Genomic DNA, 219,411 nt, shown 5'->3' with positions numbered 1-219,411 from the left:
CTCGACAAACTGGTCTAAACTTTTCTAAGCCGATCAGTGGAAAAAAGGACAGAGCATTTTTTTTTAGTCAAATTACTGTTGGGGCTGTTTAAGTTTCTCCCGACTAAGTTGCCTACGAATAATTTATGGAAAAATACTAGAATAGCTCATTTGAAGTGCTTGAGTACTTTAAGCGAACTTTCTAACTTTTACATATTTCAGTTTTGAGGTAAACATGTATGCACTACTCTTGGACAAGATGGGGCCTGAATCAAATATTCTTAACCCATGCAGAGTCTGTACGTTTTTTCTAATCTATACGGATATGTTTTGAGAAATCCTTTAGAGAGCACAAAGCAAATTGAAGAACTTCTCCTCTGCACACCAAGAGCTCGCAGGCATGCATTTTTACTCCAAAAAGTAGTACTGCCCAAAAGAAAAGCAAACCAATTGTTTAGGTTTTGCCAGTGAAATGCAGTGATACATCACTTTTATTTCCTTTGTACTAGTCATTCTGTATGTTTTTGTATTGTCCCTTTTTTTAGTTGACTGTCAGCCTTTTCTTTTATTCCAAATTATATTCTCTAATTCTAACATTCATTGGCTACTTAAGATTACGAGTGCCTTTTATGTCCATAGTAAGGTGAATGATTTGCAGTTGGTCGATGTGGGAACTGTGTATGCATGCTGACCTTGGTTAAGGTTGTATTTATCCTTATCTATCCCCTGGCCAGGAGCCACATCTGGTTGTACGAGCTGAAAGAACCAAGAGATGTATGAGTGACATGATGATGATGATGATGATGATGATGATGATGATGAGGCAGATGCATCACCATGGTCAGGTCAAAGGTCAAGTTTTAGATGGTCAGAATAGTATTTAAACCTTGTTGGAACTGTGTTCAGCTTCTGTATTTCCTCAGCTGACTGTTTAACCAGCCTGATTGGAGCTTAACTTGAGGATTGTGTGTGTGTCAGTATCTCATCTCTTGGTAAAAAAAAAATCTCATATTACCCATTCAAGATTAACTTCTTTGCAAAGTTACACACATAAGGTTTGTTAACCAATAAAAAGTAATTGGCAGTAGGTGGAGTTTGGCCAAGTGGTTAAGACGCACGCCTCAAGCAGGCAGCCAGGGCTTGACTCCCATTTGTGGCACCACATGTCACTCCAAATTCTCTCTCCCAGTTTCCTGCTTTATCAACTGTATTGTCCTTTCAGAATAAAGGCATAAAAACCTTAAAATATAACTTAGAATTTAAAGAAAAGCCTTTCTGGCCTTTCTGTTTTATAAGGGTACATCAATTATTTACTTTATAGTGATGTAGAAATGTCTGGAAGTGTATTCTAAGGTCTGCTTTCAAGTTATCTGGTAAGTCAGTCACATATGGCTGTTTCCCAATTCAGGGCTAGCGTACTTTGAAGGACCCAGCCTACAACAACATCTTCTCAGGAATTGTTTGAGGAACCTTATGAAACAAGAGGTCCTCAGGTCCAAAATGAATGGCCTAAAACCCAATCAGCCCTTGTGGTTAACAACCCTAGATGTCCTTTCTTTGTCAATTGTCAAACATATCTAAAGTGGGCCATTAAAGAGGAAACCCCTCTTTTTCACCCTTTCATAACTCAAATTACACAGATTATTTGTGTATATGTTGTGACCCGAGTTAATCTTTGGGATTTAACATAGTAAGAAACAAGCACAGGGCTTGAATGACCATGATCAAGTGCGGACCCCAACTTGTATGGATGGATCCCCGTGTCCCTGGGTCTGGGGGCCCATCTAAAAAAAAAAAGGTAAAAGTCATTGATTTGGCCACAAATCCCCAAGTGGATCAAGCATTGATGGGATGTGATGACAAAACCGTTCAAATCCTTGAAGACCTCAATTTGCAGATTAAAAGATATAAAGGAAGGAAGCTAATGTCCTAGTCTCTGGTCCCAACAGACCCTTTTAGATGTCTTTGGAGTTCTTCTCTCTACAGTCAGAGCTTCAGTAGCATAAAGGGGGCTAACATCCTACCTTATATTATACACAATGTGATTAAAATCACCGAAGAAGAAAATTCAAACACATGCTTTTTCTGTTTCTTTATAGGTTGAATATTACGTCCGCAAATACATAGTATTTCTTTACAAAATTGTAAGAAAATGAGAACACAGTTAACAGACGTCTTTCCATTAATAAATATGATTATAAGCATAAAACAATTACACACAGCACAGTTGAGGTCAAACAAAACACTGCAACACCTTACCGTCTGTTCTTATACAAAAGCTGTACATTAATAAAACTCTTTTTTTTTCATTATTATCATTTCTCTACAAAAATAATCTCGCTGTGTCTGCAGGGAGATGAGAGAAGGAGAGGGGGAATATTGTGTAGCTTGTAGCTGGTCTACAACTTCATACTGTTACCAACAACCTCGGTTGCTGTCACACCAAAGCTCAGCCTGACCAGGAGGCCAGAGATCTCTTGTATTTGGAGGACTCTGTCTGTTTGACCCGTCCTTCTCCAGTGAAGCTCAAAGACAGGAGTGCTTTTATCTGACCTGCTGATCTTGTCTGGACGGAGTCATTCCTTGTTCCCTGTGGTTAAGGTTAGGATTAGTGCTCAGGCTATGACTGTCAGTCTCCCTCAGGCTATTTAATCAGAGCCAGATCACTTTTTTGAAATGTGAACTCATCCTCCCAGAATAAAACTTTACACCCCTGTTTGCAAAACTTGAAAATAAATAATCTAACCTCCTCCTTAGCATACAAATCAATATTATGGATTACTTCAATCCTAGATATTCTTTGTTTTATAAACATCAAACCACCAGTATTGAAATGACCCTATTAGACCATGCAATGAGATGCCATAAACCTGCAAACTGTCCTGCAAGCTCAGATGGAGCACACACAGCTGCAATGGACATGAGGATGGACGCAAAAAAGTTACCAAAATCATTACATGATGCAGCTTAGAAATGTAAATGCGTTGCTCTAAATGGACTCACCACACCTCATCTAAGAATAATGGTCACCTATCAACCTCCACTCAGGATTTGAAAGTCTGTGAGCTGCATAATTTAGAAAAGTTGAATGAGGTTCAACTCTATGTGAAGTCTGAAATGTTTTCCTTGTTTGAATAATTACTCAAAAAACAGAAAGGTGATCATGACCAAAATGAAGCATTTTTTGCATATATTCTAGCATCAGGGGCTTGAATTAGATTGACTGTGCATGGAAACCCATTATCAAGACAATGTAGAACTTTGTTGTTCAGTTGCTGTAAAAACTAAATCAAATTGCTCAACTTTTAGAGCCCAGTCTAGGCAAGCTAACACTTGCAAAGTGGTAATTAGCTAGCAAAAAATGCTTAAATGGAAAGCAGTGCCCTTATTGGTTCAATTTACCAATAACGATCTGCTACATGGAGTATTAACTGACTTGATTGCATCTGGCCATCAAAGTGAAGATTACAATGCCTATGTCCCTTGGTTCGTCAGACTTGTCAGCAGCCTTCTACTTGCTTCATGGGTTTCGATCACATGACTTTGCTGTTGTTGCTGCCATCTTAAGGACACAATCAACTGGCTCCAGTAAAAAGTTGTAAGTCCTTATACTATGTTGTACACAGCACAGCCTGGTGATGTCCATTCCCTAGTTGGTCCTAAAGATAGTGTCATGAGTGCTTGGTGACGTCATGTGAAACCCTGTACTTTTTCAGGCCGAGTATTTCCAAAGAATTCTGCCAGATTTGGGAATTTTTGGTTGGCTCCCTCAGAAGGTAAACGATTGATTGGCCACCATTGCTGTCACTTATTCTTTGGATTTTATTTTTGGTTATTCTCTTAATGATTCTCATTTTGGTCATTTTTCCACCAATGACTTATTCATATTGTTCCAACACTGGAAAGGGACTCTCCCCTTGATATCCATGGGCTCTTGATAAGTGTCTTGATTGTTTCTCACCTAAAATCACATGAAACAAACTTCTTCTGACTTGGCAGAGTTCAGCATGACCTTAATGTTGAGGTGGTGAAATGAAACGATGCTTGGGTCTTGTGATGATAAACCAGAGTTATACTCTGTATCAGTGATGGTGTCTGCTTTACAGTTAAAACTAAATTAAAAAAACTTCTTGTAGCTGACAAAAGTCAACCCCCTCTGTATTTCCATGTCTCCCCAATCTAAAAAGCAGCAACACAAATCTGGTAAAGTTGCCTTCTTGGACTTGAAAGGCATCAATCAGCCATTTACATCTGTCAAATTTCACACGCAAAGTACCACAGGGTTTGACAGTTCTCTGAACACGCTAACAATCCTATAGCCTCTTAGCATATGCGCTCTAGTTCTTCTGCTTCTACAGCTCGGTATAATGAGCCGGGATGAAAATGGGTGCTACCCAAGAGCGGGTCAGGGCATTAGCCTGGATGTGTCACCAACCTTAGCCAGCCCCGAGCTCGACTGGCTACATTAAGTATTCAAGAAGTCAACCTCTTCTTATTCTGTCCAACAGGATGCTATTAATGCGTCACGACCCCAAAAAGCACTCTTCCGTCTCTCTTACCCTCTCTTTTCTCGCTGTCATGCTCTTTAGATTCCCCAACAAAGTAGCTGTATCTCATTTCAGCTGGCACCTTAAATCCAAGCCTAGATTATCGTAATCTGCCTCCAGTTGTGAGCTGTGGTTGGGGTGTGGCTGACTTTGGCTGACTTTTCTTTGTCGGACAGTCCTCCCGTCATCCTCGGTTTCCTCTTATCCTAAAAGATGTAAGGTCTGGTGGCTTTCGAAAATCACTTGCAGTAAGAAGGTGCAGTGAAGCACCTGAGCCATCAAGTGTCTTTTTATCTGTAGCACAAAACATTTACAAACTGGTATGTATCATAAATAGTACCAGAGGCGTTTGATTAACAGCAAAAGTTAAATGAATCCAGTAACCCTGTATTTCTGTGGATAAATTAAAATCAGAAAAAATGAAATATTTCAGTACAAAATGTGTATTGTGCCATAAATCAGCTTTCCAACAGACAAAGGACCAAAAGCTTTAAAGTACCCTATTGATATTTTATAACAGAACTTCTCTTTAGTCTGACATTTGTTATTAAAATACACAAATTATAACATAGACATTCATGATCTACAAAATAAAGGTGTAATTCACTTCAATAACATACTTCATAAAAGTATATTCATATGAATAAATAATACACTACTGCTGTTAGCTTCCTACAACAGCAAACCAAGCTCAGAAAAAAAAGCAAACCAATACGCTTCTTTTTTTACCCTCTGGAGTTCATGCTGGCGTTCCCTCTTAAGAATGATCTGACCCCTATAAATAAATGGAGTTTTTAAAATGTTGGATTTATCAGACATACAGTATGTTAAAAATAAAAATCCAGTATGTTAAAACCTGTACACAGTTTCTTCTGGTTTGAACAGAGCACAGTTATGTGTCAGCAGGGTCCAACATGCACAGGTATAAAGCTCAAAACCATTGTGTCCCAAATGGTAAAAAAATATCCATGATGCAGCTGGAGAGATAGTCCAGTCCAGAGTTTAGACGATGTATGTGGGGAGTTCTGTGGAGAATTTCACATGTACATGAGGTTTCATACACCCTGAGGGTAAAAAAAGGAAAGAGACAAGTGTCAGAGGATAATCTGTACTGGGACAACATCAAGTTATTGATGGTGATACTTCATTAACTCTGAAACAAGTCAAAGATACAACATATGACGCACTGATATAAGGAACATGTCAGGAACAACGGCCTTTACACATCAGCAACAAATGTACACATACTTTGTATGTATACATAGTCTCCTTTTCCACTTATTTGGTCCTCTTCAACTGCAAATATCTACTTTATACATCAGTCTTACCAGCTAGCAGCTAATTTTAGCAGCTCCTTACATTAACACATTGGAGCATTTCAGAACTTTTTTTTCCCTCCCAGAACCCTTAGTTCCACTTTTCTATGACATTTACAACAACAAAAAGTGATGAACCCCATCATTAAATCTCAAACTCAGAGGCAGGAAATCAAACATTGTTTCTTTCTTTTAAATGAAATAGATGAAAAGATTTGCAGAAGAGGTGGGTAAAAACAGAAATGTTAGTCCGTTGCAGACAGAATTAAAAAAAGCATACAGATGAGTGACAGATTACAGGAAAACATGATTCCATGAGAGGATAATGGAGATGACTCTTAAATGGTTTGATGGCTACATGGAAGATGATATCAATCCAGCTGTACGTCTAAATGCTGAAGGTTTTTTCACAAAATGATGCATCCTATTAATGCACCATCAATGTTGGATATTTCTTGCATCTGACACCCATCTGTAATCATAGCTTATTAAAGGGTAAAGTTATTAAGGAAAAAAAAAAAGTGACAATTTTTTACTTCTCATCATATTCTTTGTGTTTAAGTCTCCTTTGCCGCTTGCCCAGACCGTTTCACTTCTGAGAACAAACAACAACAAAAGCACGTGATGAGACTCATGAAACAACACACACAATGGTATGAAGTGCACAGTGGAGAAATAAAAATGAAAATGAAGGCCACGAAAAGTGTAAGAAAACCTGAGGGGATATTCACCAATGGGCCGCGAGTTAAACCCTGTGTCCAGAATCTCCAAAGAATGCACCAAGTCCTGCTGTGAGCTGGGCGTGGCCTCTGTTGGATTAGCTGGACTCATCATTTCTTGTTCTTTTTCGTTCTGCATCTGCGCATAGACGTTGAGGCCTGGGATCTTCCTTGAGGCAAGATTTACAGTGAGGTTGAGGGGATAAAGACAACAGCCTAACTAAAACAGAGTAGTGAGAGTATTTTAGAATGGGTTAAAAACTCCTCACAGTACCTTTTTTAAAAAAAAAGTTATTAGTTAATCATTGGTTTTTAGCAGTAATGTTATCAGGACTAGGAATGGGCATTCATTTTCGGATATTCAAATATTGGTTCAATTAGTAAAAATCGGAGTTACTGCAAACATTTTCTCATTTTAAAAGTACAATTTTTCATCGTTTTTACCGGTGCCTGGTTGGAATACTGTATTCCCGCTTGGCGGTGGCTATAGAGCATCTTGATGCTGTTTGCTAACCGCATTAAGTAACAGAAGAAGAAGAATGCTAACTGCATAAAATAGCTAAAATGAAGAAAACATAAGTAACAGTTGTGGTGATTTTCTCTGTTTCTGAATCTCACACCACTACACATGCATTTCCAGAGACTGGGCATGGCTGTAAACACACACGCCACGCCGCGTCACAGAAACACTGACATAAAGATCAAGAAAGACGCTGTCAGTGCCCACCACTAGCAGCACCTGCCGGTGGTTAACTTGACTGCCACACAAACGGGCCGTTAACTGGACAGTCGTGTGTGGAGGTAAAATAGTATTTTGTCTCGAAATACCCATCCCAATCAGGACTCTCATTTAAGACTGTTTTAATGCTCAACTAAAGATAATACCATGAAGCACTTATGTGTAATTTGAATTCTCACTTAGGTCCGTATCTCTAAAGTTTGATTCTGTCTCTGCTGGTCTTTAGAGCTTATAACCCTTCATGCCCTTTTCCCTTAGAACTTCACTTGCCGAGGAGACATGATTTAACATTTGATAAAAGGTCAACTGCCTGCGTTCAAAGGGCTTCATATTGATAGCAGCTGACAGCTGACTGACATTTCTTTTGCAAAGAATGACCTGAAAAAGGAATTTCCACTTGGGCTCCACAGATGTGTGAGGGAAAAGCCAATTCACCTCCTCGTAGTAGTGGTTTAGTCAGAGCAGTGTTTGACAGGCAGCTATCAGCCCTCTGTGTAGCCTTGCAGACAGCTTTTGTTTACTGAGCTGTCTGGCTGCCCTGACACCTTTTCAACACCTCCCTATCATGTGCAGCGTAAAGACTTTATAGACACACGACATTTCATGAACACTTTACCTCTTGAATTTGTAGATGACAAATACAGCTAAACCCACAACCACTACTGATAGCAGCATTAGCATGGCAGAGCCACTGTGGTTCTCGCTGGTGTCCACTAGGGGCGCTGCAGACAGGGAGACAGAAGCCATAGATTTTAAGCAGAACATCAACTTAAAAAACCTGTATTTACATCCACCTGAGTCATGCAATGAGTGGTCAAGGATAAGTGAGACCTATGTAAGTCATAGATGAATCATTTTAATATATGGACTTCTCTTACTCTTTATCTTATAAGCCCCTTTAGGACAGTAGCAGCATCCCCAATACGAAGAGGCACACATACTTGTAACGATGCTCACTCTCTGAATGTCCCTGTGTAGCTACATGGTGGGAGCCAATCAGACACAGGGGTGGTTATTAGTTGAAGGGGGCAGCAAAGATAATAAAAATACACCTGACTGTCTACTGTATCTAGGTCTCCTGATAGTCATGCTTAATGTCCTGTCCCACTTACTACAGAAGAACAAAACCCCCCTGGGCCAACCTAAACACACACATTCAGCCGTGTTTGTTTACCTGCTGATAGGTGTGCTGCATAAACGGTGACTTGGACCCCTGGCCGCAATGTGAACTGCACAAGGTTTTGGTTTAAGGCGCTGAGCAAAACCTCAGAGAGCTGTGGAGAGGCAGAGAGAGACAGAGAGAAAAACAGGATGATAATAAGAGAGATGTTTTTTACATTATATGACAGTTTAGAAAAGTCATTACTGGGACACAGGTTTAGCTCAGTGATTAAAGTGTGCCAGTTCAACATGGCTATTTCTGTCAGCGACCGCTGGTTCGACTCCTGGCTGTGGCCCTCGCTGCATGTCTTACCACACTCCTCCTCAGCTGCCCTACCTAATGAAGGCGAAAACATCTCAAAAACTGACTTAGAGAAAAGTCACTGTCAAGATCAACAAACTAAAGACTCATCTATCTCTTGTTTTGACTTGTCTGAATCTGTTGTCTCATTTCAGAGCAAAAATGTTGTCGTCTCAATGAGCTTATACAAAAGATTCATCAAATTTTGATATGTGACATTGGAAAATAATCAAGTCCAAATGTCAGTTGCCCTTGAAAGCATTCCCAGAGGTGTTCTGCTTTGAATATCTACCTGTCAGTTTGTGAATGATTGCCAAGCTGGGTACAAAACACAGGGACACATCATGCATGAAAGATGTTTGCTTAGGTCAAAGTAGCAAAGACCTGAAAAGAGCAATCGGAGAATTCATGAGGTGGCTGCAATGACAGAAAGTTTCTTTAATCTCTAATATTTTGCAGGTTTTTGTTCTTTACCCTAAAGAATTAGGAAAAACAAAACAACATTAAAGGAGTTTGGGAACCTTCAAGCCACACAAATGAGTCCGGATAGAGCTGGATTAATCAAGATGATTGCCACTGGGGGGCAACAGAACAGCCTAAAGCACAGCAGGGACATATTTCTGTTAATCTTATTTGTTTCCTCTTTCACATCCTCTTTTCACACATGGTTGTGTTATCTGGCAACCTGCAAGCTGTTCTCAGTCACACACAGACACCAACACATAATTATTGTTAGATGAGACAATAATAAATGCTCTGATATTTTCCCAAAGTTAGTTTTTTGAGAGGTGTATTTATTTCAAATCAAAGAGGCTTTTTACTAAAACTGGTAAAAGCACACAGAAAAGCAGCTTTGTAATAGTTGGAGTCTCTCAAACAAAAGCTCTTTCAGTGGGACGTTTGGAAGTCTTTTTAAAACTCGCTTGGTGACTGAAACTGTTTTTGTACTTTAAACAAAAAGTCTGAAAAAAAAAAGTTTCAAATTTGACTTTGTCTTCAGGTAAACATGTATGTTCTGAGTGAATTACAGCTCTGATAAAGCCACTGGAAATCAAAGTCCACTATTGCCTTCCAACTATGTTATCAAAGGTGTTATATACATACTGGTGGTAATGCAGAGAGTATTATTTCAGATTCAAATCCAAAGTGTTGTGATTTACACTACCAGTCATAATTTTGGACACACCTTCTCATTCAATGGTTTTTATTTATTTCAATTATTTTCAACATAGTAGATTAATACTGGACAACCTCTCAACTGAACCTTCCTGTCTGTGCTGGAGTGTGTGGGGGGGGGGGGGGGGGGACTTTTCCTCAGTGATGCATAATGCAGAGGTTGCAGCCTCACTTGATCTATGCTTTCCAGATTGGCATGTGACCTTCTGCAATGAGGACGTCTAACTTTGATATAAATCAGGCAGATTACCCTGACCCCAAGGTAAATGAGAGAAAGCCAAAGTCGAACCTATGTCGCTCTCAATCTGCCGCTATTCATGTTCTTTCCATTAACCATTTAATAAACGTCCATACTGAGGCTGTGATCTTTGAACACTGACTAAAATGATTGTTTGACTTTAGTTACAGTTTTTCTCTCTTTAATCGGCCATTATGAAACAAGCACATGAAGAGCTACAGGAGAACATGCAAAGCTAAACATTCTCTGCAGATCCATTTTTTCCTCTGCAGAAGTCTCATCCATCTCATCAGCCTCATTTGCCAAATTAATTGTGATTTGAGTCATTTCTGCAGTTCGTTATCCTCCTCTTTATATGCCTTAGAAGTTTAAATTTAGCCTATGCTCTGACTAATTTATTTTTCTCACTGTATACCTGGGTCAGTAAATCTATTATAGGTTCTAATAAGCAGAGCAAGCTCTTCAGTTTTTAGATGCCAACCTTGAATGAAGATTTATTGCTGGCTTGCAAGAGGAAAGGATCTTTTCAGGCGATCAACCAGGTGGGTGCAGGGGAGGGGGAGAGGAAGAGGTAAACCACATTGATTTCCTTCCCAGTTTCTCATGGAATTCTTCCCACGGACCCTACATTATTATCAGTCATTATCTATTATATGAGGCTCAGGGCTAATTTGGTCCATCTTGATATGCTGGTGATTTAGTGGACTGATCAACCATGAAAATTTCTTTGTCTGTCTCTTTCCAGACTCGCACCTCAACCCCCCACAGGATGTGACTCGAGGGAGTTTAAAAGCCGTTCCCCCTGATAACTTGTTAATACTTGTCAGGCTTATTGATGAGTCTATTGTAGAGATTCCTCAGGCGTGGGCTAGAATTAGACTCCTGGACTCGGACATGCTTCAGTGGATCAAGACTGACATCTGCTGGAGAAAGGAGGAATTCTAAGCCGGGACTATTTCTCAGGGAGCAATTACTGGACAAGCTGCTGCTGTTAGAAAAAAGGATCAACCATGACTCACAGAAGAAGGGAAAATAAAAAAGGACCAATGCTTCAGACTTGTACATGGGGTCAGGACGGTATTAGAATGAGGATAACAAGCTGAAATCCATCCACCTACACAAATACTGTCCAGGGCTCGTGAAAGGAATGAGTACACTGCACTGAATACACAGCAGCAGACAGAGCAGTTGCCGTCTTACCTGATCTAAATGAGCAGAGCTCTTCTCTGGTTTCCCCTCCGTCAGCTGTTTGTCAGGAAGGAGGAAAAACTCTGCTGCTGTGGGTAAACCTGGGAGGATGGTGACCAGCAGCTGATCCTCTCGCACTGATGTGGCCTGAGGGGAAGAAAGGGGAATGCTTCAAAGAACAGGTACAGACAAAAAAAAAGGTGTGTAAGGTGTTCTCAGGATACCACACCTCAATACTAATCATTAGTGTATGATTATGCTTTTAGCACTCAAAAGCTTTGAACTAAAAAACCTGCCATGCAGTGTTTGCTTACATTGATGATGGAGCTGATCATCTGTGCAGGAATGTGCAGGGTGACTGTGAGTACAAATCTCATGGCAGGGGTTCCTAAAGTGAGGGTTGGGACCCCTTGGGGGGCCGCATGAGACTAGTGGGGGGTCGCACAATGTCTTTCAGAACTTTTTTTTGTAAGTAATCTTAAATGACATATTTAACCAATTATTGTAAAAATATAATGAGAAACAGTTAAAATTGAAATAAAACCTTCCAAATATGCTTTTTAAAATTACATTTCTGGTTTTCTTTGTTGCCGTATGACTCCTGAGGTTAGGGTCATCGTTAAGGTTAGTTACAGTAAATTTTAAAAAGCATCAGTATCAGCAGGTTGATTTTTAGAAGCCCAGGAAACACAGCCACATAGGCCAGCGCAATGAAGCATGTAGCAACATTTACTTGGAGGGACAGTAGGGGTCGCAAGTCTTTGGCATCTATATTTTGGGGGACGTTGCGTGAATCGTTTAAGAACCCCTGTCTTATAGTACCAGTTTAGATTAGACACAATGCGCAATATGAACAAGCAATCCTTTGGTTATCATGAATGTGAAGTTAAGTAACAATGTGAAGCCAACAGTTCAGACTTAATGTTCCTTTAGTGGAAATTTGTAAAATTCACACAGTAAAAGTTCTCAGTTTCACTATATGACTTTATCTAGATTCAATTTGGAACCAGTGACATCTGGAAAAAGCTATGAAGAATAGACTATGGACCTTCATTCTGAACAGTTCAACTTTTATCACAAAACTGTATTGCAACTTGAAATTATGACTTTTTTCTCAAAGTGCTAACACAAAGAAAAATATTCCTCCTTTAATTAGTTTTTTTTTTTTTTTTTTTTAATCATTCCTGGCCTTCATGTTCTTCTGTAGCCTCCTTTACACAACCTTGTGCTGCACGTACAATCACTGAGTCATTTTCAAACCTTGTTATGTCAAACTGACAGCATTGAGGGAAAGATAAAAGCAGTGATATAATGAAGAAAGAAAACAAATGCTCATAGAAAAAGCACCTGTGGTTGAATCAGGCCTTGTGAAGAGGACTGATGATGCTTAGAGCTGTAATTTACCTTTTAGATTCATGAGGTGAGAGAGACGGCTCGATAAGTAGGAAGCTAATTTGAGTTCCTGCAAAGTGTTTGAAACATCTGAACTGAACTCAGCTTTTAGACTTTTACAGTACCAAATATTTCTTAAAACATTCTCTAAGATGGCATTCCAAATTAGAAAACAAATCCGGCTACTGTTATCATTTGCGTGTAGGGATCAATTTGACTCAGACTGGAAGGGGTTTCCCTGTTTTTAGGAAACACTGTCTGAAATGGGAACAGATTTAAGCACTACACCGAAGGGCTCAGCCTCAAATTACAAAGTTAATAACATGATGTAGCCTTTCAGTGTATACTTTAAAGTTTGTTACACCATGTTACTTCAGTCAAACTTCTCTGGTCTAGAATCAGTAATTACGGGGGCCAGGAATAAGGATTGATCATTTTTACTGCTACATACCAATCTGGGATAATTTCAAATAGGTTTTGTCTTTAATAATTTGTAATTTAACTCCAACCAAACCAGATCTCTTGTCATTTGTACTGAGTACACCCACACTGAGTACATTTCAAAATAAGCCATTCCAGCCAAAAGTGTCCTGCGACATATCCTGACACTTAATTGGCAGCACCAGGTAGCTGATTTAATGCACTGATGTTGTTGTTGTGCTTAGTGTGTGAGAGATAATGTTTTTTCATTGCATGTTGTCGCTGATTTCTGCCACATCTGCCTCTCGTTCCAGCTCTTCCAGCATGGATTTGCTGCAGTGAATCTAGTGAGTGTTTGAAGCGATCATGTCATATTTCCATTTGATTTTTTTTCCTCTTTTTTTTTATGTTCTGCCTTCCAGGCTGGGTTTGTCATGAGAAGATGATGTCAGTAACAAATAACAAAACAGACATGTTCACTGAAGACTGAAGAGCTGGGGTGTATTTCTGGCATCAATTCTGATTTTGCTGGATCAAAAAGTGTGAAAATATGATGCAAGGCTGGCAGATTGCTTCGTCCTTCTGAAAAGTATTGACGCTCCAAGATGTGAAAAAATGGAAAGCTAATGAGGTAAATCTGCACCTGACATGACATGTGTGGGCTGGAAGCATGTCTTAAACTTGACAGGACGCAAAGCAATCGACTCTGAGCGTCCCTTCAGGTCAGAGTAGATCTCACATACTGAGAATGTATTCCTCTGTACACTTCTGCATGGCCATGAACTCACAGAGCATGTGCAAGCCACTGCAATCAGCATGCTCTTGAACAGACTTTTCCTCCCTCTCTTCCCTCTTGCCTTGTCATTTGTCATCATAAAAGTCAGATTCATGTCTCTAAGCCTCAGGGAGGTCACACTGCACTCATAGTGCGTCAGAGGTCCAGCAGAGCACGGACAGTATTTACCAGAGTAAAAGAAATGGTTTCCATGAGAAGACCTGAGAGAGCTTACCTGGATCAAGGAGTTCTTGATGACTCGGCTCACATCCAGCCTCCATTCTGCAACATCAGGGTTGTGGTCGTCCAGGTTTGATGAAAAGGCGAGCAGATGGGATCGGAAATATTCTGCAGGGAGAAGAGTTAGTGCATGTGAGATGTGTTTACTTTCTGTCTGACATTAAATTCTGGCCTCAAATTCAGCTTGTGTGGATTTAAATCAACCTGATCATAAGGAGGATAATTTGATAACTTGATAATATGTTGTTGCCTGAAACCAATTTGAGATCATCAGAGAGGTTGTAAAGCAGTAAATTATTTAACAGAAAGAAAAATAAAATATAATCAAAGCTTGTCGGTATACACTCTATATCTCTAACAGTAAACAGGTGTAGATATATTAAAAAGTTGAAAGATAATTGTTTCAAAAAAATACTTTGAAACGATTAAGGCTAAAAAAAATAATTGTTGAGGTTGAAAACACATCAGCTTTTAAGTTTGTGAAGGGGAGGGCATGGATGAGCAAAAACACTAGATCACAAACAGAATGAGAGATCAACGGATAGATGGATTCAGTGTTTCTGACACAGATAATACTCAGACGTTCTGCCCTGCATCCCTCTTGTAAGTTCGCAAGTTGCGTCTGTATTCACCCGTTAAGTCTGGCTAACGCATTGTGTTGTTGTCACTTTATTTGAACACTTAAGGCTGATCGATACTTCTGCGTCAAATCAACAGCGTAGCTCCTGTACCTACACATGTAGCTGATGTGCACCTCCTCCAAAATGTAACTATCCGTAGAATCGAGGCGGACCGCAAGCCCCTGTGATTGGTCTGCTCGGTTGGCATTGTGTGTCCGCATTTACATCACTTCCGGGATCCAGGACATCAGCCGCACATTGGCCCTGTGTTTAATCTCCTCTTCTCTATTCTTCATGTTATCATGTCTTTATGATATACCTATGTCCCTCTCAATCTGTCGCCCTATTCATGTTCTTTCCATTAACCCTTACATAAACGTCCATACTGAGGCTGTGATCTTTGAACACTAACTAAAATGATTGTTGACTTCAGTTACAGTTTTTCTCTCTTTAATGTGCCGCCATGAAACAAGCACATCAAGAGTTACACAGAATACTCAAAGCTAAACACTCTCTGTAGATACATTTTTCCTCTGAAGAGGTCTTCATCTATCTCAACAGCAACATGTAACAGCTGTAGATTAACATAACACGCTCTGAATCTCAGTTGGAAAAGTAAACAGAGATTGTAGTGGGGCCAGAAGCAGGCGACCAGCTATCAGAGAGAGACCGCACTACGCGACATGGACACATCGACACACAAGTATGTGGTGCTCATGTCCTGCTGCGTAGAGGCGACACAGGAAGTATAAATCAGCCTTTAGTTTTGCTGCGTCATTAATAACTACCTTCCCAACAAGGACTCATCTGACACTGGAATTGCGAGTGAAACTTATTATTGATAATGTCAGCGATCATGTCATGTTGTGCCATTTAATGTATTCATGTATTTCTTCAATACCCCACACATCGGTATACTGTCATTCTGTGGGAAACACTGTGACCAATGGCTGTTACAGATAGGAGAAACCCTGCACTTTCTACAACCTTGTAAAGAAATTGCATTTATTGTGGATCAATCAAATTCGGTCAACTACCAATTTGCTCACAATTCTCAAAACTGGTACCGCTACCAAAGCAATTGATCACATCAGTGAATCTCAAAATAAGAGAAACACCAAATAAAGATAAGCCGAGCAGGTGGTTCTTCAGCTGCTCTTTAAAGTTGTCTACATAATCCACAGATCTAAAGCCCAAAGGGAGGGAGTTCCAAAGTTTAGGAGACGTAGTTTAGGCTGCAGATTCTCTTTTAGTTTGGAGCCCGGAGCAAGCAACAAGCAGCAAACTGTGATCAGAGGACCTCAGGGACCTGCTGGTAATAGGGGGCCGCTGTGGCTCTTGTGGTGACAATGTGTAGAGCTTATAAAGTTGTTTTTGAATAATGAGACATTTTTTGTATAAACTGTATTTGTGTAAGGATACAATAGTTCAAAACTGTACAAAAAAAAGTCTGATTTGTGATCTGTGTGTGATAGATAGATCCCTTTTCTTGTTAACCTTGTCATACTACATTTTAGGGGGGGCTTGTATTTTGGCGAGAGTTTTACCAGAGTCACCCAGTTGAGTAAAACTACTACAGTACAATATAGTACAATAGAATATGACACAATACGATATGATACAATACTATTCCATGCATTGAGATAGGAAACAAAATAATACGTTACGATGCAATATGGTGATGCAGTAGGTAGGATATGATGCGCTAAGATAAGATGTGCTACACTACACTAGAGTATGATAGATGCAACCAGCTACGCTACCCTAGAACACAATATGATACGATATGCTACGCTAGGGTATGACATGATACAATATGCTATATAGAGTAAGATATGATATATGATACTATACGATATGAATATGATACGACATGATACGATGCACTATACTAGAGTAGGATATGATGTGATATGCAATACGCTACACTAGAATACAGTAGGATACGAAATGCTACACTAGGGTACGATATTATACGATATGCTAATCTAGGGTAAGATATGATACGATAAGATATGATAAAATATATTCCATGCATTGAGATAGGAAACAAAATAAAACGTTACGATGCAATATGGGGTGATGCGATAGGTACGATATGATGTGCTAGGATAAGATGTGCTACACTACACAAGAGTTCAATATGATGCAACAGGCTACGCTACCCTAGAACACAATACGATATGATATGCTACGCTAGGGTACGATATGGTACAATATGCTATACTAGAGTAAGATAAGATATATGATACGATATGATACGACATGATACAGTATACTCGAGTATGAGGACGATGCAATGCGCTTCACTACCCTAGAACACTATGATACGATATGCTATACTAGAGTAAGATATAATACGTACAATATGATGTGTTATGATACAATACGGTACAATGTTATTGCCAATCACTAATCAGAACAACTCTTTTTTAAAGCTTACTTTTTAAGCAAGGGCACATTTTAGTAAGTACAAGATTGTTAGTATTGTAACGACTTAAGTTCCTGATCTTTTGATGCAGCCTTTAATATTTATTGGAATAACAGTATTGATGTTGTTTTGAACAATGCGGTACGACATCTTGTGGATGTGTTTACAGAGTTACAGGATCCCAATGGAGATGTTGAGCCGGCTTACCGTGGACAGCGATGTTTTTTCTGTCCTGCAGAATGGTATTCCCTGCAGACACCTGCACCGTGACAGTACTGATGCCTTCCGGGAGAACGTGCATGCCACACTTCCCTCTAAGGTGATTAGAGGCTGCTGGGGAAGAGAGAGAGAAGAGAGGGAGAGACAGGATGAGAGCATGTGGGAGAGAGCATGTGGGAGAGAGAAGTAGAGACAGAGAGCATGAGAGTCAGGGGGGGATCCAGTGAGAGACCCTTATCAACGGCTGGTCTCGCAACGCTGTTATTTACACTACAGAGGTGTCAGCCTGCTGGCATTCACACACACACACACACACAACACACACACACACACACACACACACACACACACACACACACACACACACACACACTCTCTCTAACACTCACACGTGCACACACCCTCACACGCACTTAGAGCTTTGCAACAATCTGTGTCGTGCTTCATACAGTGTGAGGGCCCACAGAGAGTTCCCTGTGTGACACCAGCAGCTCCTTGCTGTCATTACTCACGTCTCCATTTTGTTCTTCAAATAGCTATAAGATGCTAATGCTGCCGCACTTTATTACCACCTGACATAACACGCTGTCCTTGCGGAAGGCCTTTGATGGTGCTGAACAAACACATTTACACAATTATGAAGACAGATAGTGAGAGTGCAGCGTTGCTACATTCAGGGCTTGCAGGAGGTCTGTGCATCTAAATCTGTTGGTCCACAGAGATGGAGGTTGGTCTTTTAGTGTCTCAATATCATCTAACAGCCTCTGCAAGCTATAAACACTTTTCTTGAATTTAACAAATGCATCCTTTTTCTTCTTCCTCTTACAGATCCATTCCTTCTTTGGCACTTTCATGACTCCAAAGATAATAGATAATGTATCTCATCTTCTCTTAGGTCAAATCTGTGTGCTGAAATCTGCAAGGCTAGATACCAAATAGTATTTTTGAAACTTCGACTCTTTAGGACTGTTTAGCTCGGCCCTGGCAGCTTCAGATGTTGGCTATAGCAGTTTAAAGAGTGATAATAAATGATGATACACATCACTGGCTAACAGTAATTAACCTGCTTTGTGTTCTGATACATCAGCATGCTCTGCATTTTTATCAAAGCTGATTAACAAGGCTGCATCATCTGCACCCTGGATACACAGAAATAGCATAATGAAATAATGATGCTAACTTTTCAGAGCAGAAGAGTCAGCAACCTACTAATTGCAAGAAGTAAAAGCTCGGAGAGAAGTGGGAAAGTCTTGAGTGTACAGTACCTCGGTGTTATTTCCGATCCACCAGATGTAGGTGACCGTTCCCACTTGGCTGGGCCACAGAACTGCAGTCAGGTTCACTTCCTTATTCCTCCACGGCCACAAAGGGAGCTGAGAGATGGATATGCTCCAGCTGACCTACTCAGGCACACCATATACATCACAGAATGAACCCGATGCGCTGCACAGCATGGGCCAAAAAAAGGTAAAAACAACAATTTTATTTGAAACGAGAAAAAAAGAGATTGTAAGAGGGTAAACAGGCGGATAGGTGGGGTTAGGGGCTGGCTTGTTCAGGATTTTCTCCTGCACTGGGACCGTTAGCTGCCATATGTGTGTTATTTTTCATCCGTGGCACTCCCGAGCCTGCGGTGGCTCTATTTGTCAGGCTGGAACATAGGATTGACAGATTGGGTGGGGGCAACTGCTCCCTGATCAATACGTCAGTTCCAATACATCTGTCACCCCCTGAATACACTGGGGGTGGTCAGCCCTGTTACATATGAGGCTTCAGCAGGCCGAGCGTCTGTGAAGCATACGCTGACTTGAGTGGAAGTGTACTGGGATTTGTTCTATCCACTTGTTTGTTTGGTTATAGGAGGAGAGCATGTTCCTTACAGAGATAAAGCTCGAATGTGGTACATTGTGTACAGGCTGACAGCAGCAATTCCACTGAAAGTGATAAAAAAGTGGAAAGCAAAAAGCAGCGGTTGTATGAGGGGGAAAATCAGGAAAAATCCAATCTATAAAACACATTTGTAGATCCAAATTTAGAAAAATCCTCATCCTCTCACATGTCACATGCAGGTAAAGCATGGCGGTCTCTGAGCCGAGACTGTTCCTCTCCAGTTGCAGTCACCCGGTAGATTCCTACGACTTTATAGATGTGTTTGATCCCATCCTCAATAGAGCTGACATTGGAGTAGGTCAGAGCGTGGCCGTCTCCAAAGTCCAGAGTAATGCTTGTCCTCGCCCCATCGCCCTGCAGGGGGAACAGACTTTCAGGGAATCTGCAGGTTTGAGCTGTTATCAAAGATTAACTCAGGTTTCAAATAACTTGTGGTAGATTGTTTGTGAAGAGTGGATTCTGTCATCAAGTCTTTAACCACTCGATTGTGCAATGTAGCTTTAAAACCCAAAGTAAAACCCTAAATAATCATAATAACCAAGAGACTGTGACATTATTTAATGCAGTCTATGGTGGCTCTGACACTCTTGTAAATTAGCTTTTTAATTTCAATGAGGTTTTCCTGGTTAAATAACATTTACCTTTAAAAAAAAAAAGGTTATATTGCAGAATGCAATTTATGGCCCAGTGCAATATGGGCACTGGTCTCTTCTGAGCAACATATGTTCATAATGCATGATGCCCTGTGGCTTTAAACCGTTATGGCAGGGTTGTGAGTGTGGACAGTCATGCTGAAAATGTGCTCATCACGGTACATGGTTGTTTATAAAATGCATCTGAGAAGTAATGAGTTATTTTGTTCAAAAAGTAAAATACTGTTATAGTTTACTGTGTACTAATGACCATAGTTAGGAACTGAATTAGCTGCCTCATAAGAGAATGAGTGCTTTGTGATTAAAAATCCCACTGAATGCGGAGTTAATCACACAATGAGAGGTTAAGCTCAGTGGTTCCTTAAAAAAAGAACACTATTTTGAAACGGTGGGAGTAGAGGGAGGTAGAGCGTTCAGCTTGACCCAGCAGGGGTGAGTTCTAGCACACAACAGGCTCCTTATCCTGGCTGTGCCTTTCTTGTCTTCTGTCTAACATGTCTCAAAAGACTCTCTCTCTCTCTTTTCTCTCCCTTATTAAAATTAGATAGTAGAGAAAGGTAAAGCGTACAGCCCTAACCCAGTGCAGGTGAGCTGGTGCCCACATCAGGCCTCTTACCCTCTCTGCCTTTGCTGTCCACATCTTAACATCTCTCTTCTCTCTGTTTTTCTTTTTTCTTTTTCCTCTTTGCTAGCATGGAGGGTTCTGGGATGTTGGAGCTCACTGTTGAGCTTCCCTTAGGTGCTGTGGATCTAATTCGGCAAAACACCAGTGAAGAGAGGTTCCCACCTGATAACCCTGCTGATGTGTTGGATCTTGCTGAGCATCGTCTTCCATGGTAGTAATCTGTAGTTATTTATTATCTGTAAAGTTTCAATCCTATTCAGATTTTTTTTACTCAAAATATAAACCCATGTTCTAATTTGATTGTATTTTTTATATTATTTTTGCCTATACTGGTCCTCATATACTTCATAAAAGACTGAGAAATAATAACAACAAAAAGTGTCTTTAGTGAAACAGTCTTGTCATTGGAATCATTATCACCATGTTATAAAATACTATTTAGTATTGCCATCTTAGGATGACAGATAAACAGTTATAAAGTACTCACATTCCATAATTATGAACTTGAAATGTCAGAGTCAAAAATAAATGCGTAGGCCTACATAACACACACTATAACCCTTGTTTACATTCTGGGTATGAAGACATACGGTTGATGACAGTCTGGCTTTTTTTAGTAGTACAGAAAAACATCTTACCTCCTCCAGAAAAACAAGAAAGGTGACATTGGTGCCCAGAGTGGCTGACAGCGTGCCCTCACTGGTGACCAGGTGGAGACCTTTGGGCGCTTGGATCGGGCACTGCTGCCTCCTGGCTGTGTACTCCACACTGACTCCAGCTGTACAGTTATTAGAGACCACTTTCCTGTATCTGGGGATGGAGAAAAGCACACTTCTTACACTTAATGTTCCATTGCTTGTAGATGCAGTGAAGAAAAACTATGCCACACTGACATGAGCAGAGCATAGTGAGGGACAATAGAGTTAGAGTGCTGTGTAAGCATTCTGTTTGTCATCTAGAGCAGTAAGGACATTGCTTTTTAGAACAAGTACATGGTTGAAGGAATTTTTCAATGTGCTTCTTAAAAGCTGAAAGCACATTTTCAAGTGCACTTAGGTAGCACTGGGAAATTAATACAATTTTAGGAGGGCATCTAACATGTCAGATCAATAAAACCACTACAAACTCACACTTATCATCCATATAATGAGACACGTGTGTAGGAGAGGAGAGCGACCCCCGCACACTAACTCGCTTTTGTCTGATAAAGGTCTGAAACCTAAACGTCCCAAATGCAAGTCAGAAAGTGTAAAGGAGTAATTTTGGAACTTACCTTTCAAACTTTAACACTTCACTTTCATATTGTTATGAAAAACCCTCAAGTTACATGAAGTGATCGGCAGTTAACACTAAAGTGCTGTTCACTCTGTTCAGGTAGCCAACTAAAGCCCTATGTGTATGGCCATGACCACAAAAGATGTGCTTTGTACCTGCAGCCTGTGACACCAGCTCTATGTCAGTTCTAACTTATAGAACAGATACAGTATTATTAAAACTAAGTAATCCAGCATGTAGGAGATGAGCTACAACAGGACTGCAAGTAACGACCAAAAAGTCACACAATAGACTACGCTGTAGTGCCAACCATAACATGTTACAGGCTGATACCAGCTGTTTAGGAAGCAGTTCCTAATAGACTGACTACTCTCCTCACATTAGGATATTTTCAACACCATTTTTCCTTTGAAGACCTTATGTATTGCTCTGATATTTCAATGCCAAGCTAGCTCAGTACCATGTTCTTTGATTTCAACTCAACTAGGGCTGGGCCATAATACAATAACGATAATTATAGTGATATATTTTTTCTCAATATAAATATAACATGTTCAATAAAAAATCAATATATTTAAACCTGTAATTACACCCCCAAACTAAACCCCCCAATAAAATATTCTTTCAGGATGTGGGTAAAGGAAGAGCACGGAGATAACTACTGCTGGTCATTTTGAACATTCACTCCACCGTGGGAAACTATCACTCCGTCTGTAATCCTTAGTAATCTTAAAGGGGAGTGCACGACTCAAAACAAAAATAACTGATACACAGTATACAATTTGATATATATTCGTTGTAAATTTAAATCAAATTATTCAAATTATCTTAACCTGAAAAATATAAGAATCTACAAACTAAAACTTCACCAAAATCTCATCTTACACAAAAGACCTGCATCCTGTTAGTGCCATCAAAAATTATAGATTCAAGACGCTAATTAGAAAAATAATTCCAGATACAAACTGACAAACTGTCTGGTTTCTTCAACTTTCACTTGGGACCAAAAATCTGCCTTTAAATTTAAATGAAATAATGATTGATATGTATTGTGATAATTATTGATATTGACTGATATGAAATATATATTATGATATGATGATGATAACATCATTTTCAATATCGCCCAGCTCTAAACTGAACTGTACCAAACTCATGGAATGTGTAATTCTGTCATTTGTGCTTTTTTTGACTTTCAATGAAAATCATTTCAATCTCAGCACACAGTTAAGCATTTCAAAGCGGTTCTGCTTGGATCCTTTTTTCATTCCCCCCACATATTTTTTTTGTTTGTTTGTTTTCAGTGAAATCCCAACCTCAATCTTCAGACTGCACCTACGATTAAACAAGAAGATGAGAAGTATAACCCTTAACAAGCAACGTATGATGCTGAAACAAAAGTTGAATCACCTCCATGTGTAGAATAATAATTGCCAACAAAAGAAGTAAAAATATTAGTCCAACAGACAACTGGACAACAAGTGGAAAACAATAAGTGCCGGTACTCCTCACTTGTTGGCACGTACTGTTTATTGTGCCTCCAAAAAAATCAGTTGATCATTAGTATTAAGTTCTAAATTCCAACACCTAATAAAAGATACCAGAAGATAATGCTGATTTTAACTACAGTCATTCAGTGAAAAAAACTACTCCAGTGTGTCACACAAACAAATAACCTCTGCATATCTGCTTTACCACTCTCCTACACAATTTCCCATCAGGCTATAATAAACTACAAACAGTAGCTTTGCTTCCTTTTGATTACAGCAGATCACTCTCCCGCAAAAACAGACAACTGAGCATCATGTAACGCCCACAAAATGAGGCGAGCGTGACACATAATGCACATCCATCCATTATTTATACTACTTTTCCCATCCAAGATTGCACCTATCCCAGCTGTCATTGGGTGAGAGGCAGGGTACAACAACCAGAGATAAACAACTATTCACACACACCTGCGGGCAATTTAGAGTGACCAATTAACCTAACAAGGATGTTTTTGGGACTGTGGGAGGAAGCAGAGGACCCGAAGAGATCCCACGCATGCCTGGGAGTGCACCACCCATTTAAGTCACTACTTCACATCAGTGTCTCTGCTTATACTCGCTTGCTCATGGTTGTTTTTAAAAGTGCATGTTTGATGACTGAGCCCTCATGTTTGGTCTCTGCCTGTCCTTGTTGTCCCTGAGAAACTGTACAATGAGTTACTTCCACTCAAATACATGAATAATTTTACTCAAAACCTGCAACTTCCAATAGTTAGTGTATTCTAGTCTGGCTCTCATCCTGCTCTTACCCAGTGCTGTTGAGGAACGTCATCCCTTTGGTGCAACTCCTTGACATCGTTGATGGATGGAACCAAAAGGCAGGGGTGCACTTGCCGTTTGTCCGTCTCTCATAGCCATAATCACTGTAACAGATATGAGAAGAGAAACAAATAAACAATCAGGAGCCACAAAGAAACCACTAACAGATGGATGCATGTATTTCTTTCTTTTCAGTAGCTACTATAGTTGACATACAAGCCGTAGACTCACTGGGTATCAGAGTTTTGATAAAGAGTTGTGATTAACAGCCTTTAAACTTAATGCAGTTTTCACATCGACTTCACAGTAGTAACAGCAACGGTTCTGAGCCTCCATGGTGCATCTTAAACACAGCAGAAGTTGTTTGTCCTACAAATTAAAAGGCAGAGCGGCGCCGTGTCCCCAAAATGATGGGAACAAATTGCTCCAATTAGAGTTACATGCACACAAATGCAAAAAGTGTTGTGATTGTTAATGAAAGCTATTAGGCCTGGTGATTTATGGTTTGGATGGTGCTTATTCCAACAGCTGCCTCACTCAAGAGACCTGCAGAACGGGACCAAAGTAAGATGAAGAAGCAGCATTAATACTGCTGATAATTCAAAGAAAGCGGTCGTGGGATAGTGGGAAAGCATTCATTGTTATTGCAGCTGTTAAATGAAGAATCTGTACCTTGTCATCAAATACTCTGAATCACTAGAATATGTGTCATCTTTCACCACTGATAGGTCAAATACTTGAGCTCTTTTGCAGAACACACTCACTTAACACCTGCTGAAATACTTTGGGCTACAGTGAGACAAAGAAAGACTATAAAGGTTTAGAAATGATTGTAGAAGGATCTACAGAGGAGCTCCAAAAGTCAACTGTTTGCTTTTTGGTTTGGATGCTGCAACATCAAGGTCCACTGCATGTTGGGTGAACAAGTGCACACAAATACATGCAAATAAATACACACACTAACACATACACAGACACACTTCATGTTACAGCAGTTGACTGATTTTCATTTATCAGCACAGGCCTCCATGAGAATCCACCAGAGCTGCCTGGAAGAGGTTAACCATGACGGTGATCTGTTATCTTTTAATCCCTCACTACAACCCAGTGTCCTTAAACCCTGGGGCATATGGACATATATTTGTACGTATGTCTGAGGCTGAGTGCAGAATGCATAAAAATGTAACACTTCAGCTCTGCTGCTAGTTGTTCTTACTTCTGCAAACAAGGTCTAAGTCTGCTTAAATGACTCACTGTAGGAGCTGAATAGAGAAATAGGATAACTCAATCTGTGCATAGTATGTTAAAACATCTTCGCGCATTCCTACTTGCTGGCCTAGGAGTAATTAACACACATTAGTGCACACACAAAATGCAACCCACAAGATATTCTTAAATTTGAGACATATGGTTATTTATCCAGTCATAAAATAGATTCCTACAGGTTGAGTAGAATTTGTTGTGAAGTAACTGGGTCCAGCTGTTAAAGAATGTATGCTTTTCCTAAATTGTGTTATGCCTTAACTGTTTTCAATAGATATACAATGCATCCTCAGAAAGAACTACAGGAGCTTCTCACAGCAGCAGATAAAAAAAAAAATGACCTAAACTTTCAACGGTTTACACAAACATTTTTAATTTCCTGGCTGTTAAGTTCTAATGGCAGTGATTGTGTTGAAATGTATCCTGCATACTGTTTCATTTCAGTCAGACAGAAAGCTCATGTTGTATCGGCTTGAAGCTTTGTTGCAGAAGCACACACTCTTTGTATATGGCATCGGGGCTCCGACCTCATCCCTCCTCACAGATTTATTTTACACACAGGAATTATAGGAGTGATGAGATAATAACTTAACCGCCCCTGCAGTCGGAGCCTGCAGGTGGATACTGGAGAGTTGGTTGGGCTGAAAGTTTGAGGGCAGCGCTGCTACGGGGCAGCTCTGACAATGACAGAGCAGGAGGAGAGACTGGAGATCTTGCAGTTTAAATAGACAGACACATTTGTCATGATCATGAGAATGATGCATGTCAAATTGGGAAATCAGTGCAGCTCAAGTTGCCTCCTGGAGCTCATGGGTGTCACATCATATATTTTCATAGCATAAAAACAGTATGATGTGTGTATACTAATCACACTTTGAAATTGGTGCTGTCATTTTGTAGTACTTTAGATGCAGAGTTGGTTATAAAGTTAAATGACAACAGTTTCAATATATATATATATATATATATATATATACTTTATTTCTAAAGATTATTTTTCAGGGCTTCAGCCTTTAATGGATAGGACATCTTAAGAAACTGACTGGAAACATGGGAAGAGGGTTGGGATGACATGCACCAAATCATACCAGGACCAGGAATCAATCTTACGCCCAAAGCAGCAAGGACAATGGACTGTGTACATGGGGCACCCGCTCTACCAACTAAGCTAAACCAGTGCACCAATGTGAATACAATTTAAAGTGCATGCTGAAAGATTCAGATGTAGGGATTCTTTTACTCTCTCTTAAAATCCAGACTGGGGCTACTAACAATATACAGAACAGTTGTTCCATGTGGAGGGAGACACGCTGGCTCAGTCTTATAATGTAAAATTCATCACGGATTTAGACTGCAGTAGCTCATTTAAAACAGGAACTCTGGGGATTTAATATTGCATTCTTATGTTAAAGTTGAGGGAGCTTTCAAGTGACATATTAAAAAGAGAACAGGCAAAAAGAAAGAGAGATTGTGTCATCTGAACTTTTTGACTCACTTTGTCAAGATCAAAAAACCCTGGATCCTACATTTACCATGACTCATCAAGAGTTGTTTTCATGAGACCTTTCCTATAGTGTCAGCACCCACATATTTCAAACTTCATGTACCAGTTTGAAAGCTAGGTTTTATATCATGGCTTGAGCAGGCCTCATTCAACAACATTTTATTTTTTTTTAAAGTTAACCCGAAGTCTAAGTCAGAATTTTGGATTGTGATCCTCATAAGTTTCAGGCTTGTGTCAATTTTTTTCAAATTAAGCACAGAGGAACATCACTCCAGTGCCCATAAATCATGAAGAATTGCACACAGATACAGAAAGAAATCAGGAATTTGTAAATTAAAATCTATACTTATTGCGCACTGTTTTGGAACAGAGGTGGATCAGCTGGCAGAGGAAAATAAACAGGTTGATTCATTATATTCAGTAGAACCGTCAGTTGATATCAAGACAGATACATGTGATGATATCACTCGTGAGAAGATTGCAAACAATAAAATCAATAGCAGATGAAGTGGAATAATTAAGAAAAATATCTCAAATCTGCAGAAAGAAATAGACAGAAGACAGATCTAACTCAAAAATGTGTTTGATTAATACGATTTCACTGTACAAGTATTCTAAAAGCTGCTTCTAAAAAACTAGTGAACATTCATGCTTAAATTTTTACGTATATTATTGTCTAATACTAGAAAGGTTGCATTTCCTGAAAGCAAATGCGTTGAAATGCTGAAGCTGAAGGCTGAAAGCTGTGAAACACAGCTGAACATGTGGAAGAGTAGTAGAAGTAGTTGAATTAGTGGAAGTAGAAGAAGTGGAAGGATTGGAAAATGTAGAAGGAGAGGAAGTTGAAGAAGTGGAAGGATTGGAAAAAGGAGAAGAAGTCGAAGGAGTGGAAAATGTAGAAGTGGAAAAAGGTGAAGGAGTGGTAAAATCTAGAAAAAGGAGAAGAAGTGAAAAAGGAGAAGAAGTGAATAAAGAGGAAAAATTAAACAGAAGTTGAAGTGTTAGAAGTAGTAGCACCTATAAACTGCTTGACAAACTATGGAAATGTCTTACCTGTGTGTGTGTGTGTGTGTGTGTGTGTGTGTGTGTGTGTGTGTGTGTGTGTGTGTGTGTGTGTGTGTGTGTGTGTGTGTGTGCTTGTGTTTGTCACTCACTGATGAGGTCATCTGAATCACCTGTGTGTGTGTGTGTGTGTGAGAGAAAGAGAGAGAGTGTGTGTGTACATGTGTGTGTTTGTGTTCCTGTGTGTGTGTGTGTGTGTGTGTGTATGTATGTGTGTGTGTTTGTGTGTGCATGCGTGCTTGTGTTTGTCACTCACTGATGAGGTCATCTGAATCACCTGTGTGTGCTTGTGTGTGTGTGTGTGTGTGTGTGTGTTTGTGTGTTAGTGTTTGTGTTTGTCACTCACTGAGGAGGTCATCTGAATCACCTGTGTCTCCAACTGTCATCAACTGTTTCCATTGTGATGGGACCAGCTGTGTAACTGCTGTGGGACAGTTGATTTAGAATGGGATTCATGGAGTAAATTAGGGTCTACAAATGCCAACACTATGCGATAACCGTAATAGCTATCAGAAAAAGGATCAAACCGTGAGCATCAGAAGACTCTGATGAACACAGTGATATGTTTTTCATGTCTGTACAGTCAGAAATGTAGTCAGGGCAGCGAGTTAAGAAAAGTGAAACTTTTGCTGCCCTCCAGAAATATTTAACATTACGGCAGATGGCCGAGCAGAGAGACTTTCTCTGACAGTTGGTGACCTGGTGGCTCAACGGTACAATCTTTTGCTTTGGTTACCTATTTGACAGAAGCAGGAGAAGACAGGGAACGTTTTGATGTCTTATTTGTGTATGTGGAGTGAGATTTGTGGATTTTCTGGCAATTTTTCCAGAGGCCATGTCCCATTTTTTTCCCAGCCTGCCCACTCTAAGTTTTGAACCTCTCACTCTGCCCACCAGAGTTCCACCCCACACACACCAATGTTAAAGTGAGGGAAGAGCTGAAATTTGATGAATTTTTGAACAGTGAAATCTGTGAAACTGTGAAAGGTATCAAAAAAGTGAAACAAGTGTAGATAGCTGAAAGTATTGTGAACAGTTTAAAGTTTGAATGGAGTCTATAAGTGAAAGTATGCTGAAGCTATGAGCTGTAGTAGTTGAAGAAGTTGAAGTGGATTTGAAGATTCCGCCCCATCTGTTTCAATGTTAAAATAAAGGTTGAATAAAGTTGAATAATTCAAAAAGTATAAGGGTTGAATATGTGAAAAGATATAGCCTGCGAATGGTGAGGAAGCTGAATAGTTTAAAAGTTGAACGGTGAAAATCGGACAAAATTTGAAGGCTGTGAAAGCGGTCACGGAAGTGGAATAATAACTAGAAAGGTTGCATTTCCTGAAAGCAAATGCGTTGAAATGCTGAAGCTGAAGGCTGAAAGCTGTGAAACACAGCTGAACATGTGGAAGAGTAGTAGAAGTAGTTGAATTAGTGGAAGTAGAAGAAGTGGAAGGATTGGAAAATGTAGAAGGAGAGGAAGTTGAAGAAGTGGAAAAAGGAGAAGAAGTTGAAGGAGTGGAAAATGTAGAAGTGGAAAAAGGTGAAGGAGTGGAAAAATGTAGAAAAAGGAGAAAAAGTGAAAAAGGAGAAGAAGTGAATAAAGTGGAAAAATTAAAAAGAAGTTGAAGTGTTAGAAGTGGTAGCACCTATAAACTGCTTGACAAACTATGGAAATGTCTTACCTGTGTGTGTGTGTGTGTGTGTGTGTGTGTGTGTGTGTGTGTGTGTGTGTGTGTGTGTGTGTGTGTGTGTGTGTGTGTGTGTGTGTGTGCTTGTGTTTGTCACTCACTGATGAGGTCATCTGAATCACCTGTGTGTGTGTGTGTGTGTGTGTGTGTGTGTGTGTGTGTGTGTGTGTGTGTGTGTGTGTGTGTGTGTGTGTGTGTGAGTGAGAGAGAGAGAGAGTGTGTGTGTACATGTGTGTGTTTGTGTTCCTGTGTGTGTGTGTATGTATGTGTGTGTGGGTGTGTGTGTGCGTGCGTGTTTCTGTTTGTCACTCACTGATGAGGTCATCTGAATCACCTGTGTCTCTAACTGTCATTAACTGTTTCCATTGTGATGGGACCAGCTGTGTAACTGCTGTGTGACAGTTGATTAAGAATGGGATTCATGGACTAAATTAGGGTCTACAAATGCCAACACTATGCGATAACCGTAATAGCTATCAGAAAAAGGATCAAACCATGAGCATCCAAAGACCCTGATGAACACAGTGATATGTTTTTCATGTCTGTACATTCAGAAATGTAGTCAGGGCAGCGAGTTAAGAAAAGTGAAACTTTTGCTGCCCTCCAGAAATATTTAACATTACGGCAGATGGCCGAGCAGAGAGACTTTCTCTGACAGTTGGTGACCTGGTGGCTCAACGGTACAATCTTTTGCTTTGGTAACCTCTTTAACAGAAGCAGGAGAAGACAGGGAACGTTTTGATTTCTTATTTGTGTATGTGGAGTGAGATTTGTGGATTTTCTGGCAATTTTTCCAGAGGCCATGTCCCATTTTTTTCCCAGCCTGCCCACTCTAAGTTTTGAACCTCTCACTCTGCCCACCAGAGTTCCACCCCACACACACCAATGTTAAAGTGAGGAAAGAGCTGAAATTTGATGAATTTTTGAACAGTGAAATCTGTGAAACTGTGAAAGGTATCAAAAAAGTGAAACAAGTGTAGATAGCTGAAAGTCTTGTGAACAGTTTAAAGTTTGAATGGAGTCTATAAGTGAAAGTATGCTGAAGCTATGAGCTGTAGTAGTTGAAGAAGTTGAAGTGGATTTGAAGATTCCGCCCCATCTGTTTCAATGTTAAAATAAAGGTTGAATAAAGTTGAATAATTCAAAAAGTATAAGGGTTGAAGATGTGAAAAGATATAGCCTGCGAATGGTGAGGAAGCTGAATAGTTTAAAAGTTGAACGGTGAAAATCGGACAAAATTTGAAGGCTGTGAAAGCGGTCACGGAAGTGGAATAATAATAAGTTTAAAGTAGAAGAACAATATGTTGAAATGCTCAGCATTTCAACATAACTAGAAAGGTTGCATTTCCTGAAAGCAAATGCGTTGAAATGCTGAAGCTGAAGGCTGAAAGCTGTGAAACACAGCTGAACATGTGGAAGAGTAGTAGAAGTAGTTGAATTAGTGGAAGTAGAAGGATTAGAAAATGTAGAAGGAGAGGAAGTTGAAGAAGTTGAAGAATTGGAAAAAGGAGAAGAAGTTGAAGGAGTGGAAAATTTAGAAGTGGAAAAAGGTGAAGGAGTGGAAAAATGTAGAAAAAGGAGAAGAAGTGAAAAAGGAGAAGTGAATAAAGTGGAAAAATGTAGGAAAATGTAGAAAAAGGAGAAAAAGTGAAAAAAGAGAAGAAGTGAATAAAGTGGAAAAATTAAAAAAGAAGTTGAAGTGTTAGAAGTATTAGCACCTATAAACTGCTTGACAAACTATGGAAATGTCTTACCTGTGTGTGTGTGTTTGTGTGTGTGTGTGTGTGTGTGTGTGTGTGTGTGTGTGTGTGCTTGTGTGTTTGTGTGTGTGTGTGTGTGTGTGTGTGTCTGCGTGCTTGTGTTTGTCACTCACTGATGAGGTCATCTGAATCACCTGTGTGTGTGTGTGTGTGTGTGTGTGTGTGTGTGTGTGTATGTGTCTTTGTGTTTGTCACTCACTGATGAGGTCATTTGAATCACCTATGTGTATATGTGTGTCTGTGTATGTTTGTGTCTGTGTGTGTGTGTGTGTGTTTGTGTTTTATTACTCACTGATGAGGTCATCTGAATCACCTGTGTGTGAATGTGTGTCTGTGTGTGTGTCTGTGTGTGTGTGTTTGTGTGTGTGTGCATGCGTGCTTGTGTTTGTCAATCACTGATGAGGTCATCTGAATTACCTGTGTGTGTTTGAGTATGTGTGTGTGTACGTGTGTCTTTGTGTCAGTCAGAACTGACGAGGTCATCTGAATCACCTGTGTCTCCAACTGTCATTAACTGTTTCCATTGTGATGGGACCAGCTGTGTAACTGCTGTGGGACAGTTGATTAAGAATGGGATTCATGGAGTAAATTAGGCTCTACATATGCCAACACTGTGCGATAACCGTAATAGCTATCAGAAAAAGGATCAAACCGTGAGCATCAGAAGACTCTGATTAACACAGTGATGTGTTTTTCATGTCTGTACAGTCAGAAATGCAGTCAGGGCAGCGAGTTAAGAAAAGTGAAACGTGTGCTGCCCTCCAGAAATATTTAACATTACGGCAGATGGCCGAGCAGAGAGACTTTCTCTGACAGTTGGTGACCTGGTGGCTCAATGGTACAATCTTTGGCTTTGGTTACCTCTTTAACAGAAGCAGGAGAAGACAGGGAACGTTTTGATGTCTTATTTGTGTATGTGGAGTGAAATTTGTGGATTTTCTGGCAATTTTTCCAGAGGCCATGTCCCATTTTTTTTCCAGCCTGCCCACTCTAAGTTTTGAACCTCTCACTCTGCCCACCAGAGTTCCACCCCATACACACCAATGTTAAAGTGAGGAAAGAGCTGAAATTTGATGAATTTTTGAACGGTGAAATCTGTGAAACTGTGAAAGGTATCAAAAAAGTGAAATAAGTGTAGATAGCTGAAAGTCTTGTGAACAGTTTAAAGTTTGAATGGAGTCTATAAGTGAAAGTATGCTGAAGCTATGAGCTGTAGTAGTTGAAGAAGTTGAAGTGGATTTGAAGATTCCGCCCCATCTGTTTCAATGTTAAAATAAAGTTTGAATAAAGTTGAATAATTCAAAAAGTATAAGGGTTGAATATGTGAAAAGATATAGCCTGAAAGTGGAGAAGGAGCTGAAGAGTTGAAAAGTTGAACGGTTAAAATCGGTCAAAATTTGAAGGCTGTGAAAGGCGTAACGGAAAGTGGAATAATAATAATAATAATAAAGTTGAATAACAATATGTTGAAATGCTCAGCATTTCAACATAACTAGAAAGGTTGCATTTCCTGAAAGCAAATGCGTTGAAATGCTGAAGCTGAAGGCTGAAAGCTGTGAAACACAGCTGAACATGTGGAAGATTAGTAGAAGTAGTTGAATTAGTGGAAGTGGAAGGATTAGAAAATGTAGAAGGAGAGGAAGTTGAAGAAGTTGAAGAAGTGGAAAAAGGAGAAGAAGTTGAAGGAGTGGAAAATTTAGAAGTGGAAAAAGGTGAAGGAGTGGAAAAATGTAGAAAAAGGAGAAGAAGTGAAAAAGGAGAAGAAGTGAATAAAGTGGAAAAATGTAGGAAAATGTAGAAAAAGGAGAAAAAGTGAAAAAGGAGAAGAAGTGAATAAAGTGGAAAAATTAAAAAAGAAGTTGAAGTGTTAGAAGTATTAGCACCTATAAACTGCTTGACAAGCTATGGAAATGTATTACCTGTGTGTGTGTGTGTGTGTGTGTGCTTGTGTGTGTGTGTGTGTGTGTGTGTGTGTGTGTGTGTGTGTGTGTGTGTGTGTGTGTGTGTGTGTGTGTGTGTCTGCGTGCTTGTGTTTGTCACTCACTGATGAGGTCATCTGAATCACCTGTGTGTGTGTGTGTGTGTGTGTATGTGTCTTTGTGTTTGTCACTCACTGATGAGGTCATTTGAATCACCTATGTGTATATGTGTGTCTGTGTATGTTTTTGTGTGTTTGTGTGTGTGTGTGTTTTATTACTCACTGATGAGGTCTTCTGAATCACCTGTGTGTGAATGTGTGTCTGTGCGTGTGTGTCTGTGTGTGTGTGTTTGTGTGTGTGTGCATGCGTGCTTGTGTTTGTCAATCACTGATGAGGTCATCTGAATTACCTGTGTCTCTAACTGTCATTAACTGTTTCCATTGTGATGGGACCAGCTGTGTAACTGCTGTGGGACAGTTGATTTAGAATGGGATTCATGGAGTAAATTAGGGTCTACATATGTCCACACTGTGCAATAACCGTAATAGCTATCAGAAAAAGGATCAAACCGTGAGCATCAGAAGACTCTGATGAACACAGTGATGTGTTTTTCATGTCTGTACAGTCAGAAATGTAGTCAGGGCAGCGAGTTAAGAAAAGTGAAACTTTTGCTGCCCTCCAGAAATTTTTAACATTACGGCAGATGGCCGAGCAGAGAGACTTTCTCTGACAGTTGGTGACCTGCTGGCTCAACGGTACAATCTTTTGCTTTGGTTACCTCTTTGACAGAAGCAGGAGAAGACAGGGAACGTTTTGATGTCTTATTTGTGTATGTGGAGTGAAATTTGTGGATTTTATGGCAATTTTTCCAGAGGCCATGTCCCATTTTTTTTCCAGCCTGCTCACTCTAAGTTTTGAACCTCTCACTCTGCTCACCAGAGTTCCACCCCATACACACCAATGTTAAAGTGAGGAAAGAGCTGAAATTTGATGAATTTTTGAACAGTGAAATCTGTGAAACTGTGAAAGGTATCAAAAAAGTGAAACATGTGTAGATAGCTGAAAGTCTTGTGAACAGTTTAAAGTTTGAATGGAGTGTATTAGTGAAAGTATGCTGAAGCTATGAGCTGTAGTAGTTGAAGAAGTTGAAGTGGATTTGAAGATTCCGCCCCATCTGTTTCAATGTTAAAATAAAGTTTGAATAAAGTTGAATAATTCAAAAAGTATAAGGGTTGAATATGTGAGAAGATATAGCCTGAAAGTGGAGAAGGAACTGAAGAGTTTAAAAGTTGAACGGTTAAAATCGGTCAAAATTTGAAGGCTGTGAAAGGCGTAACGGAAAGTGGAATAATAATAATAATAATAAAGTTGAATAACAATATGTTGAAATGCTCAGCATTTCAACATAACTAGAAAGGTTGCATTTCCTGAAAGCAAATGCGTTGAAATGCTGAAGCTGAAGGCTGAAAGCTGTGAAACACAGCTGAACATGTGGAATAGTAGTAGAAGTAGTTGAATTAGTGGAAGTAGAAGGATTAGAAAATGTAGAAGGAGAGGAAGTTGAAGAAGTTGAAGAATTGGAAAAAGGAGAAGAAGTTGAAGGAGTGGAAAATTTAGAAGTGGAAAAAGGTGAAGGAGTGGAAAAATGTAGAAAAAGGAGAAGAAGTGAAAAAGGAGAAGAAGTGAATAAAGTGGAAAAATGTAGGAAAATGTAGAAAAAGGAGAAAAAGTGAAAAAAGAGAAGAAGTGAATAAAGTGGAAAAATTAAAAAAGAAGTTGAAGTGTTAGAAGTATTAGCACCTATAAACTGCTTGACAAACTATGGAAATGTCTTACCTGTGTGTGTGTGTTTGTGTGTGTGTGTGTGTGTGTGTGTGTGTGTGTGTGTGTGTGCTTGTGTGTTTGTGTGTGTGTGTGTGTGTGTGTGTGTGTCTGCGTGCTTGTGTTTGTCACTCACTGATGAGGTCATCTGAATCACCTGTGTGTGTGTGTGTGTGTGTGTGTGTGTGTGTGTGTGTATGTGTCTTTGTGTTTGTCACTCACTGATGAGGTCATTTGAATCACCTATGTGTATATGTGTGTCTGTGTATGTTTGTGTCTGTGTGTGTGTGTGTGTGTTGTGTTTTATTACTCACTGATGAGGTCATCTGAATCACCTGTGTGTGAATGTGTGTCTGTGTGTGTGTCTGTGTGTGTGTGTTTGTGTGTGTGTGCATGCGTGCTTGTGTTTGTCAATCACTGATGAGGTCATCTGAATTACCTGTGTGTGTTTGAGTATGTGTGTGTGTACGTGTGTCTTTGTGTCAGTCAGAACTGACGAGGTCATCTGAATCACCTGTGTCTCCAACTGCCATTAACTGTTTCCATTGTGATGGGACCAGCTGTGTAACTGCTGTGGGACAGTTGATTAAGAATGGGATTCATGGAGTAAATTAGGCTCTACATATGCCAACACTGTGCGATAACCGTAATAGCTATCAGAAAAAGGATCAAACCGTGAGCATCAGAAGACTCTGATTAACACAGTGATGTGTTTTTCATCTCTGTACAGTCAGAAATGCAGTCAGGGCAGCGAGTTAAGAAAAGTGAAATGTGTGCTGCCCTCCAGAAATATTTAACATTACGGCAGATGGCCGAGCAGAGAGACTTTCTCTGACAGTTGGTGACCTGGTGGCTCAATGGTACAATCTTTGGCTTTGGTTACCTCTTTAACAGAAGCAGGAGAAGACAGGGAACGTTTTGATGTCTTATTTGTGTATGTGGAGTGAAATTTGTGGATTTTCTGGCAATTTTTCCAGAGGCCATGTCCCATTTTTTTTCCAGCCTGCCCACTCTAAGTTTTGAACCTCTCACTCTGCCCACCAGAGTTCCACCCCATACACACCAATGTTAAAGTGAGGAAAGAGCTGAAATTTGATGAATTTTTGAACGGTGAAATCTGTGAAACTGTGAAAGGTATCAAAAAAGTGAAATAAGTGTAGATAGCTGAAAGTCTTGTGAACAGTTTAAAGTTTGAATGGAGTCTATAAGTGAAAGTATGCTGAAGCTATGAGCTGTAGTAGTTGAAGAAGTTGAAGTGGATTTGAAGATTCCGCCCCATCTGTTTCAATGTTAAAATAAAGTTTGAATAAAGTTGAATAATTCAAAAAGTATAAGGGTTGAATATGTGAAAAGATATAGCCTGAAAGTGGAGAAGGAGCTGAAGAGTTGAAAAGTTGAACGGTTAAAATCGGTCAAAATTTGAAGGCTGTGAAAGGCGTAACGGAAAGTGGAATAATAATAATAATAATAAAGTTGAATAACAATATGTTGAAATGCTCAGCATTTCAACATAACTAGAAAGGTTGCATTTCCTGAAAGCAAATGCGTTGAAATGCTGAAGCTGAAGGCTGAAAGCTGTGAAACACAGCTGAACATGTGGAATAGTAGTAGAAGTAGTTGAATTAGTGGAAGTAGAAGGATTAGAAAATGTAGAAGGAGAGGAAGTTGAAGAAGTTGAAGAATTGGAAAAAGGAGAAGAAGTTGAAGGAGTGGAAAATTTAGAAGTGGAAAAAGGTGAAGGAGTGGAAAAATGTAGAAAAAGGAGAAGAAGTGAAAAAGGAGAAGAAGTGAATAAAGTGGAAAAATGTAGGAAAATGTAGAAAAAGGAGAAAAAGTGAAAAAAGAGAAGAAGTGAATAAAGTGGAAAAATTAAAAAAGAAGTTGAAGTGTTAGAAGTATTAGCACCTATAAACTGCTTGACAAACTATGGAAATGTCTTACCTGTGTGTGTGTGTTTGTGTGTGTGTGTGTGTGTGTGTGTGTGTGTGTGTGTGTGTGTGTGTGTGTGCTTGTGTGTTTGTGTGTGTGTGTGTGTGTGTGTGTGTGTCTGCGTGCTTGTGTTTGTCACTCACTGATGAGGTCATCTGAATCACCTGTGTGTGTGTGTGTGTGTGTGTGTGTGTGTGTGTGTGTGTGTATGTGTCTTTGTGTTTGTCACTCACTGATGAGGTCATTTGAATCACCTATGTGTATATGTGTGTCTGTGTATGTTTGTGTCTGTGTGTGTGTGTGTGTGTTTGTGTTTTATTACTCACTGATGAGGTCATCTGAATCACCTGTGTGTGAATGTGTGTCTGTGTGTGTGTCTGTGTGTGTGTGTTTGTGTGTGTGTGCATGCGTGCTTGTGTTTGTCAATCACTGATGAGGTCATCTGAATTACCTGTGTGTGTTTGAGTATGTGTGTGTGTACGTGTGTCTTTGTGTCAGTCAGAACTGACGAGGTCATCTGAATCACCTGTGTCTCCAACTGCCATTAACTGTTTCCATTGTGATGGGACCAGCTGTGTAACTGCTGTGGGACAGTTGATTAAGAATGGGATTCATGGAGTAAATTAGGCTCTACATATGCCAACACTGTGCGATAACCGTAATAGCTATCAGAAAAAGGATCAAACCGTGAGCATCAGAAGACTCTGATTAACACAGTGATGTGTTTTTCATCTCTGTACAGTCAGAAATGCAGTCAGGGCAGCGAGTTAAGAAAAGTGAAATGTGTGCTGCCCTCCAGAAATATTTAACATTACGGCAGATGGCCGAGCAGAGAGACTTTCTCTGACAGTTGGTGACCTGGTGGCTCAATGGTACAATCTTTGGCTTTGGTTACCTCTTTAACAGAAGCAGGAGAAGACAGGGAACGTTTTGATGTCTTATTTGTGTATGTGGAGTGAAATTTGTGGATTTTCTGGCAATTTTTCCAGAGGCCATGTCCCATTTTTTTTCCAGCCTGCCCACTCTAAGTTTTGAACCTCTCACTCTGCCCACCAGAGTTCCACCCCATACACACCAATGTTAAAGTGAGGAAAGAGCTGAAATTTGATGAATTTTTGAACGGTGAAATCTGTGAAACTGTGAAAGGTATCAAAAAAGTGAAATAAGTGTAGATAGCTGAAAGTCTTGTGAACAGTTTAAAGTTTGAATGGAGTCTATAAGTGAAAGTATGCTGAAGCTATGAGCTGTAGTAGTTGAAGAAGTTGAAGTGGATTTGAAGATTCCGCCCCATCTGTTTCAATGTTAAAATAAAGTTTGAATAAAGTTGAATAATTCAAAAAGTATAAGGGTTGAATATGTGAAAAGATATAGCCTGAAAGTGGAGAAGGAGCTGAAGAGTTGAAAAGTTGAACGGTTAAAATCGGTCAAAATTTGAAGGCTGTGAAAGGCGTAACGGAAAGTGGAATAATAATAATAATAATAAAGTTGAATAACAATATGTTGAAATGCTCAGCATTTCAACATAATAAAGTTGAATAACAATATGTTGAAATGCTCAGCATTTCAACATAATAAAAAGTATAAAGTTTAGGAATAACAATATGTTGAAATGCTCAGCATTTCAACATAATAATCCTATTGGTGAATGAAGTCCAAAGTCTTTAACCCTGATGATTTTTAAAATGAGGCCTGCATGGGCGAAATGACAAATCCAAACCCAAATGGATCCAGGGAATATGATTCAAAGATTTGATTGTCCCTGAAACTTTTTAGAATACACATACTATATGTATAGGGCCAATGTTGCACGGTCAGTACAGTACCATAGACCTGACCAAGTGCAAGTCCACGAGGGGAGAGACCTGCAGTGATGAGCTCGGGGCCTCACCCAGCCCTGATTAGCCATTTCACAAAATTGGACATGCACCTGTGCAGATTCAGGGCTATATGTAGTAGGTCTTAGGTGCCGTAAAAGACATCTTGAGACCTCTACTCCAGAGCCACAGAATAGGTAACACAATAATTTATGCGTGGACTCGCTGACTCACTGGTAAACTGAGTGGCAAGAGAAAGGATTGTTCAAAAATCAAACAATGCTTACCATTCAAAGTCAGCCTCTGTGCAGTCACAGGGGCCCGACGTCATCGCCACGGAGTACGTCTTTCCCATAACGCACCTGGAAGTGGGCTTCAGTTTGCGGTAAATTCTTTTCACTCCCATGAGGCACGGCTCTCCCTGCGAGGTCGATTTCAACAGAGAGAAAAGTCACACGGTGTGAGTTTAAAAAAATAAACTGCTGAAACTTGCCACCATAAATAATTTACTTGATGCAACCAAGCATGTGTACTTTTCGGGGTGTGTGAAAAGCACTGCTGCCTTACTCCAGCTTGTTGTGCATTCCTGTTCAGCGAATATTTACGGGATTTGTGCTGTGTGGTGTGCTAATCTAAACAACTGTTCCTCCGTCACTAGTGTCAAACCTGAGAGTGTGCTGCTCGAGTTATTCTTTAAAGGTTTTTTTTGAGCCATGGAGAGGAATGAATAAGAAGGCACTTCAGTCACAAAAGATGCCTGCAACCAATCCATTTTTAGACATGTGTCTATGTGTGGGAAGTGCATCTTCAATCAGTTGCAATGTAAAAAGAAAAAGATGAGAGGATAACACCAGTCTGTGGTACTGCATCCTCCCTAAACTTCAACTGTTTCATTACCAGAACTTTCTATCTTTGCGCATTAGGTGTCACTAGTGAGATGCTTAAAAAATTGTGCCGTTCCACATTGTCCTCAACTTCCCCACTGAAACAAAACACTGTCCTCTGTTTTGAAGTAATACTAAGCTTATTTTGCAGCATGCGTGGACCTACAAGATGTCTACATTTAGGCAGGTTATTCCTGTAATTGGCTTGGACTCTTGTCATCTTCCATGCTCTATGTTTTGATCATCAGCCTGCTCAGAGCATATGGTTGTCTCAACCAATAACAGAACTGGGCCATGAATAAAGGCGCACTATAAGTCTCTGGCTCAGATTCAGGCCTGGACAGGTTGAGAGGGTATTCAGGGGGGTGTAATGTATGCAGGGAGGGGGGAAGTGCTGGTCCATGGGGCACTTGGAGCATCAGCAGCAGTCTGCAGAGAATCTGCATAAGTGCTCTGGGTACTGAGAGCCGTCCAGCTTTAGTCCACTCACTTCTCAGCCAGACTAAAAGCAGATCTGGTCAGCCAGTGATCACACATTACTCTGTCAACGACGCCTGGCATGTGATCAAGGGGCTCTGCTCGAGCTAAACCTCTGTGCCTATCAAACCTTTGGAGGCACTGTTGAAAAGATAACAAGCTCGAAAAACTTCTGATGTTTTGACTTCTCATGAAGGAACTGACAACTTCCTTTGGAAAAGACTCCTACACTCAAAACTTTAATCCTCTTTGGGTATTTTGTTTATGCAGCAGAATGAAGGTGTGTCAATAAGCTGAGAGTGCTGACAGGAGATAAATAGGCTGAGCCTGATATCACCCCTTTATGTTACCTTGAGCATTATATTTACTTTGTACAATCTTATTTCACTGCCGAAATTCTATATGCTCTCTTCAGTGCCCCTAGGCTGTCCAAAACAAGGAAAATCAAAAGTGGTGTGCATAACACATCCCATACATTTTATTGTGTATATTGTTGATAGAATGAATACCAAAGGCTGCAGTAAAAATCACTTTTTGAAGACATACATTGAAAGTTTTATTGCATTGGGGGCAGGTCCCTTGACCCAAGGTGGCTCCACTCTAGCTGATGGTTATTGACATTCTCAGTCACATTTCAGTCCCTGACCTGGATGTTTTACCCTGATCATATCAATACACCGTCTAATCTGAACTTTACTTTCTATAGCATTTTTGCTTATTCTTGAAAAAATGTAAGATGATAAACACAGCAACACAAGTTTCAAGGGACATTTTGCCAGGTTGATTATTTTTGAATACACTCTTTTTAACATTTGGAGTTTAGTATTGAGTAGTACTAAGCAACCTATATACATCGATTCAAAAAAATATATAAATAAATACTAGGTATTTACATCATAGGTACAGAGTGTAGAAATGTGAATATTTAGCGATATCTTGCAGTCAGACTCAAGATTGAATCACTTCCTTGCTATACTATCTCATTGGCTAAAATCCAGAAGTGATGGTGGCCTTCGAGGACAAGAAGCTGCTGTGATGCATGATAAGTATGACCCTCCATTTGTCAAGTTTTTACTTATCAATACAAATTATTTTGCATACAACAATGACCACTCTCTCCTTCTTTGACTTTCAACCTGAGCATTTCTGGCAGTCATTCACTCAATAAAAAAAACGTGTATATGGTTATTGACAAGTTTGTTACAAGTTTGTCTATTCTCTGCTACAGGAAAAACAAGACGGCAGCCTCCCAAGTCTGTTCTTCTAAATGCTACCAAATACTGCATACTGAGCCTTTATTACAAGACATAGATTGGGATGTGCATTTTTAGTCGCCTGAATTAATAAATGTTGTCACCAATGACAGTCGACACCAGATGTATTAATGGGTTAAACAAGTTACTAACTTGCAACTAGCCAGAGCTGTAGCTCCAGTTGGTGATGACTCCTACCTGTTGTAAGCAATCACACATGATTGATGGCTTATCGTAGTGCGGTGAGATTAGCGTATATCAATTTGAAAACTGGAGTTAAAGTTGTATAAAGGCTGTGTCTGGTTAACACCTGCCAGGGTGACCTCATGCTGGTGGTGCTAGCTCTGCTAATATTAGCCACTGTCAGACATCATTTACCCACAGACTCTGTGACAGAGTGTCTAACCCTGTTAAAGAGTTTTATCTTGCCATTACTTAGCTAGTCGGAATTGTTTTTCTGTTTGAATGACTTGCAAACTAGTCCCTTCAGCACATCTCTAACATTTTTAATGATCACCTTTTCACCTGTAATTTTATTGAAAGTCATATTCTCCTAATCAGGGATGATGCTGACATGTTTGTACCTGGTTGTGAAGGTGCCATGTCTGATAATCAGCCTCTGTACACCTCCTGTTGAAGATGGACCTGAAGTCTATTTTCACCAGCTGCCACTCTGAGCGATGACTGACGTGACCAAATATCCTGGAAAATAGACACAAGAATAGAGCCTGTTACACACAAAGGATGCATCAGATGATTATCCTCAGATACCAAGATATTGCTGAAGAAACAGGATGGTGATATTCTGTTTCATTTTATACTCCGCAAACTCCAAAGGTGATGAAAACTAACTCTTTATAATATAACACCTTCTCTCCTTGAGCCATACACATCTGTCAGACCTTCACTGAGTAGCACTGTTGCGTTGAGTGACATGTTCTTTTCATACCATAAACATGAAAAGCTATAGTTCCCACACACCTCACTCATTCCCATGCACGTACACACTTAGTGCTGGCTTAATTTCAAAAGTGTACTTATTATCCACTTATTTGCACCCATGTAAAGTAAGTCATGTCATTTTATCTGAAATATATATAGTATATATATAACTCAGTACACCTATGGCAAATGCACTTTTAACAGCAAAGGTTGGTGCACGGCAGCTGATGAGAGAAGTAAAGGAAAAGTTTCAGAAGCTGTGTGGACTGCAACTTCATTCCTCTGAGTAAGTAAACAGCCACATAAGAATTAAGTGTCGTGAAAAAACACATTGCAGCGAGACAACTCAAGTTCTAATGGTTTGATATTGCAACAGCTGCATATTGTTTGTGTTTGGCGTCCAAGCTCAGGCCTCATCACTCCTCACAGTTTTATTTTTACATGCAGAAATATGAGGAGTGATGAGATAATATCTTAAAACCCAGAGTCAGAGTCTGCAGGTGGATACTGGGGTGATGGCGGGGCTGAAAGTTTGAGTGCAGTGCTGGTGCAGGGGGGGCAGAGGCGATGGCAATCCTCCAGCTGAAATAGACTACCAAATTAGGACGATATGATTGTCAGGTGGTCGTGAGAATGACACATGCCAAGTGTGAAACCACTGCAGCTGGAGTTGCCTGCCTGAACTATAGTCACAGACGTTGCTCCATTTTTCAGGAGGAGATATATTTTTTGGTTTGCCTATATAACATTTATGACAACCTGAACTACCTCTATGTTAGCCAACAGTAGCCAAGGTAGCTAAATATACACATGAAGGGACACTGCTGTTCACTGCTTTGATGGGAAACTATGTATGTTGTGTATTTGCTACTTTGCTAGGATCACAACCTCGATATCAGATGAAGTGTGCTTTTGTTCAGGATATCTGCAGCACAGGTTGTTCTGATTCAAAGGAAGGTTAGCACCACCACAGAAACAGGGGGAATTGTCTGCAAACTTGGGATGAACTCTCTGGAAATCACTGAGCTTTTGAAGCCCCAAACAGGATATAATCAGCAGCTTCTATTTGTCAGTCAGCACAGACCTGCAGAAGAGCCTGTGTTCTGTGTTGTTCTGACCCCTTTGCAATGGTAGTCATTTCTGATGTAATAAAACTTTGAAAGACATGTTTGTTGTTCAGTTCTTCTTCAACAGAAATTCCCACCATTGCCCAGGTGTTTGAAAAAGCCTTTTCTTGGTTAAATGAATTTGATTAGGAGCACTGTTGAGAATCCTCTCAGAGAGTTCCTAGTTTAGCTGAAAAAATTGGTTTTTTTTAAGAGTTATTTAGAAAATGTATCAGAGCAACTCAGACAGACAGACACAATACGACACTTTTTTTCAAAAGCTGAGACTGGTTGATCCAAAAAGGAGGAAAAAATGTCATTTTATTAATACAGAGCATCAAAGAACGATGATTTTGATTGGCCAACTGGAAGAACCTGATACTATATTTTGTTTTGTTGCTTTTTAATGTGAAGCGTATCGCTTTTGAATAAATTGTAAGGCATACTTCAAAATATATTAAGCCTACAAATAATTATTAACACACACTGTAACATAGCCTCTTCACATGCTGATAGTTAAAGCAGTGTTTGCCACACATACACCTACTATTCCTTGACAGGCAAACAATGTATGCTTTTTTTAACCTGAAAACAATCTACATCTAAAATCAATAAACTGGAGTGCAAACTGCTCTCACTTTTCAGCCCTCTTCAGATGGTTAGAGATATACGAAGACAGATATGTCAGCTGTGAAGTCTCTCTTCAAATGCATTGATTTCAGTGTGATGTGTGACGTTAAATATGAACCATCTAATTGTTTTGTTTTGTTCAGCTTGTTGCTTTGTGATGACGTTATACTGCACTCTCTATGTTTTTGTTTTCCTTACATGAGGCTCACCTGTTAAACAGATTAATGAGTAAACTGCTGCATATTTGCATCCAAATGTTGGGGTCACTTTTATTTCCTGTCATATTGCATTGATGCATTGGCTTTGAGATGTGATTGCAAATATGGTTGTGCATAATCCAGTCTAATGGGGTTTATTTGACTAAATGTATCTCAACGTCTTCATGCCATTTTCTCCTCAGCTGGAGAAACTCTCCAACCTTAAAAGTTCTCGTCATTACTCCTTACAGTTTTTCACCTCAGGAGCTCTCTTAAGGGCAACAAAGCTTTGTGAATAACTTTTATCTTTACAAAGACCTTGTCTTAACTTTTAAGAGGAAATTCTTAGAAAGTGTTGTGATTCTAAGAGTTATTCTTGACTAGGAGCAACTCTTTTTGCTGGGAAGCTTTGTGAATATGGCCCCAGGAAGAGAGAGAATGTGGCCCTTGATCTAGAAATAACTTTAAGGGGAAACTTTGTAACTTCAATGGTTTTTGAAGCTTTGAGTTAAGGAATAAACATACTTGCTTGTATGACATGTTGACCAACCACATGGGAAGACAGAAAGTAGCAAAAAAGTGTAAATGTGCCCCACACCCTTTAAACACTTCCTCCTGGGAGTTCTTTATAGAGCTGCACTTCTACACATAATGTAATAGAAACACTTATTAAACAGAAAACCTTGTGCATGCTCATCTCCTCATCCACCTATAACTAGTTTTAGATCTCCCTTCAACATGAAACATGGGGTGTGATGTTCAGTCCTGGGTCCTGAAAACGTATAGGGTTTGTTTTGTTGAGCAAGTTTGAACTAATACCCGGTTCTTCTTCTGAAAAACTTAATCATAATGAATATCCACATTTTCTCAATGGTCAAAACAAAACAGAATCCAAGGTTATGAGACTAACCAGATAAATATTCCATCTCCAGCTAAATTGAGAGGGTATGTTTTCTGCACTGACCCCTCACCATTCATACCACAACATATTTATCACAATCAATCTGTCAATTAGCCCTGGAGGCACTCGACCATGACAGGCACTTACTGGAAAAACGAGTACAAATTGATAAGAAAACAGTGCATGATGGTCTTATGAAAACTAATGGTGCTCCTGCAAGCTGAGAGGCTGCATACAAGAGAACTTATTCTGAGTGCAAACCTTCCAGCGCCGTCTTTCTGCTGCCCCCTTTCTCCTGCCCCCTTTCTCCTCCTACTCTCTTTTCTTCTGTTCAGACTACTCCATTGCACTTTCCTCTCCCTCTCTCTCTCTGTCTCTCCAGCTGTGCCCTATCACTCTCCTGTAGAGCTGACTACTGAGCCGACTGTCAGTCTGTCATTCGTGGCAGATGTCATGAAACATTGATGTAATGGCTATGGAAACCCTTTGCTAACACATCCCCGAGTCCTACAATCTCTGCTGCAATAAGGAGCACGGCTGTGTCATAGCATATGCATGCACGCAGCTCTGGGACATTCTAATGATAAATGTAAAAGAACATAAAATAAGTCTTCATAAATCTGGTTTCTAAAGACACGCAGAATCAAAGTCACAGCTCTGCCTAAATGTGAATGCTGTTAAAACTTTCCCAAAGCAAAGTTTCTTGTCTGTTTTCTCAGAAATTTTTTGATCATTTTGAGCATTTTTCCTTCATGTTCTTCAAATGGACAGTCACGCTGTCGCAAGCTGCTAAAGCATTGATCTCCTGTGATCATAATCTGGAGACAGCCAGTTTTGATGTTGGGTAGACCTTGAGAAAAATCTTTTTATTCATGAAAAGGGAAACAGTCAGGCATCAGGAATGCTGAATCAAGGAGGCTTAGATATAAAAGCAAAGAAGTGGTGACTGGGGTTATGACAAAGGAGAGCATACACACACATACATAGGCTATGTGTTGTTACTTTGATTTTCCAGTATGATTGATAGATTTCCATGTAGGCAAATCACTCACGTCATGATGAGTGTCTCCTCCCCTGGCTCCCCCAGCACCCCGTCCACAAACAGAGGGCTGTTGGTGAAGCTGTACTTATTCCACTGCCGCCCTTCATCAAAGCTCAACCTGGGAACACATGCAGTCGTCACACAAGGCAGCGACACTCACATCCCAATTGTGTGCACAAGCTAATGACCCTGAGAGTTGTCTAACATCTTTATTTCATATTCTGCGCAGGGCTGAGGTGCACTGCTCACTGAACACTGATCAGTAGAGCCAAACTCATTATTGCTTCAAACACAGAAAGGTGAAATTGAATGACAATTGTCAAAGCAGACTTCTCCATGGCTGGTGGGTTTTTCTAGCCAGAGCAATATCATCCTCCAGTCTGGAGACAAACTCATTTGCCTTTGTTTGACTAACTTAAGACTGGAGCTTCCTCTGAGAGAATTAGTCACGCTGTGACAAATGGCGTCTCTGTCATAATGACTCACCACAGGTGTCGGATGGGAAGCGGAGTGTGTCTTATTGCGACTAAGGCTCCTCCTTGGTCGAGATACAGCACTGCATACTCCTCATTGAAGATCTATAGGGACACACAGAACAAAGAAGGCTCACTCTGCAGTGGCTTATTAGCCATGTACATGTCCAACACATGTCTGCACACCCATACTGCATCATTAAAAGGTGCGAAGTAATGATACACCACACACACACATTCACACACACTCACATAAAGTATACATCACAGTTAGAACTTGCTACATCAGCTCTGAATAATTATGTTTCATTGCTTCGTGGAGTCAGAAACAAGGCCCATAAATTAAAAACGCTATGATCTAGTGAGGTAAGGGTGCACTGTATGCACCAAATCAAATCACTCTTCAGATTTCATTTGATTATCGATCTTAAAAGTGCTGCCTAGTGTACAAGGATTAAAAGCCTTTATGATAAAATCAGAGAAATGGAGGATGAAGAGGAGGAGGAGAAGGGGGTGGGAGATATTTTGAGCGAGAGGGTGGCAGGTCTGTCGGTTCATAGTCCTGCATATGGCATGTGGGTGTGATTAAATCTGGCTCATCGTTGGAAAAATTAATTATCAGGTGCGAGTAAGTAATATAATACTATAACATATTTGCTGCATGAGCTGCAGAGGAAGCTGATCTCAGCCAAAGAGGAGCTAATTGACACTTGTAAATTTCACAAAAACTGGAGTATCCATACCATGTAATATGAAATGTGTATTTATCTAGCTTCATAATCAAGGTTGAAGCTTGCTGCTGTGTTTGGATGCATTCCAAATTATTTTTAGAGCTGTTAATAATAATCTGCGCAATCTGTTAACATCAAGCAACAACCTTTATGTGTTGAAAAATAAAACCAACACTGAAGTGCAAAAAAACAAAGTCTTACGCCTTTAAATACTTAAAGGCAATGCTGATTTGATTGACATGTAGGTATGTTGTAGCTGTTTGACAGGCAGCTATATATGATCTCAACTCCATTATTACATTGAATTGAAAAAAACCTTTGGAAAGATCATTATTCTGTGTGTTTGTGTGTGTGCGTGCGTGCGTGCGTGCGTGCGTGCGTGCGTGCGTGCGTGCGTGCGTGCGTGCGTGCGTGCGTGACGATGTTTTGGTTTCAGTTTCAAATCTTGGCTGATTTGTTGGGCTTACATTAAAGCAGCTGACAGTGTTTAACATTTTTATTATAAGCACTTTCATCTTTAAATGTAGGTATGTGAGTTTTGACTACCCGCCCCCCTACATGGATAGCATCCAGTTAGTTATGAGCCTGGCCTGCTTCCACAAACTCAACAGCCAGATGGAGTTTTTCTTAGGATGCAAGACAATAACAATATCATTAATATCAGGATAGAAAGGCTTTATAATTTCATAATCCCAGTGGTACCAAATGCAAATATCTGCTGATACACTGAGGCTTTCTCTCATGATTCAAACAGCTGACCGTAGAGATGATCCAATGCCACGCAAAACACATTCTGAAAAAGTGGGTGGAGTACGCACCTCAACAAAAAGTTACATGAAATTACACATGGCACCTCCATTTAAGTACTTTTCCTACTTTGCTCAGCACATGTCCACATTTTAAATGTTGATGTTGGCTCTACTTCTGGGCCAACACAATAAGAGCAGGCCGCATAATAGGTTCACTTCACTACAGCAGAGACATAATGGTTTTTCCAATTAGGTGGTTGAAGGGGAACATATATCAATATAAACATCAACAGAAAATCTAAATCGAAAAATATTGGCCCCTTTGTACTTACAAAAATCCAATAACCTTCAACTTTAGTCCTTCCATTACATGTTCACTGATTTAAAAGGGAATAATTTGCAATTATTCCTATATTATCTTGATGTTAAAGGTGACACTGTGTAGCAACAACGAGCCTCATTCACCAATATTTTCTTTAGATTTGTCCAAAGTTTGTTTTTAAGTTTCTCAGAGAAGTCAAAGGTGGATGTCACCACCTGTTCATAAACCACAAATTGTTTTCACAAGTGTTTTCAAGCTGATGAATGCCATGTTCTTGTAAGTGTATGCTCAATGTTACCGATTAGAAGTGTGCACACACACAATCACAAAGGACTGAAAAGAGAAGCAGTGACACATCAGGAATCTACAAATAAAAGCATAGTTCTGTTGTTCTGAAACATATGTGCTGGAAGTCAAACAGGTTGATTTGTTTAATAATATCTAGTAGTGCCAGTAGTTGATGTAGAACGTCACTAATACAAATAGAATAAAAAAAGTTATGTACATTTATTCTAAAAGCTGCAGCACTGGACATGTGACAGTATATTCATTGAATAGCCGCGTGTAAAGGTAGTTCATTATAAGTGTGAGAAAATGTTTATTTTTCAACATAATTTGAATCACAGACTATACTTTTATCTTAGGTAAGCTTGTACATAATAGTTTAATATTCAATGTTTGATGCTTACAGGGCTATTTACCTTGCCCATGAAGCTGATTCTGATTCTGACTGATCATTTCTAAAATTCTTGCCTGAGGGCTTGGTAAATATTCATAATTTAATCATTTGAAGTTTGAACCAAACATTGTGTTATACAAATAAAAGCTTCCTACATTTAAATCATCTAATTATAAACATCGTAGGTACTAAAGGTGCTAAAGGTATGAAAACACAACACCTGATGATGCAGCTCTGATATATCAGCAGTCAGATATGCGTGAGAGTGCTCTTGAGTGTTTTTAGATGTTGTTCTTTGCTAAGAACAAATCCCAGTTAAAAAGAAAACAAAGAAACCCTTTGTAAAAACAGAATCCTGTATAAGTGAGTTTTGAGAACAAACTCCTTCTCAGGACCGAATGGTGAGTGAAGTCCAATGTTTGCAGGTCAATGTCTGACACTTTTCAGTCAGCAGAATTTGTCTCCTAGCAGAATGGACTGTCTCGTGTTAGTCAGCTGTTGCAAATGGAAAACTTCAAACTCTCTGTGTAATCATGAGATGAAACATTTTAAAATGTGTATCATAGCTCCAGTGTCAGTGTAGTTAAAAAGCCACATTTGCAAAAAAGGTGAGAAGAACGCAATGTCAGTTTAACTTTAACACTGGGATGAGATGACTATAAAAAGGGCTCTCACCTGTCTCCATGTGTTTCCGGCGTCTGAGGTGATGAATACACTGACGTTGCTGGTGGTCAACTCTGAACCAATGGAGCCTGGAAGAAAGACAGCATTTTACAGAACAGTTAGAAGACAGACCAGTGTGAGTGCTTGAGCTGGGTAATTGCATAATGCAGTCCAAGATCAAACAAATCCAGAATTGTATAAAGAGCCTTTAAGACTGGCAGTGGTGATTCAGCAGGGGGGTACAGCCTGCAGCTACAGACTGGGGCTATAATTACACTTCTCCATAAGAGCTACTGTTACTGTGCAGTACAACTCTTGCCCATACTCCTTAGTTAACCAATAAATCCAGATTTTTTACTGCAGTTCTGGCAATATCAAAAAGAGCGTTCCTAATGTAGTGCAGACTGCTGTAATTTCTTTAATTTAGCCTGTAATTTTCTACTCACTGGTTAAACAGAAAACAGGAACATACTCTGTGGGTTTAAGAGGCATGAATGTTCCCTTTTCTATCCCTCAAAAGAAGGCATGATTAGCTCTGTAGTATCTACGTATTGACTTAATTCTGACAGCTTGAACAATTAAGATATTCTCACCTTACAAGGGTGATATGAATCATAGAAAGCAGTTGGATTTCTTTAAATGAGGTGATATGAAGCACTAGTCAATAATCGCCTACAGTCGTGATGGTTATGCAGCTCATGGTGATGATGGTAGTTATGGAGAAGTGGGCTTGAGTACTGCCATAGAAGCAATTAAAACTTTTGTTTGCAATCATTGAACAGGGTAAAGTTGGAATTCAGATGTACTTGTCATGCCACTCTCTGACCCAAACTGCTTATCTGATACACAATGAGCTGTGTGTGCAGGAACATGAACCTTGCACTGCTAAAAACACTTATTGCAAAAGAAAGAGGCTGTATGATATTAAGGCAAAGTGGTGTACATATTGAAAATACAGCACCCTATTCAACTGAAACTGACTTTTTTAGATGGAGCTTTTTGCAGTTAAATAAAAAATAGGTTGTTTTACAACCCCATCCATTGCAGTTTATAGCTGAGCTAAACAGTTTTTAAAGTACCTTATAGAACAACAAAAATGAAATGTAAACTCTCCCTTTAAGATGTTTTATGAATAACCACATTGCAGCTCTTTATCTTCAACAAACATTCAACCCAAATGCATTTTAATTCCAGACACACAGCTCTGTTTGATTGCTTCCCCAGTGTCGCTGTGTCTGTCTCCCTGGCTGTCTACGCCTGACAAATACAGTATATCTGGTGGCCATCCCAACGTCATTGAACATTAGTGTCATGCAAACTTTCATTTCAAAGTCTAAAAAGACCAAGTACTGCTTTTTCATTTCATATCTCTGCATGTCATCTTTTCCAACCGACTTTGAAAAGTAGTGACATTGACTCTTGTCCCCTGGAGTATCCCACCTTCACTGATGGCCAAGGCGGTTTTTCAGAGTTGGACTCATTTCAATTGTAAGCATAAGGAGATTTCAGCAGATTTAGTACAGGCCATAGGGAGAGACAGAATAGGAAGTTTGAGCTATGAAGTGTGTATACAAGTTTTTCCCTGATTTTGCTTTAGTGTCAGGAGAGATGATGATGGCCTTCTTGGCCAAAGGTTTTTAAAACCAAAACTTCCAACAAAGTTCTTGCTTTTGTAGTTTTGGCTTAAATTCCTGACTGTTGTTGAAATGTTGAGCAAAAGGTTGCCAAGTCCATTCTAATTGTCCATTTGGCAGAGCTGGTTTGTTGTTTTCAGTTTATTCTACTTGTGCCCATCTCTCTTCACCTTTGATGTTACATTGCTATGCAAGACAACACTTATTCTTATAACCAAAACTTTAGAGGTAATGCCAGGGTGTGATAGACTTTGCAACTTTAAACTATATTTTATTGTTACCATTGGAAATTATAGCTTAATCTAACCTCCATTTTCACACCTGGGAATTGGGCATCAAATACAAAAACAAACAAATGAACATGTGCAATATGTGAAAAAAACATCTACGAGGAGACTTTGGCAAACTCAAACTGAACAGGTTGCACCCTGGAAAGTAGGCCAGATGCTCAAGTTAACCCACTTGGACTGAGGTACTGGCGTGTCCACAGAGAGCGTCAAATTTGACAGAAAATGAAAGTTCCTCAAAGGAGCTTTAATTTTATTGAGGATAATGATTAGTTACTATAGAAGATTACATGGGAATGAATTTAAATGTGTGCCAAAGACTGCATACAAAACAAGGAAGATGTTTTCACTTCTGATGCTGTGGTGAAGCTTTATAAAAGGCCAGCAGGGGGCAACTCCACTGGTTGGAAGATAAATCTATCCATATGAAAGTAGACCAGCATAACCTAACTTCTTGTTTCATTTATTACAATAGTTTGATGTTGCAAATGATTGTCCCCTTTGGACTAAATTACACTAAAATGTAGGGTATGCTTGAGACATGAAAACCTGTGAATATCAAGTCACTGCCATGGTAACATTTCTACCAGGTAAGCAGTTTAGCAATGCATAAACACTCACTTTTCCAAATACGACGACATGGTGACAGCCTAAACACCAAACTCAAACCATAGAATTTTTTTTTTCAAAAAATGTTTAAACATGATGCATTATGTTGCAACAGAACGACTTTACACAAACAAAGTGAGTCCATTCAGTCAAACCTGAAACCAGAAATAGATTTAAAGAAGTCTTCAAACTGGGTGAGGGTAAGGATTTCAGCAGTAGAGGTTGTGATTAAAAATGTTCTGGGAATGGGAATGATGGCCAGACGTGCCAGAGAAAGATGTACAGGAACTCAATTTTCACATGGCAGGCTGGGATTTTCAAACGGCCACGATAAGCTAAGTATCGCTGACCAACTTTTATTTTCACAAGCATTCAAAAAACAAAACAAATGCTGAATTATTTCCTCTCTATTTATTTCAGCCAGGTTAAATGACAACAGATATGAAATGAAATCAGTTCACTGTTCCAGTCAAACCTCAAGAGTAAGCGTGAGCTTGGCCTTCTCCAGACACCTGAGGCATGTGCCGATGTGCTATTGACAGGGCAGGTTCATGTGGGAGTAAATATCACCGAGGTGTGAATACACTTGGGGGGCAGCTGAACTCATATCCTTCCATTTCTTTGTTTTCTCCCCACCGAGTCAATGAGACCCAGTGCTCTCTCTCTCCTGGGTTTGTAAGAACAATTCTGCTCTGAGGGCTAAACCATGAGAGCTGTATTAGATAAATATTTGGTGTTTTGGCCTTCTGTTGTGTAATTTAAACTCTGTTCAAAGGTGAGGTGACACAGGAACAAACTGAGGTAAAATACAAAGTGAAAGGAAGTTGCATAAGAGAACAAAGTCTAAAGAGCTGCAGTGCCATGCTGGAAACATTACACTGAAATGTAGCATGCCAAGATTTTCATTGAAGTAAAAGAGGCAGATTTTCTTTCGGCTCTGTCTCTGTGAGTGACTATTGTGGTCTTTGTCTCTCTGCGTTAGAAAAACAAAATTCACCATGTCTATTATTGGAGGAATAAAACAAACAAACAAATAGATCCTTCAGGATTGTGAAGGGCAATAAAGAAATGACTCAGACGACTTTTAGAAAAAAATGAAAGTGTGTTTACAAAGAATAACAACTGCTGAGAACACCTGCTTAACTCATTAATAACCATGAATAGACTTAGAAAAACATCAGAGAGGATGTATCAACAGGGTGTCTCTTTTTTATAAAGGGAACCTGTCAGAGCTCCAAAAGGAAGGAGAATGTGTAAACAACATGCCACTCAGCAGAGATTCTCTCACCCACCTGATGCGACAATGATCCCAGGCGATGAGTCCCTGCTGGCTATGTTTCCAGATGTGTAGGGGTTTGCAGACACTTGGAGATGGAGATGTAATGAGCAGTATGGCTGCAAAAATAAAAAAAATCACAAAGTCAATTATCAGAGCGATCGAGCTGACAGTGTCAGTAAAAACGTTCAAAAGACACTTCTGAATAAAGCAGCTGCTGCTTTGACTTGGGTGCACCTCCATCCAAAGTTTGACCCCAAACAGCATTTCCCTAATGGCTGGCCTCACCATTAATTTTGATTGGGTTAACCTTTACAGACACAATTCTCATTACGACCCAGCAAAATGCCAGTGGTGCATGCCATGTTGTGACGGGCTGTTTGGAGGTTTATTAAAACTCTGACATTTCCTGACAAATGACTGTATAATATGGAAAGAAGGCGAAGCACGCCGCAGAATTGCTAAGTCACATTAAGAGAAAATCTGCTAATGTGCTTTGCAGAAGAGGCACTAAGGAGGATGCAACAGTGACTAAAACTATGACATATACACTATCATCTTAGTCTGATTACTTCTGCACTCATACACACATTAGGGAAGGGGACTGAGTGGGCTTAACTGACAAGCAGCACATCTGTATTCTGTAGTAGTACCCTTGTTGTCTTTCAGTGCATACTGTGGTATTTTGCTGAATAATATAGAGTTCTTTGTTGTCCATTGTCTCATATCCAGAATCTGTATCAACAAAGTTAAGAGGTAAGATCAGTCAATAAGTCATATAAGTTGATTAAGGTGTGAAAATTGTCATAATAGGTAAAATAAAAAGGGGCTTCTGTGACTTAGAGTAAAGTGTGGTGCTCACTATTCTTCATCTTTCTGTCTAGAGGTGGAATCACCCTTAAGGTGATACTGTATACTCTATATATGTAATGAATATAATATGTTATAAATATAATATGTAATGACTATAATGTGTAATGAATATAACATGTTATGAATATATTTGTAATGTATGTGTATGAATGTATGTGCTTTGGCAATAACATGCCTTTGTTCATGCCAATAAAGCAAAATTGAATTGAATTGAATTGAATACTGGGGTGCATCTCAAAGCTCTAAACTGCAGTCTCCTCGCTCCTCACCCGATCCGGAAGTAGTTACTGACGCGCCTTTTTAACTTGCGTTCCAAAGCTCTAAATGCTGCTGGAGGAGAGAGGAGCAAGGAGCGAGGAGCGAGGAGCGAGGAGCGAGGAGCGAGGAGCAAGGAGCGAGGAGACTGATCGGAGGAGGGATAATCGAGGAAACACGAGAGCAGACTTTGCGGAAGTCTTTTCTTTGACAGACAGCCCCTTATAAAATACCTCTCATCGATTGGACACGATGCGAGGAAACTACGTTTAGAGCTTTGAGATGCACCCCTGGTTGACATACTGAACATCTAACTACCAAATTCCCAAAGGCAAAGCATGCATACAATTTGTGAATGTGTGTGAATCATTAGCTAAAATGAGGGCCTTCCATTGTTCTACATTACCAGGTTGACAAGTAATGTAAAAAGCATTTTGACAGCTTGGATGACTGCAAAGGTGCCATAGTAGTGCAGTCTGTTTACCATTTAGAATACAAAAAACAATTTAAAATCCTGACAGACTTAAAGCCAATTTACCCAATTATCAATCTGTAACACAAAAAGTAAAAAATAAATAACCACAATATGTCCTAACAAACCGCCTCATGTATTTTTCAAAGAATAATTTAAGAAACAAAGAACAACTTCCCACTGCTAGATTCCAACTGCCCACTACTACCCACCAGTGGCGCCAGAATTAGTTTTAAAGTGGGGGGACATCCAGCTTGATGATGTAGTAGACCCCTCTTATACCTGGTATTACAATTATGTGATCAGATTGCAATCAGAAAGTGTTTGACCACTTCCACATACACCTGTTATCAACATGAGCCACCAGAGTCCACAGTGAGATCTGATTGTAGTATGATCGCACTCTTTCCCACTCAAATCCCCCTCTTCTTTTACTACTGCTTGTTCGTCTGTGCCTACATTATGATCATAACTAATAAATGTCATCGCAAACAGTGTTATTGACTTACATTTATTAACTGGAATGTTCACAATGACCACTCAAAATCAACAGCAGAGGCGTACAGTAAGAAAGTTGTCATCACTCTAAACGCACATTTTATAAATTGTAATAACATTGTACGTGTATATATTAGGGTAAAGCCTTAGTTCCTATTACTAAAATATGAAACGCTCCAGGTCTTATAGCTTTACATTTAGAATAACTTAGGTATAAACATAATTATGTAAAAAATAATCTCTCATGGCAACTTTACAGCTGCCTGCATGTGGTTGGTTTTACACCGCAGATAAGGACATTTCATGACATCATCATTCAAAGAACAATACAAGGGTAGGACAGATGTGAGTCTTTGTATAGATAGAACTACCACAGTTTTTTTGCTAGAATGTTTGAAGCAAGTAATAAAAGTACCTAGTATAAAAGTAGCCCCTTTCTTTGCAAATACACCTGAATGCCAAAAACATCTCATTCTCAGGCACTGGTGCTAACAGCCATTTTGAGTAAGGTTGAAACTCTTATCGTGTAAGTGGTAAGTGTCTGCAGTTCCTATATGGGATGTCACACATGAGCTTTTCAGTGATCATAACAAACAAGTTCACGTCTGAATGATCAAAACATGATACATCTGTACATACAGCCTGCTGAAATCCCATTTATAATCCATGTATTATCATATTGAGGGGTTAAATCAGTCTGAGGCTCAACCTCTGCCCGTACACACTGATTTCTGACCATTGGAACAAGCTGTTCTTGCTGGCTCACTCAAGCAGGGAAAGAGCTTTGCTATGAATAGTGAAATTTATATCACATCTGTCAGGACTGGACTCCAAAACTTGTAGAAGTATCCACTCCCCGCTCAGCTCATCATCACTTATATGTAGACAGATTTGAACTCCAGCAGGATGAGAGCGCAGGGTGCAGCTCAGCACAGGAGAGATGAGGTACTCAGGCTCATCTCAACAGTCAGACCCGAAACAAGGGCGAGCTGCACAGAGCTTTTCCACACTTCTTTGCACAGAGCTGCAGAATTGTATGCCTGTGTTTGAGGTTGAATATCATAAGCGTAATATGTAATGTGAATTGGATGTGGAGACTGAGTAGATAGCAGGAACAATTGCTGCTCGGGCGTCGGTGCAATGAGCAGCCAAAGTCCGTTCTTCGTGGATCCCCTCCAGTGTTAAACAGTCACGCTCTTTGATTCTTTGCTTTATTTCTCCTAACTTTGGTGTACGAGCGAAAACACAACTCAACTATGAGAAGCACTCAGCTTTCAGATGCTTTCAGGAGGAAAGAAAGATGAAAAAAGAATGGTCTGCTTCTCTGTCTGACACCTCTTTCTCTCTGTGTTTCTTAAATGGGGGGTCGGCTTATTGGACTGAATCAAAATGGCTGACCTTTCAGCTCAGCAGCCTCAGAGCACTCAGCTTTGACGGGCGCTGCTCTTTCCGAGCGCGGCCTCTTGTTGCTGCTGGGATCAGTCAACTCCTGTCAAGGCCTCTCTTTGATGGAAGCACACAAATATAAAAACACGTATGAGCGCAACACACTCACAGAAACCCAGACACTCACCAACACGCAGTGAACATTGTTGCCCCTCAGGTCTTTGCTCGGGGCCTGCAGTAACCTCCAGTCTCTGCCTCTGTTGAAGGTAATGTGCGTCTTTACTTGGTTGTCCGTCCTTTTGTTGGCAAGGAACATCCCCTTTATTCCTGCTACCTGGGAAATTAGAAAAGAACTGATGAAATCAGAGGCTGGCTTTACATGTCAAGATACACAGCATCTCCATATCTTCAAGTCACCCTGCAGAGAGTGATTGCACACTGCAAAGTAAATCACATGCCCTGACGCAGCCACACACGCTAACCTCTTCTGCATTCAGAATACAGCAACAAACACAGAGTGGGGAATGATCGACTGCCTGTGGGACTTTTGGGTAATCAATGTGTGTCTTAAATGAATCTGACTCCTTGCTGAAGGCCCAAAGGGATAGCTCATGAGTCAGTGACAGTTGCATCAGGCAATGGAGCTCCACTTTAGTAATTCAGGGATACTTCAATCTCCCTAGGAGAAGAGATTTAGCATATCCGACGTTTTGGGTGGCGACCCCAATCAAGACAGTGGATTTGATTCTATTGCTGAGGCCATGGTAAGACATGAGCAGCATCATCACCAGCTGAATTATTTGATTTAGAGATAAAGTTGTATTCTCTCTTTGGTGCTGATATATCTTTAGAAATTAAAGCATCAAATTCCAGAGGCTCGCTATTAGCTTGAAACGCACTTCTTGTTTCTTTTTGGATTAGGAGCATTTTGTGCACTAATATCTGCAGTTAGACATCAAAAAAAAAAAAAAAGAAAAAAAGAAATAATCTTAGCCTCCCCAAAAATCTATATCCCTGGCACAATCCCCCTCTCGCTTTTGTTGATGTCAGCGCTTTGAAGCTGCTTCGTATTCACACAATGTGCTCTGAAGACTGTAGGCCTACAGCAGCTGGGTTCCTTTCCAAAATGACAAAACAAGTATGTTCCATCATCTCTGCCTCCTAGCTCTGAAATATTGATCAGTGTTCATAATAAAGTTGCTGGCTGGGCACTCATCAAGGGGGGCTTTATTTGATACTGTTCAAAATAAAGAAATTGGCTGAAATGAATATTGCAGGCTTGAAGGACGGGGGGATGATAGACTTTATGTGCATCATTAAAATCAGAAACTAAGAAGCCTTAACTTTCCTGCGTGACGCAGAGATGATCATACTACCACTCTTTTTACTCTTGTGACTTATTTACCTCGTAGAGATCAACCATGACGTTGCCTTCTGGACCCATGCTGCTAACCACATTCTCCAGAGCCAGGGTGTAGTAGACCCCCGATGTGTCAGACACATACAGGTTGTAGGTTTCGTTCTGGTTCCACTCCTGCACTGCTGCAACCACCCGGTTTTCATCTGTACTGATCACATGCAGGTCCTGGCAGAGAGGCAAAGTTAACATCAAGGGATGAGAGTGATACACACATTACAATAACTCTGTAATGTTACCACAGTTTGGTGACAGTTTGAGAATATGATGATTAAATCATGCACGCATGACTCAAGAACTGGACTGAAGATTATCATACACAATTTCCTGCACACTACAGGTAGATGTAATGAAGCTGGAAAGCCCACTTTACACAGTGAACCACACTGCTTCAATATAAAGTGGCAACTTGTATAGGACAGGAAAAGTCACGTGACTGGTAAAGTCAGAAGCTTTGAACATCAACAGCGTTTCACTGGAAACTGGAAAGTTCTAAAAGTTTTACAGTTTAACTGTGTGATTGGCACACTTGTGAGATAAGGAGGGTGGAACTTTACCAAGAAATGTAGCAATGCACACTGTAAAGACAAAATCATTAAATCCACACCAAGTAATTATGTAATAAAGGTAATTATCTAATTTAATGAACAGGCGTATCAGTCTTGAGGGATGACTGTGCTCATTCACATAGTCATGACTATGAGCCGCCACATAAATATCAATCAGGAAGCTTAAACTTGAGCCCCGAAAAGCACTCATACATCTATGCCAAGAAAGATTCATCAATGTTTTATCTCTGCATAAAATTCTAAATATTATGACCTTTTGATGACGCAAGGTTTTGCAATAGAACCATAATGCACTTAGGTATCAATATTAAATGCAGTATATGGAATAAAATGATGCAGGTGTTTTTTCATATCTAAGGCTTCTTAGACTTATACTTCTGAAATATTGGACCAAGACTGTGAATATGAGCAGGGTGTAGTGATGCTTCAGTCACTACAAGGTCTGCTAAAAGTTTTTAAAGTTACAAGATGTCATTGTGTTTGTCGAGTTTGAAGCTTCAAAAGGCCAAATTCCTAAAGCTTTTTCCAACAATCGCTACAGCACACCTGACTCAAAGGGTTGGAATATGCACATTTAAAAAGTTACAAACTAAGAAGTGTCTTCTTGTAACCTTAGTAAAAGTTTTTCTCGCTCAGACATAAATTACGTCACTTTCTACAATCACTGTGCAAGGGCCAGCGTTAGAATAGCCATGATAACTGGTTAACCACACTACATAGGAGACCTGTATCTCTGCAGGCTACACATAGAATAACATCCCATATACTTGCAAGGAGACAAATGACTCTGTCAATATTTCATGTCAAACCCTGATAAATAAATAAATAAATTAAGAAAGATTTTCTTTAAAAAGGACTATAAATGCTCTTATCAATAAGAAAAGTAAATTGTTCCAAAATCAAATTTTACTTAGTAGAAAAATATTTACAAATCTGGTCAGAATTTTAATTTGTAATTGTGGCAGCCATACAGCAAACTTAGAAAAGTGCTGTATTTAACACCATTACCATATCTTGTAATTATGACCAGTTGTTATTCTGATAAAGACAAGTATGTTCTTCATTTACCTTGTTGAAGAATTGCATTACGATTTGTTTATTCTAAGTATTTGACATTTTTTAAATGTTTTGATTAGCTCCTTATCATTCCCTCTTATGTACCCAATAGAAATATGTTAACTTTTTAGACTGTTTTTACACTCCTGCTGACTTTAATCATATTTGTTAATCAGTGACACTTGAAATTCTGTATTCAGGTATTTAAACTAAGAGGATACTACAATCATTGACGCTATGTCAAGCTTATTGGGCAGAGATTATGCAGCTGAGGCCATGCTGTTCACTTGTGTGCTTCATCTACCTCTGACTGTGCCAGTAACACCTTGCAGTGAGCTGACAGCAACCAGGGCGCCCGGGGCTTGATTGAATAAAACATGTTTAATTGTCAATGGGGACGTGACAAGCGAGGCCGTTCGCACACAGAGCGACACGGAATAACAATTCAGGAATCACTGTGAGAGTTACTTTTGGCCTTGATTTGCCCATAAATAACAAAGAGGGTGTCATGCAGAGCCAGGCATGAATGGGCGTTCTGCTGCAACTTTATTCAGCATATCAAAAAGAGCTTAAAGCAAATAGCCTGCATCTGAATGCAGAAACCTTCAATGGCAATACAGCTCGAAAAGCTACATTTGAAATATGCAACATACTTTGTACCTGGCCAGTAATTATGTCCCTATTACTAAGGATAAACGGACTTCTTTAGTCCTCAAGAACGATAGAGTCTGTTCATGTTGATGTTCTTATCAAGTGGTGTTCCTGTTACCTTGGGCAGGGTGTACTTGGGCAGCTTCATGGGTGTAAAGACATCTCTTTTAGCAGACACGTAGTAGATTGGCCGCCCCGCCGTTGACACCTTAAGGTGATAATACGGTTGAGTGAAAAACATTTTGGAGACACATACAAAACAGATAAAACATTTTTCAGCAGCACAGAGGCCTTGAAAGCTGCACTAATAGCCCCTTTCTCTCAGAGTGACCTTGAAATATTTCTTATAAAATCCTCACAGTTTGTGCCTCACACACTGCTATAATGCTTTTCACTGAGCAAACTGGACAATTACCTACCTGGACAAACACATACTCATCTTGCACCACCAGAGAATTGGGGTCAATGTAGCCGGGGAATGGTTTGCCCTTGTTGGCATCTGTGCAGTTCTGCAGCTTGCAGGTGACATACAGCGCCTCTGCTCCCACACACACACACACACACACACACACACACACACACACACACACACACACACACACACACACACAAACAAAGACACAGAGACAGAGATACACACACGTCAAGAATGGCATCAGCAACGGTGTTAGCCGATGAAGAAAGGCAGCCTTCACCCTGAGCCAAGCGGCCTCTTCTGGCTTCCTACATTACTCGTGTCAATAAAGCGAGCCGGGTGAGGGAGGGGCTGGACGGAGGGGAAGACAGATGACCAGAAAGGCCAATTGCTTTCTTTGCCTTCAATCGCAGCGCCAGGAGGGAGCCTGTCTCCACATGTTAGCTCCTGCCAAATATGTGTCGGCTTCCTCCACGTACACATGATCAATAGTGATAGTCTCTGGCTGTGTGACTGTAACGTCTGACACTACTGATGTTTGCTATGTGTGTTTGTATTATTGGCTTTCCTATTGTGTTGGCCACAGTGAGCGATGGCATTGATACTTTGAAGGCTTTTTGGATAGAGATGAAAACAATAGTTGTTGTCCGTTGCAAACATAATGTATTTTACATCATGTAGTATTTTTGTGACACTTAGATTCCTTATATGGCTCAAGAGAGACAGAATAAAAAAAGGAACACCTGAATGCAAAGAGGCAGAATTCTTCCCGGTGTGTGTGGTTGTACTTCAGTATTTAGTTGTGTGGTTGGGGCTGTCAAGCGAGTAAAACCTACTTTCTAATTATTTATAGGCTTTGCGATGAGCGCTTTATAAATCAAATTGTATTGCCTGTTTTAATTGCACTGTATTTTTTGCCTTATTTGTTAAATTATGAACTATTTATCTGTGATCTCCTTGATTCCCTTCAGACACCTGCACCTCTACTCCCTGCAGCTTGCCTCTGTATACCTCTGTCTTCACTATCAGAGACAAAAGTAACATTTTTCTCTGGCAATTCAGTTTCTACAACACATGAAGTAGGCTCTATAATACTGGCATAGCATGTTTAAATGAACAAAAAATATTGTGTTTCTGAATGACTCTGGCACCACTTAAAAGCTTTTAAATCAAAGGAAGAAGGAAAAACAAGAGATCACACTTCAGTCCATTCATCTTCAGAGAATACATACTTTAAAATATTTATCTGGAACTGTGTGTGTTTGCAGGGGGAGATGGATCACGATTGTGGATTAAGTTTTGAATATGCTTACACACCTGCTGTCATCATTTGAATTATCTGTGATTTATATAGGCAGGTAGAACAATAGAAGGCACTTCTACTGTATAGATTACTTTTAGGCATTTTATTTAGTGGTATATTTATTTAAATGAATGCATTTTTTTTGACAGTCTTTTTGTTGAATTCTTTCTTTTTTGTTTATTGGATTGGTGGTTGTTGAAGCACTGTTTTGTGCGGCCATGTTGGTGTGTGATTGGTGGTTGTATTGTTATTATGCTGTTGTGTTATGTGGTCGTGGTTTCTTGTTGTGCTACAGTATTTGGTTGTGGGTCACATTTGGTTAAGTTTAGGCTCCTGAGGGGTACACAGCAAGCTCAACACACCCAGGCTTTCTTTGAGCAAGCTGGCTTGACAAAGCCTCAAGCTCCAAGTGGTTCCTTCTCTGTTGACTCAAGCTTCAGACGACGTGTGATCACATAAAAGGAGGCATTGATCATCATTTGATGCATCTTCCTCATATAAAATGGACAATCACTGGCAGTTTATCTCAGTCAGACTGAAATAATGATAAATAAATATAAAGAGATGGCAATAAAAAAAGAGACTGCTTCTGCAATTAAGACAAAAAAACTGCAGGAAAATATAATGTTGATTGAAAAGCCTTTATCGTGATTTCACCACAGGATACACGCCAAGTGCCACTGTTAATCTCTGATGAGATAACGGCCCACATCATAGCTCTTAAACATAACAATGACACAGTTTGATCACAGTTGTAAAGGCAGGGACTGCAGCTTGAGCCAGTACTTTGATTTCATAAAAAAACATGAAAATAGCTTTAGTATTTGTAGAAATAGAGGTTCAACCAAAGAGGCAGTTGATTTAATCTGTGATAAATATAGCAGAATTAAATCATCAAAGCCTAATGTTGTGTCACTCATACTGTAGATGCTGTGCCTTTATCATTTTTTTTTTTACTGTGTTGATGATCTGTTGGAACTTTTTGTGTTAATTTTACCTGAAGCAATCAGGAAAAACAAGACGAGGAAGACTGGAGGGGGGCTGATTATGTTCATGACTGACAAGTTACGTTAAAGTTAATCAAATGCATGTAGGCGCCTATAATACAATACATATGCTACAATATGTATTATAATAGTGGCACATTGGGGGTTGTGGTGTTCATTTGTGTGATCAGTATTTGCAAGATTTTAATGCTGCACTTTGTCCAACCAATGAAGATATTCCCGTAAATTTTTTTTTTTTCTTTTGGTGAACTTGTTAAGCTCTCAAGTCCATCAGTAAAGGTACTATTTAGCAGCATTTGGCAGAAATGTTTTGTTAGAAATTGATAATAGTGTTCATAAGTATGTTTAGATTAGTGTATAATTGCCTGAATATAAGAATAATTTTGTTTTTGTTAACTAAGAATGAGCCTTTTATATCTACCTGTAGACCAGATCTCTGTCAACAGAGTTCAAACCTCCATGTTTCTACAGTAGCACAGAATGAACACAGTAGTGACATACAAGTCAGTGAGTGGCTGTCAACTGGTGGGAAGATGAAGAAGTAGAAGTGTGGTTGTTGTGCTCAAAATATTTTCCATTGGTCGACATTTTTGTGGGAAAAAACTTGACAGATGGAGGATCCTCCATCATGAATCATAGGAGGTTATTGTCCTTAAAGACCACCATTGCTTCATCGAGGGGAGGGTTGAGCAAGGTTGGGTTTCAACCTAGAATCTGACTGCTCAATATTGCAGAATATTTCCATTTCTACAAACTGTACCTTTAATTAAGTCTGATCAAATAATCAGAGGACATAACATTGCTGTTTGTTTGTTTACAGAATTGAATTTTCTTCTTTTTTTTTTTTGGTTTTCGATATCAGACTTAAAAGGCCTATTAAGTCAAATACAATATATCAACCAACAATATCCCAGCACACATTGTCATTCAGGAGGATGAGTAATACGACTTACGACAGAGCATCTGAGCTAAATCACTTGCTTTTAAAAGCATTCTAATGTATGCATTACTTTTCTCTCCATTGTCATTGTGTGTTCCCCAGATTCGGCCATTTCCACTGTCCAATTGTATTACCCCCCGCAGGATTGTCCACACAACTCCCAATCCCTCTGTACTTTAACAGAATGCTCACAATACAGTACAAAGACATGAGAAGATGGAGAGCTGAACTTGGAATTCAATTACTCACGTCCTTCAGAGATGCTGGTCTCAAGGTGGATTAAGCCCGGCTCTTTGTCCAAACCCATTTTGGACCTGAAAGGCAGACAAATGTGTTTCAGGAACATAACCACTGGTCTTTTGCCTGTGGGGGCAGATGCCACCTACCTGGCTAATGACTGACCTGAAAGATTGTATACTGCAAAGTCAGACACATTTATAGCCACAGAGAATTTCAGTCAAGTGCAATGACAGCTGTGGAAAACATCGGCAGGAATTGGCCCCAGGATTTTCTGTGTCTTTGTCTGTATTGTGGAAGGCAGTTAGGAGTGTCAGGGAAAAGGACCTCAGGATTGCTGTGCGATTTAAATGTTTAGAGCCTCCAGAAGGTCCTTTTTCCTGCAGACGGATGGAGGAAGATGTTTCCTGACATCATTAGGAGAGGAAAAGCCATTGATTTTTCTCGCTACAGTAGGGATGTGCGCAGATGGAATAGCATATAATCATTACGGCATTAAATATGTATTAAAAAGACTGGGGGATCAGAGGAGAGGCAAAGACAGCGCACACATCGAGTGGGAGAGAACAGGGAGGTGGAGAGACATGGGGGAGAGAAAGAGAAAAGGGAGAAGGTGTCGACAGGTAGCACACACATGAATGGAGAAAGAAATAAAGAGGGTCTGTGTAGGGGGAATGAGAAGCAGACGGTGAGAGACAGTCAGAGACCGCCAAAGCTTCTCATCATTATACGTTTTGGTAGTATTGGTGATTTCCCAGATGAAACACTGCTGTGAATAGGATGGCCTACTTAATCCGAACCACATTTCCATTTCCTCTGAATAATCCATTCAGGTACCGGAGAACAGTGTGATACAGGCAAAGAATAACTCTTTGAGTTAGAGCAGCTTTATGGTTTGTTTAAACTTTTCACCACTCACTGATGGGAGGCAAAACACGTCGTTTCAGTCGTGTCTTTGTGTACAAATGACACCGATTTGGACAGCTGCGTGGTCCCTGAATAGACATAGACTCACAACAGGTGGGAAAAAATTGGACTTATGATATGGTGCTTGCCAAAATACAGCACATAGCATACTCCAGATGCTTTTGTAGAGATTTGTAATGTCATATGCAAAACATTTCATGGCTGCAAACTAACTTAGCATGCAAACTGATTAGTGATTATAACTGAATGTGGTGGAATTTAGTGAGCTGTCTGTAAAAGTTTGTCCCTTACACAACAGACCGTGTGGTGTGAGAAAGCACCACTCAGGTTGACCAAATAGGCTTACAAATCTTCATCTTTTTTTACATGGTAAGTGGACACATGCACGCAGCAGGCGTAAGCTCCCTCTGCAGCCTCATTACCAGGACTTGTACCACACCTACCACACAGTGTGTGTCCCAAAAATAGAACTCTGACAGCTTCTGCAGCATCAGCCCTCCAGGCTCCCCTCACTCCTGGCTGCCCTGCTTGTTACTATCCTGACAGTTCTGCCGCAGTTTGTTGGGGGGGAGCTTTTTGTTAAATGTTAGTCACTATATAGAGTCATGCTACACCACTGAGTTGGACAGTTCTTTTGTGGTAGTGAGACCATTTGTCTGTGGGAAAGATGGGAGATCAGGGAACAATGATGTTAAATTTAAGAGTGAAATGTTTGGGGAATCTTTGTCTAACAGTAATGGTTCCTCAAAGACATATAGTTTCACAATTTTGCTTTAAAAAGCCTTGAAAAGGGGGGGGGGGGTCATATAATAACTCAAGTATTCATACAGTTTAGTTCATCTCAAAGGATAACAATATTCTGATTGCACCCAAAAATGATTTCAAAGGCTCTCTCCACAGTTGAACTCTGTCGGTTACATAATGTAACTTTCTGCCACAGGCTGAGATCAGGCATGTCAGACACATGAATAATGGAAGTCTTAAAAAACCTCTCTAGCTCATCTGCCCCTCACTTTTTGGACTTTTGGGAAGGCAATGGTTCAGAGCAACTAGGATATTTGGCTTAAAAGGTCAACATTAGATTCAATATCTTGGTTAACAGGGGGCCTATAATAGCCTGATAATAAACATGTTCCTGACAAACGCCTCAGTAAGAATTGGTCCAATTAAAGTAGCAGCATGTAAAAAATGTTACCTCATTACTTCTGGTCTTCATTCTCTCATTCTCAGCTTGACTCATGAGTAGACATACTTTATTGGGCATGCACGTAGCTGCTATAAGTCATTGATTAAAAGCCGAACTGTTACTGCAATGACTGTGCCAAAATAAAAGTGGATAGCCATCCCCGGGAGCTGATCAAAGAGATGTTGCTGAAGGGATCTTTGCTGACAGGTAGTTCTTAAGGTGGAAAAAAGTGAACACTTGTACAATGTGTTTATTATTTTTTGGTTTGTCGAACAGCTGCTTATCAGAAATCTTCTGAGATACTTATTAAAATAAAAATAACAATACACTTAATGCAGCTAATGATGGCCCTCTCAATGTATCTATTTACAATGCATCAGTGCAGCTAGAAATACATAAATGTAAAAAATATATATATTTTGATCTGTCAGACATTTTGAACATGTTTGAACACATGTCAAAGAGTTTTTCATGTTGCGCCTCAGGTACTGATGCTATCGTCCTTGAAGCCAGCAGTAAGGGTCAAACCCAACCTGCAGCCCTTTGCTGCAAGTCATTCCCCAATTTCACTCCCAGTTTCCTACTTTATGCACCAATCTATCTCTCATTATCAACATTAAAGGGCCCCAAAAGCCATGTTTCAATCAATCAATCCTTATTTGTTAATGTTTAATGATGTTTAATTTGTTCAATGACAAAAAGGAGTAAGGTCTGGAAAGCAATCACTGTCTGTGGTATAAAAGTTATACAGTGGGTCAGTAAGGTGATGATGGTGAAGAAACAGGGTTGAAAGAGGTGGTAATCTACAGTGCTGACTAATGATACCAATGAGTGCAATAAAACACTTAAGGCTGTCTTGGATAGCCATGGACTCCCCATCAGAGCCCGTGATAACATGCAACAAATTGTAGAATTACACATGCTACTTGTACAAATAATCGGTTAATTCTCTACCTCTAACTCATTTCTTTATATGTTATAACTGGGGTGAATTTTCATCTACCTCATTGATTTTGATTATAGGGCTAACAGCTATACATGGTGAGGCAGACTTAGGGACATAGCTGATTTGACTGACAGGTTGGCGCAATGTAGCTGTTTGCCAGGCTGAAAAGCTAAGGCATCAACTCCTCCTCTTTGCCTATTTTTAGAATAACCATCAATTAGTTTGCATCAGCATTTCCCATATGACCTCTGCCATCGTTTGGCTTCATAATGCATCTTCAGAAACAAATGGGTGTTGTCACTGCTGAGACTATGTCCATGTTTTATCCAGTCTTTGGGCTCAATACTGTCTTAGTTAGTATGTTTGATGGAATTTATTTGTCAAAGATACAGCAGAGACACCACATGAGTCGGACCAACTGGTTTACAGCTAAAAATAGAATTTGTAAAATTAATAAATAAGTTGAGAATTTTTGTTCTATAGTTATGGACTCTTCAGTTACTCAGAGGTGGCTGTTGATGTATGTGCCATGTTATAGTGCATAAATCTATAGCTTGCAGACATTTACTGTGGCATGCATGCTTGTATGATTAACCCAGTGTCACAAAAAACATCTACTAATAGATCATGAATACATTTAAATAAAGTTCTTAATCTCATATCATTTAAAGTAGGGATGCACCGAAATGAAAATTTCTTGGCCGAAACCGAAAACCGAAAATGAGGAGACCAAGGCCGAAAACCGAAATAAATTATAATGCCAATTATTAGTAGGGAGACCGGGGACAGTTGTAACATTTCACTCCTTGGATTTGAGATTAAGCCATGTGTTTTCTGTTTGTGTTGCACAGGCATTTTCTAGGCTCTTTATCCTCAAATGTGACTTCGAAAAAACATCTTTTGTAAGTCCTTAAATAATTAAGCTTAGAAGATGTATGCCGCTTTGTCATGTTTTTTTAAGTCAAAGGGGATATAACAACTGTTTAATACTTTAATGAAAGTATGTTGTGAAGACAGAAAGGGTAAATGTTACTTATTTGTAAATGCACTGGCCACCCCTGCCTTTGTGAGAGCCTCAGTTGGGCCTCCAAGGTCAAAAAGCTCTGAACACGCCCCTACCCTATAGGCCGCTCTGTTCTCCTTCTCCTTCTCCAAGCGGGTTCTCTGCATCCATCGCGGCTTGGATCATTTCTTGTGCGCGCTACTTCATTCCCACATTCAAGTAATGCTCTGTGCAACGCAGATCAAGTACAGTCGCGATGAAGTGCAGAGGATCCAAATAGATCTCAGTGAAACGTGTGCTGACAGACTCTTAGAGTGTACTTTTCATTGTTTTCACTCCGTGGTCCGTCTCAACCTCTTTGCTTAGAAGACGCTTTAGTGCTGTAATTAAAGGAATAACGTCTGCTACAGATGCATCAGAGGAGCTGATCTCTTTAGTTAGCTGCTCAAAGGGGGCAAGAAGAGAGGGAATGTTCTCTATTAAGACCCGCTGGTGTGAAGTGAATTTCACGGGGACCTAGTGATCTGCGCTGCAGAACTCGTTTTTTCACAAAGCAATCAAGAGGCGGTTTTTGCTTGCATCATCATAACATTTAGTTTCGGCCGGGTTGTTTCGGTGAAAAAAGTGTTTCAGCCGAAAACGGAAAATGCACTTTTGGGCCATTTCCGGCTGAAATTTTTCGGTGGCCGAATTTTCGGTGCATCCCTAATTTAAAGCTTTTCGAACAATGATCATAATTCTGTACTTACCAGTAGAAGCGATTTGGAGCCACTCTCTCATGCACCAGTTGCCACCTCCTCCCAAACTCCACTGAGCTGTAGAGCTGCAGAAAGAAAACAGAGCATCAGTTACAAAGCATCAAAGCAACAACTGATCAAATTTAACATTTTGTACCACACAAGCTTTCTCTCTTAAAATGCTTTACTTGCACCTGAAATGATATGCAATTGTGTGGGATTTTTCTGCAGATTTGTTTTCACACTTTGATTTACTTTAGTTCCTCAATTCTTCCTTTATAGCAGCCGTGTAACAGTGAGTGGGAGAGGAACTCGTTCACATAAAGTACTCATTCAAAAACCACTAAGACCAAGTTCTTTATTTAAATCCACTGAATGAGATTATAATTTTTCAAAACACTCAAACACTGCACGAATAACTCGGCTTACAGACATTTAGGGATGGAAGCATTATGTTTCATCTAACAAAACACCTCACTGCAGAAATACGTTTTAACCATACTCACAAATGCACACACAAGCTCTGAGAAACTCACATACATTCCTACAATACCAGCAATGGGATATTTTATATGCTACACAAGGCCAGGCCTATGTTTCTGCTCAATAAAAATGATAACAATGAAAAAACAAAGGGTCTACTCTTCAGGTCTTTCCTTCTAACTTAACTGCAAACGTGTCTATTTTTAACCGCCATGTGGACTTTCATCTTTGCGGGATGCCAACCGACAAGGGGGACCTGCACGTGCTGCAGCAGAACTGTCTGTACCCTTTTTTCATCCACAATGTTTTAAGTGTGTAAGAGTGTTTTTGACCTTTGATGCGGTCTTTGTTTCTTTCTAAAACAGAAAAATCCACTTTCACATAATCCATATTTAAAGATTCCGCTAATGCCCAAATTACAGAAATAAATGGTGAATGTGCAACCAAACCCAAGTCCCCTATTTGATAGGTACGGAAATGCACACAGGCAATTGTGTATTAAACCATGAGGAAAGATGTGCAGGGTGCAGCTTTTGCAGCAGTAGACAAATGCACGCTGCTGTAACAAGCCTGTAAATGGGTTGGAGAGACGAGTAGAGGAGCCTGAGCTCAGCAGGCGGTCTCAATACAGCCATTGTTCACTAGTCAGTGAATCACTGGATTGCTGAGATTTGACAACGGTACACAGAAAAGGCGGAGAATGCATGGAGAGTCTTGGCGTAATAGAGCAGACCATAAAAAAAATACCTCAAAGTACAGTTGTGCTCATAAGTTTACATACCCTGACAGAATTTGTGATTTTTTTGGCCATTTTTCAGAGAATATGAATGATGAGAGAAATTTTTTTTTTTTTTTTCACTCATGGTTAGTGGTTGGGTTCTATCAAACAATTGTGTTTACTCTTTTTATATCATAAAGACAACAGAAACTACCCAAGAAATTATAAATTCTGTCAGGGTTTGTAAACTTATGAGCACAACTGTATCTGAATACCATACCATAACAATGACAGCCTCAGTGAAATCTTAGAGGTCCCTGTTCCTCTCATGACTTAGACTCTTATGAAATGAAGTATATAAGGCAATGTAGAATGGTTATTAAATTCTAAAAAATATAATACTTTTATAGTTTATTCATTTGATAACAAACATGTGACCACTTCTTGAAAATGTAGGATCAGAAAAACAAAACAAAAACAATAATCGATCTTGTAATTTTAAAGTAACAAGGGCTATGCATGCTATCAGACATTTGTATCCAGCCGCTCTTTGGAATCATCCACCAGTCAGGGTGTGGGAGGCAGACACCCTCTCTGCAGTCCTGTTTGATGAGGCTTGTGGTTAGGGCTCAGGCTTGAGCCAGCTCTTAGTTATGCTGCTATAGGCTGATACTTGATATTGTCTAATGAATGTGCCTAAATGCATTCGCAAGAGAGTTTTCAATAACGGTTGTAACTACCATAACCAAATATGCATTCAAGTGAAAGTCGCCATCTTAACAGGGACACTCTTTACACCGGAACACTATTCAACGGATGCTTCTCTGTCTCAGTAGAACAGTAGCAGCTGAAGTTTAGCTTTGTTTCTTATCTTTCTTTGAAAATAATTAGAGAAGTGTTTGACTGTTGCTTATGCTGAAACTTTACGGCCTGACAGTTTTCAGGTCCCCCTGTTTTCTATGTGCTGCTAAGGAGGTCATGATTCTTCTATACACAGACAACCATATAAACAATCCATGTATATGACCATCTAACTTGCTTTTATTTGTTAAAACGTGCAGCCCCACCCAGCTATTAAAAGGGACATTGCTTTTAATAGGCTTTTATTGGAAGTTTTAGTGTCTCCTCGAACCATTAAAGTCATTAACCGTATATCTTCCTGGGAGTTTTTGAGCTCTCTTCTCCCGTAGATTTTTCTGGATCGTTGCTGCAGACAGCCTGCTGCTGTGAACCTCCCTGACTCCAACTGTTACAATTATTATTATCAGTCTTACCTTTATTATCATTATCTAATGTTAACGTTAATCTTAGAGCTGCTTGACTCCAACCGCTATAATTAATCTTATCAGTCCTTCCTCTATCATCATCATTATGTTTGTTATTGATAATATCCAATCTATTGACTTCAACTGTTATAATTATAACCAGTTGATTGTCATTATTCTGCTGGTCTTCTAATGCTACACATAAAGCACTTTTAACATGATTGTTGGAGCTATAACTCTGTAAAATCTGTTGTTGTTGTTCTGCTTGTTTTTTTTTTTTTTACTGCCATACAGTACGCCATAAAAGAACACTGACAACCAGAGAACACATAAAATAACTCTTAGAAAGACGAACAACAGAAGCAGCCAACCCTCACAGCATACTGATCTCCAATGCATCTCTGTCACCGTATGGACTGGGTGTTACCCAACATATAAATGGAAGAGTCATCAAATGGCTTTGCCACAATACACTGCATTTCAAAAAGCAGCATGACTGACAGAGCTGAAAAAAACAACAGATAACTATCGTTTTTCATATCAGTGCAGGGACAAGATATTGTGCTTTCATCTATGTCTGTCTTTGCACAAGGACAAACATGCCCAGAGTGCATTCAGTGCACTACAGTGCATGCAAACACTGCAATTTTACAGGGTATTTTAAAAACGATTTTAAATATTTTGATCCATTGTGCGTGATAATAATACTAACTCATTTCTCCTCTTAACAATATGTTGTGCTTAGTGATTAGATGTTACATAATTTAGTTAAATACAATTTTCTAAACACACATTTTAAATATGCTATAAAAACCCACCCAACTCTTGGAAAACCAGCCTGAATTATATCCACCCACCAAAGCCCGCTTTAAACCACACAATCCAACCCAAAAACCACCCATCTGGGCAGAAAACAGCCTGATCTGCCTACAGTGCTGCCTATATACAACTTTCAAAGCCCAACACAGTTACAGCAGATGGCTGTTAAGCTTGAATCTGGTCCTGCTCAAGGTTAAAAATAAGGTTATTCTTACCATTGTTACTGGCTAAATGTTGCTAAGTCCTTTGCTCATGGTGAATAAGATTTAGGTCTCTATAATTCAATAATGGGTAACTGTATAGTGTTTTGATATACATATAAATTGGCTCTATGGAAATAAAATATGATAGAGTAAACGGTCCGTTTTAGTGAACTTAGCAAGTTTTAAACTGGATTTGGTGTACTGACAGCTACAAAATACATAATGATTTAAACAGAAGCAGCTTTACACTCAAAATGAAACGAATGACCTTCAGCAAGTTCAAGCAGAAAGCCTGCTTCTTATTCAGTCATCACTTATTTAACTCTGTTAAAAAAATCCAGAACAAAGCAATATTACTGTCATGTAAAAAAGTAACTTGAGAAAGGCTACCCACTTGTTTGTCTATAAAGTACAATTTTAAATACTGTATTGTCACAGTCTGGAAAAGTGTTGCAAAATGTTTAAGGATTACACAATCCCCACTATACCAGAGACAGGTGAGATGTTCTGCTTCATAAAAGCGGACAAGTGTCTGTAAATGTCATAAGATTGTCTCAGCTCAGTAAATTATGATATCTGCTACAGTTATACAATGGCTATTGGTGTTTGGTTTTTAGTGTAGCATCTTACGAGCTGCAGGTCTACTGACTCTCCAGGTTTGAGTTTTATACAGAGGATTTGTGCCTCGCTAGTGAAACAATGTGGTGTTATATGACATAAAAAAGACATTTAAATGTAGTGTTGCTACCTTGAAGGTTTGACAGATTTTGATATGACTAAAAATTGTCTTTTTCAAGTTTTGTCAGCTTCAAAGCATTTGTTTTTGCAGGTTGTATAAGAAACAGAGTATGAGTCGACAGTGCAAGAGGAAGGAATAATGGTAAACAGAAGTTGTCCTGGTCACAGTTGGAAGATGAACCTTTAGCATCTTAAATAAACAAGTTCAGTGCATCAACAGTTTCACTGAATAACACACCTGCATTTCCTCATATGGCACACCGACAAAGCCGTTTACTCTATAGCTTACAGCTGCAATTAAATGAGGCCTGAAACTTATTGCAGTGTGTTTAGGCTGGACTTTTTCCATTTAAAGCATGAGCAACCACGCAGAATGTGTAAACAATGGTTTATAAGCGGATAACAAAATTGTGACTCTGTTTGCTTATATTAATTTATTTTCTAATTGTATTTATTTACTCAATCCCGAAGGCTGGAGTCTTGGCCTGCATTTAAAAGCTTCCAACGAACAAACTCTCTCTCCATTCTTTGTCCCATACAAACAACTGAGCAGTTAAATTACTTGATTGTACTACCATGTTAATTACTAAATAAATTATTGTGATATATGTGTTATCAAATCATGAATATTTCAATCAAATGTGGGGGCTCAGGAATAGGGTTAGAATGTGTGTGTGTTCATTAAAGAAGCTAAAACTTTCCTACATTTCTAAGAATCAGTGAAAACATTAAGGCAAGACCTTTGTGCTATCCCAAAGTATTGTGGAGCGAAAATATTTTCCCCACTGTGCCTGCCTCATGGATCGCTCACCATTGAGCATATGCAATCTGTATACTCACTGTGACTATTGCATCTGGTATGTATATTCTCATGTCAAACTGGGAGAGACAAATGGCCTGGCTGGTGAGATTTCCATGACTCCCATGCCAAGCTATGCTAAGCAGATGCAAGCTAAAAGGGATGAGGCTGCGAGGATGGGGTGGGGGAGTGTTGGGAAATCACTTTGACTAATTATCCTCCCACAGCAAGTTAGTATGTAGCCAAGCAAGTGACAGTGAAGAGGCAGAGAGCAGGAGACGATGGAGATGAGGAGGGGTGGGGGGGTGGAGGAATCGACTCAGCCTTTACAACCTCCAAAGGTCTCTCAATCAACAAATGCAGCAACGCTGCCAAAAGAAGGTGAAGAAATTGAAAGAGAAGCAGTTTTGGGGAGCAGGCGATGTGAACGAGTTAGATCAGGGGTTAGAGAGTGGGTGAGTGACTTGGCACCTGACATATACGCATTAACGCACCACACAAACACATCCAATAGACCACAAAGGGTTTCAGATGAACTCAAACAACAGCCCAAAGTTCATCTAAAAAAACATCTTATTATTGTTTGATTTACATCACAGGGAAATCTTTTTCTTAAGCATCAACATTCTCATGCATGTCAACAGTTCTCTACCTGGGGCCATATTCGAACCAGAAAGTCAGGCAGTGCCTCCTCCTCCCATGTCTGACCCTTGATAATTTGTTTTGACTCATGTCGGTAGATATTTGCTATTCCAGAGAACTGTATGTAAATCTGCTTCTGCTGCATGTGTCTAAGTTCTTAAAGCTGATGAGGGCCCTGTTTGATGACCCAGGTAGGTCAGAAATGGCTCAGCACAAACTGCCATGTTGTGTTTCAGTTAAGGGATGTGCAGATGACTTTAGATAGGTAGAGGTCAATATTCAAGGTGTTTTTTTTTAAATAAATCAATATGTGCTTACTCCTCTGTGACATTATTTATGTATCATTGGATGTGTAACACAAATTCATGACAGAGAGGAGTTGAATCAGCCATACACAATGGGCAATTTTGTTTTCCTTAATAAAACAAATGGATTTGGCAAGTTTAGAATACTCAAACATAATATACTGGAGCTCTATGAAAGTATTATACAATTTAGCTACGGTTTTAAAAAGCAACACATAAGCCTGTAATGCAGGCGTCTGCAGGCTTTGTTAAACAGAGTTTGGATGGACCATCTCAACTGCAATGTCAAGATGTCAGGAGACAGCCTTACAGACTTTATTCTAAGCCCAAATCTTCATCTATTAGACTCAATTAATGTTTTGTGACAAACAAAAAAAGACACCATGCTTGTGAATTAAAAACACTATGGGGATTTAAACCAAAGTGGTGATTGAAAACCATATTAATGCAGCACAAGTTCTATGTTTAGACTATTTTTGTGATTACATGACATTCTCAAATTGAACAGGAAAATAGTCTCCTGTTTATCTACCCACAAATTGGAAATATATGCAGTAAGTTTCATGAGAAGATTTCACTACTAGAGAAACTTAATTTCAAAGGTCACTATAGAAAAAGGTCAGACACTAGTGCTGTCAGGTATGGGTCACGCAATTTATTTCATTGCTGCATGGTTTTCTTTTCAGAGAGGACGTTTTAAAAGATTCATAGATTCGTACCTTAATGTTAATGTAGTACTGCATTCTGTGAATCTCCCATCAAAACTCATATGATTAGAACAAACTGCATTATAAAGTCTCAGTGTTGTAGGAACTATGAAAGAGTTTAGCTTCTTGTGTACCCAGGAGCTATGTTTTAGGGTCACCAGTTTAAGTCTTATGTGTAGGTGGTTAAGGTTAGCTTGAAGCTTCAGCTGCTTGTTGGAGGCAGCCAAATCTTCACCAGATCGTTGTATGTAGTCACAGAAAGGACAGCCTGAAATACTGAACTCAAGGTTTCCAGGGTCGCTGCCTTCCTTTCATACTCTTGGCAGGAGTATAGATTCACTTGACAGTTAAAGAAAATCTTTTTTTTTTTTTTTGTTTATTTTAATGACTATAAAGAAGTGTTGATTTGTGTCTATGACTTAGACATCAGCTTCATAAGCTAGCTTTGGCCAATGGGTCAAGTTGTATCAAGTGATGATGAGAAACACTTTGAACCTGGATTATTTTGTAGAGACAATGGATGTATGAAGTCAGGAGAAAAGAGTAAAAGAACAGCTTGTTTTCATGGCAGTAAATGTAGAATAAATCTTCTTAACAGGCTGCGCTGGTCTTGGGATTTCAGCCCAAGAATGGCAAAGCACTTTACAATCTGTTGAAAGTCACACACAAAAATACTGCACATATTGTATTTTGCTGAAGAACACTCTAATATGTAGATAAAAGGAGAGCATACCAACTTTGAATTAGTTGACAAGCTGTCCTTGACACGTTTTGTTAATATTCTGAACTCTGAAGAGTATCCAGCACTCTACCGCCAGAGTTTTGGCATAAGTGAAGGGTTTTGTGTCATGACTTTATTTAATCAACCCTTCTACATTTAAACCAAAAAGAGATTTATATAAAAGTAATGTGAAGATGAAAAGTTACAAGAATGTTTTCTAACAAAGACAATATTCAGTAAACCGATTTAAGAGCTGAAGCCTTCAAAAACTGATGTCGTGTTACAACTCTTTGATGTCTCAAACTGCATGTGTCCTGGAGAGCTTGTGTTAATTTTACCCTTGGCATGGGTTTTAAGATTGTGCTTGTTATCTCCTATAAGATATTCTACAATATCTGTTTTAGGATGTACCTTGGTGCCTAGTAATAATATGTGCTCTTTAGTATCTGTTTTCAGGTGGTGTCTGTTACAAGGTATCAGTTAGCGTCTGTTTTAAGGTACATTGCAGTGTCATTTATGTGTCGTCTATTTGTAGGCATGATTTGGTGACTGTTTACTATGTGATACCAGTTATGAAGTACCATGTGTCTCTTTAACTGTACCACTTGGTGTCTGTTTGTCTTTTTTAAGGTACCATGTGAAGTTTATTTAAAGGCACCTCAATGTATCTACGTTAAGGTACATTACTGTCTTTTCAAAGGTGTCTGTTTTTAGAAACCTTGTCATCTCTGTTCAAAGGTACCATGTGTTTTCTGCTTTAAGGAACCATGTGTATACAGAGACTATAGCTGTAGAAGTGGGCAGCCCAGATTCAAATCTGGCCCTCAACCTATTGCTGCAAAAAAATCCCCACTCTCTTTTCCCAGTATCCTACCCTGTCTCCTGTCCTGTCCTCTGAGTAAAGTGAAATAAGTTAAAGATCATTAATTTAGGGAGGTTTAAAAGCCCAAATACTTATTTACATTTATTCATTTATAAGTTGGAGTCTTGGCTGAATTCTAAAACAAGACAATTGAAGTGAAAAATGCCTGAAACAGAACTTGAAAATGAATCCATAAAGGGATGGTGTTCTGAGGTTTCAGGCATCTCTGAGTCATTACCCAGTAAATTTTAGGACGGTGTGTGTATGTGTATGTGTATGTGTGTGTGTCTGTGTGTGTGTGCGTGTGTGTGTGTCTGTGTTTGTGTGTGTGTGTGTGTGTGTGTGTGTGTGTGTGTGTGTGTGTGTGTGTGTGTGTGTGTGTGTGTGTGTGTGTGTGTGTGTGTGTGTGTGTGTGTGTCAGCTCAGAGACAGCAGCATGTTCTCACTCACAGGCTGTGTACATCCACACGTCTCCTCGATAAAAGGAGAATGGTTTCATTATTTATCACAACATCAGACCAAATGGGCAAAGCTGCAACTAAAGCTTTTTATAAATGCAAGCACTTATTTCCAAATCTCAGTGAATTTCAACTCTCTTTTCTTTCTCTGGCTGTCTGGATGCTCACAGACAAAATAATTTTGCTACCACTTTAACTCCTTTATCTTATTCTGGAGAAATGAGTGATGCTTTTTCATGATTACTTTTTGACCTTGGAAAAGTTTTATTCAATCAATTAGTTTTAGAGTTCAAAGACACTCCTATTTTCTTTGTTTTGTTTTGTAGTTTAAGATGTTAAATTGTCTGAACATCAGCAGCTGCAAAATGACCTCGACATATAAATACTTTGTTCTTAGTATCATTTTGATGTAATTCAAGAATTCAGCATATACACATGGTCACAGATTACATGTCACCTTCCAGTATGAACCATTTTTGTACATAAAAAAAAAAAGATAAATTGAAAGATAAGATTAGACTCTGATACGATTATTAATACCTACCTGGATGGTTGAAAAGTGAACACAATGCTGGTCCAGCACAATAGATTTAGTGCTGTGACAAATTTAGATATATTTTCTGTTTATTTATAACCAACCTTGATGAAAAACGGTTGTCTTTAAATGGTTTGTCTTTAGACATCTGAGAAGCTTAACACCTTAAGAGTTTAATTTAATTTTAAAAAAAAAGTAAAACTCCTTTTTCTTGACACTCAAAGCCCTAATGGAATGATGCCAAGCTTTGTCAGAGAAAAGAGAAAGGAAGGAGATGACGTTGTGATAACTGTGAATTTCACCCTGCACTTATTCAAATATTGCAGGCTTGTCATAATGATATTCTGACAGAGACATACAGTTTTTACCAGGAAAGGTATGACGTATCAGTTATTAACACAGACTTTTATTTAGGTAAACACTAATGTTACGGCTACAGCTACAACCGTTTCCTGTGTGGTTGTCTAATAGCGCTGCGCGATTAATCCAGCTGCAATCACAAAAGCGATGTGGGAATGTGCAGTGACATGACAAAAAGGCTGTGATTTAAACAAATGTGCTTGTGTGTGTTAATGTTACCACCCCTCTGTGATTGTTTGGAGTCTTATGCTCCTAGCAGGAACATGACAAGAAAGCCGACGCATAAGTGGTGGCGGAAAAAAAGCGACATCTGCTACATGGGAATATTTTAGACAGAGGAACGGTGACACTGACCAGAAAGAAGTGCTGTGCAGGACTTAGAGTAAAGTCATTGCATGTGACCATTGCAAGTGTATCAACACTTGAGAAGTTCCACTGCTGCTGCACTGTGGAAGAGTGCTAAATTTACAGATCTACACTGTCTCTGTTTGCACTTTGCAGAAATGTATTTAATTTTCAACAGTACTGTATAAGTTTGTTGTTTATTATGCAGAAATACTTAAAGTGTACAGAAGTGCCTCATGGCTATAGACTTTGCACTTTGGAGGAGGGCACTTATTTTCAAGGGGAGAAACACAATTTTATTTAAATTTTAAACTGGTAAGTTATTTAGAAAATAGTATAACTGCATAATCTATATGTGTTGAATGGAGAATTACTTTCAAAATTATCAATAATCTCTGCATGTTCCATGATAGCTCAGCAAGTAGAGGCAAAACAACATCTATTATATCCCAGTCGTAAATTTTTCCACTATAATCACAATCACACAATTTCACCAAATAATCCATCCAATATTGTCAGATCTCTTTTGAAGTGTTGCGAGTGTGTGCTGGTGTGAGGCGATTCCAACAGGTTCAGGTTAAACTCCAGGTTTCTTATCAGGGTATGTTGAACACCTAACTTGCTCCATGGCAGGTTATGGTCAGAGATAAGGTTGTAGAAAACTCCACCTACTGACCAATGAATTTGCATGTAGTAATGCAGGTTATTGATTGTGCTTTCCTGACATGATTCTTCAATAGAGACCAAAGTAGGTTAACACCAGAGCCTTAAAGTAGTGCTTATTAGATGTAAAACCAGATGTGCTTGTTGCTCTGATGTGTTTTCGTATTCATTTTTATCATCTCCGCTCTGTTTGACTCTGTCGGGGCGGCAGCTGAAATATTGCATCTTACACTGTTCTACATGCCTCAAAACGAAATTCCAGGAAAAAATCAATCAAAGGGAATAAACAGTGGTTGTTAAAGTTAGATTTATTGCTCACTTGTGATGGGAAATTGATAGTGTAATTCATAATTTCTGCATTCACTCTCAGCATTATGTTATTGTCTGCCAGTTGTTATTTCGTTTAGAAAATGCAGCTGTGTTGTTTACAGTCTTGATTGTGTGTTTAACTTCTTTATATTTTTCTTTTATCAATTTGCTCTAAGTGTATAATATCTGATGATCTGATGATGACAGACTTGTTCATGTTTGACATTGGTTATATGTTACTAACACCGTCTAGGTCATGTGAATGCGCTCATAGTAACACAGGGTTGATTTATCAGGTTGATAACCCGCTCCATGGGACCATGGGACCATGGGACGCAATCTCTTTTGTCAGGGAAAGTGGAGCCTGATAACTATAAGATATCAGAGTATGATGAACTGGCTTTGTTGTAAAGGCCTCTGGCTGTCAGCTGGGGACGCCTGATTGTTGCGCAGCTGCAATGAAATAATCACCCAATCAGAGGAGAACACTTATCCACGCAATTTTAAAGCCAGCTCGCGGCATCAATGGGCTTGCAGCATCCTTCTGAGTCCGGCTCACCAGTCTGTATCTTGTTCCTTTGTTAACCTTGCTATAACATTTTTGTGAATTCTTCTAAGTAAATTTGAGTTGTGTTTTTTGTGTTTTTCGCTAGGTTTAAAACCTGAACTGGGCCTGGGATGATTTTAGTTTTAGAGCACACTCACACTCCGCTTCGGAGAATTCTATTAGAAACACCAGGTTTAGGGGTGTCTTTGTTTTATCCGAGCAGCACTCATGGGTCCTTTCAGTAGAGATTTTCCTCACTCTTGTTATTATTGTACAATTTTTGGTATTTTGTTATAAATAACTTTATTTTACCACCAGCTGCTGTTTTTATGCTGCTTCCCTTTCCCTTGACCTGCTGGGTCATAACACTCAATTGGAAGGAATACCAATTCACTGTAACCTGATTTACTGGCTTCACTTTTTGATGTTGATTTGCTGTCTCAAAATAAGACTTTTAAAACTCTGACAACCAAAACTTGGACTTGGAAGCTTAGAATTTTGACTTTAAAAAGTAAAATGTTTTATCTGAAATATTTCTGCTGACATTCCACAGAAAAATGTTACAATCTTTCCGTTATACTTCTTTGAAAGAAGCATCCGTACCAGTTCCGTTGGAGCTACCTGAATTATACAACCCTTGCTTCTCCACCTTTCTCCTAAATGAACTTTATGAACTCTGGCTGAGTGCTTTGAGCCAAACTCTTGTGTAACAGGATCTCACATTTCTGCTCTGAGGCAGTGCATCCCCCGTTGTTCCTTATCTGACTTAACACTCAGCTTCTTTGATACCTTTGAACAACTCGACAACTAAAAGAGCCTTTCCCGTTCTCTCACCTTTTGGTCGTGGCTGTAGGCCAGGATCCAGTCCTCCTGTTCGGGGTGAAAGAGCAGGCTGAGAATGTAGAAGTTCAGTCGATACTTCTGGTAGGTCGCTCCTTCGTCAGAGCTTATCAGGAGGCTGCTCTCCACCTCTGGATCAGTGAGCAGCATGATCTGAAGATGACAGATTGGAGACAGATTAGGGATTACGGAAACAGGTTGGTGGAGCTTCACTTTGTTTTCACCCCTTTAAAGAAAGAACCTAAACTTAGTTCTTAATTTACGTATTTGAGACGGACAAAGTGTATTAATACAAATCAGTGAGGGTCAATAAACAGATTACAGAAGGGAAGTAGAAAATAATAATGGTCACTGTGCAATGTGTCAGGGTAAAAAAAGGACCTCAAGTGGGTGCTTCATAATCCTGTTAAAGTCAGTAAGAGATTGTTGTCTGCATAATTCTATTTACACTGACCTGTAGTAGAACCATCACAGCCAAAGCCTATTTACAGAATGTACTGTATATGGCACTATTACAGATTTGAAGCATGGGGGCATTAAAGTTCTCCAAGAAATCAAATCACACAACCTGCCTTTATTTATCTATTATCAGGCAGTGTTAAATACTTTGTTCTGATTGGTCAAAATCCCTGAACATCTGTGGCTACTTCAACACAAACAGCTATTTAAAATGTTGTTTTTGACACAGTGTTTATTTATAAAAATCCTATCCACACAAGAAGTTTTGGAGAATATTTCTGTGTTCCCACAACAAATGAGAATATGCCAATATAAGCATGCCAAAGCAGGTGGTGATAATATGTTCTCAGTCTGACGTGTCAAACATCATAGAAGAGCAAGTGTCAACAGTCACGAATGTCAAAATGAAAAAGAAAGGAGATTCATTTGAATGGACAACCAGGTAAACTGCTGCTTCGTGTTAAACTGAACTAGTCAACAAGTGCCAGGAGAATATCGACTGGGAGTGGTGCCAAAGCAAGTATAATATCAAAATCAGTAGCCAGCCATCTTGGATTTAAGGTGCATGAGCAATACATACACAACAGTTGCTGTGCATGACTTGAAGTAATGTTGTCAGCATCCCCCAAAACCTTGATCTCAGTATATCTGTCCCTAGATGAGCAGAGTTTTTAAAAAATCTCTACATTGGAAGGTGTTTTACTTTCAGTTACGTAAAAGTCAGTTTATGTGGGGCTGTAAGGCCAAAGAACATGTTTCAAGAAGATCCACTTTGGTGTGGACAGGACCTGGGATTCAGTCTTACAACATGAGCAACGCTAGGGACAACGTAATCACACATGGCATGTCAAATAACTCCAGCACATTTCACCCCTACCTGTTGTAGTAATGGGAATTCCGGCTATTTCTAGAGAGCCAGTTCTTTTGGCTCCTGAGTGGCTCCTTAGATTTTTCTTGTTTAAAGTAATGTATTAGCTAAATTAATGTAAAATTATATGTAAAATTAGTTACTAATGTAAAAATCCTACATTATGTCAAATATTTATTATTTAGGCTTTATTTATATACTTAACATTGAGCAGAGTGCTAGAAAAATTGAATTATAAAGTGTAAAAACAAGACCCATCTCAATTAGACAAAAATGTCCAATCTCTGGCTGTATGTATATTATTTATAAACTTTTAAACACCTTCATTTACAGCAGGTTCCCTTGTTCCTCCAATTGCACTGATGGATAAACAGTTATAATGTGCATGTCTAATGTCCATGACCTGGATGACTGAGAACCTTTACAGACACTTCTAATGTGCTTTTGTAGGTTTTTTGCTGTCCCTGATTGATGACATATTCACCTTGCAAAGTTTTTTCAAGTGCATTCTCTGTCTGTCATGCACGTTCTCCCTCTTGTCTTCCTCCCTCCTGTTGGTGTGCTCACTGTGCTGTGTGTCTGTAACCCCTCCCATCACCTTTCTTTTTCAGTGTGGACCCGTGATTGGTCAAGACGCCACAACATGTCTTGACCAATCACGTGAGGCTTTAACAGAAAAAGACGAGAAAAAAAAAAAATTGCTCCCAATCAGAAGCCGGCTCCCGTCGTTCACTTCAAAGAGCCGGATGATACACGACCAACACATCTGTTACCAATCGAAATTAGTGAACATTGTGGCTACGCACCAGTTTCTGTTTCAGAAATGAGGAACATGTGTTGTTGCTTTTGCCTCATTTCTCAGCCTGGTCCCTTACATAAATGATAAAACCACTGAATGAACTCTATTTATTTTCCTGATGAAACCATAAAAACCTTTATACTCTTCTAAAATTAACATGCATCAAAAGCAGATAAAAGGAAAAGCAAGTTCAAATTGAAACCCAAATGTCAAGCTCAAATTCCCAATTGAAGGTCAAGGAATAGTTTTATTTTTCTACAGTTAGAACTATTTGAATTAATACATTTATTGCATAAGGAAAAAAATGTGAATAAACATGCTTTTTTACTGTAATTTATTTCTGATATTTATTTCTTACATCAATTGCGACTTTTAATTTGAACATAAATTAGGAAACTTAAGTGTTTCATAATTCAGAAATGTCTCAAGTCCACAAAACTTTAGGAATGTTTGGATATTTTGTGTCTGACCTTTGAAGTCTGTATTTGTCTGAACTTCCCTGTCTTGTTTGCAGTGTTTATAAGACCACAGAGAGGAAAGACAATCAAGACTGAGAACTACACAAGAGATGAAACTGTTTTGTGAAAAGTTCAGCGTGTTAGACCCCTGTCATCTGGGGTCACTTTTCAACTGATGAGGCCATATCTGAAATAATAATCTATATCTGTTTGGCTTAACCAGATAATCGCTATGACAGATACTGCAGCATTTGTGTTTGTGTTCCTCCTCTGGAGTGACTGTGTGTGTCTCATCATTCAGATTTCTGTTTGTCTCGTTCTTCATTCTTGACGCCTTTGCTCAGTCAGGCCTTTAAAGCCCTAATTTCCCAGGAGTCCCTTTCTTTTCTTAGAGGTCCAACATTTTTTTTTACCGAATTCCGGCAGCGTCCCCGGAAAAATCCCAAAGAAATCCCCAGATAATATCAGATGCAAATTTAATTGAATCAGTGGACCTCCAGACTCACAAGCACTCTCATCTTTAGCAGAGCAGCAGGGAGTCTGAAGACGCTCGCTCGTGGATGTGTGGGTGTAAGCATGTAAATCTTTGTCTCTGAATGATTCTTTGTGCTGAGTCTAAAACCAACACCAGCTCTGTTGACAGATACAGCATACAGACATTAGGTTGATAGCAGTTGGTTATGTGTTTGGTTAATAGTGGTTGATGGCTGAACTTAATCATTACACTGTCGCATTACAGTCGTGCCATCAAACTCAAGTCTGGGGTGAGAGGGCCAGGAAACGAATGAAAGCAATGAAACAATGCAATGTTTGTGCATTTTTCATCATTGTCATTCCCCTCTGAATTCTAATTAGAAATCAGAAAGTGCTGCTTTTGTTTCTATGATTTAGAGGTCACTTCAGGTGTCAGAACCTGGCTGAAGTTCTTGCCTCTCACCATAGGTCAATAAAAGTTGTCATGTAAGTACAGGGAAATAGTCATCCTTGCAAAGCACACAGGTACTTATATTAGCTTTAGAGGTGGCCTTTGGCATGACAATCTCTGTGTTCCCATTATGTCCTCAGACAGTGCTGAGAGAGAGAGCATACACACTACTCTCACAGTCGATATTCTTCTCAGTGTGGCACTGCACAGAAAAGTATTGCTAGTCTCTCATGCCAGTGACTCATTTGTCAGCACTCGCTTGGGTAACAGCAGCCATGGTGGGCAGACCCGCTAACAAAAGTTCATCAATCACTGAAGGCAGATATAATGCCACATACGTGAGCCACATGCTGACCAATCCAATCAAATGCACTCAAATGCTGTTCGAACTACAAATCCCAATCAAGCTTTTGCTCTCTTCCTGAAATCTAACTCAGCTGGAAAGCAGATAACTTAATGATTGGCTGATATATTTTTAAAAAAGTGAACATGATGGGTATGCATGCTTACAGCGATGATTATTTCATTGCATTAGAAAATGGGGATCATCCACCTCTGCTGAATATGTAAATTCAATGTGCTACTTACTGGAGCTGTGATGCATAAGGCTTTGTTTTTGGTTTATTTACTAACCTTCTTTCACATTTTCAATCATAAACAAATAAGAAAATGTCGGAGGACAGATGCTATTAAACGAGAAATCGTGTAGTATTCAACAATACAATTTCAGGAAGCGATAGTGTGAAAATATGGGGCTTTGTCTTGTTTGCATTCTACACTCATTCAGTTGCTCCATATGCAGCTTTGCTCCATGCAGAATAGGTTCGAAATACAACTTGAATGTTGATGTTTGCATTAGATGTCCACTCAGTGTGCTAATACAAACACAGAACAAGCTTGAATAAGATTATTGGATTCCAGCCCCTTATGAAAACAGAAAATACAAACAGGCAGTTCTTCAGGTTCAGATAAAACACAACAGTTTTAAAAAGTAGTTTGTATGTCCTACTCCTCACTGTGTGTATTTTTTCATACACTTGGCTGCAGTTGCACCCAAGCTTTTTACTTTGATTTAAAAGCTTTATTAATCACATTTTTTAAATGAAATATATTGGCTATAAACCACTCTCCAAGCACCTGCTGCGCTTTTAAGCTTTTTGTTAGCTGATCAGTTTGGTTTGTCACGAAATGAACTGACATACCTTAGTCACTGCTGATCCTCTCTAACCCTGTTGTCAGCAGCAGGCAGCTGCTTTAGGCATGAAAGTTCAGATGTACCAACTGTTAGAAAACTGTCCAGCACCAAATGGCAGACGCACAAAACTGGCAACTTGCTGGTAAAAAAAATGGCAAGTAAAAGACAGATTTCTTCTATTCCTCTACAAAAATAGCTGAGTGGAAAAAATATCAAACTTAATTCAAGATCACAGTCAGCCAAAATATTTTTTTTTAAATTGTATAGTCCATAAACCAATGATGTCATGGTAGCTATGTCAACCAGTGCAATTAGTTCATATCATATAGGACCAACACAGAAGAGAACAGACTTCATCAACCGATGAGCAAGCACTTTGCAACATAACAGGTAATGACTCTTTTCAGAAGGCAAAAGTCTCAAGCACAGCCACACTGATTGGTGGACAGTTACCCACCTAAATTGGCCAGACACACACTAAGGATAAATGTTAGCATTGCTTTTTTTATTTGCTCAGTGGGTGAGCAGTTGTTCTCAAATACAATTGCCAATAATTTGGCAATGTAAGTTTGGGTCAGGATTTAAACTATAATGATAAACTGCTTTTATTTTTTGAGAGCAACTTTTCCAACAAGCCTTTAAAAGCTTCTACACAACAAAAACAGAAAAAAACAACAACTATAATTCTCAGTATATTTCACTACATGATCAATAGTTGCTAATATTACATGTATTGGTGGTTACAGATGATCTGTAAAAATAATAGTCAATGTAGAACTGACACTAATAGAAAGTACATTTTAATTGGTGGGAACGGATGTTCTATAAGGAGCCTGGTGAAGTCCTTCACAAGCCCTTCTCAAAGAAAAATCCAATATAACTCAGTGATAAGTACAGTGGCCCTAAAGGTCAGCTGCATTAAAATTTCATGACTGCAAATAAACATTTCAATAAAAGCATAAATAACTGCAATACACAAATAACCTGAATCAGACTCTGAAACATTTCACAAAAAACATTCAAAGGAAGTGAAAATGTTAAATCAAATGCAATAACATTTACAAAAATGAAAAGACTCCAGAACATCAAACAACTCTTTTCCTGGGAAATGTTTTTATTTCTCTTCTTTTTGGGAAATGTTTTTTTTTTTTTTGAGATGAGAAATATTTTCGAGTTTGGTAAAATATTTTGTATCTCATGAACTAGTTTTACATTTTGTAAAATGTTTATTTTGCATATTGTGAAATATTTGTATGCTTTGTCAATGTTTTTGTTTTTTTACATATTATTTTCTTCTTTTTTTTTCTTTGCACAATATACTTTTTAAGTTTTGTTGAATGTAATTTTTTTATACCATGATTTTTTTTGTCACTTTTTGTCAAATATATATAAAAAATGTTTTGTGTTTAATAAATGTTTTTGACATTTACTTAAATACATTTTTGCTGGTGAGTTTATCCACCATAAACATGTATGGTGAACAGTGAATAAGGTCGGTCTGACTACCTTCTGCAAGTTACTTAATGTAATATCAGTGTCAAGGAGAGCACATGGAGCAGAATGAGTTGAGTCAAGTGTTATAACTTTTTTTCCAACCTTGAATAAAATCATTGAGAGTGCCATATCTCATCCTTTCTGCTGTGCTCCTGAACATGTAGAACACACGTCACTGTTTGAAATATGGTCTTACTTAAGGCTGATTTATACTTCTGCGTCGCCCCTACGCAGCAGGGGCTGATGCAGACATGAGCACCACATACTTGTGCGTCGATGTGTCCGTGTCGCGCAGCAATTCTCTGCCGAAACGCCTGAGGGCATTGCGGTCTCTCTGATGGCCGGCCGCCTGCTTCCGGTCCCACTACGATCTCTGTTTACTTTTCCACAGAGATTCAGAGTGTGATATGTTAATCTACAGATGATACGTGTTGCTGTTTATCATGCAGACAAGATTATATGAAGAATAGAGAGGAGGAGATGAAATACACGGCCGATGTGCGGTCGATGTCCGGGATCCCGGAAGTGCTGTAAATGCGGGAAAGACAAAGCCGCTGAGCTGACCAATCACAGGGCTTGCGGTCCGCGTCGGCTCTACGGGGAGTTACATTTTGGAGCTACGCAGACCCCCGGCGTAGGGTACGCCGTTGATTCAACGCAGAAGTATAAATCAGCCTTTAGTCTATATGTATATTTTATATCCACTGAAACAATACAAAAACATTAGAAATAACACTGTGTACAATTATTCATTATGAAAAATAAAACATAAGGAACATATTCTAATGTGCAGCTGTGTTAATATCTGTTGGCTTGGTATCACTGGTATTTATGGTTAGGATTAGCATAAATTCAACTCCTGCATGTGAGTGTTTCATTTTTGACTATATTAAAGAAAGCCTGCATCAGAATTATCAGAGGATTACTAGCTTGGTGTTGTCTCAGGCTGCAGTTTTTAGCCTGTGTGAGGCTCTAGCAGGGCTCCCTGTGAAATGAAGCAGGCGTGGAGGAAGTAGTGAGCAAGTCTTAGCCCTCATTACAACAGGATTATAACAATGTCAAGAAACGAGGGAAACAGCTCACTTTCACAAAGTCCACACACATAACTACTTCATTTGACAGAATCAGAAAATGCAGATATCTTCTAAGGAGTACAAGTGCTGCTGTTTGTCCGTATGTGAAACTAGTAAATTGGGTGCCTCTGTTTTCTTACATCACTGTCTCACCAATGAGCCTTTTAGATAGCAGGTCAATACTTGTAGGAGCAGATTGTTGTTGGTTCATAATTCAGTCCAAAGCATAGCAAAGCTCAAACACTGCGCCTGACCTAAACGAGTACTGTTGCTAGTTAAACAATGTGGGTCCTAGGTATGTAAATTAAGTACATGTGATTACTGTGTTGGGCAGAAAACTGACAGGATGATTGCTGACTGCGCAGAGAACCACTTCCTGCTATTTGTAAAATAGAGTCCTAAAAGTGTAAAAGTCTCATTTAGGATGGTCGTTTGTGCAATGGATGGGTCACGTTACTTTATTCACATTAAATATGTAACATGCATTCACTAACATTCAAAATTGTAACACAATGAATGTGTTTTACTTTATAGCTGCACGCAGGGGGTGAAGGGTAGAATGGTTCTCAGGACACATGACTAGCAGGGGCCCTGAAGATTTTAGAACAGCTCTGAGCCCTCATGGACTTAGCAGCAACCTCTTAATTTGAACAGGGCGTTTTCGTGCCTGAAGATGACTGGGTTTTTTTTAGCCTTGATTGTTAGATCTATACATTACTTAAGTGTATCAAGTTATTAATTCAACTTGCTTCATGTACTTCTCTCTAAACATGACAGAGTAGTTTTTAAGTCCTACAAAACCTTGTACAATGTGAACAATAAGAGCGGTAAATACTTTTTTTTCTCTCTTTGCACAGTTAACAATTAAACTTTTTTTATCAGCACTGGATTAGTTAGAAATCCACACTTATAGAAAGTGAACAACATTTCACTCTGTGAACATTGAACTGTGTGTGTGTGTGTGTGTGTGTGTGTGTGTGTGTGTGTGTGTGTGTGTGTGTGTGTGTGTGTGTGTGTGATGGGGATAGAGAGTGTGTGAGGGCATGCATGCATGCGGCTGTAAATTATGAGGCCAAAAAGGTTGAAAATGACAAAGGTTAATGAAGCGTATATGTGCTGGCTGGGAGACATTTAAGATATGTGTAAGGAATACTTGAGTTAATTCCAGCACCCCAGTACCGTAAATACTCTGAGATAGAATATTAATGAAATTAGCTTCATATTTTCCATTTCACACAGTCACCCAGTAATTGGATTGTGACTCCTCTCCATAAATCTTTGCCTAATATCCAGCAATACCCTGCAATAAATAGATTTTTGTTGCTGTCAGACTTTAAGCGGGTTGAGACTGGAAAAGCATTTAAAAAGGGGAACAAAGAAAAGAGCTTGATATTTATTCTCTCTGGGGCAAGTTAATTTTTGAGCTCTACAGAGACAGCAACTTGGTCGGAAATTATTTAATACAAATTAATGTTCTGGTCTCACTCAATTCTTGTTTGTACTTCTGTTAATTTTTTCTTTAAAATAACCTGTTATGAAAGCGCGCTCCACCTGAGGTTACAGCTTTGAACCAGGATTGACGGAGCCAGTAGGAGCCCAGGAGCCAGCTGCTATCTTGTATTTAAAATCAATTTTACATGACAGAGCACTGCTATGCTGGGACAATGAGGGGGTCAGAACCAGTTCACATTTATACTGTTTTCTGAGAAGCACTTCATGATTTTTAGCTTTAAGCTACACGACTTTCAGTGCCAAGTATAATTCCTGACACATTTCTACCAAGCAGGAGTCCTTTCATAAGTCTTTTTTTAGACCCCATGAATATCTTAAACGTTTTTTCTCTACTCGGGTTCCTCTGTCTCCAGATGTAGACAGCTCTGAACAAGCCAGCAACAGAAAGCGTAAGAAAATAAAAGACATATCACCTTGCAAAGCCACTTCTAGCTTTCTTATTGATTCTCTGTTTGTGATGAAGCTTGTCTTAAAGTGGATGCGATTTGCGGGGCTGTTTCCTATAAATACTGCTCCAAGCTAAAGAAGCATCCGTGGATTATTCCACATGCATATCAGCACAGTGAGGGAGAAAGTAAAGTTAGCACTGTGTTGTACTTAAAACTGAGGTGCTGACTCTTATAATTGAAGCCAAAGGGCAGCCAAAGAGATGCAGGTCTTGCCAGCAGAGAGTAGAGAATTCACAAGAGGTTGATAAATGTCAGTCTTAGAGACACCCTGGACTAGCTAAAGGTCTCAACATCTCCTGTTGTCACTGTCGACCTCTTGGCCAAAAATGTAATGAGGTGAAAAAAACAGAAAACTTCAAGGATCAGGTCACCCACAAAAAAATTAGATATATTTTCCTCACCAATCTGTTGTTGGTGTTTACCCATGCAGATAGTTTTGTTTTATATTCTAAGGATTTGATGTGCATGCCACACCCAAAAAAATAATTTCATTGCAAAAAAAAAAACTTAAAAGTTTACAATTCCAAAACAATTTTTCAAACAGCTTCACATCAATTGCGGTCCATATGGTTGGAAGTGGATGTCAGCAGTACCAAAACTTCATCACTGAGAGAGGGGAGAAACATCTATCTTTCCAGACAAGGCTGAAGTCTGTAGCTGAGAAGGAGACAGACATCCAACACAGTCAATTTTCTTTTGATTTGTGTGTCTGAAAAATTCAGTTTGAGGGTCAGAACGTTCAGAGGATTTGTAGACTGTGAAAAATTGGTCTAATATTTACTCATTTGACTTAGGGGCATAATGATTGGTACCATCATTCACTTCTCCTGGATGGCCAAATAGACTCAGGACCTGTTGCTAGTAGCAAGAAGAAACCCATGACACAGATTCAAAAAATGAATCTCTGTGCACTATTCCCCTCTAAGCTGTCTCCAGTACCGATGCACTGCATTTCATGTCTTTAGGTTAGATAGATCCTAACCCCCAAAATCCACAGGATGTGTCGCGTTGCTTATCGTCTGCGCCCCGCACGGTGCAGACGATAAGTCCCCATTCTAGTCAATACTCTAGTGTCCGCAGGGTGCAGCGCATCTCAGCTCCGTCTCAGGAACATGTCCCCCGCGCCGCTCCGCCAGAGATATGCTTCAAATCTATTTTCGACAGAGCCCGCGCTCAGCACACGTCAATCTGTGCAGAAAAGAACCACCTGGACAGGAAGTCGAGGATTGCATGCAACATCCGCCAATCTAAAAAATAAAACATCATATATATGGACATATCCCGACCGTTTATAGTTCATTTAGATCAGAAATACTCATTGATTATGAATGTAAGCTACAAAAACCAATATCCTTGATCCAGGTCGACTAAAACAAGATTTTAAGATGATAAGTGTGTCAGAAAGTAACAGGACTACAAAATAGAGCAGAATTATTCATGTTAAACACATCTAAACCTGCAAAAACAAAACTTCATGCAGCATACTCAGCAATGACTAAAGCACAAAAATAATGGAATACTATACAAATGAGCAGAAATTCAACCACAGAAAAGCTCAGTAACCTGCTGTTTGTATGTAGTTCTCTCTATGCTGGACCCAGCTGATCCTGGCTTCTCTGAGCTGGCGCTGTGCTCAAAACATGGGTCCTGTAGAGCAGGGCGCAAGCCCTTGAACGGAGCAAAGCCGTATCGCTGACGGAATGCCGTGCACACGCATGCTGTGGATTTCCGGGGTAAGTGATCTACCAGTATCTATCCATATGATGATCTTTTCAGGCTTTGACCTCTGCAATGTTTTTCCTTTATTATCATGAAGAAGCCTTGTCCTGTCTATGATTTGTGTGGAACTCTCTTACAAATACCTACTCATTCCCACATTGTTAACTGCTACTTGATAAATGCAACAGAGCTTATGCTAGCAGACATAAGGAGAGACTGGCAGTATTACTAATGAGTTAACAGTACCCCTTGAAGAACAAGATGGGCCCGTGTGTCCATGTGGAACCATGTTAACTGAGCAAACTGTCTGCATTGACAGCACATAACAAATCAAGTCACTCGCCCCACTCCTCTCTATGAATATTCATGATAAACACCAGCTATCAAACTCCATCAAGCCACGTGGAGTGTAGGGCAGGACATGAAAGCAGAAAGAGTTGATACTGATATTCATAATTATTACTTCTCTCTTTCCCACCATCTCGTCCGTCGCATCGACCAGGTGCTTTCAACTGTTTGATCCATCTTATTAAACCCATCTCCTGTCTCTTGATCTGCGGCATTTAAGCCCAGGCTAATTGAACACTGCCTGACATTTTAGCTCACCCAGAACCCTGCTGGACCTGACAAACAGCAACATGTCAGTTTCTGCCTTTCACTATAATTGGGTTTCCATCTTGGCTGGTGAGCTAGCCACCCCTTATGGCAGTACATAAGTTGGAAAGCATGCAAGCTGTGTGTGGAAACACAGAGCTATATATTCATTATGTATGAATGAGCTGAGACAAGACAAACAAGATGCGTTTTAGATAATTAACCAGCAGCATTCCCATTTAGACATCTTGATCGGTCTTGAGTTACTGAAATAATGAATTCTTCACACTGAGCATTAATAAATAACAGATCAGCATATGCCATTTGCTCAATTCTGTTTCTCAGAACACGCCTTAGCACGAGTTCAAGCTGTTAGAGTGGGATTCAGGTCCCTTATCCCAGCATTTGATTTTATAGCGCTCACTCATCTGCTGAGAATCCTGGTAAAGGCATGTTAAAGAATACTGATAACATCCCAAAGCTCACCTGAATTCACCTATCCCATCTTCTTTACAACCTCACTTGTCTCTACCTCTCCTATTTCGGTGTCTCTTACTCTGTCAACCTGTCTCCATCTCCCTCCATCTCTCTGTCCATCTGTATTTGTGTCTTTCAGCCTGTCTCTCCTCCTGTGTCGCTGTGTCTTCTCCAGGGCGCTTGCCTCTCCACTCGACACAGCCATTTGGAGATTGTGCCTTAGGGCTGACAGATGTTGCGTCCCCCTCACAGCACTACCAACCCCCCACCACCTCGAACAAAACCATCATCCGTTAGCTTGTCCTGGATTGCGTCGCCACCGCTGTGTGTGTGTGTGTTGTTCCAACTAGTAAAGCTTGGCTGATTTACCGTGATTCATTATGTGTGCATTGTGTCCTCACAAGCCAGCGGACAGAGCGACTTTTTATCTCACCTTTTTACTCATATGCAATGTGCAGTTTCAGGATGCAATGATATCAGTGTGCTGCTGCTGCACCAGGTGGTATTGCTCCAGGTATGTGTAGTAACAACACTTGACCATAGACTGTAAAAAATATGGACGTAGTATCCGTGACGTCACCCATCTGTTTCTGAACGCTGTTTTGAAGCCAATCGGCAGCAGCAGCCATATTGCTTCTGTCGAGCCAGTGTGACGTAAAGAGGCGGGCTTTGAGCCTCCTAGCCAACAGCTGCAGTGTTCCCACAGGCAGCTGTGCCTCTCATTGGAAGACTAGTAATCTCAATAACTTCGAAATTGCCGAATTAGAAAAAAATTCACCCCCCTCACAGTGAGAGGACATCGAGAAATTAGCTATTCAGACTACAGTCATCTTTTGTACCAGGCTGTAAACATGTTTATTAATGCTGCAAATATCGTCTTTTTCCCATTCATGTGTATGTGACTTCTGGTACTTCCGGAGCCAGCCTCAAGCGGATCCTCTATGAACTGCAGCTTTTAACACTTCCGCATTGACTCATATTTTTAGACCGGAGGTTGCCGCTTGCACTTGACCTGATTAATCAGGAATGGCTCCATTTGTCTGCTGCTACACTGATTCTGCTGTTGGCTGCTTGATGCATTGTTGAAAGACAGAAGCTTTCTTTTGCATTGAACACTTTTGAACAATTTCTGTTACTTCTACTTCTACATTTTTACTCTCAAGGAAAACAACCTCCCATTATTCTTTGAGGTTGCAAGGCATCTGTTGACTTTGTGCACTTCTCAAATAAACTAATCTTAGAGAAATTGTAGTATTAAACTTTTACCTCTGCTGACGTCTTCACAAAAGTATTTTTTTTCCTTCTGATGTTCCCAATCCTGTAGAAGGATGTTTAAAAATTGCGTTGGGACTCTGCAGCGGACAAAGGTCCATTATTATCTACATTTTTTTTCTTTTTTCATTTTTACTTGCATTTATACACTTAAGGCTAAAAATCACACTGAATACTGGAGCACCATCAGTTTTGTCTTAATGGACTTGACCAGGGAACCAAAGGAGTATTGGTTCAAGTCCCAGCACAGGCCAAGTCTGGAAATTGGGCTTGTAGCTGAAGAGATGCAAGTTCACTTCCTTGGCACTGTCAATGGGCCCTTGAGCAAATCTCAATTGCTCATATGTGTGCAGCCCTCTGACTCTAGCATGTTACAGGTACAGAGAATCTAATCAAGATTGGGGAATGATACAAGTATTAAATTAATGAATAACAATTATAATACTCATCCAAACGATCTAACAATTCTGACTGTAAAGGGTTGGATAAAACATGTATCTACTATCTCTAATTTGAGCTATGTTAATTTTTTACTTTTGGAGATATGCTCAACTTTGAGCAGAGTGCAAAGAAGTTGCACAGTTGTATCTGACAGAAATAACTAGCATAACCTGCCGGCATCATACCCTTGTGATTGCAATGCCCGATGTCTCTAAAGTTTTAAAACATAAAGGTGACTTGAGTTATAGTAGTGAGATTGTGGCCTACTTATGTACACATATTTACATGTTTACAGCCAGATTTTAAACATGGCAATGATATTATCCACAAACATTAAACACTTGCCGTAGAGGAAAAAAGCCTTAGCTTTGTGTTTCAGACAGAGCCAAGCATCAGGTTGATTTAAGTTTATTGTAATTTTGACGACTATTTCTGCAATGATAAAAAACAGACTAAGGTCAGGGTGGAGAAACACTCAGGTGCTTGTGAAAATAAAGAATCTAAACTCTAAAGACAGATAACCAAATGATTTCCGCAGTCTGCCTTTCAACAAAGGAGTTTTGTCCTTCTTCGTTGCACCACACATTTAAGGCACTTGCCAAATGATACATATGTACTGACCTTATAAGCATTTGAACAGCACTGCCAAAATTTCATCAGTATGATGCCACCAGGCTTTAGGTTACACTGCAAAGTCACAAACAGCCTTTGCTGTTCCTGAAATGCATTGCACCACAGTTATCTTATGAACTTAAAAAATACCAAAGTATTATCTAAATTCATTGAATATATGTTTTAAGGCCAAATCAATAGTTCTAGATTTTGCTTGATAGGTTAGAAACGGCAGAAGGTCAGAATTATATTACTAACTCAATTGTTGATATTTATCACCAAGCTCACTTACCTATAACTACACTGTGTTAAACGCTTGATTCTGATTGGTCAAAACTCCTTAAAATATTTATTGATTCTGGATATTAAGAGTGATGCCAGAAACAACCTGATCACAAACTACATTTCAAATCAATTCTCATTAACCTTGAACCTTGTGTCAACCTGGTCCACACCACAGTCAATCGCGCGAATAGAGCGAGTAAACACAAAACATTCTCGCATCTTTATTCACACAAATAGCGCTATCGTTTGAGTCTGGTGTGAACACACCATTAGACCCCCAATGAGTTCAAGGAAAAACTTTTTATTTATTTATTTTTTAAACATATGTTTTAGGGATGACCACAATTAATCGATTATTGATTAATTGATTGTTCAGAAAATACTCGAAACACGCATTTTTGTTTTCAATTTTCCATCACGTGGAACAAACATCATGTGGTCTCATAACATTCCACTATCAGGAAGGTGTTTTAAGTTTAAAGCATGTTTTGATGTGAATCAGCTGACTAAAGGTGTTGCGCACAGCGGAGACGCTCAAATGGCGGCTGCCGCTGTGCGTCAGGTCTCCATGTGCCCTTTTTAAAGAGGATTAATACGCAACTGCTGCCAACAACGACACGAAGGTTAACAACTTTAAACAGGACATTTCCCCACCTTTAGATACAAAGCCAACAGACTGGTTAGATTTGCTAGTACGCTATGTTTGCAGACCAGTAACATCAGAGGCGTCTGGGCTTTTCTGCAGCTGGACTGATTATGACCCGGTTGCGCTCCTGGCTGACCCCTGACCGAATACATGTTTATTTTTCTCAATAAGAACGAGTAGACAGAAAACTGGACTCTGCGTCTGATATACTTTTCTGTTAGCATTATGAGCCTTCACTTTATAAGACTTTGTCCGCAGAGAATATTTCTATGACCCTGATCTTTTCTAATCAGCGGTAAACATGTTGTACCTGTATTCAGTACCGTCAGTGATATGCATTTTGCTGCTGTGGAAAATAGAATTTAGGGTGGAAAAATGTATTTGGCATTGTTTTTGACATAAGAATAAAAATGTTTTAGTTATTGATTAATCAATAATTGATTAACATTTCCAGAAATCGATCATGGAAAATACTCACATTTTTTAAGGGTATTTACAGAATGTTAGGGTTAGGGTTATGGTTAGTCCAAAGTCTTGCTCCTTAAACAGTTTCATGTTATTGATTAAGCAGGTGAACTTAACCCTGAATTTAAATGTTTACCGTGATCTAAATTTGTATCGCAAGGAGCCTTGAAGGAATCTTGTGCTATGCCATGCTACCAATCAAAGGAACTACAATTCTTAAAGTTTCAAAGATAAATAATTTTAAAATCATCTTTAAATCAATACTTTCTGTCAACTTTTTTAAAGCATTACTTGGTAGCCAAGTAATAATCCCCTCCTTAATGTGTAATTTACTCTTGGACATCGTTCATAGCTAAATACTGCAGCTTTAATGGATAAGTTTTGTAGAAGGTAAATTAAAAGAATAATAAAAAATAATGAAAATTGAAATTTCCAGTGACAGTTTGTCAACACTTTATTACATAGACAGTTCATTGTTTGAAAGTGATACAACCTAGTCATTAAAAATAAATATAAAGATAGAGCATTTCAGTTCAATTTTTTATTTTCATCTTGTTTCTGAGAAGAGAGGTCGACTTCAGGACTATTGAGGTGTGATTCTTTTTTCTTTTGGAGTAAGAGCTTTATGGGGCGTTCACACCAAACTATTTTAGCGGAGAAACCTTGGGAGAGCTTAGTCAGAGAGGGATCCCTCCCTTCAGGACGTGTCAACTCCAACTCCTGTGTTAACCTTGAACCTTGTGTCAACCTGGTCCACACCCAACCTGAGATCTGGATCTAGGTATCCCTAGTCCGCACAAAGATCTGGATAGTTTTTTTTTTTTTCCCTGATCCCCAAGATTGAAGTTTGGATGAATCCATTGTGGGCTGTGGATGTGACGTGGATGAGGGGAATGAAGGGGAAAGTGTATGTTGTGATTCTTGATGGTTCAGTGTCTGAATCTTTGGAGGCTTCCTCCATCTTCATCAACTCCCTCTTCATCTCTTTTCCTCTTCCTGTAGTTGCGGTCATGAAATGAGTCATGATCTTCATTGATATCTTTGTCCAGCCTTTTCATCTGTCTGGTATCAGCAGAAAATGTGTCCTCCTCTTCCTCTTTTTCTTCTGGGACCATATCTTTGTCATCCTCTGTGTTTTCAGTTTTAGAGGTGATACTGCTGGAATCACTGTCATACCAGCTCTCAGTGTCAGTATCCACTAACTCATCCCACCTAAATCTTTTGCTGTCGCTCTCCTCTGATTCGGAATCATCTTCCTCCTCTATTTCTCTCGCCTTGGACGGGGATGTGAGTACTCATCATCTCCTTCTTCTACAGCAAACACCTCGTCTTCATTGCTGGCGACACTTTCATCCAGGGAGCTGTCTGCGTTACTGTCAGTGTCACCTCCAGTCTCACTATCAGTGTCCTGGAATTCATCTCACCACTCAAATTCTTCCTCAGGAGCACGAGCCACTATTACAACTGGTGCAACATTGGGAGCTGGATCACGTGGAACATGGTTTAGAACCTCAGGATGCTCGGCTAACATTTGGACCTCAGTCACATCTGGAGGATCGTACATCCCCAATCCAGGACACCTGTAGAGTTGGCGGTTCCACAGTATGGACACATTATATCCATCTCCTGAGTAGTTCATCTTCGCAGACTATTTGAGGAAACAAATAAGCTTTCTGTGGAAAGTTAATATACTGAACACAAGGGAACTAATCTATTAGCAGCTTTCTGTCCTTCAAAGGCAAAGTGCAGTATCTACGGCTCAGTGGCCACGGTTACATGATGTTTATTTTGTTCAGAATTAAGTAATTCTGAATTAAAGTATTCTCCTTCGCATTTACATGGAAATAGTAATTCTGAATTGAGGTTTACATGGACAGCTGCTCTAGCTCAGCCTGAAATTTGTGCCCGCCAGCGTGGAATATGTGCGTCATCGCGACAGGACAAGGGAGGGAGCATGCACAGAACTACCTGAATTAATTTAAAGTGGCATGAACATATACATGATTGAGGAATTATTCAATTCGGATTTAAAATCAGAATAAACCAGACACTTACTTCGGATTAAGTTTAATTCGGAATTGGGTAGGTCATTTTAAATCTTTTTAAAGAGGATTTAATATAAATTCTGAATTAAAGAGGAATTAAAAGTCTCATGTAAACGTAGCCAGTGAAACTGAGAAAAATGACTTTAAAGTTTTTGGACTGGCAAGCCAATATTTTGTAGGTAGATCAGTGTGAATGCATTCATGTGATGTCTTTGCAGTAACTACAATACAACTGTGTTTATTTGATCACCTTACTTTTTTTTCTTTTAGAATTGTAACTATGAAATAAAAATAATAATGATGAAGAAGCAATTGTAATGATTATGATCATCATTGTAATCATGGTCATTATTTTGCCCCAGCTATCTCATCTTTGCAATTGGATAACAGTTTCCCAAGAAAAACTCTTCGGGATTTTCCGTTTGTAGCTTTACTCAGAAGAACTGTAAAACTGGACACACGAAAATATACATTAGTTTCACGCAAGAGAAACCATACAAATGTTACATCTCTCTCTCATGTGGTTACAACGATATAGCGAGTTACCAAGTTACTCTACGCCCCTGAGAAAGTGTGAAAGATAATTCTTGCGTGCTGTGTTTATTAAATTAAATGAATGACCATTAGGCAACATTTGAATATCATCACTTCATCCCTCAGTTCAGGAACATATTCTTGATATGGAGTTGTCCCCAATAATAGCAGGCATTCTTTGATCCTGAGTGGTCAGATCAGGTGGTCCTTGTCCTCCTCCAGTTTCCTTCTGTCATTTCTGTTCTGCTGGGTTTTTTTTTTTTTTTTTTTTGCATCCACTTAAATGTCAAACCATTTTTTTCTTAACCTGAGCCACGGTGCGAACTTCAGGAGACACATTAACAGCCTTAGTAAGAAACCCAGGCTTCATTTAGAATAGAATGCCTTTATTGTCATTGCGTGACTTGCACACAATGAAATTAGGAATTTCTTTCTGTCATGATGACTCTTGCTGATACGCTTAGGAATACTGTTGGTTTTCTCGCCTCAACCTCCGCAACAATCACCTCCATTTCTTTCGAGGTAAAATTCAGCGTCTTGATGCACCTAACAGATGTGCTTATATGGATGAATTGGAGCGTGGTAATATGCTGGTTGCAGGTTGCAGGCACGCGCCTGTCGATTTAGAATTATTCTGATTCACTAATATACGCAAGGTAGTGAGAACAAAATTGGCTGGTACGCACGTGTCATGAGTCCGAAGGTGATTTTCCGTAAGCACTTATTTTATACTCAGAGTAAGAACATTTATACGCAAATGTTAGTGAATGAGGCCCATTAGTCTTATTGGAGGAGTTGAAGGATAATTTTGTGGTTTTTCTACTTCCATGATGAGCTTCTCCTCATCTACATTGTCACCAATGGCCTCTTTAAACTTTAAACCTGTGACCTGTTGACTCCAAGTCTTCCTCTGTACATTTTGACTTATTGCAGATGTAGTTGAGTGAAATACGATCTAGTGTGAACATGGAGTGTTTCCTTCTGAAAGTAACCAGTTGTTTTCATGTTGTTTTGGTTTCTCACTTCCTGTCTCGCTCGATCACCTCTATACTGAAATGATGCGCTGTGCTCTGGCATCTGGCAACGGCATCTGGAAGCACAACCATTGACTAGAGTGAAACCCACCAGCTCCACTGTAATGACAGAGCAGCAGAGACCAACATAACTTGCTTCTGATGGAAGTCCCCAGTTAGGAGTCCATTACCAATAACCACTGGCTCACCCTTGTTATCCCTTACATGTCAGTTTATCTAAATTGGAACTACCTGCATTTCTACAGTGTTGGGCACAGTTTTATTTTCAGCACACTGTCAGTCTACAACCCATTTGAATGAGTCCACTTAAATTTGTCAACATTAGCGTGTACATTAAACAGCACTGACATTTTGCTGTCTATTTCATTATTCAGTCCATCATTCATATGCTGGATTTAGACTGACTAGCATAAGGGAATCTCAAAATATAAGGTTTATGGCAAATATCCAGAGTAATTATATCTCTGCCACATTTAATCCTGTTTGATGGGCTGTATTTTATTTAGACTTTAGTGTTGAGTGATCTTTTTTTTTGTTATTTTATTCTCTTCTGTCATTGCAAACCTTTCACCTCATGCCTCTGTGTTTCCAGTTTTCTGATCATGTGGCCAGCTTCCAATGATCTAAACCAGTGGTTCCTAAAGCATGCGGTGGCACAAAAACGGAGGGGGAGCATGGAGCTATGGTCTTGCCTTTTTCCTGCAGAACAATAAACAAATCAGGCAAGCAGACTAGCAATGGCGTCCATTCAGACACAGAGCAAACAGAACGTACAGATATCTGAGAGGGTCAACAAGAAAACACTGCTGAATGTTCCAAAACAAACAAGACAGGTGACAACGCCTATCTGACTCTTGGATTTACAGTGAATGCGGTGGGAGATAAGGAAAGAACAGTGTTTCAGTTCCAAAAGTGACCCTGTTAATTGGCCACGGTCGGGTGAGGATTCATCTGTGGTTGTTGCAGTTACACCAGATGTTAAATGACGTATGTTCATCACACGAACAAGGACCACTACGTATCCTCTTTCCTCGCTGAAAGTCGCCAATTAACATTGTCACAAGTTGCTTCTTTTAACAAAAAGATTGCAAATGCTTTTTATGATGCGATGTAATCTGGAGGTAAATGTCACAAAAAGTAGTATAATAAATTGAGATGAGATGAAAGATGCTTTTACAATTTGCTAAATTACAACCATTGGAAAATATTTGTAGGTAATGGTCTCCAGAATAAACCCCTGGCTTTCTCATGTAGCTAAAGCCTCATGTCACACTCCTTTTTGTTCATGTTCTATACCTGCCAATCTATTCAGGAATTATTTGTAATGCCAAAGAGCATGCTGCTACTGCACTCTATCATTCAACTGTTGAATAACGTAGGGTTTTATTGTGAAGTTGCCTCAGAAAATAAACTGTCACTGTGATAAGACTTGTCTTAGCTCTCAATCACTTTTTAAATGTCAAGGAGAAATGACACTTGAAGAGTAGAAGAGTGAGTGCTAGATGAAGAGCTACAGGTGATAGGTTGCAAACCTCCAACCCTCAAACCTTTCCAGTGCTCTGCTATTTAATGGAGAACTGATACCGCTATGTGCAGCTTGGAATCAGAGGTTAGCTATCTCATGTCATGATAGAAAGGGACCCATAAATGCACAGTTACTTGCTTTTGCAGTTGTGTTGCATTTCTCAAAATGTAGCCTCAGTGTTAACCCTCATTTGGATTGTCATGGTCCGGGTTAATGGTAACCACACACATTAATTTGACGTGTTCACGCCCAAGGGTAAACCAGCATAAAATAAACTCACTGAAGTTTGCTAGTGTTCGTGTTACCTCATGTCAGCTGTGTCTGGGTTATGATATTTAAATTAAACGCACTGTAAAGACTACAGCTGATGACTGGTCATATGTTAGTAAAAGCAGGTAATCTGTAATTTACATCAACATATGACACAGGGAAGGCTGTATTAAAAACACTGTTATGATAAAGAGCAGTTTAATGTTTTGTACCGCTTACAGTCAGCTTCTACGAATTAAGAGTATATCTGATAAATGGGGGCACATTACTTGGCTCTTGTCAACCCATGTAAAAACATGAAACACAAAGCTAACTCCTCTTACTCGACCTGTGCACTGAGTTGCTAAGCTGCACAGCATCACAGTGATTGTTCTCATGGAATGACTTTGCCACTGATTAAATATGTTCAATAGACCAAAAAGCTCCAGACAAAGGCCAACCACAAAGACAAGAGCCACAGATGCTCACAAACAGCCTAGCAATGGCTGACAGTGGGCCTGGTATGCCAGAGCTCTCAATGGTTATACAATATTAATGTAAAGCAAAGACCTGTCCTCAAGCAATGCAAACAAACTCCACTTGTACACCAGCCAAGCAAAAACACCCATTTACAAGTTCCCAAGAAGAAGAAAATAACATTTTCATCACAAAGTCAGACAGTCGAGAACAGCAAGCATCAAGTGCCTGAGGAAACCTAAAGAACCTTGGGAGGAGGCTGCCCCCCCATCAACGCTTCACAGATTGATTCAGGAAGTAGCCATGCCCGACTTAACAGACTGGTCCAGCTTCAGAGAGCCGTGAAAAGCCCATCTTGTTGCATTCAATGCCAAGAAACCAGCTTCAATGCAAAACGAGAGGAGTTACCTGCTTTATAAACACACGTATTACAAAAGGAAAGAACTACTAGCACACTTTGTTCTGCTTACTTGTCTTCCTGATTAGATTTTCTAAATATGTTTCATTGCTCAAGCATAAATTCCAAGACCATTACAGCAACCCATCATGTCTTGCTTGTCTGTGGCTCTAACGACCTCTTATCTGACTAAACAGACAAAACGGCTCAAAGGAGGCAGCCATATTTATTTGTTGTTTAAAACCAAGTCAACTGCATAATGAGTATTTTTATGACTGTAGATAATTATGTTGGCAATGATAATTATGATTATCTATGTCACAATTGTTAAACAAACGAGGAGGACCCATGTGCAAAGCTATACATATTTATGAAACTAAAGAACAAGAGGTCAAACAAACACTTACTTTAACTTTCCCCAGAAAACACAATCCAAAATGTCCAAACATAAGGGAACCACGGGGAGTAGGAGAGGGTAAACAATGAAAAACACTGGAAGCAGGAGCGTAGGTTAAAGCACAAGAAAGACTCATGAAAGACTCAGTGATCCAACAACACCAGGGAGGAAACACAGAGACTAAATAGACACTAACGAGCAACAGGTGTGGACACAGGTGAAACTAACGAGGGTAATCAAGGTGGAGGGAGACACACAAAGTCAGGAAGTTAAACTAAACCAGACAAACAGGGATCAAGAACTACAAAATAAAACAGGAAACACCATAGACTTGACTAAGTAATAAGAGAAAATACACACACAGGGAATACAACCCAAGACATGGATCACTCATAAACTGAGAGTAAACAAGAAATAAAACATAAAGTAAATCTACAAAAATCAAAGACAGGTTACAACACAAAGAACATGCATCTGGTCATTAAGATTATGCAAAAAAAAAAAAAAAAATAAACAATGTATTAAATGCACTAATAATTGTTTTGTGATGAAATGATAAAGGCCCCGCTTTTAGAAGTAATATCATCAGGTTTAAACAGGTCGTGAAAACCAGTTGCTTAAAACCATGAAAAAAATGAAGATTAAGAAAAAGGTTAAAATCACAAATTTGAGTTATTATGATCGACCTCAAACATGCCATTTTTGGCAACACTTTTTAGTTTGATTAGGAAGCATTTGATCCCGATACATTAGTTGAAACTTATTGTTGCCAAAAGAGACATCCAGGGTGTTTTTTTAGAAACAAAATTAATAAGTCTTTTGTCGACTGGCAGTGGCAGCTGATATATGGTAGAATTTAAGTTCTGAGACATCACTATAACATCTTCACTTGGCATCCAACAAACCCAACAAGACAGTATTATAAGAATTGTTGGATTCGTAATACTCCTTAGTCTACTGCAGTTTGCTTTATTTTGTCTTCAGCTAATACACTGAAGTCTTTGTGACGTTGGACTTAAGGGCTTCTATTACACTTGTTACTGGGCCTCACTGTACTAGATAAACCCTAAGAGCCCAGGTAATCTGGATATTTTTCTCTTTTATAGTTTTAATCTGGTTTGAGGGACTCAATCCCATTTAAGAGTAAAATGGCCAGAGGATTTTGGAAAAATATTTAGAGTTTTTAAATCTAGATTAGACCTCTTAAACAACAGGCCCTAATGGTTCCAATACTTTCATTAAATATACTGTACATCAAGTCTAACATCATCATCAGGTAATAAAGGCTGCTACTGCAGAGGTATTTATCAATAAAATATAATGTGTGACAAACCTTTAGGTTATTCCATCATACCAAAAGTCTGTCCCCACTCTTTCTGTTTTTCTTTCTTCTAGACTTTTCTGTCATTTTGAGGACAGTTCAAGGACATAAAATATTAAAGTCAGAGCTTGAATCCAAAATTGAGACAATAAACAAGTCTTTGAAGCCTGACAGTGGGAGAGGTCTCATCTGAGGGGAATTCATATTCCACCCACCTGCCTGTTGTTGCTGACTGAGCCACACAAGGCCATAATTGTTTCCAAACACTGAGCATGCAAACACATGCATGCACACAGAAAGGCACAAACGCGACTGTTTGTTGTTGTGAAAACACTTAATCCCAGGGACTGTTGTTTTAGTCAATACATTCATGAGAAAAGCAGTTCAGTTATGTATTCCTTAAAGAGAATTCACAGTCTGAGAGTAAAGTAGCAGAATTCATCTGTCACTCATCCCCGTCCTTTGAAATAATCCTCTTTGTTTCAAACCATTAGAGACATTACCCATTTGTAGACTGCAATGTGTGAGGTACTTTTTATTTATTTATTTATTTTACCAGCACTCACCATCCCCAGCCATTTACTGTAATAATGTGCTCTCACACAAAATCTCAGGCTAAAACCCCAAATCACCACCCTAATGTGTACTCCAGTTGTGCTCTCTCATGTGCAGGTTCACTGTGAACCACAATATGAAAATTGATGTAATTGCTGTCTCTGTTTTCTCTCTATCGGTGACCCCTGGGCTTTCCTTTTTTTTTTGCTGTTTTTCCCTCCTCACCTCTCCAGTCTTCCACACTTACTTGCTCTCTGTCAGTTTATTTGCGGTCTCTTTCCCCCCTCACAATTCTCCTGTTCCTTCCTTTTTTCTTTCATTCTCTGCACTATATCTTCTCCCCTCCCTCTCTATACTCCAGTGCTTCCCTCCCTCTTTCCTCTGCAGCCACAGAGGCCTGATTTACTTCCACTGCTGGGTGAAGAGAGGGGCTTTTGTCTGCCACCAGCAGCGGTCACATGGCGCCATGCCGGGGGTGACAGCAAGAGCGACGGACCTGCATTCGCTGCTACCCTCCCTCGCAAGCGTTCGAGTGTGTGCTTGGAATTCACTGCATGCGTGTGGGAATTACAGAGTTGGTGTGTGTGTGTTTATGGATGTGTGCATTGGAGATTGAGAAAGTTCCTCAATCCATGCTTGTTTACATCTGTTTTTGTTCTGTTTACTTGTAGTTCATTTTTGCCACACCAGCATAATGGATAACTCTGCTGGTCCATCTGTCAGTGCATCCATTCAACACTCTTTCCAGGGTGAATTATTTGAACAGTTTCTGCCTGGATTGTCAAACTATTTGTTGCACATGTTCACTGTCCACATGAGCTTAATGTGTAAGTCTTCATTGATCTCTAGATTTTTCATGTTGCACCAAGACTGGAATTAGCCTGAGAAAGCCATATTCAGAGGAGGGGATGGAGTCAAAGAGAAGTGAGAGGTTAGAAAATGCTAAGTTGTTAGCTGAGACTTTCTCCATCTTGGTGAGAACGGTACAAAAGCAATCTATAGTACCCATAGTGCAAGAAATATAGTAACTGTTGTTATTGCTTGTAAAGTTTGGGCTACAGGAAAACAAGCTTTCATCAAAAGTTCTTCTATAAGACAATAATCATCTGCTGCTCAGAGGACTTCTTTCAGGACATCAGAAGACTATACCAAGGACATTGTTTTTTGAAGCAGTGGTAGCTTCTTAATTAGAGGGCAGGATTTTTGGAAAGTAACTTTCTGGAGACCAAATCTGTTTTTGTGAAGAAAACTATTTTAACTTCAATTTTAATAAAAATATTACAATTTAATTGTCACATTTAAATAAAATTAAATGTGATTTCATATGTAAATAACCCCCCCAAGTTGTTGAATAACTTGGCCTACTTTGAGTCACTTTATTCTACACAATCACTCTGTCTCTCCACATTTCATTCCCTTTGTGCTCTAGTTGTGAGTAATGGCTGGCCTCTGTCATTAGGGGTAGATTACATGTACAGATCAGTGGCCCCTTCCACTGTTGTGAACACATATTGGCATTTTACCAGTAAGCACCCAATATTCAACAATTACATTTTTTGGATGTGTTGAATTATTGGGTAAATGTTCACTAAAGGTTGTAATTTTAGTAGTGGTGGAGTGATTTCCTGAGGCCTTTCGTTCAATCTGATTCCTTTCCCCAATTGGCACAATCTTCAAGATGCCCCCTGTGAGCAAAGAAAGAATGCAAGTTTCTGATTTGGTTTTATTTTTCTGACCTCAAGATAATGACCGACTTAGTACTCAGCAGGATAGTTGTGATTTTCTTCCCATCTCTTCATTTAGTGACAGAATAATTTGGAAACTAGTCACTCCTTACCATCGTCACAGTATGCTTTGAGACAAATGTTTTTACAACATGGTACCACATGCTTATGCTTACAGGCTAACAGAATACTGATATACTTTATAAAATATATTTAGTTATTTAACCTAATAGTTTTTGTCTGTCTGTATTGGTCAACAGGAGACGAAGTGTGAGGCTGATCTCAGAAGTCATGCTGAAACTGCATTTGGAACATACATCATGATATTGGTATGTTGACAGATGTAAACAAGCATGTGTTTAAAACCTCAAGAGCTTATCACAATTCCAGAACCCTGCTAATGATCAGAATTGAGCAGGTTTGGCTTCAGCTTTTAGACACAGTTTATCAGGCTCAGTTCAACACTGTCATCCTCTTGTTCAATTCATCTACAGCTGAGCATGGCAAATCAAGTCTGAGATGATCTCTCAATCAACACTGTTCCAAGGATAAACCATTTTATTTGCATTACAACCTTTCCTCTTCTGCTACATCAACACAACATTAAACCTAACATCTTCATCATTTTTTAACACGTGTTTAATTATTAACTAATGGGACAGCTTTAGACTTTTAGCCTCGGTTATGTTCTCCAATTTCTTCCAGATGTTTTGCTATACAGGAGACAAAGATACTACGAGAATGACGGTAAAGATGTGTGGATGCATGTGAGACAAGTATAATTAGAGTGTGCCTCCGTGTGTTAATGGAAGTGACGCTGATGAGAGAAAGAAAGCAAATAAAGCAGAGACACAGACAGTACGTGTTTGTGTGTTTTACTGAGAGCCTGACGGTGTGCATGACTCAGTTTGTTTGTAACCTTTGTGTGTTTGTGAGAAAGTGTGTCTAAGTGTCTCTCTGTGTCCCAGAGTGTGTGAAAAGATATTAACAGCCTGTCAAGTTGTTTGCAGGTCTCCATCTGCTCGCTTCTCAGTGTGTTTAAACTAAGGCCTGGTGTTTTTGAACCTGCAGTTTTGCTTGAATCAGAAGCAGTTGTGCTTTTCCATGGTCTCTGCAGTTATGCCTTATTGGAAAGCTCCGAAGTATTGCAAAGGTCTGATGCAACATTCATACACTGTAACTGAAACGACAAGCAATGTCAACAAAAGGACACCTGTTCCTCACTCGCTCTTACTTTTGCAATCTTCACTCAGGGTTAGTTTTACCTGGGCATTTCTGGAAATTTATAAATTACCCCCTGATGTCAGTGTTTTTTTAATGTGGCGCATTCACACTGGATAAGCTAAGTCTGTTATTTACTTGAATTTACTGACATTTTGACTGAAAAAAGCTGAGGCACTGAATAGATAGATAGATATAGATAGATAGATCTTTATTTGTTCTTAATAAGGAAATTTGTTGCCACCGTCTGTACAGGAATACATGTATGAACACAATAAACAATAAACATCCACCCAGCCTCACAACAATGGTGCACCTCATCCCACATGTATACACACCGAACACATATGAACACACACACATATATGCACACTGGACACATATAAACACACCGGACACATTACAGTGGCATTCTATTTAGCAGTGCAATTGCCGATGGGCTGAAGCTTCTGCGAAACCGGGCTCGCCTACAGTATGGGGATCGGTATCTGCGACCACAGGGGAGTAGTGTGAAGACTGAGTAGAGGGGGTGTTGAGGGTCCAGTGTTATAGTCTGTGCTCTGCGTATGATGGCTCTGTTGTTGAGGTCAGACAGGTTGGGTGTGGGGGGCGGATGATTTTGGTGGCAGTGTTTGTGGTGCGAATGAGATCCTCCTTGTCTCAGATGTCCTTGGGTATACTCATCCCAGGTTAATATGACTTCTACCGTATTTCAATCGAAGGGTGCTTTTAAAGGGTATATGATTGAGTCCACCATGTAAACAGGGGGCGTTTGGATTGTGTATAGATGGATCAAAGTACACTTTGAGGTGTGGGTGATTGGAAGTATTAAAAAATAACTCATTTTGAAGCAGATGTGAAAAATGTAATATAAGTGGTTAGAATAAAGAGTAAACTAGAATCATGGGTCACCATTGGTCATCAAATTGTATACAAGTCTAAACAATGACTACACTGAATTATATCTTGTCATCTGACTCTCTTATTGGGCAGCTGTTGCTCAGGGGAAAACGGGGTGTCTAAAAATCAATTCATTACCCGTTTTGATCTCCATCTCATCCAGATAACATTTCACAGTGTCCTTGGGTTAGACAGCAAGCCAAGCATGGCTACAAAAGGCAGAATAACCCTTGTGTGATTGTGCTAGATAACATTTGGAGGCAGGTTGACACCTTAGATGGCAGGTCTTGTAGTGCCTTTAAATGGGGTCCTGTTTACTGTTTTCACAAGAAGAGGCTATTTCAATGCCCCCATCTGATTGTATTCACTACATCATAATTCAATTTATTTTGAAAGCCTAGCATTCGCCAGTATTAAGTGTCAGGCGTTATTATGTGTTTTACAGGGTCTGTAGTTTGTTGAGCTAGGCTAGCTAGCGTTACAGTGGGCACGACTTACAATGGTACAATGTCATTTAGCAGACGCTTTTATCCAAAGCGACGTACATGCGAGAACAAGAACAACACAAGCAAAGATCTAGACAAGAGGAAACAAGATCAGTACGAGTAACAAAGTGCTTCAAGTCCATTTGGGTGCAGGTACTGCCAAGCAGTGTAAAGGCAATGCACAAAAGTAATTAAGGAATTTAAAAAAATGTTTTTTGTTTTGTTTTATAATAAAATTAGGAACATCTACAATGAAGCAACCAAACCATTTAAGACCTTCCATTATCTTCATCAACAATTAACCCGTCATCACCACAACAATGACCAAAGTACCAAGTGCTGGGTCACTCAAGAGCTGAACACAGATTCCCAGAGTAGAGCAGGACAGTGCGAGTCAACTGTAGCTGGACGACATGATCTGCCACTGGGGACAACAGTGGAGAACAGTCTAGCTAAGTGCATAGTGCTTCCTAAAGAGCTGGGTCTTTAGCTGTCTTTTGAAAAGTAGAGAGGGACTCTGCAGATCGAATGGAGTTGACCAATTCATTCCACGATTTAGGGGCAACAGAAGAGAAGAGTTGAGCTAGTGATTTTGAGGCCTTATGTGCTGGAAGCACCAGGCGCTTTTCAGAGGCTGAGCGTAGCGGGCGAGAAGGGCAGTAGACCTGGATGAGGGGTTCCAGGTAAACTGGAGCGGTTTTGGTGACTGCTTAAGTCATGATTAGAGTTTTGTATCTGATGCAAGCTGCAACTGGAAGCCAGTGTAGCGAGATGAGCAGGGGAGTGACATGAGCTGTCTTGTTCTGGATCAGTTGCAGAGTTTTAATTGTGCATGCAGGGAGGCCTGCCAGTAGAGAGTTGCAGTAGTCAATGCGTGACATTACAAGAGCCTGAACCAGAAGTTGTGTTGCGTGTTCTGTCAGGTAGGGTCTGATCCTCTTGATGTTATAGAGGGCAAAACGGCATGACCGAGCAATCGAGGCAACATGAACCCTGAAGGTTAGCTGGTCATCGATCATGACACCCAGATTTCGGGCAGACTTAGTGGGCATGAGGTTTTGAGATCCAAACTAGATATTGATCCGTGGGTCCATACTGGGACTGGCTGGAATGATAATAAGCTCAGTCTTGGACAGGTTGAGCAGTAGGTGACGTTCCCTCATCCATTTAGAAATGTCAGCAAGGCAGGATGAGATCCGAGCTGAGACAGTTGTGTCGTCAGGTGAAAAAGACAGGAAAAGCTGTGTATCATCTGCATAGCAGTGATAGGAAAAGCCATGGGAGCGGATCACTGCACCAAGTGATGTGGTGTATATTGAGAATAGGAGGGGACCAAGCACTGACCCTTGAGGTACCCCTGTTGATAAGCCATGCAACTTGTACAACATAGTTTGATTGATGTTAGCCAATTGTGGGACTGCAATGAGCGACAACAAGTCTTAATCTAGATTGTCAACTTTGTTGTCTTTTCTTTTGTTCTTTTGTTCCGTGGTGTAGCAGCACAAAGAAAACATGATAATTTCCAGGTAGAAAGCAAAGAGGAAAACAATTGATCTTTTAGCGTCCATGTTGTTCTCATTCAGTTACCCTGCATGAAACACCAAGTCTTTCAGAAACACAACATGACTTCACAACTTTATGAGTTTTGTTTAAAAGCAGCGTTGGTGTATTAGTGTGTTGAATGTATAGGTAGAATGGATTACGGAGTGCTTAGGCTGGTGCTAGGCCTAAAAGAGCTATATACTGTAAGTGCAGCCCATTAACTTTCACCATTCATCTTTAGCACCTGAACACACTCTAAACATGTCATAAAATAAAAAAATTGAAACAAATTTAGCAATTTGTATGGACGTGCAGTTATAAATCCACTCAGATATCTCTCTCAATTCCAACCCCTCTCAAGCATATTGCTGGTTGGACTTTAAATAACAGCTCTGATGTAGAAAATAAAGTCTTGGCCGGAATCTCCATTATCACCTTTCTGAATAACACTTGGTTTCACACTGGAAGCACAAAAGATTTCCTCTCACTCCTGGGTATTCTCATCATGAATGGCAGTCTTTCCAACAGTGCACGGGAACCAAACCTATTGCTCTACCTTGCCATGTTTAGATATATGGCTGGGATCAGAGATCTAATTATTGTTGTATTTTACCTTACATTTCAGAATGCATTGTATTGTGTACATTTACAATAGATTACCAACATGTTGACAATGAGTGCATCATTTTCTTACATGACATAAGTAACAGTCAAGTCTCTCTGTCAATCTCCTCCCAAGTTAAGGTTCCTCTTACATCTCTATCTAATCAGCTTGCTTGACATCTTTAACTGACCTGAGGCATGTCTAAAACACTGACAGACCAGCTGACTGGATGAAGCAAGCAGCTGGTTCTGAACGAGGAGTTGGGGTTGCATTTCTTTGTCATTATAAGACCATAGTTAGCTCTGAAAAATCTACCCTTTCCTGTAAGTGCTGTTCAAAAAGAAAAGGTGAAAATGTTTAGAGTGATCAGAAACAGATAGTCGTAATTAGAAATTGAACTAAACCCAGGGAAATGCATGGGCACCGCCTGAAGGAATGGTTGCAAATATGTGTCTCATCCCCCTTTTTTGATCTTGCCAAAAATGAATTTAGCTCTGGGAAGAGAACAAAAAAGAGAAATAATAGCCAAGCCTTTCATTTGGGAAATTGTAAAGTATTTCCTCTGCTGCCAGCTAACTGTCTTTATAGATTCCACATATTAATAAGTGAACCAGTTTTCAAAGCAGCTTCCTGACAGTGTGCAAAATGTCAGTGGGAGAGGCAAACATCAAACAGACAGAGATGAGTCAGACATCAATAAAATGACCTATTTGATTTTGCATACTGTGTATCAGACCAACAGAGGACATGAAACAAAAGCAACCCACAAGATCAAGATAATGATTTAATTCAAATGTAAAAGCAGAAGGACATTACCTTTCTCTTGTTGTTTGGGCTCACGTACAAATAGCTGAGTATTGTCTTTGCTCCCACTTTGTCATTCAGCTTCTGGTAGGTTGCTCCGTAGTCGGTTGACCTGAAATTGAATCAGAAAGGTCTGATAAACATTTGATGAAATACTTGTTGCAAGTCAAAGTCCTTCCTGGAGAATTCAGTGTGAGAGGGGAAAAGAGCACTGACGTGATGAAGTCCTTCTTGTGCTCAATGCAGGAAGATGAGCCCCAGCAGGAGAACAGGCCAAATCATTACAATCGCTGTGTGCCGACTACAGCCTCTAATGCACACAAACAACAGAACCTGAAACCAGAGCTATCAATGATTGTCTGAAAGTAACCTGACAAAGAAATGTGAACATTTTATTTTCACTGCAACTTCATCAGAAATGCCAAGTTTAGCAGCCAATCCTGCAACCAGGGGCACAGATTGCACCATGATAAAAATACCATTCATTGAATGTGAACATGTATGAGAGTAATGAGTTCTTCAATGCCATAGAACCAAACAAACAGCATCATAATTAAATTTCGTACATTCTAGGTTGAATGATTACACAGTACTGTGGGTTTTGTGGCATTGAAGCAGAATGTCAACAACTGAAATGCAATATTAAAATCTGTAGAGATCCTCTGTCCAAAACTTCAAACTGAATTTCGAGACATTGTAAAAGTAAGACAATGAGTACAATTGAAATATGTGTAGAAGACAAGGTACTTAGGTGGAGAAGCGAAGAAAGTATTGATACCATAACAACAATAACCCCAACCTCAATACTGATAAGGTACAACTAAGAATCAATCTGAACTTCTGTTAATAGGTTCAACAGAGTATTCAAGCACTTTTTAAATGGGTCTATGATATATTAAGGGTTCTTTCATACCTGCAGCTTGTTTGCTCTGATGGCTGAATGATACATTTCTCCCTTGGATCTTTTGTTATTAACAATTATTATTGCAAAGTGAGCCAAAGCATACACCATCACTGGGCGGTCCTTGCATCATTATGTTACAGCCTTCTTTTCCCAATGTGTAGGTAAACAAATGCCATCCATACTGGTTGTATTTCTCATTGTGGGAAGCTGGCTCCAAGACCCTTACTAACATTAAATGTATTATTATTATTGTAATTATTATTATTATTAGCCAGTTAACCTAACAACAACATTAGTCATGGGTTGACTTGGAGCAGTGAGTAGCAATGTGTTGGTCGAAAATAACCTGGCTCTAAGAGCCAGCTCTTGTACAGTATAAATTGAAGGATATGAGCCTGTTATTGCCCCTTGTAGAATAAAGAGACGATCTTCTCTCCACACTGCTCGGCTAGGGGCACACCACAAACTGACTGAATGCCCTGTCAAAGTGTGAATAATCAGACACAGGGGGAGTGGCAATGATTGTGTTCTTAGGACTGGTGCTTGATGGTATAATATGAATGTTTTAATACCAAACATCATGTGAAATAGTGACTGATACTGTTTATTATACTTAAAGTTAATGGTTAAAGTAAAATACATGCACGAATACCCAACTTAGGTAACTACATTAATCCAAATGGCTGATTCAATAAAGGCCAAAATGGCACTATGAAGAACTGTTTAAGGTTAGAATTAAAGAGCTCGCTCTTATTGCTTAGCTGAGCTTAATGATCTGGAGCACTGAAAAGAGACTATTCTATTCACTAGTGCGGAGGTCAATGCCTTGAATTGTGAGTGAGTGAGTGAGTGAGTGAGTGAATGGAGAAGCGGGCTTTCCGCTGCTCTGACGAGCAATGATTCACGAAGGCCAAGAAACTCCAACAGCAGTATGTAAACATATGAGACCAGCTTGGTGATAGTGGAGGTTCCAGTGATGTGAAAGAAAATATCCCATGGTTCAACAAGCTAGACAAAATACTGGGAAACAAAACTGATTGTTGAACAAATAGAGGTTGTGGAGTCCTATGACGATGCTAATGATGCTATGCCTAACACCACATTTTCTGCTGATGCTGAGTTGGAAGGAGACAATGGCTAATGTTAGCCTATTGCAAATTGTATGCTAAATACTTCCCCTACTACTGGGGGTTGATGGGTCAAGAAGCTGCTAGTTCCGATTCCGATTGCATTCTCACTGCAAACAAACCGCTACAGGGTTCGATTGGGAGCAAACTGAGACCATCTGTTCTGGGTGACCTCGACCCTCTTGTTTTGTATCAGAGTGAGACTGCTGTCTTCAAATATGTCCAAACAACCTGGGCCAAGGAGGGACAAGATACCTGTTTCAAACAGCTTCTCCAAACCACCCATGTGCGATTATACGAGATTTCTTTCTGATTGTATTTCAGACATTTTGAGAAGTCAAATCAGACATTTAAGGTAAGCTTTAGTTTCATCGATGTGTGGCTTCATACTATGTTGCATTGATGATTTGTCACTTGCTGGGGTATGACTTCCTAGAATGTCACAATTTTCCAACACCTGATAGTTTGTATTGTGGAGCCTGTAGAATACAATTTAAATGACCTATTTGTTGTCTATATACAGGTTTGTGTGCTTATTTTTGTTACAACTTTTCTGCTAATGGTCCCATGATGTATCATTTTATGCCAACATACAGTTTTAAATCCCAAGCTACGGAACAATGCACAGATTGATGAACAGACAAGGAACTTTTTTATAGGGATAGCTTAATTCATCAGCTGTTGGTGACAGATAATAGTAGCAATTACTCATGTATCTGAGCACTGTTATAAAGGCTATAAAATACACAGCGTTCTATATGGTAGTAGTTTCATAGAATACGTTTGTTTTGTTTTGTTTGTCTGAAGAGGATGAATTTTGAATTTAGGTTAAAGGAAGCTGTTTTTTCTTTTCTTCGTAAGCACTTTCATAAAACATCTACAACATCTAATGAAATATTAAAAACACAATGAATTTCAGTGTTCTGTGTGTAAATGTTCCAAAAGCACTTTTCTATTTGACATTTTAACAATCGAATCAATACCTCAGTCTTTTTTTGCTTGTTTTTTCCTGCCGTGCCTTCCCTTGGGATTATACGGTGGTGGTTTTTGTCTAACATTACGAGCACATAGCGGCACTCCATGATCCTTTAAACTTCATTGACTTAAAGAGATTGACATGCCAGCTTTGAAAAGCAGCGTCGAATGTGTGTTGAATAATTCAAATGTTGGTCACCACTCTAATGTGAAATTTGTGTTCAGTTGAAATTTAGCTTTTCAGACTGTCAGAGAAGGTTTGAATGGATTGTTGGAGCTCTCTGGTCTAATTTACTTTGAGCAAGCTAAGGCTCAATCAAAGAGCTTTTCTAATTTCACATGAAGAAAGAGAAAAAGGCCAAAATATGCTAATCTTAAAAGATGCGGCAAAGACACCGTAGAACAGTTAGTGGGACTTCAAATGAAGCAATCACTCGAATGATGTGGGGTTTTTTTTCCCTCTCCACCTTCTTTCCATCTTATTTCGTAGCTGTCCAATCCACACTGAAGTCCTTGTTTGAAGTGTGCTGGGTTTACTGAGAGCCTCACATTTTAAATCTACAAAAAGTCATGAAAATACCGAAATATTCATGGCACACAGGCAATTTTCTCACATTTATCAGGACTTTGAGATTGATTACTGGCTGGTTCAGGGATGTGCAGATACAATGCCACCAGGACCATGGGACGATGACATCATCAGGCTATTGATCTGCTCCTCTGAGGCCTATCTGTCAAAGAATCATTTGATTTAGGAGCCAATGACTTATTTTTAGTGTCTCCGCAACTTTCAACACGAACCATTAAAACTGGCCCGGCTCTGGCAGATCCCAGGAAGATGAAAAGTTGGAGTAAATGGAGAATGATAGTTTCTCAAGGACAATGATTTGGAGTGAAACTCAGAAAAAGGCTTTCCAGTGGTTATGTGTGGGTGTGGAATGCAGCTCTGACCACGCTGCTGTGTTTTCATGCGATGTGAGGATGTTGGCTCCACAGGGGCTGTAGGTGAGCCAAGGATCCAGACTGTCCACATGTTGGATCAAACAAGAGGGGAGTTAATGTCACATTGTTTGAGGGCACAAGAATGACACCAACACTTTTGCAGTGAAATAGCTCACTTAATTCAGAATGTATCAGAAGGATGATATAGCTGTTACTCACCATATTGACCACTGTCCTCTGAATCATGCTTAGGGCATTAAATTCATTTTTTATGGCTATTATTGAGTTTTGCCAGATCCAATATGTTCAACACAATTTGAAACCAGGGGTATAGCAGTGCAAAATCAAAACAGCGTTAGTTTTCCACCCTGAGAGTAACACCAGAGGAAAATGGCAGCCATGAGAGTGTGGTGAATTCATCCTGAAACACACTTTCCACACAAAAAAAGAAATGCCAATCAGAAGACTTAAACCTCCTTCATTTAACCCAACTTTTTACTTTCTCTAAAATAGATAAGAATTAAGTCTACACACACTAGAAGGCTTCTAAGATAGACTTTCAATTATAATTTCCCGAGTCCACCACACATTGATAGACTGCTGCAGCAAAGCTTTTACACTCTCGGTGGGGGGTTTGATTAATCATGGTTTGAAGGGTGAGAGCTGTGTGCATCTTGGTGTAGTTAAAATAAGGTCAGTCCCTGCATTAGAGTGCGGAGAACACCAACAGCACTGCTTGAGACACTGGGCAAATGGCAGCCGAGCTGAGTGTTCCAGGATGAATTTATGAAACCCTTAACGCTCTTGGAGAGTATATCTGCTGAGTAGCAGGCTAAATCATACCCTTCACTCCCCTCACTCCACATCTGCAATCCATTTCCATCATATTTCTACCCTTCAGGTTTGGTGGCAAACTTCCACTCTTAAAGCAATACGAGACAAGAAAAAGTATGGTTGCCAATAATGAAAGGAAGAAACTACGTCTGTTGTAATATCTTAGGATGTGTTCTTTTTTTATGCTTATACTTCAAAACACACATCCCTTTTCTTTATGAATGGGCAATTATGTCCAAACAGAGGAGATACAGTAAATCATACATGTACTGCCACAACAAGGAAATGTTCTTGAGGATTCACATCTATAAACTTCACAGATCTCAATGATACTCTGTGATACACCACAACCTTCCACATGTCAAAAGTAGTAGTGTTTTGATTCTTTATTTGAAATGCCTTCTGTGATTTGGTCCCCCTTGAACCCTAAACCTCCAAAAAGGGGGGGTCTAGGTCTTTGCCATTTGCACAACATGTTACATGTTGTTCACCATGTTTGTCTACACTGCAGTGGCCTTTAACCACGAGGGATTTTGTTTGATTTCCAGTAGATAGTTTGGATTCTGGTTGTTGCTGAATGGATTCTATCAGTGTGAGGTGTGCTGTGTTGGCCATCTTGTTGCGCTTAGTACACTAGAAGAACCAAGCTGTTCAACATGAAATTATCTGTCACGTCATGTGCTGTGTCTTCCACATTTTCAACATCTGTTAAGATTTTTAAAATCTTTCTGTGTCAGGCTTAAGATGGTTGAATCTTAAACCAGTGTTCATGACAGCAAAGGTGAGGGAATAAAAACTGACCAAAAAAAAACAAAAAAACAGAGGATAAGAGTAATATTACTAAATTATAGTCAGATATTTGTGAGAATAAAGTGAGTGTTAGTGACATTCTGACGTTGTAAATTTGTGGGAAAAAGTGTCAAATTTGAGAGATACCCAAACTCTGAAAATATTTTTTGTAGAAACCAGGCTGCTTCACTTTGGAACACCCTGGTTATGCCACAGATGTTACAGTTAAACAGGGGAAGCCACAAGCACACTAAGTGAGGAGGTATGACAGAAAGAAACCTGGCTTCATCATGTAAGTTTCCTTTAAGTTAAATGAATGAAGAAGTTTGATCATGGTTAATATTCAGTGAATGATGTATGACTGTAACCTTGGAATACTGGTTTTCTCCTCCAGCTCCTGCAGATCATGGCTTTTTGATATGATAGCTTTCCTTTCAAATAATCTCTGGCATGAAGTGATGATGGATAGACTGACAGACTTGGACATGCTCACATCTTAGCACATGATTTCTAGAAATAAAGTTTCAAGCTGTTACCTCATGCTGCTTTTTGGGGCCACAACAAGCAGAGATTCCTAGTTTAGCTTCACACTCTCCCAAAGGAGTGTTTGATTCCTGGCAGGCCAGCTGGCTACCTTCAAAACAGTTATCTGTTGCTTTGTCCTCTGTCTTTCTGCCTGGAAATTATCCAATAAATGTCTACCCTGTTAATATCCCTTTCTCTCACTCAAAATGTGTGTCTCAGCTCTCCTTTTTTATGCCTGTCTGTCTGCTTATCCACACGCACCTTTGTTTTTCCATCCATTAGTAGAGGCTCTGTTTTCTCAAAGCATCAGATATATACCAACATGAGTATAACATCGGTACTGGATGCTCCATTACCTGGGTAATGTTCATTGGCGAGATAGTAGGATAGTAATGTCCTCACACAGGTTTCGATGAGGTAAAAGCAGTCATATAATGGTACATTTCCCATAGCAGTGGGTAAGAGCTTAAGCCGTGAGGCAGCCTCTGTGGAGAACTGCATTGTTGGCTCTGTGAACCTGATGTATTTTTTTATACCATGAAGGACGGAGGAGAAGAAGGAACCATAAAGTGCTATTTCTGTCAATATTGAAGTACAATTTTCAAGAGTTTAAAACATATCCAGGTTTTCTCCAGTGTCCTTTTCTTTGGTTTGAGAGAAAGTACCATGGCTTAGTTTTTGCAAATAATTGAATCATGAAATAAGAGTGTAGACTTTTCAGTCCGCCTTCGCTCCACTGTGGTTTGGCTCCATGCTCTCTCATCATTGTCAATGTCCTCTGAAAAACCTCTGACCTGTTGACCTCAGGTCTTTCTCTGCTTATAATGACAATTTGTTGTCATAGTTAATTGAAATATGATCTGGCATCAACAGGGAGTGTTTTATTTTGAAAATCAAACAGCTGCATTGATGTTGTTTCGATGACTGACTTCCTGTCCTGCTCTATTTGCCCTGTGCTGATTGATGCAGAATGCTCTGGCATCTGGCAAAAATATGAGTCTTGCTTATCTGCTAGAGAGGACTCTGGCCTGCAGAGCTGAAACAAAGCAGAAATACAGCAAATCGGAGCCAGTGGAAAGACACACATTGACTAACATTGAACCCTATCAGCTTCGCTGCCCTGTTGGAGCAGAGATGGATCGAACACGGATCTGGTGGAAGTTAGCCGTTACTAAATGGAGAGAGTGAGGAAGACCAAAACTTATCTGCTTTTTTTCCCCAAATAAACCTGCCAATATACTGCATTTATTGCTTCAATGCTAAAGCAGTATATATAACAAGAGGGAGTACAATTAATTAAACAGCAACTACAGGGCTAACACACACGCTATAATCAGAGGCTGACGTCAGGCAGAGTCAGCTAATAGTACCAAACTGTGGGGCTAACTAGCAGCCATTGCTAACTCAAGCCATTCTTAGAAGTGCCAGCTTTTTTTTTTAGCTAACTGTTCATAGGAAACAATTGTTCAATCCAAATTGTCTGGGTTTTAAAGTGTTTTATGAACGTTAATCAATCAATCAAGCTTTATTTATAGAGCAACTTTCATACAAATCAAATGCAACCCAAAGTGCTTTACAGCCATTGAAAAACAAGAAAGAAGCAGAAATAAAATAATGGCAAGACATATTTGGGGAAGATAATAATAATAATAATAATTTATTATTATTATTATTATTATTATTATTATTATTATTATTATTATTATTATTATTATTATTATTATTAAAAATAAGAATAACATAACATAAAATAGAGACTAATGCACACCAAAAATAAAATATGTGTAATTAAAATAAGTTAAAGTATCAAAATTGGGAATACAAATAGTTAAAATAAATAGATTTAAAAGGGGTAAGGATAAGAGTTGAAAATAAAACTAAGGCTAAAAATAGCAAGAAAACTGAGTAAAAACTAAATAAATAAATGAATGAATAAATACATAAAAATAGAATAAGATAACAGTTAAAATTACTAAAATAATAAAGCAACATTTAAATCAATATTATAGTAAAAGGTAAGTAATACAATTGTAAAACCCTACATGAAAGCCAGACTGATTAAATAAGTTTTTAGTTTACGTTTAAAAGTCTCAATATCTCTATCAGCTCTTCTCAGATCCTCTGGCAGGCTGTTCCATGGTTTAGGAGCGTAGTGGCTGAAAGCAGCGTCACCAAATGTTTTTGTTCTGCTCTTAGACAGCTAAACAGCTAACAGAGAGGAGCTGGAAAAACTTGTAAAATCATTTTAAAATCAATGCGAAAAGCAACAGGCAGCTAATGCAAAGAGGCGTAATGTGTGCTCTCCTTCTGGTCTTTGTTAAAACTCTTGCTGTTGCAATTTGTATTAATTGCAGTTTATTTATTGTGTTCTTTGGAAGACCAGACAGGAGACCATTGCAGTAGTCCAGCCTGCTGGTAATAAAAGCATGCATTAGTCTCTCTGTGTTGCTCAGAGAGAGAAACGGCCTCCCTCTAGAAATGTTCTTTAAATGATAAAAGGTTGTTTTGGCGAGAAAACGAACATGTGATTTAAAATTAAAATCAGAGTCAAATAAAACACCAAGGTTTCTTGCTTCTTGGATTAAGACCATGAACATTCAGTGTGGAGGCCAGTTTCTCTCTCTGAGCCTTTGAGCCAATGACAAATACATCCGTTTTGTCCTGGTTGAGCTGTAAAAAGTTATGTGACGTCCAGGTTTTAATATCTGAAATGCAGTTAAAAAGTGAGTCATCAGGAGACACGGCCACATAGAACTGAGAGTCACCAGCGTAGTTGTGGAAATGTGTTTTTGCACAGTGGGGATATCCGGCCCATTCACTTAACTACAGGGGTGCCTATTGTTAATAGTTGAATTCCTTGTTTTCCTCACTCTGCCACATAGTGCTCCTACAATCCTGGAGCACTTTGTGTGAGTGTGTGCCTTTGATTTTCCGAGTTTTACTTTGCATGTGTTTTCTGCGTCTGTTTTTGATTTGCATTGCTTCATGTATTAGCAGCGTTGTTTAGTCCACGGCGTGTTTCCATTGTTGCATTTGGAATTGACTTTTGTGTGAGCTGCACAGGTTTAGTAAAGGCAAAACATTTTCAGTCCTTCTTATTTATCACTTGACACTATAGTCCTCCTCAGTTTTTAGAGTGTTTCTATAGCCTTCGGATAAGTGTGTTTACTGTTTGATCACTGTGTCCGAGCTGCTCAGCACCAAATGGCAGGGAAAGTTTGCAACCTGCTGAACTTAAAGGAACAAATAACAGCTAAACACTTGGGAATTTTCTATAAGAGGATAAAAAACAAAATAACTCTGAATGAAAACAACATTTTGTATCGGCACATAAATTAAAATAAGTCCTTAGCCCTACCACTGTGTAAAAATACATTGTTTGCTTACGTGTTTGCCAATATCAACTGTATAAACTAATGGTATATTTGTTAAGTGCTCAACCTTTCCCTCAAGTGTCCAAATATTTAGGTTTGATACCATTTTAACATCCTATGTGTAGATATTTCTAAACTATCTAAAGAGTGCAAAGGTAGCAGCAATTCCTGCTAACACTCATCACTTTTGAATAAAGTGATAGCATTAGCAAGTTGGTTTGTAATTTTTTTCTTACTCGTCCTAAAAAATATCTGCTAAAAAATGTTTCACTCAAGAGATTAAGGCATGTCATTTCAAAATGAAAATTGATACAAAACGTATCAATCTTTCAATGTCTGTCAGGATAAAGACATACACACAGGATTTTTGTTCTTTTTCTGCCTCACAGCTTAAATTTAACCTTGGACGCAAGGCATTAAATGCTCAAACTTGCAAAGGAGTCTGGTAGCCCAAATTTAAACATACAAAATTAAGCTGACAGGTATAAACCTCAGTATACAGGTACAGCTCTTTGACAGATTTTCCATATCAAATGTGTCCATGTCAACAGCTGTTGCAATAAAAAGAAGAGGACAGTAAGCCAAGAAAGTAAATTGACTGCCACAGGTGGCCTTGGTCTTTATGTCAATAGTTTATGATCCGACTTGGTTATTCATACTGTTGTTTCACTGAGGCAACATAAAAAAAAGTGTCAACTGCTGTTAGCCTGTTTCAATGTGAAGTTCTCCTTAAGATTTTCCCTCACCTTGCTTTTTGTAAACAAGTTATACTTATTTCCACACTGAAACTCAGTGAAAAACAGTACGAGAATCATCATGTTTTAATGCTTTGTTGAAGCTATGAGTCTCATACCCACTGAAACATTCACCCGAAGATGCTACTTTTTTCTTTACAGCACCATGGCATCAAATAAAAATCATTTGGAAGTCTTGTACATTTAAAAAAAAAAACATGTCTGCCTCATTATTATTTTATCTTCTAGAACTTGTTACTTTCCAACTAGAAACCAAAACTATAGCTTTGGTTTGAATAAAACTTGCTCCCTTGAATACAGCAGTTTAAAAGTTTAAAAGTTGAAAGTTGGAGTAGAGCACTTTGATCAGGTTTGATGTTTATTATTGTTTATCAGAACTTTTTGAACCCACTTTTTGTCTCGTCTTGTTATAAACTCAATGTATGTTTTCATGCTTTCATATTTGCATACATATTTACACTATGTATTCAATTATTCACAAAAATGTGCACATAACTAGCTTTAGATGTTGGCTCCTACAATTTCTAAACCAACCTCAGAGGATCGGAGACCCTGAAATCTAAAGTGTCCACCAGATCAAGTGTGATTGTGGGGGTTTAAAATATCCACTCAACACATCTCAAAGCATAATCTGATGAAGCTTAGTGTGAAACTTTCGCTTTCACACAATTGGTCTGGTTTTTGTGAACTGACGTAGACCGGTCATCTCCTTTAATTCTTTATTAGGTAATTTATTGGTCACTGCCAGTTCCATATACAAAGTATGGTAAGAAATGTGATTTGAAATGCTACAGGTGCTTAGAACTTATAGTACACAATCAGTAAATTATTTGGCATACTTAGTATTACAGATAACTGTATTTATGGGCATAATACTGTATAGGCACCATTGGAGGCATCACTGATCCCAGTAGGTGGACTATAGCTATTACATGCAATTTGCTGGCATGGATGTTACAAAATCCTATATTTTTAATGTGTAACTCTTGAGTTGTTTAAAGCTGGGGTTGGTAGTCTCGGAAAACTAGCATGAGCTCACATGCACGAGCGCCGCTGATTCACTACCATATGATCGTGACTGATTCAAAACCGGTCCTCACCAAAACATTATCATAGTGAAAGTTAAAAACACAAACTAACATGGCTGATGTTAGTACTCACAACTGTCATGCTAGCATTATCCAGTTGTACTGGTGACACATTATCAGGAGAAAAGGTATAATGCATATGAAACTGTAACAGCTCTACTGTTTGTTAGATGTGTTCAGTGTAGATGTTCTTAATTCCTACAGTGTTGACAGTGAAGGCATCAGGAAGGGGGCAGGGGTGTTAGAGGGTGTGAGAGCGGGAGAGAGGAGAGACAAGAGGAGATTGTGAAGTTTTTCATTCATTCAAACATTGATTGTTGATTTGTTGGTTGGCGTGATCACGGCCGACAGTGACCGCTTATTAAAAATCAATGTGTTCATGGATCGGCTCGTCATCCCTACAGCGTCCGGACGGACGCTACAATACATCTACATTTTCTGTAGGACTTACTAAATGTCATTAATTATTTTGCTTGTCAGAGCCCCCGTGGTGAGAGCTTTTTAGACTCTGATCTGGACTACAGTCCTGAGCAAAGCACCTCATCTGGTCAGAGCGGACAGCCCCGAAGTCGAGCGAGAGGGGCAGTAAGTACAGTCAGGGGAAGCAGAGGCAGGGGACGGGGACTCGGAGTAGACGCTGGGGAAATGTACGCGCAGGAGGCGGGCAGAACAGCAGGACGGGATTTGATTGGTTTAAAATTTTGGGACCCAAAAACGGTGATTGGTTGGTGTTTTCCCAGGTTTACTCCGGCTGTAGATAGCAGCTTTTTTTTCGCTCTTTTTTAAGAACACATTATGTATTAATCGCCATCAGGACATAAAGATCATTTTAACCAGTATAATAAAAAGTGTATCTAAATCTGACTACCAACCCCAGCTTTAACTTTAAAACATGAATGGAGACAAAACATCTCAAGGCTAATCACTCATATTGTCTTTTCTCTAACGTTCATGAATTCTTAACTACAGTCATGGCCAAAAGTTTTGAGAATGACACAAATATTACATTTTCACAAAGTCTGCTGCTTCAGGGTTTTTAGGTGTTTTTGTCAGATGTTTCTATGGTATAATGAAATACAATTAGAAGCATTTCATAAGTATCAAAAGCTTTTATTGAGAATTACACAGAATTCATGCAATAAGTCAATATTTGCAGTGTTGACCCTTCTTTTTCAAGACCTCTGCAATTCTCCCTGGCATGCTGTCAATCAACTTCTGGACCAAATCCTGACTGATGGCAGTCCATTCTTGCATAATCAATGCTTGGAGTTTGTCAGAATTTGTGGGTTTTTGATTGTCCGCCCGCCTCTTGAGGATTGACCACAAGTTCTCAATGGGATTAAGATCTGGGGAGTTTCCTGGCCAAGGGCCCAAAATCTTAATGTTTTGTTCCCCGAGCCATTTTGTTATGACTTTTGCTTTATGGCAAGGTGCTCCATCATGCTGGAAAAGGCATTCTTCATCACCAAACTGCCCTTGGATGGTTGGGAGAAGTTGCTCTCGGAGGACGTTCTGGTACCATTCTTTATTCATGGCTGTGTTTTTTGGCAAGATTGTGAGAGAGCCCACTCCCTTGACCGAAAAGCAACCCCACACATGAATGGTCTCAGGATGCTTCACTGTTGGCAAGAGACAGGACTGATGGTAGCGCTCACCTCGTCTTCTCCGAACAAGCCTTCCTCCAGATGCCCCGAACAATGGGAAAGGGGATTCATCAGAGAAAATGACTTTACCCCAGTCCTCAGCAGTCCAGTCCCTGTACCTTCTGCAGAATATCAGTCTGTCCCTGATGTTTTTACTGGAGAGAAGTGGCTTCTTTGCTGCCCTCCTTGACACCAGGCCTTCCTCCAAAAGTCTTCGCCTCACTGTGCGTGCAGATGCACTCACACCTGCCTGCTGCCATTCCTGAGCAAGCTCTGCACTGGTGGTGGCCCGATCCCGCAGCTGTAACACCTTCAGGAGACGGTCCTGGTGCTTGCTGGACTTTCTTGGGTGCCCTGGAGCCTGTTTGGCAACAATTGAACCTCTCTCCTTGAAGTTCTTGATAATTGGATAGACGGTTTACTGAGGTGCAATCTTACTCGCTGCTATAAACTTCCCTGTTAGGCCCTTTTTGTGCAATGCAATGATGGCTGCACGTGTTTTCTTGCAGGTAACCATGGCTAACAGATGAGGAACAATGGTGTCATGCACCATCTTCCTTTTAAAGTGTCCAGTCACTCAATCATGACAGATTGATCGCCAGCCTTGTCCTCATCAACACCCACACCTGTGTTAATGTGTGTGACACCTGTTTGTCATTGAAATTATGTTAGCTGGTCCTTTAGTGGCAGGGCTGAAATGCAGTGGAAATGTGTTTTTGGTGATAAAGTTCATTTTCAAGGCAAAGAGGGACTTTGCAATTAATTGCAGTTGAGCTGATCACTCCTCATAACATTCTGGAGTATATGCAAATTGCCATTATAAAAACTGAAGCAGCAGACTTTGTGAAAATTAATAGTTGTCTCATTCTCAAAACTTTTGGCCATGACTGTATGTGGTTAATCTTTATCCATCTTTGATCTTACTTTTGGGTCAAGATATTCTTCTCTGGTGAAAATTGTTTATATCTGTGGCACTCTGTTCTTTGGTGAAAGTAACAAAAATATGTTTTCTTTCTTTATTTCTTTCTAAGGATCCCCCTCAGCACCAGCATACAAATAGGCTATTCTTCCTGGTGTCAAACATATATAATCATACACACTTACACACAATACAACACAAAACAAAACAAAGAAAGCCACAACCTAAAAGCAAAAACAGCTTCTCTCAAATAATAAAACAGAACGCACAGGAGAGGCAAATTAGCCTCCAGTTCAGATACATTATGCAAAAAACATACAATTATTGTCACAAGTCTTCAAAATTCACACCACGCTTCAATTTTCTTTTACTTATATAAATGTTCACACGCACACACACACACACACACACACACACACACACACACACACACACACACACACACACACACACACACACACACACACACACACACACACACACACACACACATACATTTTAGTAACCATAATACATTGTCTGAATTATCTTTCTAACTATATATTTAGCCAGCATATGTTTAGACACATTATTTACTAGAAAAATGTAAAAAAAACTATCTTTCACACTTTGCTAAATGCATATTTAGCTATTATTCAAATTAACACCTAATTTCATTCTCAGTTTTCTAGTTCACTAACTCAGATGATCTTTGATTCCAGTTGATGAGATCCTTGAAGATACTGATTTAATAAAGTCTTTATTACCTTATAGATAAGTAATAACACTGGGAAATAATTCCATCCGGTCATGGCTGTGTACAGGACTGTTCTGTTTTATACCTGTTCTTACCTTTGGTAGAATGAACCTTTTATCTGTTGCACATCTTGTTTGATACTAATGTTGAGCAAACTGAGAAGACAATCTCTCATATAATGGCTCTAGTGTATACCTCTTAGACATAATATAAAGCCTAGGTATAGCTCTGTCTAACAGTGAGCCAGCCAAGACTGACGTGCATGTTATGACGTGCATGCATTAGTTCTGTAAGAGCACTGTAAAGCACAGCAGGCCGCTTTATTATGAGCTTCTTGTATTTTTTATGTCTTTCATTTTAAACTGATGATGACTCAAACAGAGCATATTTGGTTATGACTTTCTCTCTGTAATGCAGCCACATGCTTCCTAACTACTGCTAACAAAGTTACATCAGAATGGAGTCAGAAACGAGGCTGAGGCTGCGAGCAAGGCTGCGCTGTGTTCAAGGCTGGTCAAGGTAATTTACGGGATAACACTGCCAGCTCCAGCAGCAATGATTAGTGACTTTCATGTGAGGGATTTCTGCCGCCCAAAGACATTGAAACTGATTGAGGACATGCGGCTGTCTTTTCAGAATGTTGCCTCTTTTCAAGCTTTGACTGTTTCATTTATTCACATTATGAGATCATGTGAGTGTTCAGTATTTCTAAGAGCAGAGCTTAAAGCGGTTCAAACCACAAGATTAAAGACATCAAAAAGTATGGAATAAGTCCAACATTCCCCTCTGACCTGTTCATTGTATCAAACTTGTAGCTGCTCCAGGCTTTTCCACAAATGTCATAGAGTCATGTTCTGTGATTAGCTTACCTCCAAAGAGAACTCTCAGTCACACTGTTCAGGTTGAAATCAAAGAGTTTGGTCAACATCAGGATCACCTGCAGAACAAGACAGAGCATAACAATAAATGCACTGGCCCATTGATCAAATGTGTGTCGTGCAAGTTAATGAGTATAAATACAAAAGTGACAGGGTGGAAAACAAATAGCAGTCAAAGAGCTATCATTTCACAAAAACACATTGATGAATTATAGCTGAAGTATTGTTTGGGCTTCAGAAATCTTTCACCTTCATAGTTTCCATACAAATGTTACTCATAATTTCAAAACACCAACATGAGAAAAATAAACTAGGTTTATCGGTTCATCAAGATAAACACGTTGGAGTTAATTCGCCATTTGGGGCCATGAAACCAATGAAGGAAAAAAACAGGGAAGCATGTGGTTTTTTTTCAGTTGAGTTATGTAAAGCATCAATATTGATTAACTAGATGTTTTTCACATCCCGCTTTTTGCATCAAAGCAATAATCAAGCCACATGCTTCCTGTATATCATGTTTCATTTCCCAGGTGTGAACATCAGGCTTAGTTGCTTTTTGATTGTATCCCTACATCAACCTTTGAATTTCCATTAAATATCTAAGTCTGAGTCATGTCACTTACAGCCTCAATCTCATGGGCCTGACAAACCCATTTCAGGGGAAAAAGGATTTTATGCACCATATGATAGAGTGTGGACTGTGTGCAGGGACATTTAGTGTTGCCTCTTTATGAAAAGGTTTCTTCTGCTTAAATGTGCTTTTTCGACTAGAAGTTACAGGAACTTTATTTCCTGTGGCCCATTGTTCAGTGTTGCTAACTTAGCGACTTTGTCGCTATTTATAGTGAGTTCTCAGACCCCTCTAGCGACTCTTTTCAAAAAAGCGACTAGCGACAAATGTAGCAACTTTTTTCTGGTGTTATTGGAGACTTTTGGAGACTCTGAAATGAAAGCATGTATCGTTCTAAAGGAGCAACGGCTCAGTCCTAGTCCCGCAGCAGTCCCTCGTAGCTGCAGTCAGAGCAGAGATGTTAACCCCTCTGCGTCTTGACTGCAAATGAATTGTGCATGTACGAAGACACCACTAGCTGATCCATTCAGTAAGTTAATGTAGATTGTATACAATAAATATCTTGAAAATGATATTGTTGAAAAATTAAATGTTTTACTTTGATTTTTTTAGGCTCCTTATTGTAGTTATAAACACATTTAGGGTGTTTTTAACTTAACTTTTTATCTCTCCCTCGATGTTACACGTCTCTCTGACAGCGTCTATTACAATTCCCATTATGCAAATTAGGTGATGACGTCATTTAGCGACTTCTAGCTACTTTTAGGGCAGCCAACAGCTAACTTCCTCACTGAGGAGTTGGCAACACTGCCATTGTTCACGTTTCCACTGAGTCTCATGGACAAAATGCTAATCAGGCCAGTGACGTATGCAGGAAAAAAAAGTAATTGCACTGCATTACCAGACCAGTAGGGGATAGTAAGAAAAAGAAAAAGTCCACTCCACAAAGATGACACCATAGATGAAACAGACAGTCATCGTCATGAGCGACACTAGAGTTAGCCTTTAAGTAGGAATGTAAGGATATATCACAAGACGGTAACAAATTGATACAAATAAGGGTAGATTAAAATCCATTCAACAAAATTTGTATTGCAATATTATTCTTTTTTAACAGTAGAAGACGCTATCTGCATTTCAAAAGTGTGCAGTGGTTTTATTTGAGTTAAAACACACCTTAAAAATAAAAGAGATTAATTTGTTTACAAAGAAATATAAGACAAAGAAAATATATTGCAACTGTCCATATCTGAGAATTGAAATAAAATAAGTTATTTAAACTTTGAGTTGGGGCCAATCCAGTTTTCTTGAAAAACATTACAGAATCGTGAGTGAATCATATCGTGAACTAAAAATCGTGATTCAAATCGAATCAGAGAAGATTCGACTTGTGCTGTTTTTCATCATGCTTTATTGCATTGCAACAAATTGAAGGAGACAAGCACAGGTTGTAAGCCATTTCAACAGAGCTTAAAAAATTGGAAACGCTAGACTTAGATAGATTTTATGAGCCATGGTAGAGATCGACTGGTAATTCGGAATGAAGCGTCACCCTGTTAACTTGCGTCTTCCAGGCAGATTCATAACTCACAAACATCTTTAGATTATCTTAAATTGTTATCTTCAAGTCAAATATCCATGAAGAAGCTTTATAAAAAAAAAACATGTATCCATCTTTATAATAAATACTGTTTTTTATTACAGTATCAAATGTCACGCCTAACTGAACCACTACTTCAGACCTGTGTGTTGAGCCCACATGAACTTAAATGATGAACACATAGGCCACATATTTTGATACAATACAGTAAACGATTGATTCACAAAAAATGTTTTAAAGCCAAGCTAGAGCACTTAGGAGGAAATACCTTTGAAGCTCTCAAATATTTACTGACTGAAACTTTTCAGTAAAATTTAATTGATTAAATTTAGAAAGCATATCAAGCATATTCAGACTTTCAGTTTTTTTCTCAATCTTATCTTACGTCATCCCTTCCTAATTATGGACAATGATCCTGTATGCATGCAAAGACTAAGCTAAGCTTAGTCTAGCTGATGCAAGTCTCTTAGAACAAATGAACATCAGTATCTTATGAGTAAAATCCCTGGTTAAACATGAACATTTATTCACTGAGGGTCATGAATTTAGTGCAATATTAAATCACTAGCTAAAGCTTCTAACGTATTACTGCACTTTATCTAGCGTGTAGGTTTGAGGAGCATGGCAACAAGCTTCAGCTGCCATTTAGCTGTCTTAAAACCACATCCTCCTTTATTTAATTTGAGACCTTGACAAGGTTTGATTTTTTGACACAAATCATAGTGTGAGATGAGGTGTTGGTGTTTTTGAAAATCTTTGCCAAGCTGAGTCTCAGCTCATTTTAACACCAAAGATCTACCCACACATCACTGCGAGCTTGTGAGAGATCCAACATGCATAATACCATGCATCCCATTGTTTAACATGATCTCCTCTAATTGTTTCAAACTCATTACTTAATCATATCAGAAGGGTTTTAAACACTCCACTGTTAATATTCCTCATACCGCTCACACCCTCTAGGTGTATGGGATGAGGGAAAGTGGGTCAGCCAAAGTCTTCAGGGAAAAACAGAGGCAGAAACATCAGATTCCGCTCGGAGCATAAAAGAAGTAAAGCAGCACGGAAACTCACAATCTATTTACTTTGTGACTGGAGGTGTATTTGAAATGGAGAAAACTCGGAAAAAAGCAGAAAAGGCAAGAAAATCTTCACAGGGAGTGCTGTGGTTTCAGTTTAATAAAGTCTTTTTTTTGTGCAGTTTCCTGACTGCTCCTTCTCGTGATGTTGATTACTCTGAAAATCTGTCGGTATATTATGTGGTGATTTTGACAGTTATCTGATGACCCTTGTGCACCCTTGTGTAACCGGCGGCACAGTAGTCAGGTGATGTGGCGTGGGTGAGGAGAAGACGCTGCCCATGGAGAAACATCATTCGCATAATACTTTGCCTCTAATATTGCGATACATCCTTATCTCCTGCTTTGCTTTCAGGAAAAGAGCTGTATGTACAAGGCGATGGATGCAGATACTTCCACTGCTCAGGGAAAAGTAAACAACTTGTGTGTATACATTTTAAATCTGTTACCTTTAGAGCCTCGGGGGAAAAAAATCCCCAGAGCCTTATCTTTATGTAATATACGTTGGCATGCTCATAATAAGAACCCAGAAAGTTATAGAAATTAGTCAAATCCAAGTTCACACAGGCAAAATAAACAGACAACAAACATGAAAAGTGAAGATAAAGTCTGCACACTAGACGCTGCTCCAATGCCAATTTGATGAAAAACATCCACCAAAGTACTGTTTCAGGTCATGTTAGTACAATCATCAATAGTTTACATACTGTGTATACACAGTCATACACACACATGCATACACAGTACACGTATGCATCTACTCTGAAATGGATTCATAATACAATTAAAGTTGATAAACTCACAGTAAGTGGAGCCAGACCTAGCCCAATGAGTGAGGCTACAAAGTACGTGAACAGTGTTACACATATTAACTGATTTCAGCAGGTGAATGACTCCATCACCTGAACCCCTCAAATTACATGACTCAAAATCTGGGAGAACCGTTATAATGACATGTCATCAAACCAGCATTAGCAGCGGGTCAAGCAGGTGTGGTTGTCTCATTTTCAGCTGCTGAAGTTGAATGCTGTTAGAGGGAGTTATGCCTGTCTGGCCCCATTACCTCAATTTTAAAGCACATTTGTCAGATTTTGAAAACTGTCACAGAGCACTTCAGCTTCTTTTAGTGATCATTAAGTCTGCTTTAGTTTGCTCTGTATGCTTGATTTTTTTTTTTATTCAAGAAATTTAAAATGAAAATGAAAAACAAAGGAAAGGATTGTATCCATCGTCGTTAACTCAAGAACAAAAAATGAGTCTGAGCGTATGAAACAAGCAGCAACCTCCAGTCGTAAGAATTGAAGCCAATGCAGAACTGCAGTTCTTCGAGTGTCCCCTTGAGGCTGGCTCCAGAAGTACTAGAAACCACATACACACCAATTCAACAAAGCTGATCTTACCAGCAGAAATAAACAGGTTTACAGGCTGGTACAAAAGACAAGTGTAGTCTGAATAGCTCATTTATCTATCAGCACACACTGTACGGGGGGTGCATTTTTTCATAACGAAGCAATTTCGAAGATATTAAGGTTACAAGTTTTCCATTATGAGAAGCACAGCTGACTTGACTGACAGGTGGGGACAATGTAGCTGTTGGCTAGGAGGGTCAAAGCCCGCCTCTTTACCTCACACAAGCTTGACAGAAGTTAGGTTGAGTTCAGCATTTCCAATATGGCTCCCGCTGAAGATTGGCTTCAAAACAGCGCTTCAGAAACAGATGGGTGACATCACGGATACTAAGTCCATTATTTATACAATCTATGGTTTGAAATCATCATACGTCTTCTCCAACATTGTTGTTGAAACGTTGACACCGGAAGTCTTGCCTTTGATTAAGCATTGTGGGAGAAGTAACAATAAGCAGCAGCAGTGTCCCCAAAGTTGTCTTCTTATTACTAAGACTGCTGTGAGTGCAATGAGAAAAACACAGACACCCAGGGTGGTTCTGTGCATCAGACGCTGAGCGCTGGAAATGCTAAGCTACGTTGAACTTATTTAGAAAATAGGCACTGCCAAAAAAAAAAAAAAAAAAGCAGTTAGTGGACAAATGCCCTTAAGTCTTATTTTAGTGTAGCACCAGCTAAAGCCACAGGTCAACTGATGCTGTATGACTATGCTAATTGCTCCCTCTGCATTGGATTGCAAAGCATTGTTTAACCCACCATTCAGTGATCAACATCAATGAATTACTCTCAGCTGGCAGGGCTTCTGCTTCCTCTGTTTCTGACTCAGACAAACATACTGTGTAGAATTGCACTTCACCAATTGTCATGTGCATATTTTGTGTGTGGAGTCAGGTAGATGTCAATGATGCATGTACTGCCACACCAACGCAGGGTCGATATATGTCCAAAAACAGCAAAATGATATACTTTTATATGGTGTTTCTCATTGATTGGGAGGTTTATTCTCAGATTTTAGTCAACGCTCCGTGTGACCCTAAGTTATATCATATACACATTTTTCAGCCAAACTTCCAGAGGCTTAGAGTCAAGTGAACTGAGCCAGCCGATATCCAACTGTTTCCCCTTGGCCTGTAAGCCTTTTGATACCTCCTCTGTGTGTTATTGAAGCAGCAGACAAGCCACTGTGTGACTCGTGTGACTTTGTGAAACAGTTCCACCAGCATGGGGTTCCTGTGAGTACAAGCAGAACAGATGCACCTTGGGTAGCTGAATTACATTGCGAGGTTGGGGGCTCCTGTGATCAGGCTTATTAAGTATGCGTTAACATCTGCAGCCCCCCAAAACACCTAAAACATGTGGTGCACCCCGTCCACCTGTGGCTGGCAGACTGTTGTTGGGGATATTTTGTGGGAAATAAGCACCAGCACAACAACAAGTAGTAAAAAGGCTTTGACTAAGAGTTATTCAGGAAGGAGCTGGGCGTGTTTTAGCACGTGGAGGTTTAGTCTGGGGAATGAATAACCTTAAATGTCCGGACTAGACCTTTGCATGCTAATGACTGACCAACTCCATTTAGCTGCCCAGCTGGAGGCTGAATTCATACTCGCCCCACGCAGCTTCTCTCTTTCTCCAAATTCCCTCACTCTCTTTTTGACCCAATCGCTCCTTCTGCTTCCCTCTCCTGTCTCATCTCAGCACTATTTTTTCCTGTGAGTCTGTGTGTGATATGAAGGTGAAGGTGAGGGTAATGGTGCAATTATGTTTTTAACACATCTGAGTCAAGCTCCAGTGTGTGTATGTGTGTGGGTCAGTGTATACGTCTGGATGGAGGTGAAGGTGAGAGAGCAGTTATGCTTTTACAGCTCCTACTTTCCCTTTTGGCTTGTGTATCTGTTTGTGTGTGTCTGTGGGTTTGTGTTTGTTTGTGCGTGTGCTCACAGTGAGAGGTAATTCTCCGGCTCCAGACTGTGGATAAAGTCCTCTAAAAGGCTGGAGTATAAGCTGAGTGACTTGGCTTCATTAGTTGAAGGGCAGTGTGCGTACGGGCCCTTCTGTCTGCCACATATGGAGAGTTTGTGGGCAGTCATCAGCGAGTGGCCCTGTCAGATGGGCTCCCACTGGAAAGTGCATATGCTCCATCACTGACCATGCCAATTAAGCCTGAGGGCTTCTCTACTGTAAATACTATGATGGGGCAAGGTTCCCCTCCATCAGGGCCAGCAGAGCCAGCCCCTGGACACATACACACACTAATTTCTGACAGGAGATGGGCAGAAGACCATGACCATATTAGAACGAGACAAATCTCAGCTTGTGGCCGTTTGTTACAGTTAGAGAAATGGGGATGTAGTGATTAACTCTTGAGACCCCAAATTAACTCAGAGCACACTTGTGTACTTTACTAGTACTTTTTCTTTTGCACTAACTTTGAGTTCTTATCTATAAGTTGAGGTCTGTTATTATTTTCAAAGAAAAACAGACTGTGTAGAATTGCACTTCACCAATTGTCATGTGCATGTTTTGTGCGTGGAGTCAGGCAGATGTCAATTATGCACACATGCAAAACTGCCACACCAACGTAGGGTTGATATATGTCCAAAAACAGCAAAATTATACACTTACATGGTGTTTCTCATTGATTGGAAGGTTTATTCTCAGATTTTAGTCAACGCTCTATGTGACCCTCAGTTATTATATCATATACACATTTTTCAGCCAAATTTCAAGAGGCTTAGAGTCAAGTGTGCTGAGCCAGCCGATACCCAACTGTTTCCCCTTGGCGTTTTCCCCCATTTTCTTCTGCAAGTCTCAAAATGGTTACACTGATTAGTATCCTTATTTGTATAAATATATGCTCAGTGATGCATGTGTGTACTGTGTGTTCAGATGCACAGAGGGGCAGAAGTTGCATGAGCTTGATGTGTCCAATCAGTTGAAGAATAAATGCTTAAAGCATACAGTATGTGTGAGAAAACTGCCTCTAACACCCCCATGAATTACCAAGAGAGTTAATCCTGCACCTCACATAGCGCAGCCAAAGTTTCCTGCTACGATATGTTTATGCGACATTATCAAAGCTAACTTTTTATGGTGTCACCAGATACATATTTGTTTGCATTTTTTAACAGCAAAAAAGAGGTGCAAATGCTATTGTTTGAGGTATGAGACCTATCATCTGTAGGAATTAGTACTTTATACCCAACAGTTACCCTGCAGCGTTTCCAACCTGCAAATGTAACCTGACAAACCAGATAGACAAATCTAACACAGCAGAGCCTTTTTTTCTACCCTCACTCCACAAGACAGATGGACAAATTACAACATGAGAGCACAAAACTGTGACGGTAAACACTTTTTAAAGTTTGCCAGTGAATGCTGAAGCTAACAGCTAACACAACTGAACATATGCCACTTCAAAGCATCAACACACACCTTTGCAGACAACTTCCAGACGTACCGTGTTGTTGTACTTGTTTCAGCTGCTGTTTCTGTGCTGTGTGTTCACATTGGTGGATTGCTTAAACAAATGAGAACTCCATAATAATTAAGGACTTATATAGTGGAGGTGGTGTTGTGCTTTTTCGTGATTATTTTGACCATGGTAACAACTCAAATATATGATTTATCATATCTTAAAGGCAAGTTCAGCAGTTTTAAACCCATGTTGATCTAACTCATGACCTGCACAGTAAACTGAGATTATCAGCGACAGGATTGGGTATTTCTTTACTCTGAATTTTAGTGCCTACATCAGATTTTCTGTCAGAAAGATGGGTCAATATCAGTCACTCACCCTAAAGTGTCTATGTAAAGAACTCTGCTGGCAAATTTAGCAATGAGTTAGTGCTCAAGTTTTTTCTTTAAATAATTTCTTTTTGACATACCGTTTGTTCGTATGTCTGATACTGCAGCAGGATTAGCGAAAAGATGTACATTTTCTCTTGAAGTGTTGTTTATTTTTTAGAAACTCTCACTGTAATGAACCAAAGTTTAGAAACTTAAGTCATTTTCACGTTAAAGTTAATAATTTGACGTAGTTTCAAATCAGTACATTTTTTCATTACTCTGCATCCTGCAAAAAGTTGACTGAACAAAGAAAAGTGGAATGAAAAAGAATATCGGCATTCCATCTATTTACTTCCACAGAGAATGCACACTTTAGCAAGAGCCAAACTGCAGTGATAGGAGGTGATGGTGCTCATGGGAAATGCAGTCTCCATCCCAGAAAAAAAGCCACCGATTAAAACCAAAGGAGTCCCCAGAATCAACACAACATCAGAACATCTCACTGTGCCTTTAAAAACCCAAAGTTTAGATCAGTCAAAGAGTCTCTACCGGGGACAGGATTTTAAAGGATAAAGAACAGAGTTCAAAGAAAAACTTGAATGCATCTTAGGAGTTTGTTTTAGGAGGATTCCAAATGCATAAAGAAAAAGTGCAGTGATATTAGTCATGCAAAGGAAAGCCTCAGCTCGGGGTAGGGATAAGAAACAACTGTGTCTGTGCAAAGCTTTAGGTGTTTAAAATATCTGCCTATTATTTCTTTTTAATCAAAAGTATGCCTTTGCTGCTAGCAAACACTGTTATCTCCTATACTGTTGGTAATTGTCCTTGGATGGAGGAGGGAAAATATCATCATGGATCAAAATACCCAAATGTGCATATACAAACAAAAATTACCATTTCCTGGGGCATAAGAAGGCAGAATAAACAAATATGAAATGCAAAGTATTAGCACACATTCTGAAGCTCCCAAAACAGGAAAATGTACTTGGTTCATGTTCTGCAGGGCATTATGAACTATTTGTTTTTCTCACATCTCATTTTTGTAATCACGTGAGACCAGATTTCCCCAGGGGGGACAGATCTCTTTGCACTGTTTTCATTACTGAGGAGGAAAAAAAGGAAAATGATCCGCGCACAGGAGACGATGCATATATTAAGAGGGACAAAAATAAAGTTTCTTGCCGCATAGATGCATTTAATGAAACTGAAAACTGTCTAACAGTTTCCTTTCTTTTTAATCAATGACTTCATTCTGTAATGAAGACTGGAAAACACTGCAATGCACACATATAATGATGTAAACAAGTTTCACCGGCCCACATCTCCACATAGCTCAAACTGTCAGGCTCACGGGGATCATCGAGCCAGGAGCGTTCCTCTCTGTGGATTAGCCTGTCACATCTTCCTTTGGAAATTCGCCACTCGAGCCTGTCGCTAATTTGAAAGCAAACATACCTGGGAAACAGAGTTTTCAGGTGCATGTCATACATCTAAAAAAGAATATGTCTTCTTCTGCATCAAAATTGATCAAGACCTGTCAGAGGTGTGAGTCCCAGGGAAGATATATTTACTGGAGCATACTGATGTTCAGCTTCTTATTAGTCAACAAGTAATCAGTCTTCCGTGGCCTTGTTTCACCTAAGTTTGTTCAATCTTCATTAGAATTCAATGGAAATCTTAATTCAAACAGCAAACCACAATGTAGAGTGTGTTATCTTGCGCCGCCAAATGATTAGAATCTCTTTACACTCCCTAGAAAACTTCTCAAGGTAACAGAAAACATACAGGTTTTCTATTTCTGATTCAGGAGCAGATTATTTTCAGACACGTGTTGTTTACAGAGATGCTCACAGAACACTCAGAACGTCTTTGTGATACCTGCAGTTTCATGCGTTGGGTGTTTGATCCACACAGACCTGTCACCTTTGAGTTGTTTGTTTTTTTCAGATGATGATCCATCCTTAGGATTCTGAGCAAGTGTTCCTCTGGATCTTTAGATATTTGCTGCTCTTAATTGGTTGTTAACCCACTTTGCTACTTATAGATTTCCTTCCAAAGTAACTTGGATGGATTCAGTGGATGGAAATGATTGCAGTTAAGTAGCAAGTCTTTCATGTGTGGAGCTGCTGGTGCATTTTAAAACATGAAAGGCATAGGACGACATTAAGGGGATATGGGGTGGTAATAAGCTATAACTGCATGCAGGGAAATCATTCAATGCACATAAAAATCACACATATTTTTTTGTGTTGACAGTTTGAGAGAGAAATCTCGTCTCTTCATCTCACTTTTGCCTTTAAATTATGCAAATATCTTCATGTATGTTAACGTAAAATGTGTCAATGTGTACAAGAGAGAAGCCATACATGAATTCAAGTCATTAATACATAATTATCTCACGTTTGCATATCTCTTCACACTTACTTTTAAACTTACTATTCAAGAAACTTAAACAGCTCTAACAGAGTGATTTGCATGCACAAGATGTATATTCAGGTAATAAATCACTGTTTAGCTCTTTGTCATAAGAGGGAGATAACACTTGACACAATTATTGAAGAGGAAATTCATGGACACTTGTCTCGCTGATAACGCACACAACATCACTCCCAGTGTGTTATGTGCTTCTGAACCGAATATAAAGTGAAAAAAATTCTTGTTTTACTTTAAATCTGAGAGTAAAGCTGTGTGCACATGCCCAAAATTCCTGAAAACTTCCTGAAATCTTTTGGGGTGGGCTTGATGTGTGAAAGCAAACTAACAACATGTCCACACCTTTTTAGACACCTTGCACTATTTTTAGTCACTTCATTGGATAATTTCCACTTGAAGTTGTGGTGAGCTGATGTGAAAATGCCGAAAAGGATTTTTTGGTAAGGTAAACAAAACATGTTCAATTTTGTTGCAAACCACATCAAATAGTTATCTCAACTACCTGCATTAAGTTTGTTGTGTAAAGTTGGTCTCATTTCACAAGCTAGGTTGAGGCTCGGCTAAATTATTTGAGTATGCTTCAGGCAAAGAACGGGGTCTCAAACCCAAATCTACAGGGGTCTTCCACACTTTCAATTTCCCACATGTGGCGCGATCTCTCCTGTCCTGTGTGGATTTGATCGCCCTAAAGGTGAGTATTTTGTTTGACTATTGTATTGAAACTCTAGCTTTACAGTTGGTCAATTGATGGTGAGTTGATTACCGGTTAATGTAACTTTAATTTGTTTAGGTAGTTTAATAAGGCATGGTCATTACCAATAATTAGCCACCTTGAACATTAGCTAGCTACCTTGCAAGTGGGAAAACAGTGCAGTAACGTGCAGTAACACAGGTACATTTTCTGAACAAAAAATAATAAGTTGCCACAACTTTCAATTGTAGAACTCAAAACTTGAAGTTACACAACATATGAATGATACGTTATCTCAACAAAAACTAATCAGTTGGCTCAAATGTAAGATTTCTAATTAGCCTCAAAAATCGAGTGCACAGTTGCCTTGAAATTTTGCGTTTCACAGCTTTTTCATTTTAACAGTTCAGGATAAGAAACATCCAAGATTTAAAAAGATTGATTTTCAAGACAAGAAAAGCTTATAACTGCCTTGCAACGCCTTCCAATTTGGTTACGTACTGACACCACACCTTTCCTGTAGAACACTTGACAGTACGACTTTACAGGTTCAATGTGAAGTTAGCAGAGAATGAGAGGGAGATTGCACAACAAGAAATGTTTTTTTACTGTAACCTGATGCTGTTCAACATTTAACATAGCTTCCCTGCTTGCTGCCAACATGATTTATGACAACTTCTTCCAACAAAATTTTAACAGGGACTGTACTAAAGAGCTTTGCAAGCAACTTCCTTCACCAAATAGCTGTTCTGGTGAAAACTCCAGTGAAGAAACAGATCAGGATTTGGCTTTGAAAATCATTCCAGAAGTGTTATCAGACTTTTCTTTTCATGCTTGTGACATAAATCTAGCTGTCACAAAGCCAATACAACCCTTGACTTCATTTTTTGTTGTCTAATTTGGCTGAGACCTCCTTGCACCTTGTCTGAATTCAGTCTGAATGCTCTCATCTATTAAGATGCACATAAAATCAGCCAACATACTTCCTGTGTGAAGCCCAGGTTAAGTGAACTTTATAAACATGTTTGAGAGGTCGATCATCTTCCCATTTCTGGTTTAAACCAAAGGACTGAAAAGATCACTTGAATCACTGTATCTACTGTATCATTTTTGCTGTTATGAGGGATATTTTTTTTATGCTGCAATAAATAAAAAGCATACATCAGAGTGTTGCTTGCTAGACAATCAAGTCGTGTGAAGTTTGTTAGAACCGCTGAAGGCACCGCCTCACCCCAGAGAGATGCATTCATCCCTGAGCGGAGTAACAGAGTACATCAGGAGTTGTTATTAAATTAAGTGACAGTACATGTTGTGGAGAGGCTGCTGAGACCTGAAAAATAAAAAATAAAAAATCTCTGTCATGTCATCATTTTAGAGTACTTGGAAATCTCTTATCGTATACGATGAATAGATTGATGGCCATGAACTCAGCCAGAGGAATCTTACAGCTAGTGTGGATTAATTATTCAAATTGGCATTGTCAGGAGTACCACTGCTCGGCTAATAGTTAAATCAGCCTTTAAAAGAATTTGAAATAGCGTCTCGCCCAGCCAAGACGCTGTGGTAACAGAGGGGAAGAAAAATAATTTGTCAACTCCCTCAAAGAGAATCGAGCCTCATTGATTTTTCTTAATTTCATCCAGTCCGGACGCTTTAGGGCTGAGTAGCTGTTGCCCAAGGCGATGCAAGATTAAAAGAAGTCCCCTCAGGACCTGCCTGGAGAGCCAACCAATGGTGGTAACTAACAAGCTCTTATGTTTTCTCCCATCTATCTCTTTGTTCGCATTATTCAGAATTAAAGATTCCCTCTTCTCATCATTTGCATTTGATTAGAGGTGATTAGACGAGGCTGTGATGAAGAAAGAAGCTCACCTTTCTTCCTCTATGGCTTAATCAACTCAGACAACAATGCAAAACTGGCATTGACCCTCTTTTGTATTTTTTTGTCTACTCCTCCCTTTGAATCATCAAAGCCTTGTATAAATTTCTCCCACGAATGCCAGAGCGGTACATGCAATTATTTTTCTCAGATAAATGTTGAGAAAGACTGACAGAGCTGAGCGTGAATGTAGACAATGAGACAAAGGTTATTACAGGAGATAAACAGGACATTCAAGGAGGGAGGTTGAAGCGTCAGAGTTGTATAAACTTTAGCGTTTCATCACATTTGTCATGCAATGATGATGAGAAGATCAAGTTGAGCCTGAAAGCAGCCTTTCTTCTGCACATGTGCTGTGAAAGTGGAATGAAAGCCCATTCAATTCTTGAGAGTGTTGAATTAGACAACATATTCCTTACAAAACCCAAAGGATTGAGTATTACATGTGCAGCTCTTGTTTTTAAATAAAGCAGAAATTACACTTTTTATTCAGGAAGGTCAAAACCAAACTGTCGCACTTTCCTCGAGCCGCCGGTAGCTCAGTTACCGTTGGCATTTGATCTGTCTCTTCATGATACTAGCCCTGACCAAGAATTCAACCCAGCCCACACAGGATGTCGTTCAAGGCCAGGCTGTCTGGCCAGCTACAGCTTTGGCTGCAGTGATCATGTACAAGCTGAGACAGAAGGCATGCTGGCTCGCCTTTTAGAGGGAATAAATCCAAGGACAAATGAGCAGGCTTGGCAGGACTGAAAGTGAAAGGAAAGCAGGCGAATCAGAGGAATTGAGTCGTTTCTCTCTTTAAGTATCATCAGTAGAAGCTCAGTGGCTCCTAACCACAGAATCCTTTGCAGACAGTGCAGTCAGAAGCATTGATCTGGATGGGTGTCATTACCTACAGGTTAATGTACACGACATGAGTAAACATGATCAATGTCTATCTGCTGTGGCCTTCAGTGTGAACCGTGGCTCAATAGAAACTGCTTGTCTTCCAGCTCTGCTGGGCTTATTTGGAGAGTGTTGCATCGTTTATCGCCTCAAAGGTGGTCTTTGAGCTATAAGCCCTCAGCCTTCATAGAGCCTGAGTATACTGCACATTTTTACATCATTTAGATGCCTTTCAACTTCTAACTGGAGCTTTTTTAAAACAGCTAAACCATCAATGCATGAATGAGACATGGCAAGGGGAAACTAAAAGAACATTGTATGTCAATTTGTAACATGATTGGATATGTAGATATGACAAATACTTAATAAAGATGTAATGAACATGTGACAAAGTTTGTGGAAAAATATTGACACGTCAATAAATCTACAACTTCTTCATGCTAACTACAGTACCCTGTTGGAGCAGATTGTGCACAAAATGTAGTGGCATCAGAAAACAAAATAACAAACCATAAGCATAAACATGGTCAACTCTATAAAGATAATACAGATAAGCTGACTAATAAGAAACTAAATTGATAACAGGATCAGTCTGTTGGGACAAAGGGAAACCTACAGAGGGCGTGAATGAACCCGTATCTCTATTTTGTCTGTACCTCAGCAGCATTGTAGATAAGCTCAACGTGTTTCCTGAGGATTCAATAAATAAATGATGATTAAAAAGCCATACTTTTACCATGCAGGAAAAAATAATGATAACCAAATGGCAACCAAGAACATATTCAGAAGGAACCAAAATAGCTTGGGTATTTGCTGATTGCAAAAAGAATGAAAATCTATTTGTCCAATCCTGTAATCTTCAAAGACAATACTACTATACTGTTAAGACTTCCTGTCTTTACCTGCAGAGAATAATACAACTCTGGAGAGTTAGCTTGAAGATTGATAAAAATACAGGTGATGACTCGACTGACAGAAAGAGAACCGAGTTGCAGAAGAAGGTATTTGTAAATGGGCTTCACTTTCAAAGTGCTCTATCATCTTCCAGCCACTCAAACACTTACTCTAACTGCCACATGCACCCTTTCAAACACACTCCTATACTGATGGTGGAGGCTGTTGGATGCATACCTGCCCACTGATCGCAGGTTTTCGAGCAATCTGTGGCTCAGTATTGGGGGTCAAAGCACTAATCTTCCAATTACCGGTATAAAAGTTGGCGACCTGATCTAACTCAGAGCCACAGCCTCTCAAAGATCTGACAAAGATGGGAATTTTGTGACTACTCCCTTTTCTCAAGGATATTTACCTTGTTTGTATTGTCCTGTTTGAGCAGATTTTTATTTAAAGGTGTGCTACCACCCAATACATGCCATAACATGCATACTTCTATGGAACTATGGCATCTCCACTAACAAAGTGCACAAGTTACCATCAGTCTCATCAAACATATTCACCTTACTTTCACCAGGAATGCTAAAGTGTTTGAAATCACTTTCTAAAAGCATCAAGGGCAAAACATCACACCAGCAACCTTTTTTTTACTGAAAAAAAGGGGAAACACTAACAGTAATTGTTTCCCTTTTTGATTAGAGTTTTATGCAGTAGTGTAGTAGTTCGTGGGTGGAGGGTGCAGACCTGTGCAGGTGGATATAGAGGCAGAAAAACACCAAAACAACATGGCGAGTGCTCCAGAAGAACATGCTCCAGTACACTACACAGATGACCCATAATCTGACCCAGAACAGGAGAAAACAACTGTTGAAGTGTTGGCAGCCCATGATTGCAACAGCACGCCTCTGAGTGGTACATTACAAAACAGTGTAAGTCCTACTTTCTTGATTTCTATGTGTGACTTCATGTGGTCAACCCTTGTAATTAAAACTAACATTTATGACCAACTGTAGCCAGCAAGCACTATTCAGCATTAAAAGCAACCATTGTTGGGGCACAGTGCAGCAGTCCCTAGCACAGCTCTTATCTGTTATATCTATTAAAGGCAAAAATGCCTGGAAAAAAACAACAACACTGTTTTTGTTTTCTGGATGCTGTGACAGAACATAACAGAGCATTTGGCTTGTCTGGTTCTAATCTTTGACATCTTGACATTGCAACATGAAGCAAAACCACAATAACGTAGGAGGAAGAGGAATCGCTCAAGGAGTGGGGTGGTTCTGCATGCATTCCTATGCTAACACTCCGGTCATTATGCCACTAAAGGGGCCAATTCAAATTGGCTCGTAGAAGCTATTTTCCCAGTTGGTGGGCTACAGATATAATGCAGAGGCTTTTTTTGCCTCCACATTGTCATGGTTGCAAGGCTGGAGGGTGATTAAAATATGTGTATAGGCAAAGAAAAAAGGTCTATATTACATGAGCCTTTTTCTGCGCCAACACACATCCTTTTTTTCCAGTTCTCTTTAATTTCAATTTGAGAAATGCACTAAAGAGTTGAAGAGTTGCAAACCAAGTAAAAGTTTATAATAAACATATTTCTCTAAGTTTGAAAAGTTTAGTCTGTAATTGTGCAACCCCTTTCAGTGCTGATACCTAGGTCTATGAAGCATTGCATTTTGCAAAGGTTCAAACATTACACAGCAGCAAAGTACTGGAAACAACCCTGGAAAATACCAATAAAGAACACTCAAAGGAAATGATACTTGATGTTGTTTGGGTGAGGCTTTGTGGTTGAGGAGCGACAGTGATTGATTGCTGACCTGCTTCTGCCAGCCTCTTTATAGTTTTTAATGGTATTCCTAACACCAACCAATTACTTACTGTGTTATCATTTTAGCTTGCACCGTTCCAGAGGATGCCATCGGAAATATCGGGTGGACCTGTTCCAAGTTAATGCATAAATTATAAGGGGCTGGACTGGGAATGTGGAGTCTATAGTAGAGTGCAGGCGAAGGATCAAGCTAAATACATCTCCACCATAGGAAGTAATACAGTGCAGGGTTATGGTAAACTGTAATTTTCAACCCTGTTAACTCCATGTATATTTAATACTCACTGTGGCCATCTAAAGAACAAAATGAAGGCTTAGCGCACCTCTGCTGGCCAGAAAAGGGTGCATTGACTAAGTAGGAATCTCCTGGGTGAGCTAAAGCAGCCGAGGAGAGGGGTACTCAGAAAATCTAGCTGCATAATATTGAGGGAAGAATCTCCCTGAAGAAAAGTGTGTCCTTTATTAACAACAAATCTTTATAAAACCTGAAATCTATGAATACATTCTAATGCTCAATGAGACCTTGTTCCAAGGATTTTACCAACCAAGTGGTCAGATTTATGACTGACTGTAAACCTAGAATGATCCCACTAAAAACAATCTCTTACAAACTGTCAGTAAAATCCCTAGAAAGCTCTCAATAAGACATTATTCCTTTCTCTCTAATGCATTGGATTTGTAGCAGTAGAGCTCTCAGTTTGAATGCAGGTTTGATGGTATGAAACTAGCTACAATGAAACCTAAAGTGAGCCTGTGAAAGGTCATTACATGATGTGTCAAACTGTTATGAGCAGATTGATTGTGGGCTTTGACAATCCCTTGTAATTCTACCCAATTCTGCTGAGTAAATGACATTTTTCAAATGTTTCTCCGGGTTGGAGAAATGTGAATGGAGTTGCGGTATTGGACTGCAGCTATAGTGAATCTAGCAAAATGTAATTACTGTTGTATATCTTGGAGATATTATGATTAGCAAATGACATACAAGGGCCTGAAGGAGCAAGAGCCTGGCTCAACATTTCAATTCTTTCTATTCTCACACCAAATTTGCCTTATCAGCACTTAGATGGAATTTGCCTGAACAATTTCCCAGTCTGCATATTTACCTTCTATAATTAAAAATTGTCTCCCAAGTGAAGAAGGTAATTGTTACTCATGGACAAGACCACACCGAAAATGAGGACGACAGTCCAAATTTCAGGATTCATTTCCTGATGGTTTCAGAGTGTCAATACGTCTGTCTGCACAAATATCCTCAATTCCCTTACAAATATCACTTAGTCCAAAATTGTCTCACAACCTGACAAGATAAACAGAGAGCGTCCCACGGCAAAATGGATAATGTCTAATTCAAAAATGGCAATGAGCAGTCTGGTTTGCACAGATGCTGCAGTTACCTCATCTCTAAGCGTAATATCCTGGACTACTGATTAATCCTAAAAGCGGCCCCTTGACCATCATAATGGTTCCAGACCGTTTAAGTTGCACATTTCATAAGAGGGTTTCTAATGATACATCTGGTTCTGCAATGTAGTTACTGAAAGATGGATAAACCATAGCTTTTGGAAAAATTGCCATCCCATTCCCACAAAAAGGGAACTTCATGTAGTGTATTTTAAGTGCATTTAACTGTTAGCTGCCTCAAATCAGATGCTCCTGCAGATTTACTTTGACATAAATGACACTAACGTGGTCAGTATAGCTTTGGTTATTATCTTAAACTAACCCAGGAGTAACTTATAAGAATGCAGAAGAAGTCAAAGTGAAATCAGGTATGTTTCACCTGTTCCAAGTCACAGAGACAAACAAGAATTAAAACATTAAGTTTGGAATTTTATCCAGCCAAACTTCAGATTAGTAACTATGGTATTCAAATCAATGAATACCTTTTTTAAAATTGTTCATAAACACCATATTGTACCTGGGTGACATGTGATAAAGACCTGCTGTAGCTTTTTTCCATGGATGACAAGTACAGCCTGGATAAAATGAAATTAAATATCAGGATTTGTTTGACGGTCCTCTTAACCTTGAGCAACATCACATGAATACATTTGTAGAAAAGCTTTAAAGAACTTTATTTTACGTACACTTTGATGGCTCATGTGAACAAATAGGTTTGTCTTATCTCTTTGCTTTCAGCTTGTATGCTGCAAATTGTTCCATCAGAGTTGAATGACAACAAAGGCTTAAAAAAACATAATAAAGAAATACACCTGTCAGTTTTCAGACTGATGTTCATGCTTTCTATTGTAGGGTCATAGCAGTGCTAAAGCACTAAGGTGGACTGTTTCATCATCAGCTCAAATCTTCTCAGAGTAAGTCAAAGTAGGTAATCAGATAAAGGTATTATTTAGCAAACATATTTTTACACATCCAGCAGACACAGAATTATATTGTAGATACTGGACATCCGATTGTTTCCAACTCTAACATTTGTTCTCCTTGTTGTTCTGTTTTGACTATTTGATTTATCACCTCAAAAAGTTGCAACCTATAAAAATCAAACTTAAGTGGCAGCACATTTCTCATACCGCTGGCTATTAAAGGGTTTAAATTACAATTGGTAAACTGTAAATTAACCTTTTTGTACTTTTTTATATCACAGGGTGCCAAAAAGCTACATTGAAAGGAAAAAGGCAACTTCTTTTCCATTTTGCGTTAAATTTAGAAAACTCAAATGCCCCATAGTACCCCCGCTCCAAAAAAAGAAATGAGTCCCCTGGCCATATAGACCCTGTTTCTCTGAAGTCCAGATGGCTCCGATGTACAGTGATGATGTCTGGAGAGGCCTTTATGAGACCAAAGCAGATTTCACTGACAGTTACCCTCCCAGTAGACGGGAAGTTTTCAGATAGGAGGCTTTTCATTGGCATGCTGCTATAAATGAATCGGGATTATAATTAGATTCAGGAACGCAGTGCAGGAACGTTGTTGATTGATGATCTTGTCAAATGGCTTGTACTGTCAATCCTCTTCCTTTACTGAGAGCATGAGAGCTGCCTGAGAGTGATGACACTGACTGTCACTTTTACTTTTTTCCCCAGTTTATGTCTGTCCCATGTAATTGACTACAAATTTTCTAATTAAGTTCTTTTGGTGCTCAGACATACAGCACATACTCTGTGTTGAGTGACCTCAAATGAACTGTCAATCATCATCATCTGAGCGGTGATATACTTGATTCTGATTGGTCAAAACACCATAACAGCTGTAATTCATTATTACCAATTAAAGTGATGCTAGGGACAATCTGATCACAATGGTTATACCTTTCTTATGGTATTCTAAATCATTAAACTGATGTGAGAGCAGTCGGAGGAGCTCAAGGACCTCAACCATCTCTGATAGAGGAAAGTTAAGCAGCATTCTCTCCTGCAATCCATGCCCGTCAATCCAGGCAAAAGAGCTGGTGAGAGCATCTCTAAGCTACTAATCTCTACACAATAACTCAACCATGATCAGTAGTGATAACAGCAACTATGTTCAAAGTTGTGACATTTGTCTCATTGATGTTTAAAGGTGTCAGTTGCAAAGCTCCAATGTGAAATTATCCTGCAAATAGGCTGATAAGTATGTCACGCAAATATCACCATAACCCTTACCCAATCGGATTGACTGTTTTTTTCACTGTAAAAAAAATATTCCTACATCTTCAGTATACATGATTTGTTTTCACATATTATGATGCACATACATCCTCATGGGGTTGAGTTTGGGGGCGACATATGGCTGAAACAAAAAGAGCCTTTTTTCCAGGAGACCTGGGTTCTGTTATTCTGTGGAATATTAAGTATTGACTTATTTCAAGACGTTGGCCAAGTTTTTGTGCAATGTGCGGTAGTTCTGTAACACGATAGTTACTTTTTTAATTATCACATTAGTGTTCTAAGCCCACATGTAAATTAAAACGTACTTGCCATACATGTGTAAAACTGAGGATACGACATGATGGTGGTATACTGGAACTGAGGACCACTGATCAAGCTTTCTGTGAGATGAGTTGGAAATATGAATGGGAGGATAGACAGAAATTGGGATAAATGTCAGAAATAAACCTTTGGTGAATTGTATTATAAGCCATTCTCTGCTTACATGTGTCTACATGGCTTGTCTGGTCCATGGGGTTGAACATTTCAGTGCTTCCCTGAACAGTGAGCTGTAGTTTTGGTGTTTGTGAAGAGTAAACGGTGAAAGATGGGAAGAAGTCTGTGTGTTTACAATCTGCCTTGTCTGTTCTCTGCAATCTAAAGTCAATCTTCACAGTGTGTTGCACTTTGTTCCTCCTCCATCCCATTCTGTTCGAAGTGTCACCTACCCTTTTTGGGTGAGCAGGTTTCTTTCCACTGTCTTCTGCCATTCCTTCCAATCGTCCTCATCTCTTTAAGCAGGGATTCTTTTGTGGGTCAGTTCAATGCTTTATTCTGTGGCTTAAAATTATGGAGACTTCTGTGGCGAGCTGCAGGCTAGAGCTAAGTGGAGCAAGCAGAGCACAGTCCATCACTGTAGCACAGTATGATTGTTCTAAGGGCCTACAGGACTAGTCTCTTTGGTGGCTACATGGGACCGGGTCAAAGGAAACCCTCTAGATATCTATGTGTCTCGACATGTTGGTTTTCTCAACAGTAGCTTTGGGTTGTTTCATACTGTTTTGTCTTTGTGTTACATGTATATTTCTTCAGTATTTAACGCTTACCTCCCATAAAGAGTTAACCTGCTACATTTTAACTAAATGTTTTACCTCAGAGGAAACAATGATGATTATGAGGAAGAATACACAACTCTGTAAAGCTCTGATAAAGTTACAATGCAGAAAGCAAGTAGAAAAAAATAAGTTTCCATGATAAACTCAATAAATATTTACGTTTTTATAACAATGTGCCGTGCATTTGTAAAAGAAGATCTCATCCAGCACTTGGAGTGTGCTTATTTGAATCTAAAAAGACACGTAACATAATATAACACTGCATGTAAAGTGGGATTCTCGTAACTTTGAATTGCTTTTGAGTTTCAGATTAACAGGGTTTACAGTCAGCACAGGTAACTGTCATTATCACCCAGGAATAAAGCACTTTTGCAGGCGTGTAGGGGTCCGATAATCTGTTTTAACAGGTAATGTTAGCATATAAGGGGAAAAATGTAGAGCCTCATGAGCTCTAAGCTCTCACTGTTGCTCCATTGAGACTATAGTTTCAGAAAATTCCCTGAACAAAATTATGTAATTAGATTACAAGACTGAACCATTAAGGGTTAATCCTTACTCAATATGCTGTGTATTCCTCTTAAGTCGTGAAAAATGGCTTTAAATTTGCATAAATCTGAGCAAAAGGGATTTTAATTTGAAATAACACTAAAACACCACGTTAAATTACACCCCCGGGCCAAAGTTTTTATCACATTATTTATTCATTTTGAATTAAATTCATCCAATGTGTTTTTTTAAAAGGGTTCATTTGTTTTAAGCTGGCAAACTGCAACACAAAACACAGTGGTAAACAGAGATTTATGTCCTTTCTTGTGGTGATAATCTTTGTTATCCAAATATTTTTGGCCGGGATGATGATGGTAACAGTTTCTCACAGGAAACAAAAGAATGCTTGGGAGGTCAGCTTTTCAGATGCACAATCCTTTTTTTCAGAATCTGTCATTGAGTGGATGCCAGCTGTACAAAATCAAAGCAAGCCATAAATTGTTTTGGAAAAGAAGCCCGGGCAATGCTTTGTGGGCGCCAGAGCTGGGTGAAAATTGAAGCAGAGTGAGTGTGTCTGAACTTAGACAGATGAGATATCAAATTGGCGGGCAGGAGTGTGATAATCAGGGAATTGGAGTCGGAAAATTGCATCAGAATGGAATCATAAGCCTGGCCAGAAGTGAGGATTTGCTGATCCCTGACCTTCTGTTTCAGAGCTGAGGATTTTAAGTAATGAGATCCATGCAGTGAAACAACTCCACTGTCAGACGGCCAGACTTCAGCGCGCGAGGAGGAGGAGAGCGTCTGCCACTACACAAAGCAAAGCAAATGGATTTAACACATATTTAGAAACGTGCTGTGGCAGCAGTGAAAGATGCTAAGGGTTAAGAAGAAAGAATGAGAAGAGGAATGAGGTTTTTTTTTTGCAATAAACAGACTTCCATGAAGGTATAATGTGTTGAAGAGTTTCTAAGGAGTCTGGTGTAGAATATGTTAACCACCAGCCTTCTGTTACAGGATACAGCTGCCTGAAAATCACATAAATGAGTTTTTAAAATAAAGCTGTAGATGCTCTAACCGCTGGATATTCCTTTCATCTCTCTCTGTATGATGTCATGTGTTTTTTTTCTTTCTCAAAAATATCATTGTTTTACTGGTGACTCATTCCAAACACCTGCAAGGTCGAGATTATTATCCAGCGCAGCCATCATCATCATCAGCAGGTTGTGCTGGTTGAAATAAATCAGCTAACTGAAGGTTTTCTGTTAAGGTAAAGCCCCTTTCCTCCTTTTGTGATATCTGTTTTTTATGGATAGCAGCTTAGCAGTAATGGAGACACAATGGAAAAAAAGACTGAAACTGTAAATCTCTATTTCAGCATCAGTCCTTTCTGTTGTAATCACTTGTTAATAGCTCCCTGCACATTATTTTGCTTGGAAATGATCCCAAATAAAAGAGTGTTTTGCAGCCCGACAGCGCTGAAAATCCTCTCATTAATTCTGCCGTCATCACTGCAATGATTAGATCGTGTTTGGAGAAAGTTGCAAGACGGTTCAACAGCTTGAGATGTGGAATTACTAATTTTCTGCAGTCTAGAGAAACCTTTTCAGTGACATCATTTAATTCAGATAATTAGCCTGAATAATTAACCTAATTGGACCAATTTAGTTCATTATCATTCGTTCACAGATTGTTTGTAGCTGGGCGCTTCATGTTTTCCATCCTGTTTCTCATTTACTCAAGCTTATAATTAACAGTGCAGTAACATTTAAATTAAACCATTAAATGAGAATGTTTATCTTAAAGCTGGATGTGCAGTTTGTACTACTTTTTAAACTATATCTCTCAAAGTGTAGCAATTAAGTATTTACATCTTATCATAAAAGTGTAATCATACATTTTCAGCGCACCTTGTGATATCCTGATTAAAATAAATGGCAAATGAGGATTTTTTGTAAAGATACAAGGTTAAAAATTATCTCTGACATTGTTTGTCATTAACAAAATCCACTGACTTGCTTTAACTGCTTCATCTGCCAATGTCTTACCGTCTTTCACAAAATTTTGCCAACGTGCTGCTGTGTAAATTAAGATAGAAGTAAAAGAAAAAAGAAAAAAAGTATTCATGAAAAGCAAAGAAGAATGTAAAATACTGAAAAAAACATTTAAAAAGTGTATTTCTAACATTTGACTTTATGCTACAATTTTGAAAATTAGGCCTTATTTGTTAGTTCTATCAAAATGTTAAAAAAAAATATATACAGAACAAATAAAATACACAATTTGTTATGCCTGTTTTTAAACCAGACTGAGAGACTATCAATAACAGTATGTTGGAAGGTTCCAGCATCACAAGCATCATAGCTGCCAATATTACCCAGAGGAACTGGATTATTCTCTGCGTATACAGGCAAAGCATCGACAATCACACATGGTTTCCCCACCAAATCTAATGCAAATCCTGGAAGGCTTTCCAACAATTCCATAATGTTATCACAAAACAGCATCAGATGACGCATAATTAGGGTCTCAGTGTTGAAAAATGTCCCAGCAGCTACACAACAGGTGGCAAATCTGATTACAGCAGAGTCAGGGTGAAGGAAATCTGTATCAGCTCTGAGCCGTTCTAGGAGGCACTGCAGATATGATTTACAGTGGACAAAATGAGGAGTGTTTGCATGTTACAAACGACACCACACATCCGGTGTCAAGATATTGCTGCCAATGGAAAAAAGTTAGATTTTAGGAGCATCTTATGAAATCTAAAAGTTAGGGTTCAGAGTTCTAAAAGTATATTTAGACGCTTTGAGCTGTTCCTGCCTCTGCTCGAATCTGTAAAAATTGGGTTGAAAATAATTTGACAATAAATTTCAGGGTTACATCTCCCAAACATATAGGAGCTTAAGGCTGCAGTTTATCACCAGTGCAGACTATGAATTGCCCTATGCATAAATGCAATTTTAATGTTGCCTATTATTCCACAAACTGATTCCCTTTGATGCAGCCTTTCTCAGGGACCTTTAAAAAGGAGCTGCTTAGTGAGAGCCAAAAGATTCAAGGGTGAATAATGTCCCGACTTTCCTTATCAGGGTCTGACACGCTAGCTGACAAAGTATTACCATAACAAGCTGCAGTGCATTTTCATGACTTAGCAGAACTGTTGCCGTCAGCAAAACAAAATATGGCTACAACAACATGCACACCCCTGATCTTAAGACATTAAAGGGGGGAAAGAAAAGAGGAGCAGCAGCCTTTGAAATTACATTCATTATGTATTGGATGCTAATATAGCTAACTCCTCAACAATAAGGCCACAAAAACATGCTCCAGGATCCAAATTTAGCACAGAAGAGCACTTTGTAACCATGTTGGGTGGTTCCATTACCATGCCAGGCAAACAATCTCTAATTGCCTTCATGAGCTAGCATTCAGGAAGAATGTAGGGCATTAATGGATGGACCTCCCTACTATTTCAGGGGCGTCCAAAAAATGAAAAGGAAGCTTTTTCCCCAGCGTGTGCGCCGGGTGAGACATGACTAGGAGTTTTGCCAGGCACTTGCAAATGCGGTCTGAGCCCCTCAGTGGTGATCCTTTAAGCTGCTATCAGCACAAACAGAACAGAAAGCCAACTGCTTTACATTTTCATTGATTGAGGATTAACTTTTCTTGTGATTAAAAAATATGCTCTTTGAAAGAGGGATGTCTCTGTGTGGCCATTATGCTGCATCTTGTCTCTTGTTCCACCACCACCCACAGCTCCCCATTACTGCCAGTGAATCTATGATATCTAAGAGCAGGGCGTTACGCCGGGGCTCTGCTTCAAATGACAATCCCGAGTGGACGAATGCCGCCAACACAATAGCTGATGCTTCCAATCCTTTAAAGGATTCTTGTATTCTACTGGCTGGTTTCACATTAGCAGCCTAAACCTATAAATACACAGAGACAAATTAATCTAATCACAGCTGTGAACACATGTAGATTATTTTCTGTACAATTATCAGGACTTTGAATGTGTTCATTATTTCTCAGAAGCGTGCAAACAGCTAACACCAGGCAGCAGTGTGTTTTTTTTATGATATGATGCATAATCTTGTGATCCCACTGAGGCAGTGCTTTTCCACAGAAGCTTTGAATACATATGTAATGTATGCAGCCCATTTTAGAGTAAACTGGGATGTTAGCGGATCGCTTGCACAAGAAAGTACAGATTTAAGCAGAAAAATGTACATGACCAAGTCAACCTTTAGCCCCAAGCTAATCAGCTGAGAACATCCTACTGTCTTTTCTCAAGTATGTTCACAAATTAAAATAGAATAATCAAAGTTGGGCTACCAAAACCATTTCAGTTCATGACATGCAAGAACCCTTTTAACATTTGAATGTGGACATCTCATTTTAAAGCAAAGTATTGCTAACTGTATTTAATAGAGGTCATGCAGTTCAGACTTTTTAAAGTGTTTATGAAACATAAAATGATCAGCAAGCAGTCAACTGAAGGAATCTTCAGAGCCAGACTGCGTTTCCTGCTGCAGTTTTGGGGCCTTTTTCCCTATGTTCAGATTTATAACCTTCATATTATTGCTCATGAATTAAACATTGCGGTGCATTTGGAGGCAGTTTTATCAATTTAGGGATTATGGCTTACTTAAAATTCTCTAACTGATCCCATAAAACAGCCACTTTGGATGCACCGTACAGGCAAAAGGGGAGAGCACAGACGCCGCCTTTCTGTCACTTTGCAATTTCCAGGTAAATGTATAATAAAGATTAATGGCCAACATAAAAGAAAAGCATGGGAGCTAAACTGCAGTTTTAGAATAGCAGCAAATCATAATGACACAAGTGTTTCAATGCTGTGACTGTGAATCACAGACCTGAGAGAACACTGCAGCACTGCAGAGTAATGTGTTCTCATGGCTCCCCAGTAATGAAAACTATCAGTATCTGAAAGCCTCCAAAACGGACTCAAATGCAGGGTGGAGTCGTGTTAGTTGGGTCTGCAAAATCTTGTATAGATCAGATAATGGGATTTAGTAGTCAAGTTAACGTGTTGCAGCAACCCTGTCTGCTTGAAATGATGCTTGTCTAATACTTAACTGATTCCAAGTAACCTTGCAGCGAAAAAAAAAAAAAATCACTGTATGAATAATGTGAACAACACCCTAAATCATGTAACAAGGAATAACCAGGAGGTAGTTGTGGTGAAAGGGCAACTACAAAATGCAGGACTGAAATCAGGCCCATGTTTGCAATGGCCACAATGTGTGTGGTTAACTTCAGGAAACAAAGCACGTTGATAAAAGTTCAGAAGGGAATCCAACACATCAAGTCACTGCAGACTTTTCTCTAATTAACGTAATGTGAGTTTAATTATTGCAGCAGTTACCGCAAGCATAATAGTTTTTGCAGTTTGGGTTTCAAACAAGTAACATACCTCATTTGTAAAAGTTCAGTGACAACACTTTTACACCTTCCAAGTAAGGTTAATTAACAACTCTTTATTATTGTGTTAAAGCTGGGGTTGGTAATCAGATTTAGATACACTTTTTGTTATACTGGTTAAAATGATCTTTATGTCCTGATGGTAATCAATACATAATGTGTTCTTAAAAAGAGCGAAGAAAAGCTGCTATCTACAGCCGGAGTAAACCTGGGAAAACACCAACCAATCAACCTTTTTTGGGTGCCAAAATTTTAAACCATTCAAATCCCCATCCGGCGGGGTCATGAGGACATGCTACATTCAAATTCATGCTAGTTTTCCGAGACTGCCAAGCCCAGCTTTAATACAAACATAATTTTGATGCCAATGAGTTTCCACCAAACGTGCTGATTTATAAGATACTCTGAAATGGGATGGTTGGGAATTAAGCTAGCTGGTTTTGGCTGTGACCGCAAGGCACAATGGGAAAATAACAGGTATGATGCAGCGATGACTCCGATACTACAGCCAAAAAAAGTTAACTTCTCCCAAGTGACATAAATATGACATGAATATTACCGTGTTTGAATTTGTTGAGTGTGTTGGTTTGTAGAGTGAATGCTGGACCTGTTTGACTGACATTTTTCAACAATATTGAACATAAAGCACAGAAATAGTCTTTTCCCAAAACCAACAGAGCTGAACTTTATAGGCTGATTCAGAAGCTGATCTAGTTGTGTCTAATATGATAAGCTTTTAGATAGTTGGGAAACCAATTTTAAACAGTGAACAGCTTTAGCCAGAGTAGCTCTGTTACATCATCTGCTGGCTAGGAATTGTCATCTTTAATCACATTAAAAAATACTACTGATCCCTTATTTTGCAAGAACTTAATTGAGTGAAAAACTTGAAGTTGATTGGCTTTAAATGAAAACACTCATGAAAAAGGTCTTTGAATTAGTAGAATATACTTACAATTCATTAGCAGTGCTATTAAAACCTAATTAATCTAGCTCATTGTGAAACTGTTGAGTGCATTTACAATCTTAGTTCACTGAAGGCAACCAAAACAGGAGTCCACACAGCAATGCACAGCAAAGTACCATGTCTCCAGTGACTACTGTTGCTGTAGTTGAAATTTAGGGTTGCTTCCAGTGCAGCCAAGTTTATTTCTGATAAGCTATTAATGGCATCCGGGCAAAAACGTCCTTTGAAATTTGCATGGCTTTTTGGTAGAGTTGAAAAATAATGGAGTTAAAGGAACAACAAACATTTATCACACACTTGTAAGCTGCATTCAGAAATAAATGTGTGTTGATAAATATGTGTGAAATGCTAAACTGTCATTAGATGAAGGCCAGGTAGTGATTTCAAGTCACCCACCTCCCTCTCCCAAAAGTCCTTCCATCCCTCCACCACAAAAAATAATAATAATAAAAACATCCTTACTTTCTCGCTTTCCCTCTCTCACAGTCAACACAACAAATTGAATTATCTTCTTCTCCCTTTCTTTTTTTTTCTTATTTTCTTTTTTTTTTTTTTTTCATTTTCTTTATCCTCTCTCAGTTACCTTGTCGGTTTAACTCATCCCTAAATTATGTCTGAATATTTTGCAACAGTCTCTGGTGTTCTCCAACAATGTTTTTATGTTCAGTTTTGTATTGTCTGGCACTTGTAGTTAGTCACACTTCTGTGCACACACACAAAAAAGATGGTGGACAGAGAGATGAGTCTAAACAAGTTATTTGTCTTTTTCCCCCTGTTACTCCACTGTTAACTAGTCCAATTCATAAGCAGTCACTCACCGCTGACTATGTCACCAGGAGCAATTTGGGGTTCAGTGTCTTGCCCAAGGACACAGACGACTTTGAGGGTGAAAGGAAAAAATGAAAATAAACCGACTCTATAACTGAGCCACCGCTGCCTTCATATATGTATTTCCATGTCTTAAGAAGTTTGATCAAAACCAAACTTAGTAGAAAACAACATGTGTACGGGATTATCAGTATAGAGCTATATTCTGTTGTTAGATCAATACTGTTGTAATAAAGTCTTGTCAATATTCTTAAATTCAGGGATGCAATGGGCTGCCAGGAAGGAAAACTGGGATCTGATTTTATCCTTTTTACAGGCTGAAATCAAAGAGGTGATTATTGAAGATTAAATGCACTCGTTCTTTGTTTAATCCTTCCTGGGGGAAAAGACAGAGTGTAGTTAAAGATGCTCTTAAATTCTGGAATTACAGTAATACCAAAAAGCAAGGGGTTGTGATTGAATTGTAAATAGTTAACCTAAAAGCAAAAGTGCTTAGCATTATACAGCCCGACATAATCCCTCCCCTATGTAATCAATTTAAGGAGAAACATCTCATCAGGGGCCAGCAAAGCAGCCACTGATCTCCACACAACAGCTGGCAAGGGCGCTATAAAGGGGCCACAGCGCTGATGCTCCTCACATTAACTTTCAACTTATGGACACTGTGGCTCCTCTCCAGCTATATCTTCAGCCCACCATTATGACAGGCAAGGTCATATCTGATGAAAACATGATGAAGCAGCAGTTTATCTTTACACTTTTTTTCTATCTTTCCTTCCTTCGCTCTCTTTCACCCTATCTCTCTATCTACCTCTCACATTTTTGCCCCCCCCCCTCCTCTCTGTCTGCCTCTCTCTCCCCTGGCACTGAGTTATTGAACGGTGGGGGACCGCTGAGTTTTAATTACAGGAAGATCTGTGGAGTTAATTGAACATAGCGCAGGCCCTAATTTCACTTTAAGGCAAATCAAGATGTTAGTTATGTAAATTGTCTTGTGTCCCACTGGGGGACTGGTGGGGACTTCTGCCAGTCACCAAAGTCATTCGCTCCCCACCGGCTCCAAGCTGCTGTCTCTTCAACTTACCTGAAGAACTTTTTTGTATTGCAACACACCCTTAAGATACTTCTCACACTTTAACATACATGAGATACTTGTGAAATACCTGGGGAGAAGCACCAGGATCAGTGTTCAAGTTTTCTTGAACTGAAAAAGCACTCAGCCATAAAATCTCTCGACCATGACTGCATAATCATCTGGATTATGTATTTGCAAGAATTGTTTCAAGTAGCTTTAATCAGCATCATGATTGAAATCTAGAGCAGAACAATTTAATTTCAACCTCCTAAAAGCATCTTATTCTGCAGAAGTGCACAGACTGTGTGTTTATCTCTGTCAGAGAACATAGCTTGTAATCACACGGCACATTTAGGAGTAAACACTATGTCATTTTTCAGTGGTCATCCAAATTCAAAATGTTTCCCTGTTTCATTTCCAAATTTTGAGTGGACAAAATCAAAATTTTTGCCTGTCAATTATAACCACATGTAGTGTCACAACTATGATATGGTGCTAATCTTGTATCTGTTTTTTTGTAGGTACAGCACATGATGGGTCAGGGCCAACATTCAAAGTCTTGGTGTTTGAGTGTGAACTGGGTCCACACTGAACTTTGGCAGAATAATTATTTAAGCCGCTCAGGAGGCTCGGAGGCTGTGTGCCAGTAAAGTTGTGGACATAACCTGAAGTCACCTCTAACTTTCTTTTGAATTGTCAATAAAGCTGAATACACAGCAGAGCTGTTTTTATTATGCTGACTTTACATCGATTTTGTCAGATTATGAATAATTATTTAATCACCCCATAGCAGCACCTGGGAGATTGTTTGAGGGCCATAATTAAATTAGTCTCCCATACATGAACAATATTGTGACAGCAGGAGCAGAAAATAAAGTAAGCTAGAACAACGTATTTTTAAATTGAAATGTACTTAAACAAAGTAGGCAGGTGGAACAGGCTGTGAAGGAAGGTTACCTGCACTGTGACCTTCAGTGTTAAGTCTGCTCACAGGTAAAGCTGGGTGATAGCTACAGTGGATGAAGAGTGTTCCAGAAAATGTGGATGCAAAAGAGGGCATACATGTCAGTCAGCTTGATTAGCAGAATCATAGACACAGAATGTACTACATACAATATATTTTGATTGAAAATCTAAATGTAACCAGCCAGTATATTAGCAAATAACAAAGGGTCCCTTTACTTCACGGAAGACATGAATGTGGCCTAACATTTGCTTGGTCTTTTAAAGCAGAAAAAAAAGATACTTTTGAAAAGTATGATTTTTATATTAAAGCCACTTTCAACCACTTTTTTGAGGCAATACAGCAATAATGACAAAAGACACTGGATTCAAATGTTGCAAGTACTGATCAGTGTGTGGCTGAGAAATGAGTTCATAGTAAGTTGGCCCTCCTATTCCTCTGAAAAATTCCTGCAGTGGATCTCGAGCTTAACTGCAATGTCCCTGGATTTGCAACAAACAGTGGATGAAGGTCAAATAAATTCTAAACTTGTAGTGGTTTTAACTCTTTAGATGAGGAATGTTTCTGTAGAGAAGTTTTGTTAGTGAGCACTGAACCTCTCACTTGCAACTTCCCGACCTACAAATTGGCACTTTTTCTCTTATAATGAGTCAAATCATTTTTTTTCTCACAATTTTGCTGTGTAAATTGAAGTCAGTATGTTTCTTTATTTTTCAAAATGCCTACTTTCATTTGTCAAAAAATATCCATTGCACTACCTTACTCCAGAAGTTGACTCGGGGAGCGAAATCCATCAAAATGTTCAAAAACACAGAGTTTTTGACTATTGCTTCTATCTTTCCGAAAAGCTCAACAAAGAAATAGCTTGTATGACTGCAGCATTCTTTTTTTCAATTTTTGACAGAAACCATGTTAAAAGCTAGCTGTTAAAGACATTTTCATGGTTTTGGTTAGGAGGAAAAATGCTCTGCTTAGTGACAGTTTTTTTTTAAATGGACAGCAATAATATTGAAAAATTCTGCCAGGGTCTGCAGGAGTTCTGAACAAAAATGCTAGAAATCTTCATGTTGTTTGGTCCATGGCTTATAAATGCAGTCTGCCCCCTGGTGAGAAATATACTAGTTGGCCTTGCATAGCCGAGTGAAGTTCGACCCTTCATCCAGAATCTTGCACTCTGTAAATACATTTTAGAGAGTGACAGCTGTAAGCGGCAGCTGTAGCACGACTACATGCAATTGATCTTCTTGATCAGATCACATAGATTAGATGGAATCCTTTACTGCTGACAAGGTGTTAACTGTAGCTTCTGTCTTAAGGCTCTTTCCAATATGCGAGGACTTACAGCAACAGAGTGAAAAAACAAAAGCCTTGCCGTCCAATTTGGAAACAATGTGGTGCCATTAAATTCATCATTACACTAACCGTAACATAACCAGAGATCATGTTTGTCTGGCTGATTTGATTTAAAGCACTGATGAGGTCTTTGGGGAAGAAATGAGTGGATGGCATTCTTCCATTTTGAACGCAGCTCCATTGAGCAGTAATAAGGGAGGAAGCTCCTCATGTACTGATTGAATTAAGCTCTCTGCAGGGCTGATTGGCCAGCGGTGGCCCGACAGGTTTTTGTTTGAAGTCCCATGATACGGCGCGCTACTGTTTCTGCAGGAGGTATGCTCACTCGGCTCCTCATAAGGTCTGTTTGCACTTAGGGCCTCATGGGAAATCCAATGCAGCTGCGGGCAAGGTTGATAACAAAAGAAAATGTTCTCTCTCCCTCTCTCCATCTCCAGCCAGGCCTTATCTTAAATACCTTGAAGTGGATGGAGGCACTGGTTTGTTGGAAGCTGTCAGTAGCGCTCCAATGAGGGAGGCCTCTCCGGGATTGTTAGGACTGTGGAAAGCTCCACACTCCACACAACATGAGGCTGTGTTACAAAGTTGGGGCTTGTACATTTTTCATATGCTGCAGTGAGATTGCCATAAAAAAAGCAGTGCTCAGATTCTATAAATATGGAAAGATGCCCAATGTAACGCGTGTTTTGGATCTCTTTTTTTTTAGGAGCTCAAGTGATCGGGAGAGCTAACAAAAAAACTAATTTGAGATCTGGAAATACATTGTGATTTTTGACAAATTTTGTTCAATCCTCTATGACCTGACCACAGATTTTCTCGTAGACTCTCAGCTCAACAGGGGTATTCTAAAGCCCCGGGAACTGAATGAGACAGCATGAGTCCTTGTAATTTGCCACCAGAAGTGCCTTTACAAAATGCTCCTTGCAGACATGACCAGCACTCTTCCACACTGGGCGAGACTGCAGCTAATTTGCCACCAGGTGGAAACGGATGAAACATGGTGTTCCTCTGCAGGACACAGCACTATGGATACCCAGTGGGGACCTCTTCCAACAGTTTCCTGGGGGAGTCAGAAAGTGTGGGACTTGGGGAGGGAAAGGCAAAGGCATGGCGTTCAGTTAAATGTCATGCTGTCTATTTCATTTGCATGTGTAAAGTGTCAGAACCAGAGAGATTGCCAAAGGCAGCAGCAGTCTCTGTAATGGTTGAGAATAGGGTTCTTTAGGAAGACTGCCAATTGTATAAGACTCTAGATGCAATTATAACTATTCACATAGAAGTCTTAAATGTCTCATATATGTATTATATTTTCATCTGTGTATACGTTTTCCAGTGGTCTTCTGAGCACGGTTTTGAATTCAGACGCAACCCCCCTCCCCATAAACTCAGCCTCTGTGGAGGATCTGGAGCTCCTTAGTTTCTAGCCTCATCATCCTTTCAGTGGTCTAAGTTGGCAGGGATGTTGTAATATTGAAGCGCTGTCCTAGTTGGCTTCCTCATTGCTGTCTGAGGAGGGAGGGTGTGGACAGGTGCAGATGGATGCAGAGGAGGAAAAATACCTAATCAAATTTGGTGAGCTCTCCAGAAGAACACTCACCAGGACACTTCACATATGATCCAGAACCTGACTCCAAACTGGAGAAGGCAACTGTTAAAGTGTTCGTAGAAGCTGTTACGACAGCATGTCTCTATGTGGTACGTTAACATTTGAAAATGATTCCTACTTTCATGTCTTTCGTGTGTAACTTTATATGGTCGGCCCTCATTGTTTAAGCAGTCTGAGGTGGAGTGATTAGCACAATCAAACTAGCACCTACTGTAGCTGGCCCGTTGTTATTAAAAAATAAAAAGCAGTTTTCTTTAGTGCTGGGACAGAATATTGACATTTTGTTGCAACCAACATCAGGGCAGTTGGTGTGTCTGGCTCTAAACGTTTACATCACGACTGCAACACAGAAGCAAAACCACAATACTGTAGGAGGAATCAGAATGCTCGAGGAGTGGGAGTGCTTCTGCATGCATTCCCATGCAAATCACTCCTTACCACCACTGGGGTAAATTTAAATGTCCTTGTAGAATATACTTTGTACTTTCTGAGTAGGTAGAATACAGAAACAATGCAAAGGCTTTTTTGCCTCCACATTCTCCAGGTTACTAGGCTGGCGGAGGATGATGAGGACATGGAAGTCCATGTGTATAGGCAAGGAAAAACTTAGTATTCATTATGCAGGACCTTGATGATGCAGATAGTCAATGAAAGCACATTTTACAGTTCTTGGATCTTATTTGAAGTCAAGTTAAAGGATGATTACTTGATAGTGATTTAGCAGCTGAACATTTTGTACATTCCCAAATGCTAAATCATTTTAGTCAAAAGTATCCCACCATGATGGGATCATCGTGTTGTGAATTATAACTAAGAATCTTATTTCACTTTCATTTTGAAATTGTGATTGGATGGACATTGATTTTATATTTCTGTTTTTTGTTAGAAAAATGACAACATTCTCAATTTGATATGAATGCTTATTTTTGGATTGTTTAGTTTATCAGGATATATTCAGCTCTTTCTTTTGTAAACAAAATAATACTAGCTAACAGTTTGAACGACAATGTAATTAGGACTATACATGGATGTTTCACAAAGCAAGTGGGGATATTGTTGTTTGCAATATCAGGACATAGTATATAGAGAAATATTGTAGTCTTAGTACAGTCAAGTTTCATTGAGACTGAAAAAAATGTTGGCGTATTGTTGAGTTTGTTTCTTATTTCACATCGACTTGACTCCAATCCAAGCAGTGACCAGGTTGACACCTCTACTACTATGGCTAACACTAACAATAACACTAACACTAACATATTTGTTGTATCTACAGTAAGTGCAAACAAGCTGGGCTGCTGAGAAAAAAAACCACTGAGACAATCTTTAACCTTGCTTTTCATTTTGATGAGAAAGTTGAAAGCACATCATCTCAAATCTTAAGTAGAGAATCAATGCCAAGGCTCCCTTAATTATGCAGACTATTTTATTAACACTATCTATAATTAAGTTCATCCACTTTTGATGTTTAGTCAAATAGGTCAGATCAGAAGAGATCTTCAAGTAAAGAGAGTAAATATCACTTTCTTCAAGGCCCCCACAGCTCTGTAGTTGTTTTAATTATTACATCTGCTGAAATCACAGCAAACAGAGCCAAGTGTCACAGGTACAAGGAACAAAATTATGCCTTTGTTTTTCTGGGAATGAAGAAAAAGGCTTGGCACATGATGACCCAGCAAGACAAAAAAAAAAAAAATCTCTCTGGCACACTCAATTCCTGTCCTGCTCTTGGTTTTTCTTTCTGTTTTTCCTTCTCATCACAACAGAGACTAATTATTTTAGCCATCGCTGGCCATCTATATTTGTCTGAAGAGGACAACAAGATCGGACTGTTAGGTCAAAGACGGGGATACTATTATTGTCTTTATGGCTGTAATTTCACAAAGATCACTCCACCGGCTATGACTCTCTTCCTATTTTTAGGAAAGAAAAAAAAGTAATGACCACAGACAAAGTTCCTGTGACTTCACCTATTTGTTTCTGAAGAGGCTTTTGAAGCCCAACAATGGCAAACGCCATATTGGAAATGCTTACTCAACCTAACTTTTGATGAATCTCAAAACAGGTGGTGGAGGTGGGCCTTCAGCCACCTGTCAGACACGTCAGCTACACCTGTAATTATGCAAAACTCATAACCTATCTTCAGAATGGATGAGCTGCATAATTTAATCCCCCCCTACAATTGGAGAAATTGGCTATGTGTACCAGAACCACTTTAATCGGACTGCATCATGTTTGATTCTGCTGTATAAATCGGCACTGTAAGCCAGCCTCAAGTTGACACTCAAGGAACTGCTGTTTTTACTTCTACTTCTGCAATGTCTTCATTTTTCAACACTGGAGGTCGCCAATGAGGAAAGACTGGAGGTATTGCTGTGACATTTGCAACAATTAATGGGAAATTATATTTTGCCAAGAGGACAAAGCCATTTTAGATTTTGCAATGGATCTTTTTTTGCTCAACAACTTGCATACAATCTGTTTTGCTATTATGAGAAGGTCTGCTGACAATACCAGGGTCCTTTTGTCTATATGCTGAGCATGTCATTGTGTGCCTCTTTCTAAAGGATTGTGGTGTAACCCCTCATAGGTATACTTATGCAGTTAGAAGAAATGTAATCCTTCAAATGTTATTTAGACTCTAAGTAGAAATTTGGTACAAATAATAATACAAATGTACCCTCCCTCCCAGCAACAGTACAAGTGTCATTATTTGGAAAATACTGATTGATTTACACTGAAACAAGACTGGTAGGCATGACACCAGGCAGTGGTACAATCTTTTTTGGCATTTATCTGCTAGTGTTTATTACACTGCTTTGAGCTGTCATCAGAGTTTGAATGCATCAGAACTATAGCATTAGAACAGTTGTTATAGAAGAAGTCAAAGGATCTTTTCATTTATTGGCAGTCTTGTATATCATATATTCGTGTTTGCACAGAGGCCTCATCACTCGACAGTGTAATCATGAAGAATCAGTGTAGCACATATTGCCATAAATGATGATAGTCAGCTCTCCCAGGAAAGAAGTGCTAAAAACTGGTGTTTTTTTAACCATGCTGTCATATTCTCCCAGACACATGATAAGCACAGCGCCTCGAGCCCACTTACACATTTTATTTGCCTTATTCAAATTTCTCAACTTGGGCGTATTGCAGATGACAAGACATATGTGTTTTGGTTTTTATGAGAAGCACATCTCCAGCTAAAATGGGAGACTAATTTGCACACAGACTCTCTCTCTCACACACACAAACACACACACTTTCATGCTAATGATTGATAATGTTTTATTAATGCAAAATATTCTCTGCCAAGGATCTAAACAAATTGCGGCAATTTAGTCCTTCCAATGTGTGGTATCAATCATTTCCACCAAAGAACCGTCATGCATCAATGCCATTTTTCTTCTAAAGGAGGTTTAAAGTGCCGCAGGCAGCAGCTGCACTTTTTTGGAAGAGAGAAATCAAAAGATGACGGCATTTTCTGAACAAAATGATTTACCTGAAAAGCAAGGCTTTGATTTAGCGTTTGTTATGTAAACAATAAACTTTTTATGATCACATACTTTCACTGAGAATAATCCAAATGTTGGTGTCACAGAGTTTGTCTTCGGGCTTAATGAGCAGCCAGACAGACACACAGGAGGAGAAGCCCCAGGGCACAACGCGCTAGGGAGGTTTCTCCTCCGATGAAAAGGCTGATGGATGTCTTTTAATGAAGGAAGTCTTTGCTCGGAGAAGGTTAAGAAAAGCAAGTGGAGCAACACAGATTTAAAGCCCTTCCATTTTGACTTGATTTTTGCTGGATATGAAACAGACAGATATGAAAACAGATGCCTCTTCATGACCTACAAAAGCAAAAGAGACCATCAACATGATACCTGGCTGTTTCTAGTTATTTATTATTTGTAATGTGTAAAACCACTGGCGGAGGGTAGCTGTCAGTCAAATGGATCAACCAAGGCAAAGATTTCTGAAGATTGAAGCATTTCAGCGTTAATTAATGAAGGATTGGGTGCCAGTTTGGCCTTGTGGATATGGAAAGAGACTAGAGTCCACCTTCATATGGGTTACGATTCCAACCTTTGGCCCTTTTATGGCATATCACCCCTCACTCTCTCTCACTTGGTTCCTTGCTTCATCCACTGTCCTATCCTTTCCAAAAAATGCCACAAAAAAAAGGTGTAACTTTGAAAACAAATAAAATAAAGCAGGGTAATTTTTTTTTGTTCGAAAACACCACTTACACTAACACAGGATAAAATCAGCACTGAGAGAAGACGTGACCTTGTCCAAAGGGGGCTTCAAAGTACTCACAATAATGGTTTTATAGTTTAGTTGTCTTTATATTTCCACATTTTTTACTAGTTTTTGAATCTTATTCAGAGTCCACCTGATGCTACACTTTCTACACAGTTGTATATATGTCCATAGAATCTCAAAAAGTTGAGCTGAAGTTTGGGGGAAAATCTCCTGCAGTCATTTGTGAATGATGTCTGCCAGCCTGACCTTCAGTGCTCTCTCTGCACATTCTGCTGCAGGAGGAGGGAGAAATGGAAATATGTCGTCCAGCTGCCAGTTCAGAGAGATCAATCACTGTGGACAGGTCATTGTTCTTCTCACTGCTTTAAAGGACAGAGGTCTCTCCCTCAGGTAAGGAAGGTGTTTCAGGCTGGAGCCTTGGCTGCTGGTCGGCATTGCTGCCCCAGGATTAATGAGAAAGGGGCACAGCGGGGATGGGACGAAGGGACAGAAGGATGGACTTATCTGAGTCAAATAAAACTGAACTAATTTTAAAATCTCCAGTTAGAAATCATACAGTCTTGTGCAACTTACACAATTAGCCTAATGTGAGATGAGATGCCCCTGTGCATACTTTTCTGCACAGAAACATCTTTCAGGCTTAATTTTTTGCTTTGTATTCTAAAAAAGACACTTTTTAAAACTGTTCTGGATCACCTCAGAGTCCATTTTGTGTATTTCAAGCAATTTGTCAAGGCAGGATAGACAAATTTACGGAGCCTGTCAGGCTAAAAAGGCCCATTTGGCTTCACAGCCACTGCATATAAACCGTTCCAACCTGTATATCAAGCTGTGATAGTTTTAGCTGTGTGTATAACAGCTTATACAGACTTTGAGCCTTGTACCGTCACTTGTTTTGTTGTTTAGCTCTTTCTTGTGAAGTGTTTCTCTTTTTAGGTAATATACTACAAAGATGGACTTATATTTTGTAGCTATACATTTAAATTGCATCCTGATTGATCAGCAATCAAACAGACAAAGACAGGTGAAACCAGAGGGGGATTGAGGGTCATGCAAGGTGATAAGGTCTACCATTTTCTAGCTAAGACTGTTGTTTGAGAGCCTTAACCCTCTCTCAATCTCCTCTCCTGATAATTTCAGGAGCACCTGCCCCCCCCCCAAAATTGAGCAAAGATGCTAGTCCACACGTCCCTCACAGCATTATGTTTTCTGGGGTTCAAGTGTTGGGAGTGGGGTTGTCTCAGGACACTAGACACTATCATCAAATAGGAAGTCAGGGTCCGACGTTTTACAACCATTGAAAAATTAAAACTACAGATTCTTGACTTACTCTTCCACGTTTGTCTTTATTTATAATCATCTTTATTGTTTACCTCTCAGCTCTTGGCAAACATGGCTGATTGTTCATTCATATCTGTGTTATCATCAACGATTGAAATAATGTTTATTCAAAAAACAAAGGGGCTGGCACATGAAGCAAGGAAGTGGTATGTTTTGACAACAGTTTTTGCCTTCATATCAATGCTATGAGTAACTGAACATATCCCTAGTTTCATTAAAAGAGTGCAAAGAAACACACTGAAGAGCAGAAGTGTGTATGAGCCAGTCTCATGACATGTTGATGTTTTATTCAATCTGTTACGTGTCGCTCCTCCGGGTTCACACCAGCATTTCTGCCTATGGAGATACACCACTCTGTGCATATGAAGAGCCAGAATCCTGGGTATTTGTCAACACATTATCTGTTAGAGGATGCCAGTCTAATGAGGTACGCTTGTCTTGAAATCTTAATAAAGGATCTTGCAATAGAGTATCAAAACATGCTTCCCTTACTCTCACCCTGCAAATGGAGAGAGACGTGGTGTGGTCTTAAGTGATTCTGTCCTGGGATCATTATTTGATAAGGGTTATTGGTGTATTGAGACACACTTATCCTGGAATCTTAAATAAAGGTTGCACATTAGAGCACCAAGCATGCTTGCCTTATTCTCAAAGTACACTCAGCCCTGTGTGTGGCTTAAATACAAACTCAAATGAATACACTAATTGAGCAGCAAAGTTTGACAGAACACCGTTGGCATGATAAAAACGTCATCACCCCCACATGCCCACAGCAAGTTTTCTTTAATATAATCTGCTCTGTTACCACATCAGCTCATCCCAACTTCATTGTATCACTTATTTATAACAGCTATATTACTTTTCAGGACTGCGTTTTTTTCTCTCCGGCCTGAGCATGATGAATATGGCCGCCATGTTAACTCAGTTTGATGAAGGAAAAGTCGAAGTCGAAGGTTGCACTTTAAGGGTCACAGTCATGGAGTGGAAAAATAAAGAGCAGCAGTTTATTTACTATCACGGCTGACAACAGAAACCAGGGATGACATTTTTTAACATTCAATGTCTTGACAGTGTAAGTATAGTTGTTTCACCATTACAACTAAGTTATGTGACGGGCTCAAGTTTATATTGTTGTTTTCCACATCTATATTTATCTCCACATCAGCGGGTGTGAAGCAGGCATGGAGCAGCGCTTGCAGGCATACATATAATTGACTGTGTTGCCCGACAGGCAAGGAACGGAGAGATATGGCTGAATGCAAATAGCATTACAAAATACCAAAGTTGTGTCTATATTTATGGCAGGCAGAAGATGTGACAAGTGAACAGGGAGAAGAGGGGGAGACGAGGAGAAGAGAGAAACTTTTATGTGTGAGAATGAGTGGGAAGATGGAGAAAGTTACAGCGGTTGTAATGCTGTCTGAAACTTGCTTGTGATGGAGAAGGGGAGGAAATTTGTGAGTCCTGACATTTTTTTTTGTCATTGATCACTTCTGGCTTGTCACAGGTGCAACAGAAAAAGTTTTGTCTAGCACGCAGTTCTCACATAGTGAGACATAGTGGGCGATTAGAGAAAAGAAGTATGATTGGCAGGAACACGATTAAATCATGAGATCAACAGCTATTTCTGCAAAGTATTGATGGAGAGATCCTTGTGAAGAAAGCAGGAACAGAAGTAAGGAGTGATCAGATAATGAAAAATCATATAATTAGCAGAGAATAAGGTCTAAATCTTCTGTCACAACTTTTAACTAACACTGTGAAAAACCCCGGGGACAAGCAGGAGCTTTGCATCAATACCCACTGTGCAGTAATTGAAGCAGTGACACAAATAATGACCACTTGCAGAGAAATATCAAAGAGTATTGATCACTAATGGCTGGGAGGGTGTGTAGAAGGTCCAACATTTCAAAAATAATTAGCATGTAAGCATTTTAAAGAGTCAGGAGGAAGTTTTCAAAAATATGATATTTGGCTGACTGTCCAGCAGCCATGTGAGATCAATATGGTGTGAATTAATGGGCAACTTAACAAGGCACTTAAAACCCTCTTAACAGGACAGATAAAAACCCAGTGAACTTTGAGAGGTAATGAACATGTTTTATCCCCATGAAGCTGCTGGCTTTATTAGCTGAAACCAATGGAGCAGGCACTTAAATCAGACACTAAAATTGACTCCTAAATAAATTAAAGCAGCTGAAAATACAACGCAGGTCTTTTAAGTCAGCTTTGTAGTAGATCCAGAGGTACAGGCAAACAGAAGAAGAGGTATTTGTATTCTCCGTCTCCTCCCCTGAGCTCTCCACAAAGACAGAGATGATCTAAGACCATCAGCAGCTTCAGATGGAGCTGTGACAATTGAAGAATGGAGCTCTAATTCATCATTAATCTTGTTGCTTGTGATGATTCTGAAGCAGCCAGCCTGTTTGCAGTCCCGCATTGTTCCAGTCAGGATGATCAAGACAAAATCAAAATCTAGGCATCGTTTCTGTTTGCTTTGAAATCATTAGTCAGCCCTTGATAATCAAAAGTGTACTCTGCTAATTTGCTGGCTTCATCTCAGAGGTACAATTCAACTTTTTTGCACCAAATTAACCCCTCAAACACAAACAACCCAACTAAAACAAGCTTTCACTGCCATCCAAAATAATTACAAAAAAGATCTCAGAACACTGATGAGGCTTGCCTCAATGTTACCCTGTTAAAGCTGCAAAAACAAGATTTGTCAATGAAATGATAGGTCAAACTACTATGTGCACTGTGCAACGGTTTGCTGTCTAAGGAGAAGGACGAAGAGACAATCATCATTTCCCCAAAGCCTTTTTGGTAAAACAGATAAAGAAATATGACTCAACTGATCACTGAACTAAGAGTTGAAATCCACCCATTCATTATCAAAACTGGGTGTCCTGTTTTGGGATGCAGGGGGCATTGAACCAATTCAAGTTGTGCGGATATACCCTGGACAGGACAACAGTCAATCACATGGCTGACTCAAGTTCAGACTTCTTGTTTTGATTGGTCGGTGATAAAGAAGTGACATTGCCTTGTGTGGAGGTGTTCCAAGAGATGAACCATTTCAAGTGAGAGCGCTGCGAGCACAGCGTCCAAAAAACAGCTTATGCCAGGGGCATTTTTGCACTTAAGATGTTGAGTGCTGAAAACACTGAACTGCATTTGTCTTCTGTAGGGAACAGCCGCTGCCAGCTCAAAAAACACAGTTAGTGTCCTTAAGGAGACAAACAACCAGTCACACTCACATGAACTCATCAGACATAGGTTGTCTGCACTCAGATTTTTCTGTGAACAATGTTTGACTGTAGGGGTGCCGGTTTAGCTCAGTTGCCAAAGTCTTTAAAGTAGACAGCCTGGTTTCAAATCTGACCCCTGGCCCTCTGTCATGTGGCAAAACCCACTCTCTCCTCCCATTGTCTGACTCAAATCATGTATCTATTGTCACTGTACAAGAACAATGAAAACTGTTGGAACAAACCTGTAGATGCCTAACAAAAAAAATAAAAAAATAAAAAAAATATGTAAAATAGACAAATACTAAAGCTGTTGAAAAACGTAATCCAGTATACAAAATGTAAAAGTAAAAATGCACAAATTCTATATAATAAGAGTTAAAAAAAATAAAATAAACCAGTGACAGGGGCTGAGCTTATACCGATTGCACTTAGGTCAGCATGTGAGGGAGGAAGGGGGTGGGCTCTGATTCCAGGGTAGGCAGGAGGGAAGCTTCTGTGTGGTGCAGTGAGAGAGCTCCAAGACACCATCTTGCCTCTATCGACCCCCGTCCTATCGTCTAAATAAAAGCATGAAAAAGAGCCCATAAAATAATCTTTTAGAGGAATGACTTTGAATGACTTTCTTCATGTTTTTGTTTATTTTAACGCACAGATACATGAATTATAACCACTCTGCTTAGATGTTCGGATATTATACCCTGGGCTATAAAGGGATGCAGATTTCGGCAAAAGTTACTGACCATTGCATACTGAGATGTTGGTGCGCTCTGGTGCAAATTCCAACTTTTGACAACAAAAGAGGTGCTATATTTCTAAAAAAAAATGTTTTTCTGCACTAGAAGAAAAGCTTTCCTATATGTCACAAACAAGGGTCCAAAATAAGAAAACATACTTTGGTATTAGCATGCAAACTATTAAAAGCTGTTCTTCTATAGGATACGTTTTGAAGATATAGCAGAGTAAAAAATGAATAAGGATTCACTCCAACCTTTAAAAGTGTCAGGTTTCTTGCATACCAGTCCAGAATGCTAACAGGGCTAAAGAGAAATATGCTAATGCCATCCAGAGAAAAGACCTCCAGGAATGGCCCACGATATTGCCCTTTAATGAGAAACAAGTCAATCTCATTTCTCAGTGATCCAATCCAATTTTGAAGAACAGATTAATCGCTAACTGCATTAATTGACTCACACGGAGAGCGCAGAGGAGCACCCCGTGAAAACATCATCTACATAATATTCATTCACTTGAGATCCACCTACACCTTTCAGAGCACCGTGTGACATAAACCCCAGCTCTCCTCTGCAGACCGCTGACTCTGGATGGCTGGTTTTTGACGGGAGCGACAAACTTTGTTTGGTAAATTATCAGAGGCTGCGATGGGAGCCGCGCTCCCCCAAGCAGATGGCTCCTTTTGCTATAATCAGTGTGCTAAACACGGGATAACACAAACTTTAATGAGTTCAATGCAAACTTTCTCTCACTCGCTCACAGCTGCTTTGCCTCAGAGTCACAAATCAATCCATTATTACAGGTAAAACAACAGCAGAGCGGGAGGGAGGGAACTTTGGTCATTAGTGCTGACAAATGAAGGGCCTGGGGATGCAGGGTAATTCATCTGGAGCTGAATATTCTACTTTCAGAGACGATAAGAAAAAGGTTTTGTTCCAATGTTATGGATCACACATCTTATGAAGATTTTAGACCCATTTATAGTGTTGGACGTGCAAAAACAAATAGTTAATACCTTAACTTATCTAGCAAACTATAGATCCACACCCCTTTAAGGTAAATCATTGACACTAATTGGTGCAAATAAGACACAATATCATTATTTTCAAGTAGCTCCTTTTATAATAATGTAATATTAGCTGAATTGTTAAAGAAAAAAATAATGAGTAATTTTCTCAGTCTCCAACTTAATTATTTTCCAACAATTTGTATCATTTGTGAAAGCACTGTATTTGCAGCTAATTATCATTCCCAGTATACCACACCAGAGCTGCATCACCCCCCTCTGCCTCTCATACGTTTGGTGTCTGCACAAACCTCATGTGGGTTTACAATACCTTCCATGTAAATCCATCTGCATGGATATTGGACACTGAGAGTATCTACCCTGGCAGTCCTTCATGTGTGAAGTCTGATAAAATCATAAAAAGATTGATATGGTCTGCTTGAGCTGACTGTCGAAGACCATGGATGGATTGAACACAGAAGTTCCAAAGCCTTAATGAGATCTAAAAGGTGTGGGTTTTAAGTTATCTTATCATTCGCATTCATGTAAACAACACCATGATGTCTTTACTGACCTTAAGCAAGCAGTTTTTATGCACAAATAAAACCTTGATTCAAATATTGAATATAAACTATCCAGTGCATCTGGAAAATATGCCAATGGAGGGTTTGTGTGACAAAACTATGGTATTTGACCATCTATGAGAAAAATACAATTGTTCCTACATTTTGAGAACATGTGAGCAACATCACATCAAAGTCTGTCAAGTGAGGTGTAAATACAATGTGCAAATAGAAACTAAAGCCATGCCATAAATTTTTTTTTGCAAGTGACAAGGAGTTTCAAAACAAACAATAAGTTTTGTTTTTCAGTTTTTGAAAAATTAAAGACAAGCACTGAAACTTCACCAGTAAACACTCGCTTTATGAGATCTGAGTTTTATAGTAAGTGTTCTCACTTTTAATAGCAGTTGTACATTTCTTGAGTATCTCTTTTTAATTTGTTTGCATATTTATTGCACTGCACAAACACTTACGGGCTGTAAAACCCTATTTTTCCAGCCGCTTCATGCAGTAAGCAAAGGGGTCCTACACAAACATGCAGTAGCTCGTTTTCCAATGATTTTATTTAGCTTCTGTTGTGTTCGATAGGTGTAAAACTGCAAAGTGTCAGGGGTTTGTAGTATAGATTATGGATTTTTAAACATCAAAGAAAACAAAAATCATTAAAAAGAAGCCATCTATTCATCTAAGCTTTGATAGATATTTTATCTTCGACTTCAGTCCTCCTTTTTAGCACTTATGTGTTATTTTATTTTTTATTTTTCTGTACGAGTGCTCAAAACCCAGCCAGACCTTGAACAGTTTTGATTTTTTCAACTATAAGAGTTCTGTTTGGGAAAAAATAATGAAAATAAAATACATGTCCAAAAAGGTGAATTTGGTCTGACTCTGTTTTTTAAAAATTAAACACAAGTGTAATTCATTTAAACTTTGACATGTTACGACTGCCTGGATCTTGTCTTAAGAATGTCTGACAGTAGGGGTGATGGTTGTCCTGCCAAATCTGGTAGGATGGCCAAACCTTTATCAATCAGCCGTCAGACATGACATGACTCTTCTGTGGAAGACTACGGTAAGTCTATGGCTGAAACACGTTAAGGTGAAAGATGTATTTAGTTATTAAATAAAAGACATGACTTATAAAAATGTAGCCTTACATGCATTTACGTAAGGGATAATATATAGAAGGCATGTGGTTGTGTGTAATATAATCCCAACAGGGTGAGCAGGACCTGATGCAAAGCAGAGTGGCCTTTACCTCCCTGTTGGCATATTCTTTCCTGTAACACTGCCAAAGCTCATGCCGTGTTGCGGTTTGTGGTTACTTCGTGTCTGTTCGAGTTAGTTAACGTCTCTTTGACTCAGCTCCTTGTGTCTTTGTACCTCCCTCGCTGTTTCTGCTCTGTTTAGCTCCTCTCATCCTCTTTTCAGGGCTCTTTACTGGCCAGTCAAAACCATGAAAAAATCAAAGTAATATCAAACATGTCGTGTACCTATGATGTAAGAAACTAACAATTTTACCACATTGTTAACAAGAAGAGGTAAATTAATAAACTTTATAAATTTGCCAGACTCCTTTCCATGGATTGATTGATTAGAAGTGTGTGATACGTGTTTTGACCAATCAGAATCAAGTATTTGACACAGCTGAGTGGTTTGACCAACAGCTGGGTGATAAATATGTTAAACTGCTTCCTTCAGTGTAATACTGCCAAAATGGAATGCCTTGTATTTGGAAAAAAGTTGAACAATGATTAATATAATAAAACGCTGATTGAGACTATTTATTTTAAGACAATTAGTGGTCCTCAGCCTGACTATTTTTAGTTTCCAAGATCATGTTATCTGAAGAGGAACACTTTAAAACCCTCTTAAGTCTGCATCCAGCTCTTAGAAGGGCACAGACTGACAATTTTGTAACAAAGACAACCAAAGTTCAAGAGAGCATCTGAGTGTCCTCAAAACTTGCTGCACAGAGCCTCTGAATGTGCACTAAAAAACCTCTGACAGTCTGTTCCACCCTATGGACAGACTGTTCTCACATTTCTTAAGTGAACAGGGAATTACACACAAAAAAAAATCCACATAAATCATATGATGTAGACTGTGTTGTGGAAAGCCCAGAAGCCCTTGATTCAGATGCTCTCTGTCCCCCCCCCCCCCCCCCCGCCCTCGGTTCTGCAGACAGCAAATTTAGCTTGGGCCTGAAGTGGATCTCCTGGGCACCGAGTGACAGATTTAACAATGGCCACTACAGCTACTTTTATTTAGGGCTTCATTTAGATCGATCCACATCTGAGGAATATACACTGAGAAACCCAAATCTTATCATTCAAATGCATCCAGACTCTGTAGTCCTATAAATCAAAGCAAACCATACAAATGATATTGTTCTTGTCTGTCTTTTTCTTTTATTATTATTTCTGCCAGGATACTTACATCACAAGAAAAAGCACTACCTTAAGAAGGTAGAGCAGTGAAAAAGAAGGTAAATGAGACTACCATTTCTTTCAGTACAGAGATGAAAAGCTTAAGACTCGAGCACTTGACTTGCTGCAACTCATACTTAGGTCTCTAAATAATTAATTGTTTCTTTAAATACAATAGCTTCATGAATTTATTATCATGATGTAGAGAAAGCGTTGGCAGAAATCTCTGCAGTTTCATGCATGCTACACTCAAAGTCATATTTAATGAATGTGCTCTGAAAAAGCATACTTATACCATATATCATGGTATCCTATTTCACAGCCCCTAATCTATACTGAGAGATGAAAGAGTTGAAAAACATATAGATTTTTTTTTAACTTTAATCACAAAAAAGAGATTAAATCAAGATTTCAAGAAACAAAACTTACTTGAAATTGATGTTATATTTTTTTAACTGGACCCTCCTGTATTTTGACTTTTTAGTATGCCCACTACTGGGGCAGCAGAAGCTCAGTCCATAGGGGCTTGGCTTAGCAACCGGAGAGTTGCCGGTTCGAGTCCCTGCATGGACGAAGTTTGGCAAGTGGACTGGTGGCTGGAGAGGTGCTGGTTCACTTGCCTGGGCACTGCCAAGGTGCCCTTGAGCAAGGCACTGAACCCCCAAGTGCTTGGGGTGCGCTGGTTGATGGCAGCATCCTCACTCTGACATCTCTCCCTAAGTCCACTGCATGTTTGTGCATAAAATTGTATGTATATACACCAAATCGTGCGTGTAGCATGACCAAATATAACATGAGTGGAAAAAAAATTGAATTTCCCCCCTGGGGATTAATAAAGTACGTTTTTCTCTTTCAAACTTTTGGAATTGCTCTGATTAATTGCTTTAGCAGCCGTGAGTCCCTCTGTAACAGCTACGATACAATTATTTCAGGCAAATGTGCCCCATCCACTAAAAGTGCTCCTCTAATTGATTGTTTTTGACAGCGTCTGACAAAATTTCCCCAGAGAAAGACATTCTTGTAAAAGACATGTTAATTCAGTCTTTACTGAGAACTTTCCTGTGGTTTGACAAATTTAAAATTTGACATTCTTTTTGGAAATCATGGATACTGCATCCTATCTTTTTAAAGCTGTTTACAACATGTCCTAGTTGTTTTTTCAGAACAATTTGAATTCGGGTCACAAGTTCAGCCTCTGTGGTGGAAGGCTGGCACGTCAATCCCAGCTCCGGCAGTCACATGCCGAAGTGTCCTTGAGCAAGACACTGAACCCCAAATTGCTCCCGCTGTTGTTCAGAGATGTGTGAATGTGAACGAATGAGATTATCTAACACTGATAGTCCCTTACTGTAGCAGCCTCTACCATCAGTGAGTGAATGGGTATGAATGGGTGAATGTGACGAGTAGTGTAAAAGCGCTTTGAGTGGTCAGAAAGACTAGAAAAGCGCTATATAAGTACAAGTCCATTCACCATTTACCATTTACCATCTGCAGCCTCTCAGTTTTAAATCTCATAATCCATGCAGTGATCTAAGAGGCCTGGGATACTATGATAATGATTGGCCAACTGAATGCTGCCTAAGGAGGAAGGGTACAGACAAATGCAGAGCAGAAAAGTTTGTAGAAAGCTCTACCTTCTGAATAACTTGACTGAACTTGGTTGATCATGGAGCTCTGTAAGTTGATCCTGAGGGAGGGAGACCACTACGACACATTGCCGACCTATATGGTTTTACATGTGAAAAAAATAAATGCAAGTTATCAATTGTGCTTTCCTGACATCATACTTTGACAGGGACTAACATAGGCTGACACAGGAGCCTTTAAGCTGTTGTTCTAATGAGATGTTGAATTTTGGAAGCTTATTGCTGTGAATCGTGTTTTCATTTTCTGCTCCGTTTGAAACAGTCAGGGCTGCAGCTGTAATATTACATCTAAAAATGTCAAACGCCACAAGAATAAATCAGAGCAAAAAAATGCTTCAGGGAAAAAACAGGAGTTATTTAGTCAGATCTAATGTGTTGTGATGACCGGGAAGTGATATGATACTAATACTTAATTTAAGTATTGACTCTCAGGATTTTTTCTTCTTTTCTGACAGTTCTTTATTTATCATCACAGCTGTGATGATTTTGATCCGAATGATATGTTAAACTTTTTACGCCTTGACTCTGCAACACTGAAGCAAAAGCCCTATAAACAGGGTTTTGCATGCATGTTCATCAAAATTACTCCTAATATACCGTCACCACAGGAGCCAATTCAAATCATAGAAGTTAAGTTACGGTTTTTCCCAGTTTGTGGGTTACAGAGACAATGCAGTCGTTTTTATGCTTCCACCTTCTCAGGGTTGCTAGGCTTGAGTATGATTACATATATTTCTACAGGAAGGGACAAATGTGTTTTTCATTGTATGGGACCCTGTATAACCAAGTCTAGCTCGGTAGAGATCCTCTTTATAAAGATGTCAGTCACGTAAAAGAACAATCTTAGTGGCAACAAGCTCTTTTGAAAGACATTAAGTGTGCTGGACCCTGCAGAGATCACACTCGGCTATTAGAGCCCATTTTGCCACTGCCAGCTGAAACAATTTCAGAGAAAAAAATAGTGTACCAGCAGGTCATGTAGACCTTAAATAGCCTAAACAAAAGATTGCCAGTTTAAAATGATGGGGACATTTTTTTAAGCTGTCACCTGACTAACTTAATACAGAGTAAAACCATCACACTCTCTTTGTGTGAGCACGACTGAAATCCTTTAATTACTTGACATACTTTGCCGCTCCTCCAAAAAGAAACTTGATATTATTACAAATGACGTAACAACGGAGAGACCAAACATTTGTCTGATGAGCTTTTTAGCACAGGATGACAAGTGACAGTGCATAATGTGTTGTAATTATGCAGAGTAATGCAATTCTCCATAAAGCTCTATTCTCTGCAGCCTTTTGATAGGGAAAACAATCCCAAAGCAGCTTCTGCTTCTCTTCAGTGCAGAGCTGTCTGTTTGGGCCAGCTGTTTAACGGGGATAACAAAGAGCCTCCATTCAAACCCACACTCAACACTCCAAGTCTTTTGATTCAGTTTCTCTGTGAAGCACATGAAGAAGTACTAAGTACAAAGAAAGTGTATTTGATGCTGCGAGCCTCTTCAGAAATCCTTATGTTGTTCCATTGGTAATACCACCTGTCTTTAAGTTTTCATAGCATCATAGAACAATGCTGAGTACCATGAGAAACACCCACACATAGGCTTTATAAAATGTGCCACTATTTTCTGCTGTTGAGAGGGTAGGTGTGGATTTATGTATGCCTCCTGGGTCTAGATCACAAGCTGTTTTAATAGCAAATAAGCTTTGATTATATGTTGTATTATCACATTGTACAGTGTCTAATTTAAACCCTGCTCTGTGCTCTGACTGTCGGCCAAATGTGTGCAGCAGCGCATACACAAGCATTTTGTCTGATAGCAAAACTCCAAAAAAAAAAACCATTAGGTGCTTTGATTCATGTAAAGAATGATAAAACAGCCTGCACCATCAGTTGAAATGCGCCATCGCAATTAGTAAAACAACAAGATTTACAAACAGTGAATGTTTAGGCTTTGAAAAAAGTGTTAATGACAGTGTAACTATATTAGGGAAATGTAAATGGATAAGTGTGCTATGTCAGTCTGGCTTATTTGGAAAGGCCGACTAGAGTTTCCATAAAGTCAGGCCATGTTACAATGCAGACAAGGTCATAAGAAACACGTATTTTACCCACTTCAAGAAGTCCAATTAGCAAAAAACGCTCATTAATGTCACAAGTAGCACTACCTGTCACAGGTATATGTACTGAATTTACCTATTTCTAGCTGATTATCTTTAATCAAACACCTGTCTCTCTATTCTCTTTACACAGTAGCTTACATCCATAACATAAAGACTGTAATTTCTTGGTTGGTAACATCTCCTGGAGTTGCACCTGTTCAGCTGTTACTTGTGAGTTCCAGTTTCACTGTAAATAGTAAGCTAAACACAGGGTTAACTTTGCCGAACTTCAGTGATATGAACCCGAACAAGAAACAGTTTTTTCCTGTGATAAAAGAGCCATACATGCCATATTTGTTCTGAAGATGTGCTGAAAACTCACATTAAGCTCAGAGAAGTTACAAACTAAACCATGACTAATTCATCTGTACGGTATATTATTTCTTCAGTCATATTTCCCCCATACGCAGCAACACATTCTATATATACAGCCATTTTGATCAATCCCAAGACAGTTTTGAAGTGTTGTATTTGTCTTTATGGCAATCAGCTGTTCTTCTGATCTTTACACAAGCTGAGACAAAACCATTTCTTTATAATTGTCACCATGACCAAAAGGAAATTGCTTCAACACCAACGTTACACATATATGTTAACTACTCTCATTCCATAACTGTCACCATTCTAATTCAAGAATTGCTGATGTGAGGTTTTCGGAATACATTTACTTGACGTCTCATGCACTCTCTTTGTGGTGAGGGAGCTCACTTCTCTGGTGCTATTGTTTTAAGTATGTACAGTACACATGAGAAAAATGTGTGCTATAACAAGGTGTAAACGTGGGACAGGAGACACAGGACAAGACAATTAACATGTTTGGAGCCCTGCAGAAAAATTGGATTCTCATGGAGGTCAGGAATAAACTGGGCCAAAGACTTTGGACCAGTTATTTGTTGGTCCAGGTCATTGTGTGTCCTGGAGGGAGAAAAGTGCCACGTGGGCACCTGGCCACACCTCATGGTGGTTTGCTTTCGTGGGTCAGGAGGATGCATTACTTTTAAATTCATTCTGTTTTGTAACTATTCAAAAACTGCTCACAGGAGCTTTAATGACTTCAAAACAACAACAAAAAAATCCTTAAAACAGGAGCCAGCTATTTATTTTAGCTCTGCCAGAACTCACGTTCCATCCTCCAGCTTTCCAGTGGAGCACTTGTGTGTGTGTCTTTGTTTGCCGTTACCTCTAAACAAGAATCCCTTCTGACAAATCTTAAAAAATGTGGATGTGTGTCATACCCGAATGGTTTGGAGAGGTTGTTCTGAAATATGGGCTGTTTCCCTCCTAGGTTCATGAACACAGCAATCGCACTCTGAAGCGAAACAAAATAAAGTTCACCTAGAAGAGGTTGTCTCTGCTAACACACAATCAAACCCTGGTGCAGTTCCCTTGCAGAGAGAATGCAATCAATCCAGAAACCACAACAAAAAGCCGCTTGACTCATCTCACTTCAGTTGTAGGTGATGAGGTTAGCATAAAAGCAGCAACAAGCTAACATTTCACACCAGCTCCATCCTACTTAGCATCAGCAAAAGAGTAGATGCTAGATATGCACATCACAGTACTCAACATCATCTACTGGTTCAACAACTGGTTTAGTTCTGAGGAATTTGTCCTTCTCATCACAAGTTGGTAAGATAAGATAGGATAAGATAAGATATACTTTATTTGTCCCCCGTTGGGGGAAATTTCTTTTGTTACAGCAGCTTACAACACGGGACAGCGGAATACAACAATGTACTAACATAGTTAAAAAAATATAATAACAGTAATAATAGCAATGACAAGGGTAAAATAAAATAAATAAAAATAAGATAAAATAAAATAAAATAGAATAAAATAAAATAAAGTAAAAATAAAATAAAATAAAATATGGCAACTACTACAGATATATACACACTATGTACACTTCTATCTGATAAATAGATAGGTAAGTAATTGCACGATAAAAATTGCACCAGGTTATTTAAAGAAACAGTATGAAGAACAGTGTGATTCAGATGGATACAGTAGTTATTTGTGAATGTGCCAAGTCACATAGTAACTTCATGTAGTGCAATGAAAGATGAGAACAGATGATTAACGGGACACAGCAGTGCTGGTGTTAAACAGTCTGATTGCAGATGGGATGAAGGACCTGCGGTAGCGCTGCGTCCTGCAGGGTGGGAGTCTCAGTCTGCTGCTGAAGGAGCTGCTCAGGGACCCCACAGTCTCATGCAGGGGGTGAGAGGGATTGTCCATGATGGATGTCAGCTTGGCTAACATTCTCCTCTCACCCACCTCCTCTATGGAGTCCAGAGGACAGCCCAGGACAGAACTGGCCCTCCTGACCAGTCTGTTAAGTCTTTTCCTGTCCCTGTCTGTGCTCCCTGCTCCCCAGCAGACCACTGCATAGAAGAAAGCAGACGCTACCACAGTGTCATAAAATGTCTGTAACAGAGTCCTGCACACTCCGAAGGACCTCAGTCTTCTCAGCAGGTGCAGACGACTTTGGCCCTTTTTGTACAGGACGTTGGTGTTGTGACGTTGGTATCGTACCGTTACATCTCGATGTCAGAGTTTCTTGACTTTTGCACAACACGACTCTGCAGAGCAGTGAAAGGACCTCTCTTTCATGTGCTGACTCAAATCAAGGGAGTTACCCTCTTTCTCTTCTCCAACTCATCCAATGACTCATTTTGTTGGTAGGTAACTGGCTAACACTGGTTGCCGTCTGGGAGCTGTCTTCCCACAATGCACAATGTGACAATTTGTTTACCTTTGCAGTAGGAAATAAGGACTGTGAGGACAGACCTATGATGGTGTGTGCTTTGGTTCATTCGACAGCCTTGCAGTGAGAACACAAAGAGCCAAGGAAAAAAAATGCATCAATGTATGAGTTTCTTATCTGATCAGAACAAAGCAACAGGCTACAGGTGTGAAAGCCCTCTTAGTTTCGGTTTTCAGGAAAACTTTATGGGTTAAAGGAGGGACCGAAGAAAATGTAAGAGCTCATTTTTTATTAAATACCAATGCTTTCTTACAAGGTTGGGGGAACGGAAAATCTGCAACATATTCTATTTTTAATCAAATCCTTTCATAAAACCAAAAATATGTTAATACTTTAGAAGCAGATGCCTCAAGAGGACACAGTATATCTGACTTTGACTTAGTAAATGCGCACCCTGCTGATTTAATTCAAGTTTTCTTAATTCTTATGAAGCCCATAACTCTGCAGTATGAGTGATACGTTTCCCAACAGAGTGATGGTGTAACATTAATCTTCCCCCTGATGCAACCAGGAGGTGTGAAAGAGATTTACAAAGTACAATATGGTGCAAATCAGAGCGCTGAAACTCAGACCTGTTTGATGTCTGACTTGATGTAACGACTACACACACTGAGTGATGGATATACACAACCTGTCTTCTCTCCTGGTCGCTGATGGGCTCCAGGCAGAATAAAAAAACGCCACTGACATTATAAAGAGAGTTAGTGTCCTCAGGGGGGAAAGATCTGTAGAAGCGATCACACTGCAAACATGCTATTTAAATGACAGCTACGAGCTGGATTACCACCCGCACACTGGAGGATAAAAAGAACAGTGAAATGCCAATTTAAAGGAAGAAAGCAGATGTCTGTCCAATTTACAGCTAACGAGAGCTTGATTGTAAATTGTTCATTCTCCATTTCATCCAATTCTGTATTTTGTCACACACAGTGTCTAACTGTGAATCAAAACAGCGAGCTGCTAATCACACTCCTCTGCTTCTGTGGAGAGCAGTAATGCTTCTGCAGAGAAATTTAATAATGGATCACAACTGAGGCTCTTTCCCTCTTCAACCTCTCAGTCTGCATCTTATAAGAACTATTATTAAAAACATTGGTGCTCAGTGTATCAGGACGTACAATGAAATGTTGTTGTGACACTCTGTTGCGTTTGCTGCACTCTAATTACAGGGAAACAAGGCTGTCGAGGTGGTGGAGGGTTCAGGTAGAGGGCCTTTATGCATAATTCAAATCACATCAGTCTTTATCAGCTGACTTCCTCTCTCTCACACGAAATGTTGGTTCTGAAATATGCCAAGGCCACGCTGTCGATCATGCTAACATAATTTAAACACTCCATGCTTGTTAGGATTTTCTGCAGGTGATAAGAAGTGAGAGAAAAAAAACTCCAACACTTGCTGTTTGTTTTCAGGTATGAAGCAGCAGCTCTGCATGAATACATAGAGGTGATATATTTGATGTATTCAAAAGGTGTGCCACAATTGCAAACCAAAAACAAAGAAGGAACGTAATATGAATATAATGAAAGGCTGCTGTCTGCATCTGTTCAGGATCGTTAATGAATGTGGCCATAGTTATATTAAATTCAATTTACACATGAAGCACACAAGTCCAAGATTGAGTTTTAGGAGATCGTCTCTTCTGCCCTTTGGGGAGATTTCCTGTTGTCAAAGCTTTTAGATCCCTTTGCTTTGCTTAGTCGATGAAATGTAGTTAACAGCACATGTTTTCAGCTTTTAGCATGTTCAGAGACAATCAGGCATGAGAGTCAACACTGTACGAAATACCTCATTAAAAAATTATGTGCTTTTCAGTGATTGACCATAGGAAGAGAAAACGTCATTTTTGCAACAGTAATTTGGAGAGTCCAGACATTTTGCTCGAACAGTTATGTTGTGTTTTTATGTTATGTTAGAACGTTACGTCTCCATGGTGCAACCAAACAATGACACAACTTAACTTACAAACTAGTTTCACCCCATGGCTTAGCGTGGACAATCCAGCTCAAATTAAGACACAGTTTATACAGAGATGGTGCAGTGTGCAACTTAATGACATCATTTTAAATGTTTAAGGAGGATCCTGACTTCCATTTGGTTTTGGAACTTTTTGCAAAGTCCCTTAGTCTGTCTCATCATTTGGGACTTTTTAAAGATGCTCCTTAACTTTGGTTCTTTATTTTACACTTTTGCTAGCTCCTTAAAAACCCCGTTTCACTTGACACTAGCAGTAAAGCAACAAAGCACAATTTTAACAGGGACATTTTATCATGAACTCAAACTGTCAAGATCTCTGAAACTTTGTCATAAAAAGCGGCTGATAACTTAATGGTAATTCAACATAGTTTTCTTTTTCTTTTTGGAGCTTTTGTCTTATTTTATTTTTCAGCAGATACGCATTGTTGGAAGTTTTGCTGTGTTTCTTCCTTGCAGTTTTTGTTCGTCTCAAACTCTGTACAGATTAAAAACATGATTACCATTATAGAGAAGTAAACATAAACTAAATCTGACGTAATAAGGTCTTTATTGTAGCATTTACATAAAACTTGTGTCTTTATCAGGAGACTCACTTGAAAAAGTTTGTTCCAGAGTAAATGTATGTCTGAGACTGATTCACAGCTCAGAAAAATAAAGAAAAAAACAACAATAATGTAATACATAATAATGTGCAAAAAGTAATTTAATCAACAAATATTAGAAATACATGATCTGCTCATCTGCATCTTCTCTCGTATTCACTCACACTTTCATATTAAAGCTGATAACATTAAAAATTCCAAATCAGGATCAAGCATCGTTTACTCATCTCTATGAACTCCCTTTTAAACAAACATTTCATTTCTATTCATCATTAAGTCTTAAGTCATTCCCTGTTAATAGAGACAGCTCATTATGCATCCCCATTAGTTTCTGCAACATTAATTTGTTTGAAAAAAGCTTCAATTTCTCCTTGCTGTGACTTTGCGTTGACTCGAGCCATTTCTAGGAGCTAAGTATGAGTACAAAGACAGGGCAGAAAGAAAGGAGGAGACTGAAGACAACATTAATCACCAAAATAACCAATTTATGATTGATGGTGGTGAAAAAACTGCATCAGCTGTCCTCGCCTGTCAGTTCCATCAGCAGAGTTCAAAAGTACTAGATACGCTGTTGCCATCAGAGGTGGATAGTAAGAGATTACTGTCACTAAGTTACTGCACTTAAAGCTCCAGTGAAGAGTTTTTGACTGGTTATGAAGCAAAGATAAATAAACACTGATGTCTCTTCAAGGCATATAAATGCAAATGAGACCATCAGTAAGGAGACTGATTGTGGTGGGTAACAAACAAAGCCATAAACTGCACGATGCATAAACAAATTTTCTACAGCAAAGATTCACAATGAGTGATACATCTGACCATAAAAAGACAGCAGGATGAAATGTTCTGTTAACAACCCACTACCAACAGTGGAATGGAACAAAAACAGCTTTTTCCACAGGGGGCAACTAAAAACGCAGCAAACCATACGTTCCTCACAGAACGTTTACAGGTACAGTGTATAAAAACAAGCTGTGTCGATAACTTGACCTTTTTGTTTTACTTCCTACAAATTTTAAATAATATTTAAACATAAAACATTTTGAAAACAGGCTCTTTAATAAAGCAAGTCATATAACACATTTTGGCAGATTTATCAGTAATTCTAATTTGTATCATTGTGGACTAGCTCCCAAACCAACAAGGCTGATTGAACAATACATGGATGGTAAACAAAGTTGGTTTCTAGGCATATCTTTCTCTCTGCAAATCATGCATGATGTAATATAATAAAAAAGTTATAATATGTAACACAAGAAAACAAACAAAGGGGAGAAACTTGACCATGAGCAACATGGCCAACACGTCAGAGCAGCAGCATTTCCGATACAACTGATTCACATTTCAGAGCAAATGTTTATTATATTGTACCTAATGAGGTTACATGGTGTTTTCTACTGTAGTGTTTAGCTAAAGAAAGTTAAAGTTAAAGAAGACCACTGTTCTGGCAGTTAGTGACTTCTACTTAATGTCAGTGAATGTGTTAGATTGACAGCAGTGTTATGTGAAAGGCTGCCTGCCAGTTAGCCTTGATTTATACATTTCAGGACATGTTAGAGCCTGAGTTTCCTTACTCAAACTTCAGTAAAAAAGAAAAAAAAAAGTTTAATCAGTTCCTCTACTTTTGCCGGAGTTTTTATTTTAATCACAAGTGTGTGTTGCTTGACTCAAGGAAGTGTGTGTTCTTGCCACTGCTAATTGCCATCACTCCTAATGCAGATGCAAAGCTAGTTTGTGGTATACATATGTCTGGATATGTAAAAAGCCAACTCTGAGGAAGAAACATAGAAATAGAAATAGCGGTGTGTTATTTGAAAAATAAAAATGCACAAAGCGCAATAACAACTGACTTCATCACAGAAAAATGAATCCGTGTGAGTGACAACATGAAAGGTTTTTAAAAACGTACCTCATCATTACAGCAAGAAGCTGCCATCTGTCATTGAAAGTTATCCTCATTGAAACCAGTCCTAATTATCTTTCCCATATGGATTCTTGTTAACAGGAAATAAAGTTTATTACTCCATGCACTGACACAATGTCTGCGTCACTCTGACCCAATCCTTATTTCTCCAGCATTTACAGCCTACACACAGCCTGTCTTCATCATTCATCATCTGAGATTGAAGCACTTTTTTTCCTCTCAGATCACCACCTCAGTGCAGAGCTGAGGGATCAAACAGGCTGGATTTGCTTGAGGTGTGAATATGAAGTCCTTCAATTGAAGAATACAGTAATAAGACCTCCTCTTGAACTAAGCAAGGCTCCTATAGCCCTGAGGCAAAGGGAAAAGCACAAGGAAATCTCATTAGGCACCAAACCTTTTCTACAAGGCTGCCCCGTCACAATGTTGAGCTTAAAGAATCCCAGCAGTCAAGTGTAAGGAAAAAACAGAAGCATCCTGGAGAAACAAAGACACCCTGCTCTCCTGGATGTGCCTCGGTGGCACTAAAACAGACGCTTTTTAAAAGAGCAGCAAAAGTGCAAATTTCCCGCCATGAGATAAAGCGAAAATGCTCGTACCAGCAATATCTTAGATTCCCAAGTGCAGGAAAGGGAGCTTTTGCATACGATGCACATATAAACAGAAAAAAAGTATCTGAGATAAAAATAGACAACTTCAAACAAGACTAGACTTTGTTCTGTTGCTTGCAGAGGGAGGAAACCTTTCAGTGAGTCAATGCTGCAGCCCAGGAGATGCTACTGGAAATACCTTCAAGGCCAGCTTTAACTTTGTGATCCTATAGCAAATGACGCTCACGTAATATGATTATGTCGAAACATTTTAGTATTCAATGAATGAGTTACTTCATTCTGTGAAGAGGTATTTATAAGATCTGTAGGGGCTAAGTGAATCTGAACTCTATCCAGCCTGAGTCAGAGGTAATGAGAGAGTTTTATGTATGACTAAGATGATTAAATGGATGTGGTGAAATTATTCCTGTGCACTTGTTTGTCCTTGGAAGATGTTTAAGAATGTCAAAGACAGAAAAATTTGATGAAGTCATAAGGTAAACAGTTTACATCAGAACAGTCGATAGGTCTGTAGGAGGATTTCTCTCACCAGGACTGTCAGCCCTGGCAGTAACTCCCTGCTGGTTAAAAGTTACATGTTGACTATCACATTCAGGGTAAAAAGCACTGATCCATGACATGCTGTTTTCCTTTAGTGTGTTTGAGTTTTAGCTGAAGGCTGATTCATTCAGCTGTGGGTGTGACTTCAAACAGTGCACTGTGTAGCAGAGTGGAAGTAAGAAGGGGCCGGTTTGAGAAAGGGGCCAGTTTTTGGCTTCACAACGCCTCTTCAGAAACCAGGTGAGGGTGACTTCACTGAGACTATGTCCATGTTTAACACAGTGTACAGTACGGATTGAAAGAAAAGTGGGGCTAAAAAAGACCAAAAAGGTGAAAACAAAAGGCTTACCTTCAGGGAGTCCAGGGAATTTAAAATCTTACAGAAAACAACAAGGTCCGCCAAAAGAGTGCAAACACAGTGAGGTCCATGAGGAAATAATGACACAAGGAGCAGGGGGTAACATGTCTGATAAAAGAAGCTGGCAGGACCACAGAGACTTAAAAACACAGGGTTGTAAGAGACTAACAAGACATGGGGTGAATATTAGGGCGGGACACACAGGCACGGAGGGTGAAAAGATGCCCAAGGGCAGGAAGTGAAGCAACACCAGAGGGAAGTGTGAGAGAAAATAAAACAGGAAAAAATAACTGAAAGACAAATTCTAGTGACTTGTAAAACACATTGACACCTCAACAACACAGATGGTGGAACAGAACAAACAAGATGGTCATTAAATGAAAACAGAAAAATTCAAGAAAATTAAAGCCACTGTGAAGAGTTTTTGACTGTTTGTGAAACAGACTGATGACCTCAAAAAGTAGACAAAACCATCAATGACAAGATCAAAATGTTCAACATTGCAGTTTTAAATGGCTGTTACCACAGGGGTGGGGTCATGTCAGATGAGATGATTCAAAGCACACTGCAGAAAAAGCCTTTTGTGGCTTTTACTGCAGCAAATATTAACAGTGAGTGATACCTGACTGTCAAAGAAAGCAGGAGGTGGTTTTCTGTTAGAAAACACTCCCCATACATGTGCGGGACAGAATCGGTAAAGAGATGAGAGGTACTCTTTGTCCACAGGGGGCAAATTGACACAAATAGAAAGTTCCCAACTGGCGCTTTAAGCTGAAATAAGGCTCATAATGATACTGATTGATGACTTAAAGCTTACACAACAAGGTATCTTTTAGTCTGTTTTTTAAAGAAGCCATTGTTCCAGCAGAGCTCAAGAGAGTAGTGCCTCAACGGCTGAAACATCATAAACTGACTCACAAAAGTGCCACTAACTCTGTGATGAACTCATGGTCCAGATGTTGGTTAAAAATGCATGAACACTTTGAAACTATGAGTGTGCAATCACAGTTTTCCTTTATGCAGCGAGCACAACATGACCTGTACTTTGAGTGCTGAAGTTTGAGCTCATTAGTAGCTCCGTTGTAAACTAAATTGTTGTGAGTGTTGACATCCTTCTGGATGTCTGTTCATCTGTCATGACCCTCCTCCTACCCCTCTCTGTGACCCTGAATAAGATGAAAATTGGATGAAGACAAGGCTGTTCAATTAGAATCAAAAGCTTTGAGTGCAGTCATCAGAGAGAAACAATCACAGCTGATCCTTTCACCAACATTACCACGTACACGTGTCTGTTTCTTTTTACATCGTGCACACTGTGCTGCACATAATTATCATGTTATTCTGGGAGGTGCAGAAGTCTGATCTAAGTGTGAGATGAGCACACTTTTGAAACAGTGAGATGACAGTGTGGTGGGTGAAACTACAGTCCTGTTGTAGTGACAACAGGCAGACGGATAGAGCTTTTCAATGTCAAGATTATCCGTGCTCATTGTGTCACACTTTATTTGAATAACAGATCAGTAAATGTCAAAAAGCCATCAAATCAAACCAGTAGCACGTTCCGTCCTATCTGCAAAGAGCTTTATTACATTTGTCTCAGTTCTGCCGACAAATCAGAAAACATTTGTATTACAATATTCTCGGATGTTTTAAGTGTTAGAGATTAGGCATCCCCCTGTTTTGCATGAATATTTCATGTCATTGCTTGCAAGTTTTTAATCCATGTGAAATCTTTTTTCCCTTTTCAATTACTTTTAAGCACCTGCACCACGCGTTTGCAGATCTCTCTATTTTTCAGGTTACATAAGCACCTGTTTTTTTTTATTTTCCAGGGGAAGTGAAGCAACTTTGTGCATCTCAATATCCAAACAGGCTAGATGCATTGTCATTTTCATCAGTGATGCTTCTGTTTCTGCGCCTCCCATCTCTAACCTGATTCAGTCAACATCTGACAGCAGAGAGTGAGATGGAAAGAGAAAGCGTGGAGGGAGGGAGAGAGGGAGATGTAAAGAAGTACCCCCACACAAAGCAAACACTGCTGCTGTCTTATCCTCCGCCGCTGAGAAATGTGAGAGGTGCCATGATCAGGGCGGTGGCTTCTTTTTAAGGGTCGACTTTTGTTGCAGCAGGATAGGATGTTTTACTGTGAGGATCTTCTAATTTATGAGAAGTAGAATGAAATGCAAAATCCTCTACCTCACAGCTCAGACATTAGAATTAAATCAAATTAGCTTTTGAATTTTGCCAACTGCACAAGGTCGAAACAAACAAAAAATAACATACATATGTATTACATTTAGAGACTTCTCACTTGTTATCACCTTGGGAAGTCTTCTATATTTGTATAAAAACCATTTAGATTGCTACCTGAGCTCATAATCTCCATCCGCAGACTGATAACATTGTATCAACCACTCGGCTGTGTGCTGCCCCGAGGGACGTTTCACATGAGCCACGGACTGAGCCGCTTTTTTACAGATACCAATTGAATAGATATGCTGGTATGGTTCCTCCTGTCACTAACCTTGACCTTGCTAGGGCCTGTAGGGGGAGTGTGCATTGTGTAGAGAGATTGGCCACATCACTTTGAGCCCCAACTTCCCTCAGCATGCTGCACTGCAATGCAGTCTGTCATCTGACCATTGATTGTTCCTTTCTGAATTTACAACAATCAGGCGCTGGGAGAGGTGTTGTAAAAGGTTCTACATGGTCAGTAGCTCGGCAGATGGAGTGCATTGGACTTTGAATTTGAATCTGTCCTGATTGGCTGTACTGTGTGATGAATTGCTGTCATTTCATTCAAACCTGGGCAGGTTTGAATGGGCTGTTATATGCTGTAAAGAGATGTGTTCAGAGAGCTTCCACATATTTGATGCTGATAAAAAGCCTTTGGAAATTCGCCTCTTAATAGATGAAAAAGTATGAGTCATATTAAAGTTGAAAGAATTATTCACAAAATCTCCATAACTTTTAGAAAACCTTAAAAACATCTCAGCTGGTTGAGTCAATCAGACCTGCATCCTGTTGCACCAGCTGTCTGTAAGTTGTGTCCTAAGTTAGGGTGTAAAGTCCACCCTAAACTAAGTAAGGTGATAACTATAGCCTAAAGCCTTAATCTACGGTGTATAATAACAGAGACATCGAGTGGTAAAATTATCAACTACAATGTATGTTAATACTCAGGAGTGCAAATCTTGGTCATTATATTTTTCCAAAGGATGTAATCTCTTGCGGATATCATATTTCTGACATAATATAGCTGGGAGAACCCTCTGTATCTCCTCATCCTCCAAATCATCCCACCTTTACACCAAAAGGACTTTACACCTACTAGGAGCTAAGTGTAAGATTTAAATTGTAACTAAGGCTGACGTTGGAACTATCTCAGCTGGTGCAACGCCCAAAACGTTAGTAGAGTGATAACTCCATCCTAAATGAGAAATTGCGTTCAAACTAGGCTACGTTTGAACTGGTGCAACAGACTGCAGGTGATCAATCAGACCTGGGGACTGTATGGGTAAGTTAAGATAAGATAAGATAGTCTTTTACTTGTCCCACAATGGGGAAATTCAAGTGTCACAGTAGCAAAGTATACAGTGCAAAAAAATATAAAGCAAACAAGAGCCTATAAAACATAAATTATTAAAGAGTTATTGGCAATTAAAATGAAAGAAGTAAAAATAAGCATATCTTACAACATATATATATATATATATATATATATATATATATATATATATATATAGGTTATATAGTCCGACCACTGCAGGAAGAAAAGACCTGCGGTATCTCTCCATAAGACAAAGCGGGTGAAGAAGTCTGTCACTGAACGAGCTACTTAGTGTTGTTATGGTCTCCTGGAGGGGGTGTGACGTGTTGTCCTTCAGAGAAGATAGCTTTGCGATCATCCTCCTGTCAGCCACCACCTCCACAGGGTCCAGCAGGCAGCCCAGGATAGAGCTGGCCTTCTTCACCAGTCTGTTCAGCTTCTTCCTGTCAGCAGCAGAGATGCTGCTTCCCAGCAGACTACTCCAAAGAATTTGGCTGATGCCACCACAGAGTCAAAGAAGGACTTCAGAAAAGCCCCCTACACACCAGAAGACCTAAGTCTCCTGAGCAGAAAGAGTCTGCTTTGTCCCTTCTTGTAGAGTGCATTGCAGTTGTCTGACCAGTCTAGTTTATTGTTGAGGTGAATACCCAGGTACTTGTAAGATTTCACAATCTCAATGTCCGTTTCCTGGATGTTCACTGGTGTGGGAGGAGGGGGATTGCGTCTTCTGAAATCCACCACCAGCTCTTTGGTCTTTCCTGCGTTGAGCTTGAGGTGGTGTCTCTGGCACCAGACTGCAAAATCCTGCATCAGTTCTCTGTATTCCCTGTGTGTACAGAGATCACCAGTGTGGCAGATCCCATTTTGATTGACATCTCTCTCAGTCTGAACAACTTCATACTGATAAGGTAAGCCAGAGTGAAGCCTCTGTTTAACTTACTCTACTATTTAACTGAGACCTATGTGAACCAGGTGAACAGCTGCTGCTCAGGGGGATGTAATGGACGAAGAAATTACAAAACTGACATTGCAGATGTAAACGGAAAAGGACGTCTTGGCTGACACCAATCACCGACTACATGAGAATTACAGAAAAGTTTGCATCCTTTCCCAGAGGCACATGTCGCATCATATTAGCAGTTGATAGTAGGCAATGACTGCTGATGGGCCCGGACAGACCAATGGTACATATGATCAAAAAATTGTTAAGAGTCAAGTCCTTAAATGTATGCCTTTTTGTATCACTTGTTCAGGGAATTCATTGTGTAGATTGTATGATGAATACCCCAATGGAAACCACATCCACTATAAACCCAATGGTAGAAAGACTTTCAGACATTTAAATATACTATAAGGAGTTTTTAACTTGTTAAGATTCAGGCTGAAATGAATGTTGATGCTATTATATGAGCTACAATAACAAAGCGGAAAAAGAGGAAAAAGATTTATATCTCCTGTTCATTTTCAGCATTGTGAATAAAAGAGCCTTTGTTTACATGCCCAGACTTTCACACTGTTGTATGTTTGACAGTAAAAGGAGGAAGGGTGAGAATTGATGTGAGAAAATCCCCACAGGGGCCATCAAATCAGCAAAAAATGAAAGTTCCTTTTAGTTGTTTTGCTCAAATTTGAATTAAAACATTTTTCAAGCACTTTTTAGTATAAGTGTAAACACACAGCTCTAAATCACATACAGTCAAAAGGCTGTTGTGGAAGTAGGCTTCATATGGCTTTAAACTTGGATGTTTCTAAAAGAAAATGTATCTGATGTTGACTTTGTATTGTAAGAGCAAAGCTTTGCATTTGCTGCTGTTTGTTTTCCTTTCTAAATATTGGTTATCTCAGTGTTGCTTGCAAACCACATTTCTGCTTTTTCAGAACTCTTGGTTTCATGGCCAGTGGTCTGCAGAAGGGCCCAGGGGGAGGTCTGAGTGATGTAGCCCCATGGAGGGGCCATCTGGCCTGAGGACCACTACCTGACTCAGGCCCCTACACCGGGGCCACAGGCACCTGGTGGAGCTGGCAAGGCACGCCTTGGCAGTTTGCCAGATATGGAAAGATACCAGTTCAATGTGGACAGGCCCCCTCAGCATGGAGGTCCTCTGGCTGGAAGGATACCAAACAGGGCATAGGAAGTTCAAAGTGCAGCTCTGCTGGAGCTTCATATGCAAGCCACACTCGCAGAGTACATCAAACTGGGGAAAAAAGGGGAACTTTTGGAAATGAAGCAGACTAAAGGCAGACAAACACTTAAATATTAAATAAAATATTTTACCGTCATGAGACTAACTGCATGTAAAATATTGCTGCAAACAATGCATGAAAAGAAGAGAGTACAATTAGGCACAATAATAATATGACAACAGAAGTAGGTAAACATTGCAAAAGCCATTCGTAATAAAAGGAATATGAGACAGAGTAAGATGAGTTTGTGTAAATGAATAAGGAAGGGCTAAATGTGAACTTGTTACTCCTTAAAACATACAACATGGAACCCCAATCCCCTCCCAAACCCTTAACGGGTGCAATACCTGTAATGGCAAACATAGCTCATGTCAATATGTATGCTGTCAACAGAAGAGATATCCAGGACTACACATAACTCTACATACCAGACAGATTTTCTAGCAAAGACAGCTGCTAAGGAAATGACTTCAATGTCCTTTCAATAAGCCTCAATTAAAGAGAATAAAAAATTGAACTCAAGTTATCTCTTTTCAGTATTAACAATGTTCCAAAATATGACCAAAGTTTACAACGACAAATTCAAACCCAAGTCAGCAAAATATACCCAAAGGGATTTTGTAGAACATTCACAGAATCAGTACTACATGCTGTCTTTACCCTTCTTTCGTCAAACATTTGTGAGCTTACATTGTTTTGTTTTTTTAAATACAGGGTGGTGTGTATGATAAATTTAAATAATCATGTTTGAAACTTAATAAAAATTATCCCTCTGGCATTAATTGTGTTACCAGACGTCTAATGCCTTTGTTATTTGTCTACCAGAGTTTCACATTAGTATCACATTATGGAAGAGATGACTCAGATGCAGACTATAAAAAAGATTTATGGCAACAAAAGAAAAAAAGGCTCACAATCGCAGAGTCCAAAGGTAGCAGGTAAGAGAAGAAAAAAAGAACAAAAAAAAACTTTCCACAAATAAGGCAACGTCAAGAAAACATAATGACAACGGCTGAAAATAGATCAAAACACTGACAGGACCTCGAGGCACATATCCACATAAGAGAAACAGAAACAGAGGAAGACAAAGATAAAATACCATGGAGTAATCAGACACAGGTGAGAGGATGGAGGCACAGGTGAAACATAATAGAAAGGGGGGCCACACAGTTACAAAAACCACTAAAGATCATAGACTGAACAAAATATGGACACACAGTCTCAGTGTTTTTTGAAGAGGTGTTATAAAGCCTAAAGATGGCTGTCACTGTATTAGAAACACTCACGTCAACTGACTGCTGGCTAAGCTAGAAACAAGCAAAGAGGCGTCCTTCGTGGCAGACTTTTTTTTGTCGACCAATTTTATAATTCTGTACATGACCTGACGTCCACAATTAACACCTCTGGAGTAGTCAAAAAGCTCAACAGCAACTCCATCCCATCTGGGGACTAAAGAGAGCAAGTCTGTCCATTTCAGCCCTCACCACTTTCTAAAGGGGAGCTACTGAAAGCATTCTGACATATGCACTCCTGGTTTGGTAACTGCAATACAATGGAAAAAACATCAGCTAACAGGACAGCAAGGGCGGCCAGCAGGATCACTGGTGCCCCTCTCCCTTCTTCTCCTCTCTCTCTCTCTCTGCTGGAGACATACCGTCAGCACTGTGCAGGGGCCTCCAGCATCATTAAGGACCACCCATCCCACAAAAACTGTTCTCCCTCCTGCCATTGGTCAAAAGGTATCAGAGCATTTCTGCAAAATCCAGCAGTGCTGAACAGTTTCTACCCAAAGGCAATCAGGATCTTGAACTAACTGTGTCCCCCCTCCCATGTCACTCTGAGTTGGATATAGTCATCACATGGACGTTGATTGCACTGAGCACTTTAACATGCCAAACCTCTGACAAAGAACTACATAAAAGACTGCTCCTAAATGTATGCTACTCCTTTATTTGTCTGTTACTAGTTTTAAACCAAGGCAGTCTTCCTTATTGTCCTTGTTTGGAGTAGTTTAAGGGATTTTTTTAGGGTTGATTTTAAGGAAAGTTAATCTAGATATTTTTTAATTGATATATTTTACTGTCTTTATGTCACACTGTGGGCTTGAAAAACAGTATATCATATTCTATTTATAAGGGAAATGACAATAAAATGTATCTTCATTCTTAAAGCTGTGTTCAGACGCTGAGGATTCATTGTCATAGATTACGCAACAGCTCCTCCCACTTGCTGTTGTGAACTTGCATTGGAATCTAAAAGTGTTGACCTGAAAAATGTATGTACATGTATTATTTCAAGGGGACAAAAAAAAAATTATATTTGAAGCAATATTGGTATTTTTATTTGGTATTTTTTCCACCAGACATTTTGCCAGAAGATATCTTTACACACTTTGCAATTACACTTTAAACCAACCATAAGCTGGTAGATACAGGCTAACGTTAACTCTGCACCCACCTGTGTACCAGTCATGCCTAATAATTGTCTTAATATAATCAAAATGGATGAGTCATTAAAAAAACAAAAGGAATGAGCTACGAATCATCCTTGAAACAGGCTGTAATCATGATTAAGCTGTAAAATGGGCATTGTTATGGGCTTTGGTAGTCAGCCTCAAGAGGACACCAAAGGAACAGCAGTCTTTTGTATTAACATATTGGCTTCATTTTTCATCACTTGGGGATTGCTGCTTGATCGAGACACAAAGGTGGAAGTAGATTAACAAAAAAAAAAGGAAAGGGCGAATGAAAAAAACAAAACAGGTAAAGATAACTATAGGGATATATGATGGATATTTTATTGCAAACTGATAAAATCAGGAAACTTGCCATGGAGAATAAACCCAGCAATTTAGTTTGTTTCAGGTGACACTTCAGGAAGTGTTGACTCTTTTTTGTGCAGTGACAGCTTATGTTTCTGCTGATCAAACTCCTGAAATGCACCACTGTTTGTTCAAATTCAGCACATCTACATGCTCATTAAAGAAAAAAACAAACTCAAAGCCCCTATCTGTTCAAGTTACTAGGTTTTTGCAATGTGTGTGTTACTCACATTCCAAACACACTCTGTAGAAAATAGGAGGCAGTGTCCTGAATTCACTGAATCCTCCTCTCATCTGCCTCTTACTCCCACACACCTCCACAGCGCACTACTCGGGCAAACGGTGAGTTAAAGATGTGAAGTGCCTACTATTGCTCACACAATGATAATCACACAGAGCATCACCTTATCTCACACACTTGAACCTGAGCTTTCTGTCGACTCTCAGTGCATTACCTCGAGAGCAGAGAGAAGTATGACAGCTACGACGCATGATGACAGTGCTCAATTAGGCGTGACAGCCCCACATTTTTCCTTTACCTGCAGTCGGCTGATTTCCTGCAGCCCGCCTCCTCCCGGGAAAGGTTCCTGGTATGATGGAGTCCCACTTTATAAGGTCTTTTCTGCCCCCTGGACTCACTCACCGCTGAGTGGATGAATTAATTAGCCCCCTGTATTCCTTGTGACCAACAAGGACATCTGAAATACTAATGAGCTTATGTCTGATGTTGTCAGACACACTAATCTAATCTATAATCCTGCCACCTGCACCCCCACTAGACCACAACAGTACTTTATTCTAATCCCAGGGACATCTTATATGTGTTTTTTTATTGTGCCTTTTGATTTCATGAATAATGAGTCGTACAGATATTAAATGGTTAGCTTTTACCTCATTAACCGCTTGAGGATACATTCTGGCCAATCAGATTATTTATTTCAAACGTATGCATGATTAGAATCATGAGAAGGATACATGCAGAGGGTTTCAGGCCTGCCTCATGCTGTGAACAGGATGAGGTCTTCTTTAATGCAGCTTTGCTGCTGCACACAGTTCTTGTATTCATAAGTACATGTCATTTGAAGCCCCCAAGGTGTGCACTTCACTCATGATCTTATGAAATCTCTATCCACAAAAGTCCAAGATTGAGACTTTATGTGACCCCTGTCAGTCCCATAAAGATGTCTGAAAATGCCTCAGATTTGTGATGGCATACTTGTGGCTTTTGTGGCTCATTTCATTTGTAAAGCAAATACCCATCTGTTAGGCTCTGTGGTCAAAAGTGCATACCATTATGAAGGTCAGAGATACTGTCCCTCTCTGATCTCATACTGTTTGCATTCTGGGTATAAAAGCCAGTACAGTGGCTTAAAATCATACACTCATTAGTCCTACTTTTAAGATGTCTGTTGTATATGTCCAGTGATTTGACAAGATTTTGTGCCTTCTAAAAATGAATAGATAGAATATAATCTGTTTTTTAATCTGGTTAAGACAGTAACCTGGCGTGGCAGATGGTGAGTACAGATATCTGATCAGAGATAACAGGGAATCATAAGAGCAGGAGACAAGCTTGTACTTTCAGAACAACATAGTCCTGAACAGATTGGGAGGTGAGTTGTGGACTTAGAGAAAAAGCTGAAATTTAACAACGCCTCCTGACCTTGGTAAAAGAGTAAAAGCTACCTTTATGTCCAGAACACGAAAAGCCTGACCTGGACGCTGCAGACTGACTCAGTAGTGAAAAAGAGAAGTCAGAGACTATTTTATCTCATAAGCTTGAGAACATTTTTGGTATCTCTCCAAATAATTGGGACCTTGCACCATTGAGAGTCATGATGGACAAATGCACTTCCTGGAAAGAAAAAAAAGCACCAAAAAGGGCCACAAGCTCCTGCAGAAAGCATTTCATGTGGCTGAATGCACAAGTACTGTAGGCAATCTACCCAGCTTGACGGATACATTCACCAGGTGCTGCGGGAATAATGTTGGGCAAGTCATTAAGGAAACCAACCACCGCTACAATAGCCTTTTCTCCTCGCTGCAGTCAGGAAGAAAGAACTGGATACACCAGAGCAGCACTGAGCGACTCAGGAAGATCTGCTACACCTCAAGCCAAGAGGTGGGAAATAAGGATCCTGCTTAACCTTGATTTTTTTTTAGGACTGTTGGACGAGGTTGCACACACGTATCTTAATATAACTGTGAAGAGTAAGAGATTATATAAGAATTATACCTGAACTTGAACATTGTTGTACTGATTGTGTGAGTTACCTCATTGAAGTTCAGCCCTGAGAGGAAACAGTCACATGGAACAGCAGTTTTTGATGATTTAAATTGCCTTTTGATACATGGGCTTTTATTTTGAAGTGTCTCAGTTAGGGTACATGTGTTCCTTCTGATAAATAAGTTAAGTTAGAGAGGAGAAACAGTAACATGAGAGGTCAATCTTAGTCTTTGTAGAAACATTAAAAACAAATAATATGAATTTATAGTTTCTGCCTTGTAAAAGTTGAACTAAAATATTTAATCCTAACATGAGCTGCATTCACACATGCATAAAACTCTTAAAAACTTGAAGTTCCCAAGGTGAATTTATGAATGTGTGAACACAAACACACTAAAACGTTCACCGTAATTTAACTTGAATATTTCCAGCAAGCCTCCCAGTAAAATGCCACAAGAAGTTGGGGCGATCTGATTTGAGACTACAGCAGGAAATATCCAGGCCACAGCAGTGAGCACGCATGGGTCATGACATTTATTTGACCGGTGTGAATGTGGGAGAGCAACACGAAACAGGAGGTTTAACAAAATTTGTTGCTGAAGAAGGAGAATGTTTTCAAGACAAAAGCAGCAAAGATGTCATACGTCCCTTTTCATATGAACCGGTCAATGGCACGGTTTTAAAATTCAGTTGCAAACTGTGCTGAGTGTCTTCAATCACGTGAGACTAGGACGTTGACCTTTTACCTCTGACGAGGGTAACTTTAGCTTATAGCTCGTTGGTTGAGTTAGTTGGCTCACAGCGAGAAAACAAAGACATCTAAGATAGGTTAAGGGATTTACTTTTAGATTTGCTTGTCATTTTGAAAGACATATCGTCTTTTTGTTTTCTTTCGGGTAAAAAGTGACTACGGATTCAATTTTCAATTTGCTTTTAACTGAGGCAAATTGAATCATGCTAAATCAAACCATTCTACATCTAATTTATCGGCCCTGAATTCGATCGTAGCCATCAAGGTTCAAATTTGATCGTATCATCCTAATAAGGAGGGATGCACACCTCTTATTGTTATAGAGGCAAAATTTGTCTTCAAGTTGTTCTGCCTGACATCCTGTTGTAAAACCCTGTGGCTTTCATAGGTGGGTTGAGTTTTGAAATTATTTTAAGATTTTTTAAGAAGAGGAGAAACTTTGGAGGAGCAGGGTGGTGAGTGCAAAGCAGCCCTGTTGGACTAGTCAGCGTATTGGTGCATTATTTTGATAAGTTTGTACATTTTTCAAGTGAGCACATATTGTACAGGTCATTTTTCATCCCTAACAATATTTTTAGCTGGCCTTTATTTCTTTATTTTTCACTACCAATGCCCTAGACCATCACCTGGATCCCTGTCCTTGCTTGAGAATTTACAGTGTGCACTACCTAAGCAGTTAACTTTATCCCTGCTTGTCTCTGAGCTTTTATTAGCAGGTGGATGTCTTCTAAAAGAGATCCAGCACTGCCACTGTAGCTGCAGTGTCCACAGCCTGACTCTGATGCTGTCTAATGGGCTCTGATCGCTGCGTGCTGGCTTCAAGAGCTTTGACAAGAGCAGCTGAACCGATCAAAGCGTCATCTCTGTGAAACATGCTAATTCACATGCTAATGACAGGTTTGAGCTAAATGTATTTAGACATTAGCAGATGTGGCAGGCACTGTATCTCCAGATGTCTTCATCTGTCCCCGGTGTGTCTTTTCAAGGATGACTCTATACACAGATGGGGCCTGCCAAAAAGAAGGAAGTGATTTATTTTTCTAGGCAAGTATTCTTGGTTCATAAAACACATGGACACCTCTTGCAGGGCATTGCCAAGCTGAAGACTGCTCATGCAGAGCTGGTGCCAAAAGTCAGCAAGAATGTAGGACAGTTTGATGTGCCCACAGCTTTTTTACTGAACAGTATATTCTGTCTGAATTCATGCCAGTCGATGAGATACTTGTCTCTTTTGTAAAATGGCTTCTTTTCATCCAGCGCTTAAGTGGCTGTGTAACTCTGATTCCACAGATTTGTACCTTATAGAAGATTAATTAGCAGCTACCAGAGATGCATTTATTTTTTACATTCCTCATATGGGTCAAATTTAAAGAGGGATCACAGGGAAGGACAGCACAAATTACTGTGGCAACAGTAGCAAGGAATTTAGGGTGGATCAAAAACTGTCAAATATTCTTAGAAATATTTTGTTTTAGGATTTGTATTTGTCCGTTTATTTCCTTGTGATCAATTCAATATTAGCACAAATTAAAAAGCACTTTATCAAGTAGCAGCTGTTGAAAGCTGAAGCCAATGCACAAAAAAATGCAGCTCCCTTAGTGTCCACTTTAGCATGGCACCAAAAGCAAAGGTGTTAAAATGCCCTTTCTTACTGCAAAACTAAACATGATCATATTCCAAAACCCTTTTTTTTGTCTGTTCCTCATTTATTTTATTCCTCTACTGTGTTTGTATTGAGGCAAAGAGTTATGCATAATCAGGCATAGTTAGCAGCATGGTTGATCTGACTGACAGGTGGTCACATTGCTGGCTGCCAGAAGGCTAAAGGCCCTCCTCGGTTCTGCTTTTCTGCCCGTACCTAGATTAGCAGAGAGTTAGCTGCAGTCTGCATTTCCAATATGGCAACTGCCAAGTTTAGGCTTCATAACACCTCTCCAGACGTCACTGAGACTGCATCCATGTTTAATAAAGTGGAAGGTGCAGTCTGCAGTTCAAAAAGGGGGAACAAATATCAAAAAGGCAAAGAGAGAGAGATCGAGATCAGGCGTTTGAAAATATGGCGTTAAAAAAACCAAAAAGCTAAATCGATCGTGCCTCAATTCTCTTTTTATGACATCTTTGAGAAGGGATGCTTTTTTTTTAAGGCATCCATTTTGGTTGTATTAAGGCTAAGAATTATGCAAAAATGTACATTACTTAAGGAGCGGTAGAGTTGACAGATAAGTGGGAGTATTGTAGGTGTTGGCTAGGAGGCTTAAGGCCTGTCTCAGTTGCATATTTTGCCTGTTTACAGACTGATCAAAAGTTTGCAGACCAGAATACAGGCATCCACCACCTTTCCTCTTGTCTCAGCATAAAGAGCTGGAATAGCTTTTTGGGGGGGATTTAAAACCAGCTAGCACAACTCTTAGGTTCTTTCTACCACTACCTTTCATCCCCCTTTCTTCTTCTGGTATTGTGCAGCTGTGAGCTTCTTCTTCGATCAATAATCTCCTGTTATTTTTCACCTTATCAACATCAATAGCGCCACCTTGAGGAGTCATGAAGCTATGATTAAGTGAGTTAAACTAGCTGGGAAATCTATTTAGAGTGTTGTGATATCATTTCAAACATCCCGACTAATGATGATTGTTTACACAGGTAGGGTTTATAATATGTTGCTGTTTTTATATTGTGTACGATCCCTTGTCTTTATGTAACAAAGATGTTTTCCTGATTGTCAAGTTATTTACACAAATTTCCAGAGCAGCAATTAATAATTCACTTGTGGTTTTGTTATAGTTTGTGTGTGTGTGTTTGAGTCAGTGTAATCTGTCTTAAAGCTGTGGAGCTGTCACAAACAGAAGCAGAAACACTGAATTACAGGGGCTGGAGAGAGAGAAAGCTGATTCATCTGTAATTGGATGATTTTGACCCTTAGTACCACACTGAAGTGTCTGGCAACAAAACTGGACCACTTACTCTGTGTCAGGCAACAAAGGAACTTTTCAATTTGCGAAATCAGTGCAACAATTTCTGCTTTTCGTGTTCCGGCACAGATTTAACACTAAAGACTGCGGTTGTATTCAACTCACAGACTGTGCTCAGGACACCACCAGCTCTCACAGCATGCTGTTGTTAGCGCTGCTGTTTTTGAATTGTGGGTTTTTTCTTTGATCTTTTCCTTTATATTTGCTGTTGAGGCTGATTTGCATAGAAGATAGCAAATTTGGCTCAGAATTTCTGCAAATGGCTCATTTACATTTCCGTCATAGCAATAGAGCTCCACGTTATTTGCTCTGAAGCTCAGTATGGATAGCATTCAGTCTCTGCCTGTGCTTTGAAAATAAGGAGAGTGCGTTTTGTCTCTTTTACTGTTACAAACAGCCCTGCAACGCTTTTGTGGGTTTGCCACAGTGTATTGTCTCTCAGTTCAATCTGACATGTGATTTCAGTACTGAACTTTGAGCTGTTATTTTTCTTTTCTCACTTCATGGCCAAGTCTAACTTTTTTTATTACCCTAAGCAAGTCTCATTGTACCAATTGGTTGCACAATTTGTTGTCTCTCTAAGTGCTCTGTAATATCAACATCTTTTGTGAAACACACGGCACAATAGAAAAACCATGTACCAGCAGCTCAGAGTGGACACTTCCCTTGAATCATGTGTCTGTCAAAATTAAAGACTGAGCTCCCAACATGAAATTGAATCATTCAGTGTTTTTACTGGTTTTGAAAAACAGGTCCCTTTGCTTTCAGAGGAAGGGAACTCTGCTGTTAAGATCCCTGTGAATGATAATCCATTAAAGATAATTATGAGACTTAAGAGGGAATTCCCTAAGAATGGATCGCAGCCATTAATAGCACCAATAATTTTGCACCATTTGCTGCTGCTATCTGCTCCATCTCAAGGTCTGATTCACAAAGCAAATTGTGTTCATGATATTCACCTCCAAAAAAGCCCACACTGAGATGAGCTGTAAGCATCTCCATTCACTGACGCGCAAAGCTGTGTTGCATGCTCTCATCCTGGCAGCACTCACTTACATCCACATACATAATGAGCTGAGTGGATAGGGAAAAGTCCTGACTAGTTTATTGGGGATGATTTCATGACAAATGTGACACAAATTGCACAGTTCATAATACTTACTCTCTGGAGCGAGCTTGCAGAAAGCAGCTTGTTCAGATGGAAAGAAATAATAACAGTTGCTGTTTTTGAAACCTTCTGCTACATACTACCTACATGTGTAGTATGCAGTATGCACTGCATACTGCGTTTGAAGGTAGAATGTTGGATCTGTTTTGCAGTATGCTTGGCCAAGCGTTGCTGGATTTTCTTGGTTTCGGAATGCGGAAGTAGACAACGAGCAAGCTGATAGCAAAACTGCTTCCTATGCATCATCTAATGATTTACAAAGTTAAAAGTGGTTTAAATGGAAATTGAATAATATTCCCCAAAATAAACAGTTACCTGTGGGATGGGTATTGACTCTGTAATTATTGGAAGTTACAAGATTACTGAAAATGTAACGTACCATTGAATGTCTGGTACTATTCCAAAACAGTAGGGGGCGTAATGCACCTTGAAACTGAGTGCAACCCACCATACGTGGAGAAAAGAAGAAGTGGAATGTTAGCGCTGTGCATAGTGAGAGACAGTATTCGAGGGGACTGGTCCGCTGCATACTGAGACATTTTCCTGAACCACTACGACAACTGGTTAGATTTGGCATACTGCAGATTTTGCTCTTGTTCACATACTGCATACTACATACTGAATTTTAGCCAAATCACTCCGTACTCCTCGTATAGTTGGCGGTTTCCAAAACAGCCAATCTGTAAGACAGTGCTAGACTGATTATCATAAAATGCTAATGTCAAAGTAACAGTAACAGACTTTATGTACAGATCTAGAGTTCAAGTGTAACAATGCTTCTAGTACAATTGTGCAATTACCACCAGCTCTTAGCAGATAGTATACCTCACTCAAACTGTGTGGCTGTGAGGTGAGTGCAGGTGAACGGTTAGTAAATATGTTTGGGTTTTTTTGCTATGAGGCTCATGTGCATATAAAATGAATTTTTTGCTCCAAATGAATGCAAAATGGCTAACTTGAGTATATGCAAATAACACTTCTGCACAAAGCTACTATTTGATCTGTAGCAAGTATTATGGGGCATTTTACACTTTGTGCGTGCTTTATGACTTAGACTGTGTATTTTTATCACATTTGCACAGGTTTAGGGGGCGCAAAGGGGCACCATCCCTTTGTGAATCACTCTTGGCTTTCATAGTTTGTTGTCTTCTTTGAATCAACTCCTGTCTCACTCCGGGTACAATGACCCAGCTTAAAAAGTAGGTGAAAAGTGCGAAGATTTCAACTGATAATTCAACTCTTTAAAAGACAACAAGAAGCTAGAATTTATGAGGAGCCCTGTTGTGAAAATGTCAAAGTTTTCCACTCATGCTGAGGGTTTATAGTGCATATTCTTCTTCTCTGACATCCAACAGTATTTGCTTTAAGAATTCATGTTACCTCCAGTAAGGTGGCGAAGCTGTTGAGTGATTTTCTTCCAGAAGTCGAGTGCTTTTTGACATCACTGTGCTGAATCTCTGCAATCTGCAAGGGAAATCTGCCCCAGCTGTAAGCCTGATCCACCTTCATACAAAGACTCACTGCCTGTCTCTCTATTATCTTTCCCTCAACAAACATCATAATGACAGGATCAGCTTAAGGTGTCTATTTTGGATTGTGTACTCTGACTTACAATTAAAATTAATTTCACTAATTCGCAGCACTGATGTGGCATTATGCTCCTCCACTAACAGAGGTGTTAACTCAGCCATGAGTCACACACTTAAATGATCATTTCCAATGCCAGGTGTTTGAGGAGTATAGCCATGTTTGAAAGATCTTAATCATAGGAAACAACAAAGAATTTAGAGCAGACAATCACTTGTAATTGTTTAATTATGTTAACAGAGACTGGATTAGGAATATTTCCAAACAGGCAGCTTTCTTCCTCTGCATTTTCCAGATCACAGCAGGTTATTTACTCAGTGGCTCTGCAACTGTTTCTATATGATACACCCAAATACACACTCATGCACCCACAATGACTGCCCTTGATTGTCCCTTCTTAACCTTACAAAGAAAAAAACATTGGGTGAAGTAAATTAACCAGCAAGATAAGTGAAATAATGAAGTTCTAAGTTACAGTTTTGGTTGTATTTCTCAGGCTGCCACATTTTTAGGAGGTTGCAGATAAACATTGATTATAATGAATTTCAATGTGATATGGATTCATTTAAATAGTTTTGAGTTGCTATGTTAGGTCATCTGTGTATGCAGAGCCTGGAAGTGTGTGGGCTGTTGTGAAAGGGAAAAAAGCTCTGTTGTTTTGTACTTTCGAACATCAACTATTCAGTTTATATCAAGTCAACTTCAAGAGTAAGAGTGGGAAACACAAGGTCCCTTCTTAAGTCTCACATGCAGACTGAGCAAGAATTATTAAAAATAACAACCAGTGTGTGTTTAAAAGAAGGGCGTCCTCCTCAGCCTGCTCTTCTTGTGTTGTTCAGGGCTTTTTTCTACCACTCACTGTTACATGTTCTATCACATTCGCTCAATTAAGCTGACCAGCCATCTCATGTGCTCCTCCCAGTCAACGTGCTGCGCTCTTGAAAAACACTCCTTTCATTTTCACTTTCACACATGCTCCTGCAGTTTACAGACTGCCAGGGATTCAATTTGTGCCACAGAAATGTCCCAAACAATTCTGAAGCTGATCAGCCGGTGAGATGGGACTCTGTGCCTCCTGAAAGAAGACCTCTGACTGCCACGCAATTGCTGCCAGAATCAGCCTTGTCAATCTGAATTGCTAGGAGGGGAAAAGGGGTTTCAAAGGAAGCAGATAATATAAACACCATGACCAGAAATTGAATCCCTGAGCCTCAGACTGAAAATGTTCAGTCAAAGGGTATCAGCTAGATCTCCATGACGTCCAGCAAATCTGACTTTTTCAGGGAGATTCCAAAATAAATTTCAGTACTTATTCTCATTTAACACACTCAGGGGCCGATTCACCAAGAATAGATTGCAACCGTTAATAGCTTCACAAATCAGTCCATTTGCCTCACTATCTGCTCCGTGTCAAGTTCCAATTCACTAAGCACAATGAGGTAATAATAATCATGTGATAACATGCCTTAAAAGCTGTTCTGCTCCATGCACTTTGCTCCTTTTTTGCATCCCAATGTGCAGATAAACTGTGCACACCCCCTCTCTTTACTGCGCTGTGCTCTCTACTCATGGAGCTCAAATCTGTCCACATACAGATGATGAGCTTGATTTGGGTGAGTGGGGGCTCTTTTTACAAATATATTGAGAAATTGTGTCTCGACCAAGGTTTCCTTTCTAAAGCAAGCCAATGAGAGTAGCAAGGACCGAATAAGATGATGTTTATCCAAAGTCACAAACTTAAGTGCTTTTGATATAAAATGATGCCAGTGAATGTATTTTTGACGATGAAAGAGTGTGCAGGAGTACGCGTGCAATTTCAAATGGAGCGATTCCTCTCCTATACCTGTCTCATCACATACATAGGTGAAGTATCAACAAAAGAAAATGCTACATCAAATCCAAATAAAAGCACTGGCAGTCTGTTGATAGTTGATTGTAGCATTAGTCGCTGCATATGAAAAGGCAAGTTACCAGGCGCAGTTTAGAATTTTGGGGTGGCACCAGGGATGGCAATTCATATTGCCAAAGGGGGCACCCATCTGGACACTCTGATGGTTGTAACCTCTTGTGTTTGTGAATGACATGATATTTGCAGTCATATTCATTTGCATATAGAGGGGGCAATTTTGCCCAAATGAAGGCATAACTGCTCATTGCAATTTGGGTGAACAGCACTAGAGCTCAGAGAGGCCATTTGCTCTTGTGTATTCTTTTTTTTGATTAGAGAGTTCCTTGATGTCTCATTTGCACAGTTTAGCAGGTGCAAAAAGGTGCCATTCTTTTAGTGAAATGGACCTTCAGTGTAGTGCATTACTTTTGTTCGCTCCCCTAACTGTCACAAATGTCCCGTCACAATCTGATGCATGTGATTGGACTGGACCCTGCAGCTCAGCTTTAAGCTTAAAGCATTGCCTCAGTCTTCTCCTAAGAGTGTGCCGTGCTCCTCTTCCCCCACAAACCCCCATCACCTCCATCACCATCACTCACATCAAAGTGTCAATCACATCACAGAACAGTGGGGCAGCTACACTTATGTCACCAACCGCAGCAAGAATTTAGTGCACTGATGTTTGTGAGGAGAAAACAGTACTGCAGTGTAAAAAACGATCATTGTATTTAATTTAAACACAGATGTAGACACAGACACAGTTTACAGGTCACCGCTAAAGATTGTATATTGTGGTTTGCCCACCTAGATGTATGTTGAATCCAAAATTAGCATTTTTGTAGCTGCTCACCACCTGCACTCTCAAAGCCTGACCTGGCTCCTCACTGTGATGTACCAGTGCAAAAACTAAGAATGTGCCGGGAGCCATGCTGTAGGCATAGGTCACACAGGGCTGTGTGTTGTTGATGTACATTTTCCCCGGCTTGCATTGGCTTTTCTCATCACCATTTTCATAGGTGAGGAAAATCACAGCCTTGTGAGTTTTGGAGTCGTATTATTTTCTATGTTGTATATCAGAAATAATCCTGTTTTCAGCCACAGGTTTGACAAAAAATTCAGCTAAAATGTTGTAACATGGTCATTTATGAGTAAGCGGTCAAAGCTGAACCCAAAAAGATTCAGATTTGCATGTTTGCCACATAACTTTGATCAGTTAAATTGCTCCCTTTCCTCTATTGATACAGAAAAACTAAAGGAATGGGCTGTAAGAAAAAAGGTTATTTTCACTCAGATGGAGTAAACATTTTGGAGACTACTGTCTTTTTAGAAAAGAAGAAACTAAAGAGCAAGGTTCCCCATAAACCACCAGTCTCCTTCATGAGGTAATCTACAATATACACAGTGAGCGGATGAATGCCTTTGTGTACAGTTCAAGACAAATTCCCCCCACTTACTGTAAATTGAAGGGGCCACTAATTGAGTGGGCTGTGAAAAAGCACCAGCAGAAATATTTTCATTGCATGATTGAATGAAAAAGAACGATTGAGGAAGGAGGAGAGTGGTGGGAGCAATAGGAGCGATGCTCTCAGGAGCACCTAAGGGCACTTACTGAAATAAAGTGTGAGCTCCTGGAGCCTCGCAGGCTTGGCTCAGAGTGCCCCCACATATTACCAATAAAGTCTATATATTTTTGTCAAGAGTCTGCCTACAGGAAGACTTTGACTCCTCTATGTAGTCTTTCACAGAGGATAACTTCAGAATAAAGGAGATAATGACTCACATGGGGTTTTCACTTCTAGTAAGAAAGAGGGACTAGTTTGTTTATGGGCATACGCGGCCTGATGGCGAGTAAATGCTGCTCACTGGAGCATGACAGCGTCCGCCTGCCTGATCACTCCCAGGCACGTACCCGAAGGATGGCTTAGCGCACACAGTGGCTTCAGTTAGGTTTGTTGTTGATGTTTCAGTATGTCTTTTCTGTTTTGTTCTTTGTTCTCTGCTCTCAGCAGGATTTCTTAAGGAACAGGTTCTGAAAGCACTCAGATTAGACTGCGCTCGTGTTGCTATCGGATGTTCACAACCTGATTTAGAGGCTCACATTGTAATTGCAGCGTTACACGGGATGTGTGTGGTTGAGACAAGGTGCATGTGAGCCGAGAGGGGTGAGACGGGGACAAAGAAGGAATACAGACACACAGACACAGATTTAGGAAAACTAACATGATTGCATGTGGTTGTATGCCTTCGTTTAACAGTCGAGTTGCAGTTTATATGCATCCTTGTTTCCTACAGAATGACAAAGTGAATACTGACAAAGGATAGCTCAGAGGTTTCTTGGATGGTAAAATAAATATTGACTGAATGTTGTAAAATTCCCTCCAAGTATTGCTGTATAACCAGATTCATGAGAGTGGGATATGTAAGGTAAAAGTGGAATTAACCTTTGACCTTATGCAACCAAGTAAGAAAAAATAAGGATTTTGACTCTGGGTGTTCCTGAGATTAAAATAAAAGAGCATTTCAGGTCTGAAATTGATCTCCAGCACACTGTGATGTCATATAAAAGTTGACCTCTGACCCCTTAGACAGAAAGTTATCAATGAAGGCATTTCATTTTTGACATTTTTGAGATCTAAAGTGATTTTTGTTCTCCAAACAACCTCTCTCTAACTGGTTCTTCAGTGTCTACAGTTTTTAGTTGTTTTTTTTTAAACTAAACTTCCACCCTCTGCATTCATAACACAGTAGTCTTGCTGAGTTATTTACTACTTCAGATGTTTAAAAGTGAGCTTGACAGCCAAGAAAAGTATTAGTCAGTCCTCTGAACAACAAATAGAGCCAGAGAGCCGAAGCAATCTGCAGGTCAATTACTCTGGAAACCTTCTCTGAACTCCTCAAGCACAGAAAAGGCTTGAAAAAGCACAGCTTAAGTGAGTTAAGCTGTGTTTTGTGAGTTAACAAAAAGTCAACTGGTCTTTACTAAAGTGTTTGTCAAGAGGCAGCACACTTATTATCTATTTAGAAAAAGTGTCCTCTTTTTGAGCACACCACATTAAAAATGGATATGAACTGTCGTAGCCCTCCAAAGACAGAAATACACATGATAAAGTCAGTCAGACACATCAAAACTGGAAACACAGCAACTGCCTTGGAGGAAATTTAGGTTGATGAGCAAAGTTGCAAACAGAAGTTAAGCAATCTCTCAAACAACTGTCTCCATGTATTCAAATCAAGAAGAAAACAGTAATCAAACTCAGGAAGACTGGATTCTATGTACAATCCCATTGCTGCTGTGTTGAGCACAAAGCACAGTCTGGAGCAAATGTATGGAATAATAGACGTAGAAAACCACTCACAATGCCTCCAGCACGGCTATAAATGCTGTTTCAACATGACAACAAATATGACTTCACAAGCTATCAGACACTCCCGCAGTAACCTCAGCACCATCTCTGCCCAACATATCTTGTCAATTTAGCATATGTCCGCTCTAGATTGCAGCTTTCATTTCTGCAATCTCCGATGAGCAGATTGAAAATGTGTTGGATTTATAGCTCAGCCTACGACTTTGCGAGTCATCGACAGCCTTCAAATGTCTGAAAATGAGCAAATTAAAAAGCCTTGATGGTGTCGAATACCACTGCACAGCACAGACGTGACTTCGGCGAAACAAATCTAGAGTTGGCAGTAAATTGGGCGTCGCCATGGCTACGGGAAGGCACAAACAACCCTATATTCCCTCAACACCCTGAGAGGTAGTGCGAGACTGTCAACAGAGACGGCATATGTGAGTGAGTTTCTCACAACGCTTCAAAGAGCACCATGTGATCGACTTCTCATTAACTGGTGACAAAATCTCTTGATGTATTTTGCTTGTGCATCTGTGTGAGGAAAGCTGAGACGGTGCTATTATCTCTCAGGAGTTCTTATTTTATAATTTACCTGATCCTGTTTGCTTTTATTGGACATGTTCTCAAAGCTCCAAAGTAAACTTGTAAGACTGATAGAGGATATGTCAGCCTGATCCATCCACATGACAGAGCAAAGTATTCAACGTGTGACATTTGGTAATGTAAATAATACTGTGGCGGTGCATGTTTTACATCCACCTGAGCGATATGCCACAGGACCCACAGAGAGGCTGCTCTTTACCCGTAACCTTTTTCTCAGAGTCTCAATTACAGGGCCAAGAACTCAGCAGGTATTTGTTTTCTCACTTGTGTTCTTCTCACTGTGTTGCTGTAATTGTAAATAAAAAATGCGTTGGATACTGTTGCTTTGTGTGAGTCTGGAGACACAAAATGATGGACTATATTATGCAAATATATCAGTGGAGGCCTGCTGCGCTTTTATTATTTTTAAACAATTCCAGTGATTTATGATTAAATCAATGAGGTTTCATTGGTCCACTTATATTGTTGCTCAAGATCACTTGGGGACTCTTCAGTTGTAGACAGTCGCGTACTGATACATGCCGTGGAACACAGCAAGAGATGTTTCAAATAAAGGCCACAACAAATGATTGCAGGGGTTGTCTTGTATTCTTGTTTGAGCTTGTTTTAGCAGCATAAAATCTAAGTTAAAATTGCAGACAGCTCTGCCAAGGGTGTCTCAAAAAGATGATGTAATCATTTCATATTTCTTTTAGTAATTATAGATATCTTATGAAAGAAAAACTGGGACAAGAAACAAAAGCAGTCAGACGATATTGATTGGAATCCCAGCTCCATTCAGTGATCCAGATCATTTGGCTCAGCTCAGCATTAAGATCTGGCTCTTTGAGCTGCTAAATGACTCTTCATACTGCCATTTTGCTTCTATCAAATAAGTTATTAGTTGCTATGTTTTGACCTGTGATATGTGTGCAATAGGGGTGCAACAATACGTGTATCTTGGTAACTGTTCGGTACGCCCTATGAGCGGAACAATTTTATATCTATTTTATCAACTTCTGACGAGGCGCTCTGTGCTGAAAGTTCAACGGATCTGGGCTCGACTCCTCCAAGCTGCATTCTCGAGCGCAGGTCCACTGAACTATGCGCTCCTCCAACATTCATTCAGTCCAAGCTGGTCACGTTTGTTTTAATTTTGCTTCATATGGAAATATATATTTAGCCATATGGCGGTCTGCTCACGTATGTGTGTGAGCGCGCGCCCGCATGAGAGGGAAGCATGAGTGTCCTCTTTGGTTGCAGAGCAGAGTTGTTCCGTGGTCCTGTAGTGATAGTAGACTGGGTGATGTGTTTTTAAAGTGTGTATATGCATTACTTGTGGTCTTATACTGCACGCTTTGTAAGACTTCAGCCTGATACCGGACAGTGTTTTCCTTGCCATTATATGGGAGCCCAACAGCAAGGTCCCGTCCCCCCTTTGAAGTCAAAGCAGAAGTAATTTAAGGTTACCTCTCTCATAGATCAGGTCTATACCTTGTTCTTTTATTTAAAAGAATAAATAGCCTTATGTTATTTATCTTATTTACATGATGGGATGTCATTTCTGTCTCTACATGGTCGCGTGTTCACAATTCTCCTCTGCTCTCTGTATCGATAGCAGACAAACAGACAGACAGACAGACAGACACACCCACACACCCACACATACGCACACACGCAACCCCCCATGCACAGCAGAACATGTGCCAGGTATAGCTGCCCCTGATACATTTAATTTATTTTAAAATCTGTGCTTTTGAGCTGCAACAAATGTTTGTAATTTAAAAAAACTACAGGTTAAAAAAAGGCATGGAAATTTCTCTTTTTCTGTATCGAATACGTATCAAATCGAACCGAACCATGAATTCTGTGTATTGTTGCACCCCTAGTGTGCATGTATTGTACATAAAGTATTGAATTTAATTACAATAAACAGAATCATTCTCGTAAAAAACCCTATTTCACATGATGGTCGGTGTAAAATAATATCATACTTTCAAGCATCAGTCCTCTGAACACCACCGTCTCCTTCCTCTTGCGTCTGATTGGTCGCATAGCACACACGTTGACAACATCCAGTCAGTGTGTGGTGTGCTTGTGGTTGAGCGGTGCAGAGAGAAGAAGCTCATAGAGCTGAGTCGTTCGCGGACACATCACTAACATTAGAACCATCCAGATAGTCCCAGTGTGAAATGTTATTTCTTTCTTTGCTATTCAGAGGATAAAGTGGTAAATCAACTATGATTCAGAGAGACAGGCAAGCGTTAGGGTTAGGTAAAGTGTTGTAATGTGCATATTGGGCAGAGCACTCGTTAGCTTGTCACTTATCAAATTGGACCAAGTTGGCTGCGTTTGCTGTGCTTTCTTATTCAGACGGCTTGCTCTCCTTGGGTTCCCCCCACAAAACAGGATATCTGATCACCAATATTAAGTATGTTTACTATTTACGATGTTAGTCAGGCGGCCCTAATCGTCTTTCAAGCAGATCAGGGGAGAAAATCTCTCTTAACACCCCTCACACAACACAATAATCATTATAACTAGTCCATACTTAGGCCTGTTTTTCGTTGGAAGGGGGAAATCAGGCCCAGAATTGGCCAGATTATCTTGAAGTGTGTAGTGTGCTTAGCTTGATGCTTTGCATTTAGTATTGTTGCCATGGCTGTGTTTTTTGTGCTTCCTTTTTCAGTCAGCTTGCTTCCCAATTGGCTATCGCCATTCCATGCGACAATCCACAGAGCACATGCTCAGCTGCCCTCTATGTTTCCCCTGACATAACAGGATATCTGATCGTAAACATGGCCATGTGTTCTTCCAAGCAGACTGGGAGAAATAAATCACTCTGAACATACCTCACACCACACAACAATGGGGCAAGATAATCTTTAGAACCCCCAAAATTGTGACATTGCAGACTTTTATGGGAGGAGAGGTACCCTGCTTTCATTCAATCATTCATCATTCAATCATTTGAATTCCCAACTAAGAACTCAGAATACCTGGCCCTAGTGACCTTCCTCTATTGTTAATAATAGCCCTACAGTCACCTGCAAAGTATGAAATTGTAACCCCTGTGACTAATAGTACTGTACTGCCAGAAAACCAATCCATATGGTCAGCTGCACCTCTTGGTCAGGGATTTGCTTTAACTATCCTTCTATATGACATTTTTGTAATCATAATTAGGATTGAATATTTCATTAAGTTGGTAGAACTGATAAAGTTTTCTTTTGACATTTCTGGCTTTGATTTTGGTTTTGGATTTTTCTCTGCCATCACTACAGAGCTGTCCACCTTCACAGCTAAATGCAACAAGGTCACAGCATATCTCTGAGAGATGTGAAACATCTTACTAATACAGTCAAATCAGCCGCTCAAACGGACAAAATTAAAGATAAAGTTTGAGAGAAATTAGATTTAGCAAGACAACAAATACCAAGTAAACATTTCTAAATCCAAGTTGAATTATATTTCGGTGTAGCAGTGTGTAAACACAACACCATTTTATTACTGTGTATGGGGAAAATGCCACAACATTGCTTCTACATGGACTTAAGCTCTTCATGTTTGATGCAGGCCTTCTTCAGACAAGGTCAAATTCAACTCCTTCCTTTTGAGAGCAAGAAGTCCAGAAAATGCTTTCCATTCCTTTTTCCACATATAATTTATCTGCATATCTTTGGTTTCTAGAGGTTAATAGGTCATCAATAATTCATGCTCAATTGTGCTCCTTTTAATTTAGGATGACTTACTTTATAATTAGGGTAGCCATTGTGACGCCACTTACAAAAGGGTGACATCAATGGGACACATTTTTCAAGCATGAAGTCAACCATGTTGGCGGTTAATATCTTGGTTATTTCTTTGTGAACTAAAAAAAGCCAAGTCATTATTCAGCAAATTACCAGAAGATGTTCAGAACGCTACTAGTAGAGTTTCTGGCAAATTAGCAAGCAACAGTTTTTGTTTTGTTCTTTGGGTAATTTTCTTTTGACATAATGTTTTGTTCTCATGGCTGATACTTGAGCAGGACTATCAAAAATATGTACATTGTTTGTTTAATTATTGTTTTAGATGGAAAAAAATCTACAGAGCTTTGCTAGCTAAAAGAACAAAATGATTTTTAACAGTGTATGTCGGGGATGTGAATGCTTCACTTCTCTAAAACGACTAAATAGTTCAACTGTGTGCATATTGAGGTCATTCAGACATATATTGGGATCCCTAAGCTTACATAATGACAGGGCTATTATGAGAAATGTCAAACCAGTACGCCTGCTCACCTTTTGTAAGCTTAGTAATGGTAATAAATCAGAGCTTACGAAGTTTAGTTGTTGTTGTTAGATTACACTTAAAATGTTGATGTAACTACAAAACAACACATGACCTCATCACTGTAGCCTGCAAAAAGTTTCATTTCAAAGGAGATCTGTATTCCATTAATTTGCTTCCAAAACAAATGCACACTTTCGCAAGAGACACATATTTACTACAGTGGGGGATGTTACTCATGGGAAATGCAGTCTTCATCCTAGAAAATCCCTAAAGATTCTGTCCAAAGGGGTCAACAGAATCAGCACACCTACAAACTTATCACAGTGCCTTTGATAACAAACATCACAAAGCATAGAAAAAGTGACTGGTGACTGAGACCATAAACTCATTGGGAAAGTGTTTACAGAAATGTGTAAATGTGTAATAAGTGAGAATTAGGGTCATCTGCGTACTATCAGAATTATTTTTTGCTACCAGTGGAGAAGCCCCCTGTTGGCCACAAGAATAACTTCATGTCTTCTCATACATGGGACAATTGTTTATGATAAAATGTAATGAAATGCCTTGAAGCATATAGTTGACCTCAGTGTACCCGGAGAACACTCCACAAAAGAGAGTCCAAAATGTACGTTGCAGACACAAATTGTTTAACATGCAAGCAAACATGAGGGGTATCTCGCACTGACTGAAGCCTGAGGCATCTTGGTCTGTTTATAATGACACGCACTGCCATGACTTACTAAATCAGGACAGTCTATCAAACTACTGTGTGTGTATTTTTACTCATAATAGAATTGTTTCCCTGTTATTGCTGGCTCGTATGACTCCTGTGGCCAACATTTCGTGAGTCATAATTAGAAGCTCAGATCCAATCTGACATACAGGCTTCCAGTCATGCAGGCTGGTTAAGAGACAAGCTTTGTAAATGCCTTAAGGGTTAAACATTAGTAGCGGTGAAGCCCTTATCTGCATCCTTTTCACTTTGGCTCTGTGGCGTTTTGTTGACTCATCTGTTTATTTATACAGCAGCTCAGATTGTAAAGACTGAGGACGTCTGTTCCTGCTTATAGCAACAACTCTACATTTTTAATGCAGGATCTTCTATTCTCGCACGCCTCCAGTAAGTTGTGTGCACCGACTGAAAGAATAGGGGCAAATAGTTTCATAGCTGAACAAGTATTCACATCACAGAAATCAAACGTGGCTTCTAAATAATAATGACTGTTTTGTTTTGAGGGTGCACACAAATTGGCAGAGACAGAGACTCAAAAAATTGCAATGAAAATTTGAGAAAACATGACATTATTCAGATTTTTGTTTTCCCTGACCCTCCTGTAAGTTCACTTTCTATCATGAGCTAAGCTAGTTTGTTGAGCCCACAGAAACCCCGGAGGTGCAGGATAGAATTTCAGTGCAGGACATGGGAGCTGGTGATACGTGTTTGACTGTAATTGGTTTTGTTACAGACATGGCTAAGTGGTGTGGGTGTAACACTGAGCTGTGTGAATATGGAACAGGCAGGACATGGGCTCATGCGAAGCCCAGTTTGAGGGAAAATACTCGATCTTTTCTCCTGGATGCTAGATTTCTGGGGAAAGGAACATTTCATGTGTTTTAATGCCTTCATTTTAAATCTAAGCTAATTATTATTATTTTTTTACAAAGAAGAAGATGAAGAGGAATGGTGGAGTAGAGACATCAGCCCTCGCAGCAAATGAATACATTCACACTGTCATTCAGTACTTTTTAGTTTAATCAGCCTGAAGTCCTTCTTCTTCTACTGTTAATTAAAGTTTAAAGTAATAATCTGAAAATGTATTTAGGCTTAGATTATCAGTGGGGAAACAGCAGAGAGAATGTTTGTACCAGTTTTGATTTATGCTTAAATTCAACACAAGACAAATATTATTTTCTTCCTTTTCTTCTACACTCTGTATTTGTTGTCTCTAAAGAAAGAACAAAATGCTGCATAAGAGGCAGCTGGTAAAACAAGTAATAAAATGTGTTGCACCATGGGTGACACTGCACAGAATGACATCCAGCAGCACTGCCAGCTGCAGAGTAAAGGTAGATACATCACACATTGAAGCTCCAATAAGACAGGCAGCACATGGACTCATATTCAAGTGAATGTCTTTTAATTAGAAGGCATAATGACATTTTTCGATATCGCTGAAAGTACTCTATTTTACTCCTTTTCAGGCATGCTGGGTTTTACTCACTTTAGATTTATTATTTTTTAATAAATTATATGGGATGTGGCCTCGCTGAAAATGTGTGCGACAGCCGTTAAGAGCTGAACTTCAGTGAAGGACACAACTGGACAGTGATATC

The 219,411-nt window shown here is 39.5% G+C and overlaps 1 protein-coding gene and 1 long non-coding RNA gene across 2 annotated transcripts; both read right to left on the bottom strand.

Moving 5' to 3' along the window:
• Positions 1-2,143: 2,143 nt before the first annotated feature.
• On the bottom strand, positions 2,144-150,491 carry LOC117815956 (VPS10 domain-containing receptor SorCS1). The gene is given in 31 exon segments (XM_034687979.1): positions 2,144-5,590; positions 6,379-6,437; positions 6,558-6,731; positions 7,917-8,022; positions 8,475-8,574; positions 11,377-11,511; positions 14,187-14,299; positions 17,450-17,530; positions 17,533-17,572; positions 18,727-18,816; positions 18,818-18,861; positions 19,518-19,563; positions 19,565-19,705; positions 21,268-21,439; positions 24,204-24,317; positions 39,252-39,385; positions 42,163-42,280; positions 46,407-46,514; positions 46,883-46,974; positions 50,026-50,102; positions 53,836-53,938; positions 57,491-57,637; positions 58,709-58,888; positions 61,115-61,204; positions 61,416-61,534; positions 64,911-64,975; positions 69,710-69,783; positions 82,011-82,169; positions 113,586-113,685; positions 129,054-129,121; positions 150,442-150,491. Coding segments are annotated over 31 exon segments (3,153 nt in total). The 5' UTR covers positions 150,484-150,491; the 3' UTR covers positions 2,144-5,528.
• Positions 98,503-104,594, bottom strand: LOC117815959. Its single transcript, XR_004631882.1, has 2 exons — positions 104,428-104,594; positions 98,503-99,339 (listed from the first exon to the last, which is right to left on the bottom strand). It is a non-coding gene; the product is annotated as an uncharacterized LOC117815959 (long non-coding RNA).
• Positions 150,492-219,411: the final 68,920 nt, after the last annotated feature.

The sequence above is a fragment of the Notolabrus celidotus genome, chromosome 7 (assembly GCF_009762535.1).
Source record: "Notolabrus celidotus isolate fNotCel1 chromosome 7, fNotCel1.pri, whole genome shotgun sequence".
Taxonomy (NCBI): Eukaryota; Metazoa; Chordata; class Actinopteri; order Labriformes; family Labridae; genus Notolabrus; species Notolabrus celidotus.
This window is presented reverse-complemented; position numbering and strand designations above follow the sequence as displayed.